Source organism: Thunnus albacares, chromosome 20 (assembly GCF_914725855.1).
Source record: "Thunnus albacares chromosome 20, fThuAlb1.1, whole genome shotgun sequence".
NCBI lineage: Eukaryota > Metazoa > Chordata > Actinopteri > Scombriformes > Scombridae > Thunnus > Thunnus albacares.
The window spans coordinates 1,722,955-1,977,500 of record NC_058125.1 but is presented as its reverse complement, the minus strand read 5'-3'; the positions used below and the strand labels follow the sequence as shown (position 1 = coordinate 1,977,500).

Below are 254,546 nucleotides of genomic sequence, written 5' to 3'. Positions count from 1 at the left end.
ACAGAAGTAGCTGCCTCTAGTCTTTGTGATAAGATATGCTAAACCATCAGATCTTGTCTAGTCTAGTGTGATTGATCTCTTGCCACAGAGTCCCTCCAGCGTGGGAGGATTTCACCCAACAATCTATATGAAACTTACTTCATGTATGACATGTTGACCTAATAATCCACCTGACCTGACCTAAAGCACTTTCATTCTATGTGAGCTGGTTTTCAGTTGAGGCATTTAAACTATTTCTCCCGAAAAGAAAACAGTTCTGAGCATTTGCCCTTTATAATCCTTTGGAAAGTTGTTTCACTATCTCATGTATCTCAATGCAATGTCTCAATGAGGGTTTCATCCATTCATCTTTCTGAAAAAGTGAAATGTGTTCCTGGGGTTTAATATCCATATGCTAATATAAATTAGTATCTACAACCATACATTCCTTTCAGAATTCTAACCCTTTGTGAAGTTAAACAACAATTAATGTGTAAAACGACAGTATCATAACCATTGTTTTCTCTCTTAACCCCTGATATCCGACTACACTCCTTTAATGTCATCTGTAAAACCTCTTGGCTGTAATGTCTGCAAACTTTTACGTCATGCAATTTTTTTATTTATCAACGAGCAAAGTAAGAGCTTTTTTGACATGTGTTGCACATGTCTGGGAAGGAACTGAGTGCAAATGAAAGTATTTTCTACTGCTGAATTTGGAATAGGCCTACCATTTGAGGAGAAGACACATTTGGATCCGCAAGTGTGTATTCATCCTGCATATGTGAAGAAATGTGAAATTTACTGCTCAACAAAATGATCAGAGATTGAATGAGTTATGAAAAATCTATGGGAGATTTTTGGTAAAAAAAATTTAAACTCCTTTCACAAGTTTGTTTTTGTAAACAGATAATATAATGGTTGAGAACAACTACAACTGACTACCTCAATCATATTCATGACTTTTAATGGCTCCCATCAAAAGTCAGGAAAAATCGGTTCCCTATACTGACAAATTTCAAATGATGGAATAGTTGTTCAAATTATCATGTTTGTTTGGCTTCAATCTAAAAATACTGGGATTGACCTTTCAACAAATGTAGCATGTGGTGAATTCATACTTTAACATGGGTCTATGATGTCAGGGAATATTCGGTATAAATATACATGATGATGTTTTATTTGCATGTGGTATTTATTATCCTCATACTCATACATATTTATATTGACTTTGTAAAGCCAAAAATGCTGCTATTGTTCTTGAATTAACTGATGCATCTTGAAACCTACACACATTAGCATCACATCATTGGCTGTCTCTGTGGCAATTAAGCTACTTCAACTTTTTTGCATTGTGTAAATTTTATCCTGCACGCCAAATCAAGAAAAACAAATCACCCTGCACCTGCGTCTTGTCATTAAGGAACCACGATTATACCATTTATTGGATTTCAGTGCCACTGGAGGATGGCTAGAAAACCACAACACTGGCATTAAGCAGAACTCGATCCAGCTGTCTTGACGCTCTTTAGCAGGTTTTAATTGGTGGGGAACAGGAGAGAGGAGCGCAGCAAAAACATCATTACAGGCTTAAACTACCACAACAGGGTATTGCTGAGATTTAATTACACTCGGCTATTGTTTAATTTGCCTCTCAATGCTTCAATTAAGCAAAAAAGGGAATGTGAGGGTTCAGGTTTCAGGCTCATCTGGGCAGGAGAGGAGAGAGTTTCCCCAGTGAAGTTCATATAACATCACACAGCGGAGATCAAATGGATTTGTCATCGTTTGACTAATGACAGGAAAGAGAAATAAACCCTATTAGAAAATCATCAAGAATCCCTCTGTCTCTGCTGATAGTCTTTCTGTGTGTTGTGTTTCTGCTGTAGAGAGGCCTCGGAGCCGATGATGATGTATTTACTGTTATATTGAATGGTGCAGATGATGTGATCTGAGGTTGATGGGCGCCAAAAATAGCAAAATCTCTCCCTCTCTTCTGAATAAAGGAATGTACAGAAACTCCTAGAACCATTTCCCTTATTAGTTTTGTAGTTATTCAATCTCCATCCCTTTTTCTCACAAATAATATTCTTGAATCTGCATCCAAAGAAACATTTAGGCTGTAATTTCACTGAGGGAGTAATATGGAAACTTTGAACTCAGTGAGATGGAAGTCCTTTATTGTTACTATTTCTAATGATTGACAGGAAGAAAAAAGGGGTCTCTGGGCATATATCAGAAATGTGCAGGTATACGTGTTTGACTGACAGCCAAGCCGAGTTATATTTAGTAATGCTGTTGAAGAACTAAAGGTTTAAGGATCTATACTGGCTGAAAGTCAGACTGTTCAATGTGCTACAGCTAATTAGCTATCTAGTCTGCAAACATTACATTATTAAGTGACACAAATGTTAATTTTAAGGCTTAAATTGTTCGTTGTAAACATTAATTTGATCTTCCAGCAACCTCAACTTTGACAAACTGTACTTATTTTAATTGTATGCCATTGCAGTATTTCAATGTTATGGACTGTGGGACAGTTAAATTGGCTTTGAAAAGATAGCATGATGTCTAGATGGACAGACAAATACAGGAAGGTGGAGGTGGGGGATGCACCCACTTGATGATGTCATTTAAATGTTATGGCAGCCACTTCAGTTTAATCTTTTTGCACATTTTTGCTGCGTTTCTCCTGCTTCCCTGTCACTTATATCTCTTGTCATCTCATGAGCGGTTGAAATCAGGCTAAGTCCACCCAGCTTAATATAGTCTTATTGTTCCAGCCTTCACTGCTGCGTTCTGCCTGCCTGATCCTGACTCTCCAGACCTACCTGCCTGTCTAACTCTTACATGATTTTGTTTGCTCTCTCTGACCTGTTAAGAACTGTTACATTAAATGCCTTTCAAATTTCTGATGTGGACATTATGCAGCTCACAAAACTGTCTTTTCAGTATATGTCAACATCCCCCTCTTCCTGAATTTCTGTTTTATGAATCCCTTCTAATCTACCAGCAGACATCTTTATGGATGGGGCTATACTCATAAGTGGCTGTGATTCCATTGGATTAAAATTCACTTATCTGTCTCCTTGACACATCCAGCCAGTCTGACAATACGTTTTCTCCTAGTAATGATTTGGAGGCTGATGAGAAAATAATTTTTCTGTGGATATTGTTTCTTCTTACGATCTCTCCACATGCTCTACCTTGCTTCTGGATATACCCAGAGGATTAGTGGATATACAGTGGATTTCATATGTTCATTTTATGATTTTTCATAATTTTCATTTTAAATCCCTCAATAACAGCCAATGTAATGACTTTCAGATGGTGTCCTGTTCTTCTTCATGTGGCAGCAGATCTCTGCTCTCTCAATGTAAAACATCCCCTGTAAAGCAGGATGGATTGCCTCCATTCACATTTCCATTCTCATTTGAATGAGGTCTTTGAACGTAATTGCTCAGTCTTTACTTGTTGGTCATCCTCCATTGTCACATGCAGATGGATAGTGTGATGTTCTCTTAATGTCCTGTGGTCACAAAACAGGCTTGATCAATGCCTGCTTCACATAACTGATTGCTACATAACACTTGCCATGCATATTAGAAATTATGGGTTCTTTGTGCTTAGAAAACAACCATTCAGGAACCTTTTGTTTCTTTTTTTAGAAAAGAAAAGTTTTGAGAGAATTTTTGATGGTGAGCAATTTTTAAAAACTTGATCACTTATTTGTTCTTCCCTAAAATATTCATAGTCAGGGCTGAGGCATGTCTTTGTCTTACTGCTGTGGGCATATGTCTTGCTGAATCAATACACTCTGGTCATAACTTATCAACAATCAATATTTCAGGGCTTTATAACAGAGCTTTTGGTAACCTTTATTTTACCCTGGGTAGGATCACTCTTTTTCAGCAGTGCTCTGAACTACAGTATATTCAGTCATACACATTCACATCTCACTCAGCCTTAAACCACAGAGAAGCGCCACAGTTTAAAGGCAACTCAATGAGACTTTACTGACTGGATAAAACAAAATCATACTGAGTTAGATGACTATTCTGGGAGACTTTTTTTACTTCATTTTACTTTATTCCTGCCTGTCCCTGTTGAGCCTGAATAGAGAAAATGGGTAACTTTTAGTCCAAATAAACTGAAAGCTCCACTTGTTAAAGGAATAAATCAACATTTTGGGATTTATGCTTATTTGATTTCTTCCTGAAAGTGACAATTTGGGCTTTTAGTCGGAGTTATACCTGCTGGAACTGTTTCTTGGCAAACAACAGCCAGGAGTAGTGACTGTGCACAGTCGATTTGTCACAGTGAAGTTGCCATGTTAACAGCGTGCCTGTACAATGACCAAACACATAAATGATAGATACAAATTAAACACCATACAAAATGTTGATTGGTGAGCTTTACACTTTGAACAGAACCAGGCTAGTTGTTTGCCCTGCTTCCAGTCTTTATGCTACGCTAAACTAATCCTGACACCAGCTCTGTACTTACCACACAGAGATTGATATTGACCTTCTCATCTCACTCTAAGAAAGAAATAAAGTAGACATATATCCTAAAAACTACTCCTTCAAAAAAATTGGCTGTTTAAAACAACTTTGACAACAGATGAAAAGTAGCATTGTAGGCTAGCTCTGGCTTATTCACAGATTTTGCCTTTTCTTTTCAATCAATCAGATAAACTTAAAATAAATGTTCAATCTTGCCAACAGTCAGAAGAGAATGTCTATGTTTGACAGATTTGGAGATGTTTGAGGGTGTACCTTTGCACTTTTGAAAAGAAGCTAAGTTAGCCGTTTCTCCGTGCTTGCAGTCTTTCTGCTAGGCTAGGCTAATACTTCACAGACATACCTTTGTACCTGATGCACATAGGTGAAATTCATATCAATGTTCTCCGCTGAATCTGACTAAAATGGCAAAAAAGCCTATTTTTCAAGTTTTTTGGCTGTTACAGAGTAGTATACTGCAAATGTGTAGTTTGTTTGTTTTTCTTCCATTTGCAAACTCAACACACTCTTTGTTTTGCCAATAATGCATATAACATTTCACGTGCCTTCGTACTTCCTCTCTTCTCTGCAGCTTTCTTCCTCAGTTGAGTAGACTACAGTCAAAAACTACAGACATGGCCATTATGGTTGATGTGTTGTCGCTCCTGTCTTGTCCCATCCAGAGGACAAAGACACCTGGAGATGGATGACCTCTGTGTGTCCGTGACGAGGGAGAGTCTACAAGTCAGTCCTCATCACTGGGCAACAAAGACTCTGAGATGAGGGTGCTCTAAAAGAAAGCTACAAAGCTAAAAGATGTTTTAAAATGTTGTGTTTGCAGCTGAAATCAGATGGTTTGCATGTGGTTTGACAATGAAAATGTGTGCTATTGGAGTGGAAAAAACTTTGAATAACAATCAAGACCATTAAACAGACACATAGCCTACAGTGAAGTGAGAAATGTACTGCTTATAGATACAGTTATGCAGTAAGAGAAAACTATTAATATTGGAGGTAGACGACACTGAAAGGGTAATATGTACTTTTAATGAAACCGGACATATTTGCATACTGTAACTAAGCACATGCAGTAAATAGCAGGTTTGAAAGATGACATGATGTAAATTGTTATATCCAGCCCATAGGTTTATTGACAGTGTAATGATGCCTCAGTCAATTTAAAACCAGCCACATGGAATTGACTTGTTGTTGAATAAAGGATACTTTAAACTCTGGCTACTCTTTTTTAACAGAACTCTGTCATTAGCTAAATATGTCAGTTCTTAGGATTTTTCTTCAATGACACATTTTACACAAGTTGGTGCAAGTATTTTGAATGTAAGCTCCTGAAATATGTGATTTTTTCCTGGAAATGGTATAAAAATAAGACAATGAAACGGTGATAATAATTTTGACAGTGTCAGGCAGGTCAAGTTGATTTTATTTATACAAAGAAGATAAATATAAAGAAATACAGCAACATGACTTTTGGATGGATTTTTTGTTGGGGTTTTTTGGCAATTGTTGTGACCCTTGACTCCAAAGAGCACCTTTGTTGGTAAAGTGTGACTTTTTTTTTTCATTATATCACTTTTTTATTTTTTGTTTACAATGAAATGTGCACTCCAGTTTTTTCTTACTTTATTTATAATGCCAAAAATCACACATTTTTCAAGTTGCTGTTAAGTTAAAAATCAGCGCAACATAGACTACCCTCTATATATCTGTGATTTAGCTATATCTCAAATTAACATAAAATAAAATAAATAAAAGGGAAAAGGGAAAATTGGAGTAACATGTCATGACCATGTAATAGGTGTCAGAGAGTAGACAGATGTAGCATTAGTAGAATTACAAAATGGAGAAACAGAATGACAATATTAAAAAAAGCCCAGAAGACAAACAAATAATTCTGCATTTACTCTACAATCTACAGTGTAATTTAGAAGGTGGTCAGCTGTACTGTACTATATGAGATTTCTGGTAAATGGGCTACACATGCACAAACACTGAAATGATCCTGGTGTGGCGCAAACCTCCACTATATCTACCATGTGGATGAAAAGTGCTTGAAAGCTCGGCGTCACGCTTTTCGTCCACCTCCGTACTTCCTCTGCCTTCCTCTCTGTCGGCCGCTGACTGAGTTCCTGCTGCAGCAGAAAACTACAGACGAGGCCATTATGGCTGACGTGTCGTCATCCTTGTCTTGTCCCGTCCAGACAAACAAAGACAGAGGATCCTGTTGAACGGCTCTGTGATGATGAGACACTGGCGGGGTCCTGTCTGCCTCAGCAGGGCCTCAGGATGCAGCAGAGAGCAGGAGCTACATTCACTCCTATTGACAGTGGCAGTCTGTGATGGAAAGCCTGTTAATGTTCAACCACAGACAGGAACTGATGCAGTGCTTCTGCCAGGGAACGATTCACCCCCTTCACACCTCTTCATCTGTATTTATTCATCATGTTTTAGTTGAGTAAAAGTATCAACAAGTATCAATATCCTGAGGATTTTTGTACATTATATTCTGCATATATAATAGAACTTGGACAATATTCTGCATTCTGAAAATACTGCACATGTACCACATGTATTACATGCCCTATACATGAATATATAGCTGTATGAATATATATCTGTTTTATGTACTCCAAATATAAATATACACCTGTGGAAATACAATCCACATGCATGTAGACACATACTATAACATCAAGCATGCATACGTGTGTGCCTTATGTATATACATTAAACTGATACAGGTGCACTTTCAGCACATACACTGTACCCCCGCTGATGTCACAACACTCATGTACGGGACTGCTGGTAGAACTGAGAGAGTCATCCATCTCCCAGGTGACAGTCAGTACTACTCCACCATGCCTCCTCCCAGCTTGCAGCTCCACATGTCCTGTTGCCCCCTGCTGCTCTCTCTGCCCTTTCAGAGAAGAGATCTGTCCATCCATCCGTCTGTCCAACACTTCCAGAGCAAGATACCTCCACATCTACTGGACAGATTGGATATTCTTGGTTCCCTGAGGATCAGTGTTAATAATTTGGTGACCTGCTGACCTCTTATCTAGGTCCAGCCCTAGGTTAAATTTTTGACATGAAAAATGTAATGTACACAACGTTGCCATGAAATTTCTGGAGCATATTCATGCTCCCCAGAGGGTTAAAGCTTTAGGTTGCAATGGCTCTACTGATGTCAATGTTGGTCTGTCTTTGGATCCACCAGTTTTATCCAGACTGAAATATCTCAACAACTATTGAATGGATTGCCATGAAATGTTGTACAGACCTTCAAGGTCTCCAGAGGATTCATTTTAATGACTACGGTGATCCTCTGATTTTTCATCTAGAGCTAGCAGCAAGTTAAAGGTTTCAATTATCCAGAGAAAATCTTCAAAATTTACAGGATGAATTGGCACAAAATTTGGTAGACACATTCATGTTTCCCTCAGGATGAATTGTATAACATTGGAAATCTCATTAGCGGCATAATCAGGTCAAAATGTCAGTTTGTCCAATACTTTGGTTTATGACCAAATACCTGCATAAATAGTGAATCAGTATTTTTCTAACCACATGAATTACAGGTGTATTCACAGAAATAAGCTTTCTGTGTGTTTCTCAACTGATTCAAGTTTAAAACTCTTGTGTTAGGAATATATTGTAAGTTAACTCTGTAAGAGTTTATCTAATATATTATAGTGGATTACTCTGTGTGTGTGTGTGTGTGTGTGTGCGTGTGTGTGTGTGTGTGTGTGTGTGTGTGTGTTTGTGTGTCCTAACACTTACCAGTCTAGCATGTGTTCCCTGCTGTTTCTTTTGTTCTTACCCTGCAGGACTGCTATTAACTAGGCCTTACACAGTAAATCCAGCTCATGTTAGTAAAATAGTCACTTTGTCAGCCAGTTCGTTGGTCCCAAAACTTCAAAATTTGAATGTGGATGTGCCATAAAACCATAAATGCACTATGGGCAATATTTCTGCATCTGTTTTTGAGTTTTAGCTCAATTGGTAGAGCAGAGGTTTTCCATTGATTTCTTGGTCACAGTCTATAAATGTTTGTGAGAGTGAGCAAAATCTCATGCCACTATTTCTGTCAGGGGCTGTCTGATGTAGAATGTTTGCCTGGTACTCTGCCTCTCCAGAGAAAGATGCTGTCAGTGTCTCATCACACAAACACAGCATCATATCGTCCATCTTAGGCTGTCTTTGTCTCTTTGACAGGACAAGACAGGAATGACGACACGGCAGCAATAATGTCCATGTCTGTAGTTTTCTGCTGCAGCAGGAAGTCAGTCAGCGGCTGGCAGAGGGAAACACAGAGGAGGAACAGAGGTGGAGGTACCTCTGATAGGAAAATCATGGAAATAGCTCCATGTTCTTTAATATTTTCACCAGAAGCTGACCGGTTGGAAATTCACTGCCATGTTACTGAGGCCATGGCCACAGTAATGCATTTGACAGATACATAAAAGTTCACAATAGTGTTTCAAATCATTTTCCAAGAGTTAACCAGCCAAACTCAAACATGAAGACAACAGGAAAAATGTTTGAATTTATTCTCTTACTACCTGCCACAATGGCAGTAAACAGCAGTTCTTTCAATTCAAAGATATTAAAGAATAAGTCTGGTGATATTTCATATTTTTCATATTTTCAACAAAACAAAAATTAATTAATCTACTAGCAAGTATTATGTGTGTATAAAAGTCTGATATATCGTATTCCTTGTTGCCGTAGAGCTCCATTGTTGTCCAAAAAGTATTAAAAACACCTGTAAACACTCACTGAACCACCACCGCTGAAAAATAGTCCACGACAAATATAGTAATTCCTCCAGTTTGAGTAACATTTGTTAAAACTGCAGATGTTTCAGGGAAATTACTGAGCCTTTTGAAAACTAAACTGTAGGGGAAACTAAATGGGCGCTTCACCTATTTTATGTGCAGTTCAATTTACTCATCAATGGGACTAGTCAGTCTGAGAAAACACGTGTGTTTTCTGTCTCCCAAGTTTGAATACATCTTGGCTTGGGCTTGAGAACTCACTGATGTTACAGTTCTTTCAAAGAAAATTGATTTAAAAACTATTATAAACTCAACACAACAAGTAAACTCTCACTTATATAACTAATTAATATAACTATCTCAGAACTTTTCCTATTTTTCCCTGTAATTAGTACCAGATTACATAGTTCTTTCAACTAAACATCTATTAAGATCAAAACAGTGTTTCAAAGCCTATTCCGTGCTGATGGTGCATATTCATCCCTGCCAGAGAAGAAATACTGAATCCTCGTGGAAAAATACTGGGTCTGAAAATATGAGCACCAGCATAAAAAAGGGGCAAGTTTTACACTATAGAATGTAAACTGCTGTCAATACTAAAACCTCCAAATTCCCCCAAAAAATGCTGAGGACATGATCTCATGTTCTCAATGGTAGCTATACAAATCTGGAAAAACAGCAGCTAAATAGCAGCTTCATTCTAAGATTAACAGCACTTCTTCTCATTTCTCCTCCTCAAAAAACATTTAAAAAATATTGGCCAGCCCTTAATATGATGCATTCAACAGATGAGTACATTGAACAAGGAAGTGCTCTTTGTGGAGATTGGAATCCCTCCTGGGTGTGTGGGGAAGGTGTGTGGGTGTGTTGTGTGGGCTTTCCCCATACAGCAGAACTCTAAAGGCCAGCCTACACACTCAGGATCCCGCCTCTACGCTAGCCATGACATCCAGCTGGAGTCTGTCAGCAAAACAGCCAGCAAGGCAGAAACCATAGAGGAAGAGGACAACAAGAGGACCGGGGGAGAACAAAGGCTGTGTGAGAGTGAGAGTGTGAAGAAAGGAAGAGAACTGTGTGACAGAGAAAGTGTGAAGTAGATGGGGATGGAGAAAGTGTGTGTCGGTGTGACCATCCTGGTGTGCAGAATAGGCCCACTCCTACACTCACATTCCTCAGTATTATATGGAAGTCAACAGGAATGACAGTATGGACATGTACATCCTTGACAGCTGCACAGTGAGCAGGAAAAGAAGAAGTACCTGCAGCAGGAAGAGATGTGTAGGAGGTGATGGTCTTTTCCCGGGTCTGAATGCGGCGGGAAACCTCAGACACAGCAACTCATGGCGTTCTGATTGGCAGGTTTGGACCTCCTCGGGTTGAGGTGGTCTCAAACTTCATTGGGCAGAATAGAGCTTCTCAGAAAAGGAGACTAGCTCCCATTTATATGCAGAAAATGAATTAAAAGCAAACTCCTACACACTGACATTTGTTTGAGGTTTATTTCACAGGAACAACCACACACCACCAGTGGCGGAAATTCAAGCACTGTATTCAAGTAAAATTCTGATGTACTGTATTTCCATTTAATGCTACTTTATTATCTTTTCAGGTCTTTCCACTAAATTTTATTTATCAGCTGTAGTAACTAGTTCATTTTCAGATTCAGATTTTTACATGCAAAGCATATGATCAATTTATAAAATATGATGCATTTTTGTAGATTAAACTAGCCAACTTTAAGTACTGCATACTTCACTCATAATTTAGTATTTTTATATACGTCTTATTGCACCTTTCACTTGATCATCAGTGCATACTGCATACCATAGTATTTATAGCCAAAGCCAGTTTGCAACACCCTTCTGAGCTGGAATAATATGGAATAATATGCAGATTCACACAGCTCAAGAAAAACAAAACAACAACAACAAAAAAAAATAATTTCCAGGAAATGTTGTCAATAATTTCCTAAATGTAGCTGCAATGTAACCGTTCATTCTTAGGGCATTTCTTTGAAAGGGTTATGTAATTTGGTAGTATATTGGAAACTGAAAGTTAGTTTGATAAATAAGACTACACACTGAAAAATAAGGTTTCCTGTCAGTTGTTAAGAACCAAATTTATCAGGATGTTTTGCAAATCAACAGTATGAATCCAAATGTTATTCAGGAACTTACCAACTAAACCAAGTTAACACTTTTTACATTTTTCTTATAATTTGTACCAAATTGCACCAACCTCCTTTCCGGAAAATGTCCTAAAACATAACCGTCATATACCCGCATATTATTCAGAAAAATTCAAGGAAATTTGTATAAAATTAGTTAATCTATAAAATAAAGCACTAGCCAAACCAGTGCTCCTATGTTGGAATACTGCTGCCTGTCCCTATGTGTCACTTTGTGGTAATTTAATAAAACAGAACTGGATTTGGGAATTTGGCCCATGTGTGAACAAAATAAACAAAAATAATGAAGGCCTTACTGATCAGAGGTCATCAGAGGTCATCAGCCAAGAATGAGACAGCTAGAGACATCACATACAGTAATATGTAGAATCCTGGGTATGACAAACAGTCTTTCATTGTCTGACAGATCCAGCTTACCACATGAATATGTAAACATGTGCATCTATGAAAAACACATCACACCAAAATCTTTATATTAGATAGCACAAACCATGGAACTCTACAGGTAAACACTTATGTAATCTTTTTTGATCACATAGTGAAGTACAGCACGTGGATAGCACAAGCAGAGTGCTTCACACAGCCACAGTTTGTCTAGTGGCGCCCCCTGATGGTCAGACCTCACTGATCAATGTCAAAAGATTAAAAATACAATATTACAGACATACTAACACAAATTTTTTAATCCTTACACAATAGCAAAGCTGACATAAACTTAAATCAGATCATCAGTGATGAAAACAGGACAGACTAGTGTGCTGATGGATTATTATGTGTTTAAAGGAATAGTACACTGCAAATGAAAAGTCACTAATTGTTACTCAGCCTATAGCTGTTGGTGAGTGGAAACTTTATGTTAGCTGTTCAGGAACCAACAAAAAGTATTAATTGAACACAAATGTGCTGATTACAGTGCATTTTCGATAAATTCATTGAGGTTTGGAGAATTTACTGAGACACAAAATTCTTCAACTTAACCTGAAAATCCCCTCCTTTGGTATTTCACAGTCTTCTCTTACAATTGAAACTAATGAGGGTATATTTTTACCACAGAACTCCCAAGTAAACAGAAAATGTCCACTGAATTTCTATAATTAACTTGTGCATTCTAAAGTTTTTTGTTGACAAATGAACTAGTTCAGTCGAGGTTGAGTTTTCACTGACGTGTGGATAATTAGATAACCACTGAATATCAATATCAGGAGGAATAATTTCATAGATGACGTGTGGGACTTTTTTAGTCTTCATTTAGAACCCAGACACATATAATTGAGGTCACACTCATGTCTACAAACACAAATTCTAATCAGTCACTTATTATCCGCCACTACACAGTAGACATAGGTGATAACTCCTGGCTTCAGTATAGTCAGTACAGTCCATAGCTCATGATGTTGAGCTGCTACATCTCTCCATGCTCTCTTTTCACTGCTCTTCTCTGCTTTCATTGGTGTTCCTGTGCTGAGAGGCCACTACAGCCCTGTGACAATGACGCCACTGTGTTATTAAGCTTTGTGTTGTACTACATTCATCTGTCCCCCCCTTCATCTCCCTCTTCATCTGACCCTGTTCCCTCTCACACACAGCCTTCTGCCTCTCTGTCAGCTTCTTGCTATAGATCCCCTCTTTCTTCCCCTCAGCCACCCCCCCCCCCCCCCTCCCCCCTCTGCTCTGTCACTCTCTCTGTCTCTCTCCAGTTCTATCTTTTATTCAATGAGCCATGACTCAATTCACATTTGTCTGTTGTTTGCATGACGCCTACAGAGTTCCTCTCAGAAGCTGGTGAAGGCAGAGCAGCTGGAAACACTGCTATATATGAATCTACTTGTACTTAACCTCATGTACACGAGCTGTAAATGTGAATTTCCAAATATTTAAATTAGAATGATAGATAGCACTAAAACAAAATACATGATTACAGTTTTACTTTTGGTGTGATAACATTTTAAACACATACATTACAAAATTCAAAAAGATTCATAAATATGTGTCTTATATTAAAAATAGGGTTTTTACAAATATCTGCCAAGTTAACAAATTAATAAATTTTTGTTAAGTTTTTGCACTTCAGTCAGCCACCTCACACTGAATAGATTATTATGTTAATCTCTGTACAGCAGAGAAGTGGAAATGACAATAGTAATTTCCCCCCCAAGTGAACGTAAACTCCAGCCTGCAGGTGGATGCTGGGTAGTGGTTAGTTTTTCTGTATGGACAGCAGAAGAAGCAGAAAAGAAAGTGTAAGTGAAAAAGTGAGTGAAAGGTGTTCGGTTTGGCAGCAAAAGATGATAGCTTAAATCTGCAGAGAAGAATAAGCTGAAGAATTTAGTGAAAGTGAAAGGATATCCAGAAGCATGTCTTATGTCAAAAAGAACTATCTATTCAAAAAAAGGAAATGCAAATGAACTGTTTTGAATAGGGTCTCTAATATCCACCATTGTTTACTTACAAAAGAGGCACAGATTTAATGGACTGTCTGGTAAAAGCAGATGTATCTAGAAAGAATAACTCTTTTATTAAAGGAAGTTTTCCATGTAGAGTACATCCTGCACGTCAGACAAAAACATGGTAAATTCATGGATTATCACAATGAATAACAATACTAAATCAGGTTGTTGATAACATGTAATACAGTAATGTAATATCTTTTCATTTGATCACGTAAAAAATATTACATCTGCACTGAAGTTGCATTGGAGGTAAAAAATAAAATTGAAGATATTTGCATTGGTCAGTGAGGTGGTGTCGGAGGTGGTGATGTTGAAAAATCTCTGTTGAAAAGAGAAGAAGAGACATTAAAACATTAAAAGTAATGGCCTGCATGAGGAATACAGTGGTCTGTCACTGTTAGATGAACGGCTCCTCACCTGATGTCCACAGTGTAGACTTACTGTTTTACAGGTACAAAATGAGTCAGTGAAAGCATTTTGTCACCTGTGTGTGTTTGTAGTTTTAAAACTTTTAAACTTTGAAACATAAACCATAAACCCATTCTTTTTCAGTATTTCAAGTCCTTGTGGATCCATTACATCTTCTTTGTCAAATTGTAGACGAGCTTTAAGGTGTTACTAAATGAAATTTTTACCAATGCAAATAATAATGCATTACAGAGAACATTTGAACTTATTTGTGCTGCTAGACAGAAATAAGCTTTCAAAAAAATAAAGAAAATATTTGGAAGCCATCACATGTGTATCAAACTGTACATAAGTGCAGTTTTTGAGCAAATGAACGACTTCAGTCTCTGGTTACAGCTAGCAGAGGAGGCTTACATTTAAAAGTAGCTGATATTGTTTAACATCTATTCCTGTAATTTAGCTGCAAACAACAGTTAAGCAAGAAAAATGTTATTTATAATGATTTATCTCTTTATGGGAGTGGATGCGAGCAGGAACAACAGGAAAACAGTCAATGGTATGAACTGAGCTCCATCTAGTGGAATCATATAAACATCATCTAGCCTGTTACCCATTATCTGCAGTGAGACACATGAAAATTCCCCTGCCAGTGCTACAGTCCGTTATTACTGTTATTGTTCCATATCAGGCCTTTATCATTAATAATAACACATTTAATTTGTACTGCACTTTTCATTTGCAGTGAATCTCAAAGTGCTACAGTCTTAAAAACATAACATTAAGAAAATAACAAGAGTTAAGATGAAAAGCCTTCCTGGTGCGGAGCCTAGTGCTGAGGGCACAGAGGAGCAAGCTGCCGGTAGATCTGAGGGTGCAAGTGGAAGTTTGTGGTATGATTAGTTCCTGTTGGTGGGGAGGCACATGTCTACTGATGGATTTGTATGTGAGTAGCTGTTATGTATGGATACTGACAGTAGCTATTAAAAATGAGACACACTACTATGATTAAATGATTTTAATTTGAAGCATCATCCACCTTTGGGTTCCCAGCCAGTATGGACTTAAGACATCAAAAACAAAAATTAAAGTGACTTAAAAATGAAAAATAAAAATTATTTATCTACAGCAAATTAAAAAATTTAAACAACTTTTACATATATGGCCCACACTCACATAACTTACCCACATGTACAAGTACATATAACAGGTTTGTATGTTAGAGGATTCACTGTGTCGTCCTTATTGGAGGAAGCCTTAAGATGCATTTTCCAACACTGCACCCATTAACAGACAAGAGATTATTATTCAAAGCTCTGTATGCAAAGAAATGCATGATGTCACACTTCAATGTACCCACCGAAAATGATAAAAATTAACCTAAATAAACCAAAATAAACCAAAATGTGATTCATTTGTCCAGTGAGTGTAAATGACACTGCCTGTCTTACATACTGTATAATACTCACGTCACTTCTTTCAGCATAATATACAACACTGTTTCCAAAAGTATATCAGGACATAAAGATCCATCATGGTACATCTTGTGCATAACAAGTAATCATTTTGAATGGTTTCTTCTCAAGATAACTTAACCTTCTCATTATTTAACAATAAAGATGATACCTTTCATTTGTGCAATTATCATGACATAATTATCTCAGGATAAACATCTGTCACATGAATATGACACCACAAAAACATGATTGTAGATAATTAATCCATCACAAGAAATCCGTCTGCTTTCTTTAGATAATTAAGTTACCACTACAGAATTTTGCCAGACTGAATATGGGAATGATAAGGAGGTTGTGGTATGAATTATAAAATTATGGAAACAACTGGATTAATAACTACATAAGAGTTCATTTACAATTTACAAAAGAAATCTGCCTGTATATGATATTCACATATATTATTCAGGCAAAATATATTAAAGAAATTTAAAAAAAAAAAAAAAAACACTCACAAGTAGTTAAAATCACCCAGAAAAGAAACCTCAATAAATAAATAAAACACATTAATCATGTAATCAATTAGGGGGAACTGCAATGGTTTCGTGTTGCACTTCCATAAAGCTGTAGGACTTATTAAAGACAGCTTCAAAAAGAAAAAAATAATGGTCCAAATCAAAGCAGCAGATGCAAAGATATTATGATTTTTAGTCTGTAGTGTGGGTCAAACTCAAAAATGCTGGAACCTGGATGGAACAGCATCTTGTTAGGCCATTCAAAAAGACCATCCATCAATATCCACATCTCCTGTTAGTAACTCAGGCTCTCCAAGCCAAGCTGATATAACCCTGATGACATTATTAGGGCTTCTTTTCTCAGACATGACAATCACAATATCACAATACAGGTGATTCTGCAATACAGATACATCAAGATTAATGAGGATAATATATACATCTAGAACAAAGGAATCAACCACAATCACTGCATTATGATGAAGTGCTTTCAGATTCAGTAACATTAATATTCATAGACAATGAGATCAAACAATGTGCAACACAATTCAGTTCTAGCCTTTTGCACATGTATACATGTGTAACCTTACAAATGCATAAAAACTGTGTAAAACAGCCATAAACTGGCAAAAGGCTTAACCGGCGGAAAGCACAGAAGAGTTTAAGTGTTTGCAGTGAAGAAAGGACACATAGAAGCTCTCGGCCACGTTTCCCATCAGCATCTTGAGGCTATGATGATTGTAGGCCCATTGTACGTCTATGGGCTAAGATCGTCTTAGCCTTATGATATTTTAGGAAACAGGACCCAGATCTTTTCAAGCAGTGCAAATTCAAGAACAGTACAAATGGCACATAACTTTAAAAAGCAGAAAATAATGAAAAATTCATCACCCAACGGTAGACCAATACCAAATACACAACATGATACCCTTATCTATTGTGAAGAAATCAAGATTTCTTAAACAGCATATTACTGTATTGAAAACAGAAGTGATTTTGTTTCAAAAAGTGATAACCTATCTAGCCTGCATACACATAAGAATATTTTCTTAAAGCTATAGCGTTGGACTTTTACATATAAATGAATGTCCGTTACATTCAAGGCCTTGCCAAACGAGTTCACACAATGTTGATTAAACCAATCATCGCCTGGTAAACCTCTCTGTATTTCACAGTATATGAAGTTTTAAATCTGGTGTCAGGTTTGATATTCCCGCACTGGCTGGATGAATGCATTCTGCACATGCTCTATGGGCAGAGCATGCACACTAGAGACTTCCGCTGGCCAAGCCAACTAACTTCCGGTTAGCTCTCTGCTAACTTGAATAGGGATAAAATTCAAGTAAAACTGAATCGTGCGGCTCTTCCAGACTTTCCAAATGTTATCAGACCGAATGGATCAAATTATGATAGTGAAACGAGCCATTTTGCAGAAGTTGTGTGACGCCAAAAACAATTTATCTGCTGTTTTACAGCCACAACAGTAGCAATGGAATAGGCATTAGTATATGTTGGCAATGTTTTTGTAATTATTCTCACTGCCAGAGGGGGGAGACAAAAGTTTTGCACTGCAGGTTTAAAGGAATAGCTCCATATTTGTGAAATTTTGCTAATTTGCTTTCTGTCAGAGAGTGACATGTTTATAGATATCAATCTCATATCTGTGTGTTCAGTAAAGAGCTGGAGTCAGGACGTGGTTAGCCTAGCTTAGCATTAAGACTGGAAGCAGGGGGAAGCAATGGATACCCTGAAAGGTTCTCCATAGTTCAGTTCTGAGGCTGAGCTCTGACAGTAGCATACAGCATGGATGTCTTATGAGATATTATGTGTGAGACTAGTAATATTGTCTGGCTTTACAATGTTTCTTTAGCTAATGTTAGTACATAAGGAGCTGCAAAGAGTAGCCACATTAGCCAAAGCTACAGCTACAGCCATAGATGGACAGGGGAAACAGCTAGCCTGGCTCTGTCTTAAGTTCAAACACCTCTAAAGCTCACTAATTAACACACTGTTTATTGTTTTTATATCTGTACAAACAGTGTAGCCGGATATGCAGCACACAACTATCGGGTGTATGGAAACACTGTTGTTTGCCAAGAGATAGCTCTAGCACATAACTCCCCCTAGAACCACTAAATGCCCCCAAAAAAACAACACATACAACACGTTCATTAGTGAGCTTTAGACGTGTTGGTATTGTAGGTGTTTTTTGAACATTTTTGGACAGAGCCAGGCCAGATGTTTGCCCCTGGTTCCAGTCTTTATGCTAAGCTAGGCTGGGCTTGGCTCTGAACTGAACATGAAATCCATCTCAGCATTTCCTTAAGGATTTAGAGAGGTCCGGGGGCGTGCTCCCCCAGAACATTTTGTACATTTTAAAGTTAAATGCATCAATCTAGTGCACTTTGAGAGCAAAATTAAGAGACCAGATCTATGAGGAACTTTGTGCTCTTCTTAACAATTTTGTGCTCTCTTAATGTTTTTGTGGTCACTATTGATTTCTACTGAAAACAGCTGTAATGATTAGTCAATTGACAGAAAATCAATCGGCAACTAATTTGATAAACCAATTTTTTAAGGAAAAATATCAGCTTCTCATATATTTGGATTCGGACAGAATATGACATTTGAAGACATCACATTAATTATAACCAACTATATTTTCTGAGCTTGTGTTATGTTTATTACTTGTTTCTGCTTGTTTCACAGGAGGACAAAACATCAGTTAATGCAGGTTTAATGTTTTGTGCCACTGTGCTCAGAGAGATCAGTTGAGCTAAGATTAAAAAAGGACTGTTTAACTGCATTTACTGAGACTTTCAGGGTGTCGCTGAACCTGCTGTCAGCTCAGAGGTGGTGAAGCCTGTCAGTCACTCCCAATACTCGGGCAGTGGCTGGCATGAGTGAATGAAGAACCAACCAACCACACTGGGTGGCAGCAGAGGAGGCTGCACTGTCGTCTGGTTCAAAATAAGTCCAGCTGCCTTCGCTGCACTCAACACCGGAGCACAGAAACAGAAATGAGCCATTTCTTTCCAATACAGCTGGTTTTGCTCTTAGACAATCTTAAGATAAGACTTTAACATTAATAGTCAGTCATGCTGTTGTCATGCTTTGCACACCGATGCCTGAAACTAGACAATATTGAACTGTTTTACAGTTTTTTTCCCCCAGATTAAATGAAATACACTTGTAGCGCCAGCACTGAGATAAATGTATTGCTCTATCTCTCAGTAATTCCTCTCCTTATCTGCGAAATATTACATACTGAAATTGCAGCTTTGTGTTAACTTGGAGTCGTGATGGTTAGCTTAGCATGTCTATAGGTAGTAGCGGTTGCTAGTAGCTAAAGCTGCCCGTATTTAACCTGAATGCAGCTGCAGCAGGGCTCCAGTGTTGGCAGCTGAGTGCAGCTGAATCATTTCACATGAACAACTCACGAGCACCAAGAGCTTCAACATCACTGAAGCAACGGTGCAAAACATGAGCCACCACAGTCTAGGTCATTGATGAGAAACACTGCATCTTCCCATCTCACTCTCTGACTGAAAGTGAATAAGCATATTTCCCCAAATTTTGAACTATTCCTTTAAAACAAATGATTGGAATGACTAAAGCCCATTTTTACATTTGCTCTACAATAAAATACTTTACAACAGTCCTGTCTTGTAATAGCAATCTTTTTATGCTGAATTCTATTTTACTATTGAATGCTGAATATTATTAACTTTTTCAGTGAACACATCTAGTCTGAAGATATCTTAGCTGTCTAATGACACAATGGTTAGCCTTTACTATACTGGCTGAATTGCAATGTGATTTTTTTCTGGATATTAAGATTGCAAATGACAGAATAATATCTGTGGACATTTTTGGTCCATTTCTAAATAATTGGTAATGCTTATGATTGGCGCAGTAGGCTTCTGATCAATCATGCCATTTCAGTTCCAGCCAAGTGTGGCTCTACAGGAAATTCCCACCCAGACTGAAGGGGGTGAATTTCTGGGCCTGCTGGGCTCCAATCTCAGCCACATACAGGGCCCCTGTCTTCAGGTCCAGGTCTACCAGGTGGGGCTTGACTTCTTCAGACAGCTGAATCACACTGACCACTCTGCACTGGCCAATCAAACCCACTGGTGGTGCATCCAGCAGCGAAATTTGATTGGTGTTGAGCTGGACAACAACAAAGTACTTCCTGTCCGGGGTCAGGCGGACAGAGTAAGGCGCGTCCTCAGTGAAGCAGCTTCCCCATGTGCCCAGCCACTCCCCAGTGATGGAGTTAAAGACCTGGATCCTCTTATTCCCCCTGTCAGCCACCCACACCCTCTGGACGTTATCCACAGTCACGCTGTGGGGGATGTAGAACTGAGCCAGGCCTTGTCCTTTCTCTCCGTGCATCCACAACACCTCCTGATCTTTTGACAGTTTGATGAGGCGGTTGTTCATCCCACCATCACCATCCACGATGTACATTTCCCCAGAGTCATGAACGAAGATCTCAGCTGGCTGGTCAAATTCCAGAGGGGACAACCCAGTGCCAGGCTTCCCTGGTGTACCAAGTACCTAACAAATACAAGCAAATATTTAACAACAAACAACAGATTGTATTTCATTTGCCTTTTCTAATTCTACATATCACACTTGATACTTCAATGGACATCAAATCCTCAGTAAAGCTATCACCTCCAGAAGCTTCCCAGATGGTGAGTACTGTTTGATGCAGTGACCGTACGGGCCGTTCCCCACATCCGTGATCCAGACTGTAGGGTTTGATGAGGCAGCATCTGCTAAAAATATCCCATGGGGCATCTCCAAGGTGGTTGTGTTCCAGGCCATGAGGAAATCTCCATCTGTGGTGAACACCAGCACCTTAGGCACATTGTCACCTAGAGTAGAAGCAAAGCAAAGGAAAACACTGAGTGAAAAATTAACATCAAGCAACACATTTTATCTTGATGTGATTTTCACTTGTTCACAGTAAACTATGGTCAGTTTTTATAGATCCCTAAGGTTGTTGCAATGATGAATGATAAGAGAACAGGAAGAAAACAAATAAAGAGAAATTTGAAATTTTAATGCTTAAACAACCCCAGTGTGTGCCAAAGCATATTTGGTACTACTTTCTAATAAGGCACCCTTTATCAAGAGTCAAGCTGATAAACCTAATGGTTTAATTAATGGCTAATAAATAATTTACAAATGCCTTATATATCAGCCATAAGCCATTAATAAGAACAAGTTTGAGTTACCATACTAACAAGTCCTGTGTGTATCCAAAGTTCTTTCTCTGTGCTGTAAAGCCACTGTTGTCCAAAAACTATACAAAATATGTCAGTGAGTCACACTGTTGCACTGGGTGACATGTTCCTTCATTACCATGAACACACACACTGCAGTTTATTTTGACTCAATCCCACACACACCGTCCTGCTGCCAGAAATACTAAGTACAGCACTAAATGTGGACTCATTTGCTACTAAAAGTAGTCCCCAACAAATTCATTATTTACTCCTGTTTAAGAAATGTTTGTTAAAGACAACAGTGACTGGCTGTTTTAAAAAAGGAACTAGTTTGTTTCATCTTGAGTAGGAACCAATGGGCTTGGGGCTGAGTCACAGACGGAAAGTCAGACACTATTGACAGAAGGACAAACACATTGTTGGTTGTGGTCTTCACATTGGATTAATTTACACTAAGAAAAATCTAGAATAACAGCAGCTTTATCCTATGGAGTCTCTATCTCTCTAATAAACAATCAAAGTTACAAATTGTCATTAATAAAAAAAAGTCATTAATTAAGGGTCATGGGTTCCTTTCTTAAAAGTCAGATAGTAAGTCATATGAAATTATAAAAAGTTAATAAGTCATTAATAAAGGTTTTTTACAACAATCTATCAAGTCTGCTACAACGCTAATAAATGATGTAAGCACAGAGGCTCTGTTGTCATTTTCCTGAAGTCCAGTGGTCAAACAGTCTATTGGAGCGATCTGCTGATAAACTAAAAAAATAAAAAGACAAAACAAGGGTCTATCCCAATACGCACACTCGTGTTATATGCAAATCTTTACATGCCTTCTTATATAACATGTTTGCAGTGAATGACAATAGTGCCCAAGTGTCCATAAAGCCTGCAGGCATAGGGAAGTTCACTAGTTCACACTGGGGCACACCTAGTTAATGAGGCAATCCTGTGAACCATGCAAATACTCTCCTATAAATACATGGAACTACATTTCCATATAAAGATAACAGATACATAGGACAGTACAGTTAAAATCAGATGATCAAACCCCAGGTCATGCTGGAGGAGGATAAACATCATCTAAAGAGTTATTTCACAACCTGGCAAGGAAATTTATTAGAAGGTATTTTTTTCCAATGACAACACATGTGAGCTTGCTTTGCCACAGTGAAATTCAAAATCTACTGGTGTCTCTGCTTAGTGGTCAGGAGAACCTACACATCTGCAAATCACAGTACAAATGAGTAAATGAAAGGGTGAATAATTAATCATTTCATATTGTGTAGTGATATGAGAGGTTAAATAACACATTAGCTATCTGTGACACACAACACAACTCTGGATACACATTCACAAATCTTAGGAGACGTTTACAGATATCTTTTACAAATATCAGTATGCATTTGCACAACCACATACACATTCACATACCTCAGTGAACATTTACATTTACACAAGTCTTGCAAGTGTTATATTCTCACAGGAATATAATTCAATATATTTCATTTATATGTTAAAATATATTTTTATATAATTTTATTTTCCACACAAGACATGCTATTACCAATATAACCAAGCAAAAAAACAAGCATTACATTTTATTTGTTTATTACATTAACAAAATAATGCAAAAAATGATGCTAGAATTAAATGAGTTCAGATGGATAATGTATGTATTTACCTCTCTGTGCCACATACACCACACCAGCATACTGGTTGACAGCCACTCCAAACACCTGCCCAGTGAAGAGTTCCGGGTATTTGGGCCAGGTCAGGTCCAGCTTGTACAGCGGTCTGCCCAGCAGCTGGTAGTCCCGTCTGAGGCTGGAGCCGCCAGCCTGCTGGCTGCTGATGCTGCCGTACAGCACCATCATGAGCAGGACTAACGAGGCCATGCTGGACAATATTAAACACGTATGACCTCTCTTTTTCATCAACATGAGTGGTATCGCTGCTTAGCTTGTGCTTGCTTAGATCAATATCCTGCTTGGCTGATGTTCGCTAAATATGCAGAAATGTTTGTAAGAGCGCTGCAGAGGAAGCCACACAGTCCCGCAAACAGACGCAGCCTTAATGTGATAACAGCTGAGAGGTAATTAAGTTAAAATCCGGTTATTTAAGTAGAATTTGAAACCAACTGACAACGTCAATGTAGAATTCACTTCCTCTCAAAACCCAAACGAAAACAAACCATCGTGGCAAGTTAGACTGATTAACACACAGCATTTCCGTTCAACACATCGCAATAAAAGCATTCCTAAAACAGGACCACGTGTCTAGTCGAGCGACAACAGTTCAGACCCAACGTGTGAATAAAGAAATATAAGTGTGGTCGGGCAAACCTGATGCCAGTGTGTTCGTATTTTTCATCGACAACGAGATGCTGAAGTCAGTTTCGGATTTCGAAAAAAAGGCAATTTCACTGCTTTTTTACATCCAGATCAAAACCCAATATACTTAGATTTGTCAAATCTGGACTAGATTAACAAGGAGACTGCAGAGACTCATTAAAACACAGTTTCACATGTGTGGAACCTTTATTCTATTTGTGAAAACTGAAAATAAATTGGTCTAATATGGTCTGGATGGAGAAATATCAGTGAAATCGCCCTTTTTCATTTTTCATGAATAGAATAAAGGTTTCACCAATCTGAAAGTGGGTTTAAACAGGCTTTTGCTATTATGTCAAACACCTTTTCCCTTAACCTTGAATCAGAAGCTAACTTCAGCGTCGTGCAGACGTTTTAGTGTTTGTCGCTATAATTTTAGAGATTTTACTTTTAAGGCAAGCTTTTTCTATTTCCGGCAGCCTGACACAGCAAAACACCTGACCAAAACGTCTGTAGAACGGCTGTTACGTCATGACGTGTTAACGCAGCCTTGGCTGTGGAGGCGACTGTGCTTCCCTGACAGTAATTTTCTTATAATTATTTTTTCGACATTCTTATCGCAGTGCGAATGACAGTCCGTGAGGGACAGAGACGCCTTTCATGTAGTGTAAACCATCGAAGAATCGACTCCATGGAGGTCGTGGACAGCCCGCTCAATCTCGTAAGTTTCGGTGTTGATGTTGCAATAACAGGCTAACGTTACTGTTGTTGTCCGGTAGCTTGGACATGCTACACGTTATACATTTTGGGGTTTTTTCCTCGACATAATGAGCATAAACACGTTTGACGTAGGAACATATTACTGTCATAGTACTGTTTTTATTATGCTGCTGTAACTTAGCTATACAATGTTAAGAGTTATTGTTAACAGCGAGGGGCGAATGTGTTCAGCTAGCTACTTGTTAACTTCTTTGCAAAGCCATTTGATAGTAACCGACTGTTAACAGGCTACAGTGTCCTCTACCTCGACAAAATGCCACCTCAGTTCTATTTAATCTCTATAATGCCTTGTCGTTGTCAATTAAGGACAATGGCAGAGATATTTTGTAATCAGCATTATAATTAAGACACTAGAGGATCAGTATTTAGGAGTATCTGTGTAACTTACAGTATTTATACATAATAAATATAGAAAGATAGTGACAAATGACGAGAAAAAGCAACATAGTGTGTCAGTAAGATTTTTTTCCACCACGAGTCTTCAGATCAGCTTGAGTGCTCCTTGTCATATAGTCTCCAAATCTCTGAACTCTACCGGAGGAATGACCAGCCTTCTTCCAAAAGATACTCCCTCGATAGCCTCAGTTTGTTCTCATGTATTGTCATAACATTCAAGTCACAGAGCTAAGCCTAAGAAAGATAAATCTCTGATGATCTTTGAAAAACTCAGAAGGTCGTCTAACAGCATGTAGATATTTCCAGAATCCTCAAAGACTCTTTGAACCATCTGGATAAAAATAATGTTCAGTTCACTGCATGATAAAAGAAATTGTAACTCATTTCACAGATTGAATCTATTCCCTAATCCAAACAACAGCTACAGCCAGAAATTATATATCAAAGACAAAGAAATGTCTTATTTATTTTTCATGTTATTTTCAAATTGAGCAAGGATACATGCCATTTCTGGGTACAGTTGTAGGGTATTGTTGAACAAAAGTGTCTTTGCATTTTGCCTTCATCAGATATGTCACAGCAGAGATGCAGACAGGAAATGGAAAGGGACAGAGAGGGGTAGGATATACAACAAAGGACCCCAGCTAGAATCAAACCGGTGACATCAACTGCCGTTCAGTAACCTCCTGGGTTTTTAAAGATGGTCAGGGATCGATGTGTCAAAAAAGGGGATGCTAAATTGCCTGTAGGTGTGAATGTGAGTATGAATGGTTGTCTGTCTGTATGTGTCAGCCCTTTTATAGACAGGCGTCCTGTCCAGGGTGAACCCTGCCTCACGACCAATGGGAGCGGGGATAGGCTCCACACCCCACGACCTTGCAAAAGGATAAGCAGGTCTAGATAATGGATAGATGGATGTTAATGCATGAAAGGCACAGCCTGGGGCTAAGTGGTGGAGAGCTCTGACAAATCTCCCATAGGTGTTCAGTTGTGTTGAGATCTGTTGACTGTGAAGGCCACAGCATATGATTTACATCATCTTCATATTCATCAGACAACGGGAGCCCTTTGAGCCGCATTTCAGAGTCATTTAGATCTTTTCCTCTCATCATCTTGATCCAAAATCAAGGTAAACAGGGTCTGCGGGGGTTTATTAGCTAATAAAGAATCCCCATGATCAGCATATTATCCTTGATATATTATTATGAAAATGCAATTAAAACAAATTCTACAAACTAGACCTGACTATTCTGACAACTTCTGACTGGTGCAAATAAGAATATTGTTCTAAAATGTATATGTATTAAATACATTTGAAGTATGGTTGAACTATTCTGATAATCAAGTAATTGTTTTGTCATTTTTCAAGCAAAAATGCTTTTCTTTGTCATATATGACTGTAAACTGCATGTCTTTGTGTTTGGACTTTAGGGTTGTTCAAAACAAGACATTTGAATACGTCTCACTGAGCTGTGGCAGATTATAGTAGACGTTTTAAACTTTGAATAATTAGCAGATGAATCGATAATGAAAATAATCATTAGTTGCAGCCCTAGTTCTATCAGTGTGGTGAAAGCAGTTCTGTCTGTGACCAAAAAGTTGTCCTTGGTTTTTGTGCTGTTGAATATATCTCCTGACCTCTGCTCCTCTTCGCCTCTCCTTCCTTTTTCCTCCACCCTCTTCCTCCTTATCTTCCTTCCTAAATTCTCTACACTACCCCCGTTTTAAACACTCTCCTCATCTCTTTCACTCCTCGCCACCTTTTTGTTTTTTGAAATTTCTCAACTCACATGTATCCGACTCTTTCCCTCCTCCCATTTCCCCTTCCATCTGTCTGTCTCTCTTCAGGCTCATCAGCAGTGCAGGAAGGCAGACCGTTTGCTAGCAGCTGGAAAGTATGAAGAGGCCATCACCTGCCACGGAAAAGCAGCAGGTAGGTTCTGTGACATTGACACTGACAGGTCAGTGAAGGTAACTGCTCTAAAACAAGTAGAACACATAGTGAACGTTTAGGGTAAATACTGGTATCAAGCTTTCTGTCTCATTCTGGATAAGCTGCTTGTCTAGATTATCATAAAGTAATCACAAGTATGTTTGCATACAGTCAGGGAGTATTTGGACAGTGATAGGGTTTTCATTGTGTTGTGTTTGAAATGAAACAGTGCTGACTCAGCTTTGGGTTATTGATAGCTGGTTGTATACAGTACGTAGTCCCTCATAGGACAGTGCAGCAGAGCAATGATACTAAACAGACAAGCAGTAAGAGTTTTGATGACTCAACAGTGGAATGCTGCTCTTGACTTGTCACATCAATCACCTGTTTGACAACTCTGACTCCTAACTTCAGCTTGTGTTGTTTATATTTTTAATGTTTGTCTTAAAATCATCTACAATTATATTTTTTTATGAGAATAATGTATTAAGTGACAATATGAAATGTAAGGGGCGTAACCCGTTGTGATGAACCTACAGAGAATTATCTGCAACTCTGTGGCTTCCTTCAGCCTTGCGGAGCTCCATGAGCTTAGAGAGTTCATTAATTAGCTAGTAAGCAAGGGTTCTCCTTTATAGACATAACAAATGATATCATAGGTATTGGGCTAAATTCATTTTTGATAGTTATAATAGTCTGTCACCAATGACTGTTTCATTTTCATGTCTTCATTTGTCCAGTTTATCTATTTACCAGCACTCTTTTGTTTCTATCTATACAATACAAGCTACAGAAAAGCATTTTTTAAAGCACTGTTGATGTCAACAGATTGATGCTGTTTAAACATCTTTAATGAATCAGCTTTCACTGTCATTTACTGGTCTAATAATCCTGCTGTTATGAATGGTTCTGGCCAGCTGTTTTGTTATGAGATGATCAGACATCAGCTATAAGGTGATTAGTAATTCTGAAAGTATGACCATAACTTTAACAACTCATTAGCAATCTTCACCCTGCGGCCACAACAGTAGCTAGCTTTGTGACTAACTCAGGAACTAATTGAGCCATATAAACTGTAAGCATGTGTTTTATAGCAGCTATCAGCGTTATACTGACAAGAGAATAAAATACAGGGCTGTTATACATTTACTGACTAGAACTGTCTTACTGAGCGTTGAACCAATAAACATAAAACCAAGTTTATCACCAGGGTTAAGTCGGCTTGTAAAATCGGCCCACTGATGTATCAGTCAGGCTCTTGTTGTTCTCCATAGCTAGTGTGGCACTGCCAGACCAGCTGTGTCTACATATTATGTTTACACTGTTGCAGTGCAGGAGAAAGATTAAAGCAAAATGAAAATGATCTTCTTAAATTAGTCATAATGAAGTCCAATACAGTATCACCAAACTAATGACAAGAGGTGAAACTGCACCTTTCTGCCACGGTGTCAACAAAAACTGAGCTAGTGCTGAAACTGATGCTAATAATAATCATTTCATTGGTTGATGTGTTTTTTTTAAAGGTAGGCTTTATTTGCTTTGGAAATGAAAGTCTGTGAACTGCCAAAAGAACAGATGCTCATCTCTCTGTCTCTCTCCAGATCTTCTGACAGATGCTATGAAGACAACAGAGTGTGATCAGGTCAGACTCTCTGGTTTGTCTGTTTGTGTGTGTGTGTGTGTTAAGTGAGATCCATGAACTGGTGCCTCTCCTCTGTTCTTTACCATTTATGCATTTATGCCCCATAAGATGAAAGCAATGTTTAACACGGCCTTCAGTCAGCTCATCTGGAGTCTAAAGCAGTGTTGCAACCAATGATGCACTAGTTGTATTGGGTAAAGCAGCATATATCAGCAGTAAAGGTTCAGCCTAAGATCCTACATGTAGATGTGTGAAATGGAATAGAAGAGCCCCATTATTATATTAATTATATTGATAACTGTGGCCTCTGAGAAAATGTGAAGGCCATTTCAAAGATTAATTAATTGAGAAAAAAATAGCAGATTGATTGATAATAACAAATGGGCTGTGTATTGACAGCAGTGTAATATATCAGTGTTCTAGTTAATATTCAGCTCTGTGGCTGCTGTTAATCTGTGTGTCTGCAGGCTCGTCTGTCCATGGAGCTGCAGAGGGACAGTCATATCAAACAGCAACGACTCATCCAAGAGCGCTGGAAGAGAGAGGCCCGTCGCGAGGCAACAAAGGCCCGACCCGGCCAGGTGCAGCCCTCCGGCAACCCAACCCTGCTCACCCAAACCCAGTCCGGAGGCCCGCTGCAGCCTCACGGCACCCTGGGCCTCTCAGCTGCAGAGTGCGGAGGAGGCAGGGAGAGAGAGTACGACACCTTGCTCTACCAGCTTCAGATTCGGCAGACTGGAAGCTACCAGCCTTTGACTCCACCTTGCCCCGGATCTAAGACCACCAAAGATGACAAAACTCGTCTGGAAGAACAACAGACCACCATCGAGGACCTGCGGCGCCTGGTCGACCACCTGATGGACGAAAACCAGCGGCTGGCGGCCGAGAACGAGCGGCTACGATCGGAGAACACCCGGCTGCGCTCCGAGGCGGTCGAGGCAGCAGACTTTGTGGAGCGTTCGGAGCTCTGGGTGCTCCCTCAGGCGGGTGGCGCTATGGGAACAGGGGGCGGGCAGGAGAGGAAAAGCACAGGGAAGGGGAAGGAGATCGCAATCCCACAGCTGCCACCGCTGGAGATGCCAGCTCAGGAAGATCTGTGTCTGGATGACCTGCCTCCTCTGGAGCTGCCAGAGGACATCCAGAATGAACTACAAGAGCTACTGGACAGGGATAAACAGTGATAAGACAGATGTCTCTCTCACACACACACACACACACACACACACACACACACACACACACACACACACACACACACACACACACATACACACACGCACTCAAACCAATACGGCTTTTGAGTTCAGATGCCAAAATGTTTGACACCTCAAACCCAGAATAATATTAAAGGCCGTGCTCTCCCTCACAGGCTCTGTCTGATTTGACCTCTGCTCAGCTGAAATATGTACAGAGCTATAATTACATGAGCTCACCAAACTCTCTGCTCTCATAAGAATAATAAAGGTGTAAGCTGCCCTGCCCAAACAGGAGCAACAAACCAACAGCAGAGTGATGGAGATGTCAATCAATCTGGTCCCTGGAAGAGGTCTAATCAGGCAAATGTAGTGAAAACATCTGTGTAGGTGCACCATGGCTTTAACGCTACTACCACTAATACATGGAGGAATACTTCACCCAGAACTAAACCATGTCGTTGTTATCTGCTCCCCATAATGTCAGCGGGAACATCAGTGAGGCTGTAATGTCACTATGACATCCAGTGAGCTCAGTATCAGCTCTCAGGTAGACAACCGGAGTTGACAGGAACATGTTGTTGAGACTTTCAGGTACTGTCTGAAGATAGCCTTAAAATAACTCAGAGCAACTCCAGCTACATAACGTGTGTTCTGAAGCTTAACGGAAGTCTTTCAAACCCATGAGTCAAATATCAACTGATTGATCCTTCTAGATGCTGCTGGAAAAATTGTATTCAGCAGAAAACTGAGTGTGTGTGTGTGTGATCTGAGTGGTAAAACAAACGAGACAGACAAGCACATGTAGGTTTCACTATCAGTGACGTAGAGAGAGCGGCCTTCTTCTCTTCCAGGAATCCAGGAGATAATGATGGACTTTTGGTCCCACGGCAGAATAGTTTCAGAACACGTCTATGCTGCAGGAGCTGTTTGGGAGTCAATGTGTGTGGCTATTTTCTGTCCTTTGGTGCTCTATCAGAACATGTTCCTGCTATGCTCAGTTGTCATGGAGAGTGCTGAAATGAAGTAGCACCATCACACTCACTGGATGTTACATTGACATACAAAACTCCAGCACTGTCTCAACTGGCACGAGGGTGAACACATAATGACTTAAGTTTTGGATGAACTGTTCATCATCATCCGTGTTAAGCACGAACATGACCATGTTTTAAATAAATGAAAGATGTCCACACACACACACACACACAGATCAGGATCTCATGCAGTGGGATTCAGTCACAAACAAGCATATTGCTGTTGTTGAGGAAAAACATTTTTATGTTTTCTGACTTAAATGAAAGGCTTCAATGATCATTTGTGTTTAGTGAATTTTCATGAGCAGGTCCTTGAAACCTGAAAACCTCCCCACCTGGAAAGCTGATTTATTTTATTTTTTTCTTTTTTGCTAACGGGTGTTTTTGTGTAACAGCAGCAATATACAGACACACACACACACACACACACACACACACACACACACACACACACACACACACACTCTGATGGCATGAACTGAAACCTGAGGTTAATGGGAATGAAGGCTGAAGTACACACAGGTGATAGAAGCTTGCAGACACATACTGTCACTGTTCACACTGCAAGCAACTGGGTTGATCCTCAGTATTCATTATGATAATGCTCTACATTTACAGGACAATAACAGTGAGACTTGTTTGAGTTTGAATCCATCACATCATACAGCAGTGCAGCTGAGAGCAGATTTACCTGACGTTAGGATTTTAACTTTACTACTATTCTTTTCAGTTCTACTTACTGGTTCCTTTCAATCACTGTGAAAGAAAGGAAACATTTGAAAACAGAATTTCAACACTGAAACCTTGTTTTCAGCTCTGCCAAACCCTGTTTATATTTTTATCTTTCAATCTTAAAAATTCAGCTTTTTACTCATTCAGAACCAGTCTCCATTCAGAACCAGGTTTCAGGGGTCATCCTTACTTGAAGCAATGTATGTATCAGTACCTGGTACAGAATGACAGGCCATTTTCCCAACACGCTGTAGTTCTGAAGCATATCAGTCAGTACCATAAAGTTATAGTATCTGGACACCCAGCCCTGATTACCATGCAATTCTAATATATCAAACACAAGTTACTGTTCATACCTTACAGTATGAATCGTAGAAGGCAAGAGTAACATAATCAGAAATCTGAAGTGCTGTTATGTGTATTTGAACGTTGGCCAGCAGATATGTGAATGGGCTGAAACATGTGAAACACTGGTGTGGTTCTTTTAAAGCTGCATTCATCCAGTTTTGCTCCACCAGAGGGCAAAAGAGCCCTGAGTAAGGTTGATAGAGACAGCTCTGGTCAATCAGTGACATATAAATCTGTTGCAGCTTACATGGTAGCTGTAACAGTTGCCTATTTACACATCCACTAGACACAGAGCAACATTAGCATTTATTTAGAGTCTGCCTGTGTCCAACTGATGATTAGCCAACTCCTGAGGGAAATATCTGTCTCTTTAGCTGTTAAAAGAGCTGTGTTCAGCAGCTAGTCTCTGACTGTGTGTGTCTGCTGTTTGCAGGTAGTGTACTGTAGGTCTGTCACAGATTTCTCACTGAAAACATCTGCTCGCTGTAACACCAACAGAGTCAGTGATAATTCTCTGATAAGCCTCTGCCTCCACATTATATATGTAAACATTTGATTATTGAATGCAGCTTTAAGTGAACTAAGCAAGCATTCAGTGTGTAGCAGTAACAGCTGTTAAAACATTCTTATCCAGTTCAGACATGTGATTGGCTGCCGACAGCTGATGCTGGTAACAAGGAAAGAAGGACTGGAGATGACATGTTGCTTGCAGTGTGAATGCATGTGGCATGTGCATGCACACACTATCACACACTTTGAGGCATTTGTACAAGTTCATGAACTGACACTTCAAACAGTATATTTCCTTACTGGAACAATAATGATATGCAGCAGTGGCTGCAAACAGGACATTATGCTGCGTTCACGACCTATGCAAAATCTGATAGATCCACATTTTCAACAATCAAATACTCAATAAAAATAGTTTAAGCTGTTAAATACTAAAATATGTTGCTTAATTACAGTCAGCATTAGGATTGAAGCTAATGCTGACGTGTGGACAACTGTAGAAAATAATGTTTTCATTCTAAATAAAGCTAACCCAGTACATAACTTTCATCACATCTTATCATTTCTGATCGTTGTACTTGAAATGCTTGACTTTTGTTTCATCATTGAAATGATAGTGTGTGATTTGCTGTGGAATATTTAACATAGTCATTGTGTGTTAAATGTGAAATCTACATTGATTGAACCTTGAATTTAAATATGTGAATAACTGTCAGGTTGTATTGATTATTATTCTCATAGGACGTGAATGCAGCATTAACATGAAGACAGACACACTTCATACGTCTACATCACAGCTAAAGGGAGTCACTTCTCACTCGCAATCGATGGCCGGAGTACAAGATGAAAGCTTAAACTGCCGGCTGGCCGGCTAGCATTAATAAAAAGTAGCCGAAACAGTTTCAACAACCCTCCAAAACTCTGTACCTTCTCAACAAACCCAACCCGTGCCTTGGACAACTCTGTGTCTCCTGTGGTGGCAGTCGCATCTTTGGATCTTCAGATGGATAGAAGCAGTTGTCTTGAACTTGTGTCCAACAGGATGAGCACTCTGACTGAAAACAACAGTTCTAAAATGATCTCAACTCTTCAGAGTGCTGCTCTTCTCCTGGTTTCTAACAAAAAAAGCCACGCTGTGTTTGTGACATACTGATTTGTATGAATAGAACAGGTTTCAATCTCATGCTGTGTGAGCAGCCGACCTGTGACGATCTCCTCCCTCACACCAAAGCTGTCTTTTGTGCTAAACTGACGCGTGTGACTGAGAGAAAGCTGTTTTTAAAAGTCTCTCTTGTGTTCAGCTCTCAATACTTGTGTCGCTTCCAACTGAATATCTCTGGTTGAGACTTTAGTTTCTCTCCTACAGAACGTTCCTCTTCATACTTTCAGCCTTATTTCACTGTTTACTGATGGCTCTCCTGCAGCTGTATCAGAGCTGTGTTTGAGCTGTGTTTTGTTAAGAGCTGAAACAATTAATTGATTGACAAAACAAGCAAAAATGCCTAAAATTCACTGGTTCCAGCCAGTCAAATGTGAATATTTTCTGTTTTCTCGGTCTTCTTTGGATTCTGGAGTGCTTTCAGACAACACAAGCGGTTTGATGATGATGATGTTACCTTGAGCTCAAGGAAATAGCAATTTTTCATTTCATTTTTCACTATTTTCTGACATGTCATAGATTAATTTAATTGATAACAAAAAATAATCATTAGTTGCAGCCTCAGTCGGGTTACAGCTAATGCAAACAGAGCATGTCCTGTTGCTTCACATTAAAAGCTCTCCAACCACTGGGAGGCTTTTATTGTGAAGCAGCAACATGAAATGCAGATTATTTATCACCAGAGCTTTGTTAGTGCTTTCGGTCAGTAGACCATTTTTTTAAATGTTGCAGGGAGGAAACGTAGAAGAAGAAACAGCCACGGTGAGCTGTAAGATGAAGAGCTGCAGACAACAGCACACTTCCAACACTTCATCAACAACGTCTGTTACCTGGCAGCGCTGTAGTGTGGAACGTGTGTGACTATTCTCAAACCAAGAACTGAATTCTTGGTGTCATAAAGCCGCACAAACATCATTTCTTTGGCCTCAACCAAAGTGGACGAGTTGACTTTGTCGCTGACGCAGCGAAGTCATGTGAAAGTCTTACGGACTCCCTCATCCTGAAGCTTTTTTTTTTTTTTTTTTTTTTGTTCCGTCTTTGCGAACATGAGCAGTGTTTGATTCTGCTGCTCTCAGGAGTTCAGATGGTTTTAGAACTGCAGACAGTGGAAGTATCTGACGTTCTCTCTCCTCACACCCAGTCCACCTCTCTCTCTCTCTCTTCCTCCTCAGACTCGTCCGCTGACTGTCACCATGTGTGTGTTGTTATGATATGTGATACTATGTGATTTGGAGTAATCATTTGGAAGACTGATGTGTTTTAAGTTCTACCACCTGGAAGACAGTAATGTTTGAGAGACTTGACATGTTATTGAACATGTGTGTTGTGTATGTGAGTGTCAGTGTTGGCTTGGGTTTGACTGATATGAGGTTTTGAAAGGCCACATCAGATACCTTTACCTACCCGCTGTAACCAACACTTACCTACATTTGTCTTACAGTTAACATCTTATGCCAGTATTTATCTATATCTTTAAAATGTCAACATTTCGTGGTTCAGAAATTCAAAGTATGCTGTTTTTTTTTTCCTCTAGACATGTAATCTCATCAGTAGAGCTGGGTATTATTTTAAAGTTTTTGATACTAATACCCATATAATACTGATTCTCAACACCAAAACTATACTTTCTTGAAATTCAAGAAATATAAACTTGTTTTTGGAGCACACCACTAATTTGACACATTAAGATCAGTTGATTTGTCATGAGGAGTACTACACAGCTGTGTAACGTGGTCTGTGGCTCCACAGGGAACTTTTCTAAAGTTTGATGACATCATCAGGGTGATGTCAGTTTCAGCTTGAGACTTCACATTTCTAACTGAAAGCCTGTGCTACAAACTGAGGGTGTGGAATTGAAAAGATGTGGGCTTTTATCAGGCAAAGAGTCTAATGAAAGTCTATCAGGTTGCATTGTGGGAACAGTAGGATACATGGTTATAAGTGGTGTGACTAATACTAGCAGTACAATATTGCTGCTTTGATTTTGATCTTTTAATCTGTCTCTCTCTAGCCCTCCAGTCAGTTTCCAAATGTTAAACGCTGACTTTACTTAAAGAAAATACACAAAAGAATATGAATCTAAACTAAAGAAGTATTCAGGTTTCAGACTCCCTGCTCGTCAGAGAATAGACACTAAATCTGACAGTGAAACATATCCATGCAGACTTGTCTCTAATGAATCTGATCCAAACTTCCTTCAGAGTCAGTTCCAGGTGTTTCCCCACAGATCAGTCTCTCAGTCAGACAAACTAGATCATATCTGTCATATCAGCAGACTAACTGAACCACACACAATTCATAACGACATGATAACGTTGGCCTCATATCTGTCTAATCGCTGTACACTCGTGTGCTGTCAGTCCAGGTGTGATGTAAGACGTATCTTCCCTCTCTGTTTTTGCTTCCATCTTCCCGCCAGCCTGTGGAGGGAGCAGATTTTTTTTTTTTTTCTTATTTTGTTAATTTGAATGAAAATACACATTAAATGTATTTGCTTGATCTACAGTGTAATGCAGTGTATTGTTTGTAGTTAGTCTTTAGTTCAGATAACTCACCTGTACAGCACATGCACTCTCTCAGTTTCTCATTGGTTGCCAGGTGACACCGCCGGAGTGAATGATCCTACACACCATCTGTGGTCAATGGGAATTCACTTTTTTCACATTTGAATACAGATTACAGTATCATCTATCATAATCCTTTGATTCTTTCATCCACTTTTCTGCTGCTTCTCTGGCTCCTTCCAACACAAGCGGTTCAAGCTTCTTCCTGATGTCCAGGCTCCCTCCCTCTGTGCCTAAAGATGAACCCAGACACTCATTTCATCTGCTTGTATCAGTGATCTCATTCTTTCAGTCACTACCAAAAGGTCATGTCCAAAGGTGAGAGCTGGTTGTTCCGTCTGCACAGCGTTCACAACAGCACCAAATGTTCTCATGCTCCACTTTACCCTCACTCCTGAACAAGATCCCGTGATACTTGACCTCCTTCACTTGGAGCAGCAACTCACTCCCAGCCTGAAGGGAGTAATCCTCTGATTTATATGAGTGCCAAACCCTCACTTATAGGCATTAAATAATATGTTCACAATGTTTCAAGTGTGTCTTAAAACAACAGTAAGGTGTCCATATGAAAGAGGTTTTCCTCACTGTAATCATTCCTCCTGTTCATACTGGATATTAAAAAAATCCCCTTCAAATGTGCTTGTAATGTAAGTGATGAAGGGCCAAAATCTACAGTGTGTCCACACAGTTAGTCATATCAAGTGGATATCTGCCATATTTACAGTCTTTTTAGCATCACGTTCCCTCTTTGTGTTTCCTCAGACAGTGTTTCTCTGTTAAGCTGTGGAGGAAGTATAGTAACAAAAAGAGGAACTTTGGCACTAAAAAGACTGTAACGTTGAAAGATATCTACTTGATTTGACTCATTTGGATGCTGAAGCTTCATATTAGCTTCAGATAAACCTTTAAATATATTTTGCACAGAAGGAGGACTGTGGATTTTGTCCTCCATCACTTACATAGTAAGTGCATTATGAAGGGATCTTCTAATGGTCAGTATGAACAGGAGGAATGATTACAACAAGAAAAACATGTTTCACTGTTCATCTGGGCTCCTGACTGTTGTTTTAAGACAGACTTGAAAAATTGTGAACCTGTCCTTTAAATCTCATCCTCACAGCAGTTTTGGTCTCCATAAAGGCAAAATCCACCTCACACAAGGCATCTCAAAGCATGTGTCATGTGGGGGCATCTGCTTCACTTCATGATTTCTTACATTTACCAGAATACCTTTCAGTAATCACTAGGAATGCTCCAATTGTTCCATCCAGCTGTTCTCAAAAATGTGAAAAATATTTCTTCAGTCAGAGAGGCTCCTAGAATTGTAGGTGAAAAAAAATCTGAAACCTGTTTTCACACGACGTTAATCATTTTACCAGTATGTAAACTCTGAGAAGAAAGAGTGATCGTGCTAGTAAGCAGGTAAAATAAATCATATCTAACTGCCTGGATGGATGTGGATCTGTATTTGATGTTCTGTAACATTGTCCACATCTGATCAGCTGATTACAGGAATGATACAAACACCTGCACAGTCTCAGAGCTGCATGGCACATTAGTAGTAGCTGTTTAGTGGATTGTGTTCACACCTGGAATCCAGGCTGACATCCAGAAACGGGTTTGGAGAATCACAACAGCAGACTGTGAAACAGACAGAATCTGCTCTCTCTCACACTGTTTGGTTGTCTGCCAACCAGCAACTGTGGGACCATTAGCAGTCAGAGTGTGTGGGGGCGTCCTGCTTCACGGCAGCTAGTGCAGATACATATTCTTTTATTTGAAGCTGTTACTGTACATGCAGGATATTGTCCTCAGAGCCTGCTTCTGTCCTAAATCTAGCTACATTTGACAATGTCTTATTGAGATTCTTATTTTCTTATCTCTTCCCTTCTGACTTTCTGCAGTGTCTTGTTTCATGAGTCTTTTCAGAGTTTAAGATTTCAGACTCAAAAGGAAAGACAGTATACCTGTAGAGTATTGTATCTGTGATGGCACATACTGAATTTGAATTTGGCAGTTTGATTCAATATGTATATCAAGTTGTATCAAGTGTATCAAGCACACTTATCGGAAGTTTTCTGGAGCTTTTAGCCACATCTGGTAGGTTGAGCTGGTTCAAGTTTTGGGTTTTTTTTTTCAAACAACTATTTTTGACCTGAATGTTCAAGCTCAATTTCCGATTCAGTTTTTCATTTTGGAATTACTGAATACAAATGTACTGAATCATTAATTAGTTGCCTGCATAAATATACAGTAATCACAAAAACAACACACACACATGGCCCTATTTTAATGATCTAAAGCACATGGTCTGAAGCGCATGGCGCAAGTGCATTTAGGATGTGTCCAAATCTACTTCTGCTATTTCAACGGCGGAAAAATGGTTGCAGCACCAGACGCATAGTTCAAAGGGGTTGTTCATAGTCTCTTAATTAATCATGGGTGTGTTTTGGGCGTAACATGCAATAAACCAATCAGAGTGTCATCTCCCATTCCCTTTAAGAGTCAGGTGCGCTTGCACCTTGGTGGATTGCTATGATGATGGCACATTTGCCAAGTAGTAAGAAGGAACGCTTCTCTGCAGAGGAAACGGATCTGCTCATGCATGAAGTGAAAGCGCACGATCCATAATGAACATTCTGGCCCCTGCTGTTCCTGGACCCTCCTGTGGCCCCATACCACCAATTTAAGATCCTGTTCATTAATTTGTTGCAAATGTATTTTCGTTCGGTTTTTGAAAAGGTTTATTTTTTTAATTTGGTTTCTTTAAAATCGTTTTGTTCAGTCATGGAGTAACAGGTCAAATCAGCGGGGTTTTAATTGCTGAATGTATGGAAACCTGATCACTGTACTCTCAAAAATGTTAAAGAATATTTGTTAAATATTGTTCAAAAATTAAATCATTCATTTTAATCATGTAAAGAATCATTAACACAGTAATCAGGTCGTGATCAGCTCTCTAAGGTTCTGATCCTGCTGCTGGCAGCAGATAGAAGCTGTCCAGAGTTCTTTCCTTCTTTAGTTTAATCATTGTTTTCACCTCATTTATTTCCTCATGTGTTCCTCATGTCTTCATGTATTGATGTAGCAGGAAAGTTGATCTGTGTTTGATCTGTTGTTGTCCGTCTGTTTAAATACCTACATGTATTGCCACAATTTGGTCAATTTGTGCCTGACCACACCTCATTTTAAGACCAACAAGCCCATGGGCGCTCAGATGGATGTGAGTGCATTTGCTATTTAAACAACGTGGGCGCTGGACAGGAAAATGACAACTGCGTCGGTCTTAAAATAACAAAGACACTTGCGTCGCGCTTGGCGCCGCTTTGCGCTGGGTGTAAGATAGGACCCCTGCTGAAAAGCTCCGCCTTCTCAGTGATGTCACACAGGTGTGAGATGCTCCTGTTCTCAGAGTGACGGATCAGCTGTCAGCTGCTCTCTGGACACTGATGACACCTTGTGCCTGAATGAAACATCGTGCTAGTGTCAGGCTCAGCTGTGTGTCTTATAATGAAACCAGATATGCCAAGTCTGTGCTGTTTGTAATAATATCTTTATTTAATGTTCAAATGTTAATTACAAGAAAAGCATGGTATGATTCACCATGTTGTGTGTTATGTGAGAGTGATGTTAAACTCAAAATGTGCTGCTGAACAAAGATGATGATGATGACTCTGTGTCTCTGCTGGTGATGCTCAATTTCTGATTCAGTTTTCATTTTGGAATTAAAATACAAAATGCAAATTTACTGAATCGTTAAGTAGCTGCCAGCATAAATGTATAGTAATTACAAACACAACACACACAGACTTTTCAAGCTCTGCTGCCTTCTCAGTGATGTCACAGGTGTGAGATGTTCAGAACTAATAAAAAGATCTAAGCTGCACTTGTGTGTGTGTGTGTGTGAGAGAGAGTTTTCTCTGCATGATTGTAATTCATGAAACAAACTCCAATAATATGAAGAGTCAAAGTGTTGAATATTAAGTAATGGAGACATTATGAAATAATCATATGAATAAACAAAATCATGTATATAATAACTATAGAACTGTGACATCATCCAGCACATGTTTAAAGGCATGACAGTGTCAGTCCATCCAAACTACTGGATGGATTTCCATGAAATTCTGTACAGATATTCATGATCCCCAGAGGATGAATCTAATTGTCTTTGGTGATCCTCTGACTTCTCCTCCAGCGCCACCATGAGGTTGAGGTTTAAATATCTCAACAACAAACAAATATTTAATAGATTGCCATGAAATTAGTGTTGCACAATCTTGTTTCTCATAGGATGAATTGCAATAACTTTGATGATGTCTTGATGTTTCATCTAGCCAGGCCACTAAATACCTGTAAAACTAATGACAGCCCAATCAGCCTCAGCTCTACCTGTGTGTTTAGCAGTAATTGGTGACTGTAGACATGGTAAACAGTAAACTACATACTATATATTGTACTATTAATGTTGACTGTTTCTCAACCCAACTGGCACCTTCTGCTTGAGTTTTCTTCCCATCAAAGGGGAGTTTTTCCTCACCACTGTCACCAAGTGCTGCTCATGGGGGAATGTTGGGTCTCTGTAAATTAAAGAATACGTTCTAGACCTGCTCTATGTGAAAAGTGCCTTGAGATAACTCTGTTATGATTTGGCGCTATAATAAAATTGAATTGAATTGACTTGATGATGATGATGATGTCAGCGTTTAGCTCTTTTCTGTAGCTAAGTAGCTACAGCCTCAGAGAGCTGCTGGATTTATACAGGACGCCAAATCTCCCAATTTAAAACTCAAGAGAATAGTTAGAAAAGGAGAAATATGAATTCTGTCATCATCATGGATTTACCTCAACATACCAACAGTCTCAGTAAGGTTAATCATGTGAAGCAGAGAGGCAGGCTGGGAGTAAACATGTCTGTGTAGCTCATGTTAATACACAGTGTGCGAAATGTTTATCTGTGTAAATTATAGTCGTGTGCTTTGTAGTGGCAGTTTTTCAGGATTATACACATATTCAAAAACAGTACATGGTTACTTTGACAGAAACAGCAGCTTATTTCTGACTTGAATACATTCATCAGTGCAAAAGTCTCAGCTGTAAAAGTGATGATTCCATGAGAGGTTGCACCTGGGACTGAGTCACAGTGAGGGTCTACTGCTGAGACACTCACACACACTTACTGGAGACACAAGAGAATGGTGATTCAACACGCCACAAACCTTTGTTGTCCTGACTGTAATCAGGCAGCTTTATTTTATTGCATTTACAATCCAGTAATCAACACACCAGACATTTCCCCTACACAGATCAAAAAGCCCAGTCACACAGCTCTGGGTAAGTACATGAAGCTTTGGTATCATTAGTCAGTTATAAGCATTCAATGGACACCAAGTCATGAGGAGGTTTGGCTTGTTATTGCACCTCAACACCTATTTGGAACTCTGGGAAACCAATGATGTCAGCCACAAGCACATTAAGACTGGTACTGTGTATAATACTGTATCTGTGAGGGATGGAAGGAAGGGTTGCTCAGAGGGGGAGGAGGGGGTGCATAGGAGTGATGGTGTCTGAGAGCTGTAGTGCCAGATATACTCCAAAAGCAGCAGGGTGGACTTGATCGCCGCTCTTAGGCTGTTAGGCTGACGCGTTCACATGTGCAGTTAGTGCGTGCAAACCATGCGAGACGAACATCTGTGCAGATCCTCGCTGACAGGAAGATGTCACAAATTGACAAACCCTGACACGGGAAATGTGATTTCTGCTTAAAAAGTGCTCCAATTCGGGTTGAGATCTGGTGAAGGCCATAGCATGATTCACATCATTTTCATAGTCCTTAAACCTTTCTGTGACCTTTGTATGGAGGCAGCATCATTGTGGAAGAGAGATTCCTTCAGGTTTGACCTTCAATCTGTCACCTGTCTATATCTTCTATGAATCTAGTTTTTTAGAACTTGAATAGGTCAGTACTTTTGCTCACTGACAGACTAGAATAACAAGGTTTCTACCAGAGAAACCACATAAACTGACTCTTCACAATCTCTATCTTCAACACAGAAAGTGTAGGAGCTTTCTACAGCTTGTGAGCACTGTACTGACTGCAGTGCCAGAGGACAAAAACAAGCCAAAGTTTCACATATCATGACACCATTAGATTTACTAGAGCATCCATCATCAAGGATGCATAATCCACTCATGTGTGCTGCATCCTCCCACAGCAAAGTACATTAGAAAATGAGATGAAAAGCAACAACAGCATTGATAAAAAGGTTTCGTTGGAGGTGTATGTGCAAAAAAAAAAAGGTGGTTACAATAAAAAAAAAAAAGACTCCTTTTGATCCAACACACTGACACATAACATTCAAAAAGCCAATCATCACTGATATTGAGAAATGCAGATAGAAATTTACAACCAGGAGTGATCAGGACACACAGTCATATAAAAATACATGATTAAAAAGCAGGAAAATAAAGAGGGTTTTGGGCCTTCAGAAAGGCTGAAATCCCCACACACACACACTTGGAAGGATCATTTTGTTTCATTTATTTGGTTTCTCTTCCCGTTCTTTCTCTTCTCCGGTGTTCACAGTCTCCCCCTCTGACAGGAATCAGGGATAGTGTTCATCTGCTGGTGTTCTTTAGATTGATTCAAATGTGTTTCACTCAGACAGGCTCAGCTCCACATCTGATTCATTCAACTCCACTCTCTCCTAAAGTTCAAAATGTTCATGTTAGTACTGCTGGTGAACTCTTGGCTCTTGTAAAGACACCCTGTTTCTTTGAAGGTCACCGGAATGTTGCAAGTGTCTGAGCCTTGAGGTGTCCCTCAGAGTAAGAAGAGTGTCCATTAGTATAGTGAGCCATATGGAAGTTAATGAACCCCCAACACACTAGTGTCAGAGGCTGAAATAGGAACAAGTTCCTCTTTCATAAAACACCTGAAAGGCAGCAGGAGCAAAACTGGTATAAATGACCATGAGGTACTCCTTATGAAGGGTTTATAAGCTGACAGCCTGACCCTAATGCTAATTCATCATTTACTAATGCATCATAAGTCAGTTATAAGCCATTAATAAAAACAACTTGGGTTGCCAAGTTATGTCGCCACATACAAATGTTAATGTTTAAAGCTGTATTCATTGATTTGTTTGGGGGTTTTTTGCCACTTGGGGGCAGCACAACACTGACATGTCATCACCTTCTAAAGTTGTTATGGTGAATATGTTAGCAAACAGTTGCCTATTTACATTTCATTTGGAGTCATGGCTAATAATCTGCTTTCCTCACCAGCTAGTTGCTAACTTTGTCTATACAGCTAAAAGACAGCAAAAACCTCAGTGGAGCTGAGGGCAACTGTGGCCACAAGAGGCATTTACATGTAAGCACTGAAATGTATATGTATAACATGCTAAAATGTAGAGTAATAGTAGTACACATAGAGTCATTGAACTGAACTGTAATGTCAGTTACACAGCACTATCTATCTAAAGTTTGCTAACATTAGCCATTGTAAGCTAACGGCAGAACACGTGAGTCTATTGCATCAAAGGGTGTGTTTTATTGCTTAAGAGTTCAAAAGAATGTGTTGTTTCTTCTTTCAAAATGTATATTTAATGCAAACTAATGGGAGAGTGAATGTTGGAATACCAGACACATAACTCCCATAACAACTATATAATGATATAACATGTCAGATGATGTGTTTTCTGATTTTCCTGTTGTGCCCTAAATAAAATATCAATGACTGCATGACTCTTTATCTAAAGTAAAGCCACAACTGACAATTGTATTAATTATGGATATTATTTCTCAATTAATTGTTGAATAGTTTAGTTTGGTTGAAAATGGTTTTAACTTTCCTGAAATTCAAATTGATATATATATATATGATATATGGCTTATTTTGTTCCATCAACAGTCGGAAACCTCCAGATTATCAAATTATCATCACGTAAGAGAAAGAAAAACAACTGGAACTTGGGAATATTTGGTATTGACAAATTAAAATCTAATCAACTAACGCATTGATTAGGAAGATAACCACCAGCCAAAAGGATTTCTGACAACCTGGAAGCTTGTATTAGTTCTAATGACTGAGCTATAAATGATGGTGATTTATTAGTTGCAGCTTATAAACCCTTCATAGAGGATGCCTTATGAGAAAGTCATACCACCAAACTTGTATGAAATAACTAAAAGATGGATCTAAAATCTAAAAGACTACACATATATAACATCACACCTAAAACCTACAATTCTAATGAAAAACAAATAAAACACACAGGTCCATGCAACAAACATAATGTACGGCAACAACTCGCAGACAACCATCAAAGTTCTCTGAGAGGGGAAAAAAAAAAAAAAAAAGGATGTATCAGGTCATAAATATGTCAGCAGAAAGCTCGTTATAAAAGAGATAAAAAGAGATAAAAGAGTTCAGCGGAGTGAGAAGTCAGACTGACAAGAGCTGGAATACAGGCTGACTATATCATCCACCAATCAGCAGAAGCTCAGCGGCGTGTGTGTGTGTGTGTTTGTGTGTGTGTGTGTGTGTGTGTGTGTGAGCAGAGTCTTTTCACAATCCATAGTTAACAGAGCTCAGTGCTGGTCTCTTCTTGCCTTTAATCTTCAAGGATCCATAGCGAACCTGGTGACAAAATAATAAAAATAATGGACTGAAAATGTAGCAGGAATGTGTTTATACACCCTGAGTCTGTGCAGGCTGTTGTGTAGTTTTCTTCTTATTATGATATTATGACATTCTTATGATTCTTTCCTTTTTATAGACAGATATAAGTACAGACAGATAGTTTTCAACAGAAGGGTGAAGGACACTTACTTCTTTGCGGACTCTGGATCGTGCGATCTTCACACTCTGCGAACGTCTCAGTCCTTTCTGACTAACAGCCTCGTCTTCAGAGAAGGTTGGCTCAGCCTCTTCATCTGACCTTTCCTCCTGGTCATAAAAGTACTCTGAAAAACACACACACACACACATCAACTCAGACTTATATTTTGGCAATATACAGTTTATATCTTACAAATGAGGTGTGTTTGACAGCTGAGTGTTTGAAGTGGCAGAGTGTGAGAGGAAGCTGACCAGCAGAGGTCAGCAGACACCAGCTGTTACTGCTGCCTCACTGTCTTTGTCTCTTCTCATAGAAACACAGCAGTTAGTGTATTTCTAGAAGACACTCATCTCAGACACATTTATCAGCATCACATTCTCTTCATGTTAATGATCACCAACATGGCACATTTTTTTAGAGATAACATGATTAAATTTATATTGTTATATATATACACACAGTATGAAAATGTCTGTATTAGTGTCCCGTTAGTGTTTCAGTCCTGTTCGTATCCAAACAGCGATGTGTTTTCTGTCTGCTCTAGCTCTAGTTCTTTCTGCTGTTGTTTCGGTCACATCTGGAGTCTATAAGAGAAAACCTCCCACTCTCCAGAGCTGGAAGCAACTCACCACCTTTCCACTCCCAGAGGAAACAGGGTGGGATGAGACAGAGGCCAGTTTCACACGAGGTTTCAAATTCCAACACAAGATGGTTGGATGGTAATCAGCTGTTATTGCAAAAAAAGACAATAAAAGATTCCAGAACTAGCAGCGATGAAAGACTGAAACAGTGTTCAGCACTGCAATTAAAAGTACTGCAGTCTGCTTTGGTAGTTGTCTAGAACCCTGTTGAGTGTCTCCAGCCTGCTGCAGACTCATGACTGTAGAGTGCAGAGTGCTGAGTCTGAGCAGCACACTCATCTCCTGCTCCTCACTCCTCAAATGAAAAAGTTATTTGCAAAGGAAGAACGTGTTGCCTTTCTGTTCCAGGTTTTTTTTTTTTTATAAACATTTTCTGTCTGGGCTGTGGAGAACAAATCAAGTCATTCCAGTCATTCCAGCCATTACCAGTCTATTCTGTGGTAAAACGCTCCAATTTCCTGTCATGTAGAGAGCTGTGGGCTTTATCAGTCAACGCTGCGTCTAGCTCAGCCAAAAGCATCTCCGAACCCGCTGAGATCCCTCTGAATCTGCTCTCCTCTTATGTTGCCTCAAACCATGGAATACAGCTCGGTTGCAGAAGATAAAAACATTTTGATAAAATAGTAAAAAAAATAAGAATAAAATTTGGATTTATGTTGGTCAGACAAAATGACTTTGAGCTCTGGGAATAGAGTTGTTAATGCTCAGTCTGTGATCCATTAGACGCTGTTAATAACATGATCTGGTTGAAAATATATTAAATGACAAAGTTAGTGAAACATTATTTGTGTATCCCCAGGACATTGATTCTATCTGTGTGGGCTGAGTTTCAGTGGCTGGAAACAGGATGAGTGCAGCATGTGCAACAGCCTGTCTACAGTCATTCATCTCATGCGTGTCTGATGAAACAGATACACTACTAGATTTCTTAACACAGGCTCGCGCTTTACTCACACTTTATTTGCGTAACCACGACCAAGACTTTCTTCTTCAAATCCATTTTCTTCCCTTTTATATACGCGTAACTACTGTGATTGTGTTGCTGCCAAAAAAGCAGATGACCACACGCCAGTGCTGTGCATGAACACATCCTGTGTGAAACCGATTGAACTGTTGCAGATCTGCTAACTCGCTGCTTTCACTACGCAGCCTGTGTAAGACAGAACTGTGAGCGGAGTTTATGACGCAGCACAAAAACAAATCATCAGTTGAAGGTCTCATTAGTGCAGCTCCAGCTTTAAAATATTCAACTAGCTAATAAGTCCAAACACACACAAAGCACTGTCATGTATTAACTATGGAATGACAGTATGTGTTTGACTCTGTTGTAGAGTAAGGCTGGCATTATTCTATTTATTTAAACTGTCAACAAACCCCCATGCAAAAACCAAAACCACCAATCTCTCAATACTGTCTGACTTCACTACCCTGCCTGTGGCTCTCAGGTTTAAGCCCATTGGTTCCATCTGAAGACTTAAATCTTTAAAAACAGCTCACAAATATATGGTTTCATTTTTAAAAGGAGTCATTTCCCAAAACAGCTGGGCACTGTCGTTTTTGGCGATAGGAAATAATGCTTTTATTGGGGGACTATTTTCAGCAGTGGATGAATCCACATTTGGTGTTCTACTGAGCATTTCTGGCAGCGGGACGGTGTGTGTGTGTGTGTGTGTGTGTGTTGATGGTTATGAAGGAACATGTCACCCAGTGCAACAGTGTGACTCACTGATGTGTTCCAATGTGTTTTTGGACAACAATGAAGCTATGGCACAGAGGAATAAGATGTGTCAGTTTGTTTGGACACACACACACACAATACTTGACAGTAGATCAATTCATTGTTGGTTTGGCTCTGCACAATCATGTGTTTAACACAACAATCAAGAAAAAAAAAAAGGACATCCAACATGGCCACCAGAGGCTGTGTGATGTCACCTGAAAAGCCTCCATAGCAGGGAGAACCATAAAGGGTGAAAACATCTCTCCTCCTGTGCTCTCTCTGTGTCTCTCTGCAGTCTGGCTGAGCTGAATACATAATACAGTCTTTCCTCTCTCTCAGTATGCTAATGTTGTCTACCAGCCTTCCTTCCCTCCATCCACCTCTTCATCCAATTCACTCCTTCTCCATCCATCCCATACATCTTCACTTTCTTTCCTCCTATACATTCATCTCTGTCCTCTCCTCCCTCCCTCCCTCCCCATGGCTCACTAACCGGCTGCGTGTGAGAGACGTATAGACAGACGGAACGGAGAGAGAGAGAGAGAGAGAGAGAGTGTGTGTGTTTGACATTCCACCAGCATCCCACTCAACCTCATCCCCTCTGTCTGCTGGGAAGTCATCTCACACACAGCTGCAAAGTGCTTTCATTGAAATGCCAGCCAACCTGCACATCTCAGCGAGCGAGTAGAAAGACATGTACAACAACAAAGAAACATAAAGACCAAAATGATAAGTTGATATGGCAGTGTTTTCTCTGTGATATTGTCATATCTATCATATCGCTGACCTATCTGTGGGTCTCCTCCCCTGGTGAGATAAGTGATTCCACAGTTTCAGTCCTGAGTATTGGGGTAGCTTTGCCTAAAAATGTGGAAATTTGCAGTCGTTTTTCCACCTGAGATCAGTTCCAATCAGGCTGTGGTACAGTCCGTACTCTCCCGAGAAGAACATTCATGTCTGCATATTGTGACCTCATCATCGACGGTGATGAGCTTCACCAGAAGGACGGAACACACAGCAGACTGACCCGCCAGGCAGCTCCAGCGATTAGTACATCTCTAGTGCAGCGACAAGGACGAGAACCCCGGCCAGCTTTCCTCCTGCTAAAAGGCTGATTATAGTCTAGTAGCCGGCGGTATTGCTTCTGGGAACTGAACCCTGTGTCTCTGCAATGTGAGGGAAAACTGTGCTATTCCTACAGTTAGAAATTCTATACTTCTTTAAATCTGTGGCTGAATCTTTTTTTTCTATCTACTGTATGTAATTTGAATTTGTTTACATTGAGTGGAGGCAGTGGGGTTTTAGCAGAACATCTGTGGCTGAATCTGAAAGCAGAATCATGCAAGACTTTCTGAATGTTAAACGTATGTAAATGTATGTCTTATAAGTTTGAATCACGGATGGGACCTCCAATAATGAGCCTGCCAATTAAAATTCTTCAGAAATGCTGCCGCCAGACTTCTCACCGCTACGTTTTCCCTTTTGGCTCGCTGTGAAATTTCGGATGAAATGTAAAATTTTATTGATAACCTTCGAGCCATGCTTGGGGTTTGCACCTGGTTATATTTCTTAGCTTTAACCCTCACATCCACACATACACACTTCCTCCTTGATAAAGATTAAGACCTGACCAAAGACACCAGACCCTCATTCAGATCTTTTGTCATTTTTTTGTTTTATTTGTGTGTGCGTGTGTGTGTGTGTGTACCTGCTCCGTCAGCAGCGTCAGTGCTCTGGGATCTCCTGATGGCTGGGTTGGCTGAATGGGAGCTGTACTGGTAGAGCTGGTTTCCTCCTCTTTCGTCCTGTTGGCTTATCTGTGTGAGGTCATGCATACTCAGGCTACGAAGCTTCTCTGTGATGGCACCCTGACCCTGTGACACACACACACACACACACACACACACACACACACACACACACACAAGTCAATATTGCATCAGCAGCAAACAGCACTTCAGATCTCTCAGGGATCAACAGGACACAATCCAACACACTGATGAAGTGAGTGAGAGTCAACAGGCTGTTCAAACTACTTTCCAACCAGCGGAGAGCCTGCTGTTCCCTCTGAATATCTGGAGGCTTTCAGCTGATTTATCAAAAAAAAAAAAACATCTAAATATATGTGTTTATTGTTTCTATAAAAGGCAAATAATCATGAGAATATGGTTATCTACTATTTTGGACAACAGCTTACTATCACTCATCTGTTAAATGTCACACAGACGGATTTTGCTTGACTTGAGGACCCGTCCTGATAGACATTCTATGCACGTCTCACACATCATTGATTGGTTGCAGCTTGCGACCCACGCTGGAAGTAGCTTTAGAGCTGAATGTGAAAACTGAGCAGTGAGAGAACTGATATCTGAATCTGTCTGACTAACTTAACCTTTTACTGTTGTTGTCTTTGCATTACTCTGATGGAATTCAATTCAGACATTTCTCTAACACTAAGTGTGTTTCCATCAACCTGTGTACTCATAAAACCCACAATCTGGGTGTCAACCTGCTGTAAAGACCTGCTATACTGATCAGTATCTGTTCACTTCCACTACTAATAACTTGAGACTCAGTTAGCCATCCTTAACACTATATGTTGACTCAAATATGTGCACAGTATAAATAAAAGGGTGAACATACTGTATACTTATGAACACAACATGCTATGATCTTTAGGAATATCATATGTGAAACCTGAATTCTACAGTGATGGAGACAACAGCACTAAAAGAGTAAACAAAATGACCAACAGCAACAGAAACTTAAGAAAAAAACTGACTGGAGACATTTCTGATGGAGTCAAGTGTTATTATGAAATGAAAGCTTTAAACACAGGTACAAAAAAAATCTCCAAAACATTAAGGATATAAATGAAGGAAAATGAGGTTATAAATACTTCAATGAGTTCAATGTATTTGATACTTTATTACTACAGTAAGCTACCTGGTCTGGTAAAAAGAACAGAAAGGATGGGGAGCATGTAGACATGGGAGAATAATGCTGGTATGAAATGACAGGGAAACATTCTGTCCATGCTGCTTACACTGACTGGTTTTTACCTCCCAGAGCAGCCTGCTGAAGCACAGAAACCCTACAGAAAGAGGGATGTCAGTACAGAGAGACAAAGAGAAACAAAGTCACAAGAGGGTTAAGCTAGGAAGCAAGTCAGGGCAGATCCACACAACATTACCTTGTAACCCCAATGTAAAAAAAAAAAATGGAATTAGAAACCAAACGATGTGGTTTTATAAAAATCAGCGTGCACAGCAGTTAGACACTTAAAGCAGAGCAAGTGCAGCAGTAGTGATGCATGTTCCCACAAGTGTTCAATATACAGTCAACAGGTCATATCATATTAGAAGAAGATATCTTACATCTTCCAAGCTGTGTAGAAACAGAAGCATGCATTTAGATAAGCTACAGTCAATTTCATACAAAGACAGTGTGAACTAACTGTAGACACACTTTGCTAGGGCTGCAACATTATCAGTTAGTCTCATGATTATTTTTTCAATTAATTGATTAGCTGCTTGGTCAGTAAAATGGCAAAAAAAAATGTGTTTTGTCCTGACCAACAGTCCAAAAACCAAAGATACTGAGTTTACTGTCATAGAAGACTAAAGAAAGCAGAATATATTCATTTTTTTCTTTAAAAAAAAAAAAAAGAAAAAAAAAGACTCAAAGCAATTAATCAATTATCAAAATAGTTGGCAATTAATTGAATAGTTAGCAACTAATCTACTAATCTACTAATTGTTGCAGCTCTACAATCAATCAAGTGTTTGCAGGAGCATGTTATTCTATGTGTGCAGGTATTTTCCCAGAGGCCTTGCTGTACAGTGTTCAGTGTATTACAAGCCCCAAGGAGAGAAACAACGAGCACACAACACTGGGGGATTGACAACATTAACTTGAATTTAGAAAAGTCCATTACACTGGCCGTCCAGGGACCTGAGGCTAATGATTAGGAAAAGCCAATATGTGGTCAGTGAGTGTGTAGCTGCAGGAGAATGACCCGCTGCAGTGAGGACATGCACCGAGGTGGGAGGAGCACTAAGGTGCATGAAGGCTGCACCTGTTCTGAGTTCAACACTACAATCACACTGTTCATGTGTGTAATTCAGAACTCATCACTCATCACTATGAATAAACTAATTAACAGAATATTTCTGACTGTATAATTACACTTTTACATGCAGTACTGGGCTAGAAAAGATGTTATTATCAATTATGTTATTATCAATGTACCGATGACACTGTAAGAGGAAAACATAGCAAAAGCCAAAAGAGTAAGCAGTAGGATGTTTTCATACCACAGTAAACAGTTTAGCATGGGAGTCAGTCAACTACAAGTCCCAAATATTTTCCATTACTTCTGTTGATTTGTCAAAGCACACCATGGCTGCTTGTTTAATAGTGTTGAACTGACTTCATACACTGATAAGCCAGTATAGTGTTGTCTCTGTCTTCTATGCAGGCACAAGGGAAATATACCATCGACACACAGACGCCCATGAACTGTAAAGTCTTGAGGGTGTGGTCTTCCTGGTGTGGGTGTGAATGTTTTGTTCACTCTTGTGTTTTGCACATAGCAACTGTCTCTTCTAACACTGAGGTGGTAAATAACACGTTTGGTGAAAAGTGTCTATGAGCAAAAATGGATGTATTAAAATGATTAGGTGAATTTGTTTTTGTTTTTTAACAGCTGATTTTCAAATAGTGGATGTCCGTGTTATCTTGAATGCACCATCAGGACTCTAGGAATAATTCCTTGCTTGTATTATCATGCTATGTATGTATCTTGGAAACCAGTGGAATTAAAAACCAAGAGATGGATGGATGGTTGAGACATGGAGAGACTAGATTAGAAAGGAAACATCTCATTCATTCATCTCAAAAGTAGCCAGTGTTACTTTAAAAAGATGCACCACGCAAGATTTGACCACCTGCACAAAACAATTATGGGGCAGCACATCAACAGAAAGAACAGACAGCACATTTTGATATCTTGACAACACAGATTCACTGTAAACAGTGAGCTTTATGCTATATAAATCTTACATAGTGCACCTTTAACGTTTTATTGTAAAATGCAGAAGTCACTGTAAACCCATGCTACTTTTTGTCACAGAGAAGTCCAACTGACTCAGTAGATTAACATGCACACAAGACCTGAGGTTACTCAGAGACATCAGTAAGGCAGGTAACCAGAGGACATGTTTTCATGCCCTGTAGTAACCTGGTTACAGTCAAATCTGTGTAGAAATTCAGCAGGTCACTTATCAGATTGCCTCCCTACCCCTGACCTTATCATGGATCCATGGCTGATTTAACCCTTTCATGCATGAATTATGATAACTTCAGTCAGGATTTTTTTCCTAAGTGTTTTTATTCCTCTTTAGGCATGAAAAAAAATATCTGAACTTTTTTTTTTTTAAACATGCATTTTTCAAGGAGTTTGTCCAACTTAGTGGACAGATGATTAATCGTCATTTTCTCCCAACATAAAATCAATACTTGGAAATTTTAACAATTGTGTCACTCCTTAGTTGTGACTTGATGTTACAAAATGTTATTTACCTGCAAGGGTCTATTACTATAGAGGGATTGGCAAGATATTCCTGAGCTGATGAGCATTTCCGGCCGGCAGGCGGCCATCTTGGTTTTGAGCTTTTACAGTCTACGGTTTTGAGAAATTTGTATTGCACTTACAAAGGCTGGCCGATGGATGGCAGTGTATGGGATGACACACTAGAGTCCACTGTGTTGGCTGATGTGCAACTATACTATTAAAACTCATGCATATATAAAAAAGCGGCTTTGAAATAGCTGTCCACTGTAGTGACCACTATGCATGAAAGGGTTAAACTGACTTATTTAGATGCACATGCCAATTGGAGCTAATGGCCAAGAAATCAGCATTCTCCAGGAGGAATCTAGCGGGGGAAATCAAGTTTCTCTATGCTCCAACTCCCATTACACAAACCAGCTTTCTTGTTTACATGACAGTTAAGACATCAGATTATCAGAAAGCCAGAAAACCAAAACTACAAATAGCACTAGCATACACATCAGTACAAGGAGAGCAACATGTTCCTGTGTTAGAACATCTGCAGGTCAGATCAAACAGAAAGGAACATTGCACACTGGGCACTGTTGAGGTGTGTCATGTGGGCATGAGCAGAGTTGAGTTATAGCTCACAGACCAGGGAGCAGAACAACAACTGAAGAAAGCTGTAAAACAGAATGAGCAGCACGGCCAAGTTTTCAAAGAGCAGTCTGCTTCTTTAAATCTGTAGATGCTTTACAGATTCAGCTGCAGGCTACATTCACATTAATATGCATGTTTATTGATGTGCATGGGTCTAAATACCGAGAAGCATTTGTAAACCAAACCATGGCCGCAGTTTCTGCAGAAATCTTTCTCAGAAGTGCTCTCTGAGCTGCTTTGGTCCAGTCAGACTGGCAGGTTCAGACAGGTGGATTTTATGTACAACGCAGCTGGTTTTATATACTAGCCAGGGTTAATCATTCCAACTAGAAACATGAAAAGCTTTGAAAGCATTTGAAATAGCACTGTGATGATAAACCACGGAGGGAGAGGAGAGGATAGAGAAAGAGTAAAGACAAGGAGAGGCAATGGAAATATAAGGAATATGAGAAATAAGAGACGAGAGAGAAGAAAGGGAGTTTTCCGGCCAAGAGAGGACAAATAAAAAGAGAGAGTGAGAAGAAGAAAGAGAGAAAGCACAAGACTGGAATGTGTGAGAGTGAGAGAGGCGTAGCTTTGAAGCAGTGATTAATAGCATGTTTCATGTAAGCAGAGACAGGAGGGTTTTACAAGTCCCAGACTAGTGTCACTACAAGGACACACACACACACACTACAGAGAAGTTAGAATTTCTACGTTCACAGTCACACTCTTGGTATTGATTGGTCTATCTGCATCTCCTTTGTCTTGACATTTACCCTGTTAACCCTTACTGTTCATATTCTGACCCTTCACAGTATGGAGCGGGTCATTTTTGACCCTTTACAAAATGTTGAACCACAAAGGTATTTTACATCTATAGATCTTGGTGGGTGGTTAATCCTTTATTAATGTTTCAGAGAGCAAGGTGTTTTCTTTAGGTTTGACATTTTTGTTTATAGAGAAAATACATTCACAGCCACACTAGATTACATCATGATATCTTTAAAAAAAGACAGCTATAATTATATCTATAAATTTTATTGAAAGAAAATGATGCAACCCTATTTTTGAATGGTAGGTTTCATTATAACCATTAAAACCATCAATCAACCCTGCTTGCAAACCACACGCCCTCTTTTTCTGTCAACTGTACACAATCAATTCTGTATTGAGTGTATTAATCATAAAACAAAACAGCAAACTGGTTTGCAAATTTCAAACCTTGTGGCAATAAAGTGTGAGACTGTTGATGGGTTTGATTTGTTACATTGGTATAGGCTTGTTTGCATGTGCAGATGCTATGAAAAGTGTCAAGGCACCCTGTTACCCTATGTCCCTACTGTATGTACACCATGATGTTGCCTATGCACAGTTTTACTCTTTCACTGTTTCAAGATTCCCCCTTAACACCTCAAAGGTCTACAGGAGCCTCAAATGTTAACACATATGGTGGGACAGGGGCACTTCTCATGACAGTGTCAAGGTCCCCCTTGAACTCAGTCCTCACTGTCCTGTAATTTTAACATATTTCCATTTCTGCATATTCATGGCCACTTAAGAAATGTTCTAAAATTTCAGGCTTAAAAACGTTATTTGTTTTTTATTGCTTTCAAATTTCAAAATGGGTCAAATTTGACCCAAACAGTATTTAAGGGTTAAGTCATTCCTTTTCCTGTTTTTATTAGAGGGTTCATCAATTTTGTTGGCTTTTTATTATTTTTCTGGAAAAGGAAAATAGTTTCTTGAGAAACCTGAATGTAGTTGGCAGAGACAGTACACAATCTTTAACATTTGGATTCATTTGTGACAAGCCATTTCAAGTAAGCATTTATCAGTCTGTTTTGTTTACCAACCAGTTGCATACATGGGATTTTGTGAGCACATCCTTTTTTGCCTGTAAAAATCATGTCCCACATATATTCAAAACCAGGATGAGACTCAAACCTGGGATACTAGAGTGCATGTAAACATACTCAATTGTAGAATACAATTTTACTCTGACAGGACAGTACAGTCTTATTCTCTTGTCTTGTTCCAACAAATGAGTGAATTCTAACTTCTTCACTGGTCTTATTAATCTATTTGTTTTGGAGTGTTTTTAACTTGGCAAATTCCTTTTTTTCTGTCACTCATGACCCTAATAGAGACACTGGGATATCTATGTTAATAATTTGGGGAATTAAGTTTTATCCAACTTTGCCATTTTATCATCATAAGTAGGAAGGTTTTGCAGCAAAACGGAACATAAATCACAAGATGAAGTGCAGAAAGGTAAAAGTCTCTCAGCCAACATAGTATGAGTTGTGAAAGCCTGGAACTAATACTGTACAAACATTTACAAGTGTTCTTCTCTTCTTCTGATCAGTGTCTGGAGCTCAGAACCCACATGTTCTGCAGCAACATTGTGATTTTGTTGAACAGTGACTCATGAACCCAGGATCAGGTATCACACTAAATCATTACATGCATGCTATGGTTTCTGCTGTGAATGTGGATCCAATAACCTGACTCTCTATTTAGTAGTAGATTTCCGCTGCCTGGGATTACCTCAGTGCAGTGAAGCCTTAGACAGGAGATCAGCGGGGATTATCTGATACCCTCAGGAATTCACGCAATGCTGATGAAACCAGTTCACACACACATTTCATTTATACTGACTCTGCAGTAAGTGGTAGCTGAGGGACAACAAGATACTTTAGAGAGAGACACAGAGAATACATTTGCATCAGCATAGTATTCCAGGATTGCAACTCTCCTGCATTCGTCCCTCCACTAAGGGAAGGAATCTCTGTATGTATGCATGTATGTATGTATGTATGTCCTTCATGTAGCTCTTGAACCGTTCATCCAATCAACTCCACACTTGGCGGGTGTATGGCTGTGGACCCAAGGGAGTGCAGCATCAAATTTGGTCCAATTTGGACCAAATTCATGCAGCTGTACAATCCTGCCATGAGAGAGTCAAGGGGACGACATCTCTCTTCGTTTGATAACGTTAAAAGTTAGGCTTTGTCGTGGGTTTCCGACTCGTTTTAAAAAAGACGAGAAAAACGGAGAAAGAGATTGAATGAACTGAGAGGGAGAGCAAGCGACAGAGACAGGCTGGAAAGCTTTCTCTGAGAGAGAGAAAGGCCACGAATGACAGAAATATAATGTTATTTTCTGATTGTTTCATAGTGGTTATGTTCTAAAGAACAAATAAACAACCATCAAACACTCAACAGGTGATTTACTGTGGAGACAGACATTTGGTGCAATTTGGACACGCGCCACATTTAATATTAAGAAACCTTGAATAAACAAGTGTTCAATGAACCATCACATCACAGCAGGGTGGAGCTTCTGGGCTCTAACTTGCTTAGCGAGACAAAGGAACGCACCACACTCAGTTAAACTGCCTGAGAGAGAAAAACAAGCGCACACAGGAGAGAGAAACAGAGGTGTAGGCAGTAAAACAAGCCAACAGGAGTGCAGACACATTTGATTGGCAGAAAAATCAACCAATGGAAGGCTGTAAACTGCTTCAACGGTTCAACCTCAGTTTACTTTCACTGGTGAAGTTTCTGTCTGGATGTAAACCATTTAATTTATTAATTCCTTATCGTTTTAATTGGTAGGTTTGTCAATTGATACATATATATGCTATTGTCAAGAAATAATAAGCAATTGGCCCGTTCCAAACAGGCACGTTTTGAACGGGCACTGAACCAGTTTACCCAATAACACTAATTCTGTCTACGTTCTCCTAATTGTGATTTAGTAAGCCGAGTGAGTACATTCTGTGCCAACAGGTTGGATTTGGCAAGACAATCTGCTGGATTGCTTGATTGTAGAAAACAGGTAATGGGCTTTAGTGTATGTAAGTGAAGGAAGTTACAACTTTCACAGTTTCTACATAGCTACACAGAAAAAATATGTCTAGTACATTCATCCTCCTCAGTAAAGCCACAGACGAGAGGGGGAAGGAAAAGAAAGCAACAGGGTTTACGGGAAATTTTGTCTTAATTTGAGAAAATACCACAGGATTAAGATGTAGGGTACCAACAGTAATGCTATTGTGAAGTTATGGTTGATACACAAAGGCATTTTGATTAAACTAATAATAACACAGTGTTATAATGAAGAAAAACAATACATGTGGCACTTTTCAAACACTTACCTTGACAGCTGCAGTGACAGCGGCGGTGGCTGCGATGCTCAGCCCCTGCTTCCCGAAGTTCACCATGGTCTCGTAGCTTCTCTCCTTGGCCTGCACAATATACTCATCTATTTCCTGGAGGGAGAGAATCAATAGCACTTTTCTAGTGGACAGTTTCATCGAGTGAAAAGCTGAGACTTTAATATTTTCAGGTATACACACACACACGAAAACAAAACAAGCCATGTATACAGACATGGATGGATGGACGGGTGATCTTACCCTCTCTCTGGAGGACAGCAGCGGGTGCAGACACTTCCTGTAAATCAGACTCGCTCCTCTGGTGTAAGGGGACAGCAGCCAGATCACAAAGGCTATCTTCAGCTCGTAATACAGAGGAAACCTGGACATGAACACACACATATGGAACATTAATGAGGGCTGATATTAACTCTGTGTTCCAGCATAATCCTTTAGCTGTCATTACTATGAGGCCATTCTAAAGAAATTGTAAATGTTGTGAAATGTTCAAGAAGTGCAGGTGGGGGTGGGGTGCACATAAGAATACAGATGCCAGTCAATAACTGTAACTCAAGAGTCACGATCCATGAATTTATGTTTACAAAGAATGAAGTACAAAGAATTGATAAGAGCTCGAGTGGGGCGTAGAGAATTTAGTGCATGGGTGTATGTCTCATTAATCATAGGTAAATAGAAGGTTGATTGTGGTATTGATTCCAGGTGATACTGTATCTCCCAGCCCTGTTTAGCAGGTGTATATAATGAGAGAATGGCGTGTGTATTTGTGTATGTGCTTGCTGAGATATCACCACACGTGTGTCTGTATTTGTGTGTTAACTCACCATGCCAGTGTGAGGTCAGTGATGGTCTCCACCACGGTGTAGAGGGCAAACACGATCCAGTACATCATCCATCGGACCTACACACACACACACACACACACACACACACACACACACACACACACACACACACACACACACACACACACACACACACACACACACACACACACAAGCAGAGAGAGAGAGAACATAAGTGAACAATGTGATTTCTTGTTTAAAATACAGCAATATGAGATGCTCCGGGGGACAGAGGGGGTGTAAAGCAGAGACCATGACTTGTAACGTCTGGGTACTTTTGTTACATGTCCGTCTCTCTGTGCCCTCACTTCCTCTCATAACTCTACTGTCAACTCTCTGATTCTCTTTCACCACAGCTACAATATCAGCTGTTGATTTGTCCTTGAAAAAAATAAAAACAGTGTCATAATTGCAAAGTGCTTTCCAAAGTCTAATATTTTTGAGATTCATGAATATTTGATTCTACCCTGCAGTCATTTTGGTGTGTATGAGAGTGTGGTGAGAAAATCAAATCGCAGCCATTTGACTCACCTTGATATTCTAATATTTAGCATCACCAAAACTGGTCAAATGAGTTTCTGGTGGGAGCATAGTGAAAAGATGTGAGCTCTAACTGTGTTTAGTAGAGCTAACCCTGCTCTGAATGAATCTAACAAGTGAACACGGTCCTTATGGTCAACACTTGAGGACTTGAATAACTGGATTAAAGCCACTTTCTACCTGGTAAGGTCTTAAAGTTACAGAATGTGAGCCTTCTCTTTTCTCTCTCCTTTTATCCTCTACCTCTTTCCCTCTCAGGCCACTAGTAGAGAAGGGCAAACAGAGGTTACAGAGGTTTAGAGATTTTTTTTCTCTCCTTGCTTTTTATTCTTTCTCTGTCCTCCCTGCTCTCTCCTTTACTCCCTCCATCCCTCTTTAAGGGCTTTCCAGGCTCTTCTGGCTCTATTTCCATATCAAAGCCAGCGCTAGACGGTGGCAGGCGGGCAGACAGTCACATGGCAGGCTGAGGTATTAGCTAGACCCGGGCCGCTGCCGCATGACTGAACACACACTGACACTAGCTAATGAAATGTCAGTGTGTATGTGTGTGTGTGTACGAGTGAGAGCGAGGGTAAAGACTGTGTTTAAAAGAGAAAGAACAAGAGAGAGGGACAGTGCACATAAACACACACACATTCACCCGTCTCACAAGCACAAACACACACACACATACACACACCGCTTTCTCTCCTCTGCCTGCACCATTACTGCTGGACTGGTTAATTGGTGACCTCATAGTGAACTCCCTCACACACACAGAGGCTCATGGGAATGATAAATGTAAAGGGGAGAGAGAGAGTGAAACACAGAGCCGGTGAGATGGAGAGGACGTCTAATTTATATGTTTCAATCTACTTCTGCCTCCCCTGCTTTCTTCTACCTCTCCCTTTCATCTTCCACTTCATACCCCTTCTCTCTCTCTCTCTCTCTTTCCCTCCCTCCTTCATCTCATCAGTAGGGAGGACATTAAGATGTGACCTCCGTGAAATATACAGCAGCCATTTTGCCTTCCTGAGGCAATAGCAGACATTTACTGGCCCTGTCTGTGAATAACTGCCTTCCATTAAAAGAGAAAAGAAAAAAAAAAAACACCTGACATCAGCTCTTTCCATCCACCAGCTACAACCAACCAGCAAGCTTGACTGTCAAAGAGTTAAAGTGAGTAAATATCTTTAAAGTTAGTTTTTTTAGTTTGAAGCATTTTGATGCACAGTTAATGAGTAAAATGTTGCTGTAGTATGAAATCTAATGTAATAAATACAAACATCTTCACAGGGCCAATCACAGCCATGCTATCAAGCTTTTGGTTGCAAACTCATCAGTTCCTCCTCATGTTAACCTTTTGTCTTGACAACCTCAGCATAAAGCACGTGTCATGTCATACTCAGCACACTGTTGCTCTTGTCGCTCTTTTACTTAAGACTCTGGCAGGCGCCGACTGGCCATCAGGAAGTTTGGGAATTTTCCCCGTTGGGCTGGTCGTGTGAGTTCCCGACCCCGGCGTTCTATAACCTATATACAGATATTCAATAGGTCACCATGGCTGCAGTGACACGGCTGGTGCAATCCATGATAGCAGTTGCCATCACAACTTAAACTGAAAGTATCAAGTAGTCAGGCAGTCAGTATCTAGCACACGTTGCAGAAACAGGGATAGAAAGAGAAAACCCGCAGCTGCCGGTGCAGAGAAGGTGTGCTGACGTTGCACAGTGTGCAGGTGATGATGAGGACAGTGGTGAAGAGGCAGAAACATCAGAGGAGTGAGCAGGGAGCAGGTTCTTTGTCATGCTTACATGTTGTGTGCTGTGAACTAGCTAAAGAACAAAATGCTTTTGTTAACCTTGAGGTTTCAGTGCTACAGTCCTGCTGCAGCTTTGACCTTTTCTGAGCTTTAACTCGTCACACTCAGTGCACTAATGTTTAGAGAAGTTTATACTAACGTGTTTAAAAAATGGTCATCAACTTTGACTGTCAATGAGTAAAATAAACATGCAAATTTCATCATTTTCTTCTAGACAACTCATCAATTCTCCTTCACATTATAGCCTATAAGACATATAATATTTGATATCCAGCCCAGCAGTAAAAATGATTTGTTAAACACTTCCTCTATAATCTAAACTAACAGGTGAACGTGGCTCTGAACAAGAAAGGGAAAGGATGGAGGAGCAGGTGTGTGCACTATTGAATGTTACAGTGTGTCTGAAGTCAATTAGAGCACAATACATTATTCATATGATCAGGTTGGACTACTTCATTCAGGTTAATTACTGTTGCATTACAAGATTAATGGCAGGCATGTTGCATAATACAGCACATATGTATTTGCCTGTGTCAAGGCTGGACTATTCATCATGAATTTAGTGAATACAACAATAAGTATTGTTCATGCTCATGTCAGACAGTCCAAATGATGTGTGTTTAACAAACAGATGAAGGTGAGTCAGACAGGGAGGCTTAGAGGGAGTCTTTGCAGGGACGTCAGTAGAGACATGTGTGACCACCAGCCGCTGCCCATGAACAATAGAGTTTAACTGAAGAATAGACATGTTTTGTACTCTCATGTGGTCTTCCTGATTGAATCCAACTAATTACTGGTCATCTGGAAAATCAAGTTTCAGAGTCAGAGAGGAGGAGAGCTTTGATACAAGCATGTTGTGTCAGTTAGAATTCGGTGGATCGAATTAACAGCAAATTCCCAGGTTGCCTTTTGTTGCCACTCTGCCCCTGGACTTTGCCATTTTTTTGATACGTTTACTGAGAATTTACAGCAAGTTGAGAATTTTAAACTTTAAAAAATTGTGAATTTGTAACTACAGAAGTGTTCATTGTGCTGGTGGCCTTGCCTTCAGCTTCAAAAACTGTTCACTTCCTCTCTGCTTTTCCCATCTTTACAAGCAGTTGCAAGGTTTGTCACAGCGCTTTTGTCACAGCCTTTAATGTGTGATTGACAGATCATGAATTCACTTGCACAACACATAATACAGTGTCTATAATTATGCATCATTTTTGGGGGAGGAATATAATTCACAATCATTCAAGTTTCCTTTAGCTTAAAGGCATTTTATAAGCAAAATATTGTTTCACAACTGCTGGCATCAACAGTAAGTGTATCATTTATATTAATATCCCCATTAAAGCTAACACTCCACTACTGCTCAGTCAGTCCAGAACAAGACACCAGAACCAGAATCTCCTTGAAAAAGAAGTGCTGGTTGTCTAAATAAGTGAGTACAGTTGTTCATTTAAATACTGCTGCTTTCTGTGATTTTCAGCAGAGACAACACAGCCATCAGACAAGTCTGCTCAAGTCAGGCTGACGTCCAGGCAGCTCACTATAGACGCCCATTTGTTAGAAGCAGAGTGGAGTCAAACAGTAGAGCCTAGGGGTCAAAAGCTTTAACTGTCCTCATTCAACACTTTATCATTTCTGTGTCAGCAGTGGAGAGGCAGCGCAGGGGGCAGTGAGGAGTAGTGGACAGCAGGAGTGCTGAAGAAGAATCTATCCATACAAATGTAGAGAACGTTTTGAACAGAATATCCAGTTAATTGGCAAAAGAGAATTCGACTTCATGTGTGTTTCCATCAACTGCCATTATGTGAACAGATGATGAACAGCTGGCGGCACTAATTTTTCAGTCTGCTGTCTGAAGTAGAGGCCACAACAATATGACATGATTAAAAGAGTGGCGGTGAAAAACAATGGAGATGATGGAAATACTGAATTTCCGTGAGGAGGGCAAATGCTGGTTTTACTCGTCTTAAGAGTGTTCAACAAGACACTGACTGAGAAACATGTCAGAAAACATGTCCGTCATGAAAGCCTCCAGATGTACTGTATGCACACATACACACACACACACACAAGAGTAATAAAAACATGAAGAGAGGGTTGGGCCTCTGGAATGAATTTTAAGAGTCAACTTGAACTAGAGTAACCTCTGACAGGGCGTTCTGTAGCTGAAGTCATATGAAAGCAGTTGTCGTCTTCAAGTCATGAAATAGATTTCATCAATGTCTACATGAGATCACACATATGAGCTTCAGGTGACCAGTTATAATAATAATTATAAGGGCTCTTTAAGTTAACTGATAAAAAAACATTTGCACTTCAACATGAGAAATGTGACACTTTATAGTAAACATCAGGGAGACATTTTTATTCTTTTTATTAAAAAGAATAGATTCTTCTTCATGTAAATGTCTGGAAGAGCTCAGTAATAAAATAGTCAAATCATATTTTAGTTGCTTTTTGTCAGTGGATATAAATGTGACTGATTGTGATAAATGGTCATATGATATTGTCTCACATCGACTGCAGGCCTCTGAATTGAATCAAATAGAAATCGTATCATGGCAGACTTTGTGATCTTATCGTTGTCCAATGAATGGATATGAGGTATGATGATGAAACTTGTGGTTTACATCACTAGCACAAAGTGCAAAGTGTGCAGCTGAGGTGGCAGCCATGCAGACAAAAGTTAGAAGTGAAATCATGTATGCTGAGCAGGAGGAAGTCATTACTAAGAGACTGATCCAGGAGACCTTCTTCTCCTTGGCAACTTCCAAGTGTGGGTCATAAAGGTCATCTGGCAAAAAAAAAGCTGGCGGTGGCTTTACTGTTACTGCAGCACAATGAAATATCATCCAGCAAAGAAGCACACCAGACAGGATGGAACACAACCGGATGGGATACCTTGACCTTGCAAGAATACACAGCTAAAATCCTCCACGTTAGCTTCTGTGACTCAAACTGTAGCAGTTTCTTTCATCTGTTTCTGAACACATGAGACATGATCCTGCTTCAATATTATTGAGCAATTTTTTGAAGTATCCATTGATGTTCATTTCTATCCGTTTCATCCTTAAATCCAGAGTTGTTAACAGAAATTCACAGGTCACGAGAGGCCATATGGGCTTTTGATAGAAATGTATCTGTAACAAATCAATTACCATATGCAACTGAGGGAAGTGAGACCCAGTGACAGCAGCAGCAGCAGCAGCAGCAGAGGCAGACAGTGAGGAAGACAAAGAGGAGAAACAGAGAGTGAAAGGTAGTTAGAAGCAGAGTCACAGCTTACTGTGGCTCAGTCTGTGAGCTGCTGTGTGTAAAGCTGTGTGTGAATGTGTTACTAACTCAGCAGACTGGGATTTCACTCTCACTGACATTAGTTTCATCAGCCGACTCCAGCAAGAACACAACTCCAGCTGCATGAGCCTATACACATGTATAGGTTCCTATCAATCCCTGGCTTACATGGAAATCACTGCTAAAGATGCAATTCACATTCTGCTTTTCCAATGATCAATATCTCCAATCCCAGACACTTACTTCCCTAAACTGGATGCTGTCATCAGGTGACACCTTTAGAGAGTGGAATCTTTGAGATATTCCATCAAAATGTGTGTCATTTAAACATGAGGCTCTCTACTGAGAATTCAAAAATGTGCAAACTTTGATCGTTATGCTACGAGTCCCGACCTCACACCCTGCGCGCTGTTATTGGCTGAGGCCTACACACCCACTGTCCAAAGGTTGACGCCCAGAAACGTCCCCAACACAGCAAAATAATAAGAAAATAAGAAAATACAGACAGAGGGCAGAGTGTCTGTAGATACATACACCGCTACACACTTCTAGTGGGTCATACATGATGACTTTTGTATGAGTCTATACAATGAAAATCTTCCATAGTACATCTTTAAAGAAGGTAGCAGCTAAGTTAAATCATCTGCTTTTCATATAATGTTTAAATACATAACTTGCAGAGCTATCAGTAATAAAGCCAAGGTAATATTTCTGGTGTGAAATCCATGGAATCAGAGTTTCTTAAACAGCCTGGCTTCCTCGTTTCCTGTCACTCTCTTTATTTATTTGCACTTGTGATTAAACTGAACTGGGAGCACTAATCTGACCGTAAACATCTCCTCCCTCATACTCATGGCTCACATTCACCTCTTCCAACTACTAATAAATCTCAACACTTCAGGTTGGGCTTTGAGTGAAATGAAAGGGGAAATTAAAATGAGACAAATTTTTTAAAAAAGTGAATATTTGACTAATTTTACAGACTAGACGAGTCAGCATGACAAATCAGAGCTACATCACAGAGCGAGGGCTTAGTTCAACATTAACCTGCGATCAGCATAGAAAATGCACTGTTGCCATAACTCGTGTAGTGTTTTGTGCGAGGGACATGGATCTCTCATTAAAAGCAACAAGTTTGTGCTCCTTTGTGTCTGCAGGCATTCTTGTAAATGAAGAAAAACAGTGAAATAGCTAAACAGTAAAAGACTTCTGGAAAGTACAGATTGATTATTCACAAATGTATCTTTGATCTTTGATGTTCAAGTACTTTCCAGAAGTTCTGGATGTATGAAAGAGTGAAGGGTGTGTAAATACTTCACTTGAAGCCAGGAAATCTGATTGCTTAATTTGTAGTCTGACACTGTAGAGTGTTTGCATGGTCTGAGGGCATGAACATGTGAATCTGGCTGGGTGCAGCTGAGGTTATTACAGGATGAGGAGGTGCCTGTTTGGCTCTGTGGGTAATCAACAACACAGAAAGACTCCTACATACTGGAGCTCTCAACTGTAAGGATAAAGTCAGAACACACCAACAAACTAGAAGCACCGATTCCGAATGCACGAGGCTCCACCTGCCAACCCGACTAATGCAGATATTAAATGTAGCAGGTGCAGCAGTTTCATCAAGTTTAAGAAGTCGGCTTCTCAAGTGTGAAATCTAATCACGAGGTCACATGCACAGAGACAATGACGGCCTGTCTAAGCACACCTGCTATTCCTGTCAACATAAATACAACGCTCTCTGTACAAAAAGTTAAGTGAAGTCAAATATAAAATCAGATCAGTAGTGTTGCTCATTTCACACCTTTCAAATAACTCTGCCTATAATGATGAACATGTCTGAGGGGAGACCAGCTTCTCTCTATAGAACCATTTGATATAACTAAGAATAAATAGAAATTAAAAGTTTATAAAAAGAAGGGCAGGTCATATTTAAGTCATCTTTGTGCTTGCAGCGATACTGAAAATGTGGCTGCCATGTTTTCCAGGCAACCACAGAAGAAGAAAACTGTACAATTAGGAAAAGATGTATTTGACAGGTTGCATTTGATCTGAATTTAATTATTATTAACAGTCTTTTAAATTAGATTTGCATACACAGGCTCATTACAGTAATGTAAAATGATATAATGATAGATTGCAGTGCAGTTTGTACTGTTGCTTTGGACAAATCATTTCAGGATTCATAGATTTGCTGACACCGGTGTTTAGTCATACTGATAATAACTCAGTCTGGTTTATTCTAAAACATATTTGACATATATTTAAGGCAGTGGACATAGAGTAGATGGTAACTACTTTGGCTGCTTACTCAAATCTCAAACCCTACATGTAGACACTTAAGTGCAAAAATAAAACAACTAAATTGAAGCAGGTCATCCATAAATGCCAAGTGATGCTCATGAACTTACATATTCCTTGACGTTTTTGGTCTTGACAGCTTTGTAGGAGTAGTATGCAGGATACAGGGTCCCAAACACCAGCCTGCAGGGAGACACAACACACAACATTAAGCTCATCATTACTGTCACATGTTAAATTAGACATTTACTAATATTTCCATAACATAACACAAAAGCACAGCTGAGATGTTGCCATGGTTGCATTTATAATATTGGTAGAGTGTCACTGTTTTGTCCCTCTGCGAGAAGTTCAACATGATTAGGATCTACTGATATATTGTGAACATAGGTCTACTGTATGAGTGATGGATCTATGTTACAGCTTCATACACAGTCACTATAGAGTTTCATTCTGAATGAAATATATGAGGCTGTTAGCATTAAAAGCTGATATTGTGGAGGTGCTTTTCACAAGGTAGGAGGAAGTGATAAGTAGAGTTGAGTACAGTTTAAAACCTGCAGTGTGTCTCTGCTTCTACTGCCTGATATCAACAGTCACAACTGTTTCCCCTCACACTAGTGAAGGGGATTTTAGCCTCAAACCAAAATGGCAGTTCAGTATAATCCTCAGAGCAAACTGAGGCTTATATACAAAATTGTGATTTTCCAGTTAAAAGCCATCATCTGTTCCTGCAGGACAATTTGGGGACTTATTTATATCCCGCTATGATCGGGTGTTGGGTCCTGACCCAGACTCTGGAAACCACTGGAACACAAGACAATGACTCAGTGTTTCCTCTGTAATCTTCTGCAGCAGCAGTGGTTGGGGGGTAATTTGGGGTTTGGTTCCATGTCTGGTCCAGTGCAGGTTTCAACACCCCATCAAATGTTCTGCACTCTTCTTGTGTCTTCTCGTGCTTACATACACAGTATGTGCAAATAGCATTTTTATTGTTTGACTCTTAATATCTTGGTGATTAGTGATCATGACTGCGGTGCTTTTAAACTGCGCTGCTGATTAGCTTTTCCTTTCTGTAGGTGGTGCTGTTCTGTCTGTTCAGCCCTGCCAACTGCACAGTTATTCTTCTGTTTATTGGAAACATAAGGGAAGCAGTGAACTATTCAAAAAATCAGAAGAACTATGAGACACTGAGAGTTTAGAAGCATAAAACTAAACAGTTTATGTTACATCAATCAGTGAGAGAGCTCAGCAGACATCATTTATATACTGAATGACACTGCTTAGATTTCTACATGCCCTCTTGTAGCATTTAACAGCATGTTTGTTCATTATTGCCCAGTATATAGTATCTCTAGTCTATAGTCTAAAAGTGAATTATGTTGCTACATTTAAATACTGATGCAAACAACAGTGATTATTCTCAACATTCTGTCTCTCTCATAGATGCTATTTCTGGCATTTTTTTCACATATACAAACATGTGCAACACAGTGAATGCTTTTGATGAAACTGTGCGCTGGTATTCCAAAATTGAAACAATTATCGTGTCTCTCCCCCTCAATGACAGCAGGCTTTCCACCCCGCCTACAAGTGTGGCTGTTCAGAGAAGCTATAAACACTTTGTGTTTTCTGACGTGGTCAGATGACACGTCGTACAAAGTGTCGGTTACTCTTTAAAGCTGCGTCGATAGGTTTTTTTGGCCACTTGGGAGCAGCAAAACAAGCTGAATACATATTATCTGACACATCATCACCTTATTAAGTCGTTACAGGTGACATGTTAGCAAAGAGTTGACTATTTACAAATCCAGCACAACATCCAGAGCAACATTAGCATCCGTTTGGAGTGGTGTTTGTGTCCACCTGATACAGTCCAGCATTCATTCTCCTTTTTGGATTTGTATCCAACAACTACTGAGAAAAATATGTGTCTCTTTAGCTGCTAAATGCTTCACTATGTTCACCAGCTAGTCTCTAACTGAGTGTGTCTGCTGTTTGGTGCTGAGCAGGTAGTGTACAGTGGGTTTATCTGAGCTTTTTCACTGGAAACAAGCTGCCTGCTGCTGCAAATACAACTGAGGAGAGCAAAATTTGCAGCTGTATTCTCTGTTTCACCCCTGTGAGCGACACCTTTCACATGACACTTCATTCACAAAGTCAGAGCAATTGTGCATATGAAAATACTGATTAGTGCATCTTTAAAGTTAATTCCTTCTCATTAGTGAAACCGGTGGTCGTTAAGTGAAATGTGTGGTGGTTGAAGGAGGCAGTTAGCTGTCTAAACACCCCTCTAAACAAAGATTATGTAGGCAGAAACTGTGGTAGCTGGCATGGTTAGGCAGCTGGAAAAAAAGCCTGCATGTATTTTAAGCAAATTTGGATATTACAGTTATCATTACTGCAGTCTTTACCTCGATGGTGAGATAAAGGACCAACCACTTACAGCACAGAGTAAGACTACAGGTCTTTGTGGCTACTGTGCAGAAATCCTTCAACCCTGACTCTCTCTCTCTCTCACACACACACACACACACACACACACACACACACACACACACACACACACACACACACAGACACACAGACACACACAGACACACACACACACACACACACACACACACACACACACACACAGTAACAAGGGCAGTTTGTCCAACCTCTCTGCTCTCAGCTGCAAACCATATATTCTTCTTGACAGAACGCTGTGTGTGTGTGTGTGTGTGTGTGTGTGTATATGTGTGTGTGTGTGTGTGTGTGTGTGTGTGTGTGTGTGTGTGTGTGTGTGTGTGTGTGTGTGAGAGAGAGAAGGGGGGGGGGAGCAAGAAAAACGACTACATCAGTTTATAGCAGGACACTCCTTCCCTCCAAAGCCTGTCTGTAACATTCTTGTGCTCCTCCTCCTCCTCCTCCCTCCTCCCCCTGCAGCACAGTGTGTTCTCTGCAGATCTGTCCAGTATGCAGGATGGATATGGATCTGTTAAGCTGGAATACACAGTGACTGCATACTCAGACACCACTATTGACTAACTGGAGACTAGTCAGTATTAAAGGGTTTACAAAACAACACACACTTTTTACATAAGCCACTACAGACACTGCTGTGCATTTACTACTTTGTTTGTAACAAGAAAGTAACATTGAATATGTGGCCCAGCCCTACCGTGGCCATTTGTTTTTCCATATTGCCCACCCATAGCAGAGACAGAGATAACCTGACTAATATCTTGTATGGTAGGCCCAAAAACACTGGATTCTGCACTTCCAATAAAGCAACATGCAACTTGTACATGCATTCTCTGATTCCAGCTTCTCAAATGTGAATATTTCCTGGTTTCTTTAGTCCTCTATGAAAGTAAAGTGAATAACTTGTTGGTTGTGGATGAATGAAGATAATTGTTAGTTGCAGCCCTACCTGTGACTAGGAGTGGGCAATATGGCAAAAATATCATATCACAATGTTTGTCAGGCAGGATCATGATCCATGATCTTATCACTATTCTTTCTCATGTTGGCTTTTAAGACTATTTTGACTACAAGTTACTGAACAGTTATTAAAGATTCAAAATTCAAAAAGCTTTATTGTCTATCACATGATAGAAATGTATCTAGGTTAGGGACTGACAAATACCATAAAAACATACACTGATGAAAGACATACAATTACATTAAAACACAAACAAATTGCATAAATAAATAAGAGCAGGTGTGCAAAGCTGCATTAAAAGTAGTGACAGTCTACTTGGCCTTGTTTAAAATGGATATTGTGGTGGGAAACTAAACCAAAAAGAAAGAAAACCAAACTAACAGTACAAACAAACTAATTTCACAGCTGAAAAGCAAACAGTTGATGCTTTGTAGAGGTGTCAGTGTGTCGTTTCAGATTACTAGCAGGATGTGCACTGCTGAAACACAGTACACCAGAGCTGACATCAGGCTAGCTTGCAGCATGACAGAAGTTAGTGCTACCAGTTAGCAGGCCAGCTAACCGCTAAACAATTGTATTTACCTGCAGCCGAGCAGTCAGTTTAACATGATGAGCAGCAGGTGAGCCTCCTAGCAGGGCATTAAAACTGCTGTAGATTTCACAAACATGCTACCAAGCATCAAACCTGTGAGCTAACTGGTGAGCTAGCAATGTGACGATGCTCAGACAGGTGGCAGGCTAACAGCCAGGCCCAACACAAGCGCCGCTGCTCGCTGTTTCTGTAGCATTTACCATTTAAATCAAAGGGTTTGGGCTCCTGATGTGAACTGTACAGATAGTTAGCTCTACTGTGAGCAGATCCTTTTCATTGGAGGTCATTTTCTCCTTTCTGAAGATGTGGTACGAGGCGCTCACCGTGTCCTAGACTGGCACAGTTGAGCTGCTGAATTTATACTGACCCAGTATTTAAGCTGGTGTCAGGAGGAGGGAGGGGGAGGAGGGAATCTTGGTTGCTTCTGTAATGTTTAGACAAACCAAGCTGCCCCTGCATGAGAGGTAAGAACTGGTCATGGTCTGTATTCTCAGTCCAAACTACCACTTCACAGTTGTATGCCTTCACCAACCATTTAAAGTTGCACTTTACATCCATGTCTGTCCAGAATCATAACATTCGTAGTGAAGATTTTGAAGGAAGTTAATAAAATATCAGCAAAACCAATGAGCTTGTGGTGGACCACCAGAGGAACAGGAAGCCCTCTTTCCTGGTTGTCATCCAGGGAGAGGAAGTGAAGAGAGTGGACTCATACAAGTATCTTGGGGAAGCACAATCCAAAGAAGCTACAAATTCTAAGCTTTCTGTAGCTTCATTCATATCTTCAACCTGCCAGCACAAAAGATTTAAACAATCACCACAGTTTCAAGGTGGCACCAAGATTAGTGTCACCATTACAGTATCTGACCAGATGTGAAATATGATCACAATCTCTCCTTCTGTTCCTGAGTTATGGTGTTGAATAATGGCCAGAAAAGTGTTTTTGCAGAACATTATGATGTCACAGTGAAGTTGACCTTTGGGATATAAATTTATCCTATTAGACATTTGTGTGAATCTTTGTCATAATTAGCATTCGAATTATTGAATTATGGCCAAAACCGTGTTTTGTGAGGTCACAGTGACATTGACCTTTGACCAGCAAATTCTAATCAGTTCATCCTTGAGTCTAAGTGGACGTTTGTTCCAACTTTGAAGAAATTCTCTCAAGGTGTTCCTTAGATATTGTGTTCATGAGAAAATGTGACATATGTATGGACTGACAACCTGAAAACATAATGCCTCCAGCCCCAGCATAGAAACATCACAGACAGAGAGACAAAATAAACTATCATAGATAAATGATCATTTTCATGCCATTGTGAATCTTTTTCATCAAAGGTTTGGTGTAAAAATTGGGAATATTACTGATAAAAAGGTTGTAACTGGCAGTTTTGTGTAGCTTTGCGATGCCACTGCCAGCCCACAGCCATCTGCTTGTGGAAAAAGCAAAGAACAGGTGAAGATGAAAATAAAGGGAAACCATAATATATACATATATATATATATATAGCATGTCTACTACTACCAATGCAACTCAACATGTTCAATTGGTCAAATGACCCAAATAGTGCAAACAATGATGAATACTGCCAAAACTACAGATGACAGGTGATGACATGAGGAAGGTCCAACAGTGCCTGTAAGCTAAATGTAGGAACCAACGATGTTGGTCTGGAGTGCACCGACTCAATTCCTTCTCAGTCAGGTCAGTTATTCTCTGTCTTTTTTCATATTTTCTCGACCCTTTTGACTTTTTCTTGTATCTGCTGTTGTCATAGCTTATCACTGAATAACATGAACAGCTGGAACGGTAATGTTAAGCTCTGCTCAAAAGATTACACAAGGACTTAGCTGGTTTTGTGACCAACAGATTGGAAGGAAATTGAAGAGCATACTGAGTCTATCTGAATCCATCCCAGTGGATAAAATTCCTGGTAAAATTACATACCTGCTTATAAAAAGTACTCAATATTCCAAGCACTTCATCCCCTCAGCTATCATTATTATAGCTTTTTTTTAAAAAGCTCCATAATTTGATCTATTTCTCCCCAGTTCATTGTATGTGTGGTCTGTTTTATCTTCAGCTGCCATGAAAATTCCCTAATGAGGATAGATAAAGTTGTTTGGAATTGAACTGAAGAGATTTCTCATCGTTGATCTGCTGCAGTACATTGTCTGAGTTGTTTTTGTTCCATTAACTCGGCTTTTCAGGCTGTTAAAAACATAATTAAGATAGTCCAGCAAGAAATAAACAGAGAGCGCATAAAGAGGCTCATCTGCTCATCAATGACAAGTGTATACAGTAGTATATGTTTATATTCTTCACAAAAAGATAATATATACACTATTGTTAACATAAAGATCCTCGTCTCTGACTGAGAAAGAATGAGTGCTGGACACTACTGCTGCACAGAAATCTGTTGCTTGTGATTGTACGGTTGGTGTAACTGCGCTGATAAATCTCCATCTGCTCTTCCTCAGATCGTCTTTTCAATCTACTCGCTCACTCTCTGCCAATGACTCCGCTCTCATTGTCTCCTCCTGCTATCTCCAAAATGTCACCTCTACAGGGACTAATGCCAAGATCTGACAGCATGATATCATCCAGAGAACGGCCTGACAATAGCTGTTTCCTCCTGCGTAGTGCGTCATGGTGTATGACAAACCCACACAGCGTCTCACATGCCTTGTGATGTTTTTTTTTGTCTTCTCTAGCTGATTTGGACAATTTCTACATAATATTCCTTGTTAGTCCCTAGCATCTTATTGATTACCTCTGCACATCACACAAGTTGTGAGAGACGGCAGGGTATGATTGGTTGGAGTCCAACGTTTAGTTTGCCATGTCTGTCAACTAAGTCATAGTCTCGTCTCCATGATAGCCTAACAACACAGTGACCATCTCAAAAAAACACAAATATCCTGTGGTTTGATCCCAGCATAAGATTACCACCATACAGTCTGGAAGAAATCAGAGGATACCTTGATATACTGAGCACCTGGTAAGGATACACTGATACTCTAGTACAGGAGGGATGACTGAATAAGTCTGCAAATCTAATAAAAGGGCTCTAGAGTGAAACCATAAAAGTCTGGAAGTAGGAGAATCTCACAACAATAACAGCCTACAAAGACACTCTCAGACATACTGTATATAGTCTTGTATACAGACGTGCTCCCTCTGACCAGAGTCCCCTCAGCAGCAGGCGAGCCGCCAACAACCACAGCAGTTTATTTTCCTGCTGTTGCTATAGAAACAGCGAGGCTGCCAAAGCTCCCATACTCTCCCTTCATGTCTACATCTCTCTGTCACACTCTGTAATTTCAAATCACCGTGCTTTATTTGCATAAAAAGGTAGAGAACACTACTGCTGAAACCATCCTGACAAAAAATGTATAAATGAATCCCTTTCCTCCCTTACACTGGTATGTGGGTGTGTGTGTGTGGAGAAACTGGTTACACAACATCCCAGACCCTCCTCTTTGTCCAGGCACACAGGAACAGCAGCCTGGGTGGAAGCTGAGGCGTAGTCGTAGAAGCACAGGAATCAGGATAGTCTCTCTCTTAATGTCTTTACTGCTTAGTCTGTGTGTCTGTGCAGCAACATGCCAGTCTCTCCTCTCCAACGCTGTAATTTGAAGGCCTAGTGTTTGACTAGCACATCCTAGTCATGCTAATGAAAGGCGATTGCTGATGCTGTGATAATAGCAGGTATTTGCGTCTCAATTGCTCCTAATTTGCTTTGACTGCAGTGAAGAGTCTGGTCACAGAGCTCCTGCACACACACGGCTGGACTCATGGTGTGAGAGACATAAAGACAGTAATAAACAAGTTCAACAACAACAGTAACAAGGCAACATGTCGGCCCCATGAATTATGCAGTTTTTTCATTTTTCAGCTAAATGACTAAAGACTGAAGTGTAACATTACGTCGACATGAAGCTAGCTAAATTCATAAATGCCATTTTCAAGAAAAAAACTACATGCAGTTAGGACAGAGAGAGGTGGTAGATAGCTAGCTTTAACTAAGAGATAGAGTAGACTAAAGAGAACAACACATGCATGTAATCGTCCACCATTGTTGTTATTGTGTTTCTTCTTCTTCGCCACGCAACTGCCACCATCTATTTTGTCACTTACATGACAGCATTTCTACAAAGCTCCGTTTTCGCTGAAACCACGACGACGCCAAGCCAGCGTATTCACATTTACACAGTGTGGGAAAAGCTTGGAAAAGTTCCATTTTCAGGGGAGGAAAAGTAGTCCAGGTGGTGGGCCAAAACAGAGAGAAGATGTGTTTATGAATTTAACTAGCTGAGTGTTGATATGATCCGTGTCTACACTCGTTTTTCAGTCATTGGTGCATCTGACGGAACAATATGCTTCTATGTTAATCAATAATGTCTACACAGCAAATGTCAGCTCACGTGTCACACACGTTATAGGGCTCTGAGCCCTTCCAAAACACGGGTGACCTACGCACAACACTGTACCTGAACGCCTCCAGTGTAGACACACAGACGGAGCACTCGCTGCTGCTCCGCTGAACGTGCAGCTCACGCTACGCTGTCTGTGTAGACACAGTGTAAGGTTGTGTTCAGCCTTCTCATTCATTTGGGCTCCAGCAAAAAAAAAAAACAAAAACAAAACGCAGTCGTTAGTAGTAGCAAAAAAGTTGAGCCAGGTTCGCCTTCTGCCAGACTGTAACTTGACATCATCCAGCAAGGTGCTGCAGAGACCAATCAGATACATGCAAGCCCACATTCCTGGAAGATTACTGTTTACTGTAGTGTAAACAGTTTTGCTAACTCTACTGTCACTGAACACTGTGCCACTTGTAGTAGGATAGATTGTTGAGGGAAAATGTGGGATGGGTCCAGCAGGACAATAAAGGACAGAAAACCCAGCCTCAGAGTGGACATCAGCTGACATTCATTTCATATGCTGCTGTCATTTCACTGCTTTATACAGTACAATAAGTTGCCCAATCTAAAGTAAGTTCAGTAAATCACAGGCTTGTTTTTACCAATTGGAGTCACATCAGTAGAGCTAACATGATTACACCAGAAACCCCAGCAATAAAAATCCCTTATTCACATCCTCTGCTTTGAGAAAATGATCTAACTGTCGTTCTTCTGATGAGTTCTTGATAACAGCTACGATGTTTTCCAGTTATGGTAATAAAAAACAAACTGCTGGTTTTGGACAAGTATGTTATGTGTATGCCATTTTAGTACAGCATAAAACTAAAGTTAAATCACATCTGACAATGTTTGCTACCAGACTGACAAGTCATAATGATGCTGCTGACAGGTCTGCACTTTAGCTGCTTGAGCTAACATAAATCAGGGTTTTTCCTGCATGGAGGAATTTTTTGGCGCCCCCCCAAATAGGTTTTAGCCAGTGGCCAAAGGAAAATCACCCCCACCAAAATGATAAGAATTGAGAATAATTATAGCGATTCAAATCCTCTCTGTGAATGTATTTAATGGCAATTTATCAAACAGCTGTTGAAGGAGCAGAACATAAACCTAAATATGATGTCTTTGACTTCCAGCAGTCAACTCTCCTCTCATCCACAGACACTATATTTTACACATGTGTCTGCTGCTGGATAAGCCAGCTAAGCTGTGTTGTTTTGACTGGGCCTGAATCCTCCGCTGTGAACTAGCACTAGTATGACAAAGGACTTCCTGTGATTTCTCATAAAATAAAAGCCGTTTCATTTCTGGTGAAAATCTTAAAAATGCTGAATTACAACCGCAGCGTACTTATTGTGTCATGTCCTGCATCCTGTACACCTCATCTAGATCCCACACCCCTCTCCCTCAAACTTACTCCCCTCATCTCCTTCCAATGTTGGAACATTTTTTTTTTTATCATAGACATTTTTGAACATTTGACATGTTTATCAAACAATAAGAAATAACAGGAAAAATCATCCATTTCTGTCAAATAAGGAAACACAGACTCATTTCCTTTCTTGTAAGTGAACTGATCATGCTTACTGTTGTGCTTAGTCACCCTGCCAAAGGTCCATTCTGAGCCAGGAAAAACCCTGTTAATGTTAGCTCCACAGCCCTGAATCATGGAGGTCCAGCCTCAGAGCTCTCAAGTTGATATGACGCGCTTTAACAGTTTAACAGGAGATTCAGACAACTTCATCTGCCAGCTGCTTGTCATCGACACCGGACAACTACAGAGCTACCTGCTAGCCACCTGTCACTGATCTAGAGAAGACACACCACCCTGCTGAAAAACACACAACCTGTGTGTGTCTCCTTTCATTAAACTATCTTTGGCCACGTGTAGACAGACATTCAGAGTTTATGTTTTATTGTTTGGCCAACTCACATCATTAAGTAGCTATAGCTGAGTGAATTTTCAGTCAGTATCATTACTGATGACATTACAATGTTCAACTCCTCCAGCTTATTAAGACACATTTACAATAGTTCTGTCATTTACAATTGTGATGCACAGTAAAGCTGGATTGATACTACTATCTATCTGCAGCAGATATCACCACAACAGTGACTGACCTCTTGTGTTTTCTCCTACAAGTTTGAGATCATTGAGACTGAATCCAACATGAAGCATGTTGAAAGAGGCTTCATTATCATTATAGCAAACCTTCCACTCACCACTTACAGACAAAATAGTCCCATATTCAGTTCTATATGGAGCTGGTCCTTCTCGCTCCTAACATAAAGTAAATGAAGGAATGTAAACAGTTACTGTGAGGTATATAAATAAAGCATGTAGTGTTGTGGTGGTATAGACATGTGATAATCTGCTGCTGAACTAAACAATACCTCCACTGTGTGTATCTATGACAGGACTCACTCCCATCAATCAACCAGCTTTACATCTGGCTAGAGCACTTTGTTATAAATAGCAGCGTATAATTTATTCAACAAAAAAGGATCAATTTCCAAACCCCAAACCTTCCCATTACTGTATCTATTCTCATCAACTTCATCTCGTCCTTCTTAAATGTTCAGACTTACTAAAGGACCAGCAGACACACTTTCTTCATAAAACTTGCTCACAGAAAAAAAAAAAAAAAAGAAAGAAAAGTTGGACGTGCACTGAAAAGTTCTTGAAACAATTTAGTGAAATGCAGGGCCCCTTCTTCATACCCAAACTACCATCTCTTCACATTTCAACACCTTCTCCCCCTCGCTCTCCACATGCAGCTGAGAAAATAGCCCCGTTGCTTTTTAGACGGGCCTTGACTCTGGGCTCCAGGTCAATTTCCCTGGTTTCCTGACATCGTACACCACCAACAACCAAATGGAGGGAGGGGGGGAGGACAGGATGACAAGAGAGAGAGCAAAGAGAAAGAGAGAGAGAGAGAGAGAACAAGAGCAATAAAAAAAAAAACAGGAGACACACTGAGACACACAGAGGGAGGAAGGGAAAAGAAAAAAAAAAAAAAAGAGAAGAAAACACACCAGAGATCTCCAAGATTTGAGCTCCCACCATCTGGTTTGAGCTTCAGGAATAAGAATTTGATTACATGACTTTTCCCCTAAAAACACAGAGGGAGGATTGTTGAGAGAACTGCTGCTACAGCAAATGAGACCGGTTAAAGTCCAGGTCTGTGCATCCCCAGAGTATTTCTTCATAGGGAAATAAATGACATATCATTTAGACTGCTCTCACAGCTCTCTGAATCTTCCCACATTCAAAAACAGGGACTGAACACATCATGCACACATTCACATTTAACTCTTTTTAGTGATGTTGCTGCGTTCAAACATCTCTGCAAATAACTTTGTCTGCACAGTGTTATTGTTACTGATACCAATGAAGGCCAAAACTACAGAAATAGACTCAAGTTGTAATAAAGTGGAATTGCTGTATCTTTACAACTTACATTTTTATCCTCTGTCAAAACAGAACATCAGCTTTTCTTTGCCAAAAGCTTTGATTCCACATTTTTGTGTTTCTATGCACTTTTTAGGCTGTCATGGCTCAAAAAATCAGATGTATCTGCCCTGTAAACATGGATTCAAATCCATAATATTAACTATTCACAACTAGGTAAGCAACAAGCAAAGTTTAAGTTTGGAGGTCTGTGTTGGTGTGGTTTGATTAGATTTGATTGATAGTGACTTGGCGACACAAGCAAACAACCCCAAAACTGCCATCACATATTAGCATATTCATAGAGATGGGATCCATTAGCCAGGTTCCATTTTGGATCTCTACTCAAATCTTTTCTCTCTCTCAGTAGAAAACATACATGTAGCAGCTTCCAGCAGCTTCTCTCCATCATTGTCTCTGGTTAAAATGAGAAAGAGGCAGCAGATGAGATCAGCTGTAGCTAATTAACGTTAATTGTGGAAGACTAAAATGAAAAGTTAGTGTGTTCTCTGGTGAATGTGTCTCTGCAGCAGCTATCTGTATTCAGACAAAGGTTTGTTAGTGAGAGGACACGTCACTCTGTAACACCACTGTACCACTGTGAGTGGAGACTCTTCTCTAGAGAAGTGATCAGCTGATCTCCTCACATCACTTTAAGAATCTCTCAGTTAAACTTTGATTGGTATCAGATCAACATTTGAATGTGATCAGCTTCATAGTTGTGAATCAGGAGCTTCAGTGTTTGGAGTCAGTAGCTGGTGAAGACTACATCTGTTCATTCATTTACCTACTGCTCGGCTCATTGTCAGGTTGTGAACATTAACTAGGCTCCACTAAAAACTGTTGTATTTCTGCTTCTCAGCCAACAAGAGATGATCAGACATCTTTGAGTTGTAGTTATTTTAACCTTCAGTTACTTGCTACAGTGGAAAAGTAAACCTAGTAAGATTTGAAAAGAGATTCAGAGGATTCAGATTCAAAACTGAATTTGAATTTGATAAAAATTCTGTCAAACCTCATCCCTACATATTTTTCAACAGTGATGAATATAAATAACAGCAACCATACACCACGATCCCTAACAGAGACTGAAGACACACCGATACATCCTGCTCATCCTGTCAGGTTTATTCTACAGGCAGCCGATGCAACTAGAGCTGCATCTAATGATTGTTTTCAATATCAATTCATCTGCCAGTTTTTTTCTCCAATGATGGAACGCTGGAACTAAAGAACATTTGGCGTTTTTGCTTGAAATAATTAATCAATTATGAAAATAGTTACCAATTCATTTTCAACAGCCACTGTTGTTTAAAGAGTCCATAAATCTAAGGCCTGTTCACACTAATACATTTACTACGCCTAGTGTTAACACTACTCTGCCATTTTCAAACTCCTGAATCTGACACTTCTGAAAAACCTGCCGACCCTGTTTTGGTTTGAAAACTCCAGGATTGCATTTGAGATTAGATGCAGACAGGTCCTCTTCTACTAGAGTACAGAAGCATGCATTGCACCCTCAGTTTAATACTTTGAACCCTCAGTTGAAATGTGATTAATGAATGCCAAGCAGACAGGAGCACAGACTGTGTGGGCGTCTCCACGTGCACCTGCTATACTTTGGTTCATGTATGTGCAGCGACACAAAGGTGCACGAGGGCCGAGTGAAGGTGAATACAGATCAGCAGGTGTGATGATTATTAAATACTCTCTCAGCCAGTCACATCACTGCTCTCGTCGCTCTGAAACAGGTGAGCCGATCACAGTTAAACGTGATAACGACAGCTCAACAAACAGAAAGCTTTTCTTCAGGAAACGTCTGGAAGGTTCAGAGTGTCACGACGTGAACACACATCACCACAAATCTAAACCCAAAGACGAATGGATGAGTGTTTTTCATCAGTTAGATACTATGATAACCACCTTAATGTCATCACATAGGCCTACATGTTCACATAGTTAAGTGTGTAGAGGTGTGTGTGTGGTTATTCTGTAGCTGCCCGGTGATGTTTTCATGTGATTTAATAAAGGTAAACACAGTGAGCGTCCGTGCGTAGCGGTGCTGCACTCAGGCGCGACACTTCTCAGAGGCTGCGGATTTATCAACATATCAGTCCTGCTGCCTTCAGGTGCTGCAGGGATTTAATGAACTGAAGCCCACATTAATTTATAGATCAATGCAGACTGATTTACTGACTTTCCTGCTTTTTAAAAAAGAATTCAAATAAATGTATCAATATTTACACTGACACGCACAGTGTATGTGAATAGTCATGTGATATGCGTTTCAGGCGTGTTAGTAAGGATAGAGCTACCTTTTTTTGTTTTTTTAAGAACACTGCTGTACCATGAGATAATTATCACCAGAGGTCTACATTCTCTGGTAGAATATCAGTGTTTGTCATGGCTGTTCAACTCTAAAGCAAACCACTCAATTCTCTTCATCAGCAGCAAAGGGAGAGTGCCAACCAGACAGCCAGCCAGACAGAGAGAGAGAGAGAGAGAGAGAGATGGATAGAGATGCACACAAATATGTTGGCACTTCTCCTTGCAGACTGCTACAGCTACTGCCTAAAATTAGTTGGTCAGGGAGCGCTGAGATGAAAATCAGCTCAGCCCTCAGTCCGACTGACTTTATATAACTGTTACATGACTCTGCTATATAAATGGATGTTGGCAAGGAAGATGAGCAGAGGCGATAAAGGCCACTGAAGCACCAGAGAGACAAGAGGCCTGTGAGGCTTCTGCTTGCTTTTCTTCTTTAGGAAGTAACCACATTAAAACAATTCATGAAATAATTTAAGTTTCAGTTCTCTATTACAATTTGTCCCATACACTGTAACCTACTGTCTAAGAAGACACTAATGAAAATGTACTGTTGATAAGAGTACAGGGCAACCACCAGAAATACTCTAGACCTGAGCTCCATAGACCAGGATCTATTCTAGTGCAGATATGTATTTAGCTAAAATTATAGTAGTCTCCATGCTGCACTGCACTTCAGATAGCTTTAGATTTTTGTATTCATTTCACTCAGGTTGGAGTAGGGTAAGTGATAAGGACAAAATGAATATTGCCATGTTTATCACGGGATTATCTCAACATCAGTATTTACTTTGCAGATGTTAATCCGCTTAAACTGAGCAGCTATGTGTAAAGAGGGCTACAATACCTGTTCATCTGATAGATGTCAACACTGTCAGTTAAAGCTGACTGTCAGCTTTTTACACTCACAGTCACTGTGAAACCTCAATCACGCTGTGCTGCAGTACAAAGGCGGCAAAATTCCAGCTGCATTTGGGAAATGCAGTAAACAGGCTTATCTTTATCCACAGTTTCTCCCATCTATAGTGTATAGAGTCCTAAATGCCTTCACATGTTGCTTCTCAGAGGGTTTGGCCTCCCAAGTTTCTGTTCATTATGACTCTTAAGTTTCCTCTATTTTGGTTAATAGAGAGAAAACAAATTGGCTGTTATCCTGATACTTCAACAGACCAGACAGTACAAATGCCCCCTGTTTAAAGATACAGCCTGTTACACAGCCTGAATTCAAAAAGATTAGAGATTTCCTACATTTGAACAGTTGTCTGAATGTCAAATAAAGATTTACAGCCTTATGGAACACCCAAATAAGTATGATTTACCCCCAGCCAATCCATTCACTTTCTGTAATATTCCTTTCTTTTCAGAAATCAAAATGATATTCAGCTTGGTGTGAGAGTTGTTTCACAGCTCCTTCCCTCTTACAACAGGTTCCCTCTTACAACAGGTTCAGGCAGCTCACACTTCAGTCTCATACAAGTTCAATTTATTCACCAAGGTTCAGATTTTAATGTATGAAGAACTCCTCGTTTATCTCCTCTAAAGCATACAATGTGTGTTTCCCAGTTTCTTGGTTTTGCATACCACAGATTTTACTGCAAATACCAGACTCTTCAATTACCTAATTCAAAAAGCAAATGCTTGGGCTTGATTGGATTAAAATTCTTCACACTTTAGTAGATCACAAACCCAAATTTCCAAAGCACATGCTGACATTTAATTGTATAATGCAATATGAAGCAATATTTACAATATAAGCATAGACTCAGGTCTTGATTGAACAGTAGTGAACCAGGTATTAACCTGTGACAGCTGTCTGGAATGAAATAATGTACTCATTGTCCCACATTAACAAGGGTGTCTGTGTTTGAAGACTACAAAAAAGGAGAGGCTCTCCATCTTTTCTACCACTCCATTCTGTCCGCTTCACCACATTCCTATCCTCCATTACACCAAGTTATGTAACTACTGTTCTTGAATGGATACACACAAAGAAAAAGGAGAGTTAACGAAAGAAAATGCAAGAAAGACATGCTGCTAGGGAGAAAATTGGAATTTTCTCTGCAAAGCAACATTTTAAATCAGGCTCTTGTCCACCCACTGTATTAAATCAAAACCTCACTTCTGCTTTATTCACAAGAGATTTCAGTGTCATAACGCTGACGGCCTAGGTAACCAGTAACCAAACAAAGTGAGTGTAAAGCCACTCGTTTAAAATCGTTTTCCCTCTGTGTGCTAACAATGTTCTGGTGTACAAGTTAAAATGGGCAGGGCTAGTTAATAATATCTTCCATTTGACAGCTGTACCTGACACTCCTTCACAGATGAACATGTAGAGGCTTGAAAGGCTCCACCTCATCGATACTCAATAAGTTACATATGATTGCGGCTGACTCACCAGCAGCGTGCATGGCCAAGATTCAGAAACAGATGATAGCATTAGCTCTCGACTCAACAGCAAATCACAAACCACAGAGCTAGCTACTTTGGGGCTACAAAACTATTTATATCAAAGCAGTAACAATGTGTGTGTGTGTGTGTGTGTGTGTGTGTGTTTATAGCGTATGGTCTATTTATTAACCTTAACCACGTCACAGTTTACACCGCGTCCGCAGTAATCTAAAAAAATAAAGGACTAAGGTCCTAACTTAGCAAAGGACGGTAACAAGTTAACGTTAGCCAAGTATGCTAACAAAGCTCATTCGCATCAGCTGCCCTGGTTTCCTCCACAAGATAAAAGCACCATTTTCTTCGCTTTTAGTACTGTCAGTAATGTTTCTACTTACACGACGCTTCTCGAAATCATCCAGGACACCATGTTTCCTGTGTTTGTAGTGTCGGTCGGTGTAGAGGGAGAGGCCCGGTATTATCTTTAGTGGCTAGCTGTGTCGCTGGAAACTTCTTCAGCCAAACTTCGATGAGTGAGTCCCGGACCTGCTAGCTAGCTATCTCGTTTAACCTCAGCCATCCAACATGTCTGTAATACGTCCGCTCTCACACTTCTGTATTTGTAGCCATAGCTAAGCGGCAACAATGTCTATCCAATGTGATTCCAGTTGTTTTGTACCAGTCTCTGATTCCCTCCAGGTTTCCTCCTTCCGTCTCTGCTTTGCTCCTCAGCTCCTGGCACCAAAACGGTTCTCGGCTAGCCACTGACATCAACAGGAAAAGAGCAACCTCCTGAGCATACCATTGGCCACTTCGGTCTGTTTACAACAAACACAAGTTATCATTGGCTAGAGAGGTTCGCCCACGTGACTTTTGCGTTTAATAGAAGCGGTGGAATTTCAAACTCAGCGACCTGCGCTGTGATTGGTCTTTTTTCAATGCGTGGCGTATTCTGACCAACGGGCGAGATAAGCGATGAGAGCTGCGGTGGATTTTCTAAGCGCTGTTGTTGGGGCAACAGTTTCACAGCAGGGAAATAAAAAAACATGTTTGATAGCATCGAACATGTGCGTTGAGCACAATGTTACAAAAATAGTGACATTTTTTAGTCTATGTTTCTATTCCATATTACATAAAAGGAATAACAACAAACCCCTGTAGGATGGACCAAAGAAGTGCGACTGCCTGTAAAGGGTGCACAGGGTGTTAATACAATCGCTCCTCCCACTACCCTTGTTGAGAAAATATCGCGTTGAGAAATCAGGCCTACTGTAAATCAGGGTCAGTCATTATTGAGCTGTTGGCATGTGTAAAACTATTACATCATTAAGCCTAATGTACCAAATAAAAGGTCGATGTTTATTGTTGCTATGCAGAAAAACATTCTGTTCTTGTTATTAAATTGTGTTAGGCTATATAATCACCAAGTGGAATGAGAGAACATAATACAGATGTAGAATGTACACATAAATGAGTCGTTTTCAATAGTGTAGGATTTTTAGAAGATGATGAACGTCCGTTACAGTCAAGCCCTTGCCAAACAAGTCCACACAATGCTGATTAAGCTTATCACCGCCAGGTAAATCTCTGTATTTCACAGTATATAGAGTTTTAAAATCTGGTGTCTGTGGTGACATTACCGCACTGGCCAGATGAATGCATAATGCGCGTGCTCCATAGGCAGAGCATGCGCACCAGAGACTTTGCTAGGTGTCTGCTAAGTTAAATGCATGATTGCATGAGCCAGAGGGACAAACTCCCGCAAGTGTAGTAAGGGTTAGACTTAAGGTCAGGGTTAGTTTAAAATTGAAGTTAGAGTACAATTCTTACGCGAGTTTCGTAAATCGGCCCACTGGAACATCAAATCTAAAACCAATCATATTTGTTTAGCATACTCACTGTATTGTTGACGTATCTATATTGCTGTATGATATTCTTTGTGAAATACAGGATTTTAAGGCCAAAATTTGTAAAATTTTATAACAAGTATTTTTCATATTCCCTTAGAGAAATAGTAGCAATAGCAGAATATTACAAGAGAAGATTTGGTTGAGGAGGGAATTACTGTATATTTTTTTCTCTTGTTTGCATTTAAGGTAAGTGGCTTTGGAAAAGACAGCCGACAGGATACCTGAAACGCTATACACTGCCTTTGTCTTGCTCATTATGTAAACCATACCAGTCTTTAAGTCGTAATCATATTCATTACAGTTTTCCATACATGGCACTTGGCAGACACAAACCCCATCTGTGAGCTTCAGCATGCCTGTCTCTTTGTGTGTGTATGTGTGTGTGTGTGTAGATAATAATATCTGAGCACATAAACATGTGTGAGCTTGTATGTGTGTAGCTATGATCCTGTGCCTTTACATATTTACAGATGTGCATGTTTGTGACCATACGTAGATATGTGCGTGCTTTGTGTATATATGTGTGAGTGTGTGTGTATGGGGGGTGGGTGGTGGATTCATAGCTACTTGTTATTCATGAAGGCGGCTGCTGCAGTGTGCAGCAGTGTGAGGGAGATTCCCAGTGGAGCCTCTCTGGTCACACAGCCTGTCTGGGACAGCATCAGAGGATCACAGCTGAACAGAAAACACCTCCACACTGAGCATTCAGCTGCTCACTGCTAACTGTGTAATGTCTGTATAAAATGATTGACCAGAGTTATACTGACAATCAGCCATTGGTTAAAACCTATATTAGGTATGTCATTGTTATTGCTAAAGAGCATTCAGCCATCACTGTATCAGCATTCAGTCACATTCATATAATAACACATGACACCAAACATACTCCAAGAAATAGTCAATAAATTTGGATGGGTGGATTTACCTCAATTTGAAATCCTTATGCTTGACGTTCATTCTTGACCTTGAGATTAGTACATGAGACAAAATAATCTCAACTCAACATTACTTGCTTACTTACTTACCACTTGCTTGCTTTTTGAGAGCTTTCAATCACATTCCATGGTCTTCATCAGCGAATGAACTGGCTCAATTGTCATCATGTGACCTAAATGTGGTCACATGATGAAATGGTTTCTACTTGATGACCCCAATAACATATCATGTTATCATTCAGATTAGGGACTTTATGACTGGAGGAAACGCCAGTTCAAATCAGGCAAGAAAGTCTGTTTGACCTTTTGTCCAATCTGTTTACTATGCAATTACGTAAAGGGTGGGTCCGAAATATTTTAAGCAAACATTAAATCTACTCATGAGTAAGATACACAGGAGCTTCAAAACCCTCCATAAGTACATATTTGACCCAACATTTTCACACATGTATTCCGTTACATGTGTGTCAATTCATTTTTTTTGTGGTAAAAACTGATTTTGTTTATAAATTATGAGACAATGACAATTAAAATTGATTTCAGCCTTTCATTGTGTCCCTAGGTCAGACTTCAAATTAACAGTGAATGTATCACCCAGGATGAATTTGTCTTTTTGCACTCACTTGCATGTTCACATTGTTTCTTATTTCGCTTCGCTTTGCATTCAGTCTGAACACACCTTTAGAAGGACGTAGCTTTTATAGAGGTATGCCTTGAGCATACCCAGAACGTAAAGTTCACTAAAACCACAAATTGTTGTTTGTTCATATCTGTGTACAGATTAAACAAATGAGATACATCATGTTAATTATTAAGTGTATGAAGTGTTGTTAGGTGTATAATTGAATAAGTCTTTATGCTAAGCTAGGCTAACCACGTCCTGACTCCAGCTCTGTTCTAAACACAAACATGAGAGTGAAATCTTCTCATATCACTCTTTATTTATTTATTTCACAAAATGTCAAACTTTTCCTTTTAACAACACACATCTTCCCTCATTGATGTTTATGAGGCGAGAACAGGTTCTTCCTCTGCTAATTAAAGGAACATGTCAACATTTTGTGACATACATTTTTTGCCATTTTACCAGTGAGTCAGATGGGAATGGTGTTATCAGTTTCATGGTTTCAAGGCCTGAGGTGTGTTTAGCTTAGTTCAACACAAAGACTTGAAGCAGGGCCAACTACTGGCTTAGTTCAGCACAAAACTGTCCAGCTGCCCAGTGGTTATTGGTCAAACTAAAACCACAATATCTGTTTGTTTTTTTTTTACATTTCTACACCTGTTCTATAAACATGACAAAATATGTAAATAAAACTAGAAATATGTTAGTTTCACTTCTTCATAGTTCAATTTCATAGTTCAGTTTCATTTTCTTAATCCACCACTACGGCACACCTCTGCTCTACTTTTTTCTTTCTCTTCTTCCTCTTTTTCTTGCCTCTTTCCCCTTTTGTCTCCTGTGTTCTCAGTGCGACCGTGTTTCTACAGCATATTTCCGCTTATTTTATATTGTTTCACTCGTCATCCTCCCCTGCTCCTCTTCCTCTCCATCATTATTCCATCTCTCTCCCTCTCTTCCTCTCTTGTATCCCACCCCGCAGGTTGCTCCAGGCTGATTGCCTTGTACATGCATCTCACACACTTCACACACAAACCTCTATACTGTCCTTAAGATCCCTCCACTCTGCGCGCACACACACACACACACACACACACACAGGCAAATACTCACAAGCATGCAATCCTCCACAGAGCCACATGCATCCGCACACACACACACACACACATATACAAACCTTCCCTCTCTTGTTCTCCTTCAGTTCCTCTGCCTTATTCTCTCCTTCACTGATTCTCTCTCTGTCTTGCTCCTTCACAGCTCAGGAGGCTTCAGTGGAAGACAATGCAAATAGTATATCCGCTCTGAAAGAAAGAAACCAAAGATGTCAGTTGCATTTAAAATTCTGAATAAAATGTTCACATATAATAGAGTAGAATTAGGAGGTGAAAATACATAAATAAATGGCAAATTATATGAATGAAATTATAGTTAAATGTGCTCTGATGGGCTTGATAATTACAAAATTATAATTATGCTGACCATTTAAATTTTCAGATGTATTTTTCTACCATTCAAGGCAGACATTGGTCTCCATTCATTCCAGTATGATATGCAAAATGCAAAATGTTACAGTTGTGTGGTAAACAACTATAACAGCAAACAGGTTACAAAATGCAAAAGCACTGGTGTGGACCTTCAAACACCATTCCACCAGCCACCAGCTTTACATGTAAGTTAGTCATTCATTCAAACTTTATTTACACAAGGTGGTCCAATGAGAGTTGTTAATTCTCTTTTGTATGGGCGAACTGTGTACACAGTACATAAAAGCAGAGATACTGTATCACACGCTGCAATAATCAGTAAAATATACAAAGCTGTAATTGAAATATAAGGGATAGGACATTAAAGCAGCACTACATGAAATAATATTGACAAAATGAATCCTAAAATATATAAAATTGGTTAAACTGGCCATCGCAGGCACAGGTATAGTCAATGACAGAATTAAACAAATTCTTAAATTCCTTTTATTTTATTTTACCATCCACGAAATTTTGAAAAGCAGTTTGCTTTCTGGAATTGTGGATATACTCTATGTTTCCTGCATTCTTTTTTCTGCATGTAAATTATAAGCATAGGCTGACTTAGTCAGTGGAAATCACAAACAAAACTGCAAAGTCATAGTACTGGTACGAGTACAGAATTGTATCTTTATTACAATGGCGACAAATATCAACACTATTCTCTGTTTTTTCTCGCCTATATCACAGCTGCTGTTGTTAATTATAGGAACAGTGGCACTAGAACGAACAGTAATGATAGTGGTACTATTACAGTGGTAATAGTAGAAGTAGCTGTGTATAGTTGCTGTTAAAAGTAGTCGTGGCATTTCTATAAGCACAAGCAGTTTTTAAGTAGTTTAGCGAAAATAGTACCGATGGGTTCAGTTGAGCGGAGGGACACAACAGTGCTGTGGTCTGTGAATGCCTTGGGATCCAGCGGAGAAACACAAGTATGGATGGCGGTTGTGCTGCGGTTCAGTGTTCCACCGTTTTTTTCAAGCGGAGAGAAAAGAGACTGACGCTCGAGCGGGTGGAGACTGCTACACATTTAAATCCCCCGGGTCGGTTTTTCAGCTTTTAGCAACATATAACTTTTCCTTTTTTATTTTCTTTCTACTGTTGGATTCCTTTAGAGCTGGTTTAATGTCGTAAATGACAGGTCTGTAAGGGCGTCGTTGTTGGGAAGTTTTTCGAGGGGGGGTTTGACCAGCAAAGGGCCATGGCAGTCGAGGCTCGGCCGGAGCTGGTCGGGAAGCGGTTCCTCTGTGTCAGCGGGGACGAGCCGCCTGAAATCGGCGACATCGGTCGTTGGCCGTGGAGGTCCGGTGTCATACGCGCAGTCAACCATCGTGACAGCGACAACACGGACCTGACGGTAAGGAAAACGCTGACTTTGTCCTCCTCTTTGGTCTGTTACATGCAAAGCAAATGGGAAACTCTGTGGTTGGTGGCTAGCCAGCGAGGCAATGTTGTAAACTTGCCAGGCGGAAATTATTATGTGGCTTTCTTAGTTATTACGGGTCTTTGGACCAGTGAGTATACCACTTGTATTCATCATTGTTTCACCAAAATATTTGTCAGTATTAAGTGTATGAGTGTGACTAGTTATTTGACCACTTAAGCAAGCAAGTTAATGGGAGGCAGACTACCAGCAGGGGGTTATGGAAAGCAAACGGCAAGCGTTGGTCCAGACAGCACTTATTTACACCAAAATCATCCAATTTATCTCACCCATAAAGCTGTTTTCTGCGGCTAAGCAAGCCTCCCATGTTTTTTAAATGTAGCGCTAAGAATTGTTGAACCACAGTGAGGTCCGTGTTGGCACACTGTCTTAACCACAGCGGTTAATGTAAAGCGTTCATTTAAAAATAATCAGTTAAATAAGGAGAAACACCTGGAATTACAACTGATAAGTTACCGCGTTGTGTTCGTAGAGCAGCTGCATTTGTAAAGCATGTGTAACAATTTGAGTCCCGAGCAGCTAAATGCTTTAATCTGCTGTACTGCAAATCAGCTGACGGAGGTAAGGTTAGCTTTCTAGATTTACCCCGCGTTACAGCCTTTACGTTGAACTAATCCATTAACTAATCTATTACCTCGTGGTTATTGGTCACAATCCACGTTATTTGAGAGGGTTGGTCCAACATAAAGCTCCGTCTGCCTGTGTTTTCCTGGCGGACAACAACCCCTCCGACTTGGACAGGGACGCAGGAATGCTAGGACTTGTAAAAACATAAAACTGGCTTGCTGCAGGCTGAACAATGGGCAGTTTGTCTTCATCTAAAATATTGTCTGCAATTTCAAGACAACGCTGTGTTGCCACTTTTGGAGCTTTCAGGAGCAGACATATTTCCAGCTTGATCTGTAATTATTACATTCTTAATACAGTCAGTAGGCAGGCAGTGATGGATGAAAATCTTGGCAATATTTAGGTCTGATTTTGTTCCCTCTTAAAAAGAGGTATTTTCATATTGGGTTAACATGCCAAAACCAGCAAACAATGAAATATTTGCCCTGACAAGCCCTTGGCTGGCTAATACACAGTACTGTCTCACTGTACAGTGTGCCTGTTCCCCGTTTTCTTTTGTTCACAGAATCCTTCTATCTGCCTATGCAGATAACTGGCCAAACCCTACCACAGTACCTACTGGAATATTTAGTGTTTTCTATGTACATATGTGCTATTTCTTGAGGACGGTAAATCACCTGACATTACATCTTCCAGCAAATATGATAGTTTAATAGTCATAGCTCTCTGGTAGGGTTATTCTTTGTGTGTGATTTTTTTTTTATTTGAGCATGATTGGAGGTAGCTCACTTCTTGTGTTTTATACGTGTATTTTAAAGCATACATTTAGGCCAGCATACATGTCACCGCTCCTTCTCACATGCAATAGACTGTTTGTGGTGCTTTTTTACGTGATGTAGACAGTAGATAATTGTGTCTTTCTGTTATACGTTTGCATGAAGTCCTATCTGATTTTGACAGGAATAGTGAGGTGGCATAATTCCATGAATCGATTACAGTGTCATAGCTAAATGCCTCTGCACTGCTCACATGTGTAATTGCATGGTCCCTTCATCTACGCAGCACATTGCATGTAGTCGTTTGTATCGCACAACAAACATGTTCCCAGCTTCCTAATTCCCTTGTAGAATTGGTTCTTGTGTGTGATGTGATTTAGGCAGTGAGTAGTGTTCTGGTTTAATTCCATACAATGGGACAAAGTCTCATTAGCAGGGGGCTTAACTAGCTGAGTGAATACAGTGGAGAAGGATTGGAGATTAGATTAGAAGAAGTGTGTCAAGCCAAGCTGTCAGGCCTTTGTCAAGTGTCTGTGGTCACATAGGCCAGCAGCACTGGACTCTACTGGAGTAGCAACGACTCACCGTGTCTTATTCATTCATATCTTAGTAGGGAAATAATGCAATTTTAGACAGTGAGTAAGTATGTTCATAAAAGATCCATGTGAAATGACCACCTACCAAGCACCAAATGTCTCAGATCAGTCAGGCTGCATCAGTAAGGTTTATCTATTACACTGCTTGGTAGCTTTATAAGAGGTGTTGATTATACACTGAAAGAATTCAAGGCACGTCAGTTAATCCATTTGTTGTCAGCAGTAAGTAAATAAATCAGCAACTATTTTTAATAAATCATTTTTCAAAAAAAAAACTGCCAAATATTTCATGGTTTCAGCTTCTCATGTGAGGATTTCCTGCTTGTGACAGTAAACTGAATGTCTTTGGTGTCTGGACTATTGTTAGGAAAAAACAAGCAACTTGAAGATGTCACTATGGGTTGTGGTTTCTGACATTTTATGGCCCAAATGATGAATTGATTAATTGAGCAAATGAGCGGATAATAAAAGTGATCATTAGTTGCAGCACTAGTCCAATATGATTTAGGCTTTAATATTAAAATGTTAAGTCCTTACAGCATTAGCTTCTGTATTTTGGAATTAGCTTCAAAATGCTGTCTTATATTTTATCATTTCAAATATAACATTGATTCTACACACTCGTCATAAACACTGCATGTGATGGGATCTCACCATCCTTTGTGCATTACAGTTCACTCTTATATATGACGATATGCTGTTGTGATAATGAACACCACAGAAAACATCAGACTTTTAACACTGCTGGAGTTATCAAGTATAATAACTCCAGTGACAAAATAATATAGGTATGATGACCTTTCCTTACAGCTTTAAGTAAAGCTATGATAACTGTACCAGAGGCATTTGTAGAAATGTGTGTTCCCTTACCAGTTGAGGAAAATGTTCATTATTATTATTATGTCAGATCATTTGAGATCTTTAATGGTGCACTTGTGGTTAGAATGGCCCAGTAATAGACTTTGAACTGGTTGAGCAGTAGAGGAGACCAGTTTGACTCGTTTACTGTCATTATGGACTGAATCAAGCAAATAATAAGTACTGATACACATTGTATAATTGCTTTAGAGCTAAGTCTATACATGATATATAATAGCAGTAATAACTGTAGCCTGTTGGCTAACTGTTTGTATATACTGTTATTTATTCTTTTTAGATATCCAATAAATAATAATCCAATACATGCACAGCTTCATACTTAGTACACATTACGCAAGGAGCTTGTTACCATTTAGTTCATATATCATGTCTCTGATATGATGAAACAATTAATTATGCTTATTAAAGATATTGAATGAATCATTTATGAACAGGTTTAAAGTCAGTCCAGGTTTGTCTACTTTATGTCTGAGGAAAATGTTTTAAAATGTAATATTTATAGCAGTCGTGCTAACCTGACAATACTTGCAAATACAACACCATTAGCTGGGCTGTTTAGTAAGAAGAATGCATTCCTCATTTGGGTCCTGGGATTAAAAAAAAAAAGTTCAAGAACGCTCCCAAGTATTAAAATGCATCACTCCATTAATGGCATCGTAAATTCCTTTGCAGTGACCCGATATTGGCGTCGCAGGGACAGAGTTTGAAACACAAAACAGAAAAATACATGACAGTCACGTGTGGGTGTATGCATACTGCATGCATATTCCTTCTAATGGGCAGACTGGATTTATTTGATGATCTTTTTATTGTCTGTACTTAATATATATCATTCTCAGTTTAAAAAGCCAACTCTATGCCTCATGTGCTTTGATGTATAGAGATCCCCATCATACTTGTGTTCTATATACAATTAAGAAAACAATTAGGCTCTATCAACTATGGTGCTGTTGCTGTGGTATAGACATTTCTGAATCTGTGGTTTTGTCATGAATATTTGCCAGCGTCTGTCCCTATCTTATCCTAAAACACAGGCAATTACTAACACACCAGACAGGCTTGATAGCTACCTACCTACTTTGACATACAAGACAGTTTTTACAGCTGCCTGTTCTCCTCGTGCAGCTGGGGACCTGGTCCCAAAGAACTAACAGGACACTTATGTTCTTGAGTTCCAACAGTGTTCTCTTCTGTCCTGTCCATCCTGATCTCACTCTTCCTCTGGGATCTTTTTAGTTAAGGAAAGTGATAAGACAAGTTATTTTGTTCCTACCAATATTTTTGGCTTCAAGTATAGAAACTAAAAACATAGAAACACCTTCATTTTTTTTTGTCTTCTTTCCCCTACACTCTGCTTATCAGTCTCACTACAACCAACAAACCCAAGTCACACATTTTCACAGCCTCAAATACATACACACTCATCTAGCACGCCTTATGTTTATGCACTTAAATATAGAAACATTTAACTTTCATATCGATCCTTCCCTCTGCACGCCAAAACCTACTTAAGATTAAAAGCTATAATGTGGAAGGACTTGACAGTCCTCTGAAAAGAATAATGTCCTGTGTCAGCTGAAACAAATAGTCAGATAGCTTTCCTACAAGAAACCCATTTGTCTGTTGTAGAACATGAAACGCTAAAAGAAATCATGGACAGATAATTACATTTCTCTTCTCACACATGTTGGAGAAAGTTTAGGGTATATACAGTATATTCATTTTATTTGACCAACTATCCATAGTAATACAGCAGAGAGATTGATCCTGATAGATGTTTTGAATGAATGTATACACCCAAGCCTGATTCTTATCAGAAGACCTTATTGATGGGTAGACTTTTATTGTGTTATATCACAATTCATAGATGGGCAACCGACTTCTACTATTCCCCTCCCCTAAATGAGTAAAATCTACAGAGCTGCAGAGAAGCAAGTATCTATTGATATGAATATAGATTTGACTTTTTCTTCACATAGACGTGCATCCTACTGGAGAACTGATTAGTTTAGTACTCCCCGAGGCTGAGATCCACAGAGTAGCTGATATGAAGATGCTGCCAGTGACCATTTCTGACCATTCACTTACTGGACTGTCATGAGACATACAGTCTCAAGTTCACTATGTTTACAACAATGCCAAAAAGAAAAGAGGGCAGTTAGACAGCAAGAACTGGAACAAATGATTGGAAAGTTAGAACATGAACATAAACAAACCTCAAATCGTACTCCGCTGAATAACCTCACAGATGCCCAAAGAGAGTACAATAGTCTGATTGTTGAGGAGAAGAAGAGGAAGAAGAAGGCAATTTCAAGTTGACTAATCAAAGATATTATGAACGTGATATATATATATATATATAATATAATATAATATAATATAATATAATATAAAATCTCATACCTGGCTGAATTAACCCATGAGCCCATTGAAGAGTAGAGATGCAACAGATAAATCATTTGAACAAATAAGCAATGTGTTTACATTCCCAAGATTGTACTACGCTGTGTGAGATGCTGAACTTACAATAAAAGGACAACAAGAGAGAGTGATGAATAAACATGCAGAAGGAGAGCTGAGACTCTGTGTACGGCAGTGACACAGAGCAGAATACAGAGCACCTAAATAGCATTGTAATTCCCACGCATACAGCTAGTTTTTTGGAGGGACTTGAGGGACTGACAGACGCTGAAAGAAATGAAAAAGCTCAGCAGCAGAATCCTACGCTGGCACATGAGGCATAAAACTGCTACACTCATCTGGATTCACAATGAATGGAAAGAGCAGGGCAGCCAGGTCATTGCCTATAGGAGCCTTTGTTTTCCATTACAGTCTACTGTGCGTGTGTGTATGTGTGTGTGTGTGTGTGTGTGTGTGTACAGTAGCAGTGCTGCTAGTTTGTGTTTAGGTCCGTGGCCTGAGGTTCATCCCTGTGTGGCTAATCAGCAGAAAATGACAGGCTGTGACCGGGGGGAGAACCTTCCACATACAGAATCCATGCTCGGTTGTTGCAGTGCTGCAGTTCAGCCAGCTTAGAAACATTTCTAAGCTGTGTGTGTGAGAGTGTGTTGGCTGGTGAATAGCAGCATTGTTCAGTGTATGAACGCACACCAGCGAGACAGAGAATAAACACGGCAGGAGAGAAACATTCACCTTCTAATTTGGATGCTACAGTAGGGGAGTAGACATATGCATAGGGCTACATCACTGCATTGTTTATTTCACTTGAAACATACGCGTTCATTAGAATGATACTAGGCTATCAAAAGTGTAGTAATGAACTATATACTAAAGTAGGTAATTAATAGTTGATAATATGTTCAAACCTGGCAATAAATGCTTACTAATCCAGAGTCTCAGTTAGCTAAAGAAGTGACAAACCATGCATTCAAATATTTGTTGTAGCATTCCAAAATAGGGTTAGCAAAATTCATCATTATAACATCATGATGATATAAATATTTCTCATGTCCAAATGAGTGATACTGAGCAAGGTGTCATTAGTTACTGCAGGAGTTTGTAATGCGTAGCACACTTCACTGCTTTGAACATCAGTTTGATTATTTTGTGTGATCATTTAGCAATATTAGGATATAAAATAATTATCCCAATACTATTAAGGATATTCTCAACCATGTCACTCAGCCCTATTCCAAAATATATGAATAAAAATATACAAATATGATATACAGAAAGCTCATACTCCTCAGGGCATATTGTAATATTATGATTGAAGTGTTGTGTTCACAGCGATCAGTTCAGTTAGAAAATGGCCTGAGTGTTCACGTCACACTGTAACACCATTCATAGCATGAACATTTAGCTGTTGTCAGTGAATGAAGCTGGAAACACTGTCCAGTTGCATACATAAGGAGTATCACTGTTGGACACTCTGCTGCTCTGGCACTGCATTAAGTAGATGCAGAGAATAATGGGCTTTATTTGTCCTGTGCAGTCAGCCTCAACGTCATCATATCAACAGGTTTCCCCTCGGTACAGAATATATCTGTCACTAAGTTATCTTGAGACATGTTTTAATGTTTCTGCATCATTTCACAGCGCAGTATTTCTTTGTGCTGTGGTATACAGGCTGTACAGTAATGCCTCAGGCTCTTTCTTCTCTTGTAAGAATCAGCTGCAGTACAGTCAGGGAAATAAAAATTGTCAGTAAAATAGTGTCACGACGAGTCTTAATTTGTCAGGTTGATATGAGCACAGTGAGCTGCAGTATTGCTATGTGATGTCCAGGTTATGTGGTGTTTGGGCAGCACAGTAACTGGATACATAGAGTGTTAGTGGTTTGTTTTCTGGTGCCTAAGGAAACAAAATGTAATCTGAAGCCAGGATGGGCTGGCTGGATTGCTGGCTGGATGTACCCTTCCCCCCATCTCCCTCTCTCAAACACACACACACACACACACACACACACACACACACACACACACACACACACACACACACAGAGCACTAAAGCTCCACTACATCACAGTGCTACATACGGCAGCCATAAAGTCTCCTATAGGCTCGCAGGCTTCCCAGATAACCCTGGGAATACATTAGGCTCTACTACTCAACAGCTGCTGGTATACTGTGCTATACTAGTTCTATTCTCATCACGCTCTGCTGCGATGGAATTTTTATTTTAGAATCATATATTCTTAAAAATATAGCATGGCTTTTTAAAAAAAAACTGACAAAGGAACCCACATGAAAGTCCATCAGAGGCTGGTAAAACGTATCACACTGACCACTAACTAGATCTCAGTTCTATATAGATTGTTGGTCTTACATTTTTGCTTACAACACTCAAACCAACAAGCAAGATGTTGAGATAATAACATGAACAACTACTGAATCAAGACATCACTCAACAACTGCACAACTGATTGATTGCCTCAAATGCGTTCAGAATCTGATTTCAGTGGGTACTTCAGGAGAAATGTGTCAACGGTTCCAGAACAAGCACCATGTTGTTTCACCAGTGACAGCACGGCAAGTGGTCAGTTCAGTCAGGTGTAGCAAGGCTGCATGTGGATGTCTGATATCATCTTTGTACAGCCTGAAATGATATTTTTATGAAGCTATTTCCTCCATGCTATTACCATACCCAAATGAGCAAAAAAAAAAAAAAAAGTGGCAATCTTCTGCTATCAATCAGATAGGGTCAGATAGTCTGATGCTGATATGCAAAATGATTGTAGATAATTTTGGTCTCTAAAGTGGTTGTAGTTTACCAACATGTGATAATCATCACTGATAAAGAGATTGATTATACTGCTGTTTTTGTTGTCCTAAACAATAAACCCAGAGCCTGGTAGTAAAACATTCAGTGAGAAGGCAGCTCAGACAGACTGTGACTGTGTCCGGAATATGAAATGAGTAAACCCTCAGCCTGTCTGACTGCTGTTATCTCATCACACCATTAGACAGGCTGTGTGCTCCTGACTCGTCTGAATGAAAGAAATATGGTACGGTCATGTACCCACTGCTAAGATATTTACACTCAAACTGGCACTTTGGTAGAAAACATACAGATATTTAGTATTTCCTCCCAAAATCTCGTCCTGTCAGGGTCAAAAGTGCAGGGCTTACACCGTCACGGGACACTAATAACTATCTTGTAAAACCACAAGATGACTCTTACATTACTAAGTCCTAAATTTCAACACAGTGTCTGTTGGTATAAATGTCCTTTGCTAAGCTCCACTAAAAGAATCATTTGAGTCCAAGTTGTTTCTTAGACCTGGAGCTGTCCTGAGTATTTTTGAACGCTGCTGTCAGGGAATACTGGCCTGACCCTCTAACTAGTCTGTTTTACCAAAGAATGTGAGGAAGTTATTTTGGTGTAGCCAGTAATGAGGAGGTTGTGCTCGTTCAGTTTGGAACATCTCCCAAACGGATCGAGCAACTGTGGCTCGTACATGTCCATACAGTCAGTCTGCCTGTATCTTTTCCTCGGAGCAGAGAAGGAGACGTCACACATGACGCAGGCGGAGTCTGGCTGTCCCCCCACCTGAAGTGAACCTGTAACTGTTGGAGAAAGTTTAGGGGCCAGTGGAATGTTGTCTTACCTGTCTGCATGATGTTTACCATCCTCAGTGACACCAGCTGATCCTCCTCTTGTCATCAACTAATTCACTATATTAACATTGTTGTTTTGTGCCAGTGGGACACTAAAAGGAGATGAATGGCAGTAGGCCTGCTCACAATCTCTCTAGTTGAATTTCAAAGAGGAGGCATGTCGTCCTCTCCGTGAAACACTGCAGAACAGTTTGTTCTCTCGAAGCACAAGAAAGAAACAAAACAGCTTCAACTGAAAATTTACGGCAAAGCTCCTGATAAATACTTTTAATTGCATATCGTCATGTGTGGCGGTATCCTAGCTACAGTGGCTTGTGTTACTACTACTACGACTACTACTACTACTACTATAGACAGACACTTAGATTATTGGATTAGCTGTGTTACAGCTACTGAACCCCTCCAGCTTTAGTCCAGCACCTGTCCCTTTCTGTTGTTGCCCTCCTGGCTGTCTCATCTCATTCTGTTCTCTGTGCTGTTATATGTTGTCCTGTTCTTCCAGTCCTGTCCTGTTCCAGTCTGCCCTGACCTGTTCTCTCATGTTCTGTCTGTTCCTGTCCTGCCCCAGTCTGTGCTTTCACATTCATTGAGCTGTAGCTGGATTATTATTCATATAATATTACCAAGCATTGTAAACAGAATGAGGCAAAAAATATATATATATCTCTCAATACTATTTGATGATAACATGCAATCAAATATGCCATACTGTGCAGAAAAGCATCACAGAAATGCTAAATGTTGACTAGACTAGATGAATAGTTTTTGTCATTTTTGGACAAAACAAGACATTTACCATTACCTCGGCCTCTGCAAAATTGTGAGAGATGTTTTTTTTTTTTTTTTTTAAATGAATTGATTAATTGAGAAAATAATGTGCAGATGAAATGATAATGAAAATAATTCTTGCAGTATAGCATAAACATGTAGTTCTGAAGAGGTCTTCATAATGCAGTGGTGGTTTTCTTTGCACTGAGTGACCTGTCTATTGATTAATAAAGGAGAGGAAGACGTGCACTCAGCATCATATCTGCTTTAATAAACATACCAGAAATTTATGGACTTGAACGATGAGTGTCTGGTTTTGTTTTTCTTATCCCATTTCTAGTTTTAGGGCTTTTGGTAGCTATATTTATATGCTTCTTTTCTGAGCTCGCTCTCTTTCATTTGGTCTTTTAAATGAGTGCTGAATGTCATTTCTGGTAGTATTCTAATGGTCTGAAATACACGGTCAGTAAAAGGTTCCTAATAGGTTTTCAGTGGAAAGAAGCTGGCAGAGAGATTGGCTGGCCGCTGTTATGTTCTTTAAATCTCACACACTGTCATATTCAGACAGACAGAGAGAGAGTGAAAAACAGGGAGAGAGAAGGATGGAGAGATGGAACAAGGGAGGAGAGAGAGAGAGAGAGAGAGAGAGAGAGAGTGATGTTTCATAGAGCTGAAATGAAAGAGAGTGAATGCTATTTGAAAAATCAAGAGGAGAGAGAGAGAGTGAATGCTATGAGAGAGAGAGAGAATGCTATTAGAGAGAGAGAGAGAGAGAGCTATTAGAGAAAGTGAGAGTGAATGCAGAGAGAGAGAGAGGTGTACTCTCATTAGTTGTTTGGTTTTCTAGCCAGGCGGCTCTCTGGCAGAGAGAGAGAGGAGGAGTGCAGAGGAGGGAAAGAGAACGAGAGAGAGAGAGAAAATGGGAATGTGAGAGAGACGGAGAGAGAGGGGTTTCTTTCTCCTCTGTCTGGCCTCTCTCCCATAGCAACAGCGGCTTAGCCACGTGAACGCCAGTTCCTTTGAGTTCACCCACTGCACAGAACTTAACTCCTTCACCACCGGATCGCAGCACAGTACAGCAATAGCACAGAGAACGGAGAACTGCAGACAGAATAAACATCCATCTGACTTCACCAACACAACTGGGCTCACTCATTAACTGAATACCTTCAAATGCTATTGGAAGGGAATAGTGTCTATTATATATATAATATAGAAATAGGATTTCTTCTGTGTTGAGTGAATACACAGCATTTAAATCCAGTGGAATAGAATGCAGTCATATGAAGTGCAGTAGAGTGGTAATAAATAGTGTCACATAGAGTAGAATATACAGAACAGTCAAATGATTCCACTGCTCTGTGGAAGAGTGACACAGTGGAATTATTGTTGACTGGAGCCAATGTGGGACAAAATTGGTTTCTGTGGGTTTCCTGACTGTCAGTGAAATACAGAGAAACCAAATCTCTTGGCCAAGACAAAGGAAGTTAATCTTAGCTCAGTAACTTAACAAAGCCACGGCATGTTTTTTTTCAAACCTATAAAGCTAATGCAGGTTTGGAAAAAAGATACATACATAATTATTTACAATAACACAAAACACTTGTTTGACTCTATATTATTACTCTTGTAATATTCTCATTTAGTCCCTCAACCTGTGACTCCTAATATAAAACAGTGTAATGAGTAGTGTAGGGACGTGTGTTGGTAGGTTGTCTTCTGACCATTGACTGGAGATCTTCTATCAGTTCCTAAATGTGGGTAACAGTGTGAAGGCTCCATAGTCTGCCACTAATCTGAGGATCTCCATTTTACCACAGAGTGAAGCAGAAAAGTCATACCGCTCATTTGTGTCTTTCTTTCTTCTCCCTGTTCACTCTGTTCCTTTTGTTCAACAGCCAGCTAACTCTTTCCAGATGGTATGGAGTTAACTCTCCTCTCCTCTCGTCTTCCTCTCCTCTCCTTCTCCCTCTCCTTCTCCCTCTCCTGCTCCCTCTCCTTCTCCTTCTCCTTCTCCTTCTCCTTCTCCCTCTCCTTCTCCCTCTCCTTCTCCCTCTCCTTCTCCCTCTCCTGCTCCCTCTCCTCTCCTCTCCTCTCCTCTCCTCTCCTCTTCTCTCCTGCTCCCTCTCCTTCTCCCTCTCCTGCTCCCTCTCCTCCTCTCTCCTTCTCCCTCTCCTGCTCTTTCTCCTCTTCTCTCCTGCTCCCTCTCCTCTCCTTCTCCTTCTCCTTCTCCCTCTCCCTCTCCTCTTCTCTCCTGCTCCCTCTCCTCTTTTCTCCTTCTCCTGCTCCCTCTCCTCTTTTCTCCTTCTCCTGCTCCCTCTCCTCTTCTCCTCTCCTTCTCCCTCTCCTTCTCCCTCTCCTTCTCCCTCTCCTGCTCCCTCTCCTCTTCTCTCCTTCTCCCTCTCCTTCTCCCTCTCTTGCTCCCTCTCCTCTTCTCTCCTTCTCCCTCTCCTTCTCCCTCTCCTGCTCCCTCTCCTCTCCTTCTCCTTCTCCTTCTCCCTCTCCTCTTCTCTCCTCTCATCTCCCTCTCCCTCTCCCCTCCTCTCGTCCTTGTCCCTCTCCTTCTCCCTCTCCTCTCCTCCCCTCTCGTCTCCCTCTCCTTCTCCCTCTCCTCTCCTCTTCTCTGTTCTCCTCTCCTCTCCTCTCCTCTCTTGGACATATATTTATTGACATGAATGTCAATAATTGGACAATTGGTCTATTATTACTATACACAGAAGGAAATGTCAGGATTTTCTGCATCTCTCTGAATCATTGACCATATCTTTGTCTATTGTGTTGGTCCATTTCATGTCAGTGATAATGATCAGATAAAATGTGTGATTTCATCAGTTTAGTTTGGCTTTGGTAGTCTGTTACTTGCCATTTATAGACTAAATGATGAAGCAGTTATAATTGGCTGGTTAATAATCACTAGTATTAGTAAAAATATGCATGTTGTGTAATGTAACGGTGCTTTGTTTTTGTCTTCTTTCATTCTACAGTAGCATAGTTATTGAGGATTTGTTATAAAATGTATTATGATATTTAGTTGTTTTGATAAAGCAGAGCAGCATCTCAAGCGTTATGATAACCTGAACCTCATTCTATTTGAATAAGTCCAGTATAATTCATTATAAGAAGTATTAGGAACAGGAGGGCTGCAGCACCTTTACAGTGCTTGGACTGCTGAATATCACTGAGGATATCGGCCCTCAAAACTCATATTGCTTAAACCTTAGTGTGAGTAGACTCGGTATTTGACGTGTCTCAGCTGGAATGTGAACCGCAATTAAACAAGTTAACTCTTGTTATCTGAGAGAGGAAAGATTCCCTCGCAAAGAAGTCATTCTCTTATTGTCAGCACTCTGTCTCTCTCTCTCTCTGTCTGCATGTCTCTCATCATCTCCCACAGCGAAAGCCAGTGTCTCTCACTGCTACTTGAGCTCCAAATAATCATTATTTTCATCATCAGTGAAACAGCTGATGAACGGATCTATCGTTTAGTCAGTAATCAATTGATAAGAATATAGCTACATGGAGAAAAGCAACAACCTCAACCACAGTTGAGAAGCTTGTTAATGTTTGACTTTTTTTCTTTTTGTTTATTTTTTTTATCAGAATTGTTGCAGATTGATAATCTAACGAATGAATGGACTAAAACTCATCTTTTCCTCTGTCATTAGCCAGACTGGAATGTATTACTCAGTGGCTGGAGCTGTGTGTGTGTGTGTGTGTGTGTGTGTGTGTGTGTGTTATCACCACATCTGAAAACATTGTTGGTCAGCTGCACACACACACACAGCTGTTGTGAAATCAAATGGATATGAAGAGAATCTGTCAATGCTAGGACACATGTAGAAACCCTTAACATACATCTGTCCAGCTGTGGATACAAGTGGCAGAAAAAGATAAAGCATTCTGAACCCAAAAAAGTCATAGAACATTAAGGATCATGAGGGGCTGTATGATTTCAATTATTGCTTTTTTTTTTCTTTTTCTTTCTTGAAGTTGACTTTTTTTTCACCTGTCTGGTTTGAAACAAAAAAGATCCCCAGGAGGATCTAAACCACAAGCAGCTATTTTTTTTCTGATTTATTACATGTAGAAATGTTTGCTTGATGCAAAGGTATGTATGCAGACACCAGCTCAGTTCAGAGTTTAATTGAATGTCTAAAGAAATATCGCAATGACACATATTCTGCAAATGGTTCAGATCTACTGTGCACTGTAAGATGTAATATGTAGAAAAAAAAACGAATAAAAATACAATAAGTAGAAGAAGAACTCTAATCAGAAAATGTGAATGGAACATACCTGTTCAGTCTTGTTCATTATATATATCTTGTCAAGCTCTTAATAGCTTTAATAGCTCTGCGTGATGGTCTACAATTAGTTTTGCTATTGTTACATGTATAATCTTTGAGCAGTCAGTCAGTAATGGCAGCCACAGAGCTGCACAGCTTGTCAGACAAGCAGACACTGTGTTCTGCCAGCCATACAACCAGTCAGCCAGGCTCCTCTCTCCCTCCCTCTCTCCCTCCCTCCCTCCCTCAGCCGTCACCCCACCATCCTGTCAGTCTGTACAGCAAAGTGCCTCTCCTCAGCTGTCTACTTTGTCGTCCTGTATCACTCAGGCCAGAGAAGAGAGAGAAAAGCCACGTGTTGGGACTCTCCAAATGTCTGTGAGCACACTCGCTCACACACACACACACACACACAAGCTGTGGTTTGTTATCTTTAGTGTTTTGAGAAAGACAGAGCATAAATAAAAGAGAGAGACTGGAATTAAGCTCCAGCACGACACACCTTGAAAGAAAGGTCTGTTGGGAGTGTCTCTCAACAGTGTTTGTGTACACACACACACACACACACACACACTCACTCACAGGTCTCTGTAGTGAGGCGTGGCTGTAGTAGTGGAGTCCTGCAGTGTAATGAGGCTTGTGAATGGAGAGAGAGAGAGGCACTGTGGTGGCTTTATTTACATGCTGTGCTTTCTAGTGCAGGAGGCTGCATCCTCTCAATTACATACATTAATCTAATCTGTTAAACTTCAGGCTTGACTTGGGTTTAATTCTTGTATTTCCAGCCTAAAAATAAATGAAGCCAGAGCTTTCATTAATATCCAAGGAGGGAAATTCCCACCAACCACCAGACTTTCTGCTGTACCTTCACCTCACCATTCAACCTATCCACAGGTAGCTTGATTTCTCAAGGCAGAGGCATATTGTCTGCTCTGCTGGAAATGTTACTTTTTAACTACCAAAACTCAGCAGAAGTTTACCTTAAGCTCAACCGGCTCCTTTTGTGTAAACATTAAGCACCAATGCAGTCAGTGCATACACACTGTATTAACCCCGAATCTGCTGTTTGCACTTAGGACAAATTAAAAAGCCATCAGGCACTCTGACATGTCATGTGTGCATGTGTTGTGTCACACACACACACACACAACCTATGCTTGTGTGTGTGTGTGTGTGTGTGTGTGTGTGAGGATAGTGGATGTAATGGTGTGTGAAGTCCAAAGTTTGTGTTGACATTACAGGAGTAGATTGTTACAGCTTCCACTACTGCACAGTTGCCTCTGGAATGGTCATTATGTTCAACAGCAGCACCACACGCTCACTGTCTACTCTCCCACTTATTCTTCTCTCTTTTGTTCCATTAGATTGTAAGGTGTTTGTGTTCTTTTGTCAAATATAAAGAAACACTTTGCAGCATTATTTTCCCTTAGTGATTTGTATATTCAGGGAAAATCTTTTGTGGATGGTTGTATGAATATAAGCCTCTTCATATTCCAGGCAGCTGACAAATGCTGCAAAATAAGACTCCTGGAGCTGAACAACAACTGGTTTTATAAGTTTAAGACCTTTTTAGCTGAAATGTAGAACAATATGGAGACCAAAAATTAATTTGTGGTTGTCCTTTCTTATTCTACCCACTTGGTCTCTGTATTCAACTGGAAACAGACTGTTTTTATTGTTTTTTAACACAAGAATATATAAATATCTTCATTCTTTAACTAGGTCTTAAACCTGCAGCAAAATATGGATATTAAACCCATAGACACTTTACTCCATACTGAGTTGTGGAATCACAGGAGCACTGGGCATAAAGGTCAATAAATAATGCGTGTGTCTCGGGGTTTTCCCTGGATTTCTATGAGACAAAGGTGGCAAAGGCTGGAGAACGTGCATGGTGTGGAGTACACCGTTTGTGTGTGCAGTCATGCACCTTTTAGAGTGTCGTTTGAAAGAATCATGATTTGACAGACGAAAGTGTCCATAGGGATTTACATTTTATGCTAAGATGGAATAAAAAGCTAAGAAAAAAAATAAAACTTGTGACAGATGACTAATGTGCTAATTTAGTAGACCTGGGATAATATGCTTATCTCCACATTCAATACTATCATGATACCTGGGTGCCAATTCAATTCAGAATCGATTCTTGATTCAAAACCAATCCTTGTTTGAATGAATGAATAGAAAAGGCGGCACTTTTTTCAGTCTTTTGCACTGTGTGCCAAACCTTGGCTGGTGTCCTTGTTCCACTGAAATACAATATGAAACATAACTGGCAGATAAGATAAATGCTCTGCAGCCTTTTTATATTTTAAAAAGATGAGTTAATTAATTTGAAAGCATCTTCCAGTCTCCTGCTTGTATGAGAATAACAGAATGAGGTGGAGGAGGAGGAGTGCTCCGCTGTGTTATTAACATCATGTCTGCAGCAGTGGAGAGCAGCCTCTCTGCTGCACCGTTAGCTCCGGGGAGAGACATCGCTGTCCAACACACTGAGCGGGAGCAGAGTTATTTTCCTCACCTTAGAGTTAAGTTGTTTACTGCCGCAGTGTGTGTTGGTCAGCTGCTCTTGTTTGTTACTGCTGATTGCTGCTCTGCTAACATTAGTCTCTGAGCGGCGGCGCAGAAAGTTCACAATATACTTCACGTTCGTCTTGCAAAAGTAAACTGTTTAGTCTTTAAATCAAAAAATGTTTGCAACTGCTGCCGTTTTTGAAGATGAATTACAAGATAACTCTAGTGTGTGTGTGTGTGTGTGTGTGTGTGTGTGTGTGTGCCGGAGACCGTCCGGGTGCTGCAGTGCCCTCACAGTAGAGTTCTGCCTTTTTCGCTCCGTCAACATCACATGCCGGAATTTTCAACAAAGGCGGCAGCCAGTAATACTAAGGTGGCCCGCCTTTGAGTCAGATAGGCAGGGAAAACCCTGGTGTGTGCAGTCCACCTGAGTGTGATGAGTTGTCTCTGCAGGGCTGCACATGCTGGTCTGTAAGACTTAAGTGCGGTATTGACAAAGGCCAGCTAGACCAGAGATGTAACATGAGATTGTTCCTTGAGAATCTAGGGCAAGGTTCCCTCTCCACACATGTGTCAGTCTGTGTGTGCTGAGCTTGCCTGGCTGCTTCAGTGTGTGCATGCATATGTTTATTATGTGTGTGCAACTTTACTGCCTCGTGTGTGTGTGTGTGTGTGTCTGTCTCTGTGATGGGATTTGTCAGCAAATGTCTACTCTTGTGCAAAAGTATGGGTGTGTAAGGTGTGTTTGGAACAGGCTTGTGTATGCGTGATAACTTTGTGTCTGTATGTGTGCATAATCATACTTGGCTTTGTGAATGCTTGCTTTCTGTGTGTGTGTGTGTGTGTGTGTGCATGTCCCAGTGCAGCAGATGAAGGCAGGGAGGGGTGTTCTACTGCTGGCTCCATTGATTGGTTCCATACAGACTGAAACTTGACCTTCACAGCAGATGTCTGTATGGCTGCCAAATACATGCACACATGCACACGCAGAGACACACACAAGACAGAGTACACAGCTCTACCCTTGTTGTGCTGCTCTTGCTCTTACAGTACTTCTATTTTCTAGGTGTGACAGACTCTCAGTGAGGATTATTTGTCATTTCAAAGTTGACAAGAGTGTCTGAAATTCACTTTTTGACTCACCTGCTCAGGGGACTGGTAGATGAAAAAAATCCACTGGCCAAGCATATAGCAAATAATAAATTGCCTTTTTGTGTCACATATGATACATTTAAAAACAACTGTAGTTGACCAAAGTGCTGAACAGAATGCAGAAATGCCAGACACACAGTGAAAGAAAACATCACATAGGCTACAATGAATAAGAGTACATAGAAGTCAAAACAGGGTCTGAGACAGTCTGTGGCTGGCGCTCCTTCACCTCAGACCATCTCAAGCACTCGTACAGTTTCACAGCACTGTTGTCGTGCGTATAAAAACACATATGGTGCACATGTCTACACTGTATAGGGACAAATGTGAGTCATTTCCTCCAAGCCATCATGTCATTTTATTCCATGATTATTTTGGTGCAAACATTTACCTGCCCAGTGTGGCGGACAGCCTACTAAGATTTACTCACCAAACAAAAAACCTGCATTTGGCGCTTGGCAGGTGTTAATTTCAGACCCTGCTTGACAAGCTCCCACACAATTCACTTGTGATCAGCTAGAAGTGGAACATGAAGCGCGATGGGGAGAGTGTGCTGTTCTGAGGGTCTGAGGGCCCTCTGAAAGTCTGATAACACCAACAGACCCAAACATAAAGCATGCATGAGGATTGTTTCCAAGCTCCCAACACCGCTGGCTGCTGCAGAGATGCAGTACAGTTAAGTTACATTAGGGCCAGTAGAGCACAGTGTGTCACCTTTCTGTTGTATTTCACAGCTCTCAGACAGCTTTAGCATGATGGAGAGAGAGAGAGACACTTTTCAAAGTGTCTGCATACTTTGTGTTTCAGAAATGAGAAAAACTATTAGGCTTAACTAATGTAGATTCCTTAAAGGGGACCTATTATGCTTTTCCTTATTTTCAGTCATATATATAATGTTACATGTCGGATGGCCAAAGTGTCAAATAATGAGGTAAATGTATGTAGAAGTAATCCCTGTGAGCAAAAATCAGCAGCTTCAGACTGCTCTGAATGTTCAGTTTCCAACAGTTTTTTCCAGGTTCAGCCCGACCTGACGTTGGCTTGTGACAGAGTTCACTGCTCCATTCCACTAACATTATGGCATTTCTTCATTGTTTTGGGGGTTGTCACACAGAGCCATGACTGGAGTGGAGCTGGCACGCTGTGAGTGTTTTTCCATTACACAGCACAGCAAAGTAAAATAAGTAGTTTACCTGTTGGCGGTGTGCTGGTCATCTGCAGCTCTTCATCAAACATCATCATCACTGTGGCTGTTTCTGCTTGTACTATTCCTCCCTGCATTATCTCTAACTGATCCTCTCAACAAAGAGCTCCAAGTATCTCCATGTGTTGTTGTTTTGACTGGTTTTTAGCGCTGCTAATGAAGCTCTGCTAATTTGGTGAGGAACACGTTTCATTTCCTGCAAATTCTTCACAGTAAAAGTCTCCTGTTATTCAGTCATTCATAAGTTTTTAATATGAAGCAGTAAAGCAGGAAATGTTGTGTTTTCATCAGCAGTAACTTAACACAACTCTGATAAGGCTGCCCTTGGCAGGCTTCCTGAAAGCTGGCCAATCAGAGTGGGCTCATGGGGAGCGCGGTGTTAAAGAGACAGGAGCTAAGACTGTCTGTTAGAGACAGAGGCTGAACTGAGGGGCTGCATAAAGGGCCAGTATAAGATAAATAAGGAGTTTTTTTAACTGTGAATCATGCAAAGCTACTCTAGTGGAGTCCCAGAATAATAAATATTATATATATATATATATAAATATATGTAACCCGCTGAAGACCGTGAACAGCATGAATCAGTGTTGACTTTTGTTATGTGAATGAGGATCCCGTACAGATGGATTTAGTGGGTGGAGAGAGCCAGACACACACACACACACACACACACACACACACACACAGAGGAGAAGAGGGATTTAACTGTGTAGAAAGCGCAGCCTGTGATCTCCACATGATTCTGGGCTCAGAACTCTGCCTGGCTGCTGCTGGGGGAGAGCCTCATATTATTGTATATGTGTGTGTGTGTGTGTGTGTGTGTGTGTATGTGTGTACGTTGAATACATTTAATGCAGATCCATCTGTCTAACCATGTCTTTCAGCTGAGAGCACCCACAGAGATTTAAAAAAAAATGTACTGCTGATGTTCATGCTGGCAATGAGTCAGGTTCCAGTTGTTTACCACATGGAGAAACTCTTTCATGACCATCAGTCTGAGGCAGACCAATGACAGCCTGAAATGACAACAGTGGCCAGTAGATTTTATCAGCTGGAGATGATTTAAAGGGATGGTTCCGTATTTTTTTCAGTGGGGTTGCATGAGGTACTTATCCATAGTCAGTGTGTATTACCTGCGGTAGATTTGGGTCAGGAGGCTCTCAGTTTGGAGAAGCAGACAGTAGTACTGGCACGGAAGTTAAGCAATGTACTGCTGTGGCCAGCAGCAAAATGTATTTTAGATACCTAAAAAAAACACCTTAAAAATCAATATCAGTTTTACAGATGCACAATATTGGATTTTTTGCCGATAGGGTTGGGAGGGAATTGGGGTAGAGGTGACGGATAGGCTTGTCATATCGGCAGAATGTTTATTTTGGGCCGGTGCCAATATTTCATTTTAAAGCCTTTTATCAGCTGATACCATTGATGTGCCAATATTATCATGCATCCCAAATCAGTTTAAGTGTACTTTATATTTAGAATATTTTCACGGCTTTACCTGGCCATCAGACAGCCCTTTCCTGTGGCACTACATTTTCTCAACTGTAGAACTTACGTATTCCAACACCTGCCGCGCACTGTATTACACCGCACATCAGCTGTGTGGGTCAGAGAGTGCTGTTGCCTGGCCTTTTTCAAGTGGCTAAAATAAGTTTAGCTGCTGTCCCCGTCCACAGTAGTACAGTGCTCAGCTTCTGTACTGGATGCTTTATATAGGTGGCCCACCTGCAGTTCAAAGCACTGTCATCAACCAGACGTGTCTGACTCTAGTGGTGGAGAAAAGCAGCTGGGGATGGGTGCAGATGAGAACAAGCTGGTACAGAAAAGAGATGTTTTGTCAGTCATATGGGCACTTTGGCTTCATTCAGTATGATACAGAGAACAAAGAAGGAGAATGGCAGGCTAGCACAGCTTTCTTTGGGAGTGTTCAGTGCGGACCAGCAGGCAGGTATGCTGGACATTAGCCGTAAACGTTCAGTATGAGCTACAGTATGTCTGGAAATAAATGCTACAGCTCTTCAACAACCAGGCAAAGTTTGAGTCTGAGTGTGTGTTAAAATAACGTCACTCCAAAAGATCCAGCTAACAATATAATGAGATAACAAAAGTCATAAAATTGTTATTCAGACATGTTTATATTACTTATTTTGACATTGGTAATTAAACAGAGACATATTTTATTCAGAATTTCCTATTTTAGCAAACAAATACTGAAAAGTGTTCTTAGCTACTAAACATGGTAAATAAATGTGACTCAGTCATAAGTCCACTGTGAGGTGTGCACAGGTATATTCATGAAGACATTGCTTGATTAATCATTACTGAGGTACATGTGACAATCAATCATGATATTGATTTTAGTTGATATGGCCCAGTCCTACTCTGCAGGTGTGAAATCCTGAATTGTGACGTAATCAATTGTGTAGCTTTCTTCACTCATCATAAAATGAACAGATACATAATCATCAATATATATGAAGCGATATATGAATTGACTGATCAATTGAAGGTATTTATCACCAATAACCTCCCTGCTGAAATGACTGCACAGCTTTCTGCCTTTAGACAAGCAGGTTGTTGCTTATATAATGCCTCTCCTGTTGCGTGTGTGCATGTAAGTGAATAATATGCATGTGATGGTGTGTGCGTGTGTGTGTGTGTGTGTGCGCGCTCCATTTTGCAGGAGGCAGGCTGTGTGTGTGTGTGCGCGGTCTTTTCGAGCCAGGAAACATGCAATTTGAAACGGTGGGATGGTGGAATTTCTAGCCCACATGCTGTAGCAGGAGACGGAGACACGTGAGCCGGTTGACCTCAAACCATCTCTGAAAGAGAGGAGGGGGGGAGGAGGGTAGGGGGGGGGAGCACAGCACAGCGGTGAAATACAGACACAGCCACGAGAAACGGGTGTATGTAAAATAGAGGAAGAGGAGGGTGGGGACGGAGAGGATCTGAACGGAAAGTGAGGTAGGGAGAGAAATGAAAGGAGACGGAGGACCCGGAGAGAGGAAAAAGCAGAGGAAGGCCTGTTGGTAACATAACAACAAGTTTTCCTCTAACAATACCAGGTTCAGTTCCTTAAAGCAAGGCATGAACAGTGGCAGGGTTGAGGGGTTCTCCTCCCACACAAGACTCTGATACAAACTGGATACACAGTCAGTTCAGGCACTTAAAGCAGAGACAGAGAGAGATGGAGGTTCACTGTGCCTGGTTTCAATTAACATGCTCAACAATCCTGCTGTGTTTGTCTCTTGGCTTTCACACATGAACATGTGAGATGTGTGTGTGTGTGTGAGAGAGAGAGAGATCATGCTTGTGACTTGGTCTGCACACAATTTGAGTTTTATTTCATGCAGTAGTGCTTTAATCAGTGACAGGGCTCAACTCACTTCTATTTGTCAGACTAAAGGATAACATATACTGTAGATGACATATTCCCTCTTCCATTTCCTCCATTGATCATTTGGTCTATTGAACAGTGAAAAATGCCCAACAATTTCTTAGAGCCCAAGGTGGTGTGTACAAATGTCTTGTTTTGTCTGACAAACAAGCCAAAACCCAAAGACAATGAACTACATGTTAAAAGAAGGGAAATATTTACATTTAAGAAGCCTGAGCCATCAAATCAAGAGCATTAAAACAGTATACATATTGCATTAAACATCATGGTTAAAATCTCAAGACCATCAAATTCTACAACCTGCACCTGAGCAGTGTCACACCAGATCATGTGCACATGACTGCACCATACGAAACATTTCTATATGTTCCTCCAAACAAAATACATCTGCAGTAATGTACACCAGAGAGAAGCACCAAATCCTCAAACTGCCTTACATGGATTAGGCATTTTTTTTTCATTTTGCTTGATAAATGACTGAAATAATTAATTGTGGTTGATTTTTCTGTTCTACTTGTTTCATCACTGATACTGCACTGTGTTTCAGTTATAGTGTCTTGCATCTAAATCCATGTACTGCAGATTCCCTATCACTGCCTGACATTTATGCTGATGAATATACAGTATGACTAGGACTATAAAATCTTGGCACACATGCATCACTGGCTGCTGGCTACACAGCCGACTCCTCACCTCTGTCTGGACAGCTACTTTTAGACACCGCAGTGAAGTTGCATTTTGTGAGAGAAGAGGGCAGTGTAATGCTGTAAATGTTCTGTTAGTCAGCGTGAGTCATTTTGGGACAAGAGTGCATGTAGAACAACAACAACATGAACACGCTTAGACGCTGCTTAAGGCCGGTCCAGGCATATTAAAGAGAGTCTAATCACACACACTTGTGCTAATCTATATTTATTTCAACATAAACATGTCTTTTAAAAGATCTACATAGCCACACATTCCAAAATAAACAAATAAATAATATACTGTAAAACTTCATTTAAAGACTGTAAATCTCTCTCTGTCTCTGTCTCTGTTTCTCTCTCACTCTCTCACTCTCTCTCTCTGTCTCTGTCTCTCTCTCTCTCTCTCTCTCTGTCTCTCTCTCAGGACGAGATCAAATCACTCTCTGCCATCGTTACCACACGGTCGTTGTTGTTGTTGAATTATTTACTCGTTTCAGCTCGACCTACATTTCATTTTCAATCAATGAAAGTGAAGTTGTGTGAGTCCTGTCTGTCACGCGGTGCATTCAGTGCAGTGGGCCAGGCCCATGCAAGAACTCACCAGGCAGACACACGTTGATAGTGCTGCTTTTTTTCTTCACAGTTGAATATTAATTTTCACTATTGAACGTCTGTTTTTTCTTTTTTTCTTTGGAATGTAGAATATTTGTTGACAGCCCTACTGTACACAGGTGTGTCAATGAATGAAAGTCTATTATTAATGAGTTCATGTCCATTATTTTGATGTGATTCAGTAAATGTTGTATTATTATAGCTCATCTCAATGGCAGCAGACAGTCCGTCTCACCATATAAATATTGGATTGTACTTCATTTCCAAATCATTGACACTCTTCCAAATGTTCAACCTTGGCATGTTTTTTTCACTAGTGGATTTTGCAACCTAATGAAACGTTTGTTTTCAAGATTACATTTTTTTTAAATGAGTTTATCTGTTACCTTGAACAGAAAACAGATGAAAATCAGATACAAAATCTATCTGAAAACCTGATGAAAACCAAATATTATCTGCACACACCCTGTGAATGAATCATTCATTTTTACTTCATGCATAATTAGAAGCACAGTTAAGTGTCTCACCAGTTTTTCTCTTCACTGTCAATCACTGGAAGCATTTTGTGAGAACTGTGACGAGCTCGGGTGCATGAGGATATACAATCTGGATAAACACGAGTTTTTAATCTGGAACCCAGAAGAATCATTTCTACATCGTCAGGTCTTCATTTAAGTTTATTACCATTGTTTCACCAATAACAACACAAACAGAAAAATCAAAGACAGATATTAAAAGAGTCAAACGGCTCTTCCTTGTAAATGTCAAGAGAGGAAAGGTTGAGTGAGGTTTTCGTTTGAAGCTGACTGAGACTGAGGAGTTACAATAGTTCACTGCAAACACAGAGACAAGCTTTTTTCCCTGACACGGCAGAATATGTGTCCTGCTGCTCTGCTGGATCAATGTCAAACACACAGAGACACACACACACACGCACACTGACTTTGTTGATGTTTGCGTCAAATAGTTTCGGGTTGAGTCACAGCTCTCTCTTTTTTCTCCCGCTCTCACTGTGTGATTTTTGTTATAACCAGCTGTACAGCAGTCCGTTTAAACTGCAGCACAAACTCCACTGTTATAACATCACTGTCCTTTCTTAATGAAGGTAAAACTCATGTTTCAACCTTGTTTTTCTAGTGTTTGGACAGCAGGGTTAATGGTTCGTCCCCTAATGAAATGTGGATGTTACTTTCAGTGGTTTTGGCTGTGCAGACCCAACAGTAAACAGGCCTTGTAATAGCAAGACCATTCTTATATTTTCGGGGCGCCAGAATAGCACTGTGAGGTTTGAGTCCTATGCGCTGTGTAATTAAGCTGCAACTAAATTTAAACCAAACTGTGATTAGATTTAACAAGCCAACAAAGGCAGACAGCACTGCAGCTCCACACACACATGCTGTATTTATATGCATCTGTGTGTATTTGTATGCATATTGTAGTTGCAGGGCTACACTAAAGCCTCTCAGCCCGTATTATGTGGCAAGTGTTGTTGAAAGACTTCTTTGTTTTTGGACCTGGACACACACACACACACACACACACACACACACACAGTACCCCTCGCCAGAGCAGGGTTGACAAGTTGTCATAATGATGCAGAATTATGAAAAGCTATTTTCCATGATGTCAGTCATTGGCCCTGACATGAACTCAGAAAAATCCAGCTCAGTCTGGAGCTGTCAGTCATTGCGTCTGCTGCTTTCTCTGCTTCACTCTTGTCACCAAATATTCACACAGGACAGCTGGAGACACGAGAGGAAGATGGAGTCCACTTTATTTTAAAACAGCTCTCTGTTATGTATTTTGTTTTTTAAATGCAGCCCTTATTTTACTTGAGGTGAGAAAATATCATGTATCTACTATTAGAGTACTTATCATTTATAACATGTGTATAATAGAATGTTAGTTTATTCCATGTTGTTGGTGTGTATACTCATTTACACCTCACATCAACCGTATTCATTCTTCTATGTGTTGAAGCAGCCAAGCAATCAGCCTGTTCTGAACAGGCACTGCTGTAGTTTGATTTGAAATGCAATGGTTACTTAGGTAACAACAAATAGAAAAAAAGGACTCTTGAGTGGAGAACTTTGAATGTGATATGTAATGTAATAGTTAGCAGGGCAGGATCGTGGTTCACATGGTTCAGACTTTTGGATGCATGTGCCCCCCTCTGTTTGCTCGGGACCACAGTGTTTCCAAGCATCATTACGAAATACGTTCCAGTGCTGGAAGTGTTGGCTGAGTGTGTTTACACAGCTCACATTCGCTTTGTTCTCAGGTCTGTTCAGTATTTCTTCTCTTTGTCACAGACAGACTCTTCAGTATTCTGTTTACATCCCCGGTGTTTACTGCTACGAAAGCCACAGCGGAGGGAAAGCACTGATTTCAGACTGCAGACACTGTACAACTGCTTAATCTGTCCCCTGTGGATGTGTATGTGTGTGTGTGTGTGTGTGTGTGTGTGTGTGTTTGTGAACATGTGGTGCTAAGGCCTCGTTAAACCACTGTACTATTTAGGTCTGCTAATCGAACAGATGGTAGCTAGCAAGCTGCAGCAGCGTGTGTGTGTGTGTGTGTGTGTGTGTGTGTGATCTCTTCAATAAATCTCTGTGGTTGTATTACTGCCCTCAACAGCGCTGCAGAGTTAAAGGTGATGTTGTGTATAAGAGCACACATGACACATTGTAGATATCAATGTTTTCTAAAACTAGACATTGAGACATTTCCTGCTCTGTGTAAACACTGCATGGACAAACTAGATTTTATTACATGTTCAGGTCAACTTTTAGCAACTGGACTATAAAAAATATTGTAGAGAGCTACAGTGTTTAGCAGTGTGTGTGTGTGTCTCATGTGTTAGATGGGACACACAAATATGATGCTGTGTTATGTGGGGATTTTTTAAATGAAATTTATTTTGGTCTGCAATCACAAACACAATTTGACAAACCTATCCTCCTCCTAAAAGGATATGGGTGTATGAATGTCAACAGTTTAGAAGTGATGTGGAGATCCATCCTTACACACACAGGAACGATCTTTATCAGCTCCACACAGAGTTTAGAGATTTTACATTTGAAAAGAGCTCTGGTATCTGATCAGTACTGAGTGAGTTTGAGTATCAATCTACTATCTGTTATATCTTAATACAGAAGGTTTTGGTTTCCTGTTGAGGTTGGAACACATTCCTGTACAGTTACTACATTTCTTGCGTTTAGAAGTACAGTGTGTACTGTAAGTGTACTGTGCTCCTGACTGAGTAATGTAAAAGAGTAGGAGCTGTAAATATGAATGAATCAGGGTGGTGTATGAACAGATTGAACAGACTCAATCTGCCAGTCTCTCCAGTCCCTTCATGCTCTGATGCCCGCTGAGAGGAGGGAGAGGAAAAACTGTTCTCATAACTGCTCATTGTTTTAGGATGGCGGTTTCCCCCTCACCGTCACAACACAAACACACACACACACACACACTGCAGACAGCTAAACACTGAGTGTGACTGGTTAGATAACTGTAGTTGAATGGACAGTTACAAAACAGTGTGGCTAACCTTCTTTGTGTCCACACACAATTGCTTTCCCTACATGCATATGTGTGTACGAGATGCTTCATTGGCAACACAAACCGTCACAGTTGTCAGGTGATGTTGCTTTTATATGACTGTACACTGTGAAATGCTTGGTAATACGATCTCCAGTACGGTTAACAGTGTGTGGCTGGAGCAAACTTAAACACTGTCACCTCACTCTGGTCTACCTTAACAGTTGTCATACCTAGCATGTTGGTTTGTGTGTGTTCCAAAACAAGTCACTGCTTTGTATTCCAGTAGATAATGACTTCTAATAAATGATGGGCAGGTCTTTATGTATTGAAGGCATGCCCCGCTAGTATCATTCTTAAGCCTGATTGGCTGAGCTGTGTGTTGGTCTTGTATTATAACTCAGGTATTTTAAAGTTGAATTGGTTCAATAACAACATGGGCAGGGTTGCAGGTGGCAGTTGAGGCAGGACTACATCTAACACATCAGTTTGAAGCCTAAATGAAAACTATTCTAACACTAAAAATTATACGTTGAGATGCATCGTTGATGTGGATGGATGGATGGATGGATGGATGGATGGACTTTATTGATCCTAAATCTGGGATCATTCCAGAGTCTTTAAAAGGAAATTAAATCCTGAAGCTGTTTTCAGACAGAACGCAAAGCACATTTTTTTTCTTGCGTGAGTTTGACTGCTGGATCGTTTGTGTGTTTTGCCCCAAACAGCCAAAATCCTTCACTGTACATTAGCTGTAAGCTATCTAGCAATGGAAGGTGTCACAAGTGTGTTTGTGTTCACTTCAGCGTCTGACTGTATTTCCCTCCAGTCTCTCTCCTTTTCCTCCTCTCTTCTCTCTATGCTCGTTAAGTACATTCATAAAGTGCCGTGATAGGTGCACATTTTTTGCATATTTGTGTCTTTGCATTGACTTTGTATATAATCACGCTGTGTGAAAAATTCACATCACAATGATGTGTGACTTGTCAGTCTATAGACATAGACAGGTGTCAGAAGTGTATTGTCATCAAGAGGCACTCTCTAGAGTCATGTCAGCTGCACTGAGATGATGGGAAACAGGATTCTGCTGGTGAAAATGGTTCACCAGAAAATGTCAGGTTAAAAGACTAAAGGTGATTTTGCATGTCTTGAGTCAGTTTACCAAAACTCCTCTACATTTACATTACTGCTTTACTGCTGGTCATTTTGCAAACCATGCAGTAGTGTTTGCTGTAGATTTTTATATTTGCCTCCAAGGCAACTGTTGGTTTTGATTTATTTCCATGCTGTGTGAAAATCAATGGGCAGACTGTTGAAGCTTATAACTCATCACCATGAACATTAAGACTCCATTCATTTTCCCCAAATGAAATTGGAGTATTTGGAAAATGTAACAATGTATCCAGCCTGCTGTTACACTGGCTACATGTTAATGTTCTAAATATTCTGCATCTGTTGCAGCACTGTTGGCAGTTTGTATAGTGAGGAAAGCTAGTGGCCTCAAATATCTCTGTGCATTAATAAATCATTTAATCAAAGTGCTCTCCTACCTGTTGAGGATTAACTGGACCTAGTCTGCCATCGCACACATGTTTATTACCAAGTGAGTCCATCTGTAAACTGCATCCACGAACGTGCACGCCAGTCTGTGTTTTGAAGGCTCACTCGTGAGATCATCATGTGCAGAATTCATCCACCATTTCAAATGTGAGACTGGAAGCCAGCTGAAAGATCTCAAGGCTAATTGAAAATGGAAAATGCCACATCAAGTACTGTTTGCTGTTCTAAATGTACAAATGCAGGGAGTATATGCTCTGTAGGAAGGTTTCACAAGGATCAGATGCTAGCTGGTCTCATAGATCAATGCCTCCATTCGCAGGAGAACAAGCTAAATAAACATCTTTGTTTTATTTTACGTGCTTACGAAGTTGTCAGGAATGAGTCTTTGTACTTGCTTGTAAAATATAAGCTCACTGTGTGTGTGTGTGTGTGTGTGTGTGTGTGTGTACCATGTATCGCTATGTGCATACGTGCAATAGTCACATTGCAGGACGCGTGATGTGAAGTAAGTCAAATGAACTCCAACACATCATGCTACAGCTTTTTTACTGCTTGATACAAAAGGAAAACTTGCAAAGTTCTCATTTTCCATGACTAATTTACAGGAAAAGTCCGGGCTGATATTACATAATTTAGTCTCATTGAAGGGTTCTTGGACACACAGAGTTGTTGCCAGTCTGCTCTGGTGAAGGGGTGCACTTCATCAATATATCAAACAACCAAAGCAGGCCCCGCTAGTCGCCTACCACAACCTGAAAATGAGCGCTGCCTGTTTAATTGTTTGATAAACTGATCAAGTGCACCTCTTCACCAGAGCACATAGTGAACTGATTGCTGTGTGTTCAGAGTGCCTGTAAACATGCAGGCGACACGGCTACTGTCACAGATAACGTCGCCTGGATGTTAGAGGCAGGCGTTCATTACGCAAGGCGGCATTGGAGTGTGTGTGTGTTCCTGTTGTCAGCGACACCTTGTCCCAGTGCTGGTTAAAAGTTAACAGTTTTTTCACAAATACCTCTCCACCTGTTCTCTCTCCACTTGTCCATGCCAGCGTCAGAGTTGCATACATGAAACTGAAAGCGGAGGAGTCCAAGCTGGACCCTCTGCAGAGGGCTGAACCTCTGACACCTCTCTGGTAGTAGATGTAGGAAGGGGTTTGGTTTTGTTAGAAGAGGATAGACTGTTAAAGTACCCAAAAATTATGATTGTTAATTGTATATCTGTACATGAATAACACACAGCATGTATCTGGTGACATTTCCTGTATTTTTTCATATTGCAATATATATCTCAGAAAAAAGAAGATATTGCAATGTCAGCTTTTTCCAATATGGTGCAGTCCTAGTAGCATTACATAGCCTTAACAGTAGTGTCACATGGTTCATTCAAGCTAGACTTCTCTTTCCCTCGAGGCCTCAACTGGCAGGATGCCACCATTATCAGACATGTTCACTCTAAGATAAACACACAAGTTATATGGCACAAAACTAACTTATTCATCAGCAAAAGCAGAGAAGAGTTTTCACAGTTTCTCCAGTGAGTTGAACCTCTGTGATGACGGTTGCTCAGATGTTTTGATGTGTTTGTGAGGGCGACAGTCGTGGCTGGAGGCATCATGTTAGCGGGTTGTCAGTCCGTACCTCCATACGTCCCTTGTTAATGCAATATCTCAGGAACTTTGAGGGAATTTCCTCAAGTTTGACACAAACGTTCACTTGGACTCAAGGATGAACTGATTCGACTTTGGTGGTCAAAGGTCGAGGTCACTGCGACCTCACATAACACATAATTTTTGGCCATAACTCAAGAATTCATACACTAGTTTCACACAGATGTGTAATAGGATAAAATGATGAAGTGATGACGTTTTATATCCAAAAGGTCGAAGGTCAACTTCACTGTGACATCATAATTTTCTGCGAAAACACTTTCCTGGCCATTATTCAACACCATAACTCAGGAACAGAAGGGGAGATCGTGATCATATTTCACATTTGGTCAGATACTGGACTGGTGACACTAATCTGTGTGTGTGAAGCATCCACCATTTAGAATTTGTAGCTTCTTTGCAGCAACATCCATATCTGAAGCTTTGTCTGCTGTCATGACTACAACTTTGTGTTCTATCACAATCAGAAAGTCTTCACTACAAATATTATGAGTCTGGACAGACATGGATGTAAATTGCAACTTGACTGATTGGTGGTTTGGTTTTGGTTTGGTTGGTTTATATATTTCTAGAAAACCGCTCATCCAAACGACTTCACACATGGACACTGCACTTTCTTGATTCCCCAGCAATCCACCTGCCAGATATGAAGTAGATTGGATAAACGGTTCTCGAGATGTTTGAAGGACAAACATACAAACAGACAGAGGTTGCTTACTTTAAATCACCGTCGCTGGACATTAAGTTTATTCTCACATACATCAAGAGACTAAATACCGTGACAGTTTATATGTGTAATACAATGGGCTCTCTGTGTGTGTGTGTGTGCATGTATGTGTGTGTTAGTTGAAATATGACCTTGTCTCTCATAGAACAATGTGAATTATTGATTAGAAAGAGACCGGGGGAGAGAATTACAGAGGAGGGGAATACTGATGTGGTGTCTGCTTCAGCTCTGAATACTCAACCAGATGTTGCTCTGCATGCGGATCCAAACCATGAATGTGCTCCGCATTACACACCCTCATTGTTCAACATGCCCGGCTTTCCAGCACTTACACACTGTTTCTGTTGAAATAGTGGTGGATCAGATCAGGATTAACACAGCGCAATGCACAGTTAGTGCAGTTTGTGACAAATCCATATTTGTGCTCTGAGTGTAACAGCTTAATAGAAAAGATAGATTAGTCTTATTTAATTCCAACATGAATTAAAAAGGTACAAGAAGGGCTTAGACTTGACCTGATACAACTAACAGACATCCTGATTGAAGATTCTTAAGATAAATTTTTCCACATGAAATGATCATCAGTCTGTCTGCTGTAACCCAGCCGTAGTGGATGAATGTGTCTGTGTTTCTGTCACTGCTTGTCGCTGCGGGTGTCTGGCAGGACTTGGACTGCTTGGTGCTTCAGGACCTATGAAGCACTCCTGGTGGGAGGAACTGACTGACTAACTGTGTGAGATCTAGACTGATTCTGTCGTAGTCTGAGGTAGCATGTGTGGAGAAAATACTGACTTTAAGATAGATAAAATTCTTACAGTACAAACCTTACAGTATTGTGTGCTAGATCAAACTGATGGCAAAATGCTTCCAAAAAACAATCTCAGTCCAGTCGAGTTTGCTTCGATGTTAAAACGTCTCATTTTTCTGAGAACTTTCAAGACTTCCATGATGACTGAGAGAATTCCATCTGCTGATGCACCATGTGACAGAGTTGAAAGCTCAAGAACTAGCTAGTAAGTGGAACTTGAGTTGAGATTGGTGTGGGACTGCTGTTTCCAGGGCCAAGAATGAACTTTGATGCTGTAACCGTAAAACCCTTCTTAAGCTGAGTATGAGAAGTTCATTCTTGACCTTGTGAATAGCAGCTAACTTAAGGTCCAATCACTTGATTTTCCTTTCAACCAGTCTTCATCAGTGAAGAGAGTTGTTGGCTTAGCTATCATTATGTCATCTAAGTATGGAACTTTAACATAAATCTTCATAGTTGATGCATTGATATTGTACTCTTAAAACTCCTTACTATTCACAAGTGCTCCTCACTCAGTGGCAGTGTGTCTGATAGCAGTTCTAACAGGGCTGCTGTATCTGAACACAAACCCCCTCTGCAAAGTGAAGAGATGGAGAGAAGAGGAGCGGGGAGGGAGAGGAAAAGAAAGGAAAGGGGGAGAGGATGAAAGAGGGTAGTAACAGACAATTCAATTTTCCCAAGTGCCTCCAGTCGTGTGTCTCGTGCTATGAAACTGAAGACTGTGTGTGTGTGTGTGTGTGTGTGTGTGTGTGTGTGTGTGTGTGTGTGTGTGCTGAGCCAGTTCATTCACGGTAATTAACACCACTAGAATAACAGCCTCTGGAAACAAGTTGATCTACTCTCCTGGCTGCTGGAAGTGTGTGTGTGTGTGTGTGTGTGTGTGTGTGTGTGTGGAGTCAGATTTCAGACAGGTAACACTGGAATCCCTCCACACCCTCAGCATTTCGGGGAGGATCTACAGGAGAGAGTAACTGTACGCTATCTTTATATTTTTTATTGATTTGATCATACAGTGGTTGAGAAATGTTGATAAAGTAGCATTAATAATTGTTTTATACAGTTTTTACACAAGGTGTTTTCAGTCCAACTGGAGGACAAATCAAAGAAAAGAAATAAGAAGCAGGAAGGGAAAGCTGGCAACCCCTCTACTCTGCAAAAATGTTTGCATGACATTGGAAGCTTTTCCCCTCAAGAATGCAATAATGGCTCTGCACCATCATAACATGCTGTATTACCATCATTCTACTCCAAAATAGCTTGGTTGGGAATGCAAGAGATGGACCGACAATCAACACTTGGATCCTGAATATATCCTGACTCTGATTATGAGACAGTCCCCCCCTTTTATCAAAAAGCTCTTTTGGAACAAGACTTTGTGAACATAAAAAAACACAAGTCCTGTTGGGAAAGTTTCCCCAACATACTGTTAGTCCAAGTATAAGAGAGTGTATAACAGGCTGAACACCCACACACACTGTCAATAATGTTTCTGTCATACTCCTTCTGTGTCTTTTATAAACTCTGTACTGACAGCGTGTGGAAATTCAACCCTTTTTTTTTCACATGATTTAATTTTCCTTTGCACCTGTCCAAGTGTGCACTTTATTTGACTCATAAATGTGAAACACAACATTTTTCCATTAAAGCATAATGTCAATGTTGCAGAGTATGCTTTCAAATGCAGCTATCAGTCACACACACACACACACACACACACACACACACACACACACTGGCTCTCTTCTGAGACATATAGGCACTGCAGAGATATTTTCCTCCTGTGTACTCCTCATAGAGCTGACTGTAAAACCATTTGTGTTCGGTACGTCTCTGCTGTCAATCAGCCAGGTTTGTCCTCTCTGACAGGACAGCTGCTGCTGAGGACAGTGACAGCTGAACAGAGCTCTTGAGTTGGTGTGGATTGAACAGATGAATGTTTTGATAGCACGTTTGATGTGTATTCCCAGTTAGGTTCAGGTTATGGTAAGGGGGGAAACACACTTCAACACCGGTACTAACTCCATTTAAAGAGAACATCTGCTATTGTGAATATGTGAATGTCTAGTCCTTGAATATACTACCAGTCAGGGTAGGAACTTTTTTTTTTTGCCCTCATGAAATATGTGTCATTTGGCAATTTGGCAACATTTAATGAGTAAGAATACTCACACAGAGTTATAATCCCAGTTATAGATTTGAACTGTATGAGTATTTTTTACCCATTTGTAATACATATTTGAACATCTCAACAACATTGCTGATTGTTTGGCATGTTGTGTATGACACTCTATGGTTTAAAATGACATGCAGTATGACAGGCTCAGGGCAGACCAGGAGAGGGTCAGTCACTGTCCAGATTTCTAACCTACTTTCATTTCAAACTGATTGTGACTCAGCTGGAAGTGTGGCAGGTTTGCAAATTAAAAAAAGGCCCCATGCAGGTACGGAAGCCTAGATGTTCCAGACATTTCTGACTCACACTTTGAATACGGAGCAATATCCGGACACGCTTTGCAAAACGTATTAAGTCTTTGTTTAACTGTTTCCTTTATGAGGGCATTTAAAAGCCCCTTTCATCCCAATTCCAAGGTGCAGTTTTATATTTTTTAGGGGCATTTTGCCCTGAGCTCCTGCTAACCCAGCTAACAGCCCATCTCTCTGGGTGTACGCCTCTCATACTGTAATAAGCAGTAACATCACCATTTAGCACCTTTTTAAAAATCCATTCTGGTATTTCATTCACACATAGTCTGTGTTTCGGTGCAGTGAAAATGAATCTTTTAGAAAGCACTGCAAACCTGAATTAATGCCAGTCTCACATTGTAGTGTGATGAGGAAAAATGGAAAATGTCAGTGTAGCATATGTTATCATATGTATGTTATCATATGATCACAGGTGTCTGACTGCTGTGTTCTACATTTTGAGACATGAGAGCACTCATCATTCTTCACACTGGCTCTGGAAACCACTCATTCTCCATAAACTATTAAAGGCTGATCATCAGAAATGACATGAAGCTGATGACTCAAGTGGCACAACATGCAGAGTAGAAGAGACTGAAGCATTCTGCCATTGCTTTGGTATTACATAATAGATGATAACCTTTTTACACAATGACTTGAAAATGCAGTCGTGGACAGAAAACTGTCAGTATGTAAATGGGATTCTAAAATGTTTGGACTCATCAGTGTGGACTGAGTGCTCTCTCTGTCTCTCTCTCTGTCTCTCTCTCTCTCTCTGTCTCTCTCTCTCTCCCTCTCTCTCTCTCTCTCTTGTACCAGGCTGTTCCTCTGTAATAGCCTGAGATTCAGAGACCATTTGTCTTCTGCAACACACATGCGCCACACACACTCTTTCTCGTAGCTCTCCAAACCCAGTGCAGACCTACTTTTGCATGCTCCCTCAAATAGAGGTCTTCTTTGTTCACTACATCAACCCCAGAGCTTGTTCTGTGTGTGTGTGTGTGTGTGTGTGTGTGTGTGTGTGTGTGTGTGTGTGTGTGTGTGTGTGTGTGTGTGTGTGTGTGTGTGCGTGTGTGTGTGTGTGTGTGTGTGTGTGTGTGTGTGTGTGTGGAAAATTGCTGCCTAGAGGCCTCCCCTCTGTCGTCCAAGCTCTCTCTTAGAAACACACGGACATTTTTCTTTCTCTCACTCTCCCTCCTTCACTCTGTCTGTCTGTCTTTTTCTCTCTCTCTCTCTCTCTCTCTCCCTCTCTCTCTCTCGCTCTCTGTCACTCACACACACACACACACACACAATCTTAGTGAAGTCACATGAATCATTAGTGAGACCCAGCCCTGTTTCCCATATTGGCCTGACACAACACCACAGGATATTCACGTGATGGTAACCTGAGCCTCCGTGTGTGTGTGTGTGTGTGTGTGTGTGTGTGTGTGTGTGAACACTGATGGATGTGTAAATATGTTTTCTGTTTTTCTGTTTGTCTGTCTGTGTCTTAACTTTCAGGAAATGTTTTACATCCATTTAGACATCAGTAACATAAGTTTGAAAGTGTGTGTGTGTGTGTGTTTGCTGGGCATGACCAGCGTGGGAAACACCTGTGTTTGGAGTTTTGAGGTGGATCATAGCTGCAGTAAGTCCATCCCAGTGGAGGCTTACAACAAATCAGTATGTTCTTGTGACCCCGTGTCCCTGGATAAGACCCTAGTGTGGGTATGAGTTATGAGTAGGTGAACCAAAGAGGAACTTTTCCCTCTCAGATTGTTTCATTTGAAGCATTTTTAGCAGCCTTGAATCATCTTGCGACCATTCTGGGTCATCAGTAGATCTTTGCTGATCAGCAGACTGCTGAGCTGTTTGATTAGATGGTTACCAAACCTCTGAAAGATGATCCATCATCCTACAGCGAAGTCTGGCAATGTTGATGATCTGTTTTGTCTCTTTGTACAAAGAGCAAGGACATGTGATAAGTCTTAAACAGGAAGGGAACACTGTCAATACACCGTATGTAAACCTATCTTAAGATATCACCAACAGCTCTGTCATCACTGATCATTTAATGACCTCTAGTTTACTACTACACTACTATGATGTCCCTATCACACTATAAAGTGTTTCACCGTTATCACTTTATAGCTGATAACAGCTGGAGTTTGGCCTCTAGACATGTCATTCATCTAACATACACAAAACAAAAATGAATTCACATTAGTAGAACATAAACTATGTGTGTTGAACTCATCTCGGCCTCCAGGCAAGTTATTATGAATGAGTTTACAGTATACACATACCAAGGTGTGTGCTTCCCTACACTTGTAGCCTCACGCTGAGAGATTCAGTGTTCAGTGCTAGAGCTTTATGTAAACTCCATGATAGATGTCCCCCCGAGTCCCCCACAATATCACCACGTTTAGATGTCATGTCCAGATATTCCCAGAGACAAAAAGGTCAACATCTGCAGAAATTCACTTCAAATATCAAATGTGAATTAAATGTCAGGATTTTGTTGTCAGCAGAGATGACTATATTATCTACCAACAATGTAGTTAAACAGTCTCCATTCAGAAGTAAAAACACAAGTTATATACAGTATAAAAAAAACAAGTCATTAGTTCTATTCATTAAGAGTACACAAAATATTGTGACATAGACTCCATCCCATCCAAGGACACTACATTTTATATTCATGTAAAATCTCATCATCTCATCTGTGATTTTTCACATCTAACATGGCACATGACATTAACATAAACATGTATTATTATTACTGGACACAGTGCATATACTGTTTACACTATGAACATTTCCTGCTCAATATTTTGGACATTTCATTCTCTTTACATTTGTAACGGCTCTTTTCACTTACACATATTTTCTATATTTTATTGTAATTTTCTATTTTCTATCATTCACTCTTTGTCCAGTGTCACTGTAACTCATTGGGAAACCATGATGACATCAGAGGCTCCTCCTCTTTATGTTCCACACATGCAAAGACCTTCAATGAATTACTGGGATAATTCCAAAGTAATGATTTGGTTCACAGGGTGTACTGAACTGAAGATGGAAGCATATCTAACTGAACACTCTGTGCCATAACGTTCAGGACAAAAGCATCTGAGATAGAGGTGTTCAGTGTACAAGACATTTAACAAGCAGAGTCCCCTTGTTCTTGTGCTGTGTCACTGTGCCAAATCTACACACTATGAAGGAAAACATCCACCACTACTAACTCTGAGAAACAGCTCTGTAGATGTTATGTAAAAAAGATGGATGGAATGCTAACACACACTCACATACACACACACACACACACACACACGTGCACAGTCCACAGGCAGTCATGCAGGCTGGAGAAGACAGGAGGGATTTTCCCATACTGCCTCTGCAGCGGCTGGCCTAGATTCCACCCAACGATTGTCTCGTTGCAACTTGGCTATTATTAGAGCTGTATTATCAGGAGAGATGGAGTGAGAGAGGAGGGAGGAAGGAAACTGCAGAGAGGAAGAAAAAGTGTCAGAGAGAAGAGAAAAGCATGCCTTGTTTTTCTTCCAGTTTGTGTCCTCGCCTTCTGCTGAATATTCAACACTCTGTCTCCTTGGGTTTGTAGCAGAAGTCGGCCGCTGTGTTCCCTACAGTATTCCATATTTGATAAAGACTGTTTGTTAGATCCTAGTTTTCACTGCACTTCCCTTGTAGTAATTGAAAGTCACCCCGGCTTCTGAAATACCTCAAATTAGAGGTAACTAAGGATTATTTTCATTCCTAGTCAACGTTTGTTTTAATTATGTTTGTCTTGAATAACCAATTACTCATATAGTCTATATAATGTCATAAAAAGTTGCGACCACTTGTCCCAAACCCAAATATATTCACTTCACAATGATACAAAACAGAGAAAAGAAGCAAATCCACACATTTGAGAAACTGGAAACGACAAATGTTTGACATGTTTTCTTGGTAAATTACCTAAACTGTTAATCACTTATTCAAATAGTTGTTGCCATAAACACTTGTTGGCATATCTGGAGGGATCAGACAGCTTAATCAGGTCTGCAGAGCTAAAGCCACATGGAAACTGATTTGTGCCGCTCAGATTTGCATGTTCTGAAATGTGATACTGCATATACAGTAATGTCTAGAGTCATGCAGTAGTCATGTCATGTAAATGATATATGGCATGTAGCCTTCAAGTATCTGTATATATGTGCTGGTAGCATGGATGTATTATAAGAACTGGATACCGGACTGAAAATGGTGCCCATTCAATCCAGTAAGAATTGCTTGGCTGGTGCATACACCAAAAAAAGTTTCTAGCTTCCGGGTTTGCTTCCATGGTGTACGGCCCACTGAATATGCACAGTAGTGTTTCCCCCACAGGCCCCGCCCACGAGTTCCCACTCAGCCCATAGACTTCCCATCGTGATGACGTCATGGTTTTTTCAAATCAATTTTCTCCACTCGAGGAAAGTTTTACAAATAAAAAACCTCACCATGGATCAAAAATTCATAATAGAAAGAGTCATAATTGACCTTGTTTGCAGTTTGAAGGTGTCTGTCAACAGTTTTTCAGACGTCTCTTTTATAGTGGTGACCTATGTTGAGAAGCTTTTTGGGCTGCAGAGGGATTTTTCGCTGCAGTACTGTGAGTGGCCACTGGGAAAAATTGGCTGCAAGGCTGAGCGATGGAGCCCTATCTAGCTCTAATGATACATCCATGGCTTCAAGGCATTCTTCTTCTTCTTCTTTGGCATTTAACAGCAGACTAGAACACTTGTAGGCGTATGTATATGCTTCCCCTGTCAGATCTGGAAGAATCACATCCCCTGTACCTACGCTACTGTAGAAAAACGAGTACCGTCACGTTTTCAGAATTTTGGCATGGACTTGGTACTGAAGTATCATTCCTTGTGACATAATCTAATATATCTTATTCCTCTGTGCCGTAGTCCTCCATTCCTCAAAAACTATTAGAACACATCTATGAGTCACACTGTTGGACTGGGTAACATGATCCTTTATTACCATGAACACACACACTGTATTTATTTTGACTTAATCCCTCACACACCATTCTGCTGCCAGAAATTCTCAAATGTGGATTCATCCGCTGCTGAAAATAGTCCCCAACAAATGGACTATTTTCTCCTGTTTGAGTAACGTTTGTTAAAAACTACAGTGACCAGCTGTTTTACATTTTTTTTAAATGAAATTATATATGTGAACTGTTCAGTAGGGAACAATAGGGTTGGAGCTGAGAGCCACATTTGTGTTGATCTTGGTGTGCAGTAAAAATGTGATTGATCGGCCAGGTAACATGAACATAAATCTACATTATTTACTAGTGACAAGAGCAAAAGTGTGTCAGAGGTTTTAATTGAGCTCTACCTGATTCACTTCAGCCCTGGATTCATTTTTGCTTCCACTTTGATGCTGTAAACATGTTGAGTCTGATATCCTGCGGTAGCCAAGTAAACATATTTGCATTGGACAAAATTGCTGTGTTAATGAAATGCATGGCATAGGAAAATGTGGAGACACAATTAAAGATAAAACAGATTTCAGCCTGGATTCAGTGGTTCAGAAGGAAATGTTTTAGTCAGTATTTTCCAAGTAATACGTCTACAACAACACAGGGCTATTTTTGGAATGCGCCTTTTCCTTCCCTCTCTTCCTCTCACCTCTCCCTCCCTCCCTCTCTCCTGGGCCCACACATCCTTCGTACGGAGGAGATGAGAGGAATAAAGAAGGGGAAGGTGGGTCACATGACTCTGCTCAAGGCTGTTTACTTTGCTTCTGTCTCTCTTTTCTTGCTCTTGCTCTCCATCTTTTTCTATGTTTATCTATTTTTCTGTCTGCCAAGTTTTTTTTTCCCTCTCTCCTTCTTCTCCCTACTTTTTCTCTCTTTTCCACATTTCCATTCTCTCAAATCTCTGTCCCTGCGTTGTATCGCATGTCTCCGCACTTCCTACGGTTGTCGCCGTCTTCTGTCTGCTCTCGTTCCCATGTGGGTCTGACAGTGAGAGAGGCAGAAAAAGATGGAGAGAGAGATGACCTTGTAGAAGAGGGGATGCCTCTTCATGCTGTCATTGGCTATTACTTCAGCTCATCTGCGCTCTTATTCTATCTCGCTCCTTCACATTACTTACATCCCAGTGAGCGTCCACAACAGAGCCACTCTTGTGTGTGTTCTGTCTGTCTCTGTTGTATTGGAGCTTTAACCTGGTTACAACCATTTAAGCCCATCTCTGTTGTAATCTTGTTAAACCATATTGAGATTGTTTTGTGAGAGTTTGGTGACTTAACTGAAACACTGAATGTTTTCCTGACCTCATTTATTTTGTGTTACCTCATGTGTTGCTTTGATCTAAAGCTGTTGGCCTGTGGACTACTATGGGTACTCAGGGATGATGGTGATCTCTTGAGCCCATTAATTGTAGTGTTTTACATTACTGTTGGCAGAAAGAGGACACATATGTAGCCTATTCAGATAAGGCCAAAGATGATGATGTGACAATGCAAACTTCAATAATGGAATTGGAATAAACTTGTACGCAGCAGTTTTGATAATCGAATAAGCAATTATGAAATGTATTATGTAAAAAGTCAGTTCACTCACGCTATTTCTCTCTTTTTCGGCTGTAGAAAAAACAGCCTTAGTCGCTGGGACCTCATTTGATGTTCCAAAATCAGAACAAGGTCAGAGTAGGGCTGTCGAGGCAGTTTGACGTGCCTCATAATGCTTCTGGTGCATCTTCAGCCATTTAAAATAATAGATGTACTTCACAATGCTTGTGTCAGACGCTTTCAGTGTGGTTGAGCCTGAAGGCTGTCTTCTGCTAACCCTCTCTAGCTGTTTTCACATATGAACTCCAGACAATGTCTGCAGAATCAAGTCTGGACATTTTCCGAAGTTGCCCTTCCACACATGTAGCATACAAACAGGAGATTGTCTGTGTCAGACGTGTTCTAACCTACCAGAAACACTCTGCGGTTGTAATTCAGCGTTCTAAAAATTTTCAACAGTAATAAAACGGCTTTTATTTTATGAGAAATCACAGGAAGTCCTCTGTCATACTAGTGCTTAGCTGGCTTATCCAGCACCAGACACATGTGTAAAATATAGTGTCTGTGGATGAGAGGAGAGTTGACTGCTGGAAGTCAAAGACATCATATTTAGGTTTATGTTCTGCTTGTTCAACAGTTGGATAGATTGCTATTAAAGACATTTGGAGAGGATTTGAATTGCTATTTTTATTCTCAACTCTTATCATTTTGGTGCAGATGATTTTCCTTTGGTGCTGGCTAAAACCTCTTTGAGGGCACCAAAAATTCCTCCATGCAGGAAAAACCCTGATATCAAGTGGATATCTGCCACATTTACAGTCTTTTTAGCATCAAATTCCCTCTTTGTGGTTCCTCGGGCAGTGTTTCCCTGTTGAGCTGCGGTGGAAGAAGGGAAGAGAGACTTTAGCACTAAAAAGACTGTAACGTTGAAAGATATCTACTTGATTTGGATGACTGAAGCTTCATATTAGCTTCAGATAGACTTTAAGAGGACTGTGGATTTTGTCCTCCATCACTTCCATTGTAAGGTCATTATGAAGAGATCTTCTAATATCAGTATGAACAGGAGGAATGATTACAGCAAGGAAAACATGTTTAATGTTCATTTGAGCTCCTGACTGTTGTTTTAAGACACACTTGAAAGTTTGTGAACCTGTCCTTTAAGTTTGAAGAGCTGGACGTGGTTGAAATGTGCTGACACTTTTATACAGTAGTTAATAGTAGTTGTCCACTGATATCAGTGATAGTAGTTGAATGTTAAATGGTCAAGTTATCTGTTGGAAGTATTCAAACATTGACTAATGACTAATAGCAAGTGTGTGGCTGAGAATGCAGTTGTGTGTGTGTGTGTGTGTGTGTGTGTGCAGAGCCAATGAGGATGGCTGAAAAACATTTGACTGACATGTCGGCCTGGATGCAGCAGCAAGCTATACTGGAACATCCACAGCACGGCTCATTCACCTTCAGTCTAATCATGCATGATGAACTGGCGGGTCCCAAGATTGCCATCGCTCCATCTCTTACTCCACCTCTTCATCATCCCTCTTTCTCTCTTCCCCTCCATCTCCCTTTAGCTTTACGTCTTCTCACTGAACAATTGCCCCGCCATTCTCCTCTCTAGCAATTTCAGTAGTAATGGAACCTTGCATACACACACACACACTCACACACTCACACTCACTCTGAGTCTCTGTGTTTTGTATTAGGAGGGAACATCAAACGTGTCTTTTCATAGAAGCCCTACTTGAATTTCTTTTTAGCATGATGAGATTTCTGCTTCTCTGCTCACTCTGTCCCTGCATGATGAGATTTCTCTCTCTGTGTGTCTGACTCTTTCTTGCATGTTGGTAATTGCAAGGGGAAAGCCAGCCAGCAGCCCGGCGACTCAGAAGCTGCTTCATATATTTATGTACGTCTGGGGGACCATCTTTCTATCAAAGTGTCTCTCTCTCTCTCTCCCTCTATGTTTCTCTCTCTCACTCTCTCTCTCTCTCTGATTGATATTCTGTAGCAGTAGAGAGCAGCAGCATCATTTGGTCCGTTGTCAGGGAAGGGGCGCCTTGGTTACGGCGTTGTCAACCTGGTTGCCATTGTGGGGAGGCTAGTCACTCGGTTACCAGGCAGCTCCACTCTCCTCCTTTTTTCCCTTCATCTCATCCATCCTCCTTTTTTTTTTCTTTCTGTCCTCTTTTCCCTTTCCTCACCTCGAATCCTTTTTGCCCTTAGTTGTATTCGACATCAGTGGGTACAGATGATGCTCTCCTCCCTATTGTCATCTTCAGCGTTTCTTTTCTTTGTTCTTGACATCACATTCCTCACATCTCTCTCCTTTTCTTACCAACCTTGTCTCTTTTATTTTACTCCTTGATTCCCCCTCCTTTTTATCATCTCTTCTCCTTCATGCTTCATTTTCTGCTGTCTGTCACTAGTGATGCTTTCCTCTTCATAATTTTCATCTTACCTCTCTTTGTCTGTCTCCTCCCCTCGTGCCTTTGAATGCATTTCTTACTTCATCTCATCCCTCTCTTTGTTAATTCATCATATTTTTATTGGTCTTTTATTCATTACAGAGGAGTCTGATTATAATTTGTAACCTTTAATTAATGTTTCCTTTATACCTCTCTTTTCACCCATCGTGCCGTTCTTTCCTTTCTCTCTCCTCATGAGTTATTTTTCATTTGTTACATAATTAGTTATTTGTTTGGTTGTCCTCATTCACCTTTCTTATTATCCTCTGCCATTCTCTCTCTTTCTGCTCTTATATATTGTGTCAGCTTTTCCTTTTTTCTTTCATTGTCTGCCTCTTGGCGGTTTCACACGAGCACAACAGCGACTTGTCTTTTTCAGGCTCAGCTGCTGTCTGTATCTCTGCTGTTGTGTGATTTTTCTCCCTTTTGTTTTTCCATCTCACCCTCCCTTGTTTCTGAAATGAAAGCATTCTGCTGCCTCTTGTTTTTGTTGTATTGTAGTAGAGCTCATATGCCACTCTGGGACTCTTACAGTGTTAAAGTGCCTTATCCATCAGGACCTGTTGATCAAAATAAACCAACAAGATAGCCAGTTGACTGTGTTCCAGTTCATGCAGCTTGTGGCAGGAGAAAAAATCCACTGGAATATAAAGCATGCCGTTCACATTTCCTGTTTCCTTGAAATGAATATAAGATTTTTTTTAAGTGCTTGCATTCCCCAAGATCCTGTCTGTCTTATTCCAAGCTGAAGAAACATGTACATCAGTGTTTGCTGCAGGCTGGGCTTTACATGGGCTTTGAGGCTGTCCTTCAACCATTACCTGCAGTTGATGTAGTCAGGCTGGCCAGCCGAGGGGCACTCCAGCCATTTACTACTGCACTCACAAAAAGTTGGGGGACTCGCAACAGACAGATTTAAAAGAACGGTCAAAACCTAACCAACAGAGGCTGAAATATCTTTATTTATCTTCCCTTGTATGGGTCAAGCTCTAAAAACACTTGTTTCCTACATCTCCCATGATGCAACACCTAGCATCTTTTCAGATTGATCTAGACCCTCCCTGACTGGTAAACAGCCACATCTTCCACACTACGTGATGTGCATCAAACAAGACTATTATCATGTAAGCGCAACATCCCACACACAAATCCTTTGTTGCATGTCATCCTCTGCCACCTCTCCCCCTCATTCTAACACTGACACACTGTGCTGTGAGCCACTGCTGCCATATGTCCCTCCAATAACACTCACATGTGCTGCAGCACTTATAGTAGGCTGGAATCACAGCTTTCTAACTTATGTTTTTATCACATTAACTCATAATTACACATTTACTATGTTCTAATATTATGTTGTTTTTTCTAACAAGGAAACAATAATGATTGTTTTGAAGAGCTTTCGCCAAAATAATCTCATATTTAGCCCTGATTTTTAATACATACTGTTTTAATGAATGAATTCATCAATTAATTAAGTAATGATGATGATGATGATGATGATATGCCCATCCAATGAAGAGCTCTTATGCTACATCCATGCTCGAGTGTAGCGGTTTGACCATCGCCATCTTGGATTTGACCGTTGCCATGTTTGATTTTTGGAGCCAGAAGTGACCATATTTGGACAAGAGGGTGGAGCTGACCACAGCACTAGCTGCTAGCTTGGTTAGCACGGTGCATGTACAATATATGGTTAACAGTGATAATGCTAATGCTAATTTTTGCTAGTGAAAAACAGGCCTAAAACTGTTAAAACAAAATGTACTTACCAGAAAAACTGATCATCTGACTCATTGGTGGATCTTTTATTTATCAACCAAACGCTGAACAAGACTTCTTTTAGGTGACCAAAATGTCACAATTCACTTTAGTGAACTGAAAACACACTGTGAAATAGCAGCAGCTACACCTACACGCCATGGTTACGTTACGTAAGCAACGTTGTCGCCGTGGTAGCGTCTTGTCAATCACAACGTAGCCACGTCCTAAAGCATACGCTGCTTTATCGTCTATTATACTGTAAATGGGACCATCATTTACAAAATGAACATCATGATGCATTGAAGACGACGTGAAACTAGCGATTGAGACCATAAACACACAAGGAAACAGTTCACTGAGGTAATAAATCAAGAGAGAAGTAGGGTCATTTTCTTATAGACTTCTATAGTCGGACTCCTTTTTGCAGCCAGTGGAGTCGCCCCCTGATGGCCTTTAGATAGAATGCATTGGCTTCATTTTTCAGCCCTGAAAGTTGCCGCCTGGTTGAATCTGTTTTAGACAGGTGTTGATTGACTTATGGTGGAGGCTGTAGTTTCAGTATTACAGTATGTTTTGGGAGGTGCACTTGTTAACAACTGTTGCAGAACTACTGGTGGAAAGGCTTGGATTCAAATGCCTCTAATAGTTTTAATTTTGTGTATGTGTGTGTGTGTGCACACCCTTTGGACTCTACTTGTTCTATGTGTTTGTGGTAGTGGGGGTGGAGGGTAAAGGGGATAAAGGACTCTTTTTAGCTTGGCTAGCCTACATGTTTTCTGTGCAGTCAAGCTCAATAAATCAGATTAGAGTTTTTGGAGAGCGGGATAAAGCTTAGTGTGTGTGTGTGTGTGTGTGTGTGTGTGTGTGTGTTTGTGTGTGTGCGTGCGTGTGTGTGTGTGCGTGTGTGTCTGGACATGACTTACTGCAGGGCAAGGCTGGGGCTGAGAGAGAGAGAGAGAGAGAGAGAGAGAGAGATCCTAACCAAATACAGGCTGATGTGACCACAAATTGGCAATCGAAAAAGGACAACAACAACAAAAAAATCATACTGTTACCACTATACTAATATATACTCATATGCCATACTAATATATATCAATCTTTATGTTATATCAATGTCATTTTGTTTCATTAACTCTTGATGCTTTGGCAATATTGTTGTGTCATTCATGCTAATAAAACAAATTGGAATTTGAGTGAGTGAGAGAGAGAGAGGGATAGATCATGTAGCTGCTTGAAAACCTTAATAAGGCACCAAAAGAACCCACAACTCCACTGCAGTGCAGAATGAGAGTGAGCGCTGTGCACTGATGGATTCAACCTGGTTGACTCTTCACATCTAGGTCATTCCCAATGAAATAAGAAAGATACATAGAAAAAAACACACACTTTTCTCTTTTTTCCTCAACCCGTGTATATCACAATTCAGCAGACTGGATATGAAGAAAACACACACACACAGATGGGCTTCAAATATACACATATAGTAGTACGCATACACCTGTGCATATACACACACACACCCCAGCTCTTGGTCCTCGTCTTCATATGAATGTAGTCTTCTATTATTCCAGTGCTCTGAGTGAAGCCCCCACTCTGTTAGATCTATATTCTGTATTGGTATGTGTTTTTCCTGTGTTCTCTGGCGCTCTATTTAAAAGGCAGATTTTGCTGCTCTCTCTGCATTGGTCGTTTGCTTTCATGCCTTGTGCTCATTGGCTGCCATCAGCCTCCAGTGCAGCCAGCCAGAAAGCCGCTCTGCAGCTGTTAGTGATGGGCAGATTATACACCACTGCATTCACACACACACACACACACACACACACACACACACACACACACACACACACACACACACACATATATATATATATATATATATATATATATATATATATATATATATATATATATATATGTGTGTATAATGAAGCTTCTACATTTTCAGTTGTTGTTGACATTGTCAGAAATGTGTTAATTCCACTTGCATTGCAAGTGCAAATGGTGCATTATATTCAAAAGTGTTCCTAATATTTAGCCCCCCTCATGTATGTTAAAGGAGTGGACAAAATATTAGAAACACCGTTCAATAGTACACCACCATATACACACACACACACACACACACACAGTCTCATTGACTGTGCACAGCCACTTCACTTTCTGGCTCATGTCCACTTATTCCTCTCTGTCTCCGGCCTTGTGTCAGCTGTTGTTCTTCGCTGCACACTCAAGGCCTTTAAACCTGAGAGAGGCGCTCAGCTGCATCTCAACTCTTATTTCACAAGGGAAAGGCTGGACTCACATTGACTCTAAAGTCCCCCCGCCCCTCCTCAACCCCCCACTGCAAATGTAAAGCTGCAGTTAAACATGACTGAATCTGACGCCTGGGACACACAGGATGCGTGAGCAGCGCGTGTGCGTCGCTGAACTGCTGCGTCTCGCACGCTTGCAGCGTCCACACAGGCAGCTTGCTGCGGCTCTTCTGCTGCGCTGCTACTGGCAGCCCTATCTTTCTATTGTTTTTCCCCTGTCTATTTCACACGGAGAAAATAGGCGAGACCTTGAATCTCTAGATGACGCGACACAGCAGCCTGTGTGGCTGCTCTAACCTGTTAACATGGGTGCCGAAATGAAAAGCAAGAGGTTCTGCGATGCTCACGCATCCTGTGTGTCCCAGGCGTTAGGATATTATCAGAAATGATAAGAGCTGATAATGAGCACTGTGTGGAATAGAAGATGCTCTGAACACACTGGCTAGATTTCCTACCTTGTTAATTAGAAATAGAAGGTGTCACGCCTGTTTCTGTTTTTTGATGCTTGCTTTAATCATGATTTTACTGTTTAAATGTCAATTGGTCAAAGCCATCTTAAACAGTCACCATAATGGTAGTTATGCTGCTGACACACTGCTGAACAGTAAGGGGTCTCAGCATCATCAGGAGCACTGCTGAAGATTCTGGGCCCCTGGAAAAACAGGTTCCTCAGGGCCCCCTATTCACCTCTGGGCTCATCAATCATTCAGCTACACACATATCATCTGTACATTGTGGAGCAGGGTTGTATTGGATGAGCTGAGTCAATGGTCAGCTTCATTCTTGTGTCTAGGTCAGTTAGTTGGTACTATCACCAGGCCATAAGAACAGAGTGACACACAGCCTGCAGTGATGGTGAAGAGCTGATATTGATTATGTCAGACGCTGCACAGTGTTGTAAATATGACATCCGCTCTCCTTTGTTCTCTCTGTCTTTTATTTCTGCTCACTGTGGCTGGCTCAGAACTCAGTGTTTGCGTGTGTGTGTGTGTGTGTGGCCAATGCTCACTGCTGGCTCTGGTTACTATAGCAACAGACTCACCAGACACTTAGTTTCCCCATTCCTATCATGTGTATGTTTTTCTTGACTGAATACTCGGTGTACTCTGTGTGCTTTTCTTTTTCTTTCTGTGTGTGTGTGTGTGTGTGTGTGTGTGTGTGTATGTATGTGTTTGTGTGTGAGGGTTATTAATATGCTTGCTGATAATAATCAGTGCATGCAGACAGATCACACTGACAGCAGGATGGAATCTATACTTCTGTTCTTCTCATTTCATCCCTTGTGTGTATGTACATAATCTATATGCAGATGAATAAATGAGACTCCAGACACTGACACACACACACACACACACACACACACACACACACACACACACACACACACACACACACAGACACAGACACAGACCTAAAGCGATTGACACAACAGGTTTAACAGGAATGTGGTGTCTCACTCTCCCTGTCAGAGAGGCAGAGTGACTTCATCAGACTGTACAGAGGTAGACGAGGCTGACAGCTGTATTAGAACTGCACTATTCACTTGATGATAATAGTGATGAGGATTTTATTCATTATAAGTACACTTGATCAGGTGCTATATTGACTCTTTGCATTTGGAGTGTCTGCTCTGCATCAAACCAGGTGTTCACATGTAAACAGTCTGACCAATTACAAGTGTTTAATTATTACAAGTCAGCATGTTACACAGGAGAACTGCAAGTGTAGTGGAACAGTTTGCTTTGTGTCATTTTTATCCCAATAGGGTCCAGGTGTATTTACCTGAAGACACTTCTGTATTCACACAGTTGAAATCAGATTGAAGTCAGATAAAGCTGAGTTGTAGAGGAGTTCCTGTTATAGTAGACCAACTCAAATAAAGCTTTACGCTGTCTTTGAAATGGGTAGAAAATGCACTTAACCAAACAAGGTTGGGTTGTGACTGCTGCAGCAGTGTCTAATGTTTTCTAAGGAAAATAAGAGGAGGTCTAGCCCATGTTTTTATTGGTTTTGTCTCTTACAGAAATAATCCATTCTATACTGGTTGACCAGGGAGAGCCTCAACACAACTAGTCAGTGTTATTCTGTCATCCAAATGAAAGATTGCAAATTAATTGTGACTATAAAGCAACAAAAGAAGTTATTGAAGTCTTTGTTGTACATGTGTGAAGAGATTTTTCTGATATGATATAGAACAATGGATCACTTTGATTATACAGTATGTGATCATCATATTAGCCAGCTTCAGTAATTACATTTTTTTTTCACCTTTATTATAACTGAGTTCACCATCAGACAGACATGAATTACAAATCTGAATTACAGAATTCAACATATTTATATATACACACACTGGCCACTTCATCAGGTACACCTGTGCAATCTGATGCAATCCAATACAACAGCTCTGCCATAAATTCTACTTTTATGAGTAGTAAAGTAAGTAGTAAGTAAAGTTACTTTACATTTCTACATTTTCAGTTTGTGTTGACATTTTCAGAAAGGTTTATTGTTATTATTGAGGTGGTAGTGGGTGGTGATGGTGTGCAGCTACTGTATTTCAGTTCCAGCACTGGCTGACTGAGCACAGCCCTATAATTCACTGTCCCTGCATGGCCTGTTCCTGGCCCTGAGCCAACTGCCAACAGTTAGTGTTAGATTGACTTTTAATGACCTGGGCTGACATACAGGCTGGCTATAATGTGAAAATATGCGTGTGTGTGTGTGTGTGTGTTTGTACACACCCTGTTAAGTTGTGGTAGTAATGCTAGTCTACCAGACTACACACACACACAAACACTAGAGAAGCTGCTGGTGTTACAGATCAGCTGGTGTCCCCGTTGACTCATGACTTTGATCTGAATGAGGTAGTGGTTTCTTGTAGTGATGACACATGTTGAAAACAGGAAGTAAACATTCCTGGTGAAAGTTTTTTTTTCTTTCTTCAGACTTAAGAACGTGCAGATCAAGTTCTTTTTTTGGCCTCTACACAGCATGTGTAGTGAAAGCAGCATGTCCTCTGTCTGTGTCTACACAGGATGCATTCAGGCTCAGGATTCAGTGTAGGCCACCGGGGTTTTGGCAGCGCTCAGAGCCCGACACGCAGTCACTGTAGTTATACATGAGAAACAGAAGAAAACATACTTGTGTCAAGTGTAAAACTAAGCTTCATGTTGCGATTGAGTGAAACACAAGCTGTTGCACAGCCTGTGTAGACTGTTGCTGTATTAATTACAGTAGAAACATATCTGCTCCATCACAAGTGTGTGAGACAGATGACTGAAAAATGCTGCTGAACCACTTTCTGTATAGACTAGGGTGAAAGTGTGTTGGTGCTTATTGTTAAAAAAGACAGCTGACTATCATATTCCACAATGAGTGGAAGTCAAATTGGATTCTAAAAATAGCACTTACATCGCAGCTCAATTAGCATTTCACTTAGCACTGTCATCTTGCAGAGCAATCCAAGATACTGTCTGTATCTGTTGGAATGTGTGTGTGTGTTTAAACACTACCAAACCCAGGTCAATAATGCTTATAGAAAGTCCACATCATTCGTTAAATCATGTTTCTGATCATTATTGAAACGCCTCCACACTGACAGGACAAGCTGTTAATTAAAGTGAATTAAGGACAGATGTTAATTACACTCATCTAAAGTGAAACGGAGACAGAGTGACAGTTAGACGTTAACCTTTGTTGTCTGGAATGAATCAGAGATGAAGGCATGGATAGAGGACGGTGAAGCATGTGAGAGTGATGGATTAGATCAGATGAGGAGCGTCCTGGAACGACTGCCACCGACGCAACCGAAATGGGAGCGAGAGAGCGGTAATCCAGCGGAGGTGGAGACGTAGAGCGCGAGATGCGTAGGCTGACGGATGGAGAGATGGAGGGATAGATGGAGGTGGTAATAAACAGAGGGAGAGGCTGCAGCAACAGTAAACAAAGGAGGACAGAGTGACGTAGCTGCCCTTGCTGTCTGCTGGCTGGGAGTGATCACTCAGTTGACTGCAGTAGTGCATTATGGGAGAGGAGGGGGGGAGGGTGAATGAGGAAAGATGCACCCGTTGATCCTTCCCGCCCCCCCACCCCTCTCTCTCTGCTTATAGAGGTAAGAGCGGGGGAGGGGGCGGTTTCTATAGACGGAGGAATGAGAGAACAGGGAGTGAAGATGCTGTCATAGAGAAGCACTCACAACACTCACTGGCTTGTATCTATGTGCTCTGTGTTACAATATAATGACCTGCACATACTGAGGCATAGACCTACTTTATCTCTTCAACTGTGCTCTTATGTTCTGCAACAGATTTTTGCTTGAGGAAAATTGTTACATTTTCTTGCGTATAAGCAGTATTGATCAAATGTAAAATTAGATGTAGCATGGCTTCACATGACACCAGCTTATATTCTAACACTGCATGGAACACACTCAGTAATACATGTTAATGCTACTTTTATTTCATCCCAGTTGTATTATATACCAAGAGATAACAATATGCTGAAGAGATGAGATTTTATTTTGAAAGAGATTTCTGTTTTGTCAGTACTACTACCTCTCATTCTTCTCCTTCTCCTATCTCCATCTTCCTCTTCTCTTCTTTTCCTTCCTATTCTTCTTATCTTTCTCCTCCTTCTCTTTTTCCTCTCTCATTCTCCTTCCACTTCCCCCTCTTCATGTTCCCTTCTTTCCCATTTGTCCTTTTGTTCTCTCTCTTCACCTGTGCTACGTCTTCCTCTCTTTTCTTTTCTCATTCATGAGTTTAGTTTTATTTTTGCACAATGTCAATCAGTGAAGCACAGCCGTATACGTGGAGTGATTTTTTTTTTCCAGAAACCATACTGGTGTTTGTAAAGAACTGAATTAGACATCTAGATGAAAAAGAATCCTTTTGTATATCATTTTTTTTCTAATATTTTTGAAAAACATGACAAAATAGATATGAGTCTCTAGTGTAAAACAACATGGATCATCTGCTTTTAAATCTTCTGTGGCTGCAATAATGACTGTTTCACCTGTTTGACCATGAATGCAGCTGAAGATGTTTTAGTTAATCAATTACATCACTTTATTTATTAGATACCAGGGGGCTTTAGAGAAGAGATAACAGGAAGGTTTCTTGGAATAAAATCCAGTGGATTACCATGACAAGCAGAAATTTCGTTAGCCAATTCATAACCAATATAAACAAAAAAATAATGACATATTTGAGCTCTATCAAAGGGATTGTTGAGAGAATTTTCACCAAATTTTTCACTGACATATTTCTATTTTGCAGATCTAATTGAATGAATATACTTATATATATAATATACTTATATCTATAGGATTTAAACCAGCATGGGTAAGAGGAGTAGGATTTAATATGTAATGTAAACCAAGGCTTGTTGAAGTCTTGAGTGTATATCCTGCTATGACTGCCAAGTGGAAAACATTCATTAAAACTAAAACTAAATAATTCATAAACATTCAATAACATTCATAAAATTTTGATATGCAAAATCAGCATTATTTCCCTCATATAGATCATCTGATGAAATACTGGTGTGCATTATTCTCTTGGTATGTTTAGCTCTATCAACCTTGAATAAAGAGAACTGGAAGACAGATTGAATTCCTTTACTCAAAGACTTAGTTAAGATGTTATCAATCCAAAGTTGTTGAATTTAATGTAACTTGTGTAGCTTTATGAATAAGAGATTATTGAGAAAATCCCCAGCAAGGTTGTCTCATTTATTTTTAATATTAAAATCACCTGAAACGTAACAGAGTTTATCCTCATTGTTTATCAGATCAACAGAACTGGACAAATGTTCATTCAAATCTTTGATAAATAACATCAACAATAACATTCTTTCCACCAGACACCAGAGAGCTCTAAAAAAAACCAGATTCCACCTCATCTGTATCTGACTTCAGAGAGATCATACATAAATTCATATTCAACATGAAGAGAGATACTCCACCTCCCTTACATAGTGAACTGAACTCTAGAATCCTCTCTAAGCCATGTTTCTCATAAAGCAATAACAGAAAAATCATGTTTGAGTGAAGATAAATAATGAATGAATGTGTTATAGTTGCTGGAAAGACTTCCCTTCTTCACCTTCCTCCTCATGTTTCTTCTCCTCTACTTCCTCTGCTACAGCACATTCTCTGTCATCATCCTCCCTTTCTTCTCCTTCTTTTTTCTTCTAATTACTATTATTATGTGTTGGGAAACAGGTGTTTAATGGTTTAATGTTTGTCCTGATGTTAAAGGGTGTGTCACACTGCTCTGTAGAAAACCAGTGTAATACTACATCCAAACATGCAGCTCCAACACAAGACAACAGTGCAAGACAACAGTGCAAGACAACAGTGCAAGACAACAGTGCAAGACAACAGTGCAAGACAACAGTGCTCTCATAGACGTGGTTATTGAAAAGTCTCTTCTATGTGTCCTGTGCAGGTATACGTGGAGTTTGACGACCAGGAGTGGGAGAAGCGAGAGTGGGTGAAGGTCTATGAGGATTTCCAGCTGTTTCTGCTGGAGCACCAGCTGGTCTGGGCCAAGAGGAAGGAGGGAGCAGGAGGAGGAGGAGGAGGAGCAGGAGCAGGTGGAGGAGCAGGAGGCCTGCTGCAGGGAACCAAGGCCAAACACATACAGTGGCCTGCCCTGGTAAGACCTTTTGTTTTCTATTTATAGACATGACACAGCCATAGAGACAGACAGGAATATGACCAAGCTGCCCACGGCATTTAGAGTCACCACAGTGTTTAACATAGTGTCTGCAAGTTCTGAAGAACTGTCGTAATTTCTATGTACTCCTCAGGGTCATTATTCATCCTCACTTTGAGTCGTCTCATTTATTTGTCCTTGTGGTCTTGGACATGAGTGGTTCCTGGGTGGCAGCCCTGCCACAGGTAGTAGCTTTGTCATGGTCTACATGAGTGCAGTGGAAATGCTTTTTGTCTCTTGTAGTCTCATGGTGTTTACCAGCTGTTCTATGTCTGTAGGCTCGCCACTTCTTTGCTCCTCTTTGACGTGTTGAGGACAAAAATCAAGAAAAGCATGACAATGTACCAAAGTCAAACAAACTACAACACCAGTTTGGACACTGACCATTTGGCCTCAAGTAGCCCGTTTCCACCGCAGAAACCTTTCCAGAAACTTTTTCAGGAACCCAGGAACCTCTTTAGGGACTCAGGAACCTTCCCTGTATCTCTGCCAGAGGAACCAGGGTCTATATTTAGTTCCTCAGCCACAGGCCCTGGCCCCTGCTCTGGGTTTGGTACTTGCCCAAGGGCCTAGGAACTATCAGGGTAGTGCCTGCTGTCACTGATGAGTCAAACAATAACCTCACTGCTGCTACAACCTGTGTACAGCTTTATTCACACAGTCAACAAGCACTGGGTCTCACCAGCTGTCATTTACAAAAATGTAACATTTATTGACATTAAAAAGTTATATGAGGCTCGACTTTACAACTAGTGTAAAAAGAGTGAGATAGAGAAAGAAAATGTGACCCAACAAAACGTGACTCTGTTGTTTCATCAGGTGTGAAAACTGTGTCTCATACGATGCTGTTTTCTAATCTGTTTTGATCAAAGGGGACTTTAGTTTCTAGTGTAGCTAGTGGAAAAGTGCCATTATTTGTCTCTTGTTGCTGTAACTGATGAGTGGTTTATTTAGAATGATGCTGCAGAATGCAGTTGAGCTAGTTTCCCCTGTGATGGAATCACTCCCCAACACTAAAGACAAACACATCTGTATCTATACAGATACAGATAATGCTGGTGCAGCGCTGTCATCCACTGCACAAGTCAACTAAACACTTCAAACAGAATGAAGGCTTTGCAGTTTTTCTGCAAGACGATGTTTGTAATGTGGACAGAGTTCATTTTTTTCCTCTAAGAAGTCATGTCTGGCTGATGGGTAGTGTGCTTTTTGCTGTTGAAGATAAATAGATTTCTCTGCATGGGGGTAATAGTGTCACATCTCTCTAGAGTTGAGTCTAGTGAAGAGACTAGTGCAGTAACAAAGCAGCTAGAATGCACTGTATTTGTCTGATAGTGGTTTTAATTGGAATGTCTTGCTCTGCTTTGTGTTTGTGTGTGTCATTAACCATTTATATATCAGCACTCTGATGCTGAATCTGGTCTGTGTAGGCCTATCTGTCAGCACACACACACACACACATATATACAAAGACACACACACATACACACACATAGAGGCTTTGGTGTGGTGGCAGTGTGGTTGTTGTGGTGTTTTTGTTGTAGTCTGTACGTCACTCTGTTCCTCACACACACTGTCATACACAGTTCAAAGGACAGTGGTCTGTGTAGGCATGCTCATGCTGAACTTGTGTGTGTGTGTGTGTGTGTGTGGCAGTAAAGTCATATTTTTAGTCAGTGGGAGTTAAGTGTTTTTGTGTCTGTTCCTGACTGAAGGATTCGCTTCATTAATATTTGACATTGATGGCGTTTAGTTTTGGACCGTGTGAATGTTTGTCTGAGTGTGTGTCTGTGCCCAACAGAGGGTGCGAGTGTGTGCATGGAAATGTGATTCACTCTTTTGATTATGTAATAGCAGAGTGCACAGCGCCATCTGGCACACGCATTGGAGATAAGAGTTCAAAGACTTCACACACACACACACACACACACACACAAACAGTTTTTTTTTTTTTCCTGCTTGTTTTTCTCTCTGTCTGACTCCTCCTGTTTTTGGTCACTCGTTCGTCATATCACTGCCCCGCTGCTGCTGCTATTGTCATAGCAACAGCATCAAAAACATACAAGTGGAAAATAGGAGCTGTAAGCCTCAGGAGGTAATGAATCACTGATTTTTAGTAAAGGGAATGTTAGATCATTTCATTGTAATCGATAACATGATCAACACCTGAGAAACTTTTGTTTCCTGTGTGGTTGATTTTTTTTTTTTCTATTGCTGCTTGAACATGAGTTTCGACGAAAGTAAAAGCTTTAACCAGAAAATGTTCTCACTTACTCACACACACACACACACACACACACACACACACACACACACACACACACTCAACAGTCCTCTATGAGAGCTCTGTGCTGTGTTTGCATTATTGGGGAGGTTCGCTGCATCAGAACAAGAAGATGGGGAAAGACATCAAAGTAAATACATCTAAGCTGTGTGAGAGACACAAAAAAGCCAGAAAACATTAGCGGGAAACGCTCATCCAGCTGAGCTTCAAAGACACTATTGAGGCTTTGACTTATCACCCGAGTGAGTAAGCTATGACTCTGATCACCACTACTAACACAAGGGTTGGTGCTTTGTTAAATAAACAGCTCCTCACTGCCTTCTGTCTTATCTGCTGTAATGTTCTACATTAAGGGCCAGGTGTAATTGTTTACAGCTGTGCAGAATAGCTACTGTTGAGGGTGAAACGACAAGGAGAGGGGGTTTCCCAAGCTGTTTGAACATCCGATACGCAGTTGTCATGGCAGCATGAAGCTACTGACAGCTTCATGTTTAGTGTACAGAGCATACAGACTATGTTGACCTGAGAGTTTGGAGGTAGAGGAAACACTTTGTTAAAAGTCTCATTTGTTTTTATCTCTTTAATGTGAAGCAGTTTGAGCTGCATCTTGTATGATGGGTGCTATACAAATAAAGTTATTATTATTATTATTTATTAAAAATTGATCAAACATTGTGTGAGAAGTCTCCATTCATAACTATGAATGCTTTGGTTACATCTAGCTGCATAGCTGCATATTTATTTTCAATGTGTTGTAAAGAATAGACAACACATAGTTTATTGTTAAATGTATCATTTCATGCAGTTGCATATGAACTGTTCCAGTAGCTAATGATCTTATTGTTTGTACTGTCTGCATGAAGATAATGTGGAGTGCAATAATTATTTTTTGGTGACCCCAAGAATTGAAAAAAAACCAGTTCTAAACACTTGACACCACTACTTGTTCTCCCTGAAGCTTAATAAGACAAATATTATATTTGATAAATGAGAATAATCTCTTCAGAGATTAGTGGAGGTGCTTTTTATTCTATGAAACGCTGTGGCAAACCTTGGATGTCCACTGACATCTCTTCTAATGTTTACATCATTTACAGTGAATTCCCACTGAGAGCCAGTATTCAAATAATGACAGAGTGTGAAATGGAACAACTACAGGCCAGTTGATAATAAACTCTGGCTCACACACACACTATGGAGGTAGAATCAGCTGCACTATAATGGCTACATTCTACATTTCTAACAACATCAGATCATACTCTGCTGCTCTCAATTCCTCTTCTCTTTCACAAACACCATTTTCATTCACACATTTTCTCATAGTCACTTCTACTTTCACTTTTTTTTCACTGTAAAGCCAGTGTCTATGAAACTCCTGCATATGTCTGATTTGCTTTCTGAAACATGCTCCAGCTTTGAACACTGCTGCTGATTTTTCACTGAGAATCAGACAACTCACACACACACACACACACACACACAGACAAGAAAGCATGCAGACCCAGCAGATTGCTTGTCTGGTTATTACACTGTTACATCACTAAACCCCAGTCATCACTACACACTTACACACACACACACACACACTCACAGTGTCTCTTTTTTTCTCCATTATCTCAGTTATTCATGGTTGTCATTGTTTTGCCTCTTACTCTTCTTACTCATTCTGTGTGTCTCTCTCACACATGCATTTTTTATAAACATAGTTCAAATGCAATCCTCATAACATTTGAAAAGTCCTCAAATTGAAAAAGCTGTGACCTGCTTCTATTTATTTTTTTTGCTTAAATAAGTGACATACACCATTAATCTGTGATGTGTTAGCCCTCCTCCTTAATAGCAATTGGCTGTGAAGAAAGATGCAGTTAAGCAGCCTGAACACAGCAGAAGAGAGAGAGAGAAACAGAATAAGGACTGAAAAAGGGAACATCTGAATTGATCCACTATAATAGCATTGATCAGTGATGCTAATGATAGCAGTAGCAGTTGTTGGAGCTGTAGTAAGAGTATTGATAGAACCAGTAATGGTTGTATCAGGGACAGCTGCAGCAGTGATAGCTGTAGGTGCTGCAGCAGTGATAGCTGTAGGTGCTGCAGCAGTGATAGCTGTAGGTGCTGCAGCAGTGATAGCTGTAGGTGCTGCAGCAGGACAATCCACAAGTGTCAGAGTATCCATCCTCCATTTGTCCATTTCTGAAAATATTCATTTCTATGCTGCATTCATGCAGATAGAAGTTCAACAAGTATCTGCTGTAAAATAAATGAATAGTGTCAGTTGTGTCTGCAGTGGAGAGTTACATTTAACTAAAGGTTTATTGGTTTATAGAGGAACTGTTCTGAGAGAGGAACAGTGTTAACACATAAAGACAGACAACCATTCACACTCACTCTCATATCTATAGGCAAAGTAGAGTCTCCAATTAACCCAACTTTCATGTCCTTGGACTGCGGAGGGAAACCAGTGCAGACAAACATGCAGACTACCCAGACTGCATCAAATCTACCAGCTCGAATCAGGCTAAATCCTGGAGACAGCCTGGATTGATAATGGCTTCCCTGTATCACAGCTGCCTGATATGATCGGTCTTATCTTTATATTTTAGTGCCTGATAATGGCTCTGAGTGTTTCCCCTCGTCTCCGCCAGTGTCAGCAGCCGTAAGAAGCTCTCTGTAACATGCTTCCCAAACATGGACAAATTCATGTCCGAGGAAAGCCAGACCTCCAGTCTCTTTGGAAAGCTGTCTTCAACTGAACATCTGATAAATGTGTGATGGCTGTAAGAATTGACCCATTGTGTGTGTGTGTGTGTGTGTGTGCGCGCGCATGTGCAAAGTAGTGTTTATCAGTGTTTGCATATGTGCACATGTATGAAGCATGTTTCTGTGTGTGTGTGTGTGTGTGTGTGTGTGTTGGTGCAATGACAGGTGGTGTCAGGTGATGTAAGGCTGCAGTGTCATTTATCTCTCCTGTAGCATAACCTTGGCTCTGTTAGCTAATGGAAACTGCCCATTTCATCACACACACATACACACACACACACACACACACACACACACACACACACAACTGTTTGTGACCTTTTCCCTTTCAGACTACAGTCATCTGTTAAATTATGTCAATGTAGCTGTATGTGTGTGTGCAGCTGTCCTCTGTGCTGATGCACGCAGCTTTTAATAGAGAGAGAGAGAGAGAACTGGCAGTCAATGAGAAGTGCTGTGTGTGAGTCCTAGTATAGTAATATGTTTGCATGATGTATAAGGTGTGTGTGTGTGAGAGAGACAGATGATCCTTGTTGTGTGGCGAGCTGCTGCTGCTGTAACGGCAGCAGTCACTGGAGACAGAACCTGCCTCAGGCTGTGTGTTTGGGTTTGGTCTGTTGTGTCGTTAAGTTCCCAGTGACCCCACCCTGCTCACCCTAGCTCCATAACTCACCAAGACGGGTCCCATCCCCCACATAGGCAACACACATGCACGCGCACACACACACACATACACTGGTTCTGCCAGTGCGTGGTATTAGCTATTGCCCCGATACCTAAGCATCGGGGGAATTTTTAAAAAAAATGTCGTTTAAGATGTTTTCTAAACCAAAACGTGTTATACAAGTAGTGTAGCTCCTTGAAGGAATATCTCAGTGCGTAGGTTGTGTGTGTAGCGAGTTAAGAGAGAGCTTTGCTCAGCCCCCCGACCCCCCACCCACCCCCTACCCCCACCACACACACATTTGGCTTTAATTTAGCCTTCTTGTGTTTACCCAGCTCTGTTTTTTCTATGGTTTTGCATTGCTTTCCACTGGTTTCCCATAGATACCAGCTGAACAACACTGTCTGCATTACCTCTGTTATTTCCCTAATAAAACCTGCTATTATTGAGTGTCACGCTTTTATGCTAAATAAGTCAAGTCATGCAAACATAAGTAAATAATAAGTAATACATGTGTCACTACTCAATATTTCATGTGTCAGTGAAGTGTATATTATGAATAAGTGAAGCTAGTGTGAGCTATGTAGAAATATGTAGAAGTGTCACTAGATGTAGTGCATAACTGAGCATTTATCAGGTGGAGGTTGGAGAGCTTGGTGTCAGATATCCAGCGCTCTCAGTAGCTACTGGGCTGTTGGCTAACCACCAGCTGGCTACACTTGTGGACTTTTTCTGCTTATTTTCAGTAAAACTCCAGCTGGAGAGCGACAGAGCTGTGACAATGTGATGCTTTAGCTTGTTTTGAAATATTTATGACAAACCAAGCAGAGGGGCAGATAGACTGGTTCGTTGTGTTGTTTGTTTTTCATCAAATTAACATGAACACAAGTTAAACCAACAGGTGTGGTTGTGTTGAGCCAGCTACAACAGCTACCTAGAAGCTGACACTATAGCTCCTTTTCATACATGCAGTCTATCCCTGAAGGTTCAGGAACATTTCCTGCATGGGGTCATGTGTGAATTGGAGCAGGGATCAATATTCAGGGAAATCTGTACCTCCAGTTTCCCACCTCAAGATCTAGTGACAGATCTAGGAACTATGTGTGAATAAGGCTTAAGTAAGTGTGTGTGTGGTTGCTTTCTGCTGAGCACAGACAAAACTGACCCTAAAACACATGTATGTGTACACAGTAACACATCAGCTTTACATGTGGGCATCTGCTTCCTACATATATTCACATACATGCTCTGACACTCACTTAATAATACACCCACTGACAGTCTGCACTTCTGTATGGACACAGATGCATGCATAAAAAATATGAATGCACATATGCTAAAACAGCTGCACTCTCTCACACACACACACACACACACACACACACACACACACACACACACACACACACACACACACACACACACACAAGCAACTATCACTGCCCTGCTTTCCTCTCATATTGTTTTTGTTCAGAGGAGAGGAAGTGCTCACACCTCCCCATTCACTTCAGTGTGTGTGTTGTTGAGAGGAAATGAGTCTTCTGTGGGTTTCCTGTCTGCCAAGGGACTGATAAGGTGTTTAGTCAGGCAGGATTTGCTGTTGCAGTTTTTACTGTCTTCACTCACTCATACAGCAAAGATGTGTTGACAAATGATTCACTGTGTCAGCTTGTCTTTACATTTTAAAAAAAAAAATATCTTCAACCAAAGCTGAGTAGAGTTGAATTTAAGCATTATTTTCATTCTTCCATTGTTCATTGTAATTGTATTTGATTGTGAAATGTATATTGTATTCTTCTGGGCCTTACATTCCTTCAGATGCTGTATATGTATCATTTCATATTGCCACATCTTCAACAGTGATGGAAAGAGTTGTAGAATATTAAACTCAAGTAAAAGCTCTGTTTCTTTAACGACAATTCACATGAGTGAAAGTAAAATCACTTGTTTAAAGAGGGCCACTTAAGTTTACTCTTAATGACATGTCCTCGCATTACAATTTTAAAGAAAAAATGTTATATTATGATTATAGTGTTATATGATAGCAGCTTTAGGCAACAAAATAACGTGCACTGACATGTCAACATCATGCCGTTCCCAGGTGCAAGCCCTCAGGCATCACACTGATTGTTGACTTGGGAGAGAGATATGTCTATTAGTGAGTTTGTTGTTGTCTGAACTGCATTCTCTGAGCTCATAGTCTGCTATGTCATTTACAGTCTGCTCTAGGTTCAGCTTCAGTCCACTCGACCTCTCTGCTCCCACCGTGCTCCTCAGAGCTTTCAAACATTTTCAGCTGAATGAGTGTTAGTCAGGCTAAAGTGTGACGGGGATCGACAGCTTTCCCACAGGTTGAGAATTGACTTGTGGTGGTGGGTGGCGCAGGGTGTCACAGTGTAGTGCTTTCCAAAAGTACAGGAAGTTCTGGGGCGGGGTTTGCAGGGATAAGTGTCACCAATTGGTCAAACACACACAGAGCAGCTGCTTCAACTTTTGTGCAGCTTCAATCACAAAACAAGGAAGTACTCTTGTATTGATTTAGGACCAGTTTAGGATGAAGAATGGACATGTCTCTTTGTTTGATAACCTTAAAGTTAAAGTTAGGCTTTGTTGTTGGCTTCCCTACTTGTTTAAAAAAAAAAGAGTGAGAGAGTAAAGAGGTGGTTGAGCAAGGAGAGAGAGCGGCGATAGCAAGAAGAAAGCTGGTGAATGAGAGAAAGAAAACATTACCTTCTGATTGTGTCACAGCGGTTACCTTCTAAAACACAGATTAACCATCAAACACTCAACTGATGATTTACTGTGGAGACACGCACTCTTAGTTTCATTTTGCTCCTCTGAATTTCTCTTTTTCATTCATTCATTCCATCCAACAAATGCAGCAGTAAACACAAAGAACAACAGGGCAGATCTGGATCTTATCTACCTGGGCAGGCTGTCTGAGTAGAGCCTCTGTATGGGAAACGCGGAGGTGGTGCACACCTCACTGAAGGTAGAAGTTCCTTCATGTTTCATCTGGGTCACTATTGTGCCGAGGTACAATAATGCTAACTTCGATGACGTCATCCTTCATGTCATGGCATTGTTGTGTGTTTTGCCTGGCTGAGACGTGATCACAGCCCTCGCTCTCCTCTGACACTCAACCAGTGGAGGTGTATCTTTACAACATGTACCTCTTACAGAATGTCAGCTGTGTGGCACCTTGCTGCCCTCCCTATACACACCAGCAGCTTGTTTTCTGCTGCAGCTGCTGATCTGCTGTTCTCTTTTCACACTGTTTACATCATGTGACTTTTGTTCTTACACTGTAATTGATGCAACCCGGAATGGGTGAGGTAGAATGAAGTGTAGTATTGATAATTGATGAGCGGCTCTATTGGCTTTGGCCTCTTCAAACAGATGGCAGTGAGGAAGAGGATGAATCTCAAAGTTGATCTTGATCTCTTTAAATGATGAATGCAGATAGATTACACTTTATACTCATTATTTTAGTCAGTTGAACTTCAAATCCACAGTTTTGCTGCTGTGTGTGTGTGTGTGTGTGTGTGTGTGTGTGGCTATAGACACATATGTGTATGTCTCTGTCTCTGCTGTGACAGTGCTGCTTAAGTAACAGAATGACTTGTGCAAATAGCGATTAAAAAGTCAATATTATACAGCGGGGATTACCAACATGCTGCAAATTCACGTGTGGCCAGCCATGAGTGAGTGAATGTAGCAGACACACTGCAGCTTTGTCCATGCATGCATTCATAGTTCCTGCTAAATTTAGTTTTATAAGCCAGTCTCTCTGTCTGTGTCTCCACCACACACACACACACACACACACACACACACACACACACACACACACACACACACTCAGTGACTCAGCCTCTCACCCATTCTCTCCCTCTCTCACCACTCTGTTCTTCTTCTAAGTCAGTGTGTGACATGTGGCCTGTGATGACACATCTTCTTCCTACACACACACTATTACGCTGTTTATGTGAGCACAGCTGCAGACATACAGGATGTGATATAACGTTCTGATGTAACATGTAATGCAGTAAATAACACAGATTGTAATAATAATAATAATAACAATAATAATAATGTGAAGCAGTGGTAAAGATACCTGCAGATGTTATTGTGGTCATTGGTCACACAGCAAAATGATTTCTATAACACACACACAGACATCATAAATCATGGTCACTTGTGTTTAAAGGGCTGGTATTGTGTCTCCTCAGTCTTTTTAAGTTATTTGAAATGTTGAAGTTTGTGGCTCCAGAGCGAATGCGTTGACAGTCAAATCAAATATGCAGGAAGCTTTAGCATGAGCCCCCGCTGCCCAGCGCTACGCTGAGTACGTATGTGAGTTCTCTTGTCTCAGTTTGCATTTCAGCCAGATAACGAGTAAAGCAGGACACTGGAAGTGTTGCTGGTTGTTCAGTAGCTAAAGAGTCTTTACAACCTTCCAGAGGATTGAAAATTTACGTCAGGAATGGCTGAATATCATTTTTGGAGACAATCTTCCCTCTGTTATTGGAAAGTAATTTGTATTATTGTGAAGTAATTTGATATTCTATGTGTATTTGAGTTGAGTTGGGGGGGGGGGTTTGTATCCTCTGTTGGCTTGGCTGTAATAATCAGGGTGCAGCAACATGTAGACTGGAGTTGATACTCAGCCTGGTTATTATACAAGTATAGTCATCCTGTAATATTCTAATTAGATTTTATGATATGACTGATTTTGTGATTGGTTGTTACTTTACAGTAGTTAATTGTGATTGATGTCTCAGTGATATTCTTTATCATTAGGCCAGTTTACATTGTGTCACATCAATCATATTGATTATATTGTCATTATGCCATATTCAAATCAAAACATAATAACTGAATGAAGCTTTTCCCCACAGCGCTGGATATTTGTAGGTTGTAGTGGGTTAGTAGCGCTTTTCTACACACACACACACACACACACACACACACACACACACACACACTGCAGAAATGTTGGCCCATTAGTCACAGCTGACAGTCAGCGTCCGGCTTCCTACACTGTCCCATTAGTGGAGCTAATAAAGCTGATAGTGAGTGTATTTATCTAGTTATTTGCCTGACTGTGGTGTTTGTACTGTGCTTAGGGGTGGGGGGTGGTGGGGGGCGTCTTTAGGCTTCCCCTCACTAGCACACTGAATCAGCTGAGTGTAACAAAGCAGTTGTATTTTACACTGATCAGTAGGGACTCCTCTCTCTCTCCTTCCTCTCACTGATGTGACTCCATTACTGAGGCAGAATGCCAGCATTACACAACAGCAGAGGAAATAATGAAGCAACACTGTTACATGACATCTTGACACACGTGTATGCAACATTAGCCATCTTTAAAAGAACACACAGTAGACCCTCTTACTGGTGCCGTATATTCATTCTGATAAAAATCATTCAGTTGAAGTATTTGTTGTTGTTGGGATTATAAAGGATTACATGTTGTCATTCTTAGAGATGTTTTATTTTCTTACCATGGCAGCAATATCTCCTTTCTCCCTGCTAAGGCCAAAAACCGCAGTTGTTCAATAAATTATTGGCAGTGTGTGCTGGGTGTTGAGATCTGCACAGCTCTGCTCCGGCCTCCTCCCGCTCTGACATGGGATCAGATCTCATCTGACACCACAGAGAACTCCAGCAGAGAGGAAGACTGCCAGAAGGAGAGAGAGAGAAGACAGTCTTGTGGACAGAGGGTGACTCAGACAGACACAGAGAGAGAGAGGGAGAGAGAGATGGTTTTAAAGTCTCCAAAAGCCCTCCTGTTCTGTATATCTGTCTATTGTTCCCCCAGCACCCACTGCGTTCACACTAACCTTTGCTCTGCTTGTGTGTATGTGCATGTGGTTGCATCTCTGATCCAGATATTACATCATCTCTCTGTCTCCCAGGGAACATTGAGCACTGTGTGAACTCATTACAGACACTCACTGCAGACTCCCATCAAAGACACAAAGTGAATTCCAATGACCAGACGACACCCAAGGGCAGAGAGAGAGAGTGTGTGTGAAAGTGAACAAAGAGAATGAGAGAGGATGGAGAAAAGAGTGGCAGCCATGCTGCATCACACCGATGTAGAAAATGAAGGAAGCACATATATAGTAGACATCCTCAACTCTTCAAGGACAGAAGGAATGATGACACCAAGTAAAGCTGTCTCAATGTTCATATGGACACCTGGAAAAACTGTGAACCCCTCCCTTTAATGAAGTCTCTCTTTCAAATGACATGTTTGCTCTATAAGTCGTCGTTGATGTGACTGTGAGGGTCTATTAGCAGGAAACAGATCTTGGCAGGGTCACAGAGACTTTTTGCATTCACATGAAACCCCGGCATTTCTCCAGACTCCTCTGTGTGAACAGGCTGTCGTCAGACCAGTTGCATATGTCATTTGCCAGCTACTAGTGCGTCTCAGATTGTAGTATCGCACGCAGGTTTGAAGCATGCCATCTTTTTTAGTTAGACGAGCCAGAATACCCAAATAAGATCAAATGAGGAAGCCTGGGTGAAGCAGAAGGACCTAGACTCTGATAGGCTGCTGCAGCTTACAACACTAAGATTACAGTCAAGATTTACAGTCAAGGTCTCTGGTTGTATCAGGCTGTTGAAATGCACGACTGCTGCATGACAATATTTGATCTACAGGATTTCTACATTATCCTGGTGAAGTAACTTGAATTGTGATGTATTTGTTTGACTTTAGTTATTATATTATATAATTCTCTAAATTCACAGAAAACACTATATCACTATATATAATATCTTGCTCTCGTTACATGAAATATTCCATGGGCCATGATAGAGGGACTTTATCCATATAGCCCCTGCACACGCGTGGCTCAGTGGAAACCCTGTAGGCTGGGACGGTCAGGTCCAACTCTGCTGTAAATGGAGACTGGAGGCTGGAGAACTAACCGACCGGCCACACGATAGTGCGTCTGTCTCCTACCTCTGTAGCAAAGGCAAATGATGCAGAGCCAGCAGTAAACTAACGAGACACTCTCTACTAGCACACACACACACACACTCTTTCATGCTGCATTCTGGCTGAGCGCCCATGTATTGCTACACACCAACATTATCTGGCAGAGCTCTTCCATGTCCTAATTTCAGAGTGGGAGAGACACAGACACAGCAGAGAGCAGAGCTGTAATTTCACAGATCTTATTTATGTTGAGGATTGAAGGTTATATGATGTGAGTGTATTATATTTTTTTGGAAATGAATTCCTGAGGAGGTTTTTATCTGTAGCCGCTGCCAACACAGAGATTTGATGCAAGTATCCCTGAAGAGATGCTATAAATATCTTCCCAAAACAAATCTCAGTCCTGATGATTTGTGATACATATTGTGCCTCTGTTCATTAGTTTCTACTCTTGTTCCTGCACAGATCAAGTGATGAAATGATTCATGTCACTTATATGGCTTTTATAACAGCAACACTGTTGTCTTATTCTGATAGATCTGGAGTGGAGCGTCCTCTGTAGTGTAATTTTTGGCAGTTGGTGAATATCTGACAGAAAGTTATCAGGCCTGAGATAAGGCTTACTCAGTATGATGTCAACATATACAGACCCTATGTTGTATTCACTGAGCTCAAGCTGACCTCAATGACAATAACAGAACTGTGTGTATTTAACCAAAATATTTACATTATATAGTTTAGATTAGAGGTCTTCATGGAGAACCTACTCAAACCCAATGTGCATTATTTCATTTTTTAAAAAGAGAGACCTGATTAGACATGGTCCAGAATGTGGATGACATGCTCCACACCGGCAGCAGCATGCAGCTGTGATTAAGAAGAGCAACATAGCCTATAATAATGTCCCATGAACAAACAGTCAACTGGACTGTAGATAGAGAGAAGACAGTTGTAATATCTATAACTTGACTCTGGTCTTGAGGAGCTGTAACCTTTTATCCACTGACAAACTGTCCACATTCAGTTTTACTGCTAACTTTATTCTACTGCGATCACCAACACCTGCGCCTCTGCAGCCACACCCTCACTCTCTCACTACACACTGATGAGCTATTCCTTAAAGGAGTCACGATTCTCTCATAACACACACGATCAAAGCCACACTGATTCACACACTCGAGACCTGTGGCAGTAAAAAGAGACCCCACCCAACCTGATTAGACTGAGCATAATTGGTTCCCAGGTCAGGTCTCAGATTCTCAGAATGGACCTGTGAAGAGCTCTGGTTTAGATTAGTTTTGTAAGGATTGGCTGAGTGGTGGAGGAAGGACACATGGAGGCAGACAAAAACAATAGAGTTCAGCAGTTTTTATGGTTGTGAAAACTAGATATAAAAATAGAAAAAACACAAACTGATAAAAAGGGCATAAGCAAATTCAACAATCAACAAAAAGCAGACCTTGGTTTGGTTGATGGCTATAGAGCAGTTAGCACAACTGCTGCTTCCAGCACTGAAGCTCAGCTGAACTGAGGAGCTTTTATCCCTGGCTTCATACAGGAAGTTCCTCCTACAAGACAAACCAAAGTGAGTTCACATTTGTCAAATGTATATATGACAAAGACGTGTTTTTTTCCCAGATGATGAACAGAAGAGTTCTGTAACAATCACAGCTTCTGTTAAACATGCTAATTTTTTGAGGGTGACATTGTGATTCTTTGTTGGAATCTGGGGCATTTGAAAGCTGCCTGCTGTCTGTGTGAGAAAGGCTTTTTAGAAAGCAGCAAGATCTGTCTTCTGTCCTCCACACACTCAGAGAATGTCATGTGTTTGGTCTGAACAGGGCCTGAGTGTGCATGAAGTGTCATCAAGTGTGATTTGCTGAAAGTGCAGGTGGGGAAATGGTGAAAGAAATGGAAATTGTATATTAGATTAAGACAAGTACAACGGCCCTGGTGCATAGTACAATGAAGTGTGCTGTGACTTGTACTGTAGGTATGTGTTGGCCAGAGGCGTGCTGTTCACTAGAGCTTGGCTCTGTTTAGTGCGACCACTGACCATGTTCTTGTATATAATGGAAGTCATCTGTCTTTACTAGAATTCCAATGTAGCTGTAACACTGACCAACATTTAGTGGTTTACTGTGGAAGCATCATGGCCAAATCAGGCTCCAGCTTGAGGCTTTTTTTCTTCCAGGAAAGAGCAACTGTGCTGCACCATAATATTCTTCTGAAGCACCTTCATTCTACTTCCAGAATAATATAACGGACTTGAAATAACATTGATATTAGCATGATAACTTCACGTGTTCACATGTGCAGTGCCTGTGGTCATACATTTTGGGATGCACGCCAATCTTCTCAACAGACGCTCACAGACATTGGCAGATGATAAAATGTCTTCAGGTGAAGGTGATATTTTAACATTTTGTCTGCATTTTCTGGGTTTGAAACTTCAGTCGTTCAAACGTTTTGAGGTTTGACTAAAGGATGACAAAGAAAGCTGAGAAAATCGATGGATAGATAGACAGTCAGTGATATAGAGAGAGAGAGTGTTATATCTTTCTTTGACTTCTCTTTTCCTGGCTACAGACCGCTCAAGTCCTGCTAGGTTACCTAGCAACAGTGGCCCACTTTGTCAAATGAAATACAGCACACACTCACGAATAGATATCAGCAGGCATCCTGTTATCTGGTCACTGTACTGGCTCTGTTTATGATGACAGGAGAACAAAGGAGTGTGTGTGTGTGTATGCGTGTGTGTGTGTGTCATCACATGCGGCTCTCTCTTTTGAAAGTTGTTTCTCTAAACTGTGGCCACCATTGTACTTTATCTACAGCACAGCCTGCCTTCCACTCTGCTGCTTGTCTGTGTAGCTGTTGAGGACATCTACAGACACACACTCACTCAAAACAGTCTGGAGCGTGTGCCTTGCTCATGGGATTGTTAGCCAGCCAGAGAGGAAACCAGTCAACTGTGTGAGATGTAGATTCTGTGGAAATTGGGTCAATAAAAATGACAAACCCCCCCCCCCCCGCCCTCACCCCACCCCACCTTCTCCTGTCTGTCCCTGTTTCTCTCCCCCCTGAGCAGATGGAGCTGGGCTAGTGTAATCTCCTGCCTCCTGTGGATCTGTGTGTGCATGTGTAATTATAGCTTACCTTTATGGCAGCAGCGGCTGCAGAAGAAGATTTGTCTCCGTGCACAGAGGAAGTTCAGCCTCTCACTCTGACAAACACAAGCAGCAGAGTTGTGTTTCTTGCTTTTATTCACTCATTTAGTTCACACTTCTTTAAGACCTGCATTTATTAAAAGTCAGTGTAGAAAAATCTACCACAAGCACTGCACACACGTATTCCACACAAAGGGGTTAATGATGAAGCAGCCAGTGTGTTGTATGTTCTCATTGTTAGTCAGTGGTACAGGATTTAATGGCATGTGTGTGTGTGTATAACTGTAGCTTTATCCCTATATCAGTGTGGCAGATGGACTGCAGGATATTACTGCGTGTGTGTGTGTGTGTGTGTGTGTGTGTGTGTGTGTACTGTTACAGTAACAGAGTGTAAATCTGCAGAGCATTGGACAGATTAATCAGAGCTGGTTTGTGGTCAGCTGATTGGTTCAAAGTTGACAGTTTAGGGTGTGTGTGTGTGTGTGTGTGTGTGTGTGTGTGTGTGTGTGTGTGTGTATTTACCAGGTTTTCCTCATGTTGTGGGGATTCGCCTCCCTTATGGGACAAAAAGAAAGACCCCTTATCATAAATCATGAATTTTAGGGTGAAGAGTTAAGGTTAGTTTAGGGTTATATTAAGGTAGTGGTTATGTTTAGGGTTAGGATAAGTCTCCAGGAAATGAATGTAAGTAAGTGTCATGTCCTCTGAAGTGATGGAAGCATGACTGTGTGTGTTCACTGGGGCAGTGAAAACTGTGATGCAAATGATTTATTGATGTCTCCTTGTGTTCTTCAGTAGTCTTGTTGTCTTCATTTGTCCTTGTGTGAATGACGCAACCTCCCTGAATGTTACTGTAAATGTTTCACCAAGCTCAGGCTCATGCTGAAGTTTCCCCAGTAGAAAACCTGAACCAACAAAACTCTGGATGTTTGACAAAAGGTCAAACAAGAGTTTTCCTTTACTTATAAGGCATACTAGTCAGGACCTGCATTGGTCAGCATCTCAGAATCACTCAGAGGAGCTAAAAATACTCTGACCTCAGAAGGACATGACAAGTAATCATGCAGCTTCCTACATCTCTCTGCAGTCATTTCAACCTGACAACCTTTGACATGTCATACAGACGGGAGATAGCTGGGGTCGAAGAGAAAGGAATGCTGTAAATGCTAGTTTGTTGAAAGTTTTATGTAACTGTAGTTGTCAGAAACTTCTGATAACAATCTGAGCCTCTCAGGAGCAGAAACAAGCACTTTTAGTGGACATACATTGACGGAGTGCTATTGTCTGATTATACTGCAGCCTGTTTCACAGCTGCAGGCTGAAACACTCTCAATACTGCACCAATTTCAAAAATTGTTGTCCCCATTAGTCACTTAGACACACAAAGATGGGAAAACAGGGTCCAGGTCTCCCTTAAACACCAGACCTGTTCTCTACTAAATGAAGTGATCCAACAGTCTGGATCTGCTGCATAGTATATTGATATAGAAATCACTATATAGATACACTATAGTAGTGCTTTAACTTTCATATGATATTTCAAATGCTATTCAAAAATGTAAACATTTGATCTGTAAAGATCTGTCTCAGGTCAAAGGTCACAGTCCATAAGCACAACAGGCCATGACTGGTACTCCAGCAGGGGACAGGTCTTGTTGTCTTATCAGTAAAACACTGCTGTTAGGTTCACTAGCATGAAGGAAGTGGAGGGACCCAGCACATTTATGACACCAAAACATCTGACAAGTCAAGTGTAGAAGAATTTTTGGATTCAACATCATAAATAGAAAAATAGAAAATGAAGGTGAGGTGGTTTTAGGCAAGGTAAGTGTATTTGTACAGCACATTTCCACAACAAGGCAGTTCAAAGTGCTTTACATAGAGCATCAAATGCATCAAGACAGAATGTAAAAGCAACACAAGTAAAAAGACATAAAAACAATTAAAAAGTGTTACATTTGGAAATAAAAGTGTAAGAGTGCAGTGTAAAATATTAACCTTAATGTGGTTTAATGAAAGGCAAACAGGAAAGTCTTCAGCTGTGATTTCAAAGAACTGAGAGTCACAGCAGATCTACAGTTTTCTGGGAGTTTGTTCCAGATATGTGGAGCGTAAAAACTGAACGCTGCTTCTCCATGTTTAGTTTTGACTCTGGGGACAGAAAGCAGACCTGTCCCAGATCACCTGACAGGTCTGGATGCTTCATAATGTAGCAGCAGATCAGAAAGCATTCAGTGCTTTATAAACCAACAGCAAGATCTTAAAGTCTGTTTTTTTTAAAGGTACTGAGACCTTTTACATTTAAGTTAAATATCCTCAACAGTATTAAACATAGAAACACAGGCCTCTCCTGGATCAATCACAAAATCATGTTTATGTCCTGTAATTGAGCGGACGGCTAGGAATACTACAACTCCTCAGGAGCCTGGGCCCCCGCTGCTGGGAAGAAGAAGCCAGTAAGAGCTGTGAATTCAGAACGCTTCCTTGTTGCAGTAGTAAACAAAACACAGCACCATAGTTAGTGAATTCACTCAAAAGTGAATCACTTTGTAGATTATAGTATCAGTTTTCTCCACATCATAATATTTATCTTCTGCTTGCTTTCACCGACACACACGTGACAGAACTTGAAGCTCTGTGACCAGATGTTTTCTGTCAAAGTGCACCTGGGAAGTTATTTACACAGTCTCGTACCCAAGCAGATATTTTCTAACACAGTTGTTCATCTTTTGTACTGATGAATTAACTGGTGGAAGTTTCATGCTGCCGACATAATATAACATTGTCTATTGGAAAAAGGAAAAAGGAAATGTACTTCCGGGAACCAGGGGGCAGCAGAAATATCTCCTCCCACTTCACAACTCTATCAGTGAGTCAGCAGACACGTTGTGAATGAACATAACATCATTTCTACAACATAGTTTAGGATTAGACGACGTGGGTTGTGTGTGAATTACTGCGAACAAACGACATTTACACCTCCATGAACATGTGATTTCCTGATCCAGATACAGATGGCATGTTCAACTCTGCATCTCCTTTAGAGCCCAGCTCGTTGAGTCAAGATACCTGTAAGTCCTCTCCCTTACTGCTAAGTTCTCTCAATACAGATCTATTTGTGTTAGTGTTTGTAAAGAAAGGACTGTCAATAAAGCTGAATTGAACAGAAGGGAGGGGAGGGGGGGGGGGGAGTGGTAGAGACACAGATTGATATATAGAGAGAGAGAGCTGAGAGGCAGTGAGAGAAAGTGAAAGAGAGAGAGCAAGTCAGAGAGCGTGGCGAGTAAGAGTGAGCGGGCCTGCGTCTCTCTCTCTCTCTCACACACACACACACACACACACACACACATAGAGAGAGAGAGAGGGAGGGAGGGGGGAGTATGTGTCGGCCGGCCCTGCCTCCGTCCCTCCCTCCCTCCCTCCCTCCCTCCCTCTCTCTCTCTCTCCCTCCTTGCGTCAGCAGCAGTTAAAATGTCGGCTGTGTAGCTCGTCCTCTGCTCTGCTTTCTCTGCCTCTTGGCCATCTGTCTTTTCTTACCACAAGAGGAAACCACACTCTCTCTCACTCTTTCTCTCTCTCTCTCTCTCTCCCCCTCTCTCTCTCTGCCTTTTATACCCTCGTCATTCTTTCTTTTCTTTCTTCCTGTCTCTCCCCCTTGCTCTGCGGATCAAAGCTAGTTTTGTCAAGTGTTTTTTCTTCAGAGCCTTTTTTGCTCCTTGACGTTGTTTGGAGACGGTGGAGAGAGGTAAGGTTACAGTTTTATTTCCTCTGCCGTTGCTCATACTTTCTTTTAAAGAGTCATCGCTGTTTTCATTTAAAAGCAAAGTTGAGTTTGACCCGTATGACTGAATGGAATAGATTGAAGTACGCCGCCTGGGAACTGTGTAGGTTTCCCAGAATAGAATGTATGGTCATTCTCATCTGCTCTATCCTACATGTCGACATGTAGTAGTTGAGTGTATAGCCTGTAGTTCTCTGAAGATGCTCTTACCATTGTAATTTAGCTGCTTCTTATAAATACATACCAACTACACAAAAAAAGTCATAATCCTCCTCACAGCTTTGTCAGATTCTAGTCTGTAATCATTTGTAGCGTTTGTAGAGCGGATGGTGATGACATTAAAGCAAGTTGCTAATCCCAGAAAGAAATGAAACTTGATCAACACAGACATCATGTAGAAAATTATTATAGTGATTGTAGATTCCAGTATATTTATTTTCCCCAAATTCACTGTTTGCTTTATTTCAGTGGGGTTATTTTTCTGTGATAGAGATTTTTTCCATTACTCTCTACCGTATTAATTGCAAAGTTTCCATCCTAATGTAGTGCAAATTTTAACCAACTTCCCAGAAAATCAGCAGAAGCGAATGGTCATGTGAATATTAGGAGTTGCTTTTTAACAGTTTTTAATTCATTTCCTAATTGGTTACCATTTAACCATTGCAGAAGAAGAGGGTGCAGTAGATGATGACATTTCTATTTGATTCATGTGTTCATTTTGAGGAAGGTTCCAGTCTCCTCACAGATCTAATGTTTTCAGCCGTTCAGTGACGTTAAAGTCACATGATTCACGTACATCATTTATGTCACTAAGTCTATTTGCATTGCAGTTCGTCATAAAACTTTTTCGATTGTCACAACCTGGCTCTGAAGTCATGACAAAAGAGAGGGAGACGCAGGCTGAAAGCAAATCATTAGTCATTTATTTATGATGTCGGGTGGCTGAAAACAAAAAAAAAACCATGGCGCGGGGAAGAAGAGAGCCTCTTAGCCAGAAAGGCGAGGTCTTCTAGTGTAGGATCAACACTCCAGGTAGCCGCTGCATTATAGAAACAACAGCCAGCGCACCATCACAGTGATATTTCAAGTCTTTTTTTCCAAATTGTCAGCATTTCCACTCAGGTTTTTAATCAAAAAATGTGCATGAAAATAGATGGCTGGAAACAAACTTAATGGAAACACAAACAACACAATCTTTCACAAAGTCTGTCATTGAATCACAAGCCTACGCTGCACTTTGTGAGTATGTTTTAATGAGCAGCTGTGACCTCTCAGCTTCACTGAGTTAAGATAGTCATTCATTTCATGTATCCCAGGACGGACATGGTGAGCTTGCAGATCATCTGATTAATAATCACATCGGGCCTTCTGGAATGTGCTTCACATTGATGACTATTTCACTGTCAGATATGTGTGTCTGCTGGCTCTGTGGCTTTGACACCTGCATGGCTAACATATGTTAGCTCCAAATGTCACATCATTTCATAATATATGTCTAGTTTGTGTTTCATACCCCAGAGTCCAAAAGCCCTTCTCTGTTCAGAGTTTCCACTAGTGTATTGCGAGTCTGGCAGCCCGCCAGGCCTGAGCTTTCAGCATTTTTGAAGATGTTTTATATAAATTGCAGTTACAGCGGGGCAGCTCGGTTGGAAAACTACCTACCGTAGCCTGCAAGTTAAGGACAGAAAGTTTTGTTTGCAGTTGTGTTGAAGAGCAGTTTGAAGCACCACACATGTTTAGTTGCAGTGTGCAGGCTAATGGCTAACGGTAAACTAGCGGAGTGAGTGGGCGAGGGAGAATGAGGGAGCAGCGGTGTGGCTGCTATCAGGGCAGACAGAGATGTGCTGATCAGCACAGAGCTGGATGTAATGTAGCTCTACATTATGTATATTATGATCCACATTTTGCAATAAAAATAAATGATGCAGTCCAGGGTTTTTCCTGGCTCAGGATGGGCCTCAAGCAGGGTGACTACACACAACAGTAAGCATCATCAGTCCACTTACAGGAAAGACAATGAGTCTGTGTTACCTTATTTGACAGAAATGGATGCAATTTCCTGTTATTTCTGTTCATTTGATGAAGAAAAAATGTGTATTATGCTTGAGTAAATGAGATCCCAATGAATAAAACTCTTTTAAAAAAATCATTTTATTATAACATTAGAAGGGGTGGAGGGAGAGAGGTGTTGGAAACTTACCTCACAGGTGATCCGATTGAAAGCTTTCTTCCAAAAAGTCACAATGTCCAAAGTTCATATACTCTGGTTTAGATGAGGTGTGCAGGAGGCAGGATATGACACAAAAAGTACACTGCAGTTGTAATTCAGTGTTCTTCAGATTTTCACCAGAAATGAAACAGCTTTTATTTTATGAGAAATCACAGGAAGTCCTTTGTCATACTAGTGCTTAGCTGGCTTATCCAGCAGCAGACACATGTGTAAAATATAGTGTCTGTGGATGAGAGGAGAGTTGACTGCTGGAAGTCAAAGACATCATATTTAGGTTTATGTTCTGCTCCTTCAACAGCTGTTTGATAAATTGCTATTAAACACATTTGGAGAGGATTTGAATTACTATTTTTATTTCAGTTGTTATCATTTTGGCGCAGGTGATTTTCCTTTTGGCGCAGGCTAAAACCTCTGTGGGGGGCGCCGAAAATTCCTCCATGCAGGAAAAACCCTGCAGTACTCTGAGCAAAGCAGTTCCTGAATTTTGTGTAGATACCAGTGTTTCCCCTAGGTTGACTGAAACTCAGGACAAAAAACCCTTAAGTGAACATGGTCAGGTTAGGTTAACCCATTGTTGCTAACTTCAGGGCTAACCCCTTCACTTGTCCAGCAGCTGGGGAAACAGCAGACTTTTCTTTGTGTTGAGAAGCTGCAGCATTTATTAACTGACACACTGTAGTCTGTACATTTACTGCTCCGCTCACATTCACCATCACTTTACTGCCGCTCGCTCTCTCCACTCACACACATCACGCACTGCCCTATTCCTTAACGGAGCTACACTACCAAGAGTTTCCCAGGCAACCACACAGAGGTTGACTCACATTACAGAACAGTGCTGCACAGAGTCTCCCAAACACTATTGATTTCCAAAGGAATGGATATCTGGTATTATTTTTGGCACTAAAAAAAAGCCTGCCAGGCATGTACAATTATAGAGGAAACACTGGAGACATTTTGCTGATAGTAGTGACACAAGTGAGCTGCAATTTATTCCATATAGCAGTAAAGGTTGTTGAAATGTGCCCAGCATTCCAAGGCTGTACATTAATGTAAGATTCAGTAGCCAACCAGGACTTTTTTCAAGTTATTTGTAGAGTGCAAAAACAACAGTGTCAGATTGTTTGTGAGACTCTGCTATATGTGTTGAATAAGTTACTTATTTATAGCAACACATTACATTGGCATGTTTTCACATGTCCAGTCAGCCTCTAGCACTGACTTCATGTAGGACCCTATGGAATCTGTGTTCTAGCTTTTTTTAAATTCTCAATTCTGCGATTTCATCTGGGATTCTGTTATCACACAAACTAAACACAGAGGCTGCCAGCCCCCATCAAAAGATTCCTGCCACCAGGACTAACTACTTTTCTGTGGGAAACTCTACTGTTGAAATGACATTTCTCATATCCTAGCAGTAGACAAAATGAAAGATAAAAATCAACAAAGCAATGATTTTTTACTACCAGTGGTCTAGCTGTAGGTTATATTGTGTTATATTGTGTTTCCTGCTGATGACCAGCATCTGTTAGTCATTTAGAATCCTCTCTCAGCTTGTGACCTTAGCTTCTCTTTGTTGATGCATGTTGAGTTAGTCCAGACTGCTCCTCACACATTATTTATGACTAAAACATTTTCAGTTTTGGAGCTAGTTGACTTGTCTCCTCTGCAGCTCAGTGTTGTCTCATGTTATAAAAAGCTGCATGTGTTGACTGGAAAACCTCATTAACACCTGACTAATGTTACTATTTGTTTCCTATGTAACAGGACCTTCATGTCTAGTCTTTGTCATTAGGATGAAGGTCAGAATGAAGTGAAGTTTTATTGTTGTTTGGATGCAGGTTGTCACTAAACCAAATGCTGTGTTGCACCACTGAGCTGCCAGCTGTAGTAGCAGTGTGGGATACGTCTCCAGATGCTGCGTGCTTCCCTGTAGAGTAGACACACGTAAAGGTGGCTAAGTGGTTTCCCTTTGTGCCACTAAACACACCTGTTTGACGGAGGGACTAGCAGAGACACAAGCACGTTTCTATTCATCCTCCTCTGGTGAAATATAATGTCAGCCTTTGAAACAGTGCCTCGGTGCAACATTGACTGTGTGTAAATGATCAATTATTAATAATACTTAGTGAAGTATTGCTCTTTTTAGTTTTAACAACCCCACATTTGATCAAAATGATATTGATCCAGAGTGAACGCTGAGTGTTACAGCCTCACGCTGGCTAGAGAGTCTGACTACTAGTTTTAGTTGTAAATGGTTACCCAGACAAAATGCTGTTTAGACACACTGTGCTGAATGACTGTATGTCAGGTTTTACAGCCAATATATGCATAGATTCACTAACTGTATGTGAGAGAGAGAGACAGAGAGAACACCTGTGTTTTGACAATTCTGCTCATTTACCATTAAAGCAATAAGCAGATTAGAGCACAACCTGTGTGTGTGTGTGTGTGTGTGTGTGTGTGTGTGTGTGTGTGTGTGTGTGTGTGTGTGTGTGTGTGTGTGTGTGTGTGTGACCCACTTAGAGAACACTGCTCATCACTGCAGCACCACTCTGCAACACATCCTACCATATTGGGGAATTTTTCGCTGCTCATGGGAAAAAATACATAAAATGTCAAATGTCCCAAAAAAATGTCTGGAATTTTTTTTTTTTTTTTTTTTGACATAAGCACATCTGTCTTAATCCTGAAAGTGAAAGTGTTCCCGCAACATCTGGCAACTGCAAGCAGGGGAACCAAGTAAGGTCCAAACATTATGTTGTGTTAACACTCTTGTGCCAGCCATGTCTCTGTCATAAAAGAATCAAAAGAATAGATCACTGAGATACAAAGACAGGACAGTTGACATCATATGTAAACTCATTTCATTGGTTTCAAAAAGAAGGAAGCTTTTTGAATAAGGTTCGTCTGATACTCATTCAAATCTACACTGCAACGGGTGTCAAACTCATGTCAATGCTCTATAAATGTGTCAACACCACCCTACATCACAGCCCTCCTCCTGACCTGGTTTGAACTCCAGTCTGACGCATTGATTGAAGCACACACACATGGGGAAGCAGAAGAGGGAGAGTGCATATGACAGCAGAAGGAGAGATGTGAAACCTTCATTCCTAATTATTCTGTGGAAATCTGCGGTTTATCAGTGATGTATATGTGACTACGCTGCCTACTGCGTCATATGCACATTTCCTCTATGACAAAAGTATAAGAGGTGACAAATGACAGTTTGTGTTTAGGTGTCCATATTTTCATAACTGAAGCTGTGTATGTGGTTTTTTTCGTTTCCTCATTAGATTTCTAAAATTAACATCGAAGCTCTCTGGTTGTTCTTGGGGGTTTTTTTTTTGAGTGTGAGAGAGAGAGATCACACAATCACACTTGAACATCACACCACAAACACAAACGTACGTGCGCACACACTCTCTCACATACAATATGTTTAAAATTACCCAACAAAGCCGACTTGTCCCCAACACAACACTAGACGTTTGTTCCCATGTAGAAAGAGCTTTTTTCTTACAGACAGTATGGCTACCGCTGCATCATGCATCTCTAGGTCATCAACACAACTCTGTCACAGGAGGATGAATGTTGCTCATTCTCAGTCATGCCATGAGCAGCTGATTATTGCTTCATTGTAAAGTAATACAGGCAGTGTAGTAAATGATTTGCTATAAAAATCAATAGCACAGATTGTGTCATGTCAGCGCTCTGACCTTTTTAATAGTTGCTTATAAGTTTTTTTTTCTCTGGTTTTCCGTGACAAACTGGATTATCAGATTCAGAAAATCCAGCTTTGTGAGCAGCTCTTCTTCTTCTTCTGCTGCTGTTCTCTCTGTCCTACTTGCTAACTTTGCTGTAGCTCCTCTGCTCTAACCACTGCTACTCTCCTTTGAAGTGCTTCTTCAATGACATACTGTAACAGCCAAAATGTACATAGAGGTGCATTAATCACATAACATTCCCAATACATGTTTGCATATGAGATGACAGCAAGCATCCCATGTCCTTCTCTTAATTTGTCAAAGTCAGTTCAGCTCGTTTAGTTAGCATGACCGTTAAATCCATTTATGTTGCCATAAAGAGAAGGAGAATCATAGACAAAAGAAAAGACAGATGGTGATATTACTACAATCTGCTAATCTAGAGAAATAAAACCAAATTAATTAAACAAAATGTCTTCAAATACCCTCAGACACATCCGGCCTGATTTATAACTATAACTCTCCCTCTCTGTCTCTCTCTCTCTCTCTCTGACCTTCATCAGAGAACGGCCTCCTGGATGTGTGTGTGTTTTTATAGCCTCTCCAGGTCACTTAGTGATGCATGAGCTACATCATCCCCTCTTCATCTCCTTTACATTCTGCTGCTCCTCTCCTCATCAATTATTCACCACACACTCACACACACACACACACTCACGCACACATTCACACAGGACAGCAGAGGATGTGTGGTGTGTTTATGAAGACTTCTCTGCTTTCACAGAATGGCATTTTCTCATATCTGTCTGTTTAGATGTTATTACTGCCTGGGAGCTTGTGTGTGTGTGTGTGTGTAAATAGGCTGTGCCATAATATCCTTACCTCTCATGCCTTAGTGTGTGTTTATTTGTGCATATGTCCGCTTGCTTGAATGTGTGGCTGTGTATTGACAGTAAGTGAATCTCTCCTGCTGCCTGTCTGGAAATATGCAGTGACAGAATGCTTTTTCCTGGCACACCGTGGCAGATGTGACCCAATTGCGGTTGAGTGGGATGTGTGTGTCTGTCTGTGTGTGTGTGTGTGTGTGGACGAGTCATTTTAGAGGGGATGGGGAAACTGTCGTGTCCTTTCAGTTTGAGAAAAAGAGGAATCAGAGTGGGGATCCACAGACGGAAGCTGTGGGTGTTAAAAAAATTTTGGAATCATGAATCATCCTGTTCAGAGAGTACAAAAAATGATTCCCTCTCTCTAAACTCACTGAGTCTGACCAAAATGTGATAGTAATTCTCTGCACACAGCGTTTGTACCGTATCATACAAAAGTGTTTTCAAATGTCTTGGATCCAGTTGTTAGAAGAGGCGTTGTCTTCCCACCATCTCCTGACAGATGAATGAAGAACAGGTTTTAGCAGTACAGGTCTGCCTCTTATCTGCTTCACTAAACATAGCTGGCCTTTATCTACCTAAAATAACTTCCTGTCCCACTCTTATTTGTAGTTGAAGTTGTGTCTGTCTTCAGCTTTCATGAGTCAGAAAAAGGCTGCTTTTGACAGTTTGGTTGTTGAAGTGTTCCTTACAGATTGACCAAAAACAAACACAATCCAAAGATGTAAATCAGATGACTGACAGAAGATCCAAAGCTATGACTGCTCAATGTAAACAAACAACACTTATGTTTACATTGAATGTTACTCACCAGAACACATTGTGTGAATCCATGCCTTTCCTTTCTCATAAACATTTTCAAGCATGATTTTTGTGTGTGTGCAGGAGTGTTTTAAATCCTGCATTTACATCCATATTTACTCGCCTGCTGTCTTCTTCTTCACGGCCTTTGCTAAGGCAGCATTGTGTTTCCTGGTGCATCACAACCATAGGAACAGTGTTCACAGGGCAGCACACAATGATCCAGCCATGCCATGGATCATCATTGAAAATCATAGTGAATAACACTCTTGTGTACACAGAGTTGAGTCATTCTCTTTCCCCAACGTTTGTCATGCATCTTTTCCACACAGCTTTACCAGCTTACTGTGCCCTCAGTTGTTGTCATGGTAACAAGCATACTTCATGCATACAACAAACCTCGCCAAGGTCCAATTATGCATCTACATTGGCTCTACTCTACACCAGGGCTGGTAGCGGTGCTAACTCCTTCCCATCATGCATCTGTAATGAATCCAGGCTGTAACAGCAGTGTATTCAGTGTAAAGACAGGGATGACAGAAGGCTGGCTTGGAGACTCTGTGCACTGTTGAATTCAGTTTCTAAACAGTTAAAGACCATAAGCTGTTTTCATTAAGAAGTGAGAATATTCCTTGGAATGGTCCACTCTTAGATGATCATTAACATGTGTGTTTTGACTGCTCTTCCCCTTCACTGTGTGTGTTCACATGCTGATCAGGTGGACCATCCCAGTCATGTGTTTTTGCACCTATCTTGGTTTTGAGAAACCTTGATATGCTACTTGGACTGCTCAAATACAGAAAAAGGATACTGTGGCATGTAAACACCTGATCCAGGACATTAACAGTGTACTGATGGCCAACATGCTGACATTAAAGTGAAAGCCTAATGAATGTTGTTTCTTGTCTATTGAGGTGACTCAGCAGGTACAGAAGTAAACAACCCTGCTGCCATGATTCAGCAGATTATCTTCAGTAACATCTTTTTTTTACATCCACTGCCTACATTTTTTAAACTTCTTACTGTCTATAAAATCTGCATGGCTAAGGTTAAGATAAGATGTTGCTAATAAACTACAGTTCAGGCATCTAGAACACTTGGTTAAGGTTTGGGAAAGATGATAGTTACAGTTAATAAAAAGGCAAACATTTATTGCAGGTCTGTGATACAAACTTCATTCTCCTGCATGAAAGTCTGAAGCACTACGTAACCACCCGCCATCCAGATCTCTACACCTCCACGCCTTTACACTCTACCTTGCTCCATATAGCTACATGTACTGCACTGGCTGTAAATCATGGGGTGCTGATGTGTTCGATACGAACGTAATTCCTTGAAAACTGGGCTGGAAATGAATGATTTAATGGATGTGAAGGAGTTAAAAACAAACCTGCGTAATGTTAGATTAATGCATATCATGCATATGACTGACGCCGGTGTGCATGTGTCAGTGCAGTGTCTTAATTATGCTCCAGAATCTAAGCATCACCAGTCAAGACTGCAGAGGTGGAGAAAAGTGACTTTTGCACTTTACAGTCGTTATCAACAATTTCCAAAATAGTGTGCAGCAGTGTGGTCTGTGCTGCTGGCAGCACGCGGCCACTGCAGGCTGGAAATGTGATATCTATAGACAGACAGAAATAGAGCTGCAGACACACACACTATCATGTTTTGCTTGCACACACAATGTGCTACTGCCTCCTTTGGGTGTGAGGGGAGGTCATAGTGATCATGTTTCTCACCTCTAATCTCTCATCTCTCTCATCAGACTGACCTTGTTATGTAACCATAAATCACAGCAGCACCAACCCTCCACTACACAACACTAGCTGCAAACATCCCGCTGCAGCGGCTGCAGGAGTGTAACTACAGTAACAACAGTACATTCATGACAATACACACAGATATGAAGAGGAAATGTGGAAGCTAGTGCAGTAACAGTTGAGCTCAGGCCGCAGGCTGACAGACATCATCTGCGTGTGTGTGTGTGTGTGTGTGTGTGTGTGTGCGTAAAAGAGGCAACATCAAAGTGGAGTGTACTGCCTTTGAACTGTCAGACTTCCTCTACTCATTAATTTATTCATCACTCCGGAGCTCTCCTTCTATCCTCTGCTCTCTGTCTCTTTCTCTCTGCTTCTCTTCATCACGTCGCCACTTGTGCTTTTTCCTCCCTCTAATCTTTTCTATTGCTCTTGCCTTTATTCTTCTGCTTCCTCTGCCTCAAATCTCTGACATTCGGTGTCACAATGTTTTGTCACTGAGAACTGCAGAGCCCAAAAATGCATTATACATGTATTGTTTATTACATATTTATACTAGAGTTGATTCATTTTACAAAACAACTCACCAAATGTGATTGTGATGTGATCAGATTCCTCACAGAAACAAGTCGCCTCACTGATATGAACTGATTGTGTAACTGTAGTTGTTGACCATGTTGTGTGTGTGTCTCTGTTTGCAGGCGTTTAAGCCAGTGGTGGGGAAGAGCTTGTTGTCGTCAGTAACAGCAGTGGAATTCTTGTTAGACCGACAGCTGGACTTCCTGTCTGACCATTCAGCCTACCAACCATACCAGGTAATAAATACACTCCCACTCATAAATACACCAAATGACCCCTCAGGCTGGTGAATTAGCTCACCACACTGTACCTCCTCTACTCACACAGTGCCATATATCTATAACAAACAGTGGCAAAGGTGAAAGTGCTGAAGCTCAGTTTAATGATTGAAACCAGTTAAACATTATTTTAAACCACATTCTCATAAGAGATGAGATCCTACATTTCCCATAATGCAGCCAATAATAGCATCTTTTCGTTAGACCCTCCCCTGTCTGGTAAATGTCCACATATTTTCTGTTGTACATTTGTTGTCACTAAGCCCAGGAGTCAGACTTGACAGAAGATTGACGTTTTGGTGCAATAGAATAGTGAGATGAACAATAATTTGCAGAAAGATTGAAGTTCATCTCATTTACCAACCCATCCATAGTAAGATTAGATGAGCTTTAGTGAAGCAAAGAGGGAAACAATGAATTGGAACTTAAAGGGAACATTACATAATCCATCACCTCAATTCACTCTGTAAACAGTTGATACTGCAGCAATATAAGTCAATTATTTCATCTGCTTTTATAGCATGATAGGAGCTTTCATTTTGCATTATCAGCACTATTCTAACATTGTGATAAGCTATGGATACTTATGGCACCAGTTATTGCTGATTTTATAAAATATGCTTGTGTACTAATGAGCTATTTTGAAATGTTTGTGTTAATTTGCAGAGAAAAGATGAGAGTTAACTTGACTGTGTTGAATGATGGCATGTGTACATGTTGTGTGTGTGTGTGTTGGAAAAGGTGAGCCTCTGTGCATTTTGTTTGTTGTTTGATCTGCTGTCTATAAAATGATGTTTAATCTGTTGATTACATAGAGTTTGATTTTTTTAAGAAGAAATATGGCTAAAAGCTTTAGATATAAAGAAAAGGAAGGATGCACAGTGTTTCTTGCATCATGAGCATGTGAAAGTATGGAATTAGTAGTTTTCACAGTGACAGGACTATGGCTCATTAAAGCAGAGATGCAGCAGCAGTGTTGATTTGAGATGAGCCTTGGCTGTACTGTCTCATAACACTGCTTTTAATTGCACAGCAGATGATCTTGATGTGAATAAAAGGTTTCTGTTAAAAAAAAAAAAAAAAAAAGAACTATGAATATGTTATCTGTTGGCAGGTGTACACATTATAACTGGATCTCATTTCCTAATGAAGAATTAGTCATTCACAATTAGGTCTAGGCTGGATACTGCAGCCTTGGAGTGCTGTTGTGTCTCCAGCTCAGCCAGGGCCGGGCGTTGTGTTCCATATGTATGTGACACTGCCAGGGTTTAATGTGAATATAAAGCCAACACGTGCAGCCCACAGTCTGTCTTCTCACTGATTTTACACATGACTGCTCACAACTGACTCATAAATTACATCCACATCAACACACTTTATACCGACTGATACACACAGTAGATAATGTAGCTTTACAATTGGCAGTAATTCACAGGGATGTATACTCGTGCGGCTGTGTGTTTGATGCGAGTGTGTAATTGTGTGTATGCGTGTCAATGCTCTGCAGCTGAACACAGCTTGTTGTATTGTGCTGGCTGGAACACTGTGTTCCACTCAGTGTCAACCAGACGGGAAGAGTGTGCACCACACTCTCTCCATCAGTCATCAGTTTGTGCTCAAGACAAGTCCAAGAGAGAATCTCTTATTTTTATTTTTTTTATTTTTTTCTCTTTCGCTCGCAACCAATCAGAAGTCAGAACCCCATGTTGCCGTGTCCTCTGTTGACCCATTTTGAAACTGTGTAGCAGGTTTCCTGGCTGTCTATCCACTCTAGCCAGTGCACTGACTCTGTCATGGTCAGCTACCACAAATGTTCCACAGTCTGTAAACTCATAGGATGAACATTGCATCCTGGTGCCAGAAAACATTTCTGATATTCCCGCAGCTTCATTGTATCAAGCGTGAGCTTTGTTTGTTCTCTGCATGCCTTATTTGATGATGGTGCCTCAGGTGAGCTACTGAGTTTTCTGCTTCCTGTCTTTGTTGGCACCGGTTCTCAGCAGAGTTAACACTATACAGATCTGTTCCACTCATCTGTTTTGTGTTGCACTTCATCAACAGCTCTATATGTTTGAGTTTCTTGTGTATATGCAGCCACTCTGAGTTTCCTCCTTTCTCCCATTTTTCTGTCCCACTTTAGATACCAAAACAAGCAGCGTGATGTGTGCAGCTACTTGTCTGACATAATGATTTAGTCAAGTATCACAGATGTAGCCTTCCTAGTCGTAGCATGAAGACATATTTAAACCTTATGATTGTAGCCAGAATGAAATTTCACATCAGTGTCTTTTATTTCACATGCATGTACATTATTGCAGTTCTGCTGGCAAAATGGCATATTAACCTGCAACTTCTATATAAAGCAAGTCATTACCAGTCATAATGTAGTACATGTAAAAGGCTCTGCAGCAAACGTGAACATGTGTGTGCTTCACTGTATTTTGCAGGGCTATGTTATAGCCTAGTCTGATGCAGGATAGTGTCTGCATGGTCCCCAGTGTCCTGTCCTATTTACCATAGAAGGCAGACACACTCACACACACGTGCACACAGCTCATATCTGTGACACTGACAGCCTGTAGACTTGTCTCCCCGTGGTGCCTGCATGACCTGGCCTTATAACTGTGTACAATATAATGTTCACTTTTGCTTTGCACTGGCTTCCTGTCTTTTGCTTTCTATGTTGGATATTTACCAGACAAGGCCAGTGACATTTATTTGGATTAAGTCAGATTCCATATAGTTTCATACGTTGTTGTGTTAGTATTGCTTCCTTCAAACACACTACTCAACCACTTCATGTTGCTAGACTGCACAACCAGAACACACACACACACACTCACACTCCTACACTTTCCCATTCCTCCATAGCAGCAGAGACTACAGCCATCTGAAGTGAAGGAAAGTGGGAGCCTCACTCTCTTCCTGGCACTACTGACTGCAGAGAACTCACGCACACACACACACACACACTCTCACACTTGCACTCACAGATTCCTCTATTCTTAAATCACCCATGCCCACACAGAGCTGCCTATTCTTCTGGAGACCTTTGAACCCCACAGAGCAGTAAAAACAGTCCCACTCTCTCTCTCTCTCTCTTTCTCTCACACACACACACACACACACACATGCACACACACACACACACACACACACAGAGCACTGAAGCCATGGCCACTCCCCTCTCTGTTTTTCCAGTTGGACAGGAAGACCGGAGGGAGGAAGAGGAGGGAGGGAGAGGGAAGGAGGGGGCTACAATCTGTTTGGCATAAACTGTACAATGAAGTCACTGTTTAGTGGGCCAGCCCAGCCTGCTGCTCAAGTGTATGTGTGTGTGTGTGTGTGTGTGTGTGTGTGTCTGTTGCTAGAAAGTTATGGTGTGTGTTGAGACTGAGGGACAGGAGGTGGAGAATACAAACTGTTAGTGCTGACTCAAGAGTTTGAGCAAACCTCACACACACACTCAGTTGAGTAACAGAGCAGTGTTTCCAAAGTACTGTGTGGATACCATCAGACCAACAGCATAACTGATGAAAGTCAAATCTCTTAACACATTTCATCATGTGGTCACATCAGCTGCTGATTGCTAGCCTTATTATAAAAAGTGTACAAATGAAAACATCATCTTCAGAAAGCCTTCAGGCTCCAGATGAGTTATTGTAGTGGTTTTCTCTCTCTGGCTGGAGTGGATGAATGGATGATCTGCAGCTACTTCAATGACAAAGCTCCTCACCTACACTGATTCATCAAAAAATAAACTAACAAATGAGCACTTGTTTTGCGTTCATATGTATTTGATTGTCGTCAACACTGTGTCTTTGAGGTGTTGATTTATCCGTGTAATAGAGGCAGTTAAACACCACCACAAACCCGACCCATAGTTTGATCAGCAGAGTCGTGCTGATTCATTCACAGTGAATCAGTGGCCTCAAGCAAATGAAGGAAGTCAACGGTCTGTGAACATGTGACATAATGATGGCTTTCAGCTGTTACATTATAATGTATTGTTTGCTCAACACTTTCTTGAAGAGTAAAAGAGGACACGTCTGTGTATTCTATGTTGTTCTTACTAGCAACAAACCCCATGTGCAGATCCAAACCAACAATGAAGTGATTTACTAACTAGTATCTTATTCCTCTGTGCCGTAGACCTCCATTGTTGCCCCCAAAACTATTAAAAACACATCAATGAGTCACACTGTTGCGCTGGGTGACATGTTCCTTCATTACCATGAACACACACACACCCTGCAGTTTATTTTTACTCAATCCCACACACACCGTGCTGCTGCCAGAAATACTCACCAGAGCACCAAATGTGGACTCATCCGCTGCTGAAAATAGTCCCCAATAAATGTACTATTTCCTCCTGGTTGAGTAACTTTTGCTAAAAAACCACAGTGACCAGCTGTTATATGACATGACTGAGCTTTTTTTTTTTAAAAAAAATAGAACTATATGTTTGTGAGGCATTTTTAAAGATTTATGTCTCCAGTGGTAACCAATGGGCTTGGAGCTGAGAGCCACAGACAGAAGGGGAATGTTGGTTTTATGTGGGATTTGTTGACGATATGAGAAATGTAGAATCTAGTATATTTCCAGCTAAATCTTTTAAAGGTTTCATAAAGCTGAGTGATACTGATTGACTGATGCTTTAATCTAGTTGTGCTTCATGGAAGGTTTAGTTTAGTTAGTTAGCTTTCGTTCCAGTGAAACAGAAGGTAGAGCATCTTCATCCTCTTTAATGTGACATGTTTCAGAGTGAGACAGTAGGTTGGTGGTGTGTCAGTTTGAGAGGAATTTGATCAAATTGCGTTGCGAGATCAGGAGGCAGAGGATGAGAGACACTTGAATAAAATAGATCAGAACCACACACACGTTATTTTTATACTTTTCTTTAGTCAAAGTTTACACTGTTAATTAGCTGCATCTGCAAAGTGGCAGTATTTCTACTTGACTTTGATTTCTACTTCTCTGAGAAGTTAAAGCCAAGAGGGGGAGGAGTGCAGTGAGTTTGAGTGGGAGGGAAGCAGCTGCTACACACACACACACACACACACACACACACACACACACACACACACACACACACTCCTAATACTGTTCAGCTGACAGTCCTGCCTCAGTGGAACTTTATGGCTTTATGCCCTGCAGTGCTCTCTCACTCTCTCTCTCTCACTCTCTCTCTTTCCTCACCCCGCCCCTCCTCCCTGCTATCACATGCTTCTATATTCATTCAAGTGTCACGTTACTTTGACATCTCATGTGCTTACACATACACACGCCCACATCAACACCTGTGATGTCAGAGCGCTCTGTTGCTAGATACAGAGGTGTATTGCCTTACATGTTGTCGGTAGCTTTCTGCCCACCTACAATAGACTTCTCATGTTAGCAGGTGACAGTTGAAATGACATCTGTCAGATGGAGATAACTCATAGCAAATGTTTGTACCGTTGAGATTTGAATAAATATGGTTTCTTAGAGACAGAAACACCACTCTCTTATTCAAATGAAAGGAAGTGGACTGAGTCGTCTTGCGGTTCACCTAAAACCTCAGTCATTCTTAGGAAATCATCCAGCTGACTGTATTATTTAAGAAGTTGTCATGTATCATTGGCTTTGACATTGTCAGCAAAGGTTCACCAGTAATTAGTCTCTGTCATCAGTAGTGGCTGTCATTAGTAAATCTAACGCTGATTAAATATGAAGATTTTTTTATAACAGTTGAGGCTGAGAATGATGGCGGCAAAATGTTGTAAATGGACCTTGAGTTAACATTATCTCACAAATAAATGTGAGATGTATTGATCCAAGTAGATAATGAAGTAGATATCTATTGCTTGATCTTTACCGCAGTTTTTAAGTTATGAATAATAATAATAATAATAATAATAATGAAACAGAATTGTACTCAACTGCTTACATAGTCCAAATGGTAATGAATTAATAATAGCAATGAGCAGAAAGGTGTAGGCTGAAGCTGTTGCTACCCTCTCACAATACATTTACAACTGCTCTGTAAATCTGGACAACAACCTCTTCTAAAATTAACTCTGGACATAGTGTTGTATCCACAGTATGTGAAGCGGACACTAGGCCTCCGCTACAGTGTATCAAATAAACATGGATACTGTTTACCACTGTGTACTCATACCTGAGAGAAAACATACATATGTCCATCGTTCATATTCAATCACAGAGCAACAATATGATCATCAGTGCTGTGAAAATAATAACATTAAAAAACTCTCCCGCGGTTTGTTCCCTCCTGCTTCAGCCTCAGCATCTCCATGGCAACGAGCAGTTTCCCTGAATCAAAGGGTGTTAGAAGTCTTTAACAAGCCATCTGTCTTTGTCTCTTATATGTGAATGTGTGTCATATTTGTTGTTATGTTACTAATTATCTGGTGCGCAAGATGTCCTCGTGTAACATCGCAGCCCTCGTGCTCACAGCGGAGCTTGAAAAATAGTCTTGAGTCACAGAAACAATTAGAGGGAAATGTTGAATACAATCATTAAAGCTGATGTTCATAATGTGTTTTAATGAGTAGATCATGAAGCACTGTAAAGCAAGAAGTCTTATTTATTCTTGAAAGGCTCTCTCTATAGACTTGACATTTGCTCCTGGTTGACAAAGCCATTAGTGTGTTCACAAGACAGCAGAGCAGCACAGACAGGGGTCAGACTTTGATAGCTGGCATATCTTTTAAGTTTGTAGCTTCCATAATGACTCCATCAGTTTGAACACCATCTCACTTACCTGTTGCCACTGCACAGAGAGGCATATAAACTGCAACTTTATATGTAGTTTTTATTGTAAAAAAAAAAAAAAAAGCAACAAATCCAATGTGTCTGTAGGTCTGGAAAACAAATGTTTCTGTAAGCAGATGACCGGTTCATTACCTCTACACATCTGGCTACACATGAGGCTGAGTGAGAGGTTTGGTTCCCTTTTAATGGTCCCTTTTTAACATTTTCAGATGGTGTCACGGACTCTATTTAAGGTTGGATGATATGAGATATATGGATACATTTGCCAATTGTCAGAGAATTGACCATGCCATTAATATCCTGATAGCTTATGCTTTAATATCTCTGGGTGTATCGTAGGAAATATTGCAGATCAATGTGCCTACAATCAAAATGCCTACAGTCAATATTGTGATATAAAGTTGCAGTATATAACCCCCCCCCCCCCCAGCTTTGCATAAGCTGATGCTATGTTTCACCCACACTATGAATGTAGTGGATCACTGTTTGCACTTGATTCTTCATTCATATTCCTTTTCTCTCCAGTCTGATGAAAATAACCAATTGGTACCCATGGTGACCACGGTGCCTTGGAAACACAGTCTCCATCTGTGTTGTTTCTAAACAGGCCTGCAGAAAGCCATGTACACATATAGGCACATATACATAGACGCCATATTTGATTGCTTCAGCCCATTGCTGCGATATGTCAACGCGTCCACCATATTGGTCTGGGCAAGACTGGCCTGTAAACAAAGAAGAGTAGACAGGGGAGCTGTGGTTTTTCTGGATAAAAAGCACTATAACGTTTACATTTCTTAAATGATTTCTATTACCCGTTTTTATATTCAAGGATTTATGATAGAAGAAAAATGGGACAAAATTGGCAAATCAAATAGTGAGACACTGGCAGTCTGCTTTCTGTACTCTTCTAGCAGTGAAAGGATATAGATATACTCCAAGACAGACAAAGACAATTCTACGATGAAATAAGATACGCCCTTAATGATGCCCAGAGGGGAAATTCAGGTGTTACAGAAGTATTATATTCATATAATAATAATAACTTTATATATATATATATATATATATATATATATATATATATATATATATATATATATATATATAGCACCTTTTTAAAAGCAGAGTTTACAAAGTGCTTTGACAGACAAAGCAAAAGCAGGATACTCAGAAGGCAATATAACAACAGAAAGCCAGACAGTAAGGCCATACAAAAGCAGGACAAAATCAAGGTAAAGTTAAGATAAAGTTAAAACAAGAAGACAAGAGACACAGAAACACAGCAGAGAGAAGACCAGGATGATGAAAGATAAACACGGTAAAAGAGAAAGGGGTTAGGGTTAGGGTTAGCATCAGGCTTTACATTAGCAGACAAGGGACCAAGGCCACTGATAGGGTTTGGTGGACTCAACAATATGATTTCTGATTTTGAGTTATTGAGTCAAAGAAAATTTTGTGCCATCCAACAGTTGACATCACTGAGACAATCTATGAAGGCAGCTAGGCTTTTTGGGTCACCAGGTCTCAGGGGAAGAGACCCGGTGACCCATTTTTATAGATAGAAAATAGAATGGGACCTAAAATTGAACCTTGTGGTACTCCACAGGTAATGTGAGCTGTAGAAGATGGGTAATTACCTAAGGTGACCAAGTAGGTTCTTTCTAAAAGGTAAGAATAAAACCTTGATGCCAACACAGGTTTTTAGACTGTCAATAAAAATGGCAGGATCTACTGTGTCAGAAGCTGCACTTAGGTCTAAAAGAATTAAAGTTGCACTCTCTCCCGTCGGCTGCTAAAAGGAGGTCACTGTTTACCTTGAGGAGGGCAGTTTCTCTAAAGCTCTAAAACCTGACTGAAACTTCTCAAAGATGTTATTATGACACTTGAAAGTTAAAAGTTGGGTTGAAACCACTTTTTTCTAGAACTGAAGGATGAAGGTTAGGTTTCTTTAAAAGAGATTAGACCACAGCATGTTTGAAATAGATGGAAAAATGCCTTTTGCTAAGTAGCTATTAATAATCAATAAAATACTGGGCCCCAACTGTGTCACTAACTTCTTTAGTTAACTTTTTTAGTGGGGAAAATAGTGGTTGATTTGATATGTGGTATGATTTCAGATAAAAATGACAGTGATACAGATCAGAATTGCTGAAATAATTGAGTGTCCCTACTGGCATGTAAAACACAGTCTGTGAGATTAATTTGTTGCCTTATATCCCTGATTCTATTCATAAAAAAATGTAAAAACCTCTCACACATCTCTTGTGAGGCATCAGTAAAATGACAGGAGGAGTCTCTTACCTTGAATAAAATTCTGGGTTTAGAGTGATTTGCTAAAGTTAAGTTAGGGAAGAAGGAAGCTCTTGCCTCTGAAATGCCTTTTGATAATTCTCCATTTGGTCTTTCCGTTTTGGTTCCTTTGCCCTACAGTCTCTTCCTGGGTGAATTTATTAAGTCCGGGCTGTGGTGTTCTATTTGACTTTGTGTCTTTGTAGAGGGCAACAGAGTCTAGGACAGTCTAGGTGTGATTAAAAAGGGGGAGCAGCTCCCCTGTGTTAGAATGTGGATCAAAGGCAGTTAAAGAAGCAGCAGTAAAAAGCTCAGAAAACTTGCTAGCAGACATAGAGTCAAAAACAGGGCAGAGGACAGGTGTATTGTGATAAAACACTGAATAAAATGCCTTGTGATCAGACATACAGATACCCTTAGTCTGAAAGTTGTCAGGGCTGAGACCGCAGTACAGAATTAGGTCAAGGGTATGGCCCTTAGAATGAGTGAGGTCAAAAGATTCCAAAGTATCTGTATAATCAGTGACAAAAGTCTGAGAAGCACAGCAGACATGTATGTTAAAATGAGCTAAAATAAGAATTTGTCATACTTTTATTAAAAAATGGGATAATAACTCAGTAAACTCTTGGATAAAACCATTGTTTGCCCTAGGCAGTCTGTAGATTATTAAAATGATCACTCTTATGGTAAAAAATAGAAAAATATAGTATAGTATAAATACTATTGAATATAAGTGTAATATAATAGAAAGAGAGATGTAGTAGTAGTAGTGTAAAAATATAGTGTAGTAGTAATATAATAATAATAATAATGATAATAATAATAAGAAGAATAGTATTATGTTAATAATAGTACATAGTATATGTAGTATAATTGTAGTATAATATAGTAAATAATAAAATAAAAATAATTAAAAATAAGATAGTGAGTAGTGAACAGTATAATAATAGTGTATGTACAATAATGTAATAGTATAAGTAGTATAATAATATAATATTGTAATAAAATAAAATAATAACAGCATAATATATACATATAACACAAATATAATAATGGTGTGTATATTGTGCAATTATACAGTATAGTTTAGCTTATTATTATTATTATTATTATTAATAGCCTATAAATACAGTAAGGTGTAGTATGAGTATATTATAATGTTATAGTAATAATATAACAATATTAGATTAATAATAGCACATAGTATATGTAGTATACATAGTATATTATAGTAAATAATGACATAAAAATAGTAAATAAAATAGTGAGTAGTGAATAGTATAATAATAGTGTAAGTACAATAATGTAGCATAATAATACAAGTTCTGCTCTTCTTTAATAAAACAGGGACGGGAGCTAGAACCCTCAGAACAGAACTGTTCTTTGTGAGTCTGTTTTCAATCTGTAATTTACCAGTGTTCAGTTTGGTGATGTGGTGCAGCCTCAGTTTGTGGAAGACAGACACAATTAATGACAAGAGCAAAAAAATGATGCTTGTCAGTTTCAAACTGTGTTTCCTGAATGTGCTCCCTGAGAAAAAAAAAAGCACATCCTCTGATTGCAGTGGTGATAGTGGAAATGACAGCACAGCTCCATCAGACTCACACACACACACACATACATCCGTGTTATTTTCTGTCAGTGTAAAGATAAAAATAGTCACCACATTAAAGTGAGGCCTTTTATGAGGCTGTAGATCACTGTTAGCAGATTCTTCTGTTAGCAGCATTCCTTCAGATGAAGATTCCATGCTTCTCTGTGATCAAATGAGGCTGCCACCCTCGGTGTAAGAAGTGGTAGAGAAATGGAAAAGATTCAAACTGTGTGGTAGAATAAACAAAGCTGTAGGTCTTGAAAACCAGCTGTTCACTGTTTTAATCTAAATGAATTTGATATAACACAAACTGTAGAAAATGTACTATTTTGAAACAGGGTGATCTAATGATTCTGTTATTAACTGCTTTGTAATAATGAGTATCACAAATTTATCAATGCAAAAAAAAAAGTATTTCCATCCATTATAAGTATACCTAGCTATACTTTCATCATGTACTAACAGATGATTGTCCGTCCATAGAGCCTAAATCACATCACACATCAAGATACCGTTTGCACTACTGCTGTTTTATGGCACCGAGGCAGATTTGAATTGTGTGTAGAATAATTGGGATAGATAAAGAGTTACAGCTGTGTGTCATTGGCAGACAAATTGTAAGAATATGCGAGACTTTCACGCTGACCTCTGTAACACTGCATTCCAGCGTGCTATTTTTAGTGTGTATGCTGGTTTAATTTAGAGGCTGAACAAGGCTGGGAAACTAGAACACTGCAGCAGGACAAGAGAGAGGGAGGGAGGGAGAGAGGGACAGAGAGAGAGAGAGAGAGAGAAAGAGAGAGATGGGAAGGTGAAATGAAAGCCATGACCTCATCTAGTCTGCTCCGCTTCCTGCTGAGTCTCAGCCTCCCTGTCTCTGTTTGACTCCTGCAGCTCTGCATTGTGAGCAGACAGTCAGGTGGCACTGATATCTGAAGTCTTCTCTGAGCTCAGTTTCTCTTCTGTATTCATGGCGTTCAGAAATGTCATATGAACTGTAGAGAGAGAAATGTCTGTCTTTAGAGCCAAATGTGACTTCACTTAGGTCAAATCAATGGATAAACAGTTATTTTCTTAGCTGTGGGTTTTTTTTCATTAAACAGTCAATCAGCTAATAAACATGATTGAGTGGATAAATTATATAAACCAGATAAATATTTCAATTTTTGAACATATTTTCTTCAGTTGTCAAGCTCACTCCTCACTTCCTCTGGGTGACAGGAAGTGTCTTCTTTTTCACTTCTTCCTCCAGCATAGAGAAGTTATTTTTTTCTGTCAACAACCACTACTATGTATCAGCCCATCATCATCAATATGCAGACAGACCTCTGACCTCAACTCTGACATCATCCACTGAGGCAAAATGTCCTGCTATGCAAATGTATGAACTCTTTGTGAAGTACTAACCGCTACTAATAGCTGGGATATGACCTTTAAAACATTTCAAGCAGTAGTGACACTCTCCATATTTCACTCTGATAGGATGAAAGAATTATTTTTCTGTTCACCCATGATTCACCTGTGATACATCACCTTTAAGACTCTCCAAAGTAACCTCAAGGGAACTTTAAACACACACACACAGAGAGCAGAATAGCTGAGTGTGCTACCAATGTGGTGACTGTGGTTTGGTTTTCTCCTCAACGCTCTGTCTTCTGTTAGTGTCATCTATATCCTTGCTTTGTGTTGGTGTGTTTGCGGCCATCTTAATTTCTTTCTTCTGTTTTGTGATGGTCTCTACTACTTTCTTCATTCTTTCAGTTTCTCAGCCTCCCTCTGCTCTCTCACCTTGTGTGACCTGGTGTTCATAGCCACTCTTTTCAAGCCTGATGTTTTCCCTCCAAAGCTGGTGTGCATCTTAGTGTGTTAGTGTGTGTGTGTTTATGATGCTTTTTTATGTTCTACAGTAAACTCCAGCTGTGCTGTGTGTATTCACATCACTGCACTTGTGTTCTGGTGTATTTACTGGAGAATACATTCTGGCCACTTACACAGGAGATATGAGAGAGAGAACACCTGCGTACAATGTGTTTGGCTGTATTAAAACATAGTATAAGTGATAATGGAGAGCAGGAGGGGACAAAACAGGTTTAATCAGCTGATACCCAGGCTGTTCCCACCACCACTCACCAGATGATTTGTGCTTAATTTAGTTTTTTTATCACCTGAAAGAGGAAGAAGACATTACTTGGTTTTTACTTAACAGTATTTTCAGAAACAGAAATATCCATCCTTGCGTGGACATCTTTACAGTGTTGCAGTGTGTTACTGATCCTGATACTGATCCCTAGATATGCTGTGTGTGTGTCTTTCAGGATGAGGTGGACAGTCAGAACCCAGTGTTAAGAGACAACCCTCAGCTCCATGAAGAAGTGAAGGGCTGGCTCAAAGACCAGAAGGTTCAGGAAATTTTTATGCAAGGTAAGCTTTTCCTGACTCTTTGTATATCGTCAAGTATTACACTCTATACATCATAACTGTAGGTTATTGTTGCAATGTATCAAGTGTAACATTGTAACCAGTTATCGCCATAATTCATTTATGAAATGGTGTTTGTGATGGCTGTTTTGGTGACTGTGCACTGCTCAGTCATCTCAGTAGTGTAACTAGTTTGTCTTTCTATATGAAGTGTATAACTCCAGCAGTGAGACCAAAACATTTTTGATGGAACTGTCCCCTGCTGCTTCCAGGTCCATATTCCTTGAATGGCTACCGTGTGCGTGTGTACAGACAAGACTCAGCCACCCAGTGGTTCACTGGCATCATTACACACCACGACCTCTTCAGTCGAAACATGGTCGTTATGAATGACCAGGTAAACACACACACACTTACACATTTGTCTTTAAAGATATGTACACAGTATATGCTGTATAGTGTACCTAACATACAGTAGTATACTACATGAAGGGAAATGACAAGATGGATACAAATACAGAGAGGGAGGTAGCAACTACTTGAGACCTTAGCTAGAGTTTGGATGATATGTAACATTTTAGAGCAGCTTTTGTCAGTGAAATTTGAGTTTAGTTTTCATATCTTGTAAGCAAAACAGTCTGGTATTAACAGGTGAACAGTGTGATAGACAAGAACAGCACCTGTAAACTTGGCAACTGTATACATCAAAAATGGTAAATGCTGTAGCAACAACAACAGACTGACTCTCCTCAGTAAATCCAAACATTGGCTATTCAAACAGACATCACTCTCTGTTCTGCTCACTCGGCATTATCACAGCTACTCGTGCTCTCCACTGCAGAAATCTGATTAAATGAATGCAAAAGCCATTACTTCAATGAACATCTAGATGATGATTTAGATGGTTGAAAGACAACATAAATCCTGCACTCATGAAAAGACTGAAAGTAGCTTTAATGTAACTTTAAAGTAACATTACCTTTGACATAATACAACATAAGCTTACCTTTTTATAAATCTCTGTGTGCCTGCATGTTTTCCTAGTTTGCCCCAGTTGCAACTTCATGTTTAATTTTCAGTGGGATTGTGGACAAATTTAATCCATAAATCTGTTTCTTTTCCTTCCAAGAACTGGTAACAAAGCTAGCATCAGTGACAGAGACATAACATGACAGAAACACAAGATGCTGCTTATTAGTACATCAGGTCAAGCTAATTGGCTTCTAAGGATACTGTTTTGACATTGAATAATACTTTGCATGAAAACAGTAATTATTTTAAATTAATTTGTCCGTCTATCACATTATAGTTTAGTTTTTATTTGTTGACAAATTGTAATACGGTTCATCATATTGTTTATTTTCAATGGTTTATTATTTTTGTTATGGATAAAATGTCTTGAGTGAATATTTTATTGTAGTGCTTATTGATGAAGTGAACATTGTTCAAAACTTGCATTAGTAGTAATAAACCGGTTTGCACCTGGGCAGTGTCAAGTGAAAATGGTTTATCTTCAGGTGCTAGAGCCTCAGAACGTGGATCCATCCATGATCCAGATGACCTTTCTGGATGACGTTGTTCACTCCCTGCTGAAAGGAGAAAACATAGGCATCACCTCCAGACGAAGGTCACGATCTAGCCAGAACAACAACACCGCCCACGTGAGTACATACACACACACACACACAACATATGTGCACAGCTTCCTAACATCAGCTAATTAATACATTTTGAAACATACAGATTAACTGTCTGTAACCCATGCTTTATATACAAAATGTAATTCAATGACAAAGGAAAAAAGAAATATTATACACAGTATGGTCACAGGAAAAGAGAAAGTAAGAATGGGAAAATAACCAGCCTCTACACACACACTAAGAAAAAAAATGTCAACAACAAAAGAGGAATCGTGTCATCTTGGCCAGATGAGATTAATGTAACATCAGCCTATTGATGGAAAACAGGTAAATGAAGGTATATGATGACTTTGCCAAAAATCCACCAGCCCTTAGCTTTCTTCATCAAAGGGCTTGACATTGTTGTCTGGGCGATGCCCCTCTTACATGTCCAAAGAAGATGAGGAGTAGCAACATAAACTGGCAGATGTGAATCACAAATATATGACAGATGGCCCAGTTTGATACAAAGAATGTGTGATGAAGAATTTCATCTGACGTGTTTTGAAAAGGCCAGCACCCCACAGGTTGTGTTACAGACTTTAAAATGAATTACTTGTTGTTTGGGGATGCAACTAACAGTTATTTTCATTATTGATCAATCTGCAGAATATATTCTCAAATGCCCGTCACAAGTTCCTAAAACACAAGTTGACTTTTTAAAATTGTCGCTGATTAATTTTCTCATTCAATTGATTGGCTAATGGTTTCAGCCCTACATGTGGCACAAAATGGAAAGACATATAAGAATTATTTGCAGATGATTAAATCAGAAATAAGCTCTTAAGCCACTTCATGTAAGCCCTAGGTAAATGCAGACAATAAGTGGCCTTTGTTGTTGTCTTTTTGAGTTGTGTGGACTATGGCACCATTTATTTGACCTCAACATCGTCCTCATCGAGTCTGTTTATCTGTTTGTTCCAGAGACATTGGTCAACTTCCATAAATGCTTCCCAAATTTTTACACACAGACGTCCAAATCAGAAAAATTCAATCCAATTTTGGTGCTTAACTTAGCCAATAAATATATTCTTACTTACGAATTTGACCCATGTCTGCCATCTCATGTTTCTGCTTTCTCAGTAGAGATTTAAAAGTAAAAGATGTTCCAATGTGCTTTTTGTTTAGCTTTACATTAAATTTCAACACTCACGTACATACTGTACATTGTCATACTGGTTACCAATCAGCTCCTTTTATGTGATGGTGCTCCATGAGTCAACAGTTTTTCTGAGGAGGTCTTAGTGCCCCACACCTTTCACAAACTTATGTTATTTAGTCAAAAATGCAAGGAAGGAGCTGATTGGTCGACTAGTCCACTGAACACTCAGCCAGTCATTTCTGGTCCCGCAGCCATTAACAAAATCTCTCCTTGTCCCACATTTTCTTTATATTCATTTCATTTTGTCTTTTTTTTTTCTTTTGATTTTTTTCTTTTGTTTGTTTGTTTCTTGTTTGTTGTTGTTGACACATTAAAGATGGCGGGAGGGAGACCCGGCGGGACCACTGGCAACACTCAGGTACCCCAAACCCCCCATGCACACACTCTAACCCCCCCCAACCCTCCAGACCCACACACTTCACAATACACTACAAATGTAGAAAAGGCAGAGTCGATTTAATTTTAGAGTCACAACTGACAGCCATGATCTGTGCTTGATTGAAAGGAATAACTTATTTTTTATGTCCCAGTCACATGAAGAGAAACTCCCTGATTTTTTTACATTGCCCAATAGCACCCCCGCATCTGAACATTTCCTCCCAAGTTGCTGTTTACTTGCTGAAACGTAACCGTGAAGTGACTATAACAGTATATTAGCTTTGAAGGAAGTCTGACCCATGTTATCAAGCTGAGGTGTCACATTCTCAATAACTGCCTCAGATTCATCCCGTCTTCCCGGTTTTAAATTGTTACTGATTACTGGTTGGACATCTATCCCACACACACAAAGAAATTAAGCCAATAAGAAGAGACAAATAAGAGCAAAACAGGTCTCAGACAGCATGCCCTCCATTGCTACTTTGGTATCTTGGGTTTATCACCTGTACCTTCCTGTAACTGACATTTGTGGTCAAAAGTCTGTAAAGGGCAGCTTCAGAATATTTTTGCCCATAACTGAATGTTGGAGGTTTCATATGATACTATCACTAAAGCAGTATAAGATATAATTCAAGCACTCTTCATGTCTTCAGTAATGTTTCACTTTGTAAACATGTTAGCTTTGACAGTTTCTCTCAACATTTGCATCCCCAGATTTATGAATTAATTCCTGAATATAAGGCTTTTTGAAAATAACAAGTAAAATTAGATCCAACATAACTCAACATAAAACATTGACATTGTCTCAATAGAACACTGATATTATACCAATTTACAGAACGATTTTCAGATTCACTGAATAACAATCAAACTAAATGACATTACTGCAGATACATGGACAGACAGTAGCTTTTTCTGACAGTGCATGGATGCTCAGTGATAAATGTGCGCCACAGGCTGGAGATGAAATGTCAAAGAGAAATAGCCATTGAAAGAGTAACTACAACCAGGCTAGAGATCCTGCTCACACTACCGTCTACTGGTTGCAGCATCCTCTGCGTCATCCACACCCTGTGCAGTACGGCATTTCACAAAGTACAAAAGGATACATCACAGTGGGGTGTGGTCAGAAGGATACAGACCACAATGGATTGAAAGTTCTAGTCTGATTCATTTCCGACCACACCATCATCACAACTGGGTGTGGTTAGAAATGAATCAGACTTGAACCTTTCAACCCACAGAGTTCAGTGCAGCAGTGCTTTGGCATAGTGTGGAGTTTGTCTTTAACTACAAGCCCTGAAATCAAGTCCAATTTGTTATTCTGAGAAACAGTGACCTCTGTCCTCTTTGATTGTTTCTGTATGTTGAAGTTTCTTTTTTATTTTTGATAGTTGGAGCCAATGCCCCATAAGCCCATCCATCTGCTTCAATAGCCCAGAGCAAGATTAGCTTAAGCTTTGTTCATACTCACATGCAGTGGACTTAGTGGTGGACTTGCACATAGACAGTGGTCACACACACAATTCTATACATACAACAATTGGGAGACTGCGTACACAGATGCATTACGCATACGCCCTACACAACAAGAAAAAGTCACAAAAAAAAAAAAGAATAGATCTAATGGTGGGGAATAGTTTATACATACAATACACAAAATAAGCATCCAGTTAGCTTTTGTAGCACGTGCACCATTGGTGTGCTTGCAGTGTGTACAGTACAGTCTCAGTGATCACAAAGTTGGGCTGCATACACATGTACATACAGGGGTCTGTGTGGATCCTCGCTGACATAAGCAGATGATGAAATTTAAGTCACGTGGACCCTTGTAGACACTTGGATGCAGAAACCATGATTCAGCCTTAACAAAGTGGGTGTGCTGCTCTGTTTTTCATAGATGACAAGGACTGGGCTGATGAGGAACAAACCTCACTGTACCAGACTTTCCGGGCTTTTGTAAACCTCACATGATATTTAACAGCCCTGCCCAGGTGCCCACTGCACATCATAATTTCCATCTGGACATTCGCCAAAGTCACAGTTTGGCTCATTTCACAGTTCACCTTACAAGGTTGCTTACAAAAATTTCCAGCATCTTTAAAAGTAATTGGCATGTCCCAGACGGGGTCAGGAACATGGGACAACAATTAAACAGAGTGGCACATTGACCTTCTCTCAGCAAGGCACCGACAAGGCTCCATAATAACCCTACATATATATAGTGGACAATGTCCTCTACGTGTAGGGTTACACATAGATTAACACATAGAGACATTGTCCTCTATGTGTAGTCAGAGACGGACCTAACTGTGTTACTCCTTGTGAAGCCTCAGCATCAAGCCCCTCATTAGTGCTCCATTATTCTACATTCACAAGGTAAACAGTGACTTGGTCTGGATATATCCTTGACTTACGTGGGTTACATGGATTGCATATGAGAGGCATGGAAATCATACTTTGTCTTTTGCACTTAAAGTATAGTGAGATCAGCACCAGTCACTTTTCCTTTTTAAAAAGCCCATGTTTTGCTTTCCATGCAGTGGCACTTCCACAGTCTGCCAGAGCTACTCTTATAACCCCTCCCTTACCTCACCTGGCTCCAACACACAGTAGCAGTTGAGCATAAATGGAAGGAGGTTGCTGTTTCTTGAGAATATAGATTGGACATTTAGTTAATTCACACAAAGTTAATTCCCTTGAAATCATCTGGCAATCAACATGAGAACTGTGTTGCAAAGAATTAATATGAAGACTTTTCTCTGATTTCATGTAAATTATTGTTTTCTCAAGCTTCAGAAGTCCAAAATAGAAGCAAAAACCTCACCAACCTCGCCATTTGAAAATGTCAGTAGAAAACTGTAGTGCAACAGAAACAGACAAATGGGATACCATGTTTGTTTTTTTATTTTCAAAAAAAGACACTTGACATAACATTTTACAACACTGGATCCAGTTTTTTGAGTTACTCTTATGTGGGTTATCATTGTACTTGATGGCCTAAATAAACTACTACCTACAAATTCTCTGCAACATGGTTTAACATGCCATAGGAACTCTAACTTGATTAAAATGTACAGTCAGGAGTGACTTGTTGCTCTGTCACTGTCACACAGTGCAGTCAGACAGCATTAGGACAGATATGTATTTTTATTGTGTTAGAACTGGAAATCAAACAATGACTAAAAGGATACATTTCCAAATCCATTTTTAATTTGAGGATGTTTACATCTACATCATAGTACACTGTTGGGGTCAGAAAGTTATTGGACAATTGACTAAAAATGTAAAAGCCACCATATTTAATATTTGGTGCAAAAGTCTTTGCCTGTCTGATAATATGATCCACAGGCATCAGCAGACACTTGATATCTTAGCCGTTGATTCTCTGCCATGCGTGTACTGCATCCAACTTCACTCCTGGTTTGAGTCAGGGGCTTTTTTCCTTCAGCCTGGTCGTCAGCAGTGAAACACATGATCACTTGGCTTAAGGTCAGGTGACTTGACTTGGACAGTCAGTAACATTCCACTGTTTGGCCATTTAAAAACCAATGGTTGCTTTATCTTAAGCCTAAAATTGTGAGACTATGTATAAAATTGTCCACAAGTCATACATTGGATGTGAACACCTTCATATTGTACACCTTAAAACGTCCAGTCATGTATCATTTCATGAGTCAAAACAATGAAGAGCATATCACTGTCCTAATACTTCTGGAGATATCTAGTTAAAGTCTGTGTTTTTACCTGTTTCTTGTCATTTTGTGTATGTGGAAGTGTTTCCAGTCTTCCCCTCTCATGTGATAATGTCAAACTTGTGTTTGGGTCAATTCTTACACAACTGTAGATGCTTCTGCTCTCCTGAATTCAGTGCTCCCTCTGATTGAAGAATATCTACCTCTGTATTTTAAAAGCATAGCAGAATGGCTGTAGAAAGTGAAGACCATTACAGTGTTGCTTCCCATTGAGCTCACTCTGTCCCGACTGCCATATAGTTACTGGAAAACTGTTCAATGGCTTAAATGAGGGGAGTCTCGAGGGACCGCTGCAATCTGTAAGGCGAGGGTCACAGGACCCTCAGCCGGAGGTGTAGTAGGCTCATTTTAGGTAGCACTGCTAGCTTCTCTATTTGTATTGTAAGAAGGCCAGTGAAGAAGCTCACAACTCAAGTATCCTTGAAAAATGGGAGCAACTCACGCTCTTACTTTGTTTCACCTCTCTATAGTTTTGACAAAGCAGTGCCTTATCACTGTGATCAGCACTATACAGTAGTGAAACAAACCAAGTAAAGACTTGATTATACCCTTCCTGAGTATTCATGCAAACATTCTGCTCAATCAGATTTTGAAAACCACATTCAAAAAAATGACACCAATTTCCATATTACAATTCCATCACAGGATTTTCCCTCAAATTCTTCAATATGTGGTTCTCTCACCCAGCAAGACTTGTGCCAACTCTGTTAGAAAGCCTGTGTGGAGACGTATGAGAAAATAAAGATTGCTAATTAGTTAGCTAGTTAGTTAGTTGTAGTAAAGAGACAACATAAACCCACATGCCCGTGTGCTCTATAAGATACCACTGTATCAGCTTGCACGTCTGATAGTGGTCAGCTGGCAGTAGACTTCCAAACAGATTAGCTCACTAGTGCTCACGGGTCACATGACTCTCGCCTTGCAGGTCGTAGTGGTTCCATAGTGGTCCACTAAACCAAGAAGAATAGAATGGTTTACAAATATGCTGACATATACAGTAGTTGCCCTACAATATTTAGCTAACTGTAAATCATTGTGTTGTATTGGACTACTTTACAGGAAAAGTGTTCTTTATGTTTTGTCCAATCTCATTCACACTTCATACAACAGGGGCTGAATACTAGAAACATCATCATCCTGTATAACACCAGCATGACATTCACAAAGACAGGATTTATTGCAGAGTGATAGTATTTAGTAGCATTAGATTATAGAGGTGTACCTAATAAACGGGTAATGTTTGTCAGGTCTTTCTGTTTCTATGCGTGTGCTAACGATGACTTATTCATTCTTACAGAGTCATTACACGCGAGCCCAAGCCAACAGCCCACGCCCCATCATGACCTCATCAGGCCCCAACCCAAAGGGTTCCCAGGGGACTCTTGCCTCCCAGCAGCAGAGCCAATCACAGCAAAGCCAGCAACCAGCCAGCCTATCGCACCACTCGCCCGGCGGCAGTGGGCGGGAGCAGAGAGAGCAGCGCAACTCTCGCTCTTCCAGGAGAAAAGGATCAGACAGCAGCGTTCCAGAGGAGGACAAGGACAGAAGAGAAGAGGTCACAGGGAGAGGTGAGGGCAGCCACCTGTTACATACTGTTGCTCACATCTTATTAATGATGATACACAGGAACAGGGTATCCACAGTGTCATATTAATGATGATACACATGAATGCGTGTTATGTTTTTCAGTAGGTTCTTTTTTTTTGTAATATGTCTCTATATTGCCACCTTCATGCACAGTCAGTAGTTTCATTTTGCCAAACTTAAAGAGATCATCATGAGAGAAAATGTCTCCTATTAAACAAAGTCATTGGCAGTAAGGTCTCTATTGTGTGCAGTATTGAACTATGGCTCATACATTGTTATGTTGAAAGGACATAAGGCACATTCCAGCATACCACCATGGTATGGCACACATCATGTTGTCATGGTAACAATCAAACTCATTTGAGATTTTGAACACTATGCTACATAAATCTGCACATGAATACAGAGAATTTGAACATAACCCAAGCAATAGTGGATTTGTGAGGCTGATATTAATATTGATGCCTGAAAATCGGATGATGATATATCAGCCAATCAACACATAGCAGAAACATTCAAGATCAAAAAGACTTTTTAGGGTTAGGGTTAGGGTTAGGGTTAGACTTTTTGATAGTGATAGTGACTAACATATGTAGTGATCAGAACATTTTACAATGTAAAAATAAACTTGTCAGTGCTCTCAAACATATCTTTGACATTTCTGCACTACACCAGTACTGTATATAACATCATCTCCGCCGGCTGATCGGTCTACTCGTTAATTCTTGAGTCGGCTGTTTTTCATGTCAGTGCTGCAGCTTTACTCTGCCGTCAGTGACACCTACAGGAAGAGGTGGAGGACTCCACAAGGCAATAATCCCTTGATGCTCTGACACAGAGCCTTGATAAATATTTAAGTAAGAGAGGGCAGGTGATTGCAGGCTGATCGAAGATGCAGAAACTAAAAGGTTGATCAGACTTCAAATCCATTTAGTCCTCAGCAGAGAATAAATCAAGAATGAGGAGAAGATCAGATGTCCAGAATGAGATGGAGAGGGTGGATGGAAGACACGGTGGCAGAGAGTAATTAAATGTGTTTTGGGTGTCTTCTTTTCATCCCTGCAGACTCCAAGGCAAAGACCAAGCAGGCGGTGAACAAACGCAGGAAGGGCGAGGAAGATGAGAAGAAGGCTGGGCTAAAGAGGCTGAAGACTGACATGACATCCGATCTGTCAGAGAGCAGCGACTCTGAAAATCCGCACAACAAGAGGACCGCCCACTCCTCATACTCCTCTTCCTCCTCCTCCTCCTCCTCTTCCTCCTCCTCCTCCTCTTCATCATCTTCAGAGCCCAACTCTGAGAATGAGCTAAAGACTCGCAGCAGTGATGTGAAACCAAGTGCCGTTTCCAAAATGGAGGAAGACGAGAAGCCGCTGATGCAGGGCGCCAAAATCAATGATTCCTCAACTCTCATAGGCCGCCTCTCCCCGTGGGCGGAGCTTCAAGCTACAGAGGACAGTAAGAAGGGTGTTGTTAAGGAAACGGGCAAAATGATAACAAAGGAGGAGGAGGAATTGGTGGCAGTTACACAGATCACCCAATCTCCACGGCAACAGACGCCTCTGATGTCTGACACCATGCAGAGCAGCATGATGGAGAGCAGCAAGAACACTGTGAAAGGTACAGCACACTAATGCATGTTATCTCTCATACATGTGATGATTATCAGTTAGATAAGTATTCTTATGGTATTGTGTGTTTTTTTTTGTTTTTTGTAGCCTCATCTCGATCCCAGACGCCGTCGTTGTCCCACCTCCACAGCAGCGGAGTGATCGACATCACAGATGACGCCCAGGCCACGGTGCACCGGGAAAGTTCAGAGGCCGTGTCGGCACTGCTCGCCTCCCAAAAGGCCGAGTCCACGGCCCTCTCTCCTTACCTCCCCCTTAATCCCTCCCCTGTCTCCTCGCCTCCCGTCCCTCCGTCTCCCTCACCATCAGAAGGAGGCCGTAGGACGGATATCGAGCCTCCCATGCAGCAGCAGCAGCAGCAGCAGCAGGGCATTATGGGGGGCGGCATGACAGCAGCAAGGAGCTTAAGCAACAAGATAGAGTTTGCTCCCTCTGAGGTCATCAGGTGAGAACAGAAGGCATTGGGTGTCAGGTTCTGTATGTTAAAGCTGTTGTTACTGTATGAATATCCTAATATGATGAGTGGGTGGCAGGTGTAGTTTTTACATAGACCATCTGTTCACTAAAAGATCTCCAGATTTGATTTCTGAAACAGTCCCATCCAATAGATAATAATAGGTTTAATAGGTTATTTAGAGAAGTGATGCAGGCAGTCAGAGAACTGTAGTAACCTGAGAACTGTAAATATACAGTCAGTATCAGATTTCTCCCCAACACCCGGTCTTATTTTGGAAGCATGGCTAATTTTAACTGTTGCAGTGATGCAGTATACCACTTCCTCTTTGTGTGTGTGTGTGTTGGAGACAGTGCAGTGGCAGGACAGACACTGTAGTGAGAGTGCCAAATATTCAGCGGTGAAGAACTGAGTAATTTAGACCTCTAGTGATTATTTTGTGTTAGTCTCATTTTTATTCGTTTTTTTTTTATTCAGAGTCTGGATGGAATTATTTTAAAAACAAGGATGCATTGCTATGTGTAACGATCTTTCTGTTCGTGCCACTACGCTGCTATCACAGTGATTCTTTCTCTGTCTGAAATCTATCATGCACATGTTCACATGTAAAAAGCTGATTAGAAACCTGGTTACTGCATACATGACAAAGAAATCAGCATTCTCCAGGAGAAATCTAGCTGTAGATAGTAGTAGTAGCAGCAGCAGTAGTAGTAGTAGTGTTGTTGGTGGTATTAAGTAAATTATTTAAGACAGCAGTTTAAATACAATCAATTTAGCAGCCCTCATCAAAAGAAGCAAAGATAGAGCTTAAATATCATCATTCCTGGTTACAAATAGAAAATAAAGGTAATTGTGTATGTACATGTTAAATACCTGTTCTTCTGTGCTTTTTTTCAGGCCTGTCACTTCGATAGCTGATAATGTGGTTCAGGTGGTGAAGGAGAAAACAGTCCTTCCTCATCATCATCTTCATCACCAGCAGCAGCAGCATCAGCAGCACACACAACAACAGCAACACTACACATCTGTCCACCCCAACATCAAGAGCCCGTCTTTATCCGAAGAGACGAGAAAACAGCAACAGCAGCCCCCCCACAAGATGAACACAGTCCTTCCCACTGACTTGGCCAAATCCAAAATGAGCCCCATCCCAAACCCCAACCCAGCTCAACTCGACTCCCTGAAACAAAAACCCCAGCACCCCAACAACTCTCAGAGCCATCCCTACCCCAACACAAACCCAGCCGACCTCCTTAAGGCCAAGCCCCACCCGGGCCTGCTGGACATCTCCAAACCTAAACCCAACACCTCCCCAGAGGTTTCTAAACATAAAATACCGAGGTATTCCGATACCTCCCCACCTCCAACAGGCCGTCTGTCCACTAAATTAGAAACAGCAGAACCTCTGCGGTCTTGTTTTAAGCCGGTGCCAGCGAGGTCAGAGTCAGGAGGAGGCAGCACAAGCAGCAGCACCAAGAGCCCGCTGATCATTGATAAGAATGAGACCTTCACCGTTTACAGGGACCCAGCTCTGGTCCGGTCTGACGCCGAGAACTCCGTCTCTGCCACAGTCTCCTCTAACCACGTGGCAGCCTATCTCCATCCCCACCTGCACACGCTCCACTCCCCTTCCCCCCACTCTCCCTGCCTCACCCCTGCATCCCACCCCCATGCCACCTCTCACCTCCTTGCCTCTCCTCACACCTCTGCCCTACCTCACCCACACCTTTTACCCCCCGGGGTGCTCCCAGCCATGCCTCCTCCCGCAGCATCTCTCCTCGGGGGCCACCCCCGGCTCGACTCTCCCGGAGGGCTAGGCCACCTAGCCCTGCCTCACCCGGCAGCCGCACACCAGCAGCAGTTCCTACAGGTCTGACTCAAGCCACATTCACAACGTTTAAACACTCTTTTGCTTAACATTATTTATACCTTTAAGTCTTCTGTTTCTCTCTGAAACTAAAACTGTATTTTTGCTTTCAGGGTCAGGGGCCCCATCCGCCCCCTCTACTAGCCCAGGCTCACAGTGGGGCAGCAGGGCTGGGCCTGTACCCCATCCTCTGGCAGTATCCCAACGGAACACCAACCTCCTACCCCCCAGGACTCAACCTGCCCCCCACAGCTAAATGGGTACACCCTGAAAATCCTGTCACAGTTAATTCTGAAGCCTCTCTCAGGAGGGTAGGTGTACTCATGTTAGCCTGGGTTTGTGAGTGGTTTGTGTGTGTATGTGTGTGTGATTGAATCACTTTGTGTGACAGTTTGACAAGGAGAGTAATAGAGGCTGGTTGTGGGAGGGGGACATGTGATGGAGAACGAAGAGCTGTTTGGCAGGCAGAGAGGAGAGGTAGAGAAGGAGCAAAGAATCCACGAGGCCAAATCAGATGTGGCAGGAATAATCACCTCTAAAAGAAATTTATATAATGATCTTTCAATGAATTTTCACCAGAACTCCATGTGATGACTTGTCAGAGTAAATTATTTACTTTTAAGTTATATCAATTTGGTAGTTGACTCTTAAAGAAAGTAAAAAAGGGTTATTTGGCTCCCCTTTTTGTCTTAACTTTAAAAAAAAAACCTATTCCATGTAGCTGTTGTAAGTATGATGTACTGACACTGAATTAGCTATTGAACCCATGGGCTCATATTTATAATAGAAATATTATGTTACAGTGGCTACAGTGTCTCAGGAGTTGTCCTATTGTTCACTCTCTATATTTGTTGTGGATTACAGCCATGGAAAGCTGTTTCTTTGTAAAATAACAGGTTGAGGGGTTATCGGCCTTCAGGGGGTATTATTTTTGTGTGTGTACAGATTGTAGCTGATTATCCCTCTTATACCATGTCCACTAGCAAGCAATCAAAACTTAAGTATGAAACTTCTCATTTTCAGTTTATTACTCCAACATGAATGAGAAGTCGTAGCCTAGTAACAGCTGAAAGTAGTGAGCTCGCAGCTGTGGTGAGTATTAGAGTACTAATGAGGATGACTGTGTAGTTATCTGAAAATAATCCACTCTCTCCAGCCAATTAGAATTTAAGGTCCAAGATTATGTTGTTAAATGAGCATATAGGTGTAGTTTATGATAACATATTTGAACTTGTGTTTTGTTTTGTTTTGTTTTTTGTGCACTGTGACATGACAATTTTCTAGCTTGTTGTATTTCACATTCTGGTTTATTATTTTATTGACGTATGAATGTGTGTGTTCTGTGTCCAGAACACAGGCAGTCCATGGCTGCACCAGGCTGCTGGTAGTGCTGGTGATGGTCTGGGTTTGCTGAGCCACGTTCCTGTCCGGCCGGCCAGCGCCGACGCCCACCGCCCCCCTGTCAAGATCAACACACACGCAAGCCCTCCACTGTCAAAGACCAGCATGGATATTCACAAAGAGTGAGTAGAAAGATCAGTAATATGTGAAGTGCTTTCCAGAGATGCTCCTTATCAGCTGTGTCTCCACTATGCTGCAACACTGCAAAGCAGAGGCCATCAGTTCATTACCAACCAAACAACATTATAGAGATACATGTAGATTAACATGTAAAATATTTTGTTATGACAACAATACAAGGTTTATTTGGTTCAGTGATTTACCACAGGAAAGATCTGATGTAGACTAACATGTTATACTGTAACTGCAGTGTTTCTCCTAGGTTGAGTGGTTTGGGAGGGGGTGACTTTTCATGGTCTTGACAAGCCGCAGCATTTATCAACTGACACACTGTAGTCTGTACTGTACATTTACTGCCAGACTGACAACTTGCTGCTAACCTTTTCCTCTGCTCTGCTCGCATTCACCATTATTTTTCTGACGCTCACTCGATCGCTTAACCACTCACTCGCTCACACTCTGCCCTATTCCTTAAAAGGAGTTACTCTACCTGCAGTTTCCCAGGCAACGACACAGACGTTGACTCACATTTCAAAACAGCGTTGCTCAGAGGCTCCCAAACACTATTGATTTGCGAATGAATGGATATTTGGTGTTATTTTATGCAATTAAAAAAATATTTTTTGGCCTGGTGGGGGTTCTCGTTGTACTATTATAGAGGAGACACTGAACTATGATTGTAAATATCCACATGGATAGACAGCCATTCACTGGTCCTATAAACATGGAATTCCTGGAATATCATGGGATTTTGAAAAGTGTATTCCAGACAAGGGATATCTGGGGAATCAGTAAATTCTTTGGTGAGGTCATTGGACTTTTAATCATGTATACAGCAAACACTATTGTTCAATTTCTTCAAGATTTAAAATGAAATCAACTCCAGCTTTATTCTTGTCACATTACCCCTGATCCTAACAGAATACTCATGATCATCTTAAAGAGAACTCTGGAGCTATTTCAATTATGTATAAGAGAATTTTAGGTCAAAAGAAATTTGATTAATCACTTTTATTCTTAAATTTGCATTAAATACAGTTATATGTTATACAGTTAAAAGAAGCTTTCGGTGGACTGAGGTAATATGGGAGAAAGAGAGAAAGGCAAGAAGCCTTTGTTTTGTATATTTGAACTGCATGCCCTTTCCTTTCCCTAAAGCAAGAGGCGTTCAGAGAGCCCACACAGAGCAGAGAGAGAGCCAAGTTAGCCCTGAGAGGCAGACAGGCAATGCCAGGTCAGTCAGATGAAGTGAAGTGGCACTGATCCAATATTAAAGCAGTTCCAGACAGAATGCTGTTCATTCAGCAGCCTGTGCTCTCCTTATGTAACCAGTGAATACCCATGCACACAAACACAGAATCACTGCAGAAACATCACACATCACTCGTCTCTCTCATTAGCCTATTTAAAGGGGACCTAATCCGCTTTTCCTTATGTTCATTCATATATATATAATGTTAAAATGGCAGATATTCAAGTTAAAAGGGCCCAATGTGTCAAATAATGAGGTAAATGTATGTAGAAGTAATCCCTGTCAGCAAAAAGCACCGGCTTCAGACTGCTCTGAATGCTCGTTTTTTCTACTTTGAGCCCAAGCCAACATCGGCTGGTGACGGATTTCTTTATATGGTCATCTGCTCCACGCACAGTACGCCAGTTCACTGCTCCATTCCACTAACATTATGGCATTTTCCATTGTTTTGGGGGTTGTCACGCAGAGCCATGACTGGAGTGGAGCTGGCATGCTGTGAGTGTTTTTCCATTACACAGCACAGCAAAGTAAAATAAGTAGTTTACCTGTTGGAGGTGTGCTGGTCATCTGCAGCTCTTCATCAAACATCATCATCACTGTGGCTGTTTCTGCTTGTACTATTCCTCCCTGCATTATCTCTAACTGATCCTCTCAACAAAGAGCTCCTAGTATCTCCATGTGTTGTTGTTTTGACCATTTTTTAGTGCCACTAATGAAGCTCTGCTAGTTCAGTGAGGAACACATTTTATTTCCTGTAAATTCTTCATATTAAACGCCGCCTGTTATTTAGTAATTTAAAAGCTTTTAATATAAAGTGGCAAAAGCAGGAAATGATGTGTTTCCATCAGCAGTAACTTAACACGACTCTGATACAAATGCCCCTCAGCAAGCTTCCAGAAAGCTGGCCAGTCAGACCAGAGTGGGCTCATTGAGAGGGGGGGCCTGAAAGAGACAGGAGCTAAAGCTGTCTGTGAAAGACAGAGGCTGAACTGAGGGGCTGCATAAAGGGCCAGTATAAGATAAATAAGGAGGGTTTTTTAAACTGTGAATCATGCAGAGCTACTGTAGTGGAGTCCCAGAATAAAAATATAGAGCATAAATGAGCATAATAGGTCCCCTATAAGTCATGTTCACTCAGATCTGTTGAACAGGTGGTAATACCCTGCTGCTGGCCTGTTATCTAAGCCTCCATGGAACGTAATTCATGTTAAATGTTTGACTTTTCTGTCTGCAGTGACATGGATAAGAAAGGCTTTGTGGACCCCATCAGGACGTTGACATTGGCCCAGCTGAAACAGGAGCAGACAGACAGGAGTAGGACCCCCACAGGAAAAGACGTCCACCTACACCGCCTCTACTTAGACCCCCACAGCAAGGCACGCCTGGCAAATGCACAGGTACACTACACCAATCACTCTGGCTGAAAACTTGTAGCAGTCTTGTTTCATGTCTGTCTAATAACAACTGTCCAATGAATGTTGAATGAAAAAGAGTATTATTATTAGCATTGTTATTGTCTGTATTAGTAACATGAGTAATATTAGCACTAATTGTAAAGTTACAGAAAATGTTCGGCTATATATGCATGGTATGGATTAACCTGCTTGGGGGTAAAAATGAGCTGCCATTATCCCCCTCTCAGTGCACTGTGAACAGTATTCCTCTGCTGGAATAGTGCATGATATCAGGTTTGCTGTTTGGTAATTCGATTATCAGCCCCTCTTTAAGACAGGGTTTGTAATAGGGTCATGTAATAAATGGTAAATGGACTGTACTTGTATAGCACCTTACTAGTCGCGCTTTTACACTATAAATCACATTCACCCATTCACACACATTCATACGCTGAATGGGTACAGGGGTTACCATGGGTTACCAGGGATTACCATGCAAGGTCCCAACCTGCCCATCAGAGGAAATCTAATCATTCATACACATTCACACACTGATGGCACAGCCATCAGGAGCAATTAGGGGTTAAGTATCTTGCCCAAGGACACATCGACATGCAGACTGGAGGAGCCGGGAATCAAACCGCCGATCTTCCGATCAGTGTACGACCCGCTCTACCTCCTGAGTTGCAGCCGCCCCTAATAAAGCAGGATCATCTGAAGTCCCATATGTCGGTTGATATTTTATAAATTACAAATAATAAAAATATAGCCACAAGTGGCAATCTGCAGGTTCAAACCTTTCTGTGCTCAACAGAAGGTAGCAAGTCAATCAGCCAAAGCTAAAGTTGCAAGCAGCAATGAGTTAGTTTCAGGCTTTACAAAGGTGAGCAAAGTCACTTCAGCTAGTTTAATTCCGTTTAAAGGAGTGAGATCAATCACACACTTGTTTCATCATTACAAAGCCTGCAGCATTTCAATAGTTGCACACTCACAGTTCTGCCATTTGTCTTCATCCGATTTGAATGAAACTTGGTGTGTATGCTCAGGAGATAGCACATGATGTCTCCAGTGTGTTTAATCAGGATTGCTCAAAGGCATCTTGAGTTATGAGCAATTTGAGCCCCAGCGGGAGAAAACAAATAATAGTAAACTAGCACAAACTCAGTAGGATTTTACCACATCAGTGTTTGAACCCTAATTACTGAAAACTAGTTTCCATACAGTCAATCTGTTTGAGCCACTTCTAGCAGAACACACCTGAATGCAGTCGAGTAAATCGAGTTGAGTTGCATTGTGGGTAATGAAGGCACCATATTTTGACAAGGAAAAAGAATGCATGGAGTAAAAAAGATCTTTGGATCCGCTGCTGTCCATCATGAGTCCAATAGTGCATTGTTAAATATGTGGAGTACTCTTAAATGTTGCACCACTGTCTTTACCTATGAGTGTCTGGTGTAATTGATAAACCCCAATGAAAAGTTGTCATTTTAATAAGTGGCATGTCTCTATCATTTAATAATCTGTAGGGAACTCACAAAAATATATAAAATCTATAAAAATAACCACAACCACATGAACTACATACAGTTAAAGGTCATAGAGTGAATAATACTTAATGCCTATAGCAGAAATGTTGACCAGCCTTTCTGGACATACCTGTCTTGATTGACAGTGATCCTTCTCATCAGACTGGAGATGGACAACACTAACTTGCTGATGTTTAATGTTGGTTAATCAGCCCCATATTTGGGTATACGTGTAAATCAAATGACCTAAAATAATGTAGCTAGAGATCTCCAATCTGTCTTTCAGGAAATTTGAAAACCTTTGTCATTAACATTGTTTTCATTCTCTTTCCCAGGATGCAGTTCAGGCAGCAGACCGAGTCAGTAAATACAAAGAGGAGAATCGGCAAATCCTGAAAGAGAGCATCGAAGTGGCTCCCTTCACTGCTAAGATCCAGCGTTCCAGTGATCCGGGGATGGACAGGGACAGAGAGAGAAGTCGAGATCCTGCCTTCCCTCTACGGATACCAGCTCTCGCCTCCCCCAGCCCCAAGGCAGGCCACACCCATCCTCATGTTATCCAATCAGAAAAGAGCAACTACTTCACCACTCTGTCCAACAGTGTAGTAAATGAGCCCCCAAGACTGTACCCCTCCAAGGAGCTCAGCTCTTACTATGAGAAAGTATCTGTCGGAGGCGTCGTGGCCAGTGTCGGGGCTGCTGTGCCAAGCCAGGGTCCTCTGTCCCTGGGCAACTACAGCTCCAAAGCCTCCCTCTCCAAGCCCCCTCCTCTCATCAAGCACCAGCCAGAAGGAGGAGAGGGTTTAGCAGGGAAGATCACTGAGCAGCTCAACCAGCAGGTGACACTAGTCCAACAGCAACATCAGCACCACACAGGTGTAGACAGGATAGAACGCCGCAGCCCTGCCATTTCTCCTTCCTCCTCCTCTACATCCTCCTCTTCCTCTTCAGCCCCTAACCACCACCATCACCACCACCACCATCACCACCACCAACACCAACAACAGCAGCAGCAGCAGCAACATCACCTCAGGGCAATGCCTTCTCTTCACCGAGCACCTGTCTTCCATCCGCCCACACAACACGCGCTGGAACGCAAAGAGGCTGCGGAGCGAGAAAAGGAAAGGGAGAGGGAAAGGGAGAGAGCAGGTTATGGACGCCTGTCTCCACCAACCCTAACACCCATACAGCCAGTTAGCTTAGCAGCAGCTGGTAGTAAAACATCAGCGGAGCAGCAGAAACCCCCCACGCTACTACCAGAACTCAGGGACGTCAAAGGTCATGGCAACGCTGCTGCCACCACCACCTCTGTGGCCTCAGCCATCAGTGGGGAGATTATGACTTCATCAGACGGATGGAGAGGCGGAGAGATGATTCAGGAAAGAGGAGGCTCGTTCTCTGGAGAGAAAGGAGTGGCGAGGGGCAAGCCCCAGGCCGCAATGGCCTCCGTCATTGTGCGTCCATCGACATCCATTAAGTATGACAGTCCTGTTGGTGCTAACAAATCTGGTGCTATGATCCATAAAGACCTCCTCCAGGGGAGGTTCTACCCAGCCAAGCTTCAGGGGGAATGTCTCAGACTAGGTGAGAGTGTTAGAGAGCTTGGTGCTGGTAGAGTTATCCAACCCAACTCTAACCTGGACGACATGTGTCTCCAGTATAAAAAGACTTCTATGCGTGGCATGCAGGGAATTATGGGAGCCAGTACCACAAACTCTGTGTACAGGACTGCTGTTTCATCAGCTTTTGGCATGCAGTGTAAAAGTGGGACAGCCACTCCTGAGCTGGGCTACTCGGTCTCACCTCGGGGTGAGATTTCAGCCCACAAAACTGCCATTGTTAGCCGGGTGCTGAGCCACTCGGGACCAGGAGAGCACCAGGAGGGCTTAGGGTCACGTACCACATCTCCAGGGGGGTCTTTGCCTCCCCCTAGTCCAGCAGGGACACCCCAGCCCAGTCCTAGCCTCACCCCAACACCTAGCTCCATGTCTGGCTCCAGTCAGCCTTACTCCCCCTCTTTTGTTCACCTCAAGAAGCACAAAGCCGCCTTGGCCGCAGCCCAATCCAGAAGCAACTTTCCCACTGCTCCCGCGTCCATCACTCCTGGAAACTCCCTAACTGTGGATCCAGTTGACAAAAGTCCCATTCAAAACTCCCCTCCTCCACCTTCCTCCAGCCAAGCCTCTACATCATCGGTTGACAGCAGTAGTAACAGCTCAGCAAGTGGTAGAACAACACCAGGCAAGTCCAGTCCTCTACCGAATGGCCAGTCCTCTGGACCTGCCTCAACAAGCAGTGGGCAGCCCAGTAACTACCACAAGCTCAAGAAAGCTTGGCTAACCCGGCACTCAGAGGAGGACAAGAACACAACTGCTACTACAAGTTCCGTTAGTACTAAACCTGAGAAATTACCCAGCACCACCACCACCAGCACAGGTAACACAAGTAACACCACAGCCATGTCGGAAATGATCAAACCCTGTACAGTCAATCTCAGCGCCTCCACGTCCAGCGAGGTGGAGCTGAGCAAGGACATAGGAAACAAAGTGGAGAGAGAGAGGCAGTCAGAGGAGAAGATGGGAGGAGCAGCAGGAGGGGAGGAGAGGAAAGTAGTACCTTCATCAAGGCGAGGGAACAAACGGATATATGAGTCCGGTTCAGAGAGTGGGGGAGATGACTCTGATGCCAGTGAGAGCAAGATGGAGGGCCGAGCAAAGCGTCAGCCTAAACCAACTTACAAGAAGAAACAGAATGACATGGCCAAGAAGAAAGGAGACAATGATAAGGAGGAAGATGAAGTGAAGCCCAACGGCATCTTCAGATCAGCCCGAGAGAAAACCAAACTCAAACTGGCCAGCAGCAGTAAGTCATTTACTGAATACAGAGCACAATTCACTGAATATTTAGCCCCCTCATTGATCCCATATATGTTGGCCTGTCATATGAGATCATTCAATGTGAAATGGTTAGCTGCATCATGCAAGTTTTTAAGAAAACTAAATTTAAAGCGAGTTCAATTAAATATTATCTAAAAATTATCTGGATTTCAGACCAATTTATTAAACATTACATTTAGTACTTACAAAACCTGCATAACATGTCAAGGCATATATCACCGTTCTCTCCCATTAAGCTGGCTTGCTTTTGAATATTTTAAGCAGAAACATTTCTGTTAATCAGTATTCCTGGAGTTCAAACTAAATATGTGAGAATAGAGTAAGAAGTGCATTAAGTGAAAAAATGAGGCTTTGTACTTCCTTCAACAAGTCATCATCATAATCTAATTTTACTATAATAGGTCAAAAAATCAGAAACATTGAATGAAATTGCCATTTACTCACAAGTCAAAAGAAAAATACACAGTATTTATATAATGAGACATGGAATTGGTAAAAACATTTCATGGTAGGTATATTCTCTGGTGTATTTTCCCAACTATGTGGTCATGTTTTCATATATTTGACACTGATAATATGAGCTGCTCTTAATTAATCCCATGATGAAATGTAGGTGGTGTTGATGACTTAAGAATGTGCACTCTTCCAGATGGGATCCCTCGCTCTGTCCTGAAGGACTGGAGGAAGGTGAAGAAGCTAAAGCAGACAGGGGAGTCCTTCCTGCAGGATGACTCATGCTCTGAAATTGGACCCAACCTGCAGAAGTGTCGGGAGTGCAGGGTGGTCCGCAGCAAGAAGGGCGAGGAGCCGGCCCATTCTCCCGTCTTCTGTCGCTTCTACTATTTCAGACGGTAAAGCTAATCACCTACTTTACATTTGTCTCCTTTCCCTTCTTTTTTTGCCATTTGCCTTCATTCTGATGGTTTCGCCTGGTTCCCTGTGCATTTGCTGTAATTGTTGGACATTACTACACTTTGAATTGCACCCATCCAGCCTACAACATGATGGTGGTGGGTGTGTGGTATCCTGAAACCCTACATAGTTGCAGCTGTCATTAGCCCTCAATTCCTCCTCAAACACACATCTATAGAAACTTTGGTCCCTCCTTGCACTTCAAAGACAAACAGTCCCTCCACTGATGCATTGTCATACATTTATCTCTACCATAATTGTTCGTAAAGAGAGGAAGCCTCGGAACTCTTGTTCATGAGGCTCAGAACAGAATATCACAAATGGAGAGAGGGCAGGAGAGAGCAAAGAGTGTGTTTATCAAAAAATTCTACTCTAGCTATGACACATAGATTATTAATTGTATGCCGTATGTACCGCCTCTGTCTATTTCTGTTTCTCACATTTACTATGAATATACATTAAACACACACACACACACACACACACACATACTCGAGTTGGATAAGCAGCAGCAGCAGCAGCTGCAGTCTGGGGTCTAACAGGGTAAATCTGCCAAAGAGGATTTTCTGCTCTATAATCTGTTCCTCACTGACTCACTGCAGAACTGCTGCTGTTGCAATCTCTCTCTCTCTCTCTGTCTCTCTCTCTCTCTCTCCCTCCCCCTCCCCCTCCTCCTCTCTGCATCTCCACATCTAATTCTTGCTCTCACACCCAATCTCACCCCCTCCCTGTCTGACCCAGTAGACTGGGATTTCATCAACACTCACCTGAACTGACTGGGTTATTTAAGGACACAGACGACAAAGTGATTTTACAGAGGGAAGGCTCATCAAGATAACCATGCTCTCCTTCATGTAGTGTCAGTGAAAAATGAAATATAGGACCACATTTTGACATGTATTATATAGTAATATGGATACATAATTTACATTTATATCAGTTCACTGTAGGTAATTGTATTGTAAGCACTGCAAGGCAGCTGCATCAGGATGGAGAGGATACTGGACATTTTTCAGGTGTTTGCACTTCAGTCCAAGATTTGTCAGATACGGCATAATAATCCATATCAGACTACTTCAGAGTGGAGATGTAACTAAACACACCGTGAAGCACCTCGGTGTCAGGTAGAATTCAAATAAGATGTGTGGCACGATAAGCTTTGCTAGTTTAGTAGCACTGCAAGGATCATTTATCATCTGGGTGTCCACAGTGGTCATGAAATGCTTATCATTTGTTAACTTTACTGAACAAAACTGTGTGTTTTCTCTTGTACAGGCTTTCCTACAGTAAAAATGGAGTGATCCGGATGGATGGCTTCTCCACTCCGGACCAGTTTGATGATGAAGCCCTGTCCTTGTGGGTCCCTGGGGCATTGGATGAGAGCCACCTGGACCACACCACAGCCAAGTACATCCTAAGCTTCATAGGAGACAAGTTCTGTCAGATGGTTGTGACAGAGAATACTGCAGCCAGCTGGGTCAAAAAGGATGGTAAGTTGTCTAAAAAATGGCTAACTTTTTTATTTTTTATTTTATTTTTTTATTTTTTTTACACAACCCTCACTGTGTTTTTAACTTGATCCCATTTTGTGTTTGTTTCAGCCAAGCTGGTTTGGAAGCGAGCGGTGAGGGGGGTGAGGGAGATGTGTGACGCCTGCGAGGCAACACTCTTCAACATCCACTGGGTCTGTCAGAAATGTGGCTTTGTTGTCTGTCTGGACTGCTACAAGGCCAAGGAGAGAAGGAGCTCCAAAGGTCAGTTGTGTGTATGTTTGTACAGTTAGAAGCCAAATGAAAGGCCAGATGAGCAGGCTATACAGGGACTCTTGTATGCACTGGTGTCTCAGAAAGCCTGGGGCCTCATTTATAACCGTTGCAAATGCACAAAAGTAGGTGTACGCCACTTTCTAAGCAAACTTTGGGATTTATAAAAACAAACTTGATGGGAGAATGTGTGGTCCTTCACCCACACTCTGACCCATGTGTGCACATAAACTGGAGAAATGAGAAACTGCGACTCCGATGGTAGAAGGATGAAACGTGAGAAACAGTTTGAAATTGATACCATTGTGTAAAATAAATCATAATATTACCTCTCACATATCATTTGAAGAGTTAATTTGCAAAAAAGAACGCCCCCTTTTGATGTGAATCCTGTGCACAGTTTTATAAATGAGGCCCCTGACTAGCACCAGTGGAGCCTGGATCAAACCCTACATTAAAGGCAACCTTAAAGGTCAAACAGCGTGTCTAAAATGTCAAGTTGTACATACTTCTTTAGAGCGTACTTCATTGTACTTGACTCATGTTTTCATGTTGTGGATTGGTTTAGGTTTAGTGACACATCAGACACTGTCACTTGTTCATAGGTCAATGAAACAGGAAAAAACAACAAATAGAAACCTGAATCCGAACATGACCTGACAAATATCTCTTCAAATATAAGATAATAATAAGAACTGACATCCGAGCTATATGGGAACTGTCAATCTGAAGTTCTTTTACTGATCTGCCTCATGTTAACATGAATTTACAGTAGCCAGGTTATTACAGTGCATGTAAACAAGAAGCGTTTGACCTGGTTTCTTGTGTGCATGTAAACATACTGTTTGAACCCATGTGATAAGTTCCTTCTCTCTGTGATCAGTTTTTAGTTTATTGCACTCTCTGGGGTCATGGTGACACATTTAAGAAAATTTAAGAAAAACTGAAATGAATTCAAGTTAAAGAATGCATAAAGATTAAAGTGATTAACAGTATAATAGTTTGCAGTAGAGCTCTGCAGGCTGACACAATGTCTGTGTGGTCATTGTTTCTCATTGTAATGTTTTGTGCGTGTGTAACTGACCTATATCTCTCTTTCTATGATCAGATAAAGAGCTGTACGGCTGGCTGAAGTGTGTGAAAGGCCAACCTCACGATCACAAACACCTGATGCCAACACAGATCATTCCTGGCACAGGTACACTACACACTGCTGTCTTTTCATCTTTCTGTTTACACCCTGTCTGCATTCCACAGTCATCTCTCTATCTCTGCTGCTTTGTCTCACCATTTCTTCAACACACATGCAATAGATTACTGTGTTTTGTGATGTTTTTGGACTGGAGTAGTCAGTAACAAAAAACAGTTTGTTGTTGTTTGTTTTGGATTTTGAGCTCAATCCAGTGGTAGGTGTCATGTCACTGCAGAAATGCAACAACAATTAATAATATTAACAATAATAATAATTCAGTGCTACTGAATAGATCATGTTCTGTTTTAATACAGATCCAGGTTCAGTGTTTTTGCCTTAAATGTTTTAATTGCTGTGTCATTTTCAATGTTCTAGTGCTGACTGAGTTGGTGTCTTCCATGCACTCGCTGAGAGAAAAACACAACATCAAATCTCACTGTCCCTGCACCAACAAACAGAACCTCCTCAACAAACTGCCAGCCACCAACGGAGTCTCACAGGTACTACTGACTGTTCCACTTCTTGGGCTAGGACACTGTGTCTCACTGTGTGTCCATAGGATTATTTTTTTTTATATTTAAAGACATCTAACATGCAAATAGCTGGAGGGCACAACAGACAGCATGCTGAGTTATGGAAGTGATACAATGTCCTAAAAAGGACTAAATTTAAGTCTTTCATTTAACCAGCTGGGCAGACCTGCTTTTATTTGAACAACACTATAGTTGAAGACTTTCCTGTGATTTTAAAATGATATCACCATTTTCACTGGATTCCCAGAATTTCTCACCATAAATGAAATTTGATGTTAAACTCAGACTTTTCTCCTTCTTCCACTGACATCTTTTAGAAGCCATTCTCAATTTGTGTATTAAGTTCAACTTGTTAATGTTATTTAACCTCTGTCTGCCAGGTACTGCAGAATGTTCTAAATCACAGCAACAAACTGTCTCTGGTGAAAGCTGAGCCGGGCTCTCAGCAGCAGAACTCTGATCAAGGAGGAACCAAGGCAGAGACTAACGGAGGAGGAGGTGGAGGAAGCAGTCCAGGCAGCGATGCAGGAAGTGCTCCTGTCACCCCACCAGAGTCCCAATCACCCCTGCACTTCCTGGCTGACCTAGCAGAGCAGAAATCCAGGGAAGAAAAGAAAGGTGAGGGGAAGGTTAACAATCAGTATGATTTTAAATCGTTCATTCAGTGCTTAAATGAGCTTATTCTCTCATGAAGTACTTAAGTATTTTCAGGATTTCATCCCCAAAGTATAGTGGTCATTAGTAATCTCCTCTTCTTTCTCTAACAGAAAACAAAGAGTCAGTGTTGCTGGGTAAATCTGTGAAGGAAGACAAGGAGGGGGACAGCCTGGAGGTCCTGCAGCAGTGTAAAACCACATCATTGGTGGCTAACAGCACGGAGCAGGGCTCCACACTCAGAGATCTGCTCACCACCACTGCAGGGAAGCTGAAGCTGGGCTCTACTGACGCAGGAATCGCCTTTGCACCAGTCTACTCTACTGCTTCACAGGTGCACACATTGACACATTTTACTCCTTGTTGGTTTGGAATTGACTGATTTTTCTATTTATAGAAATCCCAGTTGTCTCTGGCAGTAGGTGAATGTAAGATACAAACATGTTTCTGTCAAGAGAAAGAAATCAGGTTTATATTGTAGTCTGAAATATTGTTTTCCTCCTCTTTCTACAGACGGGAAAAGGTGGTCGGACCATGCCCAATATCCTCGATGACATCATTGCTTCAGTTGTTGAGAATAAAATCCCTGCTAGCCGCCAGAGTATCACCACCAAGCTGTCAATCAAGCAAGAGCCGGTCACCCTGGGCAACAACAACAACCCTGCTCCTGCTGTTACTGAGGACGCCAAACCAGACAGGAAGAAGTCAGCGCCTGTTACTACAGTGGTGCCAGAGGAATCAACCAATCAGTATCCAGATATTCCCCACTGCTGGTTAAACAACAGACAGTTGTTGTGGCTCAAAGACCACCGCAACCAGAACAATTGGAAGCTGTTCAGAGAGTGCTGGAAACAGGGACAGGTATACATCATTCTTACTACAACACAATAGTAATACTAGTAGCACCAGATAATAGTTGCAGAATCACTATTGATTCCATCTGATTCCATTGGTTTTGTGTTGTGTAGCCTGTGTTGGTGTCAGGGATCCATAAGCGACTGAACGCCAGTCTGTGGAAGGCTGACTCCTTCAACCAGGAGTTTGCAGACCATCAAGGAGACCTCCTCAACTGTAAAGACCAGGTGGTCTCCAACTCTGGGATCAAGGAGTTCTGGGATGGATTTGAGGACATCACCAGTGAGTTCATCTACACTTGGATTACTGTTCTTGTTGGTTGATTAGAGAAAACATTGATCAACAATTGTTGATTCAGTCTAACTCAAGTCTTCTCACCTTTTCAGAGCGGCCCAAGTCCAAGGATGGGGAGCCTATGGTGTACAGACTGAAGGACTGGCCGTCTGGAGAGGAGTTCATGGCCCTCATGCCTTCAAGGTACACATACACACACTTAACTGTACCTCTGCTTCACTCTGTTACCTTTGTACCTTTGGATCTCAAGCTTTACAACCCACAATATATATGCAAACCTCTAACTTGCTAAAAATGCTGATGTATTACAAATGCATTACATGAGCAAAATAAGATGCATAAAAATACTAAATGCTTTTTTGCAGATATGATGACTTGATGAAGAACCTGCCCCTGCCAGAGTACTCTGATCCAGAGGGCAACCTCAACTTGGCCTCCCACCTGCCATCTTTCTTCGTCAGGCCAGATTTGGGGCCAAGACTCTGCTGTGCCTATGGTAGGAGAGAATTAATACCAGTAGAAATTTAATTTCACCTAGTAACATTCCTCATCTCAGCCACAAAAACAACAGTAGCCTGCTATTTGAAGGGAATGCTACTGATTGTACACATACAGATCAGTGTAGTGCTCATGGATAGTGTTACTCAGCCTGTGGAAACACGTGTATTATGTCTTTTGTGGCTCTGGAGAAGCTTTGTCAAGTCTGAGTAAATAGACCTGATGATGTCACAGTGAGTCATCAGGGTTGTCTTGGATTGGAGTGGGAGACCACAACATTTCTATTGAGTTGCATCATGGGAAATGCAGTATTCAGTATTTCTGAAGCCTGACTCATATAAGTTAGCATATTTCAGCTTCTACTGCTTCCATTTTGAGCATGCAAGTCCTCAAAATTTATTTAAGTGCAATACTAAATGGGTGGAATACCCCTTTAATGCTTTGTATATTAAAGATCTACTAATGAAGAGTGAAGAGATAAAAGATGTGATAGCCTCAGAGCTTAAGGAACCGACATGGAACATGATTTGATAGTTGCCTGATCCCCAAAGACTGAGGTTAATACCAGGTGTATGTTCTTACTACCTTTTACTACTGTTGCATTATGCAGATCCTCTTAATGTGGCAGTGAATACTTCTTTCATCCACATGTTTCCAGTTAAAAAATTGTATCCAGATAGAATCCCAGCAGTTCTCCTCCTGATGAATCAGTTGCTTGTCTTCCTGTAGGTGTGGCTGCATCTCAGGACCAGGACTTTGGCACTGCCAACCTCCATGTGGAGGTCTCAGACGTGGTCTCTGTTCTGGTCTATGTTGGAGTAGCCAAAGGCAATGGAGTCCTGTCCAAAACTGGTAACATAAACAATATACTGTCAAATGTATCCATTTGGTAAAAAGAGTTTAAAACATTGGTAGTTATTAGGTTTTCATTGATGTTTCATATAATTGTAAACTAAATAGTTTAGGATTTTAGACAGTGTGACTGAAAAAAAATCAATCCATTATTGAAATAATGAAAATAATCATGAATTGCAGCCCTAGAAACATAACGTGTGTGTGTGTGCAGGAGTGTTGAAGCGTCTGGAGGAGGAGGATCTAGATGAGGGGGTTCGGAGGAGGCTGAAGGACTCCACTGAGACACCGGGGGCGCTGTGGCACATCTACCTCAACAGAGACATGGACAAAGTCAGAGAGTTCCTGCACAAGGTCAGCACACTGACAGAGATTCAAGAGCTGCACAGTGAGAATGTAGTGAATTTCAGTACACAGTGTTGATCCCACTAACCACTGCCTCTCTGCTCCACCCTCTCCTCACCAATCTCCACCTCAGCTCTGTAAGGAGCAGGGATTGGACATGTCACTGGACCAGGACCCAATCAGAGAGCAAGGCTGGTACCTAAGCAGGAAGCAGCGGCAACGGCTGCTGGATGAGCACGGGGTTCAGGGCTGGACCATAGTTCAATTCCTGGGAGACTCTGTCCTTATACCAGCAGGGGCCATGCACCAGGTATATAGTTCACACACCACACTACCTTTAGCAGTAAAGAGATGTGTAGAAAACACTGTGGTAGCAAGCTTCTCATATTCAGAAGGCACTGAAAATCACTTTCACTGGCTAAAATTGACAGATTTTATCAGCTGTAACCAGCTTTAGCAGAAGTGGTCATTTCACCACAGGCCAATATGACATTTTTGTCTGCTGTCTGGGTAATGAGCTGTGTGCAGCAGGAAGTGTATTCAGCCAAAGATTGTTTGTGAGTGAAATGACACATCACTCTGTAACAGCACTGAATGACCTTGAGTGTTGTTGTATTTCAAAAAGGCCGACAGAGAGGTGAGTCATCTCGACTGAAACAATCTAACCAATCACATCTTGTCAGAATCTCCGAGTGCAACTTTCAATAAAATCATATCAATAATTAAATCTTTCCAACTCAATAGTTTATAGCTGTTACATTGTTAGAGTATCTCAGTGTGTCAGATACATATTTAATCAGTATTTCATAGCTGCTGCTGCTCATCTTATTTTCAGCTTGGAACCACAGGTGGTGAACATGAATGAGGCTGCCACTAACTGCTGTGTTTGTGCCTTCTCACACAGCAGATTTCAACTGAATCTTTTCAGTTTTTTTATTTACAAATGTTCAAAATGAAACCATAATAGACTCTAAATGATTCAGATTTGATCAAATGCTATCAAATCCTAATCTATTTATTGTTTCCAATATGTGTAAATGAAATATATTTGATAAGCTGAATAGTTTGCTTTGTAAACTGATTTTATTTTCCCCAACCTCCCAATGCTGTAATTCCTGTTTTTATATCTTTCCTAAATACTAGATACAAGATGTTGATTGACATGTTTGTCTTCCATCCTGTCTGTCAGGTCCAGAACCTCCACAGCTGCGTTCAGGTCATCAATGACTTTGTGTCTCCTGAGCACGTGGCCAACTCCTTCCACCTGACCCAGGAGCTCCGGCCCAACAAAGAGGAGGTCAACTATGAGGATAAACTACAGGTACAGCAACACTAAACCTTCTTATGTGAATGAAGCTTTTCTCTTAGGATTTTTTAATGAGATGATATGTATTTAATTAAGCAGCCAAGATTCCCGCTCACATTGACATTCTAAGTGTTATTGTGGCACTCAACAATGTGAACGGCTCATCTGTCATCTGTCACTGATTAGGAGTCAGTCTCTCTCCTTCCTCTCTCCAGTCTCTCTCACTGCCGCAGCCTGCCTTCCTCTTTTCTTTACACAACTGTGTGTGTGTGTGTGTGTGTGTGTGTGTGTGTGTGTGTGTGTGTGTGTGTGTGTGTGTGTGTGTGTGTGTGGTCTGTCATAGGCTACTTTTGGGATTACATTTCAGACTAAAGACCAGTTAATTAGGGAAAGCTGATTTTTGGGTCAGTGGTTAGGTTAAAGTTAGGGTTAGGTTAAGTATCCAAGGAAATTAAGTAAGTCTATGTATTGTCCCCAAAAGTGACCATGATCTGATATGTGTGTGTGGGCGTAAAGCAGAATAGCAGAGTGAGTCATCATTCAGTGATGTTCTCTGGACATTGAGTCCTTCTGCTCTGAATACACTCCACACACTCATCCTCCCTTAGAGAGGATTGTAAATGTGGTGTGACTCACCATCCATCCTTTGTGTGTTTGTGTGTTTGCGTGTGTGTGTGTGTTCTAGCAGGCTGCTGGGTAAGAAAAACTAGAGCTGAGCTCTGATTGGTTGTGCTCACCCAGTCATTGAGCAGCTGATCAGTGGAGAACAGTTCAGTCAAGGCACAGCAGTACAGATGGACATGCTTTTACCTCAGAGCTGTCCATCTGCATGCGCACAAATCAAAAGCCTTTATTATCACAGCTAGTGTACATACAAGAGACAGACCACGTTCTGCTAATACAAATGTAGTAATGTCATCAGCCAGATTCTACTCAGTGCTTCTAATTCTTGTCATATTTATAACGAGAAAGTTAAAAAAAATCTTTCATTTCTTCAGTTCAGACTGACTTTATATCCCTTTCAATGCCTTCAGCAGAAAAAGATAAGCTTTGAATCCAGGCAGAATCAAAAAGAATGTTTGAGGGGTTTTGTTTTTTTTTGGGCGGCGCGGCAAATTTTGCACTGGCTCTTGACAGCCAACCAGACTGTTACTACACGGCCTCTGTCTCGACGGCCCACCACTCTGCCTGAGTGATGCAGTGCTGCAGAGATGTTTGTTCTCTGCAGAGGAGCTCTGATGCTCTCTGAGCAGGCTGCTGCTTCTCCAGAAGTCCTTACTTGTTACAGTGAAGGAACACACTGTGTCCTATTTTAAGTTTGAACACTATAGTGAATGTTTTCTATTTTCACTGGATCTGTTCCTCAACATGCCTCCATCTCAGACACCTACAGAAAGTTTCCTGGACTTGATGTCTTTTCTCTGTGTACAGTGCACTGTGGGAGTGAATAAAGACAGGTTGTCTGTGCCTTTCTAAATGATGTTAACTCATCTGTATTTAGCGTAGGTTTACTCAAAAGTCCTTGACACATCTAAAGACTGATTACATAAAAGCAGACAGCTTATCTCAGTTTAGATATTTAGAAAATATCAAAACTGACTCGTTTTGCTCATTTCAATAGATTTTCACGTAATATTATAGTCATTGCAAATGTAAATGAATCAATTTCAAATCAAGTTTATAACCCAAAAATGTTGAATTGAAAGGCTGATGTGTTGATACATGTGCTCTACCTGCAGCTCCTCTGATGATGTCATTGACAGGCTGCTCTGTAGGTCAGAGTGTAAACAGTGAATCTAATTAGCAGCAGTCAGTGTGGATCAAAGTTGACCTCAGGCTCCACTTCACATCCTGTCCTGCTAAAGAACAGGATCCTTCTGTAGTAAAAGGAGATAAACACTAAAACACTGTTTAAAATGGCCATGTAGGTTTATCCCTCATTCCATGTTGTTGTGTATTTATTTCTACATATAGTTTAGTTTTACTGTCAGTCCCTCAGAGCACAAGAGCAAGGGCTTCCTTTTAGTTACTGTTTTATACCAGCGCTAAACAATCACACAGGGAGAAAATAAAAAGATATACTATGTGTAAAAATGTTTGATATAAGCACTGTAAAGTACTTAAAGATACTGTAAAACAATATAAAAGGTGGTTTAGTACTAATTCTGAGTGTAAAACATACAGGGCATTGTTCAGTATGACATGTTTTACATCACAGCATGTCTGTAACTGAATAAATGGCACAATAATATGATGCAAAGTAGGACGTTTAAGTTGAATTCACAGGCTGCAAAGTCTGGTGTGTGTGTGTGTGTGTGTAGTAAAGTTTCTAAAAAGTAACACTTGTCCTCCTCAGGTGAAGAACATCTTATACCACTGTGTGAAGGAGGCGGTGAGCTCCCTGAAGAGGAGCGGCGCTGAAGAAGACGACGAGGAAGAGAACTCATGACAGCCCCTCCATCTCGTCCACACCGTCCAGAGAGGGACACAACTCCCATCAGCACCCCGCCCTCGCCTCACCCCGCTCCTCACTACTGCGTCACGTGACCGGAGGTGGTCGGGTCAGAGCTGCTAACGTGACCCAGAGGACCTCACGGTGTGAACCGATCGCATCACACATCCAGGTGGCCAGCAAGAGAAACGGCCAACTTCATCATCACCCCAAACCTTCAGTGCCAAGAGGAGACGAACGAGCAGGAGGGCCGACCGGACTGACGGAGACTAAAGCTCCACTCACAGAAGACAGGGGAATTGTGAGAAAGAGAGGGCAGTGTGTTGGTTGTTAAAGCCACTAACTGACTGCTTTAGTGTGACTGCTGAGATCAAGTTGACTGTCCTGTAAGCAGAAGTGCAAAGGTTTGATGATAAAGACACTGAGCTCCCCCCCGCTGCTCTCACTCCCACCTGCTGTGGATTTAAAAGGCCAAGCAGGTTCAATCCCCGTCTGTAGCAGCAGCTCACACATGTCTTGGACGGAAGATTTTGCTGATCACGACCGCATCACCAGCAGCAAGCAGCATCAGGATCAAAACTGTCATCTCTGATGTTTAAAAAAAAAAAATCCAGAAAAAAAAAAAAAGATATGAGGGGGAAAATGCAAAACAGAAATCTCAGATGTTTCAGTCAGCAGGCAGTGAGTTCTGCTGCTCCCTCGTTTGTTCCTTCTGTAATTTGTCTGTTCTCGTCCTTCTTTTCTAGTTCTGTCTATTGCTGTTTTGTTCTTCATTTTCTTTTTCATACGAACGAATTGTTTTATTTCCTCTGTGAAGATGTATTTATTTTATAGCTCTATGAAAATGAGATGTTATTGAGACAAAAAAAAAGCATTAATGTAAATGTGACTTGTACAGTTTTTTTTTCTTTTTTTTTTTTGCTATGTGGTTTCAGTTGTAATACGGCTCTACTGTGATGGAGGACACACACATGCACATGCGCACACACAGACACACACACACACACACAAGTTTATGCAGCTATCCTTGTTAGGACATTGCATTGACTTCATTCATTGTGGACAGCCTAACCCTAACCCTAACCAGGACCTCAGAACTGACGTTTTGCCTCATTAGGACCAGGCTTTGGTCCCTATAAGGACTACTGGTCCCAACAAGGTCAGTCACCGGAAAAGGTCCCAATGAGGTAACAAAGACATGCGCGCATATTCACACACACACACACACACACACCAGCTAATGCCTGTAACTTTGGGAAATGTTGAGCTACAGTCCTCATGCCATAAATACATTTTTTGAAGATGAACTGCCAAACTATTGTAAAGACTGTATTTTGTATTGTATAAGACTGTAAAGTTGTATTATGTAAAGAAAAAACAAAATGGCTTATACACTTCAGCATTTTATGACAAAAAGTATTCGCTGTAAAATTGAGACATTTACAAAAAAGATGTAATTTATTTAAGAAAAGAATTAATTGTCTTGTTCTTTGTTTTGTTAAGATTTACTATGGTGACCTTTTGAAGTTAAAAGATAAAATAATGAAAAACTTAACTATAATGTGTAAATATATACATATATACATTCACTGAGGTATTTTTTTAAAACATGGCTTGCTTCAATTTCAAATTTTAAAGTGCAAGTGTTACATGCTTTGTACATTGAAGTTCAAAAGGGTTTTACATTTTCCATTAAAATGGATTTATCAGAGGTTTGATGTTGTGTTTTTGATTCCCTATGGCTGTGGAAGTCCTGGAGTATGGAGAGGAAGACACTGTAAATTTAAGCAATTTGATGAGGTGACAAATAGTTTGAACATGAGCCAACAAATTCTAGATGACAAACAAACTGAAAAGTCTTCTTTACAGCTTGTGAATGCAGAAAAGTGCAAAGGTGAAAAGAATGAAGTTAATGGAAATCCATAAATATATTTTCTTTTAAAGCTTAAGCCCCCACTGTATTAATAAAGGAGACAAAAGGAAAGTTTTGTGCATTATAAAAATAAATTCTCCAAAAGGAAGTCATTTCTGATGAGCCATAATGAAGTAGTGAATTGCAGAGATTGTGTTTATTACATCAGGGTAACTGGATTATTGATACATGATTGGGTCATTTTGGGGAAACACATTCACCATCAAACTGAGTAACAGTCTTTTATTGCAGTGTGTTATATTTGCTAACATGCGTTTCTCAATATTTAGTTCACTTCCTCAAAACTCTCTAGTCAGTGTGAACTAAACTGTGGATCACTTTTCATTGCTTTGACACAAAATTCATTCATGACCTCATCTTTCAAAATTCTCTCAAACTCAACCACCACCAAACTGTATTTACAATCCGGTTTACACATATTTACATACTATTTTAAAAAGAAAATGATGCTACATTCTGCTACATTTACATCTAAAAACCTCAACCTCACAGAGGAATTCTTCATTACTGGAATTACTTCAGTTTAAGGAAACAAAGCCAACTAAAAGTGAACTGTGTGTTTTTTAAAAAAAAAAAAAAAAAAAAAACAGTTCTCCAACAAATGGTTACGGTCTCAGTTCGCCATCCTCAGGCTTTAGATTGAAACTGCACCTACATGCAGCACTCAGACTTCACCAGCAGAGGGAGCTGCAGAACAATCCAGAAACCCTCGGTGTGGAAAGATGATGGTTTAATGTTTGGGATGAGGTTTCACCTACAAGTAACAGAATTAAATTACAACATTTAAATGAATAAATACCATTGTCTTTGAGTCCTAATGTCCTGTACTTTTAACATAAGAGCTCATAAATAAATAAAAACATTAGATGTGTATCTGGAAGTTCTGTTGCAATACTGTAGAAAATGAACCATTTCTAAAATCAGGCTTCATCAAATATTGTATACTCCACTTATACTTACTTACATTACGTGGTGTTTGTGGAAATTAATATATGTAAAACAAATACAAATCCAATTTTCATACTTTAAAAGTGAGCCATAAGAGTTATAAACAAAACTAGGAATAAGCTAATCAACAGCTCAGTGCAGAAAGCTGGAATTCCAATCAGCAAAGAGGGAAAGAAGAGATGTGATATTCTTACATTTGATTCTGTTCCACATAGTCTACTGTGGGAAGCATTATAGTACTTCAAAGTAACAGATAAAGTCAAAGGGCAAGTGAGGGAATATTTTCAGGACATTCAGATATGTTTCACAGCTGCAGTTTACTACAGAGTTGCAGCGGTTGGAGATATGTGGCATCATGGGGGAGAGAGGCTTCACAGAGGGCAGCGCTTACTGCCCATAAAGGTCCACAGGGATGAAAAGACAACCATAACTACCATGTACCAAATGGCTGTTGGATAAGTTGAACACAACTTACGGTGGTCTTTCCAACAGTGTTAGAGAGGCCATTTAAAGTCTAGGTAGGTGGTATGATGCATCTCTTCTTGGTGATAAGGAGCAGATCCAGGGGTTGAGACAGCAAGCAAGCAGGCCTTCCAGTCAGGCTCAAACTGTGCTATCTGCAGTTTGGTCTGATTCCACAACTGCTGTGGCCCTGACAATGTGATGTACCTACCAACACCACAATCTGTCACCAACCTTAACTAAACTGCTTTTGTTGCCTTCACCTAATCACAGGATGTGAACCTCGGTCTTTGGTGTTTGTGTCCTGCATTTTGTACACCTGCCCTCCAGCCTGACCTTCCCCCTAAGACTGCTGTGCTGCTTTGTTCATTCTAACAAATGTTGCCTGTGAATGTAATCAAGGTAGCGATTGCATTTGCAAATTCAACATAATTGTGAAAACAATTAAGTACAATATAAACTTCTAGGAGACTGAGTTTAATCATTCCTCCTGTTCATACTGACCATTAGAAGATCCCTTCATAATGCACTTACAACAACTATATGTATCTGAGTTGTTGCTATTATCAACATGAATATTGAAATCACTCGATATGATAATACTGTCAAAATCAATTGTGATTTTAGAACAGCTCACCAAATTCTTCCAGAAAACTGTGTCTCAGTTTAGGAGGATGATAGACAGTAAGAAGTACAACAAGAGATACAGATTCAATAACTAGACCTAAATATTCAAAACTGCCAAATGACATACAACAGGAAACAGGAAACAGGAAACAGTATAACTATCTTCAGTTTGGTCTTGGATTCTAAGTAAGTTCACTTTGTTGCTGGTACAAACTGTTTCCATCAGTTCAGTTCAAAACTAAGAGTAACAGCTCAGTAGAACCTGCAAAGCATATTACACCATGCTCCTTTCTGTGGGTTTATTTTATTCTATTTATTTTTGACTAATTGTTTGTGTAATTACTTTTAGACTGAAATAAATTCTCATCAGGTAACACTGACTATGGGTAACAATCATTAAACGTTTATTCTTCAAACTCTCCCTGCCTGCAGTTACACCTGAAATGTTTGATTTGCTTAAATGGCTTTTTGGTGATTTGATTCATTGCAAACTTGTGTAAAACTTTGCACCACTGAAGAAAAACATAAACTAAAGATGCAGATCCTGCATTATTATCTAAGCTTGTAGCAGTGTCATATAGAGGGACCATGTTTCAAAATAAAGTTTTATCTCTCTCCCCTCATTTCCTGCCATCTACTGTCACTATAATAAAGGCTTAAAATGTGGTATTTAGTTTGTGTTACTGTGTGGTAATATATTATTTGTCATGTATGGATATTTTCATATAAATAATGAGGTTGTCATTAAATGTACTCTGGAGTTTTGCAGGATGGTTTAGTATCAGCGGTGTGTGTGCTTTGGTCAGTCTTCATCACTATTCATTCATCATCGCCCTCGTCTGGTGCAAACAAAAACTGCCTGGAGGATGTGGACTGATCATTACAGACTTGATTTATCTCAATTTACTCATTTCTAAACCACAGAAGATGATTTATTTTACTTTCTCTAAAGCTTTTCTTGGATTAAACGGAGGGAGAATGAGAGTTTAGCTCAGCCCTGTGCAGGCACTGATGAACACTTTGCGTGTGTTTCTGCCTGATTTCATGTTTTCTCTGCTGTGACGTGTTGCTTTGAAAAACTGGAGGTCACATTTGTGCTGTTGAGTGTATGCATGCTTGTGCATTTGTGTGTGTGTGTGTGTGTGTGTGTGTGTGACAGGAGCCATTGCTGACTTGACTAATGCTGGGATCAGCTCCCATTCATACTTCCAAAGCTGAACTGGAAACACACATATTATCCTGCTCTCCATTATATAAGCTGAAACTGTGCCTCCTGGCACTGTGTGTATGTGTGTATGTGTGTGTGTGTGTGTGTGTGTGTACGTGTGTGTGTGACAGGTTAACTGGAGTACACCGAGGCAGAAGTTCACCAGTGAGTTCAGACAGAGGTCACTCTCTCTCCTCTCTTTCACTTATTCTTCCTCTCTCATTTGGTTTTCTCTGTTTCTGTTTCTATCTTACTCTTTCTTTTATTGGACTTTATTTCATTTTCTGCCCTTTCTCTATTATTTATGTTGCTCCCACTTTCTTTTTCTTCTTTCTTTCTTTCTTTCTTTCTTTCCTTCTCTCTTTCTATCATTCTTGACCTTTCTATCTCTCTGTGTTAATAGTTTTTTAACAGGATTCATTATTTGCAGACTACTTGTTTTCAAACCGCAACAACACAGGTGTGTGTGTGAGTGTGTGTGTGTGTGTGTTTGTGAGAGTGTGTGTGTGTGTGTGTGTGCATGTGTGTGTGTGTGTGTGTGTGTGTTTATGTCCTCTTTGCCAAAGTACAGCTAGAGGAAGTGTCTTCAGGGTTCAGCCATAGGTCAGTTGTAATGTAACTCCGCCCACACACACACACACACACACACACACACACACACACTAAGCTGAAGGATTTGCATAGAGACACATACACAAATACTGAACATATAAACATCTATGATTTTTAATATTATTGATGTGGTGTACATTAAAATTCTCTCTGTGTCACACACAAATATGCCCTTTGACATTAGATAATATTTTGAATTTATTTAAATATATTTCATAATATTTCATTTGAAGTTGAAAATATTTCACATAAGTATTTTATATAAAAGATTTCAGTTTTATTGAGTAGTATGTAGTATTACTGTAGTGTATTGATAATGATAGCAGATACTGCTGATATTCAGTATTTCTCATAACAAAACTGTGTGTGTGTGTGTGTGTGTGTGTGTGTGTGTGTGTGTGTGTGTGTGCGTGACTGGTTGCAGCAGTCAGTGTGTCCAAACAGAAGCAGTTGTTCAAAGTGAGACGAGGTGTCATAAATCGTGTGTGTCGACAGCGAGCAGCTTCCTGCTGCTCCTCCCTGTCTGAGCCTGAAGCAGAGAGACAAACAAGTGACATCCAGGACAAGACAGCAGAGAGTCACACACACACCTGGAGACAGGTTCAGACCACACACACTGCCTCAACTTACCATAACTGTGAAGTGGACAAGGGCAGTAACTACTGTAATTATAACCACAGCAATACAACAAGGATGAATTCATGGCCTCAATTCATAGGTAATCCTCTCCAATAGGGGGCAGTGGTGTTCTAAAGGTTACAGAAGCACGCATGTGACTGGAAGGTTGCTGGTTCCATCCCTGGTCAGCATGGAAGTCTGGGTGAAGAAGGTGAAAGTGTAGTGTTTGAGTTCAATTAAGACACTGAGTTTTCTATAATTCTACAGGAGCTAAAAGGGAACAATACAAATGATGAATTTCAATTAATGACTCAGAATGTGCCGGAGCTTTACATGGTTATGTGGTAGAACACATACAGGATGAGAGGCATTTTAAAAGGGTCATAGTATGTTGAGCAAATAATCACATATTTGAAATGTCTTCAATGTATTTCAGGTGTTTTCTTCTGACTCCTGTCCACTCCTGAGGTTTAATTGTGTCCCTTCTGGTAGTTGAAACAGTTTTAAGTAACAGCAGACAGCAGCATAATTCATTTTTGAATTAGTTTTGAAATTGCCTCTCACATCGCTCCTTTACGTGCTCTCAAGAGACATATCAAAAGATGTCTTTTAGTCCCTAGCAGCAGCATGACCCTGTGAATAAATACAGATGGCTACATCAACAACCTAATGCTTCTCTCTCTCCAATATTCTCCAGGAGTCCAGCAGTGCAATCACTGCCTTTAGAGACAAACATCATATTGCAGGACTGGACTAAGTCATGTGCATGTTTCAGGTGACAGGGCCCTTGACAGGCTCCAATACTATTTTACACACAAAAAATAGTCTAATGACAAGCAGATAAAAAAAATAAACAAATAAAATAATAAAATGAAAGATTCTAATAATCGAACATTTTTAAGTTGCATCCAAACTATTAAGCCAGCCTTGAGGGCAGTCCCTAGTCCCTAAGCCTCTGGTCCCCAAAAATATTGAATACTACACTTCCCATAATGCAATTTGCGTCTTTCGTCAGACCCTTTTGCTTGATAAAATCCCACATCTTTTAAATTCCACACTCTCAGTTAGTAACGCAGGCTTTGTGTTATACAGCAGAAAAGGTGGATAGTTTCACATCCAACTGCAGCTGGGAACAGGTGCAGGACATAAAACAGCAAACAAGCACACAACCCTTTATGGGCTCCAGTCATCTCCTTAAGACATTATAGAGCTAATGCATAGGTTGTTATTTTGTATCATGTGATCTATTAATTGTAGGTGGAGCTGTCATTAGTTGTCTGTATATATTGTGTATAGCCTGCTGTTTGCCTGTGACTGTGAGTCGAAAAGTTGCATTGATAAAACTTTTGGGAGCTTGCAAATTTCAGTGTGTTTACAACCTCTTGTTTTATAAATGTGTAGTCTACAGGCCCAGAGATAACCCCGACCCTATAACATCCTATGACATCATCATGGTTATTTTCTCAGACTTGACAAAGCTCCAGATCCACAGAAGACACTTTAAATGTTCTCACAGGCTGAGTACTACTCCTCCTCACTACTATTGACTTTGACATGTAAAATCAGTGGACTGGCCCTTTAATGATTTCAGCAAAACTCAACTCTTGTATGTTGCTTTAAAACAACAGTTTAAAGTAGAGTTCAACATCAGACAGATGCACAGTCCTCCCGCCCTGATTCCAGCATCACATCGTTGTGTGTGGAGGTCGAAGCCTCCTGCTGTGTCTTCACCAACGTGAACTCGCACACGGCTTGCTAACAACAGCTGGCTGTGTGTGTGTGTGTGTGTGTGTGTGTGTGTGTGTGTGTGTGTATGTGTGTGTGTGTGTGTGTGTGTGTGTGTGTGTGTGTGCCAGCAGCATACCTCCATTTGGCTGACTGAGGTTTGCTCCCTGTAAAAGTGAACCACAGGTGCTTGTCTCTCACACTCCAACAGACAAACCAGCTCTTCAAGACTGATTTCTGACCTCAGCCTGACATTCCTGCTGCCTTCAGTTTATTCCACATATTTTAACATTTCAACACAGAGCAAGAATGTAATTACATACCTGGATTAGTTAGACGCTGAAACAGAAAAGTGTGCACCTATAGCTATGAGGAAGGACATATTCATTCATATTTCAATAGGGCTGAGCTTAAAATGCAACATGTTTTTCACATCTCAACCTTATCAGCTACTGAGCAGTTTTACCTTCAATGAACTGTGTTGACAGAAAATTAAACATAAGAACAAAAAATGAGCATGAACAGATGTTGTGCAAAAAAAAAAAAAAAAAAGGAAATTTGGCATCTTCTTCCTTCTAAAAGGCTGCTGTTCATCCGCTGACTCTCAGGGCTCAGAGGCTGGAGGCCAAAGCACATGAACACATGTCACGTTTCCACAATGTGTATCAGCTATTGTACACAGTGGAGAGTCAAAGTCCTGACATCTCATCCGGGCTCTACTGCAACTCACTGCAATCTAAAGAGGTTGAAAGTTTTTAGCTGTTTGACTGCAGCTGCTGCAGTCCACTCACAGACCTGCTGCTCTGTTTATTCTACTTCTTATACATCCTGTTCATCTTTTTACTCTTCAGACTATTCCAATCCTTCTCCTGAATCCTCATGTCTGGACTTGGGACCCTGTGAGTGGCTCTGTCTGCATATTGAGTGTTATATATACAGTATGTGTTTCCAGTGGTGCGTGGTGCATGAAAGACGCTAGCAGAGCAGAGTCTTTAGTTGGACCATATCTGTAGTGCATTGAAGTCTGCATAGTAGCAGACTCATTGGAAGTCCAGTCCTGCAGACTCTCAGACTGAACCAATCAGAACAGAGCTGGTTAATACTGTCTGATACTCAATTAGGGGACAAGACATGCCTTTGAATAAAGAGCAAAAATAAAAAATAAAAAAGAGAAAAATATACAAAACCATTATAAATATATTACATCCAAAATTCCATCATATGTAAAACATGAACCCAAGAAAAAACAATTATCATAAAGACTACTATATAAATAAATAATACATGAAATAAAAAAATAGAGAGTTATAAATTACTTGCCCAAAATGGCTAAAATGACAAAGCAAGTACAAACTTATAACATAAACACTCATATATCATGTATCAACTATCATCAACTCCTTGCAGAGGAGATCAGAATGTTCATCTGACCCTTTGAACCATATATTTTTTTTAACTTTTAGAAAAAGTGTTTTGTTCCTGTTATAAACACTTACAAGAGTGGTTTAATAAAGTCTAGAATCAAACCCGTAGATGAATGTTTTGAAAGTTGTCAGCAGTAATGTAGTCCTCTATTTTTTTTTCTTTTACAGTTGGGGAAACGGAGCTTGTTCTTTGTAAAAACACGACACACAATTCACACAACCACACACACAAGTAGCGGAACACCTCAGATATTTTGCAAAATGAAACACTTCATTCAAAACTATACAATAATTTATAAAAACCCAATTTTGTCAGCGTATGGCACACACAAGGTTCGTACGATCTGACTCTGTTTGAACCACTTACACACTGCTGTGCTCAATCTAATATACTTTTAACATTTCTGCTTTTCCAATGATATAGTCTGGGTTTCATTTTTTCAGAGATATGTTTAGATATTAGATATTGTTATATGAATACATTGACCAAACACAACACACAAGACCAGTACTGTACACTGATGAAAATATTTATTTCTCTCCACACTGTAAAATCAGTCAATACATCCATGCATGTCCAAGGTTGCATTTTGCACTGAAAATCAGAACAGAACATTTTCTAAATAGAATATAATATAAAAACACAACAAAAACATTTGTAGAGACAAGAAAGAAAGCATGAATTAAAAAAAAAATCCTAAGCATCATCTCTTCACCTAGCTGGATGTGGCCACATCACATCACAGGCTTTGTCCTCCCTCAAGACAGCAAGGGAGGAACCTTCTTGAAGGGCACAGACCCTGCATCAATTTGTTTGCAGGCCTCCTCCATGGCTTGAAGGAGGGGTATCCTGACATAGGGCTGGAGATCATAAACCTTTCACCACTATGCTGAAAAAAAACCTTCTCAGTGGGGTTAAGGAGAGGAGAGTATGGTGGGAGGTGTTGGAGTGAAAATTGTGGATGCTGATGAAATCAGTTTTGGAGTAGATCAGTGGAAAGATGCATTGTCCCAGATGAGTATGTGGACCATGTTGTAAGGACCTAAGTTTCCATGGCGATGGAGGAGCCCATTCTGTGTGAATGCAGCACATATTGTGATGTTACCACCACGTTTCTCCCTCTTCTTCTTACTTCTGTCAGGTTAAACCCAGCCTCACCTATGAAGATAAATTCATGCAAGATTGCATCAGCATCCATTTGCAAAACTCCCTGAAAAAAAGACAACATTGTGTAGTTCAACATATTCATGCCACGGGTCTTTTACTCTCTCAGAATTTCTTTCAAATGGCACTCAGTAGAGTGGTTTCATCTGTATGTGATGTTTTTTAAGGACTGGCCTCAGTGTTGATGAGAGACCTGAGGGACATTACTGAAAACTGTTGAGGATGTTTGTTTGAATTTCTCTGAGATGTGTCACATTATTGGCCATTAGCTCTCTCTAGTTCCTCTGAGAATATGGGGCCCCTTCATCCTTGACATTCTAGATACTCAATCCTATGTAGACCAATCAAAATACATGTAAAATGTCAGAGGACAGTGTACTAGGCATTGTTTCAAACGTGGAATGCAGTGAATGGATACAAATAGGTACTGACGTAGTGCATATAGTAGGCTACATCGTACTGATTTTACTGTAGACAGCAGAGAAAAGTTGTTTTTCACCTGAATTACTTTTGCAACAGTATATCTGCTGAGGTTGGGCTGAGCTCTCTGTCCAGCCTCTCTCAATGTCAACCCATGGTTTATAACAATGTTGCTCAAATCTCCTCTGATAAATTTGATCCTCACCTTCTTTGTCCACGTCCTCCTCCAAGTCTACCCTTACCTACCTTCCTCTCCCTACAGTTCTTCCTCTGCGGGCTCCCCCTCTCATCCTCACTCTCCCTCTTCATCTTACTGCAACTTTGCCTCCCATTTTTGTTGAAGACAGTAACACTCACCTGTTGCCTTTTTATAGTGCTTATGCCTGATTGGTGAGTTTACAATGAAGCACCTAAGTGTCTGTACACTTTTATTCATTTTAGTGTATAAGCAATCATAAGAAACTGTAAGTGTTCTGCTGACATACTTTTGATGTTCTCCACAGGTGGTGTTGAAAAGGAATCAATGAATGTTAAATGGGACGTCTACAAAGTGCTTGTACACAGATTATGTGATAGGTTTATGTGCTACTCAATGTGTTATCTGCATCTGATACCTGCAGATATTTCCAATCAAGGATTTGAAGTCATTTGGATTTGCTGGCTGTGTGTGTAAATGTGTGTGTGTGTGTGTGTGTGTGTGTGGTGGGGGTGGGTGATAGGTAACAGGGGTAATGGGGCAGTGGGTGTTGGATGTTGAGTGGGGGTTAAGGCTATGTAGAGAGGGCTGGGGTAAGATTGGGGTGAGGGTTTAAGTTGAGGGCAGAGGGGAAAGAGAGGAGAGGAGGCGTGTGTGTGTGTGTGTGTGTGTGTGTGTGTGTGTGTGTGTGTGTGTGTGTGTGTGTGTGTGCGTGTGTGTGAGGGTTTAAGTTGAGGGCAGACGAGAGACTGCCTGTGTGTTTCTGTCCTCTGAACGACCCCCTCTACTTCTACGCATGAACACAAGGCTCCCATCTTAGCGTGTGTTTATACGTGTGTGTTTGTGTGTGTGAGAGACAGCAAAGCAGTACAGGTGAGAGCTTATTGTGTGTGACATGAAGCACAGAATACTAATAAAGCTGTGATGCATCCTGTCACACTGGAATGCAGACTTGCATTTTACATGTGTTGTAGTGACAGGCTCATTCAGTCATCAGCTTTATTTGGCACATATGATCACAAGTGGGGTGAACTGTTAAATCATTCGCATAGATTTCTGAAACAAACACATGATGAATGTAAAGAACACATAAGGATGTTGATGGGCTAGAGGCAGCAACATTTCTAACAAGTTTAGGTTTATGAGCAGATGAAGCCTCCTCAGTGTACAGTTTGCAGAGTTTTAGATCTTAAACTTATGAGCTAAAATGGTGGAAAAGCCCCTTCAGACTTTGGAGGAGGTGGTCGGCAGATTTTGTTTAGCTTTGGACAGAGCCAGGCTAGCTGTTTCCACCTGTTTCCAGTCTTTGTGCTAAGCTAAGCTAACTGGCTGCTAGCTGAAGCCTCATACAGTATTTAACTGACAAATAAAAGAGTAGTATTGATCTTCTCATCTAACGCTCCGCTGAAAAGACCATAAATGTGTTTTCAATGATGATGAACTTTTGTTTTAAGGATGAATATAATATAGTCTTCATAACACACAACAGTTTTATCACACTGGTATTGTCTCACTGTCTGAATTTACTAAAAAAAAACAATTACTGTGATAAAATACATGCACAGTGTGAACTAATAAATCCCGTTGATTAAACCATCAGCCAAGTCCCACAGAATCTTCAGCTTTCATCTACATTGTTGGTTTACAGGATTAAAATTCAGCAAAACTACATACACACAAAAATCAATGGCAACGAGAATTAAGAATTAAGAGCCAAAACATACATTATGTTTTTTTTCCAATGTTAAAATTCTACAGAGTTGTAAAATGTTATATTCATATCTAATTAATTATGGAGGGAGTGACAGCTTGTGGTGTTACTGATGTGAGGAGTCTATGTTAGCATGGCTGTGTAGCGGCCGGAATTTAAAAGCAGGAGGCTTGAGGCAGAAGTTAGGTGCAGATCAACCAGGTGTTCAGTTCACTCACACTGAACACAATGACTCATAATACTCCACATAAAATACTGTGGACCACAGGCAGCATGTGCGAGATATATGATATATATATGGACACAACAGGAGAGACCGAGGGCTGTTGACTGTATTAATATTGATACTGGAACTGCAACAGAGCTACAGAAGTGTCACTAATATTAGTATTACAGTAACGCTAAGCGTATCTGTGAACCAGAATGGTCGTATTAGCCACGGCTTGACTTTACACACATTATACACGCTGTAGCGGGCCACGACAGCTTAATGGTCTGAGCAAGTTAGCTGCTGGGTGCTAATCCAAGTTACATAATGTTGCCAATCAAAGGAATTCCTTCAGTTTGATCATTTCTTTTTCACACATGTATCGTTACCTTCGTGGCATGTCTATCAAGTACATTTACATAACGTTACAGCAGCAACACACATACCGGTGAGGATCACGGAGCAGAACAGGCTAACATGCACGGGCGTCACAGCTATTATATAAAAATGACATTAGCACCCACACATTTCTCCGTTCTCTATTTCTCTGTATAGTGTGGTTAGGTTAGGCCATTGTTGCTAACTTCCATTGTTGCTAACTTCGGAGCTAACCCCCTTCACTTTTCCAGCATTTGAGGAAACAACAGACGTGACTGTTCTTGGTCTTGAGAAGCTGCAGCATTTATTTATTGTGTATAGTTATATATAACTGACACACTGTAGTCTGTACATTTACTGCCAGACTGACAGCTTACTAACTAACGACAACTAACGTTAAAAGTAAAGTTAGGCTTTGCTGTCTGCTTCCCGACTCATTTTTAAAAAGATGAGAGAAAGAGAGAGAGTGTAGCATTGGTCGAGCGAGCTAGAGAGTGAATGAAGACAGGGAGCGCTTGTAGCAACAATGCCGGTGAATCAGATCAATAAAATGTTATTTCCTGATTGTTTCACAGTGGTTACGTTCCAGAGGACAAATAAACAGCCCCACACTGAACACCGCACCGCCTGATTTGGTCTGAATACAGCCTACTTACTGTTAACCTTTTCCTCTGCTCCGCTTGCATTCACCATCACTTTTGTGACGCTCACTTTCTCACTTAACCACTCACTCGCTTACACTCTGCACTATTTCTTAAAAGGAGTTACGCTACCTGCAGTTTCCCAGGCAACGACACAGACGTTGACTGGCGTTTCGAGACAGCGTTGCTCAGAGGCTCCCAAACGCTATTGATTTGCAAATGAATGGATATTTGGCGTTGTTTTTGACATTTAAAAAAATATTTTTTGGCCTGGCGGGGGTTCTCATTGACCTGGTGTCCCGCCAGGCCTGTACTATTATAGGGGAAACACTGGCTGTAAGCTTTATTTTTATTATCTTTAAATGTTTTAACTTTAATGATTAGTGATTAATTGTGTCGAATTCGTTTCAATATTTCATGAGACTTTGGGGTTCTATGTGTTGTATTTTAAGTTATTTGCTATTTGAAATGTTATGCTATAGATTTTTAGCCAAAAAAGTAAAAATCAGGGGCCTGTGCCACAAAGCTATTATGATGTTATCCAGCTGACTTGATAGATTTGCTCACACACACTCCTCAAACCTATGCCACTTATGAATTCAAGACTATTGCTTTTCAAGAAAGGTGGCAGATGGTTGTTATATTGATGCCTTTTGTAATGAAATGTTGCCCTAAAATCTATGCGGAGTGTGTCTTGGTAGCAGCGTTATCTGTGTAAAACACCAAGATAGCTGGCTAACAACATAATCTAGCTTTAAGACACATGCCTCAGGTCCTGGAGATTCTTCATAGTAGTAGAAAAAGTGAATTTTGCATAATATGTGACCTTTAAAGTACACCAACAACCCCTACACTAATTAAAACATGGTATCTCCCAGAACCTGCTTCTGTTACCCTTAAAAGGTAGGTGCCAAAATCTACTTGTTGGTTTATTGACTCCAACAGGGTGAGATAAACTGTTTAACTTTATAAATATGAAGTAGTTTAAGATTGTAGATTATTCTGTGGAATTCTGGACAATACTCAGTTTATGCAGTAAACACTGCCAGTACATATCACTCACTCATACACACACACACCCACACAGTCTTCCATAGTCCCACCAACACCTGCAGTGCTGGGCTTGAAGCCATGGAGCAGACTGCCTGTTTCACGCTCCACAACGTTTTACCGGAACAGTCTGCAGGAATCTGACTCCAACTGGCAGCGAGGCCAGGAAGGACAGGTGTGGCAGAGTGTGTGTGGGTGGTTCTGTGTGTATGTCTGTGTGTGTGAGACAGAGGATTTGTAACTGAGAACATGTGCATGTGTTGTAAGGTTTGGAATGAATTTGGTGTGAATGTGTTTGACAGTCAGACAGAGAATGAGGAACAGTGTGGGTGCAGATCATATCTTTGTTGGATGAGATTTTGATCTGAGAGTGCACACTTACTTCAAAGGTTAGATGAAAGATGAGTCAAGTTCATTATAGGTTTGTTGGTCCAGCAGCTTGCAGACATAAGATATCAGATTTACCAGAGTTCCTGCATGGGCGATACATTTGCAGCTAACACTGAGCATCACAACAGAGAATTAAATCATTCATAAAGGTGCTTAATTTATTCTTGTAAACTTAGCTTTGTCAGCTTGTACATTTAAAGCTCCCATGCAGAGTTTTCTTGTAAAGAAAGTTTACATCCAGTGTTTCTCATCAAAACTCATTGTGTGTATCAGGTCTAACAAATTTGCTGAGTGTGTTTCCTTCCTCATGAAACATTTGCAAAGCTTTTTGGAGCATTTTAAGTCATGCATTGTTTACTTCATCACTGCCACTGCAATCGCCACCAACTTTTGATAAGTGGAAGAGCATGCAACCAGCTGCAGGAATGTGTATTGTGTAAGCCGCATGTGCACAATCCAAACCAGACAGGGACCCCTTATTAAAAACTGCTCTACAGCGAAAAAACTCCACAGGATACCTTTAAGGTTGTACTGAAAGCTCATTTGAAAGTTTGTATATCCAGTTGTGTTTGGACATATGGTACATTTTGCTTTCTCCCTCTAAATTCCATCTTGCAAGTTGGTGCATTTGTTTTAATGCCTCCAAGCAAGAGTCCTCCAGCAGTGTACACACAAAGCCAGAAATATGCATACACCATATACAGCATACCGCATATACCGTCCATATCATAAATTCATCAGATTGTCGGCAGTAATATCTCAGAAATGTAATCAATGATTAGTTTGTAGCTCTCATATCTAAACCAACTTTACAAGGTGTGATACAACCAAGGATAAAATGAAAAGAATAATAACAAAACAAAATGTTGACTCTTATGTAAATTAAAAGTATAATAAAATTAAACACAAAAGTAATTAATCAATGTTACCTTAATAAATGTGCCTTTAATTGGCATTTTACAAGCACCTGTTTAAACTCAAAAAAAAAAATAAAAAAATCACACAATCAGTGTAGCTGGTTATCAACCTAAACAAACAATGCATTACTAAAAGATTCTGTCTCTCACCTTATATTTCATCTCCACCTCATCACATCACCCTCAGACCCCCCAAAACATGTGTACACCTGGTCTAAAGAATGTGTGTGGTGTGAACATTCTCACTGCACATGCTGTACTTTAAATGCAGGAAATGGCGTATGCATGGTTTTTGTGCATATGCATGGTTTATGCATTTGGCCCCAGGCTGGGTATCCACTGGTACCTGCAAAAAGTATGTGTAACGGGTAAATAATATTTATGTTAATTCACAGGTACAGGCAACAAAATTTGGGCGCCAGCAGGTGAAATTAGAGACAACAAAAAAATAAAATGAAATATAATAGTGCTTTGTAAAGAAAACAGAGGGTTTGTAAGAGCATCACTTGTTGGACAGTTGAACACCCTCTGAAAGCCCCTCCCCCCACACTTTTCTGACCACAAAATTGGGGGGGTGTGTGCATCAGACAATTTTTGTAACAGTCATGACCACTTCCTGCAGTGATTGGCCAGGTGTGTAGAGGCGAGAAAGAAAGCAGCATTTGAACTTTGAACTTTCAAGTCTGTTTTCACAGAACTACTTCTGTCACTTTTTGTACGAGCAACCAAGTGCAACACCATCAACGTCTTTGAGGAGAGACTCTCTGAAAGTGTGCACCGTTATCTCCATTCAATGATACAGCAGGCTTCATGTCCCATTCAGCCATTCAGAACAGCTTTCAACACTTTGGCCTATAGACATAGTCAGAGCACACATAATACTAATTGTTCATTTCTGCCCAAATCTTTAGGATCTGCTTGTTAACATGAACATATAGCAAGAACAGGAGAACCTACAGGATCTAGAGATATCCTCAGACCATAACTCCAAGTATCCCCCTTTTCCAAACACACGGGGTAATGACACTCTTCCCCCTGTGTTGGTAAACTGAATGGGCCGGACGAGCAACAGGAGGTGTTGATTACAGTGAAGGAGAGGAGAAGAAAGAAGGAGGAGGAGAGGAGGAGGGAGAGCTGACAGTGATGCTTTGTCGCTATGGCCTAGGCAGCGACGCGAGGTGAACTCTGTTTGACCGTGGAGGAGGTGACTCAAGTTCAAATGTTACATAATCTCAATGGGCTCCTGTAGACACACTGCTACACACATTACACCCTAAAACACAATGTAGCTTCTAATCAACCAACATTCACGAGTCTTTTTGCTACCGTGCTGTCAAGAGAAGGGCAACACAAACATGAACTACATTTATTATTTTATACTCATCAGTCAGTTTAGTCGTTTCATTTTTGTTAGTTTGAGTCAAGAATAGCTAAAGACATGTTAGTCTCATTTTCATCAGTGACATTTTAGTATGATCTATGTCATGTGTTCATCTTTATGTCTTCTAAGCATTTTAAGGGTTCAGGTGTCACTATATGTGTTATCTACAGTTGCTATGGTTACGGGCATCATAAGGTTATGGATAAGGGAGTATTCACTTGTTGACAGACACAGGGTGCATGTTACTCAGACTAACTTTCCTCAATGAATCCAGTTGTCATTTCTAAACTGGTATTTTGGACAGAAACACTCGCTCTTCATCATTCCTGCTCACCTATTATTACCACAGCTACCTGTGCTCTCCTCTGAGCAGCTGATCTTCTAGGAGATGGATTCACTCATCTGTTCACAGTCTGAGGCAGATAACATTACACAGTGATGTTCCTTCTGTGCACATATAGAAGGAGATTTAGATGGTTCACTGCCAACATCAAGCCCTCATTTCAAACGACAGCAACTCAAGAGGTAACAGAGTGAAAGTAACATCAATGTAACATCCACATAGAAAGCTCTTGATAATGACCTTTTTATAAATCTCAGCATGCTGCCTACATGTTTTACTAGTATGTCCCAACTATTTTGTTGCAGCTTCTTTGTCTGATTTTCAGTGGGATTGTAGATGAGTTTAGTCTATCAGGGACCTGTCACACGAGATACCACTACTGATAGAGACATATTGTTACTGAATGTATGATACTGCTTATTAATACAATGCAACCAAATCGGTTTCTGAAGAAGAGGTATTTTTGGGCCATGGAGGATATTGTTTTAGAGAGAGAAGCGACAGTGTGTGACAACATTCATGAATTCATTTGATTCATCCATCTTTTGTCTAGTTTTTGTTTGTTGATGAAAGTTATAATACATTTTGTCATAGTTCTCATTTTCAGTGATTACTTTTTATTTCATTTTAGTCTCATTTTAATCAAAAAAAGTCATCAATGAATATTTTTTGAAAATGAAATGATGAAATGAACACTGATACTTATGCAGGATACATACATACAGGATGTTGATTTATCTGCACTATGGAGCACCACCTCCTCTTCCATGGCATCTGAAAGTAAACTGACCAAGAAACTGTGCTGAATAACCGTCAGTGATGATTTCATTGATACCAATTAAAACCCTTGAGGACAAGGACTAAAGATTCCACACTGTATGGTAATATCACACATGTCTGTGTGTTAACTCTATATGGAAAATAATGTATACTTTTACTGAGTGAAATTTTTGTGTTTTTACATTTTTACCCAAAGTTCAGCCTGGAAAGATTAACAAAACTGTCACAGTTCAAGACAATATTTTACAATTTTATTTGCCATTGACACAGTTCATTCATTTGATTACAGTAAGTTCATTTATTAATTATACTTTATTAAAATATTTCCACAAAAAAAGCCATGTGTGACAGAAAGAGAGGGAGTAAGATTTGTGTGTCTCCCTGCACCCTGTGTTATACTGCATGAACTGCTGCTGAACTCTGCATGACTGTGGTCATGAGAAAGACACACACACACACACACACACACACACACACACACACACACACACACACATGCACACACACACACACACACACACACACAGGCATGCGTGTGCATGTTCTGGGGTTCCCTCCCTTGAACATCTGCCTTTTTCATGACCACAGTCATTCAGTGTGTGTGTTTGTGTGTGTGCATCTGTGTGTGTGATTACTATGTACATGTGAAGAAAGTGTTCAGGTGTACAGCAAATGGTAGTTCCTGCACTGCACTGCTGATGCAGAGGCTTTGACCTTTGAGTCACCACACATCATTCATCAGTTTGTTATGTGTCCATTTTTAACAAAAACACAGAAATATAACACGAATTATATAAATAATCATACAAAATAAAAGTGGGGGATTCACACTTGGATTTCAGGACCACTAACAGAGGAGGTGATTGATTATTGATTTGAAAATGCTGGACACAACAAACAACATTTAGCTATTCTTAGGGCCTATGGCACCAGAGAACATCTCCTGGAGTGTCATGGAAAGGATTCATCGTCTGGGAGCATGAATGTATTCACTCAAATGTGCTCAGTGAAAAGAAATGTCAGAAAAGTATTTTTCTTATGCACAATCTTCTTTTGACATGTGTTTCCACTTGCTTGGACAGACACATGGAGAGACTGACTAAGTACTGATTACTGTCTTTAGGCCTCGTCATACCTCACTGAGGGATTTTGAAACTTTTTTTTCTACTTGAGAATTGTTGATCGTTTTGCTGGATATTTAGCCTATCTTAACTAGAAACAGGGGTAAACAGATGCCTGGCACTGTCCAAAGTGAAAAAATACACCTACCAATACCTTTAAAGCTCACTGATTAACATGTTGTATCTTATTTGTTTTAATCCGTACACATTTGTGGTGTTAGGGGAGTTACTGCTAGTACTATTTCTTGACAAAAAACAGTTTATCCATCCGCCCAGTGTCTCTGGTTATATCACAGGTTGACAGGTTTTAGTATTTGCATCCGTACAAGCAAAATGGTATCAAACCTGGCAACCTCACTGTGAGAACGTGACTATGATGCTGTGCACTGTCTCTGTACCGACTGTTATTCAACACTAAGTAGTTCCAGCACGTACTGCAAGACCCCCTAAAACACAACTATGTCCTGACTCCAGCTCTGTACATAACACACAGACATGAGATTGATATCCATCTTCTCATCACAGTCTCATAAAGAGGTTAAATGTGCATATTTCCCAAAATACTGAGCAGCTCTTTTTCATGGTTGGTTTCTTCTGCTACATTCACCGTAGCCCTGGACTGTCTGTATATAATAACACCTGACATGTAAATGCAACCATGTATAATGGGGAGTGAGCACACACACACATACACACGAACACACACACACACACACACACACACACACGTGCACACACACGCATACACAGCAGATTGGAATGTGGACTGGGGCTGTGTGTGTTAAACACTGGGATGATCATCCAGGGGTCACACAGGGGTTTAAGTCTAGAGGTGGCGCCCTGCTGTCTTAACACACAAACACCCACACTTACATACACATACAGTATATGTACATCGTAAGAAAAAGACACACACAGTTGGAAATACACATGCATGTATACATATGGAGTCTCATAAACATTCAGTACATACGCACACTCCCAGAGAGAGACTGAACACACCTATTTCATTTGAAACTTTGTTAATCTCTCTCTCTCACACACATGCACACACACACACACGCACACACACACACACACACACACACACACACACACACACACTGATGTTTAGGTATGCTGCATGCCAAACATACATAGCCTTGGACAAAGGTAACAGAGGGACAGAGGTAACCTAGAGGTTAGAGTGTGGACAGAGAGTGAGACAGATGGATGGATGAAGAAGAGAGGGATAAAATCAAGAGGAGAGAGGGGAAGAGACAAGCTGATGATAAGGGATGGGAGGGAGAGATGGAATAGAAAAAGATGTGGAAAGAGGACAAAGGAGAAAGATGTGTGGGAAGAGGACGAAGAGCAGGGAGGAGACAAAAGCCCTTTTTATATGTTACGTTGTTGGCAAAATGACAGCGTTGTGGCCTGTTCTTTTAAACTTCTTTCAAACTGCGCCGCCTTAACAGGACAAAGCTTCTCGACTCACGTGTTAAACAATCCAAATCACAACATTGCAGCTGCTGATTCTGTTGCCTTTATTTTGCTCATTTATTCTCACTTTTAGCAAACAAAGCAAAAAACATTTCTAAGTGTAACGTGAGGCCAAAGACTGTACCGATGCCCTGTTCTGCTTGTCATCAATTCATAAGTCAAAGGAAAAAAATTCAGTTCTTGGCATCACCTTAATAAATTGACAAATTGTGAAAATATAATTTGCAACCAACACAAAAAATGGTTGTTTAGACGTACATAAGTGTTCTATTCAAACCTGACAGAGCTCTTAGAGAAAGAGCCTCACTGCAGCTGGTCCACAGAGGGTTGCACCATCACTGCTGAAGAACAGTGGTGAGTTGAAAAGTTTAATGATGTGAAAGAGGAGTGTTTTCTTTTCATTCACAGGCTGCATCACTGATGGACTTCAAAAGATGAATGACTGTTTATCTCCGTGGTTTCATTAATGACCATCGTAAGAGTGAGGGACACGCACCCCTACTTCTGTCTAACCAACCCGGCGCCGCTAAAAGATGCTCTCATCAGTTTCATCATTTATTGGATAGCTGCCTGATTTAGACACACCAGCAGCACCTAGGCATAGTGAGCTTAAACATTCTGGATTCTGATTTAAGTTTGAAAATCAGCACTGTCACTACAACAACATTCTTCCATTTGAGAAACAAAGATCTCCCCTTCTTGACCAGAAATGGTGCAAAAAAACCAAACACACACTTTCATTTCTAGGCTCAGTCTAGACTATTGCTGCATATATTCATAAAGTTGTGAATATATAGAACAATCTAGAGGATGATTTTATTTCATTTTCAATTAGATAATTCGATTGCATAGTTTTAATGTTTAATCATCTGTATTCTAAGTTTCATCATTTTATCCCTGGGATAAAAACAAGAGGCAAGAGAGGAAAGACAAGAAGTGATGATAAAGGATGGTGGTGGGGGGGGGGAATGAAAGGCTGTCGGAGGGTAGGAGGAGGAGTGGGAGTAGAGGGGGATGAAGGTGAATGAAGAACAAACGTGTCTTCATTAAATGGCTGGTAGTTAGAAGATCTGAGGCCTGTGGTGTTTATCACTGCACCTCCAGCCTCCCTGTCCTCCACCACTGCTCTTTAAAAGCTCCTCACATGTGTGAAGGGCGTAAAATCACTTCCTGGGTTGGATCGGTTTTGACCCCGTCGTCACGGTGGGAGGTGGGACTGAAGGCCGAGCCTTTCAGGGCTAAAAGGTGACCGCTGTCTCACTGAGACAGACACGGACAGATGAGAGGAGGAGAAGGCTGTTGATGGTTCCAGCTGGAAAACCAGTCAGAGAGGAAGACTGAGAGCTCAGGAGATAGAAAGAAGAGAAATAATGCTTTCCATCAAAAATTGGTGTATGGACTAATTTAAAAAATGATGGAATGATGATGATGTGATATGAAATGTAGAATGACACTCTGTTCATGCAGGAAAATATAATGTCTATAATGTCTATATTACTGTAAAGGCACCTCAACAGCATCTACAATTTACAATTTATTATCTGAGGACAGTGATTGTAGGATGTTTTCAGTTGTTTTGATTGAGGTAGTGATTCAAATTCAAATTTTCTCTTTCAAGGCCTATTTGTGAACCCTCTAAACCCACTCCAACAACAGCCAATACGACACACACACACACACACACACACACACACACACACACACACACCCTGTGACCTGTAGTCAACCTCTGTCCTGCTAACCTGTATTTATTGGCCATTAAAGGCCAATAGTTCACTCGAACCCTGACAACTTTGATTTATAGGCAGATTCATCACACCATGCTACTACAGCACACACACTTACTGCCCAGTGCTAGCACATAAGACATGGATGGATGTGTGGATAGATGGATAGATATATGGACAGACAGATAAACAGATAAACAGCTACAGAGAATGTTTGTTGACATTAGTGAGATGCTGTGATACAGTAAATAAATCACAGCATCTACAGTAAATGAACGTAACAGTGTATCATATCCACACACACACACAGTTGCAGGTGTAGAAATGATTTGATGCCTGCATTTCTTTTAACTGGCTACTGTTTGTGTGTGTGTGTGTGTGTGTGTGTGTGTGTGTATGTGTGTGTGTGTGTGTGTGTGTGTGTGTGTGTGTGTGTGTGTCACACCTCTAAGTGGTGTGCCATTAGCCAGGAGTCAGGTCGTCTGGTTGCTGCTATTGTTCTCTACTTCCTGATGACCCTGGAGGAGGTGTGTGTATGTGTGAGTGTGTGATGTATTAGTTCATTCCTTTTATGTACATCAGGGACAGGAAATGTGTCTCCCACCATTTACAGAGACCCCAAACCACTCGCCTGACTGTTATAAAGCATTTATAACTCTTGTTTATAGTGTTTTTTTCTCAATGTCCTTCACCCATTTTCTTCCAATGTAGTATTTCCAAGACTGTGGTCCTTGACACTACACCTTCATTGTTGACCTGATGAGGGTGAAAAAAGTCATCTACCACCTCTGACACATATATAGGGGTTTTCCACCACAGGATCTTAATGTACTGTGTATCCATTGTCACAGGTTCTGCTTTTGCATCCACTGTTCTTCACCTGCTCTGGGGATGACTTCTTTGACTTTAATTTAGGCACTGCTCAGCTGGTGATACTAAATCCAACTTCAACATACTTTCAGGGGCAGTGCTGTCAATCGTGGCTGACCAAGCAGAAGTATGCCTACAACAAACACAACGTCAGTAATCATCACATTACTGCTACATCTATATTGACCAGGACAACAAATTATTTAAAAAAGGAAGAACGATGAAGAACACTTGTTGGACAAACCAAGAAGTCTAGGCCCTCATTAGCATTTGAGGAGAGGAGGCCAGTCAGAGAGAGCTGCAGTTAGTGGCTTCTGGTCCACCTTTTGGTGGACCAGAAGCATGAAATAAAAAAGTTTTACCCCTGCACCAGCACCACCGGGCCCTACCCTTTTCCCTACAGTGACTACTTAAGTTACCTTTTGAGGAAGTCAGGAACTTTACCTGTGTTTTGACCAGTGGAAACTGGGACTGTACTTAGTTCTACTTCAAAAAAAATCCCTGCTGCAGGAGTAGTAGAACTTTCTAATAGTTCAGGAACAATGGGGCTGGAGTTTGCATGGCTGAATGTTGCCCTACAGCAACTATAATGTGTACCGCTCCATTTGCAAAACAAGGAAGTACTGGGTGACTCTAGAATCAATGATATATTAGGTTTAAAAAAAGGTCTACTCTGGAGACAGGTGCTGTGGAGTTTCAGTCTCATTCTCCTCCTCTGCATTTTTCTTTTTTATTTATTAATTTCATCAAACATCAGAGTCATCTACAGTAAATACAACGAGCGACAGGATGACTGTTTTTGTTTCCTCGTGTGTGAAAATTGCATTTCACACGCTGCTCTTTTTATTCCATCATCAGTCTATCCTCTTTAGCATGGTTCTGAGAATGCAATGGAAACACAGACAAGAATGCACAGAATGGGACTTTTAGGTTCTGTGAAGGTTTTTACTCCTACAATTTTACTAGCCCTGTGATTATAGTGTAATGTGAGTTAGCAGAAAGTTTACACAACTGTTCCCAGGAACCTTTTCATGAACCTAGGATCCAAATCTGCATTTCCATCAGAGGAATTACTAAATTTAGTTCCTCTGTGATGGAAATGCTAACATGAATTCATTTCCTGTAACTATTGGATTGAAGAGGGATATTTCCTACATCATTTAAGCTATTCCTACCTTCATGTCAGAACCTCTCTTCCTCTCTCTTTAAATTGTTTATTCCTCAGACTTAAAAGTCTCTTTCCACCTCAACAAAATACTACAAACCAAACTGTTTGCTGCACAGCTCCTCTACTCTCTCCAGCCTCCCATCATTTGGATCTTTTGTCTTAACTTATCTACGCTAAAAACCTGTGTCTGATATCTTATGCATTTGTATGTGATGTGGGAAGAGAAACATGCAAACACACACACACACACACACACACACACACACACACACACACACACACACATACACACACACACAGCCAGGCATGCTGTTACTTTGGGGTTAGGAGGTGAGCAGGGTTCATGTGCAGGCCAGATGACAGTATGAGATGGAGGGAGGGGGAGGACTGTCACAGTGTCTGCCTTTTACTTGTGTCAGCAAAAGCCCTTCAGCACAAATGCTGATTTCAGTTCAGAGCCTGCATGGGGTTTTTTATTCCTGTGTTGCTCATGCTTGTCATGCATGTGGAAATGATGCACCGCTCTATAATAATAATCTTGTTATTCTGCTAGTCTGCTGCTGTTTCCTGTTATAGAATGTTTCACCTGAGTCACTTTTCATATGACTTTGTTATTTATATTTTACTGCGATATGAACATGAATGGTCAAAGGACTTACCTAGATATGGTTATGATTAGTTATTTACTTAACTTTACTCATTTATTTATCAGGGACAGCACACATTATGATGACATCAATTGGCTGTGCCTTCCAAAACTGTAACAAATCACTTGGTTAGATTTAGGGGAAAATCATGGTTTCAAATAAGTGCTTAGTCAGCAAGACTAGGTTTACTCAGCATGACTCATCATGGCAACAGTCATTATCACTTAGTTGTTATAAATGACTGATTCAGTCATACAGAAGTATGCGAGAATTTCAAAAATTGTTTGCGATAGATGTAAAACTATATTATTGAATCCAATCAGGGGTTTAGCAAAATTCTTAAATATCTACATCTTGTCTGGTGATAGGGTTGGATGTGCCCAAGCCCTCTTCATGGACTGTATTAAACACGTTACCAAACTCAAAATGAAGGCAGTGTATTGACTTTATTAAAATAGCTCACATTCTTGTAATAATGAGAAACTTTCCTTGTTTTAACACAATCCCTTTCATGTTATTACAAGATCTTTTTCATGTTTTAACAAGATTGTTTATGATAACATACTTTTCTCATGATTACTAGATACTATATTACTCAGTTTTAACAAGAAACCTATCTTGTGTTTACATACCACTTTATCTTGTTATATTACAAAACTTTCATTATTTCACAAAATTAACATATCTCATTAAGACAAACTTTTCTTGGTATAACATGATAAGTTGATAACTTCCATACATCGTTAAAACAAGAAAAAGATCCAGTCAGTGCCTAAAGAGACCATGTTGTAGCCTACATCGGCTAGAAAAAGTGTAAATTATGTAAATGATGTAAATGATGTAAATGATGATTCTGCTTTTAAGTATAAGGCTAAATGTGATGGCAGACCCCTTCAGTTTCTTCCTCTTCTTTTCATCCTCACCCCGCCTCACACCACCCTCTGTCTCCCTGACTCCATCAAAGACAGACAGGAAAACATCGCTTGGTTGCGCTCCATTTAGATAACTGTAAGGCTACAATCTGAACACTTTCACATATGAAAGGGATGCATCCTCCATTACGCTGTGACATTAGTGAAAATCAATTCATCTTAAATATATAAAACTTTTACCTGTTAGTTTGTGATATTTTAATATAGTTCCCTCTCGCATAAAACTGTACTCTGGAAGAATAAAGCAAAATACAAGCACCAGCCATAATATAAAAAGTTACAACAAACTCCTCCGTCTCTCTCGCTCTCTCTCTCTTTCTCTCAAGCACACACACATACACACACAAACACACCTACACCACTCTACAAAGAAGACAAGATAGTCCTTTGAAGGTGACAATGAAAGATGGCCGATAGCAAGGCAAACACTGGGACTATGATTGATCATGGGAATACACAGAGCCAACAGAAAGTGAAATTGGATGATAAATGTGTTTGCACAAATGTGCATTTCTGTGTGTGGGTGGGTGGCTTTGCATATATATGAGACTGTGTGTGTGTGTGTGTGTGTGCGTGTGTGTGTGTAGGAGAAACTACAGCCCTATTCAGACCCATTATCCTGTAACCAGGTGTATCCAGATTGTGTGTAAATCCAGGTGAGACAGTTCACACCTGACATCAGAATGTGTCTCCAGTAACCGCTCGTGGTTGGGTTTCACTTCCTTGCTCACTTTTGTTGATTTGATCTTTGGAGAAGCTGTTAATGCTGTTAAACTAAACAAGATACACGTTTGTTCTCAGCTACACAGATGAAAATAGAGTAGTAAATAGATGACAATGTGACATAAAGAGGAAGAAAGACTATACCTCCCAGTGGAGTACAGAGTCCCCCCCGCCCCATTCAAATGAATGAGAAGGTTTATCCACACCAAGCTGATGTCAAGTAAAAATAAGAATGAATGGTAAAAGCACAGTATTCACAAAGAAAATCCTTTTTTAATTCAAAATAAACACAAATGTCCATACAAATTTTTATGAATTTGAAAACATCTTTTAGGTGTTACACAAGGATTCTTTAGACTTCCTTATTTTTAGTTTGAGTTTAAACCTTTTGGCTGCAGGATGTGCATCTTCAAGTTCATGTTTTTGTCATATACACAAACCAGGCTAAAAACATATTAAATGAACATGGCCAGGAAATTAAGTTTCTGCAATAGAAATCTAGTTGCATTCCCACATGCCACTATAAGCCTATATTTCCACAATATTATAATAAACCTACTGACCACTGTGGCTGTCCAGCACTGCTGATGAACCAGTGTGGTTCACACACACTTTATACAGTGGGGCGAGGCTAACACTACTGTGGAGACAGACCACACACTGCCATCTTAAAAGACTGGCTTCACAAGATAAAGATATATCATGTGATATATAGACATGTACACAGTCACCCTCAAATACATGGAGTTACTGCTAGCCAGGCTGTTGCTTCAGTCTGAAGGAGCAAACAGCCAATCACATAACTGGCTCTGCTGTTTATCTTGACCAACAGACCTGCAAAAAACTCTTTATTGTGAAAATAAACAGTGTGAAATTGCTTTTCATAATAATGAGCTGCTTTAAATATCGATGATTTCACAATATGGTGGTCATATATTTTGTTTGGTTAATGTTTGTTCATATGATTATTTATTTCATGATGTTTTGTTTATTTAATTTCGAAGCATCAAAAAATTGGACAAAAGGACAAAAACTGGTGAGGGAGAACCTGCTTTTACGCGTCAAAGTTAATTTACAGGTGTTGGGGAGTACGACTTCATATGTGATAAAAGTTAAATTGCCTCAAGTGATGTCACTTGAGTCAGGGCCAGTTGGGGCTGAAGACTACAAGTGAAAATGAAAAAAGTCTGAGGGTGTGGAGGTAGAAAGAAGCTTGAGGCTAGCGATTTCAGACTACATTAGCCGCTACTAGCATAATCTCTGACCAAAATGTTGGCGGCCAAGTTGCATTGTAGGTAATGTAGGCAGCAGGTTTTGACATGAAAGAGGAATGCATGGAATAAAAAATACAGACATCTCTGCTTCTGCTGCATCCATTTTTTTTTTTTAATAAAACCTGTCCAACAATGTTATAGGAGCGCAATGCTAAAACTTCACCCACTGATGAAGACTGTTTGATACAGCTGAAAGCTCGGAAAAAGGCTAGTGGGTTGGAAATGTTTGGTCACGTTACTATTTTATGCTTAAGAATGATCATATTCAAACTTAAACTTTATTTAACCAGAAAAATCTCATTGTGGGTTTTAACCGCTCCAGAATAAGCAGTAACAAACTTCATTGCAGTCTGACCATTAACACATTCTTGTGTAAAGAATTATCAATAATTACTGTATCAAATTAATAACAAATGATAATTACAGCTTATATACATGAGCTGCATATAAAAAATAAAATGAGTCAATTCAGGCCTGATTCTAATTTCTTCCTTCTTGCTTTTACCTGTTTCTTCATTCAGCTGATGCACCTTGGTTGAACTGTAAGCTTACACCAGACTTGTTTTTTCATCTTGACGCTCTATGTCTGTCACCAGCCTGCCCTTACACCCTCAGTACATGTAGCTAAGTGCTTGTCTTTGTGGAAAGTGCTTGGATAGTAACCTCTAAATGCATTCCAGGCCTTGGCATTCTTTCACGCCTACTCTGTCTTTCCCTCCCTGCCTTCCTTTCAACCTTTGTTTCATTGCGTGATGGTCACTTGATGTTCACCTTTACATCCCCCTCTCACCCAGCCCACCCCCCCACCCCCACCACCACCACCACAATGACTGCTTTATTGTGATCCGACTTTCTCCCTTGTAGTCGTCCTCGTTCTCCGTGATGTTCCTGATAAGGTTCACTGGAGGCTGTGTTGTAGTAACATCTCTCCCTGAGGTGGAGATGATTCTAGTTTCTTCACGTGATGATGCTGCTTTAACATAAACAACATTTCAAAAATTGTGAAATCAGTGTGAAAACAGACTGAGCCTGACAGATGGATTGTGAAGAGTGTTTGTGGTTTACCTTCCATAAACATCCACAGCCGTAGTAATGGACTGTATGAAAGCTATCAGGGGAGAGGGGGTCAGATAGGAAGGAGGCTAGTCTGACTTTTTGAGGGGATCAAAGGAAGCTCTTTTAATCATTCTTAGTATGCACTCTGGAAGATAATGTCTCCATGTCTACATGATTTTGATGATCTTTTTCTGATCAATCATACAATTTCCTTGCAGCCCACTGGCCAATGTTCTGAGGTGGTTGCAAACCTCTGCCTTAATATTAATCAATAAACTTATTATACATCAAAAATAGTTACATTGAAAAGTTTATTTAGTGGGCGTCGGTTCAAAAACAGAGAAACTGGAATATTTACCATATGCTTTGCCTCTTTTAGTTACTGATGGTGAATCACTACTGTTCGATTATTCTGAGATATTGGGAGAAGGGTGTTGCAGTCTTCATGAGGAGCGTCCAAACAAAGTGTTCATAACTAAAAGTCTGTCAAAAAATGACTCATGAGTTTCAGTTCACTTCAATAGCCCAAGACTTTCCATACAGTCCCTAACCACAGAAAAACTACAATACCAACAATTCAAGGTGTTTAAAATGAAGGATGAAGAGTGAATGTGCAACAACAGTACACGGCCTTTTCCTCATGTGTATAATGATTCATAAATAGACTTTTTATTCTTTCATTTTTACAGCTTGTTAAAGAGAACTGTCAATCATCTCTTGCATATTTTGTTAGTAACAGTGCCTGTTCCAAAGAAATACCACTGACTCTTGACCACAGAGAAACAGTGTAAACTGTGAGCTGCACTGCTAGACTTTATTACTTCATTTACTTACTTCATTAATGAATCACACTATCTCTTCCTGTCATGAAGCTCAATTTGAAGACATATCTGCAGCTGTTTAACCTTTAAAAAACTCTTTCACTTTACAGTCTCACAGGAGAGGTTTACATACAGTGATACAAAGAAAAGCTGTTGAGTAAGTGGGTCTTATGGTGTTTTGACGTTTCATTCATTTTTGAGATTTGATTATGTTGCATGATTTACACTTAATTTATTATTTTTATTTTCATAATTTGTTCATAAATAACATTTTCTGTTTGACAGAAATAAAACCAAAGTAAGAAATACATATGTAAAATTTGACCATAATCATTAAAATAGGGAGAGATGTAGCCAAAGTGCATTTCCTCATCAATAGCACGGGCTCTATTCCCCATCTAGATGTCTCTCTGCAAAGTGATGGACAGACCATCTCCTATTGCATCACCTTTGTAGTTTTAATAGCCATAAGCAGATAAATTCTTCCTCAGTAATGACGAACTCCTGGGCAGGACATGTAGCCATGTTGGATGACACTCGTTGACTTTGTTTCAAAGAATACTGCAATGAGAAACACGTTAAGCATAAATGCCTCTGTGCTCGAGCTACGAGCATGCACAGATCTGCAGAGGCCCGTGCCACAGTGTCTCGCGCAAATATAAACAAGGCTTTATACCGCATCAACAGGGTGTGTGTATGTGGGTGTGTGGGAGACTTCTGTCCTTCCTGACAGACTCACTCAGGCCGGTGAAACAGTTATATTGCGGTCTGCTCAGAGACAATGGCCTTTTTTCTTTCTTTCCTCCTCATCAAAGGACTGATGGTCTCTGAAATGTGGCATAGACCTGTTAGATCCTTTAGCATCTCCATGGCCTCCACCACCATCATGTAATCTGAGGTGTGTGTGTGCATCTGATGTGGTTTGGAGTTAAGTTTAGTAAATAGGTTTGTACTGTACTAAATGGTAATGCAAGAATACACAACATGATTGACCAATTGGCATTTGTGTGTGTGTGTTTTTGCGTGTGTGTGGGGGGGGTGGGGGGGGGGGGGTTCCACTGACTAGAGACATCAGAGAGTCTATGCTGATCTATCAATGTTTATGAGGCAGGGTGTGGTATTTGGATGTAAATGATGTTGAGGAGACGTTAATGGCAGAGGACGAGTGTTGTTTGTGTCCTTTATTTCCTTTTTTATTGTCTTTTAGATGTTTGATTGCTCCTGGGCTCATGAAAGTGGGGAATCCTTGTAAAAGTTCAGTGATGTGACCCTCATGACCTCCTCACCTGCTCTATCTTGTCTTCTAATCCCTCCTCGGCCTTGCTCAATGTTTCAATCAGACTGCAAGAATGCCCATACGGTGCCCATTGTGGAGTTTTCAGAGAATAGTATTCTATTCGTTGGGACTTTTTTTTATTTTGAAAGAATCTGTGTATTCACTAAATGTCTAAAGCACTTAGATTGTAGAATAAAAGCCCCATTTTTAGAGTTTAGCAATGAAACCCTCCTGTCTGCATGTGTTGCAGTTGCAACATCATAGCACATCATATCTGCTAAATGGATTTCACAGAATTTTGTTATTACCACAATATTTTGTATAAATGTGTATAAAAGCTGCCATTTTATTAAATTAAATATATTTTAACAAATAACTTTTTGCACTTTGAACAGAATTTGTTTTGTGTGTGTGGGAAATACTGGTACACTGAATAAGTGTACATCCTCTCTATCTCAACTCTATAATAACACTAGCTGTAACTGAGCTAAGTTGGTGGTCCTCAGATTTACACCACATTGCCTAAAGTAGAATATCCAGCAAAACACTTCATCCTTCACCCTCACAATGGTGATTAATCAAGACTTAAACAGCAAAAAAACTTCTATCCAAAATCCATCAGTTATTCAGATTGAGTGCTCCCAATCACAATATTTTAAAGTCACCACTCTCTCTCTCTTTTCTTCTTTTCTGTAGACTTCCAACTGTGGATGAGGCTCCTCTAATAATTCATCAATACTGACATTTAAAAGTCATCACATGTAAATGTAAAAGAAAGTCTGCAAATGCCACTTTTTCCATTGTTGCCTGCCTCAAATCTGAACTGCATCTGCCAAACTTGCCAACTTGGCAGCACGGTGTTGCCATTTCAATGATGTACATATATCTGAAATGCTCTAGTCTGTAAAACACAGAGGAAAACAAAACAGAACCTCAGTCCTAGACCTGGCAGTTTCTTACAGTTCAGGTTATGGGATGCTCCAGGTCACGGGTTGTTAAGTTGCCATTGTAGCCAAGAGACAAGTGTAGCAATGCAACATTCTCAGAATATTACTATTCAGCAGGTTAACATGCCTCCAAATGATGAGGATAAGAGTCCACAATGTCATGACGATGCTGTTTCTGATCTTGGTGATCTGATTATTGGTGCTGACCTGCCCACCATTCATGACCTGTGCACATCCAGAGTCAGGAAACGGGCAGGGAAAATCACTGCAGACCCCTTACACTCTGTACATAACCGGTTCCAACTTGTCCCCTCTGGTAGGCGCTACAGAACACTGTACACCAAAACCACCAGACACAGGAACAGTTTCTTTTTCCTCGCTGTCTCACTTATGAACAGTAACCCTGTAACACTGAAATATGCACTGCACCTGCAAATTATATATATTTATTTTAGTCTAAAATACAAAGTGTGTAATAGAGTTCATTCAATACTGTATATTCGAACAGGCTGTGTATACCTTACATAACCACCTACTATATGTATATAAAGTAACATGTCACTTTTTGAACCATTCAATATCCATATCAGCACTCCGTGCACTCTTCATTAATTTGCACTATTTGTATCCTGTTCACAGTTCACAGAAATGGTTTCACCTGTATATAGTCATTCCTTGCGTATCTTTCTGAAGATTGTTTGGGTTGTGTGTGAATAAATTCAGAACCACTGATGCAATGAGTCAAAATCCTTGTATGCATAAATATACTCGGCCAATAAAGATGATTCTGATTCTGACTCTGATCTAGCTGTAGTGCTGTTAGCAATGCACTAAGACTCGCTAAGGCAACAAAAGAGTTGCTTGCTTTTCAAGGCTGTTCATCAACTCATGATCAGTGCTGGTGCAGCTGGTAGAAGCTGCCCAAGAAATGCTCAGTTCACCTGTTTTTCTTGTGTTTGAATCAAAAGAAAGTGGATTGTTCTAAATACTGTAAACACATGAATTGATGATAGGCCTTACACACTTCTCCATTGTGACAACAGTGAATTTCTGGATAGTCACTGTGCACTGAGAATTAATTTAGTAGAAATAACAGGCTACTGGCCACTGCACCATTGTTGTGTGTGTGTGTGTGTGTGTGTGTGTGTGTGTTTTCGCTGCCTCCTAGATGACCTCTTTGCTAAGTCATTAGTGTAACCCTCACCTTGGCCTTAAGTTGTACCTCGCCTGGTTTCCTAAGTATTCCCTGAGCCTTAGTGGGGATAGCTGTTATTGGAAGTACAGAGTGATTCAGAAGAATAGACAGCCTGCCTCCTGCCTGCGTCCAGAGTCCCTCACAGAATTCAGAGCTGTGTTGAACTTTTGAACTGAGCAAAGTATGTTTGAGAGCAATATGCAGCCAGGAAAATCTGCACACTGTAACCCCTCCCCTGTGGACATTGACAGCAGTGAAACGGAGAGGATTTCCCCATCTGGGATCAAGACAACTGCTTTTGTTCCATCAAGCTCTCAGGTGTAAATGTGTAAACTGACTCTCTACAAACCATGTCAGGGCCATTAAAATCCTTACAATAGATCAAGATGATGCTCAGATGTTTGGAAGGTTTTCCTGAGCATGTACCAGGACAATAAGATACATATATATATATAAGTATAGTTCATAGAGAGTAACATAACTCATTACCACCAATGTTCATCATATCATTACAGCCACATATATATGTACATAGATAGAGATGAGTATATGCCAAATTTTTCTATCACATCATCAGATAATAATAAAATTTCTGCAAATTTTTGGTCAGTGTTTCACTAATGATGTTTTAAGAAACCACCCTGGTTTATTTCACATAGAATACAAATAAAACATGTAAAAGAAAAAAAGATCCAGTCAAACCTCAGCAAGATGCTACCAAACTGGAAAAAGAGATTGCGCTCTGTAGAACATATAACGCACATATTCATATAAAATATATTTCACCTCTTCATTATGGGC

At 40.5% G+C, this 254,546-nt stretch overlaps 4 protein-coding genes and 1 long non-coding RNA gene across 10 annotated transcripts; 3 read left to right on the top strand and 2 right to left on the bottom strand.

Annotated features, from left to right (window-relative positions):
• Positions 1 to 15,323: 15,323 nt before the first annotated feature.
• On the bottom strand, positions 15,324 to 23,748 carry LOC122971651 (NHL repeat-containing protein 3-like). Its single transcript, XM_044338390.1, has 3 exons — positions 23,214 to 23,748; positions 20,973 to 21,175; positions 15,324 to 20,852 (listed from the first exon to the last, which is right to left on the bottom strand). The coding sequence occupies exons 1-3, from the start codon at positions 23,470 to 23,472 to the stop codon at positions 20,253 to 20,255; spliced, it is 1,062 nt and encodes a 353-aa protein (XP_044194325.1). The 5' UTR covers positions 23,473 to 23,748; the 3' UTR covers positions 15,324 to 20,252.
• A 628-nt stretch (positions 23,749 to 24,376) lies between these two features.
• nrbf2b (nuclear receptor binding factor 2b) lies at positions 24,377 to 36,091 on the top strand. The gene is made up of 4 exons (XM_044338483.1): positions 24,377 to 24,583; positions 26,887 to 26,971; positions 28,573 to 28,613; positions 29,081 to 36,091. Exons 1-4 carry the CDS (start codon positions 24,491 to 24,493, stop codon positions 29,792 to 29,794), a joined length of 933 nt encoding a protein of 310 aa, XP_044194418.1. The 5' UTR covers positions 24,377 to 24,490; the 3' UTR covers positions 29,795 to 36,091.
• A 5,284-nt stretch (positions 36,092 to 41,375) lies between these two features.
• Positions 41,376 to 83,939, bottom strand: reep3b (receptor accessory protein 3b). Of its 4 annotated transcripts, none has more exons than XM_044338485.1 (9): positions 83,799 to 83,939; positions 66,622 to 66,694; positions 58,561 to 58,637; positions 57,980 to 58,100; positions 57,719 to 57,832; positions 49,072 to 49,237; positions 44,993 to 45,126; positions 44,773 to 44,800; positions 41,376 to 42,863 (listed from the first exon to the last, which is right to left on the bottom strand). In XM_044338485.1, exons 1-9 carry the CDS (start codon positions 83,888 to 83,890, stop codon positions 42,844 to 42,846), a joined length of 825 nt encoding a protein of 274 aa, XP_044194420.1. In that variant the 5' UTR covers positions 83,891 to 83,939; the 3' UTR covers positions 41,376 to 42,843. The 4 variants fall into 4 exon arrangements, 3 of the variants coding, with proteins under 3 accessions (XP_044194420.1, XP_044194419.1, XP_044194421.1); XR_006399559.1 differs by lacking the exon at positions 41,376 to 42,863 and adding an exon at positions 43,468 to 43,868 and having other exon boundaries at positions 43,932 to 44,800; positions 83,799 to 83,937; XM_044338484.1 differs by lacking the exon at positions 41,376 to 42,863 and having other exon boundaries at positions 43,468 to 44,800; positions 83,799 to 83,937.
• A 5,130-nt stretch (positions 83,940 to 89,069) lies between these two features.
• On the top strand, positions 89,070 to 221,081 carry jmjd1cb (jumonji domain containing 1Cb). 3 transcript variants are annotated; one of them, XM_044336858.1, is made up of 31 exons: positions 89,070 to 89,466; positions 143,405 to 143,614; positions 173,375 to 173,488; positions 186,509 to 186,614; positions 186,884 to 187,008; positions 188,129 to 188,272; positions 189,769 to 189,810; positions 194,883 to 195,153; positions 196,238 to 196,792; positions 196,891 to 197,248; positions 198,155 to 199,127; positions 199,238 to 199,435; positions 200,475 to 200,647; positions 203,132 to 203,294; positions 205,153 to 207,679; positions 208,364 to 208,565; positions 209,902 to 210,116; positions 210,228 to 210,380; positions 211,498 to 211,587; positions 211,957 to 212,081; positions 212,495 to 212,732; positions 212,882 to 213,102; positions 213,282 to 213,629; positions 213,737 to 213,905; positions 214,010 to 214,100; positions 214,283 to 214,413; positions 215,145 to 215,267; positions 215,482 to 215,621; positions 215,746 to 215,922; positions 216,802 to 216,933; positions 219,275 to 221,081. In XM_044336858.1, the coding sequence occupies exons 1-31, from the start codon at positions 89,311 to 89,313 to the stop codon at positions 219,365 to 219,367; spliced, it is 8,763 nt and encodes a 2,920-aa protein (XP_044192793.1). In that variant the 5' UTR covers positions 89,070 to 89,310; the 3' UTR covers positions 219,368 to 221,081. The 3 variants fall into 3 exon arrangements, with proteins under 3 accessions (XP_044192793.1, XP_044192794.1, XP_044192795.1); XM_044336859.1 differs by lacking the exon at positions 189,769 to 189,810; XM_044336860.1 differs by lacking the exons at positions 89,070 to 89,466; positions 143,405 to 143,614 and adding an exon at positions 162,974 to 163,252.
• Positions 108,625 to 127,329, top strand: LOC122970701. Its single transcript, XR_006399300.1, has 3 exons — positions 108,625 to 108,732; positions 120,550 to 120,555; positions 127,317 to 127,329. It is a non-coding gene; the product is annotated as an uncharacterized LOC122970701 (long non-coding RNA).
• Positions 221,082 to 254,546: the final 33,465 nt, after the last annotated feature.

Excerpts from the sequence above, each read along its gene's own strand:
- LOC122971651 (XM_044338390.1), bottom strand. The coding sequence starts at position 23,472 with ATGTTGATGAAAAAGAGAGGTCATACGTGTTTAATATTGTCCAGCATG. Across the intron at positions 21,176-23,213 it reads GGTGTATGTGGCACAGAGAG|GTGACAATGTGCCTAAGGTG; the intron begins GTAAATACATAC and ends CTTCTACTCTAG. Across the intron at positions 20,853-20,972 it reads CATCTGGGAAGCTTCTGGAG|GTACTTGGTACACCAGGGAA; the intron begins GTGATAGCTTTA and ends TGTATTTGTTAG.
- nrbf2b (XM_044338483.1), top strand. The coding sequence starts at position 24,491 with ATGACAGTCCGTGAGGGACAGAGACGCCTTTCATGTAGTGTAAACCAT. Across the intron at positions 26,972-28,572 it reads CTGCCACGGAAAAGCAGCAG|ATCTTCTGACAGATGCTATG; the intron begins GTAGGTTCTGTG and ends GTCTCTCTCCAG. Across the intron at positions 28,614-29,080 it reads AGACAACAGAGTGTGATCAG|GCTCGTCTGTCCATGGAGCT; the intron begins GTCAGACTCTCT and ends GTGTGTCTGCAG.
- reep3b (XM_044338484.1), bottom strand. The coding sequence starts at position 83,890 with ATGTCAGTGGCTAGCCGAGAACCGTTTTGGTGCCAGGAGCTGAGGAGC. Across the intron at positions 49,238-57,718 it reads CTGTCACTGCAGCTGTCAAG|GGTCAGGGTGCCATCACAGA; the intron begins GTAAGTGTTTGA and ends TGTGTGTCACAG. Across the intron at positions 44,801-44,992 it reads GATCCAGAGTCCGCAAAGAA|GTTCGCTATGGATCCTTGAA; the intron begins GTAAGTGTCCTT and ends TTTTGTCACCAG.
- jmjd1cb (XM_044336858.1), top strand. The coding sequence starts at position 89,311 with ATGGCAGTCGAGGCTCGGCCGGAGCTGGTCGGGAAGCGGTTCCTCTGT. Across the intron at positions 207,680-208,363 it reads ACTCAAACTGGCCAGCAGCA|ATGGGATCCCTCGCTCTGTC; the intron begins GTAAGTCATTTA and ends GCACTCTTCCAG. Across the intron at positions 214,414-215,144 it reads AAGACTCTGCTGTGCCTATG|GTGTGGCTGCATCTCAGGAC; the intron begins GTAGGAGAGAAT and ends GTCTTCCTGTAG.